Source organism: Melanotaenia boesemani, chromosome 7 (assembly GCF_017639745.1).
Source record: "Melanotaenia boesemani isolate fMelBoe1 chromosome 7, fMelBoe1.pri, whole genome shotgun sequence".
NCBI classification, from domain to species: Eukaryota; Metazoa; Chordata; class Actinopteri; order Atheriniformes; family Melanotaeniidae; genus Melanotaenia; species Melanotaenia boesemani.
Window position 1 is genome coordinate 22,800,857 of NC_055688.1, and position 288,358 is coordinate 23,089,214.

Here is a 288,358-nt window from a genome sequence, read left to right on the forward strand (position 1 = left end):
GGGAGGGAGGCACGGATGTGCCCTCTGATCAGTCTCGAAGCACTTCATGAGCACAGAGGTGAGGGCCACAAGGCAGCAGTCATTAAGGCTGGCTGGAGAGGCCTTCTTCGGCACAGGGATGATAGTGATTGCTCTTTCAAAGCAGGCAGGGGCCAAAGACTGGCTCAGAGAAAGGCTGAACACTGTGGTGAGGACAGGAGCTAGCAGGTCAACACAGGACTTAAGCACCCAACCAGGAATGCTGTTAGGTCCTGTTGCCTTCCTGCAGCTCACTCTCCTCAGTGTTCTCATATCATGTTCTGTCAGGGTGAGTACATGTACCGCTCTCGCAGGAGTCTCGACAGCAGCAGCAGTTAGCATGCTAATGCTAGCAGAGCTAGCGCCAGGCTCAAACCATGTATAAAAACTATTCAGGTCCTCAGCCAGAGTGGCGTCTGTACTCACCAGAGCGGGGGCTCTCCTCCTGTAGTCTGTTATAGCTTGAAGTCCCTGACACAGGCTCCTGGAGTAATGATGATGAAAAACTGACTCCACTCTGTCTCAGTACACCTAGCAGGGATTATCATTAGTCATTAGCAAGAGGGGGCGATGGACCAGGTATCTCGGCCTGTTTTGAACACCAGCTAGAAGACCTCAGTGCTTTTTCTTTCTCGGTTTTGGTGATGCCTGTTCATTGTTGTTATCATGCTGGATCTCCTTCGGCCACTCCTGGTCCCTGTGAAATAAGTCTGAAAACTTGTTTGTAGCAAGTTTTCCGTTGTCCGAAAGTGTGCTGCAGTCATAAGTTATCCTGCCTGAGATAACTGGGATAACAAAACTTAGAAATGAAAAAGAAAGAAAACACAGCCCAAGCGGAGCAACCCGGATGGGTTTGGACGATGCTGCGCCATCTTAGCGCATATTTACTTAGTTAAATCCAAGCAGTGTATATGATGCCAACACACAATTTAATGAATTATAATGTGAGTAATGTAATTTGTGTTTATCTGCCACACTACCATTTCACATAACTGTCCTCTCTTCTCTTGTATGCAGTTTATCATTACTCTTGTATTATTATCATTTTATTACTGTGATGCATTGGAATCACAGTCTTAATATCTGAATAATTTTTAATGGATTAGATTTATATAGCGCTTTTTTTTAAAGGCACTCAAAGCTTTACATTGTATCCATTATTCATTCACTCCTCACTTATACCTGGTGATGGTAAGATACTTGCATAGCCACAGCTGCCCTGGGGCAGACTAACGGAAACATGGCTGCCAATCCGCACTTACGACCTCTCCGACCATTACCGAACATTCATCCACATTCATTCACTAGCGATAGGGTGAAGTGTGCCCATGTATAAAAATGACTGGGGGAGTGGGAATCAAACCACCGACCTTCTGGTCATTGGATGTCCCGCTCCACTGTCTGAGCCACTGCCGTCCCCAAAGAACTGAAGAGTTGAGAGGGGGAATTTGACATAAATGTTTAACACATTTGTCTTTGCAATACTTTCTTTCCCTCTTACTCAAAAATAGAGGAGAAGAATCTATGGACTCTTGTGGAGTGTACAGGCTGCACTGATAGGACAGATCGTATCCTTGTCCTATCATCCCCCCTTTTATCTACAGTCATTAATCTAGTTCTGGTCCCCATTACTCTGGGCCTGCCTGGGTTTAAGTGAAACTTTAACTTGTATTTACTTTGCGCTTCATCATAAATTTAAACCCCATCCAGTTTTGCAGAAACACAACAATTCTAGATCAGCAATAACCAGCTTTAAGACTTGAAGATCTCTATTGCAGGCCAGGGCCACTAGGGCAAAAGTAATTACACAATCTGTTTAGGTGTCATCAGCTCATAATTTCTGTGGTCAATCAAACATGAAGGAGACCTTGAGGTGTGTATATGTTTGTGTGTTTGTCCTCCCCTTTGCAAGCTTCTGTCTGTCAAGGTGTGGAAATGTAAGTAATAAAAGATGCTGTTCTTACCTTTATTGATTTCAGCTGCCCTTGCAAACAATCAGTAGACAACAATCTGGCATACAAGGACAAATGATGGAGGAGAGAATTAAATCTGGCCATTTACTGAAGCTTTTTTTATTGATTGATGCTGCATAAAAACAAACAAAAAAAAACTAAATATTGGCGACAGGAAATAGACTGTGAGAGTATAAATAGTAAACAGTAATTTTACAGACTGTGTTATTCTTCTTAACTAGTACAGACTAAGACATGAATAGTCATTTAAGAAATTTGTCTGTGTCTGTTGCTGGAAGCCAAGGACAGTTGAGTGTCTAATGGACACCAGCAGACAGGCTCCTGACTGACTGCAATAGTCATTAAGTGAAACTTACTAGCATCTGTAACTTAAATGATCTCTTTACAGTAGGGAAAACTGAAATATTGCATGTAAATAACTATTAGTGATGCATGTGAGGCCTAACACAAGCCTCCTGTTGGTTTTAGTGCAGTTTGCCTATCTAGTAAACAGGAGGGTGGAAGATGCATCCAGCATGGGACAGTGCAACATTCTGTCACACTCTGACTCCCAAGGGACACATTCTTGGACCTCAGCACAGCATTTAATACCATTATCCTTTGTACAGTACACTGCAACTCTCCCTGCATCCATCCGCATCTACTTAGCAGGTGAGGCTGGGAAAAATCTCATCCAGCACTTGGAAGTCAGGGCAGGTGTTCCTCGGGTTCTATGTTATAACATACTTGCTCATGTGTGCTAAAGAGGACTAAATTCCATGTCGAGGAAGTTTTGTTTTTGTGCAAGCTCTTCATGAAAGAGATCTATTATTACACCTATTGAGTCTTGTTAACACTTTAAATTTGTAGATAACCCCATGGTTATCAAACTCGTGCGAAATGGCAATGAGTCTGTAGACAGTTGAATAGCCGAGCCTCTGTTGCGGTCAGAACAGCTTAGTTTTGCCTGAACTGTGGAGATGACCATCACTGGTGTGGAGAAATTCAAGCATCTGGGACTTGGTCTTAAATGAAGTGAAATCAGCCCTCAGCATTGACACCATAGCTGTAAGGGTGAAGAAGCTCAACTTGCCTCAGGACTTGCTGATCCTTGCACAATAATAATCCATCACTGTCTGGACAGTCAAGACTTCTGAGAAAATCACTCGTGCCTACCTGCCCTCCATTCTGGACTTGTACATATTCAGAGTTAGGACAGGGGCAGACCTCTCACAAACCAAGTATTCCTTGTATTAACTTCTGTCCTTAGATATTTGTTACAGAACACTGTATGTCAAAACATCAAGATATAAGAACAGTTTTATTCAACAGGCCATTATGCAGATGGGCATTTAAATCAACGCCTAGTAACCATAACTTACTGTATATGTACAGTACTATTTACCTTTGTTTGTTGGGTGCTTTATTTAGCAACCTAAGGAAAATATTATGGTTCATTATTCTGCTGGGGGAAGCTGCTGTTGTCAGGGACAGTTGTTAAGATACTTCAACAATGTCATAGGTGTAGTTGTTATTGTTCAAGGCAGACAGATCAAGACATGTTAGGACTCTAAAATCCCATTTTTTCTTCAAGCCAGCAGGTGCTGGAGTGGAAGAAAGAGGCAGGAAGAACAGGAAACAATGAAAATCTGGTTTTAGGTGTACAGTGTTTGCGCAGGGGAGGGTAATCAAGAATAACAGTTATAAAATACTGAATAAACTGAAAACAAAAATTAATGAACACAATGACAACAAGGAAAATTGACTGGAATGTGCAATATAAAAACACTTTAACATGGAACATCAGAGCTAAGCTTAGCTAATGTCAGTGATTTAAAAAAATGAGAGTAGCATTTTACTATGGAGGGAAGTCAGTTTATAGGTAATTAGCCAAGTGTTTAATACACAGAAATTCAATTGTTTACTACACAGGAAACCAGATTAACACTGATAACAACACTATGTTGGCAGAAGAAAACAACCATTGCAGAGAAGAAGAGGCAGGAACCAATGGCCCACCAGCTTACTGAAGATGATCTAGCATTGGGCAATGAGAGGGTGGCACTTATATGCTGAGCAGAGTAATCAGTCACAGATGTGGGTAATCATTTGCAGATGAACTTGGTCAGGCAATCAGAAGATGGCTGACTGAGTTCATCTGTGCGCCTGTCACGGGCACATGACTGAGCTCTCCTCTTCCACCAATCTGGTGGAAACGCTGTACAGATGGACATCACAGATTGTTACATATATTCATCAGGCCCATGCACTGTACCAGACCTAGGTGTTTGAGGGTTCTATACTGAGTAGTTTTTAAAGATATGACATCCTGGGGGTGACCTTAAAGGCTTCATTATTCTGATAAAGTGACAATATTCAGTCATGTGGGCAAACAGAACCAGTAAAAAATTACAAATACCCACGTAGTCAACCATTTGAACAGGTCTGAAAAACCTTGCAGTACTTTGCAAATGAGTGTTACTAGGTCTGACCTAGTTGGATGAGCCATGAGAATTGCTTTGGAAGAGGACTGGTGAGTTCATTTGGACATAACGCTGACATGTTCAGTGCTGTCAGATTAATGAAAAGTCATGCATGTCTGAAAGAAGCTTATCTTAGCTGTTCTGTGGACTGCATATCCTGGACAGAAGCCCCAATATTGTAAATGGAATCTGTTGAAGTCTCATTTCTCATTTGGTGGTTACAGTGTTTAATGCTCCTATTAATGCTAAGACAGTTTTAGACTGTTGCCTCATTTGTTCCTATTAGTTTTTGATCTTTTCATGCTCCTGATGTTACTTTCAGAGGCGAGTCTCGTGTCTTTTCCAACTACTGTCTTCTGCTCTTTGTTTCATAAGTCTGCCTGCAGATCACAAATTAGTTTTTCTGCTTTGATCCTCTTGTCCTTTCTATGTGCTCATTTATTTTCAATCACTTTGAGCTAGTATCCCTCTACTTTGTATCATAAGTAGTCCGTCACCTGAAACCCTCAGGATGCAGTTTAGATGCTGTTCCCTCTCGACTGCTGAAAGACATTTTTGATGTTGTTGGTCAAGTGTCCTGGCTATAATTAATAGTTGTCTTGTGTCTGAAACTGTTCCTATTAATCTAAAATGTGCAGCTGTTCAGCAATGTATTAAAAAGCCAGACCTGAACCCTACAATCGTTTCAATTTTAGACCCATTTCAAAACTGCCCTTTATCTCAAAACTGTTAGAGAAAGTTGCTCTTACTCAGCTGCAGAACACTCTGTTGGCATAAAGGGAACTGCTTTAAAATGGTTTAAATCATATTTAAGTGTCAGGAGTTTTTTTTGTTAAGTTAGGAGATTTCTCTTCCTCTTCAGCTCTTTGAAATTAAATTCCATCCATCCATCCATCCACGACCGGGACGAAACCACACTGCTCCTCCTCAATCCGAGGTTCGACTATCCGATGGACCCTCCTCTCCAGCACCCCTGAATAGACCTTACCGGGGAGGCTGAGGAGTGTGATCCCCCTGTAGTTGGAGCAGAACGAGGGAGTCCCCGGAAGTAGTGCTCTCCAACACCCCCTCCAAAGACTCCAAAAAGGGTGGGTCCTCTGAAGTGCTGTTTGGCGCTTCAGACGCTGCACAAGACGCTGCACAAGACGCTCTGCCCGACTTTCCTTAATTTTATTGGCTTTTAGCAGTTTTAAGTCTGTTTTAAGCCTTTTAAAAATCTGAATTTGTACAGTCACACTATTTTTACCTGTAGCTTTTAATATTCTGGTTTTATAAAGAACAGTTTTAACCAGAAATCAGAGGAGGCTTGAGTGCGTGCAGCTCCTGCCTGATCCGCCTGCAACTGGGTCCTCACCCCCACCAACATACAACAGGGAAGCTTCCTGGTTACCGGTGAGTCATGGCTCCACTTACCTCGACATCCAGTTGTGAAAGCTGCATCAACCTGAAGGTGATCGAGCTGGAACAGAGAATTTCCACTCTTTACCAAATCCAGGAGGCTGAACACGAACTGGATACAATCCTCCTCGGCCAAACTAAAGCCGCTGCTACTAGTGCTCAGCTAGCCGACACAGCGCCCTATCCAGGTGATGTGTCCCGGGCTCCCACCAATAGTCCATCCAGGCACACAAACACAACAGATGCCTGCGTTGCTGGTGCTCCTGTCATTGGCGAGAACCGCTGGTTCCAACTTGGGGCTAGACCCAGAGTTCCGGTCAGCTCCACTCCACTCCAGCCGGAGCCGTGGACCGAGGTCGGGACCCGCAACGGCTGCAGAAGGGACCGGGCGTGCCGTCTTTCATGCTCTCCCCTCACTGACGGCGTACCCCTGGAGAACAAGTTCAACGTCCTGGATCTTGTGGATTTTCCTCCTCTGGCCGCTGGCCCTCACCATCCTGCTGTGTCACGGGGGTCGCTACCATCCTGCTCCCGGAGCCGCGACGGGCAGTCCCACGCTGCTGTCAGAACTCGCCGCAGGGAGCTGCACTTTACTCCGGCTCCACGGAGAAGCAGGCCCATGGAGCAGCCGCGGACCAGCTCTCACCTGCCTGACAACCGCCCCCGCGATTCGGCTGTTTCATCGCCGTCCAGATCACAACCCCGGCGCCATGATGTGGACGTCATGGGTGGGCGAACCACCGGTCCCCCTTGCCCCCCGGCGGATTCTCCTCACTCCACGCTCATTATCGGGGATTCCATTGTGAGGAACGTGCGGATGAGGGGGGCGCTCACCCTGTCGTTCCCGGGAGCCACTGTTATGGACATCGCCGACAGAATCCCGGGCATTCTGAGGTCCCAGCCGCAGGCCAACAGGATCATAATCCACGTCATCACCAACGATATCCGTAAACAGCAGTCTGAGCTGTTAAAGCTGGATTTCCTCCATCTTTTCGGGTTGCTTGGACAATATCAGGTAAATGTTTTTATCTCTGGCCCCACCCCCACATGCGGCAGAGGGATAGGCTGCTTCAGCAGGTTGCTCAGCCTCAACACCTGGCTCTCCTCCGCTTGTAGTTCCCACAGCCTGGGTTTTATTAACAACTTTGATGCTTTTTGGGAGCGGAGGCATCTTTTTGGGGCTGACGGGCTTCACCTCAGCTCGCGGGGCTGCCGTCTTCTGTCCGCCAATTTGGCATTTGGTGTACAGCACCCCTGCACCCAGCCCACTCATCACACCAAACCCACTGCACCTGCTGACCTGTCCGTCACGGATTTATGCCCCCCTGGTCCCAGCTCCTACTTACTCAGTTCCACTTTTAACAGCAAAGCTCGCAATACTGGACTTGGACCTAACATTCCTCTACACAGTTCATCAATTCATGTGATCATCACATTCAGAGAGCAACCACACCACCACAAACCATATCATACCGTAAACATCAATAATCTCAGGCCTCTCCCAAAATGTCAACCGGTACCTGCTTCTTCAGTTCAAATGTCACCAGTCAAACTCAACATGGCACTTTTAAATATAAGCTCTCTGTTAAATAAGTCTTTTATTGTCAATGACCTGATTTTAGACCACAAACTAGACTGTTTGTTTTTAACTGAAACATGGTTGGGTGTGGATGCACCTGTTGTTCTAGCTGAGGCCTCCCCACCAAATTTTAACTATTCTTTTTCTATAAGAACTGGTAGGAAAGGTGGTGGCACAGCATCTTTAACCAATAACACCACCAAATAGATTTTATTTGCCAATTTTACCACTTTTGAATATCACGCCATTGTTTTTAGCAGCCCTCCAATTTTATGTGTCACTGTTTATAGACCACCCCAAAAATGTGCTGCTTTTATTAATGAGTTTTCAGAATTTTTATCAATCATACACACAACATACAACATGATAATTTTAAGTTTGCCTCTGAAGTTTGCAGACCACTTCAGAGGTAAAATCAGTGCCATCAGATGTGGTATTTTATGCAACCAGAACACGAACACATCTGAGTGCTTGGTTTTACCTGAGGAAACACTGGACAGTTTTGTCCTGGTTAATGCTGAGATCCTTGATAAAGTTTTCTCCACAGTAAAACCCACCACATGTCTTTTAGACCCAATTCCCACTTCACTTTTTAAATCATTTTATGGATTTTTTAAAGACGAGCTTTTATGCATGATAAATTGCTCTCTTCAGATGGGCGTTTTCCCTGCGGCCTTTAAAACGGCGGTGGTGAGGCCTCTTCTGAAGAAGAGCAATTTGGATTGTAATGATTTTAATAACTATAGACCTGTATCCAACTTACCATTTTTAAGTAAAATTTTAGAAAAACTGGTTTTTATTCAGCTTAATGATTTTTTAAATAGTAGAAATATCCTTGAGATATATCAGTCTGGATTTAGGGTGAACCACAGCACAGAGACTGCTCTCCTGAAGGTTTTAAATGATTTTAGGATTAACTGTGACTCACAGAACCTCTCAGTCTTGGTGCTACTAGATCTTAGCGCAGCCTTTGACACAGTAGACCACACAATTCTTTTAAACAGACTGAAACACCCGGTGGGCCTCTCTGGTGCTGTTCACAACTGGTTTACTTCCTATCTCACAGACAGAACTTATATGGTAAGTTTGGATACATGCTCCTCTAAGATCCATAAAATGACATGTGGTGTGCCCCAAGGGTCAGTTTTAGGCCCTGTTCTTTTTAATTTGTATATGCTCCCTCTTGGCAGCGTCATCAGGAGGCATGGAGTAAACTTCCACAGTTATGCTGATGATACCCAGCTGTACATCTCCATGTCTCCTGATGACATGAGACCAATGGACGCCCTTTTCAACTGTATTTTAGATATCAAATCCTGGATGGCAGAAAACTTTTTACAGCTTAACCAGGACAAGACTGAAGTTTTAGTCATTGGTCCTGAGGCTCAGAGAGAGAAACTCTTAGCTAAATTACGGGCATCCGCATTAAACCCATTATCACAAGTAAAAAACCTGGGCGTTATTTTTGACTCTGAGCTTGGTTTTATTCCACATATTAAACATGTTACCAAAATAGGATTTTATCATCTAAAAAACATAGCCAGAGTCCGTCCCATTCTCTCTCGGGCCAACACGGAGATGCTAATGCATGCTATTATCACCAGTCGTATTGACTACTGCCTATATTCTCAAACTGTGGTACGTGTACCACCAGTGGTACGCGAGAGCCCTCTTGGTGGTACTTAGAGGAAAGTCATAAATATTTTTTAAATAAAATTATTAAACATTAAGGGTCGCTGGTAAGCTGGAGCCTATTCCAGCATTACCGGTGAGAGGCAGGTACACCTGGACAGGTTACCTGTCCATCACAGGGCCAACACATAGGGGACAAACAACCACAAGGGTGGGAGGAAGCTGTAGAACCTGGAAAGAACCCAGGCATACACGGGGAGAACATGCAGACTCCACACAGAAAGGCCACAAAGTTCGAACCTCCCCCTCCAGCTGAGATTCAAACCAGCGACCTTCTTGCTGTGAGGCTGTGGTGCTAACCACCACACCACCGTGCAACCCAGTTCCTTTATGAACTGTCCATAGCTAATAGCTATGTATGTTATAGCTTAATTTGTTTGCTACTGTATGTTCAGGTTTTTCATGATGGTGGTACTTGGTGAGCTCGATATTTTCTCATGTGGTACATACTGTAAAAAGTTTGAGAACCACTGGACTACTGTAATGCCCTGCTCTCTGGTCTTCCCAAAAAGAGTATTGCACCTCTACAACTTCTACAGAACTCAGCTGCTCGTGTGCTGACGAAGACCAGAGGGCGGGCCCACATTACACCGGTTTTAGAATCACTGCATTGGCTCCCCGTGTGTTTCAGGATCAATTTTAAGGTTCTCTTATTGGTTTTTAAATGTCTTAATGGTCTTGGGCCTTCTTATCTTTCAGATTTGCTTTCACCTTATGAAAACCTCGCGGCCCCTGAGGTCTTCCGGTACTGGCCTCCTGACTGTACCTAAAGTCAGGACACATACTCACGGAGAGGCAGCTTTCCAGTGGTATGGTCCTCGTCTGTGGAACCGCCTGCCGGAGGAGCTCAGGGCTGCAGAGAACGTTAATGTTTTTAAGAGCAGGCTCAAGACCCACCTTTTTAATTTAGCTTTTACTTAATATTTATTCATTTTATTTTTATTTATTTTCCCCTAGCCTATTTATTTTTCTATGTTAACCCATTTTTTATTTATTCTATGCTTTTATTCTATTTATAATATTTTCAGGTTATTTCTCCAGTGTTTCCTCGGAGGGGGCTTTCTGCACCGGGGGCTTTCATCGGCTGTGGCTGCTGCGGCTCTGTCCTGTGGGTTCTCAGTCTGGTTGGGTGGCTACCTCTGCCTCTCACTTGGCCGTGTGCCCTGGGTCAGTGTCCTGGCGGTCGTGGCCTGTGAACAGCTCCCGGTGCAGATGGCTCCCTGTGATAGTGTTTCCTTACCTGGCTCATCTGTGCTCAACCTCACATTAGTCTTTTATTATGTGCAAGTATGTGTGTGTGTATGTGTATGTGTATGCTTGCTTGTACATACTGGTATGTGAGAGGACGCGGGGAGGGAGGGAGTTGTGTGTGTGTTTATGTATGTGTGTGTGTGTGTGTGTGTGTGTGTGTGTGGGCATTGTTTTAACCATGGAAAGCACTTTGGGCTGCATTTATGTATGAAAAGTGCTCTATAAATAAAGACTGATTGATTGATTGATAAGCACAAACAACAGTCAGGACCCATCACCCCCCACCTGAAGGTGGAGGGAGGCTACCCTTTCGTCCACCGGGGTAAACCCCAACAAACAGGCACCAATTCGGGGGGCAATGAGCATGCCCACACCTGCTCGGCCAGCTCAGGCTCCTTCCCCGCCAGAGAGGTGACATTCCAAGTCCCTAGAGCTAGCTTTTGCAGTCGAGGATCAGACTGCCGGGGTCCCCTCCTCTGGCAGCTCACACTGCACCCGACCCTTATGGCCCCTCCTGCAGGTGGTGAGCCCACTGGAGTGGAGGCCCATGTCATCCTTTCGGGTTGAGCCCGACCGGGCCCCATGAGCAAAGGCCCGGCCACCAAGCGCTAGCCTCCGTGCTCCACCTCCAGGCCTAGCTCCAGAGGGGGGCCCCGATGACCCACATCCGGGCAAGGGAAACCCTGGTCCTTGCTTTGTCATTATCATAGGGGTGATTTGAGCCGCACTTCGTCTGGTCCCTCCCCTAGACACTTGTTTGCCATGGGTGACCCTACCAGGGGCATGAAGCCCCCGACAACATAGCCACTAGGATCGTCAGGACACACAATGTCCACCACCACGATAAGGTGGCGGCTCAGGGAGGAGGCCTCACTAACAGTGGATGTTTTTTAAATTAAAAACCCATTTTTATTCCCTGGCTTTTAGTTCAGACTGAGATTTTGACATGTAGACCTTTATGTTATCTTTCTAGTTTTTATCTATATCTGCTTTTTATGCATTAACCTGTTTAGCCTGACGGACCCACCGGTGGGTCCAACAGGTGTAAACACAAGTTCATGTGTGTAAAAAAGTTACTTTGGTGATTATAGGATATTTTATTTATAATGTGTCTTAAAGAAGAATACCTAATGCCACTAAATCAACTCTTCAAGTGCATTTGGTCAACAAAGAATTTGTTTAATAACAACTTTAAAATACGTATGCCACAAACAACAGCGCCACCATAACCAGTAACACCCGAAACAAAATGCAACACAACGCGTAATCCGTTCACTCCACCCAAACATAAACGTATCAAATGAAACTAGAAAAGCTGCACTTTCATATGATACCAAGCATAAAAAGATATTCGCCAAGCACCTCACGTCAGTCTCAAAACAAACACAAAACTAACCATTGCATATCACAGCAGCCTTATCAGATAGCATGTTTATCACCAAATACAGCACCAAATCCCAAAGCTATTCTCACAAACAGCCACATATTTTATTTCCTTACCTTTTTGTGGTCATTTTCAGTCTATCCACATTGTTCTTCGACCAAAACTCACAGCGTAGTAATCCATAATGGTGAAACTGCCTCATGCGCTAACATGTCATATGCTCATATTAAACAGCGTTCATTTCTTTGCTTCATTATAACTTTTTATCCATTTAGAACGAAGGATAAAAGCCATGAACATGTCCAAGAAATTACAAAGAACCAAATACACCGTGTTGGAAGTTCTGGAGAAAATACAGACAGCACAATTTGGCACAGTTTGCGTATCCAAGTGGCCAAATACAAAGTGCGCCTGGTACTATCCACACTAAAACCTGCATAAAAGCTATGAGCTTTGTTCTGTTCTCATGAAACCTTGTACAGTTGTAGTCAAGGAGTTGCTGAATCCATGCAGTGGTATATTTATGCACAAAATGATTTCTGTCATGATGTTTTCATCGGTGTACAAAAAAACAAAAAAAATTTGTCGAGGATATTTTTTTTTTACCTATTGTTTATGACAATTTGCACAGGCATATTAACATTCACAGTGTTTCTGACACTGGATTTATATTCCATAGGGTCTTACCTATCCATCGAGACCACGCTTATGTATATTGACCTAAAAATTACAGAGTTATTGTTGATTTAATTTGGGTAGGTCTGTTCAGGCAAACCACACCCCCAAAAACCCTTGGGCTTAAAGGGTTAAAATTACTTCCACAGTGTTTTTTCATTTGTTTTCAAATTACTTTGGTCAATGTCGTTTTTAAATGTGCTTTTAACGTACTTGACTTGATTAGACTTGTTTACTAAGTCAGAACTTGAAATCTTACAGGGATATAGCCTCTTTCTTTTCAGTTCCAAGTAGTAGTTTGTTCAGCTGAGACTTAAGGACTTCTCATCCATACTCCAGCTAGAGTCAAGCACATTATTCCAGCCACTTCCCTCCCAGTATTTGATTTCCCAGCTTGCATTTTACTTCCTGTACAGTATAGATGTATTGGTGACAGTAATATGAAGTATTTTAATAATATGTGAATATGTGAAATATGAATATGATGATTATTCATGACTGTATGGGGAGAAAACCCATACAATCAAAATCTTATTTCACACTAATATTAACTAATTTAACTTCTATTTTTAATTTAGCCATGCAAGGTTTGAAAATGATAATTTAAATTGATCAGTTCAAAGCACAAGCTGAAAAAGTGTGGGTACTTGCCGTAACAACTGATTGATTTCTCACATTTTGACCAGCAGTAGACCAAATGCAATCTCATGTTTTATGTGGAAATAAATTTTCAGTGAGTATATGAAATTCTTCAGGATTTATTAGACTACATTTTTTTAATCACATTTCTCCCAACAGACCTATGAATTACAATGATTTATGATAATATAAGCTTGGCTATAAATAAAGTTTTATTTTTACTATCAGTAAGTGCTGCAGTATAAGGCAGTGGTGTTAGCTTCAGAGTTCACACGGAATAACAACTTTACAGTTATGAGAAAATGTTCTCAACAGTCATGCCATTAAAAATGGCAGCAATACCATAGTTTCACTGGTTACAGGCAGTGAGAGGTGTTTGTGACAGTGCATTATTGGCTCAAGCGCCAATTTAGTGGATGGCATCCTCTAAACCCAAGCACAGTAAACAGGATAACTTAAATGTACAATATATACTGTAATAGTGACACCAAGCTTTTCAGATTGATACTGCAACCTAAATACAAAACACTGGAACATCCCCCAATCAGATGAGATCAATGAGATCTGAGAACACTGAGATCATGAGAGAAAACACATATGGAAGGAGAAGTGATGGCCGTCCTCATACTTCCATATGTGTTTTGTGTTACCATGGTTTTAATTCCTCCACCAGTGGGCGGTGCTGATTCCAGAGTTCACTCCCGCAAGCCAACGTCATTTCAGACGTTTGGCATCAGTAATGAGTTGCTACAAAGTTGTTTCCAACTGTCCAACATGTCCTAAACATTCACATATAGTCTTTTTTTTTTAAAGCTTAGGTAACCTTTACAGTTGTGCTTGTCTTCATTCTTCTTCTGCTTTTTTGTTCCCTTCCTGATTCTCTTTTCTGGAGTCTTTCTTTCGCTGGTTGCATTTCAGCTATTCTGCTCAGCACTGCCCGCAGGATTTCTGGTGATATTGCTCCATCTTCTGCATCAAGCAACGGATAGTTAAGCTCCCTGAAAACGGACCAAATTACGTGCGTAACCGACGCAGAAGACGGACAAAACTGTCCCTCCGTCTGCATATCCGTATTCTGCGTTGAGCATAAATGGGCCTTTAGGCCACCAACAGATTTAGTTTTTATTACCTCTCTTTGGGCTTGAACACATTGTTTTCTTGTGTTGAGTATCACAGGGAGACTTTGTATGAATTTCTCCAAATGGAAGCCAGACAGCCAGGCTAACTTATCTAACATTTAAAATGCTAAAGACAACAAAACACACAATCACACAATTGGTCAATACACAATCCTAACTTTGCATTAGCAAAGACAGCCTAAAAGTTAAATAATTTTACAAACTGGATACCTGAGATAAGACCTTCAAGCTGCGTGGAAGAAATCTAAAGTATCAGGAGAGATGAAGATGCAACTTGATGGGATTTTGTTATTACTGATTACAGAAATTGGAGACTGAAACTGTGTAAATATAACACAATATATTCAAACTTACTCTTTGTTACCATCTGGCCTCTTTCTGTCGGGCTGACCCTTTGGTAGTTTAAGCTGAGGACTGATAACAAATTTCTGAAATAAAGGTGGGATAAATGCTATACGTTTACTATCAGACACGAGAATGGAGTATCTCGAGGGCTGCTGGAGACCTATGAAAAAACATGTTATGGTCCTAGAATGAGGTATTTCAGTTTATTTAGAGTTGTACAATAAGCTAAAAAGTACAAAACACTATTTACCTGAAGTTCAGGTAGTGAATTTTTTTCATTCACTGCTTGTTTCTAGTAAGGAGCCACAACTTTGTCCCACCACGTTCCCATGTCATCATGGTGGAAGGTCCCCCATACTCATCCATCACATGCTGAGCTATAGCATCTAGAAAAAAGAAGTACCTGTAGAGGAACACACTCAAGTTGTCAGCCATGTTTTAGTCTCCCTCAGTAATAAGTTTGGTCCTCTTTAGTTTGGACCGTCTTGCAGACCTCTTCACACTTAAGCAACATTACTGACTGAAAACTTTGTTTTTTTATTGTTTCAGTTCCAGCGTTTCATCAGAGTTTCCGACCTATTGGTACAGTCCCCAGGTGTCCATTTTATTTAGTTTTTTGTTGCCCACATTTGTCTTCACAGAAGCTGATGTCAGGTGTGACTGTGTCTGTTAGCTCATCCAGGTTGTCAGCTGCAGTTCTTAAAACTCTAAAATTTGACAAGTCTGCATTATAACAGCTCTTGATGTGCCTTACTGGTACATTTCCTCCGTATTTCCCCCAAAGATTTGCACATTGTAATTTTGACCTGTATGTGTATAATATCTACTAATTACTGATCAGATCTCAAAAAGCTACAAGAGGGATCAGAATTAAACCTTTTACAACAGTATAGCAGTGGTCCAGTGTGTGTGGTCCAGGACTAATAATGTCATTTTGGTTTAGTTTAGTTTAGTTGTAGACCACCAGAATTATACTAGAATGAATCCGTGTTTTTACTTTAAGTCAGTTCAGCGATTAGCAGTTTCAAGAGCTAATTCATATTAGCCTGAAGTAGCATGTAAACCGCAGTTGATGAGGAGATAAACTACCACGATGAAAAAATGGTTTACAAAAAAAGTTCTTCCAAGATCGGATTGCAGCATTTAAAATCACCATAACATCTGAACACAAACCTTGGTTTTTGGAGGAGAAAGCTCCACCATTCCTGATGTAGACTCATAGCTATGATCTGCTCGGTGTAGGTGGAAACAGCTGACACACCGTACAACTTTCTGGACCGTTTCACTCTGAGTGCTGCAGAACATCACAGCAGAAGTCCTCGCTAGTCTTGTTTTGGGGAAGCAGCTTGTCCAGCTAACAGTTTTCCACAGTTATAGTTACACCAGTTTGAATAAGTTTTCATTCAACATGAACTTACTTTGCTAAAGTGGTTCTGCACTGTCACCATCCACGTACCTTCTGAAAATGATGTGATGAGCTACAAGATAAATATGCAAAGTCTGTGCCTATAACACAATGCTCTGCCATGAATGTTAAAGCTAAATGTAAAGCTTTTTAAAAGCACATTCATATTAGTAAAATAGCTGAAATGGTATTCAAAGCTACAGCCAAATACTTACCTGTGGAGAAGAAGTGTAGCCAGTGCCACCTCTGCCATAAAGTTCCTCAGTATACCTCTCGCCTTAAGTTTAGATGAATGTTGAAAGACTTGAAATCGGGTCAAAATGATTTAAACTTCATTAGTTTGGCTTGTTTCTGCGCCTGCCATGTTTATTTCCTACAGAAGTTTGTTATGTCTTTTCTGGCAACTGGGGATGTTGGAACGTGATTGGCTGTTGAACTAGGCAAGGCAAGTTTATTTGTATATCACATTTCATGTACAAGACAATTCAAAGTGCTTTACATAAAATATTAAAAGCATTACAGCGGGGTGCACGAAACAATAACAACCAGGAAGCAGAGGAGCAGCACCAAAACAGAGCTGAGATTCTGCTCAAAAATGCCTTATTTTACATGAGAATATCCTGGCTGTAGCAACGTTAAATAATATGTTTTTTTCCCCTAATCTCTAGTTGCACGTCATGCTTATTTATGGCATTCTATATTTAAATGATTACATATTGCTCCTTTAAACCTCAAACATCCAAACCATAGCAGCTGTGCTGCACTTAAATATACACATATTAAAATAAAAATTGAACTACAGTCTTTCTATATTTTCCATTGGTTCAGCTGTTTCAGAGATGGATGATTTTTCCACATAACCTCATTATAATTCCTTTTGGATTGTAAGGCAAAACCTGGCCATGAAGGTATGACATTTAAAAACTGTTGCAGTTTTCTGGAGCCTGGAAGGCAGTTGCTGTTCATATGTCTGTGACACCATGCACCTTTCCCCCATGCTTTAAGTGACACCTGCAGACGTATGCCAGGGTATGAAGGTGCTGAGAGACATTTAAAAGCAGCATATAGACGTAGCCCTAAGCCTGCGTGACAGCATAAATCAGAACTCCAAATAATTATTTTTATTAATTCCCCCATCAGCTCAAGGATCAGTTCCTTTGAACTGGTTTCTTGCATGCCATCACCTCATCACCAATATCCTCATTATTTAGCAACATTCCAGCTTGGCCAATTAAAAAATCTAATCAGATTAGTAACACAAAAAGTAACACAAAAAGGGAGGAAATTTGTGTTCGGTTGATTACTTTGTTGTTATAACAATGTTTCTAAGCAAAAAACTCCTGAGGACCGTGGGGGTCTGGCTTGTAAGCCTGCACTCAGTAATTTATGACTTTGTCCATCTCCACAGGTCAACAAAGGTCAGTTCTGCTGCCAGATTGGGGAATACATTTCTTAGGTTACATTCAGGATATGAAAGGTTTCTGAAATAATCTTCTCCACAGCTAAAAATCTGTCATATGACATCACTAAAAACCAAACTAATGTTTACTGCTTCTGGATGGTGGTCCAAACTTTACTTTAATTTTGTTGATCATTTTTCTTCATCACGTGAATCAGTTTATTGTTTTAACAATGTTTCATTTTAAGAATCTAATATCTTGGAGTATACAGAGTTATTCACAAATGTTTAATTTGATACTTTTCCAAAAGTAATCAGGAGGTTTAACAGTTGTTTGACCTGATCACCAAACCCACAGATGCCCATTGGTTGAAATAGTTAGATACACTTCCATGTGGGTGTATACCACCCTGAAATTTCCCAAAACTCAGAACAAAAGAGTTCAGTTACAGAACAGTTACAGAAACGACGCAGAAGAATTGAGGTTGCAGTCGTTTGTGAGGTGTGGTTGAGTTTTGGAGGAGACGGGAGAAGGGGGTAAAGAAGTCTCTTCAGAGATGGAGAGAAATAGAGGCAGAAGAATGAGTTTTTTCCTGACACACCAAGGTGCATCCCCATGGACTAAATTCAAGCCTGCATTGGTAAATGCATGAAGAACAGTGATGTGCGGTCAGGGGAGGCAGGTGAGGCAGTGCGTTTTCTGTTCCTCAGCATATCGCCAATGTGAACTTTGGAGAAATATTTGGAATACACCATGACCCTCTACAGTCTGTGTAATGTATTTAATGTATTTGTGAGAGAAGTGACAAATCTAGCGACTTCTTCAGTATTGGAGACTTTTGTAGACTGACGTATATAAAAGTAGTTTATTCTTCTCAATGAGGAGTGGGTGCTGCTGCGCAGGCCCCTCCCCTGTCCAAAAGCAATTAGAAGAGGCTTCTGGCAGCAGCAGTGGCTGCATTAAGAGCAGGAGATGATCACCTGTTTCATGACCAGGCTGAAATGAAACATTCAAAGCTGGAGCAGGATGATTTCACACTGGCTTACCGTCAGATATTAATGTCTATTAATGAAGAGTGTGGAGGAAAACAAGTGTTGTGAAATGTTGCAGCCTCCTAATTAGAAAACAACCTACACTTAATAAAATTAAACTAGAATAAAAGAAAATATTAACCAAAGAATTTGTTTTATCTTTATTAGTTTTGCCTTTTTAAAAATTTTTAGCTTGTCTTTTTGTCCATTTTTGCCTTTCCCATGACATTCCTCTCCACTGCAGCCTCCATTATTATGTACCAGGCTATTATGCACGTTAGATGATGTCATTTAGCGATTTCTAGCAACTTTTAGGACAACCAGTAGCTACTTTTCTCACTGAAGAGTTAGTAACAGTGGGTGTGTGAGTGTATTCGAATGAGGAATTCCGATAGGATATGAAGCATTACCAGTTGCATGCTGTTGAATGAATATTGAAATAAGATGCTCTTTTCAGTTCTTGCAATTGTAAATCAGTGCCTCACCAACCATAAACTTTACCGCACGTCACTGATGAAGGATGAATCCAGCCGATCCAGCCGCATCTCGGGACGAGACCGGCTGAGCAGACAGAACCTTCAAGACCCAAACCTGCGACCCACCACGAGTAATGAATCTTCGGCCTTTCCTGGGAGTCCGCCAGGATCCAAACCACCTGTCCAGATGGACTTCTAACTAACTTTTTAACCTCTCAAAATATAAATGATAGAAGAAATATCAGTCTGGGTTCTGGTCTAGCCACAGCACAGAAACAGCGTAAAGATTTTAAATGACCTCAGATTACCAACATGGATCTAAATAACAATGTCTTAGTGCTTCGGGACTTCACCACAGCCACTTCATTCTTTTAAACAGACTTCATCTTATTGATTTTTCTGGCACAGTTTTAAAATAGTTTTAATCCTATCTTTTTAGCTTTTTTTTATATTTATGGAGGATCATTCATCTAAAAGGTATTAATTCAGGTTTCCCTCAAGGTTTGATGTGATGTGTTGAAGAGGAAGAAACTAGCAGGATGTTGACACTAAACAACAGTAGCACGTTTCAGTTAGCTTGTTTTTTGCATTTATTTCATATTACTTCAGTATTAATTGAGGTTTGCTGGTGACACAGCTGTAAAATCTGCTGGTTGTAATACAGCTAGGCCGATCAGATTTAGATATCTAGTAAGAGTGAAACATCAAGAGGAACGAAGGGGATATCTTCACAAAATCATTGGTGATGTGCAAATGTTGGATGGGCAGGTTTACTTTTTAGGGATGTGGTGAATGAGATTTATGAAAATGTTCTGAAATACAAATCAGAGCAAAACCCTTCTCTAAACATATGGTTGACAGGTGATATACTTAAGATATGCAAAGGTGGCTCTGGAAGAAAAAAGGGTGGCCCAAACGACACTCTCTTTTTTTTCTTTTTCTTAAAAAAAAAGCCTAGATTTTAGGAAATAATTAGCTGATTATTACAACTGTTTGGTTCTAGTAGGAGCAAGTCTAATTATTAGCCATTATTAAGTGTCTATGGACAATTACTGACATTTTATAAAATTGTAAATATATAACCCTGCCTACAGGACACCACTGGAGGGTTCCAGAACAAATGACTATACCCTGAAATCAGTCTCAAGGGTCTGTCTTTGTACTTGTCAATCTTGGACAGATGATATACACACAGAAGAAATGGAAGAAACAAATTTTAGCCACTTGTATTTGCAGTCTTGTTCCTTCGGTCACTATCCAGAACTCGCAACCATTATCGCAACCTTTATCTAGCTGGAACTGTTCAACCTTGTGCATCTTAAAATATCTAAGAATATCTAGGAAAGTTCAAAGGTCACTCACTGATCTATATCTTTGAGAGCAGGTACACAGACATCTTTTTAACTGAGTTTGTGCTTCTTTCACTGCTTTAATGTGAACAATTTTTGCATTTATTCTTTCTTTCTTTCATATCACTTCATACCCCCGTCCCTTGGAATTAGAGTAGCATCTCTACTGCTCAGTAAAATTAATATATAGCCACACTGCAATTTCCCAGTCTGGGATCAGTAAAGTCTGTCTGATTCTGACTGTGCTCTGTAGAAAGATGTGCTTACAAACATTTATGGCTGCTCAGGTGAAAACCTTGCTCTTTATCTAATTTGTTGCCAGTGTTAATGCCCTTAGGAGCTTTGTACAGTGTAACAGCATTTCTACAAGGTCTGAGTCTGTTTGGAATCCTTAAAAATACAAACATGGTCAGCACCATAAAAGCACTCTGCCACCAACATAACGTTCATCTGAAGTCTTTAATGATAAAACCATTTTCTTTTTAGCAGCAAATGCGTTTTATAAAGCAAAATCAAACACTCTACCACTCTCTCTGTTTGTCTACTAAATGAAACTGTACAATACATGAAAAAAAATCTCTGCTGCTTAAATATCATAGAACAGACAAGACAAACATTATCGTGTTTATTTTTCCATTTAATTTTATTAATGTTTTAATTTTTCTGTCTGTTTAGAAAAATGTATTTATTAATCTGAGATGCAAATGTGCACGTTTGATTTTAACAGTGGTAGGGACATAAAAGTGGCCCACAAAAGACCCTGGAAGACAATAAGTTGCAGTTTATTTGCAATATCATGCAATAAAGTAAGCAGATGATTAAATGCAAAATATTCTATTTAGGGATTGACAATAATGTTTTGTTTGTTTGTGTGTGTGTGTGTGTGTGTGTTTTATTGGCTCAACTGAATGCAGGAATATTTTACCTAATGATGTTTGTAATTTAATGAGTTAAGATTATGGATTTGTTAGCATAATTATTTTACATCAATATTATCCAGACAAGAACACAGTGTTTGGTGCAATCATTAACATCACAGAAATGTACTTTAATCATAAAGCACAAGAAATCCCTGACTTAAGTTCATCAACCCAGTGAAACCTTGAAGGAAAATTGGACAATTATCAGATAGGATTGGAAACACTGGTAAACCATAGAACGTACATAATCATCCATATAAATGTTTTTTTTTTTTTTTTTATCACTTTGACTCATTGCAGTTGGATACAATTTATATTAGAGGGAATGTTTATTTTTACATCATTATTTTGATTTTAATTTAAGAACATGATAAGATTATAATGGTTAATTTTACAGGGCTCTGTACCAAACAATGTTCATACAACATTATATGAAGGACATGTAAACATTTCAGCATATTATAATATGACCTAGATTAAATTTAACTAAATTCTCCTCCTTTCTTTTACTGCTTGGCAGCTTGGATTCTGTCACCTGAGAAAATAGCACATTGACGCATGCTAAGGCTAAGGAAAGAAAACTTTTTACCTAGTGACTATTATTATCACCATCATTGACTTTCTTTCTTTCTTTCTTTCTTTCTTTCTTTCTTTCTTTCTTTCTTTCTTTCTTTCTTTCTTTCTTTCTTTCTTTCTTTCTTTCTTTCTTTCTTTCTTCTTTTATCTTTATTTATTTAACAGGGACAGCACATATTAAGAAACAAAGATAGAAATAAGTGTAAATATGCCAGGGTTAGGCACTCAGTAGCTGTTGATTTTTATTTATTAATTTTTTTTTGTGCCATATACTTTTACATTGGCTCACTTAACTTCTTTTGTCCACCTTTCTTTTCTTTCCTCTTGATGCTTTATGCCACCTGCCAGGCTAGCCAGAGGCATGCATAATCATGTTAGTAAGGAAAAAAAAAAGTAGCAAATAGACACAGCCAATCATAACAGCTGATACGGATTATAAGGTGGAACTTATAGTAGCTATGTTGCAGATAGAGAAGACAGGGGCACATTGCACATAAACAAGATGAAGGATTAAGCCAGGATATGTTGGTTATCCTGGCTCAACTCATCCGTGATCCAGTTACACAAAGCGTGATAGTAGAAAATGTGATATGTTATGACATTAATTACCAGATGTTAATTATATGGATTGTAATTGTGATGTTTCAGCAGATTAGTGAGTGTGTACTACCTATGGCAGTCTGCATTCAGGCAGTCTGCAATTCTTTGCCACACATTCTGTTTATTTTATAACCATGGTGGGCAGTGTTTGCATCTTTTTATTTGGTCTTTGATATAGCTTCTAGAAAGATTTCCTGCTCAAGCTCAGAGAAGTGTACCGCTTGCGTTGCCATGGTAGATCAATGATTCTGTGATATATTGTGACGGTCTTTTAAAGAAGCTGCGAGCTTATCCAGAATTATTTTCACCTGGCTTGATGAATCCATCATATCCGCTTGTGCAACCAACTAAGCCTGGACTGTCTTGTTTTGAATTCAATAAACCCACCTTAGTCATTTATCCTGGATATCTAAATCCTACTTTTTTTTTTGCAACAGACCCCATATCTCCCAGATGTTAGCTGTTAGTATATATAACCAGCAACTCCTGACTTGCTGGATATTGGTAGGGACACATTTCTACTCTCCTAAGCATGTCGCCATTCCACCTCAGACCAACACACTTGTCGTGTCTCCAATTTTACTTCCAGGGCTTTATCAGGGCTTCCTATACCAATTAACATGAAAGGTAAGTAACTAAATTGTGTTTTCATAGCATTGTAAGTATTTCTTGTTTTATTTTTTATTTAAGGGATTGTTTTTATCTGCACTATGTTCTGTAATTCACTTTAGCCTGATTGATGCAATGTTGTTTGTGTTCTTCATAAATAGTGTTCAGCCCCACCTTCAAGTCCTGCACACATAAAAACAAGCACTTTTATAAACACATACATGAAAGTATCTCTTTGCATTTGAACCAATCTTCTATAAATCCACTTCCTATAGCTGCTCCTTAGTGATGCCACAGCTGTCAAATTCAACTAAAGAAAGATATAATTCCACATTTTGTGTAGAGGACTTTTTCTGAAAGCAGTTACATTATCTGCACTATAGATAAAAGATGTAAATGTTCTGCTCTGTCACAGGGAGAAAAAACTCCACACAGAAAGGCCTCAGCTGAACAGCAGGTTCAAATCATTGCCTGAGGAATGACATGCAAAAAATAAGTGAAGCAAACAACATGACCTTTAAATCTGTCATCAGAGAACATTTACTGTCCATGACACAGTAATCATAAGAGTTGGATTAATATGGACATGTGCAGTTAAGAGCAGTCACAGATGATGGTAAAGACATAAGCACTGAAGAAGAAGGACTAAACTACCACTGGTGAAAATGTGCACTAATGCATTTATATCTGAAGATAATTTTGTTTGCATATATATTTTTTTGTTATTATTTTTTAAAATCATTGTTATGGGTTAATTGGTTCTATCAACCCTATTGCCTAAGTAGATGTTCACATATAACCACACATCATTCTTCCCAACCTATCTGGAAGTTACATGCATACAAATCTGTTGAAGGGAAGTTTTGCAATTTTTTGTGGATGCTACGATAAAGACAAGTGGCCTCATCACTTTTTAAAATCTTTTTTTTTTTTTTAACTTTTGCTTCATAACTTGTAACTTTATATGCACACAGACCTAAACAATGTTTTTAATTTTTTCAATGTTTTTATGATTCTCTGTCTTTAAGCTTTGAAAGCGAAGCACACAATTTTAAAAGTCTGATTTTTTTCCTCTGCTCCTTGCTGATATATTTTTGACTGCCATTGAAAATAGTATCCATAATTCTTTTCATACTCTCCTTCTGTGACATGGGTTTCCATATGATGTCATAATGTCCTAAACTGGATTTATCATCAGCTCACTGATAATGCTCTGTGCATCTTCTGGCCTGTGGCAGATGCTATGATCTGACAGTCGTGGTAAGAATGTGCTCTTCCCATCTGATATGTGCTGGTCAGAAGCAAGAAAGAAAGCCCCAGGTCAAAAATACACAACAGATTCACACACACATACACGTACTGTATGAACACACATGCTGTGACACATGGTTTGTACAGGCAAAGCTTTGCTAATTGTCTCATAAATTATACAAATGATGGATAATTGTTTAGAACAATGTGAAATATTTGTAGCTTAGAAGGCATGATAACAGCTTGACTGCAGGACAAAGAATCTTTATTAAAATGAAAGCAAATAATTTCTTCTGAATCAAACAAACAAATCACTGAGACCCCAATTTTTCAGCTGCGCTTACAGACATCTAGAGAGCATTTCAATAAATCATTATTTGAAGCTTTTGGAGAAAAGTAAATAGTTTTTGTCTGAGCTAATGTGGCGTGGTGTCTGTGTTTTCCAGACTCATTTATCAGTTGCTTCATTTTTCTCTACTTGGTGCAAAGATGTGTGCAGACCCAGGGTTAGGGATATAAAGTTACTCACAAAACATGTAATACAATTTCTAATAGAATAAAATACAGTAGATACATTAAACATGACCCCTTGCAGTTAGGCTATAGATATTGACAGATTTTGAGACAAAAGACAGTATGTGGGATTTTCCTCACTGGAAGTAAAATTAATTCCACTTTGGACTGACTGGCCCCTGGGAACAAAGAGATCAACAACAAGCTGAAGCTGAGTGTATTTCAAGAGTTTGACATATTGTGTGAGGTCAGATCATGACCTCAAAGAATTAGTTTGTGAATCCTTTTACAACCCTTAATGTCTCCTTGAAGTTGCAGTTTGACTGTGATGCATTTGGGATTTAGCACCATGAAGGACAAGGAGGGAACATGTGACACTGTGTTTGTGATTCATAGAATTAGCTCTGCAGAACATGTGTTCTCTGCCTCACATGGAATCTGTCATTGCCATAACAACTTGACTGTTACCCTTTTTTGGTGTGCCTTCAAGTCAGAAGGCAAGACATAGATAGTTTATAAAACTTTATAAAACATAGACAGCTGCTCTGTCAGGGATCTATTAGCATTGTGTTATGCTAAGCTAAGTTTCCCTCGCTGTGCTGCTGTAAGCCAAGGTCACTGCTCCACTTTGGAAATTCAAGTGTAGGATTCCAGCTCACCAAAACCTTAATCTAAACCCAGTATTAGCATGTTATTAGCCATAACATTTGCCTCCACCAACCCTTAAAAAATTATATTTTGAATTGTAATAGGTCCATCTTAAGTGCGTGAAGCTGCACAGATATTTCTACTTGAGGTAATGTTTGCCCCAAGTTTAACAAATAAGAAGAGTGGAGAGGCATCTTCATGCTAATAGTATTGCTCAGATGATTCTTTGTAAGATCAGTAAGCTACCTATTGCATGGTGGCATGTTTTATACATGTATTATACAGTAGATTTGTTCAACATTTGCCACAAGCCTCCCTTAAACAGCAAATCTTACAATTTAGAGCTTGCTATGATCATTTATGAAAGCATCTCCAAACCCTCAGTGACTTAAGCTGGCCAGCATCCTCAGGCATAGACTGACATCTTGAAGATTAAATTATTGGATCATTAAATAAACAACTGACACTGGTGAATGCATGAGAACACACAATAGCCTGACCTATCTCAGTATGGCCCAGGGAGTAAATGTGTAAAAGAATTACTTCATCCTATGCTCACTACTAACAACACATGATGCCCTCAAAAGTGCAGCAGAATTCCTTTTCCCTGACTGATCAGAAATGACATCATATTACATTAATGTGAGTTATTGTGCACAAGACCTCTTTGTGTACATCTATAATAGTATTTTGAGATATCTTTTTGATGATTGTCCATATTCGAGCTGTTAAATCTCGAATATATATATACATATATATATATATGTATATATGTATATATATATATACATATATATAGGAAAGACACTTAACCCCATGCACCTATCGAGGTGTGAATGTGTGTGTGAATGGGTGAATGTTATAAGTAGTGTGAAGCGCTCTGAGTGGTCAATCTGACTGGAAAAGAGCTATATAAGTACAAGTCCATTTACCATGAGTATTGTAAAATGAGAGGACAATAATAATAATAATAAAAAAATACTGCCAGGTTTACATACGCTTTCTACAGGCTCCTTAAAACTCTTCTGATGCCTCCTGATGTGTCTGTAGGGGTATGGGTGTGTATTTGTAAATGGTAATTTGACATGAAGGGTAAAGTGCTTTGAGTGGTCAAGCTGACTGAAAAAGTACTATATAAGTACAAGTCCATTTACCATTTCATAGAACACTTTGTTTATAAAATGAATTAAACAAACAAACAAACAAACAAAAAAAAAAGATAATGGGATGTTTGAAGTTTTACTCAATGGCTTTAGATATGTTGAGAGATTTTTGGGCAAGTCACTAAATCCCAAGTTTTACTTTTGGGGCACATTGACCCTGGAATCATTCATCTGTGTGCTGATTAATAAGATTCATGTTATAAAAGTACGTTTACAAAAATAAACATGAATTGATTATAGAAATATACATTTTCCTGAATGTGTGCTAGAAATTTTAGAATAAAAGTTTCTGCTGTGAATTCAGTACTGTGGCAGATGCCTTCTTTGTCTCTAGCTTTCATGTGTGATCTATGAAATCTGTGTCCTTGTAGAGTTGCCTTTATCTCGACCTATTTAAAATATTCTGTGCGTGCAGAAAGCTGTACAGAAAGTATGCTTTGCTGAGCTGTGTGGAAAGAAATATACAGCTTGCATTATGTATTGTGTAAATCAAGATTTTGAGGGTTGCTGTTCTGAGAAAAGGGCTCCTGCATTATATTACTCTTCTCTTTATGGAATGGCTATGTTGAAGGAAAAGGCATGAACATGAGCAGAAATAGGTTTACTGGCGAGCTCTCATCATGCAGTAATTATTTTCAATCTCGAGAGTATAAGATGTAAACTGATGTTGTTTAGTCTTAAATCTAATTAAACATAGTTTTAAAAGATAAAATTGCCAGTTGGAAGCAAAATCTTTTTATTTTTTTCTATTTTATTAATATTTATCAGGTCTAAATGTCCTGAAAGCAACAGTTGTCGTCTTCAGTGCTTCACCGTCCTTTGTCCGCCCTTGGTTTCTGTCTCCGAGGGGGTCGCTCTTACCCTGCCCTTGGTTTCTGCGCCCAAAGGGGTCGCTTTTCTTCCACCGTCTGTGACTCCTGCTCCCAAGGAGGCTTCTGCTAGGTCCTGTCTTTAGATAGATCCTACTGGACGTTTTTCTCTGGGTTCCTGAGGGGCGTGCAGCTCTCAGAGCATCCTGTGACTCACCAGATGGGTCCACATCTCCTGCTGTTGCAGCCTCCAGGCCGCCCACCAGAAATCCAGTTCCTGTTGGTGTGACCTCAGGACCGTCCTCCTAAGCCCTGCATCCCATGGTTGTGGCTGCTTTGGATGCACTTTAGTTTTTCCACTTTGGACTTTATTGGGTTTTCTGGCAGCCGCCCGTTGAGGGGTGGTACTGTCATGGTACTGTCATGGTACTGTCATGGTTTTTTGGTTTAGTTTTACTGTCCTATGGGTTCATTGTCCTGTCTGGTTTCCTGTTTCATTTAGTAAAATAAAATATAAGAAAACACTCTCTAAAACTTTTGTTTTCAGCGCCATGGAAACTAAATGTAGAGACAAATTAGAAAACTCAAAAATGCATTTATGTGATTAAAAAAAACGGCACTGCTCACTTTTCTGATGAGTATTCAACACTATAACACTGTAGAAAGCTCAGAAAAGACAAAAAAAAAACATAATAGGGCTCTCTCTCATGTCACAACTAAACAAAGTAGTAGACAGAGTATTTTTTTAAGAAGTTGATGTTAGCATTATCATCAACCACACCACAAATATATTTTTTAACAAAACTATATCAATTAAGTAATAAAAACTAACCTGGTGTAATTTTAATAAATTCAGTTAGAAATATTTATGGTTAAAAACAAAACAAAACAAAAGAAAACAAAACAAAAAAAAAAAAAACAACACGCCCCCTCATTGGAATATAAGAACCTGAAATAATAAGAGCAGCTCTACAAAACAAAAGTTTAAAGTTTCACATAAAAAAAATATGTATATGAAAGAATAGTGTAAATTAATCTAAAATAAAAAATAAAAGTGTCATTAAATAAATAAAAATAGAACTGAAATTTACCATATATTTTATCATTTACACCACATATTTTTATTTATTTCATTAGCATATTTCATTATTTAACTATTAATAAAACGACTCTCCATGGCAGTGAGTGGTGAGCCAAAAAACATGATCAATACATCCAGTGCTCTTTAACAAGGGGAATGGTTCATCTTCTTTTTCTTTTCTTTTCTTTTTTTCATGAAATGCTGCAAGCTTTTTAATCCAATCTTTCCATTGTTCATTGCAGCCAAAATGTTATATTTGATCTCACCAGTTGATTGTCTTTCTTTAAATGTTTTTTTTTTAAACTTTTGACACAGAAAGATTTTATTCTACTTATTTTTCTATGAAGGTAATATTTCTGCATGTGTGGTTGTAAAGAAAAATTATGCACCTTTTGCAATTAAACAGTCAAACCAAGGTTTTGTCAGACACGTGTGCAGATCAAGACCTCACTTTACACTAAGATGAAGATGAGGAGGCATTGTGAGTTTTCTCCATGCAGAAAAAGGCAGATACAGAACTCACATCAAGTTACCATGTGCAGTCTGGACTGCCCATACTTAATTTATGAAAAAGATGACCTTTTTCATTTTGACACTTTAAACGCTGTTTTTTTTTTTAATGAGAACAAACATGAAAAGTATTAGTTAGCAGTGGTTTCCAATTACAGAGAGAGAAACAAAACTTTAATTTTAAGTTTTTAGTTCTAAAATTCCAGGCTGTAGGTAAAATAAGCAGAAACACATTATTTCTGCATTTTGGCTTATATATATATATATATAAAATGTAATAATTTATTTGTTGTTTATTCAAGGTTTTTTTTTCCAGATTTAAAAACTGGTAAAAACCAGATGAGCTTCTATTTAGTTTTCCTATGTGAAATTTTAGAATAAAAAAAAAAAGAAACATACTTTTTATCATGACTTCAAACCACTGCATACAGCCCTTGTTATTAAGTGTAAATCTGATATCCTTTCTATAAATAACCGAAAGCCTCAGCGTCTACTTACTGTTTGTCTCAGCCATTTTCCATTTTGTTTTTACAGTGAAAGTGCGCTGTGGAGAACTGATTGAACAGCAGTGCAGCTCTGCCAAACCATGAGCTATATTAGATACATGACACAGTTGTCTCAGATGGTGACATTTACATTTTGGCCGTTGTGAAATGTCAGCTTACTGAAGAAAAAGAGAACGGTTTGCAAACCTGTGAATTTGATTGCAAATATAGCAGACGGCAGGTTACCATATGTTACCTGTTGACCTTTTCTTCACATCTAGTGTGCATTATACAATCACATTATACTATCCTGATGAAGCTTTGTATGACACCATAGGAGTCTGTATGTGTCCACATACTACTGTATACCACTGAGAAATATCTGTTCAGCTCTATTTAACTCAGTCAACAGCCAGAAATGCAGCATGCAGGAAACATCTTTAGCATCAGGTGCATTATCACAGTGAAAGGTTTAGCTAAAAATGGAACATCAAAGATGGAAGATATTGATGTGTAGTAGTGTAGCACTGCTGCCTGGCGATAACAATATCATCTTCTCTCCCTGAAATCCTGCTGTTCATGTCTTGGAACTAGTGGCCCGGATGAAAAAAAGAGTAGGGGTGTCATTGCATCTCAGTGCTAAAAGGGATGACCGTTTTATAAAAATATTGGTTCATCCATGTCATCACTAACTCCAGTCTCAATCCATCTCTAATGTGACCAGCACTAACAGCCTAAATCACACATATTATATAAAGAGACAGCTGCTCAAAGATTTCTGATCCATGCTGAAATAAACTGGCAAATGTTAAATTTTTTTTATTTGAAAAATCCTGTTCAAACACAGAAACAAAACTAGTAGACTAGACGGGTAGGCCTGAGTGGCTCATAATTTTTAGACAACTTATCTTACACACAAAGTTACACAAAGCAACAAAGAAAATGTGTATTAATAGGGCTGTTAAATGACTAAAATCATTAATCAGATTAGTTACAGCTTACAAAGTTATTAATCATGATTAATGATGATTAATCACCGTTTGGGACTATGCCTGAAATATGTAAATTTTTACTGCATTCTGTTAGAAAAAAGACCAAGCAAATGCTCACTTGGGTTTTTCTTTGCATTTTTACATTAGATGATCACTTTAGTTGTAATAATCATTTCAATAATAAATAAAATCAAGACCTTAAAACAGGGCTACTCAATTCTGTCCTACGTGTGCCGCAATCCAGCAGGTTTTCCATGTATCCCTGCACCAACACACCTGAGTCAAATTAATGAGTCATTGTGTAGAACCTGATTGGCTGTTAGAGCCACCTAATTTGACTCAGGTGTGTTGGTGCAGGGATACATGGAAAACCTGCTGAATTGCGGCCCTCGTAGGACCGAATTGAGTAGCCCTGCCTTAAAAAATATCTAATTTGTGGCAACCTTTTCCTAGTCAGTGCCCCTCCCTGGCCCCCCCATCAAAACTTTTTTCCTGCATATTTGACATATAAATCCTTTCGACAACTTGTCAACTACTACGTTTAGAGCCTGTTCATCATTTCTCTCACCACATTCATGACCCCTAAATGATCAGATTTGTGTCTCCAACATCTGCACAGCATCGATGATTTACAGAAGATGTCCCCTTGTTTCCTTTTACTGTTTCACTCTCACTAGATATCTGAACCTGATCTGTCTTCATGGATGTGTGGCTAGTCTGATGACTAGAAGATTTTACAGCTGTTTCACTAGCAAACCTCAGCTGATCACTGACAGCCGGTTACAGCACATTAGGAGAGGGAGGGGGAGAGGACGAGGCAATGCTCTGCGCTGGGCAGACACAGAGACGATTAAAACAGTGACTTTGTGTACGTGAAAAGTTTTTTTTTTTTTTTTTAATGCGGGAAAAGTGCAGGTGGTGAACCCTCTCACCAGTAAAAGTGTGGGTGTTAAAACACCCTCATCCCCCATGGGTGTGACTCCATCAAATCCATCCATAGAGCCCCCCCGCTGATCTTATTCCAGCTGTCTCAATGTCATAAATTACAGATGCTGTGCATGTGTTAAAAATTTTAATGCAATTAATTTCATAAATGTATTACTGCCATTAACGAATTATTTTTGACAGTCTTAGTATTAAACAAATTGTAAATACAGCAGCAAATGTATTCAGACTTTGATTTACTTCAAGATCAGACAAAGATTTTCTGGATAGTTTCCAGCAGCTTTCTAGCTGGTGGGCTGTTTGTGTCACACACAGATAATACAAGTTCTTTGGGGCAAAAAATAATTTCATTTAATTTATTTTGACTATAATAAAACATTTAGCACTGACTGTTTTGCTGCAAATCCAGTGAAAAATGAACAGTTGTTGAGGCTTGTGGTAATAGTTAAGAAATTTCAACTCTTTTATGATCATGGTTTTAAACATATGTCCATAATATTTTGTAATTCATCTGTCTTTACTGCACATCCCCTCTAGTAAAACATTTCTTTCTGACAGAAGGGAGTTGTGTGGGCTGAGGATGCCTGTTCATTTCCTGACCTGTTTTATTAGGTGAATGTCTCAAGCTAATTGGTATAAATTGATGTAAAAAATGTCTTCATGAATATCAAGGATAAGGAAAGATAGGGAAGGTGATGGTTTGAAAATAATGATGATAGCAACTATAGTTTAAATGGAGAAGGTTTGTATTTGGTGCATGTAACAACATGCATGGATCGAATGGTTCACTAAACAAACTTATAAGGGTGCTTTTATCACCTCTTTCCAAGGAAAGAGTTATATTAGAGGTTCAAATAATCAGTCAGCAGTGTTTCCGTGCTCAAAGGTCTCACAGGACCAAGAGAAGGCTTCTTGTTATTGTCTACAGTTACACTGCAGGAAAACCATGGCTTCAACAGAACTAATTTCTTTGTATTAAATCTCTTAATGCCAGTCCTCATTTTTCTCTTTATGCTGTGACTCTTGCTGGAATTTATTCTACCGAAGGAAATTGTTTTGCAACAGTCTGAGATTCTAACATTTCTGTATGACCTACTTGAACAAAGGTTATTACAGTTTCTGTCTGCAATAATAAAGAGAAATTCATGCAATACTGACTTCATCAGCATCTTTGTTTCTAACCACTTAACTTTAAAACATTGTGAACTGCAACCCCAGGCTCTTAAGTGAGAAGGTTTGGAGAATAGCTTGATCTACTAACTTGTGAAAGTGGTTTTGGGGAATGATAAAGAGCTCCTCTACGACACTCTCTCCGCTGGCTAAAAAAAATACTCTTCTGGTTTGTTTCATTCAAATAGAAGCAATCAATCTTAGGGGCAGTTTGGTTAAAACACTGCTCTCTCAAAACAAGCTGTGGTCCACACTGTGCCACAGAAATATTTTTATGGAACTGAGCTGTCAAAAGGATGGATAATAGACACTTAGGTAATTCTATTCTTGCTAGATCTCTTAATAGATCCTCTACACTATGCACATAAATTAGCTGTTTGACATCTTTAAAAATACTGTTTTCATATTTAGGGAAAATTCAATGGATAAAGATTATGACAAAAACATGGATTGTCTGTTTTTCTTGATTTTTTTTTAATTTTTTTTTTTATCATACTTTTCATTTTCAAGCAGCCATTAGTATTTATATTCATAAAACTGCAGTACTTACTATCACAGTCATTTGGTAACCAAAAGTTTTAGATTAAAATCATCTCTCATCTAACAAGGATCTTTTGATTGAGGCACCTTTATTGACTATCTTTTAAATTAAGCTTGTGTTGACTTTGTGAGTTAGTTAAAAAACCTAGCTCTTTTATGTTTCTGTCTGACTGACTAACCTTGACACAAGAACATCTTTGATCACTAAAATGAAATTTCAGAAGTTTTCCCTTGAAGGGACATTGTGTAACATTTTCTGTTGTCTACTGGCCAAAATCAAAGTCTGTGTGTATATGTGTTGTCATTGGTGTAATATGACCTCCACTAATGATCTGACACATTCTCATAGGGAAAGAGTTTTAGATTTGTTCATACATGTGACAGGTAGGCCCGACAGGGCAGCGCCATGATGGTCTGCCATCTTGAAACTACAGCCGACAGCAACGGACAAATAGCACCAATTACGCATTTTCCCTGCGAGCCATCCCATAGTAATTGAGAAGTGGGAGGAGAATATAAATGAGAGATTTACTACCCTGCCAAGTTGGAAAATCTGTTAAATTGTTATTCACAAAAAAGCAGGAGCATGCATATGCAGCAGCAGCATAGGAGCTGTTTTCACCATCACCAAGAAAGCAAAAAAGGACAGTTAAAAGGCAGCATGACCAGATGATACATAAAGGACATATACAAAAAGCAAAAATCATTGGACTAGCCTTCACCAGGTCGAAGGAGCTCAAGAAGGAAAAAGAATTTAAAAGGGATGCTGAAGTTGCCAGCTTTCTCCTCGACAAGTAAGTCAGTGGCACTGCCTAAATTAGCCTAAAGCTAACATTTTTTCATTCGGTTTTGTTAGACAGTGTTGCTCGTTGCTATGGACAGCATAACAGTAGTTTCTGCTAAAAATACACCAAACTTGTTGGTACAAAAGTGTATGTTTGCATGGTTTCAATCGCTTTCAAAGTCACAGTAAACACCAGCTTTCAGTCGTGGTGAAGCCAGACTAAAAGCGTGAAGGCTCTATTAGCTGGTTTTTACTGAGACAAAAAGTCGGTGTTGTGTCAAGGCCAGTTTCCCTATTACCCCTGTGAGAACCACTCTTCCTTCTAAACACTGATGAACTATATCTGACAGTAAATTTCCCTCCACCAGATGTTTTCCCCCTGACCAATTATGAACCAGAGGGAACGTCTTCACCTGAGTGAACACTCTATTAACTATGGGATGACATGCTTTCATTGATGTTGTTGAGACTTTTTGAGCAACACATGCTTGAGAAAGTGAGACACTAGAATGCACTATACGTTAGAATGCAATACACGATTCCAATGGCTGTAATGTTATTATTTATTTATTTTTTTTGTTTATTATCTTTTTTTAAAAAAGAGGTTTGCTTTATAATGTAATGTGTGTGGTATTTGATCAAGAAAATTAGCTCATATTCACACCTATGCTGCGTACGTGCAACTCACCTTTGCTCCACCATGCAAGCACGTGGTACTAAAAATTACACCAAACTTTATTCATAAAGCAGTTTTCATGAATAAGACCAGGACAAAGTGCTTTACATAATAAAACAACAGTTTAAATTATAAAACACAAGCACACCCAAAGTTTATCACAAAACAGTTTAAAACACACACACGTAATCATACTCTCTCATACATAGGCTAAACGGACACTGAGTTCCACCCCCCACCACTCGACCCTAGGAAACAATATGCTAGGGGTCCATTCAGACCTTGGACCAACCTAACCCAGGATCCACAAAGGTCATCACTGTGAGAACAACCCAGATCAGTGCAGACCGGGCCCACAACACAATCAAAAGGCTGCGGTGCAGGGCCCTAAGTACCCTGACTAGTACAGTCCCACTGGCAATTATCACGTTGTCAGAGTAGGCGTAGCTCCTGATGCAGAAAACCCTTATTAAGACAACACTGTAGTGGAAAAAATAAATAAATGAAGCTAAAATCAATCTAAAAACCTGTAACAAAAAATAAGACCAACATGTATAACCTATATACAGAATAAGAGTTAATTTAAACCACACACTTGTAAAAATACTTCAATATTAAAAGCAAAATTAAAAGTAAATTAAATACAAACTTTAATAACTAAAGGTAAAGACGGATAAATTTAAAAGTGGATAAATAAAATGAAAATTTAAAAAATATAAAATATATGCTAAAAACGCCGGGCTTGAGCCTCATTTTAAAAACATCAATAGTCTCTGCAGCCCTGAAGCCGTCTGGCAGGCTGTTGCCGTAGTGATAGAAAGAGGCCTAACCATAAGTTTTAGTTTGTTGCAGCTTCTGGCTTTGGTTGAGGAGGACAGACAGGTGCTGGGGAAAGAACAACTAATCCTAACAATAGTCACAGGGAGTATCACCTATCAGCTGCAGGAAGTGACAGGAAGATGTCAGAATGTCGACAGGATTTGCACCTTTTTGGACCCACAGCTCAGATGTTGGGTCAATAGGCTCGCTGTTGGCTGCCATGCATCCTACCCATATATCACAGTTAGTATGGGTGGTCTTGCAGTTTCTTGCTTGGTGGATACTGGGTCCAGGGTGTCCACTATTACAGAGAGTTTCTTTAATGAGTAATTAGCTCTTTGTCAGCATTATCGTCTCCATTGATCTATTGGTCTTACCATCCCTTAAATCGGATATCTAGAGTTGGATGTAACCCTGTGCAATCAGTTTATCCCTCGTTGTGGCATCCTGCTGGTGAAGGATCCTTTGTATCCTTTCTGGTATTGTGGGAATGAACGTGATCAGACGCTGTTACCACACTCTCTTGGGTGCACATGCCCCTTCCCTCTTTGATTTGCCATCAGTCACAGTCTCCAGGTCTGAACTTTAATGCCTTGCAGCACTGTCACCAGGCAGCCCCCCAGTGTCCTGAGAAATCTAACAGCATTGGTAACATCTGGTTACCAATGGTTTTATAATGAATATGTCCGTTCGGGTGCATAATTTGAACCTGTGATCTTTTTTTTCTGTAGATGTTCTTTTGTGTGGTTTGCTGTGGGAGTGTTTGTGGGTGTGGTGAACCAGGTGTTTTCAATCTGCTCAGGGGAGCACAACTTTATTTAAGCAGCAGACACACAATGCTCTTCCTCTTTGTGGCGTGGTGAACTCTGTGTCCAGGTAACTGCAGATTGGCATAACACACATTGTACCGGTACTTATTTTATTCTTGTATTTATATAATGGGGTTATATTGAGACATTTCATGGTTATGCTTTTCTTCTCCTCTTTGTGGCGTGGTGAACTCTGTGTCCAGGTGTGCTCGGAGGGGGATCCTGGTTTTGCCTAGAAGGAGGAACTGTATGGGCCTGAGTTGGTGGTCTGGGCTGTCTGACCCCAAATACAGCCAAAGCACAAGCATCGCTTGGCCGACTGTAGCGCGTTGCTACACACTTGATGACTAGTTGTAACGGACCCAATTTCCTCCGCTGACTCTTTTTCCCCCTCCTAACAGGGCTAGCAGCACACCTGCACTTAAAGACTTTATCCCTTTTTTTTAGTGTTCCCTGAACCCTTTTTTTGTAATAAACTTATCTTTTGACTTGGTTCAGACTTTGCACATTTTTGTCCACCTCTTACTGGTTGGTCAGAAGCACCTGCGTTACACACGGGAGGGTAAATTGTCCCCCTCCAGTTGGCATTGTCAGCTTAGTTTAAAACAAACCTGCAATTCCCCCTCCAATGCCACACTCATAAGTCTTATATGCCTCTTGCTACTTTTTTGGGTGTTACTCTAGAATACCTATAATGGGTCATATTAAAGGATTTTACCAAAAGACCTGATTGTTTTGATTGCAAGACTTGTTTCAAGGCCAACGATATGTTCACTAACAGCTAACCCTAGACCTCGATATCAGTGGTTAGGTTTCATTGCATTAGTCCCAAGTTATTTAAATGCTTGACTTCACCTTGGGAGTACACTACCACAGTTTCAAAGTGATGATGCTCATCATGGTGTTTACTGCTTGTTTAACTTATATTTTATTTAAAAAAAAAAAAAAAAAAAAAAAAAAAAATTAATTAGACATTTTTTAAATACACATGCTAAAGGCTAAAGATATGGCCCAGGCAAAAATAAGCAATAATGTATTAAGTATGTTCTTTACTTACAAGGCTGAACTAGATAAAGCAGGCATAGAGAATTAAGGCATGGATTGATGGTTGGATGGGTGTCCTATTTATTAATATTATAACATGGAAATTGTCAAATGATTTATTTTGTTAGACCAAAGAGCTGAGTAAAAGACTGTAACAAAGACTTAGCTGTCAAAAAAATAGAGAAAACCCTTAATCCTGCTCTGTGTCCCCCAAAACTATTTGTCAATATGTCAGTGACTGTAATAACATCTCTATGAAACTAACACCCTGTCTTTCACAGAGAAAGATGGAAAGGTCAAGATTTCTACAGGTCTGAGCACTTTAGTGTATCGGTTTCTTTCAGCGGGATCATCAGGCCTTCAGGGCTCTCTAAGATGCTTGGTGTGTGTTGATTGATTCTATCCTTAGAGGTTAATCTAGATATTGACTGTGTGCAGAGAGAGTACTAGAATGTGCCTGTGTGTTGAAGTCAGAGATTGACAGGTTATGTCTGACAGAGGGAGTGGGTTGAGAGATCTACAGCCAGTTTATATTCTCATTTCTCAGGGTTCACGGCGCTCTTCCATCAAGTTGGAAGCAGAGAGCTAAGGTTTCATTCACTTTTTTATGATAGGCTAATTCATCCTCTCTTAAAAGTAGCCTCTGCATGTCTCAACAAGTAAAAAAACAAACAGCACATTCATGTTCATATGCATCATGTATTCAACATAAAAGTAAAAAGGAGCCTCAGTCTTTGAAGAATACCTTTAAGCAAACGTTAAATAGTTCAAAATGAAGAAGAAAAAGAAAACAATCTTAATATCACACACATGCAACCACCCACATTTAACCAGGCACAACAAAAAACAGACCCAGGATTGGACACATTTGCACTCCTACTTACATCATCAAATACTCCCATGCGAAAGCGATCAGCCTTGAAATCGGGCAGATTTAAATAAAGTGGCTGTCTTTCTCCTAAACAGATGGTAATGAAATTACCACTTGTGTTTGTGTGTGTGTGTGTGTGCATGTGGATATCACTACACACTGGGCAGGTACTGAGACTGCAGCTGGAGCAGGTGTTTGAATGTTACACGGTGCCAGGGGCATGATGCAGATTTGTAGTTTATTATATCCAGATGTGCAAGTAGCTGTGACAGACCCAAACTGTGATTATGCATCGCTGATACACAGATGGTTGCTCACAATGGATGACAAATCTGGCTGGATTCTGTCAAGAGGTTGGGATTAAGGAGATGATAATGGAACTAAACACACACACACACACACACACACATATATATATATATATATATATATATATATATATATATGTAGAGAGAGAGAGAGAGAGAGAGAGAGAGAGAAGAGGGTGAGCTTATAGTTAAAACTGCAAAAGATGGGCCCATTCATGCATCCAGCCAAGTGAGCTGTTCATCAAAAAGTGGAGAAAGTGAAACTATGCTAATGGAAACCCCCATGACTGTGGCTGTGCATGTGCTCTGCTAATTATTGTTTGCACAATTTATTAGGTTATTAGTGGAAATGCTATAAAGCTTAATATTGCAGAAATGGAAAACTTACTCAGTTGCAGGGTAGTAGTGTGTGTGCATTATATTGTTTAACGAGGTGCCAGTTTTACTGCTTTCATTGAAAAGTAGACAATTTTTAAACCAATGGAGCAGATAAAGCTGCAACAGCATTTCAAAACATTCAGTTAGCTTTTGAATGAATGTGTATTTCGAACATGTTAGGATATTATATGGAATTATTATATATTTCATGGAACATTGCTAACCAACACATTTGAAAAGGAGTAGGAAGAAGAGGAAGCTTATCTAATTCTACACTTTATTCCATTTTACATAAAAAGTCTGCTATTATAAAAGTTCACTTCCTGTTTTAACATGTTTATAGATACAACTAATGGTAATATCTCAGCGATTAGCATGGGACAGCCAGGGTATACCCAGGAAATATCGTCAGTCCATTGCAATCAGTGATTTTGGTTCTTATTCAGTAAAAATCTCCATGTGATTTGGTGTGGCTCTCCTGAGTGGCTGAGGTTTGTTTGTGCCTTAGATAGTTGCTTCTGTCAACAACCTGTTGTGTATTTCTTGATAATGTCTACTCTTTTCTTATTGGGTTCCATAGAAGGCTTCCTGGTACTGTGAAACTGATATGGGGGCCATGTTGCCCTCCCAAATATGATGATATGCCAACAATATCACAAATTTACAGTTTAATTAATTTAAGATTGCATTTGTGTTGACTCTAAACATTTATATCATCTGAAACTACTTTCTGATGGGAATTTGTTATTATTTGAGGAACAAAACAATTTGACCTCACGAGCTCTAGGTCAGGAATGAAAGAGTGACATAAAACATGAAAGTGTTGGACATAATGGGCTGTGTAAAAGTAACCATACATGTGAAAGCAATACTTTGTGAAAATACATTTTAAGTGGTCAAATTATTATTATTATTATTAATAATAATAATAATAATAATATGCTTCCCACTTCGTAGATTTTTCAGTCTTTCTAATTAGAAAGTTGTTGTCAGGCGCATTAGAGGCTTTGGTGATAAATGACTTAACCAGCTACACAGGGAGTCCTAATTATTCTGCAATTAGAAATGTAATTATGGGATGCTTCTACAGCTTTCTTGCTAGCTGGCTAGTGGTGTGAAGAAGCAGATGCAGCGTGAGTATCACATTTTCCTGCCAGCCTATCTTTCACGCATGGAAAGTAATCCTTGGCCCAACACTTAAACGAGTCCACTAGACTAGATGGAGTAAAGTCACCCATGCTTGGAATCATTCAGTGAAAACCCAGAAAAGTACAAAATACTTTCATGTATTCTGTTGCTGTTTTGAAAAGTTTCCCTTCTGCTCCCTAATCCGAAAAATTTAAGCTAAGTGAACTTCTTATTAATAGTCATAACCAGCATAAGCTTAGCTTGCTAACGTTTATGCAATAGTTCATCAATCTCTTTTAACTGCTGAAATCACATTATTTAAGCTGCATATGTAAATGTTTAACAAACCGTTTTCTACTCAACCTAAAGTAAATGAAAAACTGATCTTCTTCACACATTGGGCATAATTTGCAAACAATTCTAAAGAACAAACTTTTTCAAAATGTTTTCAAGTCCATCTGATTTTTTTTTTTTTTTTTTTTTTTTTAACGAAGATTGTGTTTTTTAACCCAGGATATGTTCTCAGATCAGAAAAACTCACCTGAACACTCAGGAGTACAATGGTTCACACCTGCCAGCAGTGAAATGTAATTTTGAAGAAAAATTGTGGGTGAAAGAAAATTGTGACCAGACATCGGCAAAATGTTTGGTGAGATCAAGTCAAAGAAAATCTTCATGATCAGCTCTGGATCTGGGGTTTGCTTAAGTGAGCCAGTTTTAGGTTAAAAAACTAGTATTGTATTGTATAAATAATTGTATATATATATATATATATATATATATATATATATATATATATATATATATATATATATATATATGTATATATAATTATATCATTATTATATTAATTATTAAAATTATTAAAAATTTTAATGAGATAAATTACAGCTTACAAATTAATCATGATTAATCACCATTCGCATGCTTTTATATGCCTGAAATTTGTCTGCTTTTACTGTATTGTATCAACAGAACGAGGCTATGATCAGTAAATGCAGCATGTAATGTACTTCCATATGTTGTTCTAGTCTAGATCATAATTCAGAATTCATATATCATCATCTTACCAACCGTCTCCATGGTGATAATAGCAGACATAAAACCACAAGATGTGACAACTGAAATTAAAGGGGTAGTGCAACCAAAAATGTGTTTTTTGAGCTGTAAACAACACAGTATTAATTAAATGTGATAAAAACTACGTACTGTTGATAAAATTTGTATTTATTTATTTATTTAAAAAACTGAATTTTGTGGGTAAAAAATAGCACATGCAGGTAAAACCAGGTTATGTTTTTTGTGATATAGAGAAATTATCTACGTCACGAGAAAATGCAAACAGATGAGTCTTCGTCTTGCAGGCATACAAAACAACGCCCACCATGAAGGAATGCGAACTTATATGGTATAGATTTGCTAGTTTCAGACTTCTATTCTTTCACAGAGTTTCTTATGAAATATTCCTGCAATGAAACAGATTTGTGCTTTTGAGGGGTGGAAAAGTAACACCGGACATACAGCAGCTCAAATCATAGCAGCAGCACTTCCTGCAAAATTAATGCTCTGAGATTCTACTTGATCCTCTTGACATGGTCAGAACAGTCTCGTCTTTGCAATGGAAAATGACTGCAAAATTAGCAAGGATATAGTTCACTGTTTCAGTGTCAATGTGAGCGTGTGCCATGCTTGCAGGCGGTGCTGTGGCCCATGCAGTTCGGGTTCTATGAGAGAACTGAAGAACTTTTGCCATAGATGACAGATGAAGGCTAAGCGGGTATTGGCCCTCTAACTCCACCCTGAGCTCTGGATGACCTGCCAGAGTCTGGAAACTTCACCATGCCATCAACTTAATGCCCTTTGGGATGCTTTTTAAATTATAAGTTTATGGAAACCCTCTAAGCTGTCAAATGTGCCATTTATGCATCACTTGCCAATAAAAAGATTTTTCTTGTAGATTTTATGCTTTTCTGATACAATTTACATGTTAAGGGATATTAGATCTTTTTTAGAGACAGAGGTATTATCCCTCAGGCTGTAAACTAGATGACAATCATATTTATATGATTATAGAAATAAAGCCATAGAATAAAAAAAAAAGCCCTCTGTTCACAAAGTGCTGTGGACAATTACTTTAATTTTCAAACAGTGTCTTCGGCAAGTGAAAGGCAATACAACTGGGAAGGAATCTTAACTCAGACAATAATTGGGATCAGACTTTTATTTGGACTTAAATTCACATAAATAACATTGTTTCATATATATTTTGTATTTATACAACTTTATATAATATATATTTCCCCCTATGATTTATGTTCCTCTCTGGCTAAAAGTATCTCTTCTATGGAAACAGAAAACATTTTTTTCAAGGCAAAACTGCTATTTTTGTGCTGTTTATCAAGGTCCCAGTGCCAAAGAGGAGAGGAGCGCTTCGCTCTTCAATTATATAAAAAAACAAAGACAAGAAAAAAAGAAAAAGACCCAAAAAAACAATCCCCCAAATTACACAAACAGAAAAGCAAAAAGAAAAATCTATTGCATTGTTTCAAAGGTATTAACACTGCACTACAAGGAGTGGGAAGCTATTTAAAATCATTCACCATATATATTTTACTGGATTGACTTGTGACACAAAAAAGAGCACTGCAAACAATCTGATATGCATGGCAATGAGATTTTTGGGTGTTATTGTCATGTTTTTTTTTTCATTGTAAAAATAAAACAGAGATAGCATGTTTAACTTGATAAGAAACCTCACTGGTAAGATAAGATTTATGAACCTGCAGCAAGGTCATATAATCATGCAGTGACCGAGCCAAGCACACATGCACAGATGAGCTGAGCTTGTCGGTCCAGATCATAAATCAACACACAGTTGAGCCTTAGACTGACATTATTCAGCAAGATCTGTGGATATCTGGAAGTCAGGTAACATTTCTTTATCTTCATGACAGAAATCAAAACCCAGCTCTCATAAGAGAGCTCTCACTGTGTTATCGTTTACATGTGGATTATTTCTAGCCATCAACACCATCAAAAAGGAGGTTTCCTTTAATGAATAGCTGAGACATACAAATACTGTGTTTTTACTGCTGGATTTTTGTTACTCATCGAAAAAAATATAGACAAGCTTACTTTTACAAATACCAGCATATGATTCACCAGTGAGTACTTGTACTGTTTGCTTTTTCAAGGCAATGACATCATTACCTGCCAGAAGTGGCGTTTCATAATAGTCGACTTTAAGTACACACATGACGATGAGCGAAGTAGGTGGAAATATTCCTAAAGTATAATGTTTTGTCCTCATCTTTTCCTTTAAACTCAGCTTGCAGTGTCATTTGGCTACAAGCCCCACTTTCCCTGCTATACTATCTCTTAAATCTGCATAAACTACAATATAACACACGTTTGATTGTCTGAATCTGAGCTGCTACCTGAATGTCAAACCCAATAGACTGTCACCCAAATAAGACCTTGAAATTCAAACAAAGAAACATGGAATGACTCCTGCAGTTATTTGAATAGCAATGGAGGACTGAAACGGGCTGGGGAGCTCTGTGTTGTAAGGATATGTTCAGCTGAATGAAGAAACGAGATTTAGTGAAATGGACAGAGAAATTATTCAGTAAATCCTGGAAAACTACAATGTGTCATGCATTTATCACAACAAAAACAACCTGAATGGAGCATGGTATGTGTTGGTGTGTGTATGTGCATCTGTGTGTTAACAAATCACAGAGAAAAACACAATCATGCTATGACATTTCAACAGACAGCAAATTTAAGTGTTTACCTTCTTTGTCCCTGAAAAGTCATCAATAGGGTACATTTCTTTTTTAGTTTATCATTATATCATTACATCCCTTTTCCAAAAAAGGTAATTTCACTGAATACCACTGAAAAATCTAATAGGGAGGGCAAGTCTTTGGTGGCATTTAAAACAAATTAAAAAAATTCTGAGTGACCGAATACGGTTTCAGCAAAGCCTTCAGAGTTTTGTTGTGCAACATTTTTTTTTATTATGGGTATAATTATAACCATAATGAATTTCAGAAATTATTTTGTAAATATAAGCAGGAAAACAGAATGAGATAACATAACCAGTAGAAGACTTTTAGAGTGACTTACCCTCCCCATTACAACCCTGCACTTTGCTCCACCTATTTCACTACGCAGAGAGGGCAAATAGGGTTTCATTAAAAAGTGCATCATGAATATGGTGCAGTTAATAATAGAAGTAAACCATCTTCTTTTCCATAAATAACACTTTTCTTCCTCTCTTGTATTCAATAAATCTCTTATTATACAAGTTGAGTAGTCATATGATGCAAATCTGCCCCTTGTGATGTTTTTACAATATTCAGGAGCAATGTTAATACTTCCTGGAACTATGAAGTTCCTGGAACTGTGACCCACCAATACAAACAGAACTGTTGGGTCAAATCTAGGAGGAAGATCAAGGAGAAGACTTCAGGAACGATCACTTACAGCTACTAAAGGCACATCACATGAACAGTGGCAACAGAATATTAAAGGTCCACTACCAGCATCTAAAAAAGTCTACATTATTAGATGGTATAATGAACACAGTAAAAAGGACTCAAACAACATTTCTTTTTGACAATACCACTCAAGGTCATTGTAATTGCCTAAAGTGTTTGTTATTTTGCAAAGAAGAACCTGAAAGAAGTATTTTGACAGTGTTTGTTACTTTAGTATGACATGCATGTATTGAGCTGAAGTAAAAGAAATATACAAGATTATGCATCTAAAATATTCAGCTAGTCCACAACTTGTCAAATTGACAGTTATTAACAGTTCACTTAAACTTCCTTGATAACTGGGTTGGTGTTTGTACATGTTCTGTTTGCAATGCATAAACAAGGGAGAAAAAATCTCTCTGTCTTGAGAGGAAAATATGCAGGAATTACAAACCACATTGCTTAAAGCAAACTCAAGGGCTAAAATGCTATAGTTAGTTTTGTTACTAATAAGACCAGCGGAAATAAAGGCTTTATGTGATTTTTAATGTAAGACTGCAAGTATATGCCTGTTTGCTGGAGGCTGCACTTTACCTGTGAAGATTTGTTTGCATTTGTTCTCCCGTCTAGTCTAACAATTGTAGCATGTCAAAAGTTTACCATTTAAAACATAAAAACCTTTTAGTTTCTGGTTTTTAGTTATGTTGTTCCAGTTATCTTGCCACGGTAATGACAGTAGCTGGACTTGGTAAAGAGATGTGAATGGTATCTTCTGTTACCTATATTAATCACATGATATTCTATCTTACTGATTAATTTTGTTTGGTCTTTGTTTCATTCTGTTTACTCAAATTGTCTCTAAACCTAATGAGAGAAATGTTTATATTTAATATCAGATTAAAATGTTTGCAGTTATGCTTAGTCAAATTCTCCTCTGTATATTAATGTGGCCTTTTTATTTTTAAAACATTAGAAACAGATCTGATTTCACTGTCCATATGATGCAACTTCACACTTTAAATAGCTGATGAAGATTCTCTCTTTGGTCTTCTGCCAAGGGATCAAGTCAAAAGAATAATAAAATAAAAATGAAGACCTCAAATGGTCCTGAAAACCAGCTCGATGACTGACAAAAGCTCTTTTTACCAGTGACTCCAGGGCTTCCCATTAATTTTACATAAACGGTTTTTAGTCAAGTTCCCATATGCTAATGGATTTGCAAAACATAAAATGGCAACATACTAACAGGACTAATGTCTTTCCAGACTGGTGTGCATGTTTCCAACACTGTCAAAGACTGCAACTTGTTCACTTCTGAGCCTTAGAGCAGAACTCAGTCACACTGTCAGCTCCCAATCATCAAACATCTTGGTCAACGGACCAGTCAGTGGCAAGTTTTCATTCCCGTCAAGTATGGCGAATCTTGCCGGCACAGGCCCATTTGCTGCTGTTGCTGCTCTTGAAGATCTGAGGCCACCCCGTCAACAAAATCTGGGACAGGCAGCCCTGAGAGAATCATGACTGACTTGTTCCAGATCATGAAAGTGGGTACAACAGGCAAGAGGAAGGAGATTTCAAAGGTGTGAATGTGCTGGGAATTCATGGCATCGTAAAAGGACAGTGAATTGTTGTCGTAGTCCAGCAGCACACCCAGCCGCCGCAGCTGCAGGCTTGCCTCCACCAGCATCTCCTTGCCATCATGCCGCACCATGAAGTTGTTGTTGCAGCGTGAGAACACCCATGAGGACGAGTTCTTGCCACTCCATTCGTTTTTGGGGGCTGATTTGTAAGCTACGCCAATGGCATACCTGCAGGGAAGGAACATTTTGGTGCACATTAGTTATCTGAAACAAGTGTCCCCTATAATGATGCTGAAGACACACGACATAGGCAAAGATCCTTTGGGGCTTTCCTGCATCTGCATTGCAGCCAATTATTAGGGGAATATAATTAAGATAAGAGTATACACAGTCTATGCTGAGTGAGCTCTGTTGTTTGTGTGTAATTGGAGTTTGCATAACAGCCTAAATTTAAATTCCCAAAAGAAAGATATTCCAGTTTACCAAACCGCCTTGCAAGCTTATATAATGCACTCGTGTGGGGGTGTGTTTCTTACCACGTGGATGCTCCCAGCAGCACCTCCCAGTAGTGACACCCACTGTCAATGAAGACATTACCAGCAGCTCCATAGGAGCCTGTGCCGCTGAAACGCTCGGGGGTGTGGCTTTTCTTCAGTGAACTCTCGTCTTTCTCCATGGTCAGACAGTCGTTGGACAAACGAAGCTTCTTGTGGGCTGTCTTTGGGTCTAACTTGAAGGGCTGACCTGAAGAGAAACGAATGTAATTCAGCAAAGCAATTCTCACACTTTTTCAACAGTGAAGAGGATATTTTTTGTCACAAGGATCTTCCTAACGGTTACATAAATATATCATAAATATGACACAAATATGGCTTGTCTTTTGCAGCCCCCAGCACACACATACTTTGGTAATGATATTATAATTTCAATTTAATTTGCACCCTCAGTTAAATCAACTCATCAACAGCCTGCACATATCTAGCAGTTAAATGCTGGCAGCACTGGAGAGGGCTTCATCCCAGTGCCTCATCAAAAAGTGCTCCCACTCATGTGAGGTTTGACACATCCCACAACAAACATGCAACACATTTGGTAACAAAAGTACAACACACACGAGCAATATTCAGTGATAGAAGAAAACAAAGTGCTTTTCTGTTTTTGTTTTGATCATTTCTGTCTCATATGAAAACACATGTTGGGACAGGAAACATAATTAGGAACGCGTCCATTCGGTTTTTTTAATTTCCACCTAAATGACCAGTTTCCTGAAAGACAGCAACAGTAACAGTAACAGTGATGCTCTTCTGCAGAGTTCAGAGAGAGAGACTCAGAGACCCTTTTCTAAGTCCCTCCAGGATTTCTCTTAGCCCTGGAAGTCACTTTGAGAACCACTATTTTTACATTTTAATCATAATGAGTTTGTCATGATTAGCACTTCTAGCTGAATTCAAGTCCTTTGGAAAAGCACAAAAAACTTTAGAATGATGCAAAATAGGTGCAAAAAGATTGAACAATATCACAACATAGAACAATCAAACTAAAATTACTGGAAATGAAAGCTTAAAAAAAATTCCTGTATTTCTTCAATGATTACAATGAGTGTCTTGTTCCTGTAACAAAATAAAAAAAAATCATTTTTCTCCTCACAAATGTTAAAGGTCATGAGACAATCCAGTACAGCCACAGAATGCACAATAATCCCCGTTTGACATAGTGTAGATTATCGTACCAAACTGAGACACTTTCATCTTTGCTGTGGTCCCTGCCATTTCCAGAGGGAAAATCCACTTCTTTTAGATGTCGCTTTATTCGTGGGTTTGTCACTAACCATGTGTGTCTGGCATTTTAGTTCAAGATCACTCAAGATTGTTGAGTGGAAAAAAGGGCAGGAGACACCACAAGATCAAAGAGCAGAGAATTAGAATGAAAATTATAGGACATTTTTTTTGTTGAGCAGCAGCAAAAGAAGTGAATAAAGGGGTGAGAAGTGCATGTAGAGAACTCACAAAGAGAGACAGAAAAGGAGCTTTTTTGAAATACAAGGGCAAGAGTCTAAACTTCAAAGCCTTCTGCTGCCTTTGGTGAAAACATTTCATAACAGTGACGGAAGTCACTCGGCATTTTCTTCTCTTCCTCCAATCACAGAGACTTGTAAATTAGCCGAAGGAAATGGCTTTCACTTCCACTGCAGTAGGTAATAGTTGAGGCTATTTAGTGGAATGCTTTTATCCGGCTGCAACAATGCAGTTTGCAATGACACCAGTAATTTGGGTGTAATGGACGGAAAATTGAGAGGGCAAAACTAGGTGAGCAGCACAGAGGAAGAGACTAAAGAGTGAGGAGGAGAAGAGAAGTTGAGGGGATAATATGAAGGTACAATCATCAGAGGAGCACCTCTATACCTCTCAGTGTCCATGGCTGTGTGTTACTATGTGTGTGTGTGTAGCTTCTCGAAAGCCTGCCACATCCCTTCCAGACCTGACATTTAACTCTGACACCTCTCATCTCATCTCTCAGCCTCTCTGAGTCTCCCATGGCTTAATGAGCAACACAATAAGGACCCTGACTCCTCCTCCCTTCTTTCTATCTGCCCTTCCCTTCATCTCTCTTCCTCTCATTCTTCCATTCTCATCCTCTCTATCCTCTCTACACTCTCACACTCTCCTCTCCAATAATCTGCGTGGTGAGTGTGTGTTACCGCATGTGGATATGAGACGATGAGGCCAATGTGCTGCTGGCAGCCAATTATATTAATGCGCTCTCTTCTTTGAACTGCTTATCGCTGCCAGCGCAGCCATTTCCAAACACTGGGGCTCTGTCATGCCTTTCCAGGGGATGACTCCTGAGAGCCCTGGCTGGGCCTGAGGTTGGGGAAGGGGAAACACATGTGACAGCAGAGGACAAGCAGACATTCACACATACACACACACACATACAACATCAACTACAGCCTACAGAAATTCAGTAATGTAGTTGTAAATTGCCAAGTGGACGTGTTTTGAACCAGTGCCGTATATGGAGGAAATAAAGTGCAACTTTGCACAGCAAATAAAAACATGCTAAATGGCAGTTGTGTCTTAAATTGGTTACTTCCATACTTACACTTTCTACAGTACTTTGAAACACCCAGATGTATTAGTTTACATGCTGTATACTTGTCCTCAATAATAGCTGACTTGACAACAGACTGGGAAAGTGGGGGCCAATAACCACTTGGTATAAATGCTACTCAAATAGGAACCCATGAAAAGAAAAGATTTCTGCTGTCTACTATACAACTCTTTTCCCACACCAAGCTTATACGCTTACACACTGTAGTACTAACCCACTTACGTAAGTATCTGAAATAATAAACTGTGTTTGTAAACTCTTTTCAGTTTACATTATTTCTTCCCAAGAGAGACTTGTAATACACATGTCTGAGTATAGTATATGACTAAAATAACACTTTTACTTTAGTTTGCGTCAGTAAACTCCAGTCTGCTTTACTTTCGATGCTTCTGAGTTTAAGCTGAAAGTAGGGCCTACCAGGTGTAATGTAACAAGTAATTAATTGGTATTTATTTTCTGAAATATAAACGATGTGAGTACATTGCCACTAAGGCACCTTCATGTAGAAGAACTGGCGTGAAATGAACAAACTTCAAGTCACACTTGGTGCACTGGTATTTGCTAGCAGCACTTGGCAAATATGCCAAAATAGATTTCTGCTGCTGTGCTACATTGCAGGCCTAGAGGTGTAAAGCTGTGTGTGTAGTTACACAGTATATTATAGGGACTAAAGATAAAAGTGCAGGTTAAAAAAATATGTTTCAGACCCTTTTTATATATCATCTGTCTAGTCAACTACACATTTATTTAATTCAACAGAAATTCTGTTGATGCTAATTGTTTGAAAACAGTATAATTTTGTTAAACACACATAGACAGACTGTGGTCACATTCTGAATCAAAACAATAAAGACAGAATCGTATTTGTACAATATATTATACAGACTGAGTTCATAAGAGGTCACCATCATTTGCCTATTTCTACTATGCTGTAATATAGAGGTAATTAGAAGTATCTGTCTGCAGATGATAACAGCTCTCTGCAACACTGCCTGGGAGATGTGCATTGTTACACACATGGAAGTCCTAAATGGAAACTTGTAAAGCACAAAAAAGAAAGAGCACCAAAGAGAAAAAAAGAAGAGAAATAAAAGGGACTAATGGTGGGGAAACATATACAAGCATCAATGTTATGCAAAGACATGGATATAACTGCTGTTAACATGATTAAGACAGAAGAAAGAAGGTTTTTACTGCATAGTAAAACAAATAATGCAGTAAAAGCAGTAGCATTTGGGAATCAGCACACCTTAAACAGGTTTCAACAACCCTGCTGAATTTACAAAATGTCAGCCTGCTTGGCTTTTCAATCTATAGCATATGTAACGTGGTGTGTAAATCAACAGCACTGACTACTTTTACCATCTGGCTGATATACAGACATAATGCATCAACTGGGAGCCCAGCAGGAGTATGAGGTGCTTAGGGTGTCTTTCTGGGTACGTGGGTTTATGTGTATCGTGTTTCATCTTCTCAAATTTCTGCTAAACTTATCAAAATACTGGGGGAAAAAAAAAAAAAAAAATCATTGTATGGTGAAAAGCAAAGAACACAGTCCTTGATCTTCTTCAGCTTCACCCTTTAATGAACTAGACAAAGTCCTTAGAGACCAATGGTAGAAAAACAATTTTCGGAAAGGCTTCTGGGTCTGTTCAGAAATTCATTGCAATAGAGAAGCCATTTTTGGAAGTGCTTTCTCATTTCTCTGATGGTTCATACAGGGTCACTGTTAGGGCTCTTGGTTGTGTATTCAAAAACATAATCATTAAAACACAGTGGAGTGTCTCAGATATGCCTTTTCTGTTATTGCACAGAAATGCACAGAATGAAAGAAATGAATCCAATATGTGTCCGATGGGACTTAAAAACATCGCTGATCGATCTCAAACATTCCTTGGTGAAATGCTGAACTTCTGGCTTTTAGTGCTTGCATTCAGTCTGTTGTCTGACACGGAAAAAGAAACTCTGACAGCATTAACTTATCTTGCTTTTAATCATTTTAAAGTAATTTTTTATTTTATTTTGATTATGTGTTGATGCCTTTCACTATTTCTAAATATCTGTAATGCCTTTGTTTTATGTAAAGCACTTTGAATTGTCCTGTACATGAAATGTGCTATACAAATAAACTGCATTGCCTTGCCTTCTTGGGGTCATCTCATGCTGCAACATAAATTTGGGACTCTACCACGAGCGTCCTGTATTGTGTGAGATCAAAACCTAAACAGGGAAACACCTGAAAATATTGCAGTTTGCCAATCTGTTAAAAAAAACAAAAAAACAAAACAAAACAAAAAAAACTCCTGTTAATTTACATGTGCTGCATCACTGTTTGTCTTCAGGCTTTTTTCCCTTAATTTTAAAGCCAAAGTCCCGCTGGTATCAAACTTCGACATTTTAAATGCACAACATGCACCATACCACTATTTCATATAGATGCCCCCTCCTTTCCATTTCTATCTAGACTCACCACTTCCTCTCCACTTCCAACTGTTTACTTTAAGGGCTGCGTGGCTGCTTGAGGCCTGTCATGAGAGATGCATGCTGGGTAAATATTACTGCAGGTTTTTTCTTAGCAGAAAGAGGAATGTGTACCCCTTGGGCAGTTTGTCATGTGATATTTTCAGCTTGGATTTTAGCTGCTTACCTAACACGGTGACTTGGATCTGACAAAACGCACAAGTGCTGTAAACACACGCACACACATGCAAACAAAAAACTCTCCGGGGTGTTTGCCCACTCCTTGCTTTGTACACACAATGTAGATGCCCAGTATAGTTTACCAACAGAATGACGAACATTGCAAAGTCAACAGTTAGTGTTTCATTGTCAGCAGAGCGGCTGCCTAAAGAAAGGCTGGTATGTATTCACATCTGCTTCTGTTTAAACACAAACAATATGCTCACCCATAACAAAGAATTGTTTTTAGTTAAAAAACAATAGAAGTACTAAATACAGACATATCTAAGGCTGGATTTATATTGTTGGCAAGACAAGGCAAGTTTATGTGTATAGCACAATTCAGCGACATCAGAAAATAATAATTAAATAATAATTAAATACTAAAGAGAAAGGAAAAAGAAAGAACATTAGATAAAAACAGTATTAAAAACACGATTAAGTTTAAAAATTCAAGCTTAAAAGAAAACACTGCAGTTTCTGACGCTATTCCTTCACGCCATCCTGCAGCCCTGGGCTACAAAATGAGAAAAGTGAATGTTGATTTTTGCAGGTAATACACTGAGAGATAGATAAAAATGTCAACGCAAGGCTTTCAAAATATGAATGTAGGTCATTGTAGATAAAGACTATTAAACTGAGAGGAAAATGTGTGAAACTACATCACTTAAAACTAAACCTGAGTTGGGTCTCTGCAACTTCTGTAGGCTACATATCAGGGCACAAGAGAATACTAACAGAAAAACTTCAAGAATATGCTGTGAAGGTTGTTTTTAGCTTTGGTAGATGTTCTGAAATTGTGTCTGGGGAAATCATGTCTTATAGCTGACTTCCACCTGTACCAGCATTCAAATCAGACATGATAAAAAACATTTCTCAAACCAGAACTGACAGTCAGTGGTCACACTGTGGAAGAGTCATCCTGGACTAAAATACTGCAAGACTGTCTGCAGTATACTTTTGGGCACCTTGTGAATATGATGAATACCTCACTCTAATTTTCAACCTGTTTCTCTGCCTCCAATTAGCAAAGTGCTTCTTTGCTTCTTGTTGAAATGAATTAATTAGTGAGGAGCTAGCCAATTTAAAAGCAAAGACTAATAAAAGCTTCCTTTAATAATGCTCAGCCACATCTCTAGTAAGTTGTGACCGAACTAATTTGCAAGTTTAATTCAATTTTAATGCTAACAAATGCATCAAAAATAAAAAGATTATTGTGCCATCAGCTCCAAAAGACCAGAGTCAGAACTTATTCACTGCTTTTTACACCACATATATGGTAGAATATATGTATGGTTAATATACTGAAAGTAAAATAGAGTGAAAAAACAATTCAAGCCTTATGAAAAGGAAACCAATGTTTCTACTTTTGTGTTTGATGACATTACTCTTTCTGCACTGCAAAGATGGCTAAATAAGTAGCAGACTGATGGTGATGATGTCTACAGACACTCACCTCTGCAAAGAGCTATTTGGTGTCCTTTATTCGGCCAACACTCCCTCGCTCAGTCTCAATCTGACATTTTTCTACCACTCAAAGTCCCTCTCTCTCTTTCTAGGTTCTTCCTCTCATATCTGAAGGCTGTCATGTAGAAAGCTGGTCAAAGTTCACTTTGAGGTAAATGAAGAAGTTCAGTCATGGTGATAAAAGGTCACACACAAGCACACACGCGTGTGCACACCTGCTTCTCAACGGCCCTCTTCTTCATCATGCTTAATTCATATGTTTTTCAAGAAGTTGGGAGTTACTTTACATGTCGGTATTGAGCACAGTGATACTTCTATAAAGTGCAGCATTTGTGGCACTCTTCACTTTCAGCCACTCAGTGCTGAATGAGTGGTTGCAACGGAGTGACCTAAAAAGCTCAAGAAAGCATCAACACATGATTTTAAAATGCCGTCTCAATCAAACCAGCTGGAGTGAACGTGATGAGATGTGTAGGCGTTGGAGGATTTGGTACTGCTCTCACAAAACAAAAAGGATAAAGAAAAGGGGGAAAAAAATATCTTTTTTTTTTGTCTGGTGCACAGCAGGCACCATAATGCATCTCTGAGGTTTCAGTGTGTTATGTACTAGCTGCAAATGTAACTTTGAGCTGCTTCCTCAAGCTGAACAGAGGAGTAGGCTGCAGAGGTGTAAGCTAACTGTAAGCTTCCTCGTGGGTTTTTTTCTTGTCAAGATTAAAAGTCTTCAGCTGTACATCATGCTGACCCAAGTGACACATACAAGTACAAGTTAAAAACAAAAGACAATTTGTAAGAAGAAATTGGTGAATGAGGCCCAGCGATCCCAAGCACAACAGCAGATTTACAACAGAATGACAATAAAAGACAAAAAACAAGGGGCTGTAATAATCCAGTCAATGTCCAGAGCTCTATCTGCCTTAAATTCACTGGTGGGACTTTAAAGCATCACTATGTAACTTAAAAATATGTGTTACTGTACATATTATTACTTACTGTGTGTGTTTGTGTGTTTTTATAGCAACTGTGTGCTTCTGCTTACTATACTGTTGCAACAAAGCAATTTTCCCACTGAAGGACTACTAAAGGTTTAGTTATTCTTATTCTTACTATTTTGAAGGCACAATGACATGCATTGTGTACAATCCTGGCCTTTATCCTAGTTTTTGTTAAATAAAATATGATATGATATCAGGGTTTCTGATACATGTAAATGATTCTGATGCACCACCACTGCAAAATAAAAGCCCCCATGCCTTCAGGATTATGCTTTTATTCAGATGTTACAAATGTAATTTATATTGTCTGAATGGATCCATTTAAACATAAAATCTATATTTGCACACATTCTTGGACCATAATAAGAGTGCGAAATTATACTCAGGAAATGCTCTGCTAATAACTTCATTTTCAAAAACAAACTAGTCTCGACTTCCTGTCCGGTGCTACTGCGGCTCGCTTGAAAGTCGCAGCAAAGAGTGGACAGCGGGTTTGTGCACGTGGCGGTGTCTGTGTCTTTAAATGCCAAATGTGATGTAGATATTTTCGTACTTTCTCACCATCTTGATTAGCTGTTTATTAAATAAGTTTCATAAGGAGACTAAAGAGGTATATATATATATGACATTTTTTTCCTTTAATTTTTTTTTTTATAGTTTGATACTGGATGAGTTAATGATATCTCGACGTCTCGTTGTTCAAAACAAATTAATGTGTTTTGGTCCGAAGAAACCTGATGGTGTAATGCAGATCAGCGGTGGTCAGGGAATGTGCCTCTTCTTTAGGTGACCAAAACCATCTGGATATTTACCGGAATATAACTTTGCAACACACATCCGTCAATATTGCAGAACTCTAGCAGGATTTCTTCAGATCAGCTGATCGTCTGATGACACAGTGGAGCACAAATTAATGATGCTTACTTCTCACCTGTCTGTCATAGGTGTCTTTTGTAAGTTTCAAACCAATTAAATTATACGTCTGTTTATTTAAATTTTTTCCTGAAAATAAAATTAATGTAATAATTATCACTTTGATGAAATAAAGAATATGCATGCTGACATCATATACATACATTTTTTTTATGCCATTTAAAATACTGCATGTTTTTTCAGCATGTTCTTACATGTCACTTGATAAGCAGAGCGTTCATAAACCAAGCTGGAATGTCTTTGGAGATCATGCAGCTATCTGCGTGAACTAAACGATGTACTATCTTGAGGCAAACAGAATCATTCATTCATTCATTTATTCATTATCTTGACCGCTTATTCCATTACGGGTCGTGGCTGAGCTGGAGCCTATCCCAGCATTTTAACAGGTGAGAGGCGGGGTACACCATGGACAGGTCACCAGTCTGTCACAGGGCCAACACAAATAGACAAACAACCATTCACACACACACTCTCTCTTAGGGAGAATTTAGAATAACTAATTAACCTATCGTGCATGTCTTTGGACGGTGGGAGGAAGCCAGAGAACCTGGAGAGAACCCACGCATACACGGGGAGAACATGCAAACTCCACACAGAAAGGCCACCACCCCCAGGTTCGAACCTCCCCCCAGCCGAGGCTCAAACAGGCGACCTTCTTGCTGTAAGGCTGCGGTGCTTACCACCACACCACCGTGCAGCAAACAGAATCACTTCTGTGAAAAAGTGACAGATGGCATAAGATGGGGAATAAAGAGAAAAAAAGAAGGCAAAAGATGAGACTGTAACAGGACATTGTGCCAAGTGAGGGGTTACAGAAGGATATAAAGAACATGAAGAGTTTGAGGACTTGACAAGACATCACATAGTGGAAGAGAGAAGATTCTGTAGCTAGGTATCTCCCATTAACTTTCTTTTAATATCTATGATAATGTGATATATTTTAGACATCTGATTGCTCTTGCTTCTTGAAAATGGACAAAAACTCAGTTATGCCTGATTTAGTTTGTGAAGACTGAGAAAAATTAGCAGGTTTAGGAATCAAATTAGTGCTTTAAACTGCAGAATGGACACTGTTTATTATGAGATGACAAATGTAGATGCAGTATGTATGTTTTTGTTGGAAATGCTTGTTTTATTAGTGTCACACAACACAAATGCATTAATATTCAACCGCTACATGTAGCTATAAATTGCAGTATTTTGGGTTTTCTTATAGGAGTAACTCTGAAAAGATAGGTGATGATGCATGGCTTTCCAAGATCTGATCGTGCTCTATGCCATAATATTTGCTTTGCAACTCACTACCTGAAATATAATGACCTCAGGCTTAAAAAAAAAAAAAAAACTTTCTGGGTTTTTTCATTATGGGAAAAAATGAGACAGTTCTTCTAATCTAGCATCAGAGCGACTTCCAGTGCAAAGAAAAAATAAAGCTTTTAGCTCAAAAGTTTGCTATTACAGCAGAACCTGTAACAGCAGCAAGGTGTTAAAGAAAAACCTAATGAGCCTGTCAAAGTGAGGTATTTGTGACCAGTTTTCTTGTGACCTATTTTAATCCAAACACTCGTTGCTTTCAGCAGCAGAGATGAGAGAAGCTCTTTAATATGATTCCTCTGACAAAAACAAGGATGGGAGAGTGGGAGAGAAGAGAGAAACAAAGAAAAATATTTTTAAGAGATTGACGCCATGAAGAAAACCTCATGGATAAATATACAGAATGTTTTTTTTTATATAGTGTTGTTGTTTTGATGGCTTATCTAAGCATCACAGAAGAGGGAAAAGCTGGTTGCCAATCAGGCTCAGAATCTCCACCACAGTGTTGGCTGTGGGTGGACAAGCTTCCCTCCATCATACCACTGGCTGCCAGAGGAGAGGGCGAGGGAGTGGGAATTATCCATCAGACAATACAGTACTGCTAGGCATTTAAGTACTTTATATATTATATTTCATACTCATGTTTCGGGTTCTTACTGTGTTTTACTGCCACTTATGAACTGCTTTGATTGGTAGGTGGATCTTCTGCAGAAAGTCTCTCAAACTCCTTCTAACTCTCGTTTACTGTTTATTCCACAACATTTGGCTTCAGTTGATTTATCTGTGTATGTATAATTCTTACATAGACTCAGACATCAGTATATTGATAAAAGATGAGATGTACTTTTAGAGATAGAGATTGTAAACTATGTCATGATTTTCTAAATACCATCTCTAAGACCAATATTTCTTTTCTATGCTTATGCAAGAAAAATGTGTCAATAACTTAGAATAACTGACGAAAGTGGTTATTCTTCATATAAGACTTAAGACTTAAGTATAAATTTAGAGGAGGTTTTGAGTTTTTGAGTTGTTAGAAACGTGAAACCCAGTTCTTTAAAACCTCCAAGACCAAAGAAGTGATTGCTGTCTTAAAGAGGAGGAAGTCCAGTCTGCAGCCCATCTGCAATAGTAAGTAGGAGGTGGAGACAGTGCCCACCTTCAAGTTCCTGGGTGTGCTTGTGGATGCAGACCTCCAGTGGAGCTCTAACACCTTGGTGGATATAAAGAAGGATTAGCAGTGTCTTCACTTTCTGAGGATCCTCAAAAGGATAAATCTGAAGTGGGAGCTTATTTGATGTCTGTGTGGTTCTCAAGCTGCACTACACACTAGAGGACACTGCAAAGGGTCATTAAAAGCACCCAGAAAATCATTGGTCACCCTCTCCTTCCCTGGAGGACCTCTATAGCACCCGCTGTCTCGAGAGGGCACACCTGAGAGACTGCACGCACCCACAACATTGGGTGTTGGAGCTGCTGCCCTCTGGCAGGAGATTTAAGTTGCTGAGGTAATAGACTAAAAGACTCAGGGATGGTTTTTGAAACAGGGCACTAGCATAGCAACACTTGGCCATGCCTGACCTGATTAGCTGCCTTTTAACTGCATTTCATCACTTAATTCATTTATTTTCTACATATTTTATTCTGTATGTATATTTTTTTATTATTCTGCCACTAATGTGGATACTCATTTGTTGAGTAATTGTACATGATTGCTTCACTAGACTAGGAGAACCAATAATTAACCTATTTTTTTTTTTTTATCTTTTTACATATAATTTTTCCCATTATTATTTTGATATGAAGTCTTATTTTGAAGTGGGAGTGTCCCTTTCGGAGGCTCCTTGCCACCTGTGAGTAAAATGTGCTCTACATCAAGGCCCTTCTCACAAAGACAGTGCAGAATGATCCCTTTGGTTACTGCTGTTGCTTTTCCACGCTGACCAAAGAAAGGTGGAACAGTGTTTTAACAGCTTGTGCTTTTCATAGCAGATTGAAAGGTGCGACAATAATTGGTGTGTAGTGTTGTATGTTACATGTTATCTGTTGCACACAGACATCAATTTGGCTTTGCCACTACCTTCACACTAAGGTGCAACAACATGCCATCGGTGGGCTTTAGAAACAGAGCTGCAAAGTGCAACAAGGTGCAACATTCTCACCTTGAATAAGCTGTGCAAAAGAGGGGTGGTGCTTATGTGTCACACTAACCCAGAGGAAATCATTCCCCTTCAGTAAAAGCACTTCTGTACTGCATCTTGAAGTCAACTGAAAGTCAAACTAAAAAGCACATGAGGCCTAACAATATAGACTTGATCACACTAACTACAATATTATCTGTTTAACATCAGCTCTGTAATGGCGGCAGGTCTTACTGTATCATTACATTTTGACCCAAACAGTATAAAGTAGAGGAGTTGGGGGACAGTTCTAACAATTTTGAAATTTGTGTCTCTAACTTCGAGCTCTTTTAAACCATGTGTTTAAACTAGCTTCAAGTGCTAATAAATGGCATGGAAATTGCCTGTGCAACACAAACAGAAATGCATGGCTTGATCTCAAACACATAGTCAAATGTTACAACTGACCCCATATTCAGGGTCAATTGTAACATTCACTGAGGTGAAATGTAACATTATGAGATAAGGACCACGACAATGACATATTATACTAAAAGCTTTTTATTAAAAACTTTTAAACAAAAATGCTGTGGTTCCACAGAGCAAATGAGTTAAAGATGCACTACATAAATTCCAAACATATTCCATCGTTTGTTGCGTCCCGAGGATGGGAAACCGAACTATACAGCTTCATGTTCTGGGACGCTGTGTTTCGCTTCACACGCTAGCAAACGGATATAAACACACCGGTTGTTTTGAATGCGCAACGTGGCTGATTCAGCAAAGAAATGCAAGAAGACATTATCATAATAAGAGAGGAAAAGAAAGAGCGAAAGGGACAGAACAAGAGTCAAGATAAGACTGTCTTTTGCTTGCTGTACAGAAAGGACGAAAGATGGATGCTGGATTAGCCGTTCATAGAGTTAGTGTCACTTCGCTTGAAAAAAAAAAAAGCAGTGTAAAAGCAAACCAAACCAAAGGTGAGAAGATTTTCTGATGTCCCCACCCAATCAAACCCCCTGACTATCCTGGTGTGAATGTGCCCTAAAGCAAAATGCTGTCATTCAAATCACATTTCCTAAACTGTTACAATCTACCCCATGCAAGTGTGTCCCCGAGTGCATTACTGATGAGCTAGCTTGCCATACAGCTAACAACTAAAACATTACTACAAATAACTTGCTTGAAGGACAGCTAAGCAGACACATAATCATCATAATGCAATAATGTTTGACAAGTTCAACCACAAAGCTAGCTACTGTATGTAATCACAAAAATAATTTTGCTGTGTTTGCTTCAAGGCAATACTTTTTCACATGCAGACTAAGGACTAAACTGAACATGTGCAGAGTGAATTAGATGATTCCTAACTTCTCCCTCATTTAAGCAATTACAAGTGTTAAAACTAACCCGTGTTACAACTGTCTCCGGTGTCCCTTGCATCCATAACCATGCAAATCTGTCATTTCTGATTTTCTGTCCACTCAAGGATAATAGAAGATGGTTGTAAAGTAAAAAAAAAAAAAAAAAAAAAAAAATATATATATATATATATATATATATATATATATATATATATATGGCATTCTTGGAATTAAAGGTTACTTTCATGTCCATCAAGCTCTGCAGCAGGATCTACTCTTCATTAGGGTTATGGGATGTCTGTGTTTGAGAAATGCCTCTGGGATATATAACAGTCACCAGCTTGTCACTAACTTTAGGAAAGAAACTTTAGCTTCAAGGGATAATTGTCTATAATTTTGTCACAGTGACCAACTTCTTTCACACAGTCTCATCATCATCACATAGTCATGCTACTTTCCTATAATGCATACTGCATGTTGATAACAGCAGCTTTCAGCAACTCAATGCTCTGGAAAAAAAATCCTAATACTAAGTCGCTTTTTTCCCACATATATCTGTTCAGAGTACTGCTGGTTTAAATATTTATGAACTATTACATAAAATTTATGAACAGTTGCATTTGTCCTTAGGTTTCATTTCAGAGCATTACTGTAGATGATAACTGAATAATGACAAAAAGGATGCACTAGAACGTGAGAAGTGTATGCAAAACTAACATGCACACAAAATTAGGATTTGTCAAGACAGAGAGTGTATTTGTCTGAGGAAGAGGGAGAGATCATCCCTTGACTATGACAGCTTCCCACATGCCTATTTTACCAGGCTGAATGTATCCAGATTACAGTTAATCCTAAATTCCACAGCCAGACTCCTGACAGAAGCTGGGAGGAGCTGGCATATCAACTCCGTTTGAGCTTTACAGCAGTACGACTGCAATTTAATACTTATTTTAAAATTTTATTGAGCCCCTTGAGGGAAATTTAAAATTAGCTGTATCACTGAGATTTTAATGCATTATGTATTGAAACAGAGGAACATCTCCAGAAATGGATAGTTGGTGGTGTAATTGTGTACATTCTGTCACATTATCTCTCCTATACTCATCCAACAAGGCACATTAAGTTATCTGTATTTGTTTACTTGACTTAGAATTTCTTAATTAGAATTTTTATCATTGCTGTTTATTTAAACCCGACAGGACTCCTCTTTTATTTGTTCACCTTTAGTAAACTTTTTCTCCTTTTAGTTTTTATTCTGTATTTTTATTAAATTTGAATAGTTATAAAAGACGAGGAGGCACACCGGATGATGTGATGCTGCAACAGAGAAACCAGCTTTAGTGGGAAACTGAGAAAAGATAAAACTATAGGAGGGGAGAATTTAACATTATCTGTAAAAAAAAAAAACAAAAGCTCATACCAAACATTTACCTTGGTATAAAAACAACTATCTTATGATGTATGTGACAGGAAAAGATAGCTTCCTCAATGTTTTGAGATTCATAAAGAAATGGAAAAATGTCTTTTACTACAACCTGTAGTAAAAGAAAAAGTGATGGAGGAGCTGGTGTTTGGAGTGTTGCAGGTTTCATCCTTGCTGCATCAACAGTGCTGTAGGAATGTGTGTAAAGCAGCAGCACAACTCAATGCAAGTTGACAAGTGAGTAGGAGTGGAGAATGAGTTAAGAAGCTGCACTATTTACCACTGCAGCTCCTCTTCAATTGGCCACAGACACAAAACCACAGATAACTTGATGTAGGTCTTGAAACCTGCTAGATTTCTAAGCTGCAGTTTGGTCCTTTCCTACTGGTAAAAGGCAGAACATCCACACACTCTCTCCAACAAAAACATATGAAGTAAATTTTAGAAAAAACAATTATTTTGTTGATGTAGCTGACAGTGAGGGACATCACAAAGGCTGTCTGTAAAAGGTGTTTAAAAGCTACACAGACAGAAAGAAGGAACACTGAGTTTAGAAAAGCATCCCACTGATAGACATGACAAAATCTGTTCAAAGAGCAACAGTAGAGCTACTGTAAAAGGTTATATAAGTTCAAATAAAAGCTCAGTGAGTATGACTTTTGTTTACTCACCCAGGGGTATAATGAAAACATCTCTATAAGCAAACACAGGGCTGACACTAGTATGTTGATGCTAATTTTATTAAAACTTTCAGGCAATTAAAAATGAAGCTTTCACAATGTTGAAGGTTAACAGTTGTGATCAGTAGTGATTTGTGACAATAATTACTTCTGTCACTAGAAAATGTGATTATTAGAGCAGGATCCCCATCGAGGAGATGTCCAATTTGCATTGATGCTTTTCAATAAGTGACTTCTAATTGAAAATTTTAACAAAATCCCATAAATACACAGTCAGTTAGCGCACATTGGATTACAGCATAACATGTAAACACCTTAGCAACAGCCTCATCTAATGATTCACAGCAGTTTAAATAGTAATATTACAAATGTAAGTGTACTAACCTGGACTACATCATCTGCAAAATGAAACAATGTGATGTTGAGCGCTTCAGAACACATTTTTCTCAAAATCCAGTCCAAGAAAAGGAAACATGAGTGGATAACAAACTCATCTGGTGGGATTTTGACACATACTGAGCACAAGTCTGACATATTGTGAGTCTGAATGGCCTGCAGCAGGAGGCAAGACCTTAAATCCCGAAACATCGCCACAGAACACCTTGAGGACACTCTCGGGCACTTTTCCCAGAACACAAAAAGCACATGTGATCTAACTGATTAAACTGGCAAATCGACACATTAAGATTTGTTCTTAAAAACTGCTCCTTCTGAGATGCTGTGTTTAAGGCAAAGTAGATGCTGCAGCAGATCCGGGCCTTTGTACGAATAAATGTAATATATTACACTAAAAAAGCAATATATAATTGTTTTTACCAACTAAAATCAATGTATAGCTGTCACTAATTTATCAAACACAATCCCTTAAAAATGACTAGTAAATCTCACTGAATCAGGAACAAACAACAGACAAAAAGAACTTGATTTGACCAAACAATGAGATGAAAAGACACACACACACACACACACACACACACACACACACACACACACAAAAAAAATACAAAAACAAAACAAAAAAACAAACAAAAAACCCCCACAAATATCACATAAGCTCTGACTTACTGTTTGTTTTGAGGCGAGCGGGCTCACTGTTGCGGCTTCCTGCTTGGTTGATAGCCTTGACGAAAAAGATATAACGGGTCCCGCTCTGTAAGCCGTGGACGGTGTAGTGGTTCTGCTTGATGTTTGGGACGATCATCCAGCTGTCTGCAGAGTTGTACAAACCTGGCAGAGACACACAGACATACACAACATTAGTACCAAGGTTCTGCTGATGCCTTCAGGCTGTGCATACTCCTGCTGAGAATCATTTTTCTATTGACATTTAAAAGAGAGAGAGAAAAAAACCACTTCCAAATAAACAATTCAAGCATTATTTATTTTTCCCTTTTGAACCCCCAACTGAGTCATCTCACCATAAGAGGCCTGGAGACCAGATGGCTCTTGATGTTATGTAACATTTATGTGAATGTACGGATCCATTCCATTACCCCTCAATCAGGTTATCATGACAAGTGCCCTGAGGCAGTTCTGAGTATTCACAAAGCTGAAGCCATAAGCCACTTGGAGCAAGGCACTTACTGTTTGACAACTACTGAAAGTAGGCACCTCAAGGCAAAAAAGTACGAAAGCCTTTCATGTTAAAATGTATGGAAACGTGTGCAATACTGCTCTTATCCACTTTGATTTAAAGCAGACAGTTAGTAATGCTGGGTTAGCTCTGCAATAACCTGTTAGAAAATAGTGATTTTAGTCTTTGAGTTCCTGCCAGCCATGACGTATGAAAAGGAAATCTCTGCTCAGGACTGAGGAGAGGATCGCCTACAGAGTGGTCTTTAGTCTTGTGAATAATAATAATAACATCAATGCTGCTTAAAGTTACTTAAACCACCATGTGTTCTAATAAAGTACTATTCTTAAAACCTGTTGCAAAACTAGCAGACCAATCACCGGCAAGCCTATGTGGAAGTTTGTTCCATAAAGATTGAAATTATTGGGGCTAATAATAATAGATGGTCAAATCAACAACTATATTAACACTATGAACAATAGCAGTATGAACCTGGAGTCTGGACAGAAATTCTGTTGAGGAGCAAACAACTTAGAGGCAGCACTCACAAAGAGCCAGAGACACCAGTGCAAAATAAAACAACATTCTCATCTCATTCAAAACTTTTAACAAAACTAACAAAACATCTAGTTTAATTAGCACTACAGCTGCGATTAACATTTAAAGACTTAAAAGCAGAATAACAATTATTTTTACTGTCTCATCTTTCCTTCCTCTCACAATTACAAGGAAATAAAACCCTGAGAGGGAGAGAGAGCTCTCAAAACCCTGCTTACCTCGTCCCTTCTGGTGAGGATGCTTGGTGAATTATTGAGCAAGGTGGAAACAGCATGCATAAGTAATGGCAGAGAGTCTGCTTGTAAATATAAATACTTCACAGGACGCAAATAAGGCCTTTAAAAGTGAGGCGGCTTTAAGAATGAATGAGGGGAGGGGACGCTTAAAGCTAGAATGCAAACTACATTTTCACCTGAGCTTTTCTCAGACAAACAAAACACAAGCCGGAGGTTCATCTTTCCTTAAAAATGAACAAAAAAAAAAAAAGGAAAAAAAGGAAAAAAAGGAGGCAAATTACAGGCTACTTTTAAAATGTATTGTGTACAATAAAATCCAAGTAAGACAATTGTTCTACAGTGGCAGCTGTCCTTTGTTGCTGTAAAATTCATGCCACCCACTTGTCGTTTTATAAGCATCTTGGACAAATTTAAAAAGGGTTCAGTGTGATGTGGGGTTTTAAGAGATACAGTGGAAAGATGAAGGAAAAGAACTTCATGCTGCTTTTTATTGTTGGAGCTTTTGATCTTGATAGCACCTCACCATTTTTACCAAATTAGGTCAAAACACAGCAACACCCTATTGCTAGTTTTGCAGCTGCAAAAGGGGTTTTCTGGTAGAAGCTTCTGCTGTTTTTGAGAAAACTGTGACTTCAAAGTAACGGGGAGGAGAAAGAGAATGTGCCAGTGCAGACAGAAAAAGAAAAAGGAAAACAGAAAGGGAAAACTTGCATCCAAACATTTTGTGTGTGCATGTGGTTGAACATGGAAAGTTGTGCATCTGTGAGGAGGGAACAGCAGCTCAGAGTGTCCTGGGAATGAAAGTGGGTTTGTCTTTGATGATGCAACATACAGTTAACAGTGACAGTGTGCATCTGCTGGTGTGCCTGTATGAGTCTGTCACTCTTTTCCTTTTTGCATGAAAGAAAACACACTGTATCTATGGAAGCAGCAGTTCCCATGAATTTATTTCTTGATGCATCTACCTAGACTCAGAGTTAGAAGTGATCCTGCTGAAGCTGTGAGAGATTCCCTACCGAGATGCACATAAAGACGGTTTTTACAAACCTGTGGGCTGCTCAAATGCCCACTGTGTTTCAGATTTTCTCTTGTGATAATCATATTCATACTTCACCGCAAGACTGTGGTGAAATATTTGCCCCTGACTATGAAGAACACATAAAGAGGTAGGAAAAGAGACAACGGGGTCTAAGGTGGGAAATAAGCAGACAGCTGAAGATAAAAACATAGATATGGATTAAATATTAGGAAAAAGAAATTAATACCAGCTTTGTTTATCTAGGTAATTTTATTAAAACTATCATCAGCTATGAAATACAGAAAAATAGACGTCAACATAACTAAAGAGTTTATTTTTAACAAAACAGTGAAGGCGTTTTCTGAGGGGGGGGGGGGCAGTTCAATGTTACAGTAAATACAGTTATCAGGTTTTGTACATTGTACTACTAAGAAGTACAGCATATAATAAAAATACTCTCGTGGGCTCAACTTATTTTCACATATCCATTCTCATCTGCAGAATTGGGCTGATTTAGGAAAACCTTGTGTGTAAGACCTACATTTCTTTTGCCTGGGTTCAGTAATCATTACTAGCTGCCTCAAAACAACCTTTTAAAGTGTCTATAGTTTGGATAAACACAATTAGAAGGTAAAAGAAACATTCAGACACTACAGAGCACATATAAGAAATTGTATGTACATCTTTGAAGAAGCACTTGATTAAATCAGCATGAATTAAAAGCAGCATACCAATTATGCAGCATCACAAGGATTAGCTGTAAAATCGAAGTCCAGTGTGATCATACCTCAGATCAGTTGATCTGATACCAGTTGGCAGATTAATGTATTAGTCAGAAAGACATGCTTTCAAACCCTAAGCTAATGCTGTGGAGTCATTGTCTCTTATGTGGGGTAGTGTTGACCACGCCAACTGTTTGAGACTACCTCCATAACTTTGACATCCCCCTTTTAGCCCTTTCTGCCTCCACACCTGACACATGTGCCACAGTTTGAAACTGCACAGCTTGTATAAAAAACTTTAAATAATTCTTAGCGTTTTGACGGTGCTAACATTTCTTGGTGGTATCTGGTCTCACCCGCTGACTCCATTTTCTACTGCTTTACTTGAATGATTCTACAAAGGCAAGCCCCAATGACTCCACTCCTACTCCTATTGAGAGGCCAGATATATAAATATAAACAGAAAGAGGGAGACAGGATGGCACTCATTGGGGAGCATTTAGCCACTTGGAAAGTTTGAGGAAAATACTATGGTTGAAACTCAAGTGGTATGGCGGGCTAAATGGGTTTGTCTCTTTCTCAGTTTCTCCTATGAATCTCTGAGGACTCTGTGGCAGCACAGTGCTGAATATCTGAGTCACTCAGACTATCACAGCTGAAATGTATCCTGATGGTTCAAATGGCTAGAGCACTTGAATTGCTGGGTTAGATGGAGAAATATCAGGCTACATAGAGGAGAGAGAAGGAGATGATGAAAGGATCAAAGGGTAAAAAGGCACAGGTGTGTGTTTGTGTGTGTGGGCACATTCTTGAATGTGTACAATTATGTACATTCATCTCATCCTCCTCATATCAGTAAGTGGTAATTTCCACCTTCCCTATATAACCATTATCAGAATGATGTTCACCTGTTCTTTTGTTTTCTCCTCTTCCACTGTCAGTTTCTTTCTTTCTGTCTTTATATATAGAAACAGCAAATCATCTAGAACTGTAACGAATGCCAGCTGTTGGATAATACCCACTATCCTATAGAAGAATACCGTCTGCATGGTTGCAAGTTCAGATTGTAAACTGTTCAGCAATTTTGAGAAAGAATGTTTTGTTTGTGCAACACAGAAAGAATGATGTTCTAAAAGATTAAAAACTAAATTAATTGTCTTTTGAAAATCTTGTTAAAATCTGTTTACATAGAACAGCATTGGTGGCGAGACTGGCCAGTGAACGGGGATGTTGCTTTTATCCCTCTGAGCTACGTGTTTTGGATGCCTATACAGTCTGCTTCATGGAATTAATAGGTATTGGATGTGAAATGTGCTGTGAAAGCTTACGCATTTGGATGTGGTATCACTTTAATAACAAGAAAAAGCACTCAAACACTTCTATCATTCTATCATTTAACCAGATTGCGTCTGCCAGATTTTGACAGGCTTTGATTTGCTAGCACAGAAAAAAAATATCTCAAATAAATCTCATGGTGTTTTTAAAGCCAAAATTCTTTAGCTTTCAAATAACTAGGAAGAAAAGCTCTGATTCTACATCTCTCCGCGGAGTTTTCACACAGCTAAAATAAAAATCTATTTTAGGAATCTGCTAGTTCCCACATCTACATTATGTCCTATTTTATAATGAGTAGTTTTGATAACTCAGCTCTATGTCACAATAAATAAAATCACTGAATACATCAAACCACTGAAGTTGAACAACATATGCACAACTATTTGTATAAAATACTGAACATGTGACAATAACAGAAAAAGTTAGGTATCATGTTGCTTTAATCTTCATTGCATTTGCAGATTTTGGATATGATGATGATTTTTATAAGTGTCTAGGTGCACATATGTCATTTTATGATTAAAAGCTGGAAAATTTTTCTAACGATGAATAGTACTTGCATCTTTTTGCACATGTGTAAAGTGTAACTGTGTGAATTTGTGTGAAAAGAGCTCAGGCTGTTAATGTGTCAATGTTTATTATAATCACTACTAATAAACAGACAGGTTGGGTTATTGATCTCCTCTAATGATATAGCGATTCATGTCTAAGTTTGATTAACAATATGGCAGATATTTATAACACAAAATGTCTCTGGACAACTACTGTTGTATGGTAAACACCTTATTTAACTGTAAAGAGAAACCCAAAGAGACTTGTCCAGGGTGTACCCTATCTCTTAACTGATAGGAAGCTGGGGTGGGCTCCAGTCCCGCAGCGACCCTGCACTGGAATAAGCAGGTATAGAAAATGGATGGATGGATAAAAACCCAACAACAGTAGTAACTTTACTCACTTAACTAATTTGATTAGTATACAGATAACACCATAATTTTTCTACATGCTTACGACATCACACCGTTGCTGAGATTCCTTTCAAACCACATCTGTAATGACCCATTTATTTCTGCCAGGTTCCCAATTCTTTCATCAGTCTCATATGATATTAAAACACGGGTCAGCACAGCATTTGATCCCTCTTTGCCAGACCTTGAATAAAATATTTACCCCGAGCCATTGCTGAAATGCATCCAAAATGGAGCGAACATGAAATTCTTTTCTGTTTTATCTGTTTTAACACCTGTGTAAGAATAAGTGTGTGAGTGTGTGTGTGTGTGTGTACGTGCATGCTCTTGGCTCACTTATGAAATTTGTCTGGCCAGTGTAGATGGTGTACTGCAGCTCATAGGAGGTGACACTGAACTCGTCCTCTGACGTCCAGTGAACAGTGATAGTGTCGTGGGAGGCGGTGCACAGCTCGTCTCTGATGGATGGTGGGTTGGGGGCTACAATTAGAAAAAAAACACAGCACAAAATTAAAATGAAAATTCACCATTGAGGATTTAGATTTTAAATTGATCTTCAGAATGTGAAGGTGTAGCCTCAGAATTGTAATCATGCAGGAATCTAAGTATATTTTATACCTTTATTTAATAAAAACAGTGCGTGAAAAACCTTGCAGAATGTCTGCATTGACAAAAAAGATGCTTAATAAGGATATCTGAAGGGATGTGTGATGCAATAAGGGCTGATGACTTCAAAGACATAAAGTAATTGGAAAAATATACGCTGAGCAGAATCTACTGCATATCATTAACATGCTCACAGCACATCAGACAGTATGAATGCCTTACCTGTAAGGTAATCTAGCCCCTCAAGAATTTTCTTCTCCCGAGAGAAGTCAAGAGCAAAGTTGTCGAATGCCTCATTCAAGTTAACGTCAGGAATCAGTACCTGGGAGGAGGCCGTTGCCATGGCAACCCTGCAGAGTGATCAGTACATTGGTGTTGATGAAGGAAAATCAGAAGGGTAGAGGATATAAAGTAGCCACAAGAAAAGAGAGGTGGAAAGAGAAAAGATGAAACATGAAGAGGTGGGGGGAACAAAAGGAGAGAGGTGGCAATAGCATCAGATAAACAAGAAATGATGTGAGAAATATTTGTAGTCTCAGATAATGCATCTCCACCACACCCTTGCCTATAGATCTCTAACACTGTGTTGTCAAAGCAGACGCGAGCCAGACACACACTGAAAAGACTTTTTTTGCTCTCTCCACAGCTCTGTGGAAACTTGTTCCTACTTCTGTTTTGAGCTTCAGAACCCAGCCTGAACCACAGCTTTGGCAGGGTTACATAGCAGAGTGCAGTATGGAGCACAGGGCTGTGCTTGGCCCTTAAGACTTCTGCTCCTGAGTCAAGAACAAAAAAGAAAATAAATGGGATGGTGAATACAGGGGTTGGCCAGGTGCTGGAGAAAAAAAATAAAATAAAGCTGAGCTGAGACCAAAGAAAAGATGCTACGCTGGCTGCAGATATTTTAAAAAGTTCTTTGTAAGAGAGACAGAGTTTCCGGCTTGAGGCAGGAGGAAGAGCTGATAGTAATAAAGGGGGTGGAAAGAAAAACTGCAGAGCTGGCCCTGAAATGATAGATTATTTTCAAAAGAGGCCTGACATTGATCACAGGAGCTGGAAATGTTTGACATAATGCTCATTTCACCAGTGGCCTTTCAACTGGATTTCAGAGGTAGAAATCAAATAAAAGAGAATTCATCTCAGGGCAGAAGATTTCATTTAAAAAGTCAAACAAAGCCATGCTGTCGGGTACATTAAAAATACGTCTCTGTATTTTGCTATAAAGTGAGACGACTGCATATAATGGAGAGAGTGAGAGAAAAAAAGATGGCTTGTTTAAATCAAAGTTTATGATCAGCATTTTTGACCTAACGGATGAAAGTACGAGCCAAAGCTGAAGTCACAGTAAATGGAGTGCTGAAAGCTTTAGAGTGGGGATGTCCAATTCTGGTCTGCAGGGGCCATTATCCTGCAGATTTAAGATGTTTCCCTGCTCTGACACACTCAGAGTAAATGGTTCTCCATAACAACTTGTTGTGTTCATAGGCTGAATAAGAGTAAATTCAACACTGTTGTTAGTTCAAAGAACTATTACAGAGGGAAGATGAAGGGATTCATAGAGGTAAACGGAGGGCTGAAGTTTAACAAGTGTAAAGTAAAACATGGTATAGTGATGCTTTTTTTAATAATGAATTCTCATCAAATATAGTTGAATAAATACAGCTTCTTTCACCTTGCTGTGGGTACAGGCATTTTCATGTTTATGTAGTACATCACCCACCTCTCTGCCACATTTCTGGCAGACTGGAGGAAGCGGGCGTGGTCGTTCTCCTTCAGGCTCTGTTCAGCCTGTGTGATGAGTGCACTGGAGCGCTCCAGACACTGGCGACAGTTTGCAATCTGTTGAGCCAACTTACGGAGTTTCATCACCTAGAACAAACACAAACACGGTATATGTTGCTATGCTGTAACACAAACACATGATTTATATTCATAAGTGCAACCTTAACATTGGCAGAATACATTTAAGTTCTAATAAAAAAGACAGAAAAAAAATACATTCAGTTTTTTCTTCAGTGGTGAAAGCACAGACAAGAAAACCAGCTTGGTATTACTTTGCCCAGTAAAAGTTTTACTACCTACCAACATATTCTTTAGATAAAAGTAGCTGCTCTCCAGTGTTTTCAGCAGGAGATATTCAACACTGTGAGAGTCACTAATCCACAACTACATGCTGTCCACCCTTTGAGAAAATAAAGCCACATTTTGCAGCCAGGTTGTTGCAAAATATTAACACATTGACAGATTTGCCAGTACCTTTGAAGTAAACTCTGCTGGTCAAAACCAACAAGTCTCCAGACTGCAGACCCCAGGAACAGTAGCTGGAATTTTATTACTGTAAAAAACCCAAACAAACCCTTTGCTACTGAACACGCTGCAGCTCGATCAGATACTGTGTCATTAGGAAAACCTTTACTTGAAAACAGTCAGGGGAGGACATTGCTGTTTATATGAGAAGCTAATGACAAGGAGGAAGTTATTTTACACACTGTAGCCAAAATATTTGCCCTTTCTTTCATAAAGGTCCCCACAGATGCCTGAAACCACTCAGTGTAGATTCCATTCAGATGAACAATCACAGACAGTGTTCTAGATGCTTGCACATCCAGGAAAACAGGAAGACATAAAGAATGCAGCTGAGAGGAAAGGTCCGATCACAGGGTTAGGGTTTAATGAAACCATAACTGTTTCATTCTCACGCTGACCTTATAACCATGTTACGTAATATAGAGGGGCAAAAACACAATTCATAACAGCATGTTATCTAATACAACAGCAGTCTAAGCTGTTATAAAGCTGTGTAGGTGTGCATGTTATGTTATCCTATGAAAGACTAGCAGAAGTTTTATTCACTGTGCGTCTTGTTTAGTGTGCATGTTTTGAATATAACAGGAAAACACTCCTCTTTATTGCAAATGACCATTCTGTGCACCAAAAGTCTGGTCAAACACAAGCACACACACAGTTTTGTATTGCCGTCCCATTTGACTGCAGTTCATCAGCGAGTGCACAGTAATATGATTTCCGTCCGAGCATAAGGAGGCCTTTCTATGTTCATTTGAAAAGGAAAATAATCTATTTATCTTCAATCTGTCTCAGTTCCTGATTCTGGATATGAAATTAGTTTAATGAAACTCTAAAAAGAAGAAAAAAAACAGTAGCTTCTTGTGAGCTCTGGGAATGTCAATAAAAGGTGAGCTGCAGAGCAAAACACAGTATCAGCTATAGCAGATTTAGGTGGGACAAAAGGATCCAGCAAGAAGAGACACACCTAAAAAGCCATGCGTTGGGATTTTATTGATCAACAAATGTCACAGTTGGATTTTAAACAGATGACCAGAGGATTAGCTCTTCCTGGAAGAAAATACTTTGTCGGCCACTACGTTATAGGTCTGAATATGGAAAGGTTTGAGGCAACTTAGGAGAAACGGCTCTGAGGAACTTCCTTGCCTATGGAGCCACTCACGGGCCAATCAACTCAATTCAAAGTGCATCTTATTACCTAAAGGAATCAATAAATTCCTGACTTATGGTGGGGGTTGCATACCAATTGTGAGGCTCTCAGACCCACCTTCAAACTCTCCAAAATGCTCCTTTTGTCAGATTTTCTCCTCCGATTCATTGACAGTGATGTTGGACAGAACACCCCCTGTATTCCTGCTCCTGTCTTCTTACAAAAACCGTTCTCCTTATATGACTCATGAGATTCTCAGATCAATAAAGATGAGATTAGAAAATTAGATGATTCTTCTCTAAAACTGACATTGCAGTCTACTGATGAGACATGGTGAATATTTGCAGATTAGACATAAGAAAAGCATCTTACTTTGCTATTAATCCACTTTATGTTAATATGTTTGATTTTTTAATATCAAATCATGTCCAAAATATATGTGTAATTTCTAATATATATGTATGTATGTAGGAAGCACAAACAGCTGAAATAACTTGTGTAATTATTTTGGTTGATTTGTTTGTTTCTTTTTTTTTTTTATCATACTTCATCAATTTGCTTTATTATCACTATTTTTTGTTGTTCATCTTAATTCATCCTGTTTGAACAACTAATCGCTGTAACTAAATGTGCTCCACTGCCAATGGGTTAAACAAGCTATAATTTACTGATGTGTTCACAACTGTCCAAATCTGACATTTCAAGACAAAGACTGAATAAACAGAAACATCTGTAACATTAATCCAAACACTGATATGCAAATTTCCGTGTCTGATCTTCTACCAATGTGGTTTTTGTCTCCATCTTTTATAAAACTTTATTAAAAGTGAACAACTATTTTTGTACTCATAAGAGTTATTTTAATTTTTCCAGTCCTTCTAGCTAAAGACATTTTTGATAATAAAATCACTCCTGTGAGTGTTTTTTTCTAGCCATCAGCCCTGAGGAGGAGGAACCACTGCAGACTCGACATACTGAGTTCACGGCCTGCATAAAGTTATGGACGAATTTCAAGGAGATCAGGCAGCGTTGTTTGCATCCTCCCACCTGAACTTCCTTTCCTTTGAATACAGGAACAGTCCAACAGAACCGGGCCTGAGTGGCTCTGATGAGGACAGATTCCCTCACATAGCTGTTAACATCATTGGTGTCACAAAAGATTGGTGATAGTAAATTTAATTTTCCTACATTAGTAATTAATCTAGGCCTACCTCATAAACAACCCGTCAAATTTAGTTTAGTTGTATTCAGAAATTCTTTCTTCAAGCTCTTAAACATTAATTTACACCACAGTTTAATAAATTCATGCTTTATTTTCCTTCATTTTTACATTTCTTTATTACATAAACTTTAGTTAAACATATTTACATGTTTTTGATTTAAATGTTTATATTTCTATCTCATGTAGTTTGTAAAATAGTGAAATATATTACTTTAACTGGTCATTGTGGTTTCCTTGTGTGGTCCTTTGGTCAATTAAAACGAGAACTCTATGAGTAGTGTGTGAGGCTGATTTATTTAATGATACTTGCTATATCAGTTTTCCCTCTAAATAGGGTGGTGCCCTGAGGTTTCTTTTTTAAAATTTTGTTATTAAATGTGTTAGTGCAACGCAGCTTTATGACCTGTTCACACTAAACACATCATTCATCACATATAACTACGGACAAATTAAAGAGCCATGCAGACCGCGGGACTGTTCCCAGCAGACATCAGACATTAATTTGTAACATTTAATGAGTTCTTGATGTCAGCAAAACAGAAAACAGTCAACAGAAACCTAAATTTGAGTCATATGTGGAGAGACATTAGTGACTGCATCTAATCTAATCTAAACACATGGTAATGTCTCAGCTTCTGGTTTGTAATATTTGGTGCTATATGCTGAAAAGAATTGAATGAACAGTGGAAAAGCTTCTCCAGCACTCCTGCAAATCTCGCTCTAAGAAGTATCTCCAAGCAAAAGACTTAATGGTATTTTTAATTGAAGCTTCAGACACTCTTCCACTTAGTCTACCATAATGTGTTGTAAATATGAACAACATTTGAGCTGGTTGTTGACTGCAAACAGAGGTGAAGCGAGATGACTTTAATGGACGGGTTTTTATTTGGCAGCATATGCTGCAAACAACAATTTCAGAGGTGATTGCTCCTCTCCTTCAGAATAACAGACAATATGGCACAGTCTGTGTGTTTGTCTCAGGGGCAGCTCATTTTTTATGCAAATGAAGCAGTGTCTAATTGAAATATGCATACAATTGCAACTGTGTGTGCTTTGTTACATTTATCATTGCTGTGTGCTGTAGAGAAGATGGGAAGTTGACATCTTGTTTCGGTTTGTTTAGATGCGTTTATAGTTCCCTTCTTAGTCTGTGGATGTCTTTTTTTATGCACAGACCCAGAAATCTAACTTCATGATAGTGTTTCTGCTCTTACACTGGAGGATCAGCATCTACAGGCACGTCTTTTTCTGCATCCACTCTTCCTACTTTTTGTTTCTCCTTTCTTTTCTTGTACATTTTCTGTTATCAAGCATATTGCTTTTAGTTTTCTGCCCTGATGCTTTAACTTCTTCCTTGGTCAGCCTGCATGTTTCCCTTCTACAACTTCACCATTTTCTTTGCACTTGCTCCAAATTTTAGACAAAGCTGAGTCAAAACAACAAAAATCTTCTGCAACCCTCTGAGAAGAATGATCTTCTTGACAGAGTTTTATAATAGTTTCTCCTTTTTCAACTGACACATGTCTTGTTAGGGCAAAGTTTCCTGCCAATCAGCCAGGTGCAACAGCTCCTTGGTCTGTTTTCAAAATGCAAATTCCAAAGTGATTCATGTTTTCCTTTACTTGATCAAAAGAAAAGAAAAAAAAAATAATACAGCTATTTATTGATTCCTGTACAAAGCTAGAAGGTTCAGCTATGAAATAACAATATGTGTGTGTTGTTTAATTTATTTACAGAAAAAAGTGAATGAACATCTTGCAAGTGGTGATTCCTTAATTCATTAGTTTAAGCCAGATGTTTTAGTAAAAATACTGTTAGTACAAGTTGAAATAAAGATGACAAGTCATCCAGGAATTTGTGAAAACCCTTCTCTGCAGTACTGGTCAAGTTGGTCTCATCTCTTCAGGTCTCAACTTGCTGGTGCTGTACCAATCCAAATGTGTAACATTACATGTACATGAAGTGATTTAAAAAGGAGTTTTGCTGTTGTGATGAGTTATAATTTTCATAATTAGAGTGAGAAAGGAAGAGAAGATGCTTGGAAGGCAGGCTGTCATATGAGAAAAACACAAACACTCATCAGGCCGTGGGAAAGTGTGTGTTTTGCTTTGGCAGGAAGAGACTAAGCCAGACTGCTGAGCCTTCCTCATGAGATACAGAGCTCATTAAGAGGTAAGAGAGAGGATGCAAGCACCTTTTACAAAGCTGTCCGCAACAGGAAACTGGACCAACGGTATGAGCAAAGATTTAAAGTGAATAGTATTTTCCGGACAATGTGGCTGTAGGAAATATCAATATGATGTCTTCAATACATCTTTCTAGATCCTTTTAAGTGACCTCCTGGTATTTTGCATTTGTTTTATTTTTACTTTTGTCTCCTGAGCTTGCTCTGCTAGACAGCCTTTTACAGAATGAGACTCTCAGGAGAACCAGCCCTGCTCTTTGTCTGCAATCACTGTGGACACATCAACACATTTCCTTTTTATTTACCCACACACACACACACACACACACACACACACACACATACACCCACACACACACACACACACACACACACACACACACACACACACACACACACACACACACACACACACACACACACACACACACACGCACACTTAACAAGGTCTTTCTGCTGCCTCAAGAGATCCCCCACATAAACCTTAAACAACCTTCACATACACATGAGCATGTGCACACACATACATGCATACATATACATAGCTGCCTATACAGAAAATCAAATCCATAAAACTTCATATTTTTAGGTAAAAAAACAACAAAAAAGAAAAATAGGTGTTAGCACAAAAGCAGAAATATGCAAATGCATGTTTTTATCCTCCATATTTAAATAGTTGTGCATTTGTTCGGTTCTCTTTGAAAAATTCTAATCATAGTGAAAGTTCACACTTGTGCAGAAGCTTGATTTCCATTCTCATTTTTATCCATAAATGGATACAGATTAGTTTTTTTAACAGCTTTTGGAAAGCTATTGACATGAATGCATTATCAACTTCTTCAAGAAAACGGACTGATCTCTAAATACAAGTTCTCTTTTTAATTTGCATTAAGTCATTGTTTCCATTGTTACAGCCAGTAAAACTATCCTTTCCATTAATTACTTTTATGCACAGTTGAGTTAAGTAAAAGTATATGACATTTTTTTTTCATTAGTCTTAAGGGACATATTACAAGGGACATGTTATACAAGAGAAGTTGTTAAATGCTAAATTCTGCAGTATTTTCTTTTTATTCCAACCACTTTAAGGCTTTAATTGCTCTAAAAAAGGTGTGTTTTTGCTGTCAGAAGAAATGATGTGTTGTGCAAATTCTCACTTCACACTCTTACCTTAAGAACAGCAGTTTTGTGTGTAGGAAAATAAATACCACGTGCATTGTTTTGTGCTAGTGGACTCTTATATTAGTTTCAGAACAGTCAAATTCTTTCAACATACATTTAAGTCAAAGTTAATAAATTTCTCTTAAATGCCTGCCATCAAAAATGATACCTGCCTGTTCAAATTTTTATTCTTCTGTACAAAACTAAAGTTGTGCAACCTGGTAGTTTTGGCTTATTCAAATGACAAATATAATTGTTTGAAAAGTAAATTGGTGAAAAAAAGATGAAAGAAACCCTCCATATTTGTGTTGTAGGCTTTATAAATTAATACTTTTTTCATCTGAACATTGAATAACATTATATTTTACAAGAAAAATATTTTTATGAGAAAAGCAGGTTTATATTTTTGGAGCTACAAAGCAATTGTGCCAAGTTTCAGGGTGCATGAATAGATAGACACACAGCCTGGTTCTCCGTCCCTGCTTCTATCAAGCCCATCCTCAGCACCAGGTGCCATTTTTCAGGGAAAAAAACCTGATATCATCATTTTCTTAACATGAAAGATTAAGAAAAGATACTTTTTAAGTGAGAACTTAATCAACTCCAACGGGCCAGTAACGTAGCTCTGTGTCTGCTTCTGTATATATATAATTCAGACTTGTACTTGCTAACCTGCCTGAGCTCTACACACATTTTAAAATGCAAAGCTATAATATCTGCTGGCTTTGTCTCATGTTGTTTGGCCTCAAAATGTCCAAAGATCAGGCAGTATAACTTCTGAAGACCCCTTAAGTCATATTTAAATATTTTTGAAAAAAGTACATCCTTGAACTACTTTACCTTGGACTCTTTGATCTTCACAGCGATGACCTGTTTTCTCTGGCGGATGATTTCGACCAACTCATCACACTCCTCCACCAGCTTAGCTTCATGCATGGCTGTGTTTACCTGGACAGAGAGGTGATATTAAATGTTATAAAAAAAATTGCAAAAAGCTTGACAGGCCAGAGCATGTACAGACTCATATGCAAATAATAACCAAGATCACATTAAATCACACTGATTTACCTATTCTGCATCTAACTTTCTCTCTTTCTTTTTTCTGGTTAAAAACATTAAACACTGTGTAATTATTTGTGCCTCCCTACAAAGGATCATGTGATTGCAACAAAGATGACTCACGTAATAATAAACAGAGCATTTAACTTATAAAGGAAATGTATTTGATTGCCATGGGAATTCTGCATGACCTACATAAATGATTATTTTACCTTCAGCAAGAAACATGATGATGGGGAGATAGATAGATAGATAGATAGATAGATAGATAGATAGATAGATAGATAGATAGATAGATAGATAGATAGATAGATAGATAGATAGATAGATAGATAGATAGATAGATAGATAAATAAATAAACCTAGAAAAGGTATATGTAATTTCTGTGGCATAATATGCTTACATCATGCCAGTTTAATAGATTTTGTGATTATATTAGGGTCAAAGTTACCAAGGCAACTCACCACCTACACACTGTTTCAGGCCAACACCATTTTAACAGCCTTCAGACCTGGGTGTTGCTGAGACATGGAGTGTGTTGCTGAATTGCAACATTGAGCCCCTACCAATGGGTGTGCCAACTGCAGAATATAATTACACCAAAAGCTTCTGAAACACTTAGGGCTGGAGTTCAAACAAAAAACACTCTGAGACAACTACACCGCTGGGCAAACAGAGAGAGAGAGAGAGAGAGAGAGAGAGAGAGAGAGAAAGAAAGAAAGAGCTAACTAACTGCAAGGTGTGCAACAGTTAAACTTTACCTTACAGTTAGGATGGATAATTGCTACTGAGTTGGCTCTGATGATTATTTCACAAGCAAATGTACAGGAGAGTTTCATAAATGTGTATGAATTAGAAACCACTTTGGTTTTGAGAAGCCTTTTGTCTGCTTTGTCAGCTTCAGGACTTCAATTAATATGTAAACATTCGAACTTGACTCTGTCGCTGTGCACTGATGCGAGGATGTAAGATAAATAAAGCAGCCACAGAAATGTACTTACACATTTCATAACTTAAACAGAGTTGTTCTCTAAGTTTTACACTGCAATGACAGGAGTACCACAGTTTGTTTGTTGGAACCAGTTCAGACCACCACAGAAATTACAGACTTACTGTAGCACACACAGAAAAAAAGAGCCAGCTCCATTACAGTAAGTGTGGGAAGCTCCAGTTCAAACAGTAAGAATCAGAGCTGTCAGGAAAAAGAACACAAGATTCTCTTAAATGCCTGCCATCAAAAAGATCTTTAAGGCCACAAAGGTCTTACATTTTAACTGTTTTACTGGGTTCTGAAGCTTTTGTTGTGACAAAAAGCCACATATAAGGCTATCCTGCAGTGCAACAACTATGGCAAGAGTCTCTCTGAACTACAACACATATACTACATCAGAGAATCATTTGCTGTTGTGCACGATCTTGAAAAAAAACTAAAAGGTCTAAAAAAAAATCAATGATCACATCAGATCAAAACAGATCAGCTTTTAAAAAACAATGACGTATGTGTGTGTTCATCTGAACGAGAATCACTTTAAATACTTAAAGCTTTAGTCAAACTGAAGACGATCATCTGACAGTGTGCTTATTTTAAAATATTCAGTGGAAAGGAGAGCAAAACTATTTCGCATAAATGTAGAAATAACCACTTAATTGTCAAGCTTTGTCCATCATTATAAACATGCATTATGGCTATCACTGTTTTATTATCTAATTAATCTGAAAAGATTTGCAACTTAATTATAATGAAGAAGCCACATTATGCTGTTGAGTTTTTTCCCCTTTTTTCTTTAATATTATACAAATTTTTGTTGTGCATAATAAAGTTACAAAAGCTCAAACCAAAGAGAATTTACTTTCTCCTACATGAGACACTACTCCTGAATTTCCTGTAACACCTCAGTTGCAGGCCAACCTTTTCTTCCTGGACTATGTCATATAGCATATTTGCATAATGCCCATCTAGGGGCTGGTTCGGCCTAACGGCACAAAGGATACGCCACTCTTGATTTCGGACCATCAAGCTAACCAATGAGGAGACCTAATGAGACTGGCGCTGAAATGGAAAATCAATAGTAGGAGAAACATTATGTGACCATTACATTTTTGGGTGTGCACTTTAAAGGCATGAAATATGTAAGTTAATGGTTTCATAAATTAAATAAAGGCAACTGCACTCAGTCAGAAAATATGGGTCACATGTATGTTAATGTTCGTCATGGTTTCTTTCAAACACAACCTTAACAGAGCTTAATAGAGTTCATACCAGACTTAAAAGTGCATCAAATGCGGTATAACACCAAAATATAAAGAGCTCAGATTAGGCTTATAATTGCATGTTTATGATTACAGTTGATATCAAAATTCACTTCATTTGCTTTCATTGTCCTCTCTGTCATCTTTACCTTCACCATTGTGTGCGTTAGAAGGATCTGAAACAAAAACCCAACATTTAAGAAGAGTTTTTATTTGCTTTAAGTACTTTAAAAAAACTGTTTTGGTGCTGCACCAAATTTTGCTCATGAAACACCATGGAGAAGGAAACTTTTGCTGGTTAAATTAGTTTCAGAAACATATGGAAATAGCCAGTTGTGTGCATGTAATTAAATTATCTAGCAAAGGAAGTGTTTCTATCACACAAATACAGACATAACATCAGGATGCCAGTCGCACTAATAACACTGCTGCGCGTGATTATGAGCAAGCACAGGAGAAAAAGACTATTGTGATCATGCACGTAAAGCTGGTTTCCACAGAGCGTGCTATAATCTGCCTAAAAACACAATCTACCAGATTCCTCTAACAATCAGATGACATGTCAAACTTAGACACGTGGTACTACTATATGTGCATGTTTTGTCTGGGTATGCCAGCCAGCAGTCCAGACTTCTTTTGTTTTAAAAGTGATACATAAACTCGTCCGACTTGGTAAAATTCCTGTCCTGGGCTGTTGTGGAAAAGCACCAGCATGCTCATTCAGACATGACACCGACACATTCAGCCACAGCTCATGTCTGAGAGGGGCTTATGAAACTACTTACTGTAACAACCAAGTTCCACTCATCACTCCACAAAGCTCATTACAACACAGCAATCCACTTAAGCCTCATTAGTCACACTCGCTCACGTACTCACATAATTTCTTCTGCTATCTTTGTAAGAATGGTGATTGAAACAATGCCTACTCAAGCCCCTTACCCTAACCTTGACTACCTCAACTAACTGCTTAACCCCGGCCGAAACCTAATTCTGAGCTGAACAGTGAAACCAAGTCTCAAAGCTTTAACAATCCTTTGTGAAAAAGTGAGAATTGGCCACTTTTCACAAATATCCTCACTTCAAAGGCTCAATTTTGTCCTCAGAAGGATAGACAAAGGCATGCACACACAGACACAACACGATTAATTCTGCAAACAGCCCTCTTATAACTGCAGGTTAGTAATTAAGCAGGATGAATGCAGCTGCCCAGGATCAGTGTGACTTACAACTGGGCAGCTCAGCAGTTACAGAAACTATCCTTTCTTCTGTCCTCTTCCTCTTTCCCAGCACTAAAACCTCTACCTGCTCCCAACTTCATTAACCACCCCCCTGCAACACAAATCACTGCCTCCACATTACATTTTCTTTGTCCACTTAATTGAGCTGTATTCAGCTGCACTGAAATTACTGCACCACCTTGGCTTTATTAAGTGTAATACTGGAATTTGTGAAGAGTGACCACAGCAGAACTGAAAACACTTTTAGCGTCAAAGACTCTCCCACTTCTCCTGCTATGAAAGTGGCTGTGAAAATAAGCAAAATGATGTAAATCATAAATAACCAATGCAAACTACAAGCTAAGCCACACTATATTCCTTTTGTTGTATGCAGATGATGGGCGAAGTGCTTCTAACCGATTGGAACACATATTACAAGCAGGGGTATTTCTATTCTGTTGGGATAGAAGATAAAAGGCTGACATGCAAAGCAACTGAGTAGTAAAACAATTTGTTATAATGTGTGACACACTTTTCCATATTGAGTTCACACTTTAAAACCTGCCAGACTCAATCTCATCAGGCTCAGAATTAGGTACGATGAGATTCCATGTGGAGTCTCTTAGATGAGCTTTCCTCTTATTAAAATATACCAGGAAATGAATCTATTTGCATGCCTGGTCCATGCTGCCAATCATCTGCAGCTATGTCAGGACAGCCAGCAATCACTGAATCCAAGAGGAAAATAATAACTCCAATAATTACTAAAAAATGAAGAATAAGATGGAGGATAGTAAAAAAAAATCCTGTTAATATGAAAATATTCTGGTTTCACCTTCACATGCCTCCTTTCTTTGTGCGAGCCTTTGGCCACCAGGTCATGAAAACAAGAGCTTAGTGTTGGGAGTTAAAGTACTAATTCAATTTTCAGGCATTGTGTTGCAGTCATTAAACATTAAATGTTTATTTCTTTTAAAATGAGCTAAGTTGAATTTGATGCCGAAAGCATGTGCCTTTTAAATGTAGATGAGTTAATCAATTTGCTGTCAAATTTAAAGTAATTTTATGTTTTCTTTAGAAAGATTTGAACGATGATCAAAAGATCAATTTCAAATAACCATCAAGATTCAAATACAGCCCACATACTGCATCTAGAAGCAAGCATTCAATCTGAAGAGCATTATGTTGCCGTTCACCTCTGGGTCTCTTACATAAGTGTCACATCGAACACAAATAATATGTTCATTCGTTCGAGTTCAGCTAAGGTATCATGTCAAGATTGAATTTATTTACTCATATTTTCACACTGTTGCAGTGGCCGCTAAATAACTTACAAGCTAAAGTGAAATAATATTTATAGATTTGACATCCAGATAATTTCTTCTAGAACACTGTGGTGTTTCAGCAAATAATGACATTAATAATACACGTGTGGCCAAGCTGAACCTACAGGCACTGTCAATCATGCAGAGGTGAGTTAAACAGAAAATGACTCACTGCTCCTTAAATCCCCCCGACAATGTGTTTCAACACTGTAATTTCCGTCTAGGCTAGGATTTAGAAAAAAATGGTTTCTGCCAGAGAAATGAGCTGAATAGTATGTGTGAGTTTTAATAATGTACCACTATTTATTGTCTGCTGAAAAGTGTTATATGCATTCCTCATAAAAAACTCACATCTGCTTCACTATAATAACCCTGCCAGCTCTGGTAAAAGCTCCTAAATTGCTCACTAACAAAACACCCCAAAAAAGGAATTTGCTATCTGTTTTCTTAAACTGCAGATCTCTTAAAACTTGAGTTGTTTGCAAGAATTGTTCACACCTACACAGTATTGATTCAAAATTTCTCATAGATCCCAACCAAATGTGGCAGGAACAGAAAACAGAAAGATCTGTTATAGTTCAGAATAAACATATTCTATAGACTTAATATAGTCTGTGTGGTTTGCATAACATTTATTAGAGTTTACATACTGTATAGATGCACATGCAGTTTTATATAATGTGAAAACTTCTTTAAGATTTTTTTAAAATGGCAAAAACAATGTAAAAATTTAATGGAAGTCTTTAGATCCCCAAGGGTCTAACCTGGGGAATGCCATTTTTATAAACATTAATGGTAACACTGGGCCTGAATATTCAAAACTGAGCTGCATTTTAATTGAAGCTGAATTTAAACTGACATGATCAAGTTTTAGTTTTAACAAAATAATAAAAAGATCATTTAAAAGAAACACAAGTAGTATAAAAGCAGAGAAATAGCTACAATATTAACTAAATATAAACAATAAAATAATTTAAGATGAAACATCTACAAATATATGATTTTTATTGTTTATTCTACATGTCTGTGTATATTTATATTTACACAGATTTACAGTCTCTTTTTAGTATACCAGAAGCATTTATGAATAAATGAAAACTCATCAAAGCAACTTTTATTTTCCATAAGGTCATGAATGTTTATATTGGAACTACAGACAGAACATATAACCATGGTTATATTAATTTAAACTCCATTGCTGTTCCCTCATTTGCACACATCGGTTGGAAAAGGTGGACATTTGAGGCATTAACAACTGAAAAAACACAGACAGTGGTTCCCAGTATAAACTCTTCCAGCAAAATGGTTCCCATACCACAGTGAAAACGGGTTTGGGGTGAAGAACAGCTGCTAACCTCTTGCTGACATAAGAAACTTTACATCTTGAATCAATTCTGGGCTCATTCCAACCCCGTCAGCGTCCCTGTCTCCCACCCCTCGTCCTCTGCCTGACTGACCGTCTGCTTCTCCCTGACTGCTCCAGTTTCACTCCATCTCCCTCGTTGCTTCTTCCCCTCATGTGATGATGTCCTCAAACAGATGCAAGGATTCAGTCTGACTTGGCATCCACATATTCTGGGATGGTTCCTACAGATTTATGACGCCATGTGGCACCTGATTCTAAAGTAGGGTACGGCTTCATTTTTGTACAGTTGAGGAGGAAAATGCAACTTTTACCAGTGTTACAGGCCGAAAACGGTCTGTCACAAATGAGTCTGCTTTTGTGATGTTTTAATGTTGAAAACCTGTGTATTGGATTTATTGGACTGAATTTAACTGGTTGTTGTGCGCTGATGTTAAACCTTTTTTATAAAACAGAACAAAAAGATGCTTGTGATGTAGAATGTGTGCTCACATTTTACTTTGTTAAAAATCACCATTCTGACTTGGAATACAAAAATCTCAACAGTGTCTTCAACAGATTTAGCAAAACATGCTTGTATTTCACAGTTCAACCAACATGTGGATTTATTTTACATTTCATACTCAATAAAGACATCCTCTCCAAAAATCTTGTATTGACTTGGCTTCGTGTTTTATAAGGACGTATGTGTTGCTGTATGATTCAGGATATATCAGCAAGCTGCTCTTTCTGTGGTCAAATACAGAAGAGTCTGCAGTGACAATTAATTAAGATGCTAATTTCTTGTAATAATTTGAATATATCTTGCTCTATGTTGCAGTTTGCAATTTTCTCTTCTTTGGCTGGAACTGCAAATGACACAGAACACCAGCAGACTGTCTGATCTCCCTGATGCTCAAGCAGAGAGGTAGAGAGATACCATCTGAGACCTGATACAAAAGGATTAGGCAGCACTGCAGCCATCTCAAGACAGCTGATTCATATTCTGTACACAGTGGGATCAGCTTCAGTGTACACACACCTAGATGCATCCTGATTAATGACTTGTAGCTCACAGTTCAATCTGCAGATATCCATGTTGACCATTAAAATACATTATACTCCTGTCTGATGTAATTCTTCTGTGTTTGTATCAGTCCAAATACACAAACAAACCCGTAGGGCTGGAAACACTAACTGCTGCTTTGACTGCTTTCTGAAACAAAGCTTAGCTGTGACTGAAAGATGCTTCCGGGCAACCTAGGCCTTATTAAGAAATGTCTTCTTTATAAAGCTGCTGGGTGAATGTGCTATGTAAGAGCATGCTCTGTTTTACAAAGTTGAACTTGTGTGAGGACATCACAAAGGATTAAAAAGATAAAAGGGGACAGACAGTAGACTGACAAGCTGCAAGATAAATCCAAAGTAAGAAAATGCTAAAGACAAAAAGAAACACTGCCTGTTTTAGTCTCGAAGGAAGGAATCAATGTCAGATTCAGAAATTTGCATTGAAACAAGATAAGTCAGAGAGTAGTTGCTTAAATAAGTTAACAGGCTGAATTGTGGGGTTAATTTGTTAAAAGGGTTTTTTAATGCAGCCTTGAGGGGTCACAAGCTGGTGCCCTTCTTGTGCTCGTCCCAAGCCCAGATAATTACAGAGGTTTGTGTCATGAAAGCAACTGAAGTAAAACCTACGCCCAATCAAATATGCAAATCGGTTAAATGTCTTCCCTTTCAGATTGGTTCAATCCCGGGTCAACAATGAACACTATCAGTGACTTAACTGATAGTGTTCACGACTACACTATGCGGGGGGAGATCGTAAGAGAAAAACTAAGAGTCTAGAATTAAGAGTAAGGACTTTGAATGTTGGGACTATTACAGGAAAAGCTAGAGTTAATGTGGAGGAGGAAGGTAGATACAACGTGTCCTGGAGACCAGGTGGAAAGATAGCAAATTACAAAGCAGAACTTAAGCTGTTCCATCATGACGTTGTTGGGAATAGAAATGGAGTAGTAGTTATCCTTGAAGGAGGAACTTGTTAGAAATTTTCTAAAGGTGAAAATAATGTCAGAAAGAATGAGGCCCAGAGGAAGACCAAAGAGTATGGCTGTAGTGAAAGAGAACATGAAGATAGTTGGTGTTAGAAGAAGATGCAGAGGGTGGGGTTAGTTGGAGGCTGATGATTTTTGTGGTGATCCCTGAAGGGAACATCTAAAAACAAGACTGTTTTTATAAGTTTTCAGCTCATGACTACAAGGGCAGATCTAAAAATAAAAAAATAATATGTCATGCAAGCTTCAGATTTCATGTTTAAGCTCTTTGGTTCAGTTGAAATGAACTCTACTGTTTGCTCTGTATATTTGAGCTCATCTGTGATCTGTCAGTCAGGGTGTTGTATGGACACACTTCCAGCATCTGAGAGCAGAGAGCTCATTGTTTCTGGTTTTGAAACTTACTTTTTGTTTCTATGATGTTTGGCTGAGTGGTGAAAAGATTTGTTTGTGATGTGGCAAACACACATTGTAGATGAATTTCTACTTTGGAGGCATAACATTACTAAGAAAGATTTATCTAGAGTGAAATGAAAATCGGCTGAATAATTATACAACAGTATCAAAGGAATAAACTCATCCTTTGAGATGCTTGTTTGAAACAGAGGGTAAGAATGCCAAATGCTGCATCAAATAATCAAAAGAATGATCTTAATCAAAAAGCTTTAAACATAATAATGAACAGACATGAGTATGATTGTGAATATCATTTCAGCTTTTACTCCCCCTGCTTCATTTATCTCTGTATCAGTGTCTCTTCAACATCAAAGTGCTTTTTAGGGAAATACTCTTCACCAAACAGCCTCACTGAGTGTCTCCTCTCTACTGACTATTAATATCCAAGAACTGAATTAATAACACATACCCAATAATCACATTATCCATTCAGTGTTTCCAACACTAAACCTTACCCTGAATATCTATAAACACAAAAAATCCGACTCCTACTATTGTGCTAAGGACAGAATCCTTCCAAGAAAAATAGGCAGCCAACTTATCATCATGTCTTTTCTGAGACTAAAGAGAAAATAATTCTCAGAAGACAACCTCTGGCTGTGGTGTGAGCCGACACACTGGCAGAGGACTCACTGTGTTTGATCACATCTTTGGCACCAAACAGGGATGATGCAAAAAGGGAGGAGAGGAATCCAGGTCATGCTCAAAAACCCTTTCTCATTTTGCGCACACACATCTCCACTCTACTAAAACTCGCACTTCCTTATTCCCTTTTTGTGTTGTGTTGCATTATTTCTGAGAATTTCTTCCGCACAGTGCCTTTGTCTGTTTCGGTCAAAGAAATCAGTCGTAGTCACGCTAACATTTACAGGATGTCCTTTTTACCCCTTCTTCTGTTTGCCCTCTTAACCCCTGCTTTTGTTTTTCTTTTATCTTGAAGCTCTTTCTCCTCTTCTCCTGTCTCCTCTCCTCAAATGTCCTCAACTCTCTTTTTCTCTCATCTCCTCCAGTGTACTAGTAAAGACTGTGCATTGACTTGGTTTCATCCAAAAAAGATTTATGTCCTTGTCCTCCCCTTAAATAATTAATACTCTGGCCTCTTGTCACAGAGATCATATGAGGCAATAGCAAAAACATAGTGAACACACATATAGTTTCTTTTAACAAGGTGGTCAAGAGCAACAGGCACATGTTCCCACACATGATATTATCTATGATTACTTTTTGATGGAAAACTGATGAGGTTCTACTATTGTTGGTGGTGCTGGAGGAAAAAATGGGTGTGTAAACACAAAAAAAGAAGGTAGGCTCTTTTTCTATTCTATGCACTGTTGATGAACGGCTTGTCTGCACTTAATGAATCACGCAGCGATCATTTAAATTTGATTGGGCGTGCCGCTGCATGAGTTGCTGCTCACGGACCTCAGAGTTATTCAGAGAAAATTGAGTCGCGCCCTGCTAATAAGAAAAGAACTACGCGCAGAGTGATGGCGGCACTAAAATGCATTTGTCCTTCTATACCATTAATGTCAAATCTTCCAGAGGAGCGATGGCATTTATTAGGAGTGTGTGTGTAGACACAAAAAGCGTGAATTTGTGTGTGTGCGTGCGCATACGTGTGAAAGTGATTCTTGACCATTGAGACTAAACTGGTTGGCTGAGCAATGAGACGAAACTCTGGCTGTACCTCCATTAAATCACAGCTGGAGCCAAAATAGAAGAAGCCAACAGTGACATTACTGACTGAGGTGTAATTTTCTGCAGACAGGTGGGGTCACATGAGGACACCAGACAGCAAACGCTCCTCTGCAAACACTAAGCAGAATCAGGTGAGCTGTGATACACTGCTGAGACAAGTCAAATAAAACACCCTCATCATAGACAGATCTGAGAGATAGATAGATAGATCTGTTGCTTAGAAATGTACGCCTTTCTGGCATAGTGTCATAGTGTCAGTGGGAATTAATTTGCAGAGTGTTACAACTATAACTCATCCTGCAATGAAATCAGTTAAAAAGAGAATTTAATGTTCAAACTTGGTTCTTTTACATGTATTTGAGACAATCTTTCTCACTAATTTTTCTCACAAGAAGCTGTTGGCACACTGTTTTGCTGCCATCAGGCTGTGCTAAAGTGGGTGGAATATGTCAGACTGGCATTCACATGAATGACCCAGAGTGTTACACTGCATTATAACAAGAAGATCAATACTATTCGCTTCACTTGTCAGTGGTTTTACCGTTTGGGTAGACCTTTTGTGAACATACACTAAACCTGAAAGTCAGCTTCAGTGCTGAGAATGTGGACGTTAATCAATGTTTGATTAGAAGCTTTTGGAAGAATTGTGTCCTTATTTCTGTGCAATCACAGTTGTGGTTATGACCCAGCAGGAGGGAGTAAAAAAATAATTAATCTTTATTCTGTTCATGTTTCCGGTCCATTTTTTTTTTCGAGTAAGGCTAATGACAGCTATATGTCTGCTGTCCTGGAAATGAGTCTGACTTATGACACCATGAAACCTATGAAACAAAACAACCTTCCAATGACAAAACACACATTTTTATGACATTCAAAGTCACAGTAATGAATTATTTGTAAAGCATTACGGACATTACATACCTCAACCTGTTGACAGATCTGGATGAGCTTGGCCATTTGGTTCTCCAGTTCACTGTTCCTCTTCACCAGGTTGGTCAGGTTGTTCTCCAGTGTTTGCTGTTGGGAGAAAACAAATTAGCTTTCTTAAGATATACTTTCACCACCAACAGTGACACTAACAGTAATATTTAAGCAGTATCAATGCTTCACCCTCTGTTTTGCCAGATTAAAGGTCTACATTACATCATGATATAAAATCCATTTGAATAAACCTCTTTTTGCTTAAATAACAGGTATAACAACACAAAGAAAAAGTATAAACTGTTCAGTATTTAGGCACAAATATGGTAAAGGCCTATGAGACAGATTATCTTGGTCAAAATGAGGAAATCATGTCACATGCAACAGAACTGCTGAACATTGCATTGACAGTATGACTTGGTATATATATTAATACTTCAGTGAATGGTGTTTAGCTCAGAATTAGTAAGAAGTGCTGAATTTCTTTCTGTACCAGTAAATGCTGGTTAATTCTAGAAAATGCACAACAATTTCCTTGAAGTGGAATACAGAACTCATTAACACACCCATGTTTGTCCAACTATTTCAAGTCAAAATATCTACCATGAAAGATTAGCCCGTGTACATTGACCCTGTGATAAGTGCACTCAAAAACAAAACATATTTTCTTCCTGACAAGAAAGAATCTTTAATATGTCACATGGCATAATCACAGAAAAGGGACAATCTGCCAGACTATTAAGTAGAGCATGTTTTCCTCAAGAAATTACAGTTTTGAACAACATAACATTTCTCATACTAATCTGTTTAGTTTCTGGCCCATAATCTCAAAGCTCAAGTGAAGGAAATTTATAACAAGTTTACCTGCAGGTGAAACAAACAATTTGAACCCTTCAAAGCCTGACCCGAGAAAAAATAGGGAGAAAATTTTACATTTTCTTTTATAAAAATCTGAAATCTTTATTTGGCTCTTTAAATAAATGTAAAATAAATAATTAAAAAATGATTTATGTATATTTACTGTTTATTACCATGTGATATATCAAAATTATTGTAGTGCAAAAGGTATTTACCAGGGGAGCAGAAGACAAGTATCAGATTGTAACAGGGTTTTGAGAAAATGTTTTACCATAAAGTGATGCAAAAGGTCTCAGAAACTTTATGTATCAAATATGTCACATATGGCATTAAAGGGTTAAATTAAATCCTGTATTATAATTTATTATTTTGATTACTTTAAAGGTTTAAAGAGTAGTGTATGAGCTTACAAATGTATCTTTGATGTCATCATTTAATTATCTAACCTCTTCATATTTTACTAAAAGGCCATGACAACACTATATTCCCTGAAAAGTAAAACCAATCAACCTCCACAGGTTATTTTAATGATCAAACACTCAATTATTACCCTCTTGACCATGACTGCTTATCAGATGCAAAACAAAAGAAGCACACCCGCATAAATAAACTCACTCAACACAAACGTGTACAACACAAAAGATGGAAATGGAAACAAGCAAATGAGAAACCAGAAATAGGACTGCCATTGACAGGAAGAAAACAATGATGGTGGCATCAAAACAACATTTGCAGCTGCAAAGAGAGCAAAACAAAGCAGCAGACAAGCGGCGGGTGTTTGAAGTATCTCTACTCATGCATGTGAAGGGGAGGTGGGCTGGACAAGCACCTGGCCAGAGGGCTGACTGTCTGACTGCACCTCTGTCTGTTCCCTCTATCTGTCAGGCACTCTCTGTTTTCCAATATCTCCTTCACCTGTCGCTCACTCTGACTGGCTCTGTTTATCTGTTGCCTGTTTATCTTAATGCCCACTTACATTAATGACTTATCTGCCTGTTTGTGTCCCTTTCTGCATCCCTTCCTTATCCAGTCAGGGGTCTACCTTTGTGCATGTCTGTCACTCTGCGTCCCAGCGGTGGGAATAAAAAGGAATGGGGAAGGAGGGGTGGGTACGGATTCTGTGCTGTGGGGAGGGAGGGGGGGTTTGGTAAAAGGCAGCCAGGGAACTCACCGCAGCGCTTGTCTTTGAAGCCTCCATTACAGCATCTGACACTCTGCCCGGGCTCACCTGATAAGCCTACAACACACACATACACCTACATAAGTGCACACATAAACACACACACAGACAAGCCTGATCGCACGTCTGCCACCTTGACACACAGCAGCTGAAAAGGGGGAATTCCTTCCTGATAAGGCAGAAACAACTCTTCATATCTTTTTTTTTTTCTCTAACATGGTCTTGAATGCAGATAGGTTAATACAATTTACAGCATCGGCTGATAGTTCCCTCCCTAAGACTACTGCTGGAGTTGCATCAGGGGAACAAGTGTCACATCTCAGTGTGTGTGTGTGTGCAAGTTTGTGTATGAGGGGAGTTTGAAGTTCAAGCAACAGTGAGTGGGGACAGATGGGTCATTAATTAGCAAGCTGGAGACCACGATGATTAAAACATCAGAACACAGCTGCCTCCCTTGAGACTGCAGTGAAATAAACTCCTCTGTCCTCCACATACATATAAACATGTGCGCCTGTGTTTTATGTAAGCAACCCAGAGGGTGTCTGCTTCTGAACATTTGCAATGCATCTCAGCCTAAATATCATCACAGATCTTTGGATGTTTTTGTGTAATCTGATGACATCAAACCATGCTTTTAAAGGAGACTAAAGAAACACAAAAACACTGTGTTCGAGTTTCCACTAGCAAGTTTGGTAAAAGAATGTGTCTTCACAGCCTGTGGTTAAAAATGAAAGAAAATTGAACATTTCAATAAATGGTGGTATCTGTAAGTGTATTAGTATATTAGAGCAAGCAAACAAACAAAAAAATAAAGTTAATTTCTTTTAAATATGTTCTTCAAAACAAAAAAAAAATTACAGTGGAGTGTTTGTAAGAGCAAAATAAAAACCCTTTCTATTTATGCTTCAGGCATGTACTGCAGGAAAAAGGTGTGTGGTTCATATAACAAGATTGGAGGAAAATAATTATAATCAAATATTAGGAATTACTAGAAGAAAACATTAGACTACTGGTAAAAATATGATGAAAAAAATTAGGCGTCTCCTCTAGAAAACTCATTTTGAAGTTATTTCAAACTCCGCAATGGGCTAACTCAAGAGGTGCAGTCTAAAGATCTTTTATGGACCCCACATAATCAAAATTGGAAGCATAGATATTAAAAGAACAATGAAGCAAGGTGCTTGATTTCAGAAAAGGAAAATGGGAGAAAATAAATCCTTTAAACAATCTAACTAAATCTAAATTCACACTATAGGATTTTATGTCCAACGGTCACATCACACATTTTGATGGCTGCAGACATACGGCTCAGATATGCAGCAAATAAGATGCAAACACTATGAAGACGTGTTTGCATCTTATTGTATGTCTTGTTTGTTTTATGTTTTCAAGAAGCCAGGGAGGGGGGGTCTAAGTGAGCCATCAGAGCAGATACAGTCAACAAGACTGCAAGAGATGAGGTCAATGGACACGACAAGGTGGAAGTCAAATAAGGAAAGTGCAAATTTGGAACAGACATGACAGCATGAGGAAAATTCTGCTGAGGAAACTGGGTTTAATGTTGGTGAGAACACCTGTGTTTCTTTGATTCAATTTAGATGATGGTCCCTTGAGAAAGAAGTAGTGTAAAACTTATTTTTCCTCAACAACTCGGTGAGCGAAAAAGACTAAATCACCAGGAGCTTTTTACATAATGTAATGTTGATAATGAGAGGAAGAGGGGCTTGTCTGCATGACAGCTGGAACTGCTGGATTAGTGTCTTGCAGATTACAAAGAATAAACCCCCCCCCCTGTGCAAAAGACATGTGTTGTGTAGTGTGAATGGTAGAACAATCCAACACCTGAACTTGGCTTAACATTCCTTGAGAAGTCAAGAAGGAGCATCTGTCTGGATGACTGAGTTCAAATGTCTGGGTGCAGACCCAGAAATCAATCTGTAGGAAAGCATTAGTCACTTGAATTTGATTCAGGCAGCCATGAGTAGCAAGCGGAGGTCAACAAGTAATGGAGTGACATGTGACCTTTTTGCTTGATTAAGCAACATATGCCCCGCTGTGTTCAGGACCTTCTGTGGGGGCTTCACAGTGCATGCTGGAAGTTGTGCAGTCCCTTTGATTACACCCAAAGTTAGGTGAAATGCTGAGCCACGTGCAGTTTTTTTTATGTTATGAAATGCAAAGTGACATGATGGATGCAAGAAGATCAGAGAAGGATAACTGATCATCGCTCAGGACACCCTTGGGTTGGGAGAGAGATGAGTTATTGCTATATGCTATCATCTGAGAGAAGCTATTTGTGGCAGGACTGCAGGGTCCTTCGCTTCCTGGATTCATTTATATTTTGAAAGATTTGAATAATATAAATTCTTGCCAAAAAAAAAAAAAAAAAATCTAAATTTTTCTTCTTTAACCTTATGCATCTGAGCATGACTTAATCTGCCTTAGCTATTCACTATAACATAAATGGTGTGCAGGGGTAACTCAACCTGAGCAGCACCCCTGCTACGGGTGGCAGTGAGAGAGCAAGGGAGCAAGAATACTCAACAAGAAAATCTTTATACACACAACAGGCATAGAATATAGCTAAAACCACCCCGACACAGTGAGCCGGAGCGGAGAAAAACAGAGGGAAAAGAGGGTAATAGGAATCAAATAAGGAATGGAGGACACTGCAACCATTAAGGATGGACTGTTATAGGCAAGGGGTGATATCACTCAATCACTGATTCTGCTTTGGACATTTTGTGAATATGAAGAACGTCACAGAAATGGAAGAGGTTGATGAGATGGAAATAGGTCTGAGTGTCGTGCTGAGCAGCTCAGCTTGGCAAAGTTATTTCTAGTCTGGCAATTTTTTCTCTTCTGCTCCCCTCTTTTCCATTATTATCCATATTTCTGCCATTCACAGACTTTGTCCTCTTTCCAGACTGTGTCTCTTTGACCTCCTCACCCTGTGTCTCACTACCACAGTCTTTACCCTATCTGTACTGGCAGAGTTACAACTGCAGCTGCTGACAACCCATCAACTTCAGTTAGATCAACACCCCCTTCATATGACATCATCACTGTGTTGAGGGACTACTGGGTCTCAGTCTTCCACACATGATCCATTTCTCTCATGACACATCCCTATTTATATTACAGTAGCTACAGAGACTGCAGAGGATTGTGTAGGAACATCTTCCTTGATGAAGTGATTCCTAAACAGAATTTTTACCAGTTTTTTTTTAAGGCAAAAATTTGGAATATCTGGACATGGTGTGGAGTATGTAAAATGAAGAACAAAAAATAACTGACAGGCCTAAAAAAATAAAGAAAAGACTATTGCAGGTGAAAAGCATATGAATATGATGTCCTTAATAAAATACGTATATAAACATAGATTTTGCTCTAAATATGATCCATTGTTCACTGAAGTCTCATCAGAAATGGTCTCCATGGAAGGGTGGCTGTCAAAAGTTCATTCAACAGGGAGAAAAAGTTACACAAGAACTAGACTGAAAATCAGTGCAACAGGTCTTATGGAAGGATTAATCTTCCTCAGTCGGGCAAAACTTTTAAAGCAGAGTGGGATCAGCTTGACAGTGAAAATATCTAAAGAAGATCTTTTGAACGTTCTTAAAGAAGCCTGGAGAATTCCTGACAACTATTTACACTATTAGAAATTACAACAAAACTAAAGAGGGTTAAGGCTGCATTAAAGGGTAAAGCAGGTCATGCCAAGTATAAGGACTTTTATGCTCATTAGAATTACACATTCTCTGTTTTCTCCTTACATAATTAGTTTAAACTTAAGTTTGCACATGTTTTAACATGTGTAACTCAAGAAAAAAAACAAATAAAACCAAGAATACTGGCAAATAACCTGCAGGAATCAGCTTTTCAGCAGTCAAAACTTTGATGTTAACTTTGACTAATTCTAATTTGACATTTCTGAACTCATGTGACACTAATCTAATTACTGAAAAAAAAACTGCCGCAATTTTATTTTAAGCTGAATTCTAGCTCAATAAGCAATGTAATAATGTGATCACAAGATGAAGTAAGGAAGAAAACAAGCTATGCAATTCTTGTTTTTACGCAGGAGAAGATTATAAAAATTTGCCTTTTGGGGGGGCTATTTAAACAAAGCTTCATGCTGAACTCAGTCTCTTGCCTAATAAGATGACACTGTACAGCAGCTGACTCCCTTGGTCCTTTCAACAACTGAAGAAGAATGTAACTGCCCCACAATAAAACTGAAACAAAATACCCTGAGGCCAAGCATCCACTTCAAAGTCATTTCTTTTAATTAATTCTGTATTGTCCTCCATGGACAAGAGAAAAAAGACACTAAGAGAAACAGAAATAAAAGCAAGTGAAAGAGGGAAGGATTTAACTTGAGAAGGAATTGAACAAGCTCACTTTACAGCTGTTGTTAACAAGAGGCTTTTCAGAGTCAGGAAGTGTCAGTAACTTGAGCCTTCTGGGAAAAAGTTTTTTTTTCTGAGGGTAATATTCCATAGGGCAAAACCCTTGAGACCAGAGAATTGCAGCAGGGTATAACAAATGGAGAGTCATGCTTGTCTCATAACCAACAGGCAGGGGGCTCAATTAATGAGACCAATAGGGATGCTTAAAATCAGCTGAAATATGAACACTTTTAACAACAGCAGCATATTTTTAAGGACTCGCATTACCCATTGTGTCCTGAGTTGGGTCATTAAAGGAAAGAGTGTTCTGCCTCTAACAACCTTATAAAAAGAAATATGAAGCACAAATATCCTGTTTAATAGTGAGCATGAGGTACTTGGTTTCCAAGTATTGCTGGGTAGCTTAGCATAAGATGACAGGGATATTTAAATTTGAAATGAACTAATGTGACCTTAAAGCTATATGTGAAGAAGTGTAGGATCTCAAAACAACTGGGATGCAACTATAAATGGAAGCAGACAGATAGAAAATCCCTACTTTCATTTTTAATTCTTGCGGGGAATCCAAAAAAGTTAGACAGTAAGAGTCAAACTCTTCCAGGCCTCTGCGTTATGAGTCTCAGTTGATTTTTCCCTTAAGGCTTATTATAAGAGAAAGCCAATCCTAAATGGACACAAATCCAATAATAATTCAAGTTTTTAGCCTCACAAGGGGATTAGGATCAAGAAATTTCTCCATGGGTTTGAAAGGGATTGTTATGACTACTGAGCAGCAGTGAGAAGGCCTGACACAAGCTGGTATTTGAATTTTTTTTAATCAAACTATTGAAATGCATGGGCTTGTGGGTGCTTTTAGCTTTCCAATTATTTGTTTGGGTCAGGAGCAAAATGACCAGGACCCATGAGAACAAGTAGAACGCACAGAGAGAATGAGAATGAAGGAGAAAAATAGATGCTACATAAAGCAAAGCCATCTCCTTACAATTCTTTAGCCTTCTGTCCCATTTTAAAATTGTTTTCTATTGGATTATTAGGCTGATGATACTTTATATATAAATAAATGGGAATGTATTGCATTGGATTAAGGATGACTGGGCTGAAATCAAATGTGGTTAGAGAGAGAGAGAGAGAAAAAGTAAAAAGCAATATGGTTGAACGGGCTTGAAAGCATCTTGGTGTTTCATTTAAACTGATCTACACTGGACTCTTTAGGAAGCACTTAAGTTCAGTTTCACAGATTAATACTGGAAGAGAAAAATAACACAAGTAGCTTGGCTGGTGTTCATAGTAATCAATACTTTGCTTAAGAGAGAAGACAGTTGGTTTTTGACCCATGGCAAGATTTTCAGTAAACAAATTGTAAACTTAATATTTAAAAAAAAAAAAAAAAAAAAAATATATATATATATGTATATATATATATGTATATATATATATATATATATACAGTAGGCAAGGCAGTTTATTTGTATAGCACATATCATGTACAGGACAATTCAAAGTACTTTACATAAAACAAAGGCATTACACATATTTAGAAATAGTAAAAGGCATCAACACATAATCACAATAAAATAATAAATTACATTAAAATGATTAAAAGCAAGATAAGTTAAAAAAAAGTTAACATGCAAATTTAATGCATAGGCGCATGAGAAAATAAATATTTTTAACCTGGATTTAAAAATGTCTACATTTGGTAAAAATTTTATCTCCACTTGCAGTTTGTTCCACTTGTTTGCAGCATAACAGCTAAATGCTGCTTCTCCATGTTTAGTCTGGACTCTGGTCTGGACTAGTTGACCAGAGTCTTTGGATCTAAGACCTCTGCTACTGTAGGTTTATATTCTCTGAACATATCACAGATATATTCTGGGCCTAAACCATTCTGGGATTTGTAAACAATCAGAATATATATATATATATATATATAAATTCTTCATATATTTAGGAGATTGAGGATGGAGGTTTTAAATTTGTTTTGTCTTTTCTTCATTTTGATTTTAGATGCAATAGTTGCTTTGCAATAAGAAGTTTTTGTTTGAACCTGCAGGTCAGCTCAGCTGGGCCTTTTCCATTTGCAGTTTGTACGCGCTCTGTGTTTTCTCTTGTCAGTAATCAGGCTATTTTTTCCCCACACACCTACAACATGTGCACTAGCTTTATTGGTCAACCAGATTTGCTTGTAGGTGTGATAGTGGACAAAAACAGGGTTGTCTGTCTCTCTGTGTTACCCTTGGATGAACTAGCAACCTGCATGTGCCATCACTAAGAAAGCTTCCTGTTCTTTTCCATTCTTTACAACTTAAAGCCAGTTTAGCTGATGGTTAACAGATGGACAATTTCTTAGAAAATAGAACAAAGAAAAATAAATCCCAGGTAGTAAATGTGTAATTAATATTATTATTTTCGTTTGTTTCGCATGTTGTCAGCAGTTACATCATACATATGCTATATGCCTAATATCTGTTAGGTTTGAAGTAAATGGTGGCTTCTGTTTACTGTACTCAATTATTTGTGAAATATTGCTCCAGACGTCAGAGACGACAGAGTATTATATGCAGCAATGAGGGGATCTTTAAAATAGTTTAATCAGCTGAGTTGGATGCTGTGCAACCAGGCAAAAAATTCTTGTTATCCACATAAAACCCACTCCATGATATCATTAGGGTGGTGTGACTAACTGTGAGGTGGACAAGGAATGTCAGTGTCTTCAAGACTGAAGCTGAAGCCAACCACTGTGACTCCTGACTGATGCACTGGTGTGTTTGCTATGAATGCTTTAGTCATAACAACTACTAACCAATGCAAATGTTGGATTGAAGCAATACTTTTTCTGGCAATGGCAGAGTATAGCAGTCAGAAGTAGAACATATTTGCATGTGTATCCATTTCAAACATCACACCTTCTTAATAATGCCTGAACTCACAACAAATAACTAAAATATCAAAGATGAGGAGTACTTGAGGAGGCAAAAAACAAATAAATAAAAAAATAAAGTTTGTCTGGTTCCATTCATGTGGTGTGATAGGCCCAGCCACAATGCTGTCTCTACTGAACACAAAAATGTTACAGTAATATTGTTTTTTGTACAAGGTTATTGTGAAAGGAAGGAATGACTTCCTGAACCTCTCTTCATGACAGTGGCAGCAGTCTGTTAGAGAAAGAGCTCCACTGTCCCTCCAGTATGCTGTGTAGTGGATGTGAGGAATTGTCAATGATGGAGACCAGTTTGTTCAGAGACCTCCTGTCTCTGTCTCCAGTATCTCCATGTTGTGTCCATTGATCTTACCTTAGCCTTATGGATCAGTTTATTGATCTTGTAACATCCCTGGAGCTGATGCTGCTCCCCCAGCACACCGCAGAATACATGATGGCACTGGACACCACAGACTGGAAGAACATCTCTAGTAGTTTGCTTCATACATTAAAGGATCTGAGCTTCCTCAGGAAGTAGAGTCTGCTCATCCCCTTCCTGTACACAGCATCTATGTTGAGCCTCCAGTCCAGTCTGCTGTCCAATGTCACTGCTCTAGAAGCTTTCTGGTTCTCTCATTGTCTGCACTGCCTCCTCCTCCCTCTCCTGTTCTGTAAATCATGACACCGGCCACCGAAGCAAGGGGACTTCTTCTCTAAATCATTGTTTAGAGCTGTGCAGATGTTGGAGACGCAGCTCTGATCATTTATGGGCCATGAATGTGTTGAGAGAAATTATGAACAGGTTCTGAGATACAAATCAGAGCAGGACTCTGCTCTAACAAAGTAGTTTACAGGTGGTAGAAAGGATTTATATTTGGGTCTGGAAAAGTTTTGATGGGCGACCAGGCAGGAGCACTGGCCAGGAAAAGGGGGGCACAAATAATTTTTTTAAAAGTTGAGATTTCATGAAATATATAGAGCTAATTACTACAACTAAAGTGATCAGTTGTACCAAAGTATGTCAACTGGTATCTTAAGATCAAGCTCTGATTTCAAAGTACTGATCAGATAATAGCACGCCTTTCAAATAGATTTTATGTCTATGCAATATTGAGGGATAAATGACAAAAAATTCAAAATGTACAAAGACCAGGCAGAAAAGAAAATATTTTTTAAGACAAGAGAAAGCCACTTAGAAAGACAAAGAGAATAGCCCCAGTATTTAACTGTTGGCTCGATGGTATTTTCATAAGACATGATTATTTGTTTTGTTTTGTTTTCTAAAATGCCATGACAGATAGAGCAGTGTGTTGGGTCTGACTCACTTGCTTGGTCTGTTGCTTGATTGTTTGTCACTAAAACCCTTCTGACTCATTGCTAAACTCAAGCATATCAGCACCGTTTCAGCAAAATACAACAGAACTCTCACCAATTTCATCTCACAAAATATGGCTTTCATCACTGAATCATTTGAGTACGAATTTAATGCAATTTTTATGGTCTTTCCTTTTGGATATATCTGATAAAACAAAGAAAATAAAAGTGAGAAAATAGAATGAAGGAAAATACTTGAAGTGTTTATTTAGATTGATGTGATCTGTAAACAAATTGAAATATGTACCAAAAACACCCACAGGGGGTCACAGAGACATGCTGCGTACTTACTGACAAATATATCAACATAATGAAAATCACAGCTGGCACACAAACAGCTAAATGCTGTCAAGAAAAATACATTAAACTTGACTGGTTTGCTGGCGGGGGTATGAAGATTTTATTTTTATTGGGCTTTCTATAAATCTGGTGGTTTCAGAGGCAATTTTATATCAGCTTTACAGTTCAACACCTGAAGCACATTGCAACTTTTTTTGCTTTAATAAACACCATCAGACAGTACTTTTGGTTAAGAATTACAATCCCATTTGATTTGAAAGCAAAAAAGTTGCCACAGGAACGAGATAACCACAGCCGTCAGCTGTGGCTGGTTAGCTGATCCAAAAGAATGCAATGCTGAAACCTAGGTGTTGTTCTCACTAAATCTACCTTAAGCCTTTAAGCACCAAAGCATCCACCCACAGTGAGAAACATAAGGTGTGTGGAAGAATCAAAGAAGTTACATTTACACAGAGGGGACAATAGTAGCTTTATGACGATAATGCTTCCTAATATACGACAGAATTGTCAACTTTTTACTGTCTGCTATGTGTTCTCCTCATGGTAGTTTATAATTTCCAAGTTTCTTGTTGCAATAAAATGCAACAGTACGCCAAAACGGTAATGTTTGTTCTCACAGAGCCACAGCCCAGTTGCTGCTGGCTAATATGATATCATATGATATCAAGACATCCTGTTTCAAGTGATGTTTGTTAAAGAGGGGTAAACTCATACCCATCATGCAATACATCAAGTCAGCATGGTGCTGCATCAAATTAACTGCTTGCATTGCTTTGATTAATTGATGTTTTGAATGAGATAAGGGTTAAATGTTTTCAAAGTGATCACCGGAAACCAACATGAAGCTGAATTGAATTATTTTAGATGTGCAACCATTTCCATTAAAATATATGTGTGGCTGCTGACAACATCCCCCTACTAAGAGAAAAACTGTTTTGTTTCACAGGACCCATCAATGAACTTGGTGGAGTGGAAGATCAAAGGTTTGATAACTGTCAGTCTGTTTCAGTTATCAATTTGAAATGAAAATATATGAAATGTATATGAAAAATATCTGAAAGGAACCCAAAATCTAAATATACAAAGTCTGTAAAGATATAAAAGCATATAATCCACATTTGTGTCGCCTTGACTTAAGCTCTAACTTGGCCTGCTCCGCTTTATCACCTTCACATTACGCTTGCTGTCTTTGATCTCAGAGGGAAACATTGTTAGTGAAAGCCTCTGGAAAAGTCTGAGACAGAACAACTGTATTTCTGTTCCCCTGGGATACTGAGATTGAAAGCTTTGTACAGTTTGCCTGTGAAAACACGGTGAGTAACAGGAATGGCAGCTGAGAGGTTTTCATCAAGGCCCCACAGCTTTGAGAGTCCTCGGTGGTGTTTTACCATATTGCTTGGGGCAAAGTGACGCACCAGATAGTCTCACTTACGACACATGGACCAGACCACATTTGCGCTTGTGGAAAATTTATGAGCACTTCACAAACACTGGGTATGTAGGGCTTTCTGGTTGAGCTGCTATGCAACTCAAATCCATTTTCCCCCTACTGAGATAAAGCTGACTAGGAGAGGTAATGGAGTCAGGGTGGAGGTAAAAGTGGTTTTTAGGAATGGTCTCATTGCCATTGTTGCTGAACACTGGGATTGTCACCTGTATCAGTTCTGCTTTATTATTCCACGCTGGGAAGTTTCGAAATGTGACCTTTACCAAGATTCCATAGAGTTAAATGTTATTTTGTTCCTTCAACAATCTGAAAGGCGAGTTGTGATAGAGTTTTCCTCTTGGTTGTAGAATTCCATCATCACCTGCTATTGCCATTTATTGCAGTTTTCATTTTTATGGTAAGGACTAGGGCTGGGCGATTAATCGATAAAATCGATAAATCAAATTTTCCATTTCTGGAGATTAATTTTTTGAAAATCAGGATTTTTTTCCATAGTTAGTTAGCAGCAGACTTAGCCCTCCCTCCACACCAGAACGGTGTTTGTCTGACAGATTTTCATTAAAGTGACCCTTCACTCACGCCTGGGATTTAGCTGTGCGTATAACTGCACTGAAAATGCTGCTCTCTATGAGATGCAGAAATCAACTTAACCCACAAACCCTAGTTAAGAGACAACCTTCATCAGGGGAATTATTTCTGCAGTGGATCCTGTATGATAAGGATCCAGATGGAAAGAGATCACGGATGCATTGTGTCGCATATTTCAATGTAAGATATGAAGTCGTTTATATGGTGGAAGAGCTATGACATTATATGCTTTATTTTTGCTAGCATTCATCTATATAAACAAATGAATTTTTTTAATAAGTTTATTTATGTTTTGTAAAAGAAAAGGAAAAAAAATCGATTAAAATCGGAAATCGGATTTGGTTATAAAAAATCGGAGATTTTATTTTTAGGCCATATTGCCCAGCCCTAGTAAGGACACACATTATTCAAATATTACATTTTCAGAAACAGACCCAATATAACACTTTAGATAAAAGCATATATATTAGACATTCATAGGCCAAGATACTGAACAAGCTGTCATGTTTTATGTCAACATCACAGAAGCTGTGTCCCTTTTTCCCCATGCTCTGACAGCAGAAGGCTACAAAACTAAGTTATTAAGCTCAAACAAGCAAATATGAACCACATGCTTTGCAGAAAACTGAAAGTAAAAAAACTGAAACATAATTTAACAATCTACAGGAAACAAACTGAAACTAACTCAGTCAACCTGCTCAAACTGGACAGCATGGACTGTAATGAGTTTGGACTCTTGCCTAATGAAAAGCCCTAAAGAAAACGTCTGCAGAACTCAGTAGGTTTTGCTTGTTTGCTTCATATTAACAACTTTCATGGCTATTTTTACTTTGCTCTGAAGATTAGATCCCCCCTCTTCTGCCACACTGGAGCCTTGACTTAGCAGCACTAATTCAACCAGAATCTTGGCATCAGCTTTTTGAATGTGGGACTCTGCAATCACCCACTGAGAGGAAATCCTGCAGCTTGCACCACGAATGCCACTGCACCCTTCTGTTATCCAGGCCTCTGGTCTATAGCTATGTGGTGTCATTTGGCGAGATCCACTGAGTACACTGTAAAGGGCAATGATGATGTGCAACTGGGTGTAATATGTAATTAATAATGCACACATGCTCTGTCTGGACAACCAATATCTTACAGATGGCATAAGTGTGGTTGTTGGCTATTGTTTTCTGTACTGCTACACCTCTAAGTTCTCATCTTTCAAAATGACAGATGGCTTTAATAATTGTAAAAATATAAGAATGACTGAAGTCAGTGATAGAAAATATTTAGTAAACATGACCTCTGCTCTGATGTCCCAAATTAGATAGTTTCCATACAAAAAGGAGACTTGTGTCCTTCAGTTTTAATTTGGCTGGAAGAGAGAAGACAGAAATTCACATATTTCCCAAGATGGGGAAAATAAATAAATAAATGAATGAATGAAAAAACAAAACAACCAATAGAAATGGGCTTTTAACTCTAGTGAGACTATCTTCTGTCAAGATCAAAAGAGTAGAGTTAGAACTTTCTTGTGTCTTTTAACAAAATTGTGTCAACTGTCTTTTACGCAATGAGAGATGCTTCCAGTCTTTATATCTATTGCTTCATTGTTATTCTGGATAACAAGCACGTCAAGTGAATACTTGAAATCTGGGACATAAACAATTACTCTCCAAGCAGCGCGAATCTTCTGAAATGAAAAACAAAATAGGCTGCGTTGACAGTGGAAGACTAACCTGTGGGTTTACTGGAGGCTTGATGGGTATAAGCAAGAACTTGTCGTCTAAACTGTGAGCAATGTTGAGTGAAGCACGTTGAAACTCAGTTTTCTGCCCTCACTGCTTACTTGTCCTTCTCTGCCACCTCTGATCTCTGCTGTTGCCCTCTCCCCACGTCTTCTATAAAAAATATTGTAGCAGCACAATTTGAATCAACATGTTTTATGATCTTAAATTACTGAAGGTCTACATATTAATCTACTTTTTTTGGATGCTGTTTGCAATATGTGAGCCTGATGCTGCTGCGCATGGCATCTTTTTTAAGCTTCAGCTGCACAACAGGGGCAATAATCGGGTTTGATTGATGCTTTTCCAGCCTCAAAGCTTGTCATTATTCACCCTAGTTAAACCCTCAGAGAAGTTCTTTAAGCTCAAAGACTACAGAGGAGGGTGTTGGTTCTGTTAGAGCGTGATACGGATATGAGCAAGTCCGATCATTGAATTCTCAGGTTCAGGGGCAGTGAGGGCCTAATTTGCTGCAAGCAAACAAGCAGGAAGCAGAGGTCAGAGTGAGAGTTAAAACTAGCTTAAGGCCATCTCAATGCATAAAAATGTATTATTTTCTGAGTCATGATTTGTGAGGGGGCAAAAGGAGCCACAGAAGCCTCAGACATAAAGTTGTACTTGTGATTTGTTGCTTCATTTTTTTGCAGCTTAAAAGTGTAGCTTCCAGCTACAGTTTCCTCTTATAATATTGCCCCACCTTGACTGGCTTTACCTCAGTATGCCACAAATATACTTTCTTCATACATCCCAGACTGAAAAAAGTGTTTTTTCACAAATCCAATTTTTTTTCTTTTCCCTTCTGATACTTGTCTCCACAGAGCATATTGTTTCCCTGAGATCTGGACATCAGGGAATGAATTCTCTAGCAGGACATAGCAAGGAAAACAGGAGTTATAAAAGAAACACCAGCTTTAAGCTGACTGTTTCAGAGGTATTGGAAGTGATAGTAGGTAATACCATCCCAACACCAGTTTGAAACATACTGTGAGATTCCACCCCAAGCATATTATCTTGGCCACCGCCGTGTGACCCCCTTTGGGACCTGCAGGAATTTAGATGTGGAACAGGAAGAGACTCAGACTCTCATCTGCCCAGGCTTTAGTCGGCAACTCACACAAACACACATACAACAAATCAAACAAATCTGTAAACACAGAATACACAAAAACAAGAAAGCACACCTCTTTCTCTCATTCGCACCCAGCGGCATTGATCAGTGACAAGACGGAGTGTCTGTCAGCATCAAAGCGGCTATGTCCATCCTGACAGATGAGTTTGCTTCCTTCAGGGTGGGTGAAGTAATTCACTCTATCTAAAGTATACTTTGCTTTATCTAATTGGTCTGACCATCTTTTACAAGCAGGTCACTAGGATGTATTTATAGATAATGCCATGTAACTCCAGCGCTGACGGCAGCTACATATCATCTATATATGACACTTGTTACCATGCTAGCTGCTGGCAGGGTGTCCAAAAAAATGAAATGACACTGCAGCAAGAGGAAGATGAGAGGCAAATGGAGGGAGAGAGTAAATTTAAGATGCAGAGACAATGATACCAGAGGGTCAAATTATAATTATCATTGCATACATTAAGACTATGACTGTGACATATTCTGACGCTATGGTCTCACACGATGGGAATCTTATCTTTGCTTGCTTGAGGAAATAAAGAATTTTAAATGGCAGTTCAAAGTGCAAAGTCATATAACCCATTCTGTGGTTGAGCTTCACTGCTCTTCATTTCAGATTTATAGAGTGGGGAACCACTCTGAACAGTGTCTGCCATGAGCTCGCCGCTAATAAGAGAGACACATTCCCAGCATTCCAGCAATTCTGTGTGGTTTGGCTTTATGCCGTTGATATCTGGCACAGACATTTCTCTCTGTGTGACACCCTGGGGAGCTAAGCTTCCTCTGCAAGGCCTCCACTCAACAGGGGCTTTCAGGGCTGATGTTGCAGGTGAGAAATGTCCAAATTTAGCTGGTGAAGTTCACTGCATGTTCAGAAAATTAGAATTAAATGGGATTTAAATTGAAAACATGCCACAGTGACACCCAGCTTCCTTAAGAATCTCATCTCTGATGTGGTTTCTGTAAGTTTAATGCAAATGTAAATTAAGCGCTTAGGAACTGACTGGAGGCGTAGCTTAATAAACAACACATTGTAAAGCGAAGAAGTAGAAATGGTGACAGAAATCTCAACTCATGGGATGCATGAAAAATAAGCAGCCACCTGCAGAACTGGAGATATGATTCAGAACAAGAAATGTACTCTGGGTTAAAGGAAGGTGTATGTCCAAGTAATGAAAACTAAATGCACTGTCTCTTAATTATTGAAATGAAGCAAAGAACTAAAGGCAAAGAATGATTAGAAAAAAAGTTTTTTCCACTTGGGAGAATCAAAAAAACTCTTTAAAAGATTTTAAATTGTTCTACTAAACTGTTATTACAAGTCAAATAACATAACAAAATAATCCTTACATCTTAGATTCCATCTGGACATAGACACCATATCACCATATTTGGACTGTATAAGCATCACCTCAGACTATATGATGGGCTTTCTGTGGAGCTTCAGGGGACAGGGTGCGAGCTGCTGCTGTCACCACCACTGGCCACAAAGTATGGGTGATGTGTCCCGTTTTAGAAAGCCATAAAAGAATCCCTGCATGCTATTAAGCATGCATCACCGCCCTCCCTTCTCAATGGCTTTAAGAGTGGGACATTAGGACGCACCTATGTTAGCTTGTGTTCCCAACCTCTCTGTCACGTGAAATGAGCAAGCTCAACATCAGAGACACCCACGGCCTTTGTGAGTTCTCTTTCATCAGCTCTTGTGGTGAGTTAACTTAAATTAAAAGAAAAGGTAAACAAAATCTCCTGATTAGTAATACAAAACAAGCAACAAGCTTGAAGCTGTTGTTCACCAGCTTCTCAACCATTTCTGCGTTTTTAGCTTAGTAATGCAACTAGAGGAAAAAATCCTGAAATAATGACCCTCCAAGGAGAAAGCAGAAAACATTTGGGGCTTTTTCAAAGAAATTAATCAGATTGCCTGTCAACACCCTCCTGTTATTCATACTTTATTGCCTTATTTTACTTGCTCTTCTCTTCCAGGTCTCATAATTTTGTTCCAAGCCAACTGCTTTTTGTAGGCCCGGCCTTCACAGCTGACTCATTTTTCTCTGTCACCCTAATGGAACTGCTTGAATCTGCAGAAGGGTGGAGTCTTGTGGAAGGATAGGAAACATACTCTTCAGGTAAAAAAAAAAAAAACAAAAACGAACATTTATGAGACAATGTTTGAGCAAGTGTGATTGTAAAGCATACAGGCGAGATTAACTTAAGCAGCTATGCATATAGACTCTGAACTAATCATGCTGGGAAGTAGGTGGGGAAGATGTGTAACTGACAAAATTCGGTGATGAACATTATCAGTATGTTCTGCGAGCTGACAGTGACACAACAGAGTCCCAACAAAAGCTTAAAAATGTTCTCTCTCTTTTCATTTCTTTTTCTCTTTGACATTGTTGATCATTTTCCCTCAATGATTTATTCAAAGCCTTTTTATGGGTTTAATCCAAAATCTCATTCACAGCAGACTTTACTGTGGCCACTGTGGCACTGGTGAAGTTGGTGCAGCACCGTCAAATGTAGTTTTAAACATGTAAGAAAACTACCAAGAGATACTTGTATACACCATTGCTTTTAAAGTTTCCAGTGCATACACACTGTACAAAACAATTGAATGCATAATGTAAGCTGACTATTCCTCCAAAATCCTGAATGCTATGTACACACACACACACAGCTGAACACAGATTAAATATGTTTTACAAAATATCAATGTTAGTGTGGACTTGGCCTAAGCCTGCATCAAAACATCAAAACTAAAACCTGCTTTGCTCTGAAGGAAATGGCTGGCTCTTTAACTCTATAATTCTTGTTATATACACCAACTATTTGTTTATTTTTCTTTCTTTATTTTGGCTGAGTGAAGATGCAGCCATGTATTAAAAATAGTATGTGTGGTTTTGTAACTAAGGGTGAACCCTTACTTAGACTTTTATCTGTATTTTCCTGTTGAAATATTAAGTAAAGCAGTTATAAAACATTCAAGAGAATATTTAATATTGGAACAGAGAAAGCATTAAATGAAACTTGAAAAAGAAAATCATTACCTAAGCTAACATATTCAGCAATTATAGTCAAAGCATCCATTACAATTAAATCCAATTCACTCTTATACAATCAGAGTTGATTCAGTCATGAAACTGTTATCATAGTTCATTGAGTGCACTTCAGATAATATTAATCAATGCGCTATTTAAAGTTTGGAGTCTCTGTTGTTCTTATGCGAGTGAAGACGTGCCGTTCATCTCACACTGGAGTCATTAGTTCAAACTGAGCATCTTCCCAGTGGCGTCACGCTGTTCCTGCCTGGCAGCCTCACAGCAACATGCATAAGTCATCACAGAGACAGAGCACACAACAAGGAAATGTGTGCACAGGCACCAAAACTTGGCACAAAAGAAGACAACAGACACTGAATGAAAGTTCCTTTTGTTTACATGTGTTGACAAAAATACCACCCTTCAGCGTATGTGTGTGTACATAATGTAAATATTCAGAAGTTGGGTGCTGACATTCCAGATTCAGCACAAATATTCCTGTTATGCTACACTGTCCTGCCTATTGTCCCTGAACCACAAGGCCAAACAACTTTTGAGACAACCAGGCAGTTCTGACAAACTTATTAGATTAAGACAGCATTATGTTCAAAATGTCTACAAATCCAATCAAAATGATAAAATTTGATTTTTAAATAAAGTCCCATAATAATGTTCATACAGTGGATGTGTCATCAGTTTTCTCCAACAGTCCCTTGCCTCCCCTCATGTAAATGTGATCTGTGCTGCAGACTGTTGCAGATTAATACCAGGAAGTGCTTACTCATCAGATACTGCAGGAAAATAATGAGGCACTATATGAAAGGTTGGCACTGAAATGTTTGGAAACTATTGGACAATAACATCAGCCTAGCTAAAGAACTTTCTGCTGATGATTAATGTAAAAATCCTCTTATTTTGATGAGTGCTGCTGCCAAACCATCTTGCTATAACAATTCCAGTTTGTTTATGAGCTGAGATGCATTACAGCAGAAAATATCATTTATACACATAGAAAGCCACAACAAAACAAGTTCACAAAATCCAGTTTTTCGCAACACTGAATCCTGCATGGATGAATGCATTTAAGTATAGGTTTTAGGCAGAAGTCACAGAAATCCAAAGTTTCATTTAGCTGCTTTTTAGTTGAATCCTTTTCCTAAAGTGTCAAATGTGTCAGAGGCTCAGCTAAGGTTTGCTATGCTGTCAGTTTTTTTTACAGCTTTACCCTAAAATACAGTCTTGGATTGCCTGAATTCCACTTTTAAGCTTTGTAGCTAGAAAAGAAGAGTTGGCCATAAAGCAGATGAAAAAAAAGAGAGATGATCAGAGTATAGGCCTAAAACAATTAAACTAACATTTAGTGTTTTGATCATTAAAGATGAACTGATACTAACTGCAACTCAGTTTTAATATTAGAGATGTCATTACATTGGTACTCAGGCTCCTGGATTGAATAAAAAGTATTGTAAGAGTGGGTTGGGATAATTACAGTACTGACAAATACATGGTGGTCAGATCCTCCAGTGAAAGTTTAGCTTAGTGGCTTTTACCACAAATTGGTCTTAGTATGACTGGATCTCAGTCCATATTGACTCAACTGGTTCTATCAGACTAATAAGACAGTGAAAGTCCACAAAGGGCTTTAAAAGTTCTTAAAATCATTTCTAAAACCTACTGGGAGCTGATGCAAAGGGCTAAAACAGGAGCAATGTGCTCTCATTTCTTGGTTCTTGTTTAAAGTCTGGCAACTGAGTTCTGTACAATTTGGAGCTGATAAGTGGATTTTTGGTTGGAAAAAATAGAGGGATTGTTGCAGTAGTTGGGGTATTCGAGAGAAAAGTGAGTAGAATGCTTTCTGTTTCTTTCAAAGACAAAACAGAATGTATTTTAGAAATATATCTTAGCTGAAAAAGACACAACTGCTCAAGTTTTATGATGTCCTGCTAACACTCAAGTTTCTTTTATACCAAATGCCAAGGTGAAGTATAAGCATAATAAGGAAGAGATACACATTCCTTGCCATGGGAAAAACAAAATGAGGGAAGAAAAATATGTGGAGTACATGTTTCTCAGTAAAAGAAGTTTACTCTATGTTATGGAGAAAAAGCAACTTAATGCAGAGATTGCAGAAATGAATTCAATATATTCATTTTTACAAAGACAAGGAAAACTTCATCTGCCCATAGAAAAATATGTGTATATAACAGATAATGCTGTTAACGTCCATTTATGTTCCCTTACATACGTAAATTGGGACTTCCATTTCAAACGTCGTCATACTTCCATGCATCCTTACGTTGCCATGGTTGTTAAGTCAATTCTTCCACTAGTGGGCAGAATTCATTCCTGCCATCCAACGTCAGTTTCAGACACCGGCTGGCGGAAGTAATGCAACCATATAAAGTTGTTTCCAACTGTCCAACACACCCTGAACACTCACATTGACTTTCTTCAATAGCTTGCGCAAATTCTACAGTTGTTGTACTCGTCTTAAATCTTCTTCTGCATTTTTTACTTCCTGTTCCTCTCTTTCTTTCATGCTGGTCGCATGTCAGCTATTCTGCTCAGCACTGTCCCCACGATTTCCGGTGGCATTGCTCTGTTTTCCGTGTCAAGGGACAAATAGCTAAGCTCCATGAAAACGGACCAAATTGCATCCATAACCAACGCATTCATAACAAAGACGAGACAGACGAAACTGTCCGTCTTTCTACATTTAAGGCCCATTTATGTTCGATGCAGAAGACTGATAGAGCCTTTTACAGCTGTAGAGTCTAGTACAGCTGACCTAGTTCAGTAATTCAAAGGGATTGTTCACGTAGCAATAAATATCAGTATTATGCTGTAGAATATCATTGACCCTGCAAAACAAGTAAAGCCTGCAATCAGAAGAGTAAAATGTTGGATACACTGACTGAATGGATAAGTAGATACACTAATTTCAAGCTTAAACACAAAGCTGGTATTTTGTGAACCTGCTGACAGTCAGGCTTTGAAAGCATTCCATGTTCTTTCTGTATAATTAGTGCATGTACGATGCAGTTGCTGCAAAAGATTCGATATGTTTTGGTTCATTGCCCGATAATGTGTACGATGGACTACTGTGACACATAAGGCCGAGGCCTGCTTATGTGCATAGTGAGATATAGGTTTTTTCTCTTACAGTAAACCTACTGATGCATATTTCCTGAAAGGCAAAGCACGTAGGCAGGGAAATGGTGCACAGAGCCACTAAAAGCTTTCTACTACATCTTGCCGATTCTGCCAGATTGAGTAAGTATGCTCAGTCTCATGCTCTTCGGCAGGCAGAGCCATGATTTCTGATGCCACATACACTCAGCCTCCAGTCATTCCTCACGTTTAAAATTATAGCATCTGCTCGGATACACATGCACACCATTCCACCCCACCTCACCCCACACACACACACACTCACACACACCTGTAACTGCTGCTCAGAGGTTCACATTTTTGATGGCAGTCATACAAACACACTGGAGGGCTGTGAATCTCTTAGCAGCATTATGCTGCTGCAGTGTGAGTGGGTTTGTGGGTGACCGAGGGCGGAAAGGAGTGGTGTTAAAACAAGACAGACTGGCCGAGGGCCAGATGAGGGAGCGGGAGGAGAGACAAAAACAGAATGACAAAGAAAGCAGGTGGGAAGGATGATGTCTGTCTGTCTATATGCAAAAACAGAGAAAGTGGAAGAAACATGGTGACAGTGATGGATATAGTGTGTGTGCGATGGATGGTGTGTGTGCAGGAAAGTAATACAAAATATGTGAGTTTATTATAAATAAAGAGTTGAGAAAGCATACATTTAGCTTGAGTACTTGACAATTCAGTTTTTAATTTCCTCATCAAATCATTACTGTCAGTTACAATGAACTTTGAAAATACAAGTCAAATATGCCTGCAGGTTTGGATGTGATAAAAATGCATGAATTTGCATGTGCATACATGTATAAGGTAGACTCTGAATTTTGGCAAAAGTGGGTGTAAATACAGCTGGAGTGGAGTCAGCAGGAGGAGCAGATATGAAGCACCTGATGCAGTGCAAGTTAGACAGTGCCTTAAGGAGCTTAGGTGGGGGAACAATGCATAAAATGCGAAGGGTGAGAGGGGGAGGAATAAAGAAAACAGTGGGACTAAAAGGAAATGGGGCTGGAAGGGCTAAAGGAAATGAAGGAAAGAAAGGAAAAGGGTGGAGAGGTGATGAGAGAATGAGGAAGGGTTAGTGTCAGTACGCTGTACTTCATCAGCAAGAATTAATCTAATAATCACTTAAAAGTGTTTTGCAATCTTTTTCACTTTTTATAAATGCAATGATAGAAGGATGGTACTGCTGTTGACGCAGTTGCAGGCAGTTAAAGGTGCGGGATCCTTAACTTTATCTCTGGGTGTCACTTTTGCCATTAGCTTTCCACCATGTCAGCTCATAAGCCCTTGATCCCAAACACATTTGAAACACTCAGCAGCCTGAGAGTGAGTAAAGTAAGACACATCAATATGGCTGAAAAGAGTAAGAAGCCACCATTTCTCCATCGTTCATTTTTTCTTTATTTTTGTTTCCATGGGGCTAAACCTCCAACACCACTCATAATGTGTAAAAACAAAATTTTACATGACAGCTATCACTATTTAATTAGCTAAATATGTTACCCCTGGATGGTCTGGAGGGTTGTAAATGGTAGGAGGAAGAATAAAGCTTCACTCAGTTGCATGCCAGTTAAAGATATACACTGTTTCTGTGGTGCCTTTTGTGTGTTCATTGCTACATGTAGCTTGTATCTATAGAGTTACAATTACACTAAAACTGGAGAGAAATACTAGCAGAATTTAATTTATTCCTTAATATAAAAATGGAATATTAAATGTGTCCACTAATGGAAATGTCTACATGCTAAAAAATAGAAAAAAATAAATCAATGCAGTGCCTGTGTTTCCATTTGCAGTGAAAGAATTTTTTTTTTATGAATTACCATAAGACTGGGCTGGAATGTAACATTTCTTTGGACATGTGATTGAATTTTCCATTTAAAAAATATGCCAAAAATGCTTGTGGAGGATGTTAATTATGATTCTGGAAATACAACTCAGGCTAGCCAAATGTGGCTCTTCTGTTAAACTCCACACAGCTAAAGCACATTTCATCTTCTTGATTTTGTCTACTCAGCCTCTGAAAAAAAACTGTGAGGATGTCCCTGAAATGACACTTTAATGAACCTGCAGTCAACACCTATAAAGCAGCAGTGATGAGATATTCACTTCTCTACAAGAGAGTGTTACTCTACAAGGAGTCACTACTGTACATCTGATTGTGGGAAAGCAACTGCAGTCTTTTAAGCAAATCAAAGTAAAATACTATTACTCAGATCTGCCAATCACAAGTTACCAATTTCTACACCACTGAGTAAAGTGCTCTGCTTAGCAGCTGCCTGGAGGAATAAGTCACCTCCCTGCAGTTTCAGCCGTCTTTAACACAGCTCATCCACCCTTCTTGCTTAAGGAAAGCTTACCTTTTCCCTGAAATGTGAGTAAATCATAGTGACAGTATAGCTCCCAGGGAACACAGCAAACAGAGGAGATAATGTGAAAGATGATGGAGAAGTCAGAGCTTAAACAAGGTGAGGGTGGGGTCAAACAGGCAACTGATTAATATTATTTAGTGATACTAACAAATGGCCTGCTCATAAAGCTGATGGGGGCATTGCAGTGGGCTGTTTGATAACAAGATTTGTTATTTGTAATTAAAAACTTAAGCTAGAATTTTTCAGAGAATATGAGACCCTAAAGGGAAAAAGAGGAAAAGGAGAGAGAGCGTCTGAGAAAGAAGGAGATTATAAGTTAGCTGCGACTGCCGCTGGTAAGTTAACTGGAGCTTGGAAAGGAGTTATTCTCTTCCTAGATTTAGAGCATTTTCAAAATTAAAGAAGTTCAAAGCTTTAGTTGGGCAACATTCAAAAGAAGCACAGCCAGCCATGAAGTGGAGAAGAGAGACGAGGGGCAGCAAACAACTTGCAGTAAACCTTTCATAGCACAAAGACAAAAAGGTGGTGACAATAAGAACTTAGGGTGACAGGCATAGAAGAAATGCTATTTTTTTTTTTTTTTGTCAGTATATGATTAATGATGGAGAATCATGCATTGTTGACATATTCCAACACCCACATTTTTGTAGTGTGGCCAGAGTACACATTTCTCACCAAAACAACATCAATGTACCATGGGAGCTGAAGACATCAATGGAATTTTTCTAATTTTGATGACAGGAAATTCATTATATGTATATATAGATATACTGTTTGTTTGAAGAACACTGCGTTTAGAAGTGTAGGTAATTTAAATAATGTTGTGTAATGTTATTTGTGGCTTTTCAGCACAGAGTTCAAATCACAAAGTACAGCATTTGTAACTTTTATAATTTCAGAGCAAGAGTCATCACCTAAGCAGAAATCGCTACCTCAAAAATCAGTAACATGAACACATAGACTGTAATCATCCCTGTCATGCTTTTCTCTGGTGCACTAATTTTATTTAGTTTATGAAATTGCTGTATGAGAGCAGATCCACACACTGGCTGGACTCCACATATCTATAGAAAACATGCAGCGCGGCTTATAGTATAGCTCATGTCCTGTATGATAAGATATGCTAATCTTATTCAGCCCCTGCTTGTACTGTAAATTTGAATCTGTATGATATTGCAATTAATGTTATGAACATTGCTCTGTTCATAGTTGTATTGCTTTGCAATCTTTTATTACATTGTTCACTTGGTTAGGTCTCTCTTGAAATGTCCTATAGATTAGATTTGAAGCTTATAAAACGGACACAAAAAAGAATGGCACACATATGGTATGTGTACATATGCTCAAACACACACTCAAGATAAAAGTTTTCAGGCTAGCCGGTGCCAGTTCACTGCTTTAGGTCTTTAATGGTGGAATTAGCTCTAGCTTGTGCCTTTCTCTGTTGTTTTTCACCCTGATTCAGCAGTCCCGGTCTTTACGCAGAGCCTCTGAAAGCTCAGTAGCCACAGGGAATGCCAGCTCATCGACTATTATAATGATGGCCCTCCCTATTGGTCTCTGTCTCTCTCTGCCATGCTCAACATACCAATTGTCTCCTATTCTCTGTTTGTGCCTTTCTGTCCTTCTTGCTCAACAAAGGATTTTATGTGTGATGGGTCTTTGTGGTGCTGAAAGTTCACAGTCAACAGAAGTGTGAATTCACAAAGCAGGAGCAGATAGATTAAAGATTTACAGTTTCTGATTCTTATGAATGTTACATGTAATGATTGCGGAGGAGTGAAAAATGTTAAGATTTACAGAAAATTAAGATTTTTCTTTCTGTTTAAAAAAGTTAGTTGAAAACTATTGACTTACCGTACTTCACAGACACAAAAAGTAAAATATTATAAAATAAGTGCACTGAGGATGATGACCTTATTGCAACCTTTGTTGTGGAAAACTGTCAGGGACCTCTTGGCCACCAGAGAGAAATTAATCTATTCTAAAATAATTTGTAAAACATCCTTACTTGTAATATCATCGTGCAAACTACTAATCTTAACTAAACTGTTTGTTTGTGTGAGTGTTTGTGAAGAAATTCACTTGCTGAATTGGTCTTAAATGTGTGTGAATGTGAGGGATGAACTTAAAAAAAGACATTTTGTCATTCTATGAGATACTTTTCCAGCTCTATTTGAAATTCCATAATATTGCCATTTACAATATTGTGTGATCACAAAATCTTTGACAAGCATGGCCTGCTAATCATCAGCAGAGGGCATCTCAGTGTGCATTGTCAGGAGGATGGCTCAGAATGTCTTAGACAAGCTAGCTAGTCTGTTTCTTGTGATAGCTATTGCCAGTGGAAGTGAAGAGGAAATTTTTGCCTTTATTGTTTTCTATATTAATTTTTAATGAGAAGTCAGAAGTAGTTGCCAAAGAAGACCCATATTGGAGCTGAATTTAGCGCAAAAAAAAAAAAAAAAAAAAAAAAAAATCTAAGCTTTTTTGGAGCATTTCAACTAACTATGGAATGGTACTCGGCTAAAGTGCTTTCCAGCTGTGATTGTGTGCTATCCACCAGAGCTCGACTGACATGGATTCTTTTAGGTCGATGCAGATTTAAATATTTGGCAGAAAAAAATTCCGATAACCGATTTCATTAATTAAAGAAAATACATATGAATAAAATAGCTTTTATTTCAAATTTGCATTGTAAATTTTTCTTTCTATGGAGCGTGCATTAATATAGCTACCAGTCGTACTGATAAATTTAACTTTGGATTTAGGCCACAGGTGTATGCTTTATATAAGCAATATAATGAGTGAAGTTACTGGCAAAACATTATGCAGCCCTCTGACGCCTTTTAACGTTAAATCCCATTTTCTCTACTCCATTATTTTCTTTGCCATGAAGTCATGACTCATGAACCAAAATAAAAGCCAAACTCCTTTCTCAGATCAAAACACGTAATCTTCGACAAATTTGCATTTTAAACATAAAATGGTTACAAATAATCTGGCACTTATGTTACTCCACAACAACACAGTGAGTTGCTGAACAGCCTGAGTCACATTCTAGCATTTTCTAACAAAATAAAAATAAACGCGGTAGGATATCATGACACTTGCTGAAGACAGAGAGTAATATTGATCATTTTCCCGTCCTCTTTGCGTTCACATTGCTTAAATGCGTCACAACACGTAGCTGATGGAGTGATGAATGCTCATACTATACTCTCAAATATTTTGTACACTTAACGTTATTTCTGTTCAATTACTGGTTTTTAAGTTGTTAGCTAACGCTATGCTAAGTTGGCATAACCCCAGTGTGGTTATTTCTAACATAAACAGACAGGGAGTAACTTAAGCTACTTTAGCAACGCAACGTAACTGTAAAGCATGACCTGAAACTGGAGACATGTTGAGTCATTCTTAATTTTACAATATCGTTAATAACGTATAGTCAAGCTCCGCTCTGCCCACCCCTGTAGTGTTGCCTGGCTGTAGCTACTGCTGTAGTTACTGACAGCGATGAGGACTGAGGATTAAATGGAGTCAGAGCTCCATCTAATGTAAAAACAGTGCAACAACATCATTCTGCATGGCTCCTGACACTTTACAGCATTTACTATTTATTAGAAATTGAGAATATATCACCATTTAATGGGCAAAACTCTGGCTGATAATGATTATTTTGAAAAGGGGTATAATCGGTCGATTAATCGGCCGGCCAATCAATTGGTCGGGCTCTACTATCAACTGCTGAAACATCCAGGGACACAGATGGGAAAAATTATGCTAGATCTGATTAATTAGCCATGTTCCAGGTCATAATACATATTTACCTTAAACCTACGACTTTTTCCCAAACCAATTTTAGCACTGGCTTGGCTTACATGCGTGTTCTCATACTGCACCAACTTATCTATAATTAGTGTGATGTGCAGTATCCTGAAAGCACCACGCCCATCACTTGTTCAGTATTTGCCACACCTGGGAATATTTAAGGGGCAGACAAAGAGTTTGGGTATACAGGCCAAACACAAGCCAGGGGAGGTATGTTTGGCAGTTTTTTAAATGAAGTTTTTAAGAGCATTGTATGTTTTCCTTTTTTTAAAGAATGTTAAAGAGACTGAAACCGCTCACTCTTTTCTTTTGGTAGCCAGCCAGCAATGAGGTACAGATTTCATTGTGAGCAGCTAAAGGAGAAGGGTTTTAAACCAGTCATACCTTGCTGCATGGAAATCTGCTCAGCAATAGATAAAAGGGATGTTCTCCTCGCTACCATATTTGTTCTTTTTTATTATTTATTTATTTATTTTAAAAAAGAAGAGTTATATAAAACTTTTTTCTTGTTTTAGGCCAGTGCTGTTTTGCCATATTGCACAATTTTGATGCTTTCCAGTTCCTTGTTTTTAATGGTTTTATCTTTGTAGAGGACAAATAGAGGCCTAGATATCTTGCTTTACGCTGTGGTTTGGTGTACTCTAGTAATTTAACTGAGAGCATTTTAACTAGATTTTTTTTTTTTTTTTTAAATAAACCTGCCCACAATGTAAATCCACCCTTTGGTCTTTATTTCATATCCAGTCTTTTTTATTGTAACCAGGTTGGTTGAATTGTGGTTACTTTTGTGCGTCTGACTTACTTCTTTAACTCTACCTGTTGTCAGGATTCTGCCCCTCAGTGATCATCAAACGTGTGCGATTAATTTTTGCTTTACTCTCAACTGCACTCTCAGACAGCAGCTTTAATTTCTACAAGCTGGATTGGTCTTTTTGTTGTTAGAAAACTACATAGGGAGTTATATATTGGGAGTAGTGGTTCGCTACCGATGCTTTGCAAAATAAAGAATAATCAAGAACTAACCTTGAGCTTGTCAAAGCGTTCAGTAAGTGAGGACACCTGGTGCTCCCTGTGGCGGCCCACCAGCTTGCAGAGGGCACAGATGAGCTGGTCGTCCACCAAGCAGTACATGTTGACCTTCTCATTTTCATGCTCCAGGCAGGTCAGTCCACGGATGTGAGTGTCTGGTACGGGCTCCACCAGGCGATGGCTGGTAAAGGGCTTCTTGTTAGGGTGTGTTGCACGCAGGCAGCGGTCACAGTATGATACCTCACATGTAACACATGTCTTGACAGCCTCCCGTGGTGGATCCTGCTCACAGAACTGGCAGCTGATACGTGGATCCATTTTTGCAACAACAGCTGGGCTGTGGTTTGCGTTGGTGTGGTTGGTATGGTTGGAGTGGTTGGCGTGGTTAATGTGGTTGGCGTGCTGGTGGGAGTGGCTGGAAGTGGCTGGGCTGCCACGAGCACTTCCTCCACTTGTCCCACCGCCGCCAATCGTTCCAGCTAATGTACCGCTAATGGTGGCGGTGTAGGGCCGCTGCGGCTGCAGGCGCCGGCTCTCAGTGGGGGAATTAGGGCCGCTAAGGGAGGCCTTCTGAAAGCGGTCAATGATGTTCTGCAGCGTCACATTGCGCTTAAGGCCCTCCAGGCCCCGGTGATTCAGCGTGATGACGTAACGACAGGTGGGGCACTGAAAGGCGGAGATTGACTCAAGGGGTTTACTGGTGGAGCAGTGAGACACCAGAATGCGGTGAGCACAGTTGAAGCACAGGCTGTGGGCACAGGGCAAGAGCAGGGGATCTTCAAACAACTCCAGACAGATTGGGCACGTCAGCTCAGACTCCAGTGTTTCCATCTTCAGTTAAACCAATCTAAAGGTGACATCAAATCCCACGGAAGCTGGTCAGTTACCTACGAGAAAATATAAAGATAGATATTTACAGTAAACAGGCTTCCAATAAACACATTCTCATCACTTTTCCACTTCTGACTTTTACTTAATCAGCAGTGAGATAATGACTGCAGGTAATCTGACTGGTGTGTGCAGATTTAGCAAAAGCATTTCTAACATAGAGATTATCTTGTGCTGTTATAGATGAGCTGTTCAGCCTGCATTACTGTGGGCCTGGCCCCATTTGTTAAAGCCTGTAACACGTGATTCTTCTTGCGGGGTTGTATGAAAAGAAATGACCAAACCAACAGGGAGGAAAAAAAAAGAGGTTGGCAGAATGTTAGCAAAGAAGCAAAAAATCAATGCAGTGAGAAAATAGCTGAGAAATGGAGAGACAGATGCCTGCCAGCAGTGGACATAGAAACCTGTGCCAAAGAAACTTTACCTATTTATAACACTGTAACATCTTACATTTTTTTTTATAATAAAATCACCTTAATTTTTTGTTAGCATAAATACTTAGCTACATGCAACTTTCAATTTTCAAAGAATGATCCCAGCAGTAGTTTCCAGCAGGTTGGTGGAAAACAGAGCCAACGTATTACAAGAAAATTGATTTCAGGTCCTCTCCCTCATTCTCCAAGACCTCCAAATCTCAGCACACTGCAGCCTGCATATCAAGCTGTCCTACCTTCGAGGTGGCCTTAAAAATCACTGACATGTGAAATCACTTCTAACCCCCACCCCCTTTACTCCCAGCCTGCTGATTTAGTGGCATAGGTGAGCAGTTTGCAAGGGGAGGGAGGGGCTGCTATTTTTCAAGCAGACTCCATGAAGCTGCAGAAATAAACCAGGCAGTAGACAGTGACAATTTCATTGCTTCTGAAAGACTGCTCTTTTCTCCCTCAAGCAGTATTTACTGATCACTTGGTGTAAGTTCTTATAATTAATAAGGGCACTAAAAACATTTTATGAGGGCAGGCCTGCAAATAAACAGACAAATGGCAATCTTGGATCAGCTACTTGTTTCAGTGATTTAAGTCACGCATGTTATGTATTGTCCATTATGCAAGTAAAATGGGTAAGTGTGGTGGCCATAATCAGTTAAGCCTGAGTCTGAATAGATAATAAAATTCACAGCTTGTTGTCAAACCATCTGCATTGTCTTCATTATCAGTTTTGTTTCCTATGCTAATGAGTGACGAATTTCCCAAGGCCTTCTGTGCTCCATTCATAATTATTTTAATGTGCAGTAACACTCTTCTTTCTTTATAGCATGCATTCTACAGAACTACAATAAGAATTTGCAACCACACAATCTCTGGAACTAGCAAAGAAACAGCTGAAGACAGGCCCACATAAAGACAGAAACAGAGCTCAAAGCCTTTAGTTAATTTGCACAAACTGAAGTCCTCTCCCTTGTGCAGTACCAGAAACAACGCCTCGACACTGAGTTTTGTTCAAAGCGAACATGATTTGTGTTTGGCAAAGGCACTTAACTGAGGAGAGCAGTTATATGCATGCAAGTGCTTCACAGCAAAATTCATTATCAGGGAAATAAGTAAATAGCTACCCTCAGTAAACCACACAGATATTACACTGATAAAATGGAAAGAGCATTGTGCTTGTTTGGAAATAAGTCTGTGTGTGTTTGAGGTGGCATATATTGTAGGTATTTATCTTTGAGTAAGTGATGCATGCATGTGCACACACACACACACACAATACCCTCCTCTGACATTCACTTTGTCTAGCGCTTTATGTAGCTTTTCTCAAACAGCCTGTCTGTGTTTGGCATAAAGAGAGTGAAAGTCCAGCTGAAAGCTACCACTGAGCGAGCCAGCGTTAGGTTCAGCTTCATCACACAGACAATAGCTCTAATTTATCTGCACTGTATCAGACAGCTGATAACCAGAAGCAGACGAACGGAACTAACCAGAGAAACTGGATTTGGAGGAGGGCAATGTGAAGACAACTTTCAGGACCTGTTGACTTTCAAAACTTTAACTCCCTCACACTACAGTTTGTTAACTCGATGTACAAATGAGATGCAATTTATCAAACAAACCCCTGAGCCTTTGCACTACTGTTAAGCTGTAACTTTTATTTGAATCTTTTAAAAAAACAAAAATACTTTCTACGTGAACACTGTGTTAGATAATTCACAGATATCACATTTTTATGTTTGGCTTGGCTCGAGCTGATAAAGAGCATTGTATGTCATTGTGAACCTCATGCTAAAGGTATTTGCAACAAACATTACTAAAATTCAAGATAAAAACTCTTATTTTCTAAAACGTATACCTCTCTGTTTATCAGTATGGACAAATGACAATAAGAAAAAGCTCAAGTCAGATAAATCCAAGAAATTTTTATGTGGCTGTAAACCCGACAATATAACAGAATGGAGTGCAGGACCACTGTGCTGTATGTTTATCATCCAATTCAAGTGCTGACTGAAACAGCATAGTCCCGTCTTTCCTCACTACAGAAGTCTACGTTGCTGCTTATCCTGATGCTAATGTGACATGTCTAACTGAGCATGGTGTTATAATTAACACCAAGCTTTAATCCACCATCAGCAGGCCCATTAAACTTTAGCCATGCCACTCTGGGGAAAACGTCAACTAAGACGGGAGCTGAATCACTAGCTTCCTGGTACAGGTGTTTGTTTTGCAGACAGGCAGCATGTTCATCCACACTTAAACAAAACCATAAGAAGACATAGCAAGTGCTTCACATTTACAAGCACAGATTCTGTATTTGTCATAGTTGCTTATCATCTGCCATTCCTATGATGGTGAAGCAACCCATCTGTAGGGAGAGCGGCTTTGGCTGGTGCTTAAAAACTGTACATACCAAGTCCAACACAAACCTAAAAAGACAAAAAGCTGTAAAGATCTACTGTTTGGCTCATCACCATAGCAAGAATATTTTGTTCTGGCTCTGAGCTTTAAGTGAACTTGATGGAGATTCATTGAAGAAACCTGAGATAAATTTCCTTTGGTGCACACTTACACATGCCCAGACTAAACTTTTACCTCTTTATCAGGGTGTGTTTGTGCACAGTATTTGTCTCTAAGGTTTATGAGTCACTTAGATTCAGTCAGCATGAATTCCTGTTGACCATTTATATGAAACAACCTTGGGGAATGGTCCAAAATAGAAAATATGTCACGCTTTTTTTGTCACTTCTTAATTTTGCAAACACGGAAACAGTAAAAGAGGCTATTTATCCGAAAGCATACAGTAACATTCCCCTGGGTGTATGTCTGTGTGTATACGAATTCACATTGTTGATGCATACATCAGTGTAGGGCAGCAACATCTGTGGAACAAAGATGATTTTCCTTGTGTAAACAATCCACTGGTAAAAACCAAACTGCTCCCCAGTGAGCTGTAATCACACAGCTCCAGAGCCAAAATGGGAGCTTGATGGACACTTGACAATGAAGCAGTAAAAATCAAAACAAAGTACCACGCCTTAACTTTTGGGGCAAAAATACAATGAAGCAATAATGCTTCCATTTATATAGAGTATTGTCAAAAGCACAAACTCTGAAATCCCTCCATTAATTGTTAACAATGTTCTCATCCAAAACATTCAATGTCTTTATTTTATGAAACATATTAAATTCCATACATTCTTTAAGGTTGTATAATATCTAGATAAAATTCATGCACACATTTATTCATTGCACCTTTGAGACCTTCTGAAGATGAAAGTGTTTTGAACATGTACCACCACCATGTAAAGTGTTTAAATGACATGCTTATACAACAGAAAGAGAGAGTTCCTTCTCTACAGACAAGTCCTACCTCAGGTGGTGATGACACCCCTGCTTGTGCTGCCAGAACCATATCTGATGTGAAACATTGTTGGTGTGTAAACCAAACTAAACACAGACCAAAAAGTAACAATATTTCTTTTGGTTAAAAAAAAAGTGCCACTTTTCTTTTCTGTACCAAAAGAATCATATCTTTGTAGGTCATCATACAATCTTATTTAGTGTGATATTTGTGGGGTGCCAACACGTAATGCAGTGTTAAAGTGGCATTGCAAATGTAATGATGTCTGGGAGACTGAGTTACATAATGCGAATACTTAGTCTTTTCTCACGTGGCAGGAAACCAGTCCTATGGTAATTTATTAAGAGCATTTACCTTTAAAAGATGGAAGGAGAAGTAGAAACTGAGATTAAAGTTAGACCTCTGTTGAACAGATGAAGAGAAACAGAATGAAAGGTTATTTGAAGGGAAAGGCACACTAAGTTAAATTATATGGGTATCAAGATGGAATTATTAATACATCCCCATCTTTACATGCATTTCCAACAAATATGTTTGCAGATGCACCAACGCACTCATCCAAACATACATCCTGAGATGCTCTTTGAGCCCATTCTAAAGACTCCAGTACCAGATACCTTCATCGGTTTAAACTGGCTCAGTCTAAACACTGTGACAGTCTGCAGTGAATCCTCTCTTTTTATTGTCAGACTGACAGTGTACATATCAGCCCCGATCCTACAGACCTCCACACAATCCCTCCATCTGTATTCATGCTACTCCCTACAAGTGTAACTTGAATCCTTCCATCTCACTGGAGGCTGTCAATCACAGGTTTATCACAGTAGAGGAAGAGAAGCAGAAAATCACATAGCTGAGTGTAAAGGCTCCAGATAGCAAGATGACGGTAAACAACTTCATCAGGGGGTTTGTTGGACGTCCTTCTGCAGGGGCTGTGGAAAGTACACCCTGAGACACTGCCATTTTTTTTACTATCAGATGTTGATGCTAAGAAAAATTCATGTTTATAGGTTAACCTATGCTAGGCCATTGAATGACAGTAACATTATCATACATCAGAGTCTATAATAAATATAGTTTATTATATTATAAATTTAAAAGAGCTCTTAATAAAATAACACATGCAGCGGATCAGGAAACACAAGCACATTTTATGTGGAAGTCTTATCAAGTGGCATGACGCATAAATGTCTCACCTCCAGTTTGAAATCACCTAATAAGACACTATGAAACAACAGATTTATCATTAGGCAGCCTCTGTTCCTCCACTGCACCTTTATTCCTTACATCATTTCACTTGCATCTTTGCTCGTAGTCGCTAAGACACAATTGGGGGTAAATAGAGGATATGATAGGATAATGAAAAATGCCCTGTAGATGTACTGGAAAACTGAGTCAAAACAAATGTAAATCCTTTCTTGGAGCATGCCATGGATCTTGTGAATCTCTCTACCTTAGGCTGTGTCTTAGGAAAACCAGAATGTGGTTGAATGTTGTCTAATCCTTCTCTTTGTTTGACTTTTTAGCTACAGAATATTATTCATTTAGTGGAGTTAATTTAGTCACAGTAAGGAATGCCATTTCACCACTTTACTGTCATATCACTATATCTCATGTTCCAGAAACAGGTGAGAAATAACACATGCAATAGTCTGCAATGCACTGTAAGATTATTTATGTCTTTATTTAACAGGCTGATGATTATTTCCTCTAATGAGGTGACATAATGTACAATATAATCTAAGAACAGAGTCTGTCTTTTTGTTTTCCTATTTCACAACGTTGCTAGGAAAAGCTAACTAGCTGCTGTATGTACTGTAACTTATTTTTACCAGATAGACATGTGACTGATGAAATATAAAGCTTAGTAAATGCAGCAGTGCTAACTAGATTTTACTGGTATTTCAGTTGAGGTGACAAATGATGCATTTATGCTTTAACCCTATTATGGAGGACTACAATAGTTTTCTATCAGCTAATTCTCCAGGTTAAATGAAGACACATGCTGTTTAACTGACAAACCTGCAGTCTGTGACCTCAATATGCTGCAGGCTTGTTGTTATGCAAAGCCGATTTCACCAAAATATCCAACCCAGCTAAAGGTTAAAGATGCTACAAATATATTTAAAGCTTTCTTGGCAAGTTTGTACAACAGCAAGACATGTTTAATTAAAAACCTTGTTCGAAAAGCAGTTTCACAAGACAGGGGAATTGTAACACAGCACAGCAAGACAGTGGTTTGATTTCTTTTTTTATTTTGCTCCTGAAAGCAGCTCTCTCATTAAAACAAGGAGGTTCCATTCATTACTTTATGGGGTTAACCAAACATTACAGCTGAAGCCAGCATTCGTCTCCACAGAGAATGGCTGGCCTGTTCCTGTAATGTTGAACCACCTTCACATATTTTGGGGAACTGCAGTAAATAATCATGGGTACACACATTAAGTGACTAATAAAAACAGCCTAGCACAGCACAACTATGAATGCTTTCAGCAAACATAACCCTCAAGCCCTTCCTGTGGCATTTAACCTAATCACTTCTGCTGACCATTTAAACCAAAAAGAAACAAGACATTGTGTGAGTGGAATCACTGGAATTCAGTAGCATTAGTCTGAAATGCTGGCATTTTACAGGGTAATTAATTTTAAGCAGCTGGGTTTAAAAATACCCACAAGTATAAGGCATGTCAGGACCAGGCATTACAGAGTTTTGCCAAGCATCAAGAAGCTGTGATCATTCACGGTTCTGTAAAAAGGAAATTAGGCAGCTGCAAAAGAGCTCTCCAGCTGACCAGAATATGCCAAAAATTCTACATATGATTACATAAGTGGGATCAAAGTACATTAAAATTGCCATGTGTCTCAATGCAGCTAAGAAAGCACATGCGAAAGTGAAAAGCCCATGTTTCTTTGGTCACCACCTCCATCCTTAATGTTTTCCTTCATATTTTCTCTCCTCTTTCTCTACTCTCACTCTTTTTTCCTTCCTCTCTCTCCAGAAGGCTGATTTGATTAAACATATTATTCCTATTCATAGAATGTAAACAGTCTTGCAGCCAAGCTGGTGTTTCCATTTCACCTCCAGTGTAGCTGAAAAGACTAGCTCAGGTTTAACCTTCTCACTGCTACAGAGAAGTCTGTCAGACCAAATGTAAGACAGACCTCAAAATAAATATAGATCACATTTCCAGGATTTGTGTTTCTTGTTTACATCTTAATGCTCTGGACTGGTGTTTTGTATTTGATTTTGTGCTATTAAAATTTACTTACTAGCCCCATGTTGCTCATGTGATGGCACTTTTTACTTTACAATAATGCAAAAGCAAACATTCTTAAAACAAAAACAACTCTTCTCCTTAGTAGCTGTAAAGTGCATAACCTGCTATAAGGTGTCCTTGGAGCTCAACAAGTAATAATGGTCTGTGAGCAGCCGGCTATAAGGAGCATACAGGGACCATTTAAAAAGTGCAACACTGAGAAGCACAGCAGCTTCTGCTATTTGTCATCCTTAACTAGAACACTTTTGGATTGACCTTCTATTGGATTTTATTTGTTCAAGACAAATCTGTCGTGTTACCTTATACACTATGTGAAAACTGCTACAACTTTGTAAATGTATCTAATAGTTGGTTTTATATTTGAAAATGGACCTGAGTCGTTTAGTTTTAAAATCACATTAATGGTTTTGTTTACTGTTTGTTACTGTTAATGGTTTTGAAAACTGCAGACAGCCAAGAAAAATATAATTAGAGCATCACTAATTGGTGTAAATATATTTGTTTTAATTTATTTTGCATACAGGCAAATACTCTGTGACGTATTTATTAGGAAAAATCTGTACATCCCATTCACTGGCAACTACCATTGCCACTGTCATCACCTCATGTGCCATGGAAAATCCCATTATTAGATGATGCATAACGGATTAGATTGGTACAGTGGCAAATACGTACAAAAGTCAATTTATATAATGCATAATCGATGACATGTTATCAGGCCATTTACAGTTGCATATATGGACATTCAGAACTGTAACAACTACTGTTTTTGCTAGACTGATTATTTAATTTAATGCTTTGCTTAATTATTAATAATATATTAAAGTTAGACTTTTTGATTCTAGAAAGCTACAAAAGCTTTTGATTACAAGGTTTTTTTTGCTTCACATACAGTTCATGCCTTTATTTTTTTTAAAAGAATCTGCTCAATACTTACTAATGAAAAAACGTGAATGAATGAAACCAGTGAATTAATGTCATTCTTGATGAAACACTGGTGACATTCAACAGCAATTACAATTGCCTCTATTTACCGAAAGTTCTGTGTTCCTTTGCTCTCATGTGATACATCTTTTAAGCTTCTGATTATGTCTTTACACTTTTCATTTTCTCCTTTTCACAGCATTTTTGATCATCGGTTGTGAATGTGAACTAAAAGAATGTGATGCTGAACTGTGGACTGCGTGGTCTCAGTGAAGTAACTGAGTTGTCCCAATCCCCCAAAAGAATAGCCAAACTGTTTAGTGGCCCCCTGGGAATGATCCTCAAGTTTCCAAATAGCACTTCAGTAAAAATTCCCAATGACATTTACAACATGAGTATTGGAAAAACCTACTCATGAACATGGAATGGACATCCTTCCAATTTTCTGATTCCTTTAGCTTTGACAAATCTCGTATCTAAACAACTGCATATAAGAGTTAGCACTCCTAAACCAAATTAAGTATTTTCTTATAGTTTCAAATGATGAAGTGTAGTTTTCTTTATACCATCTCACATTTTATTGCATTTTATTGAGATTTTTTTTGGATTGCAAGCTATACTACAAATGGAAAGAGTGAGCACTGATGTATGCCTATTGAGTCTTGTGCACCATATATATCATAATATTCCAGACTAGAATTTAGCATGTGACTAACACACATTTAGCTCTGTTGGTAATTATGTTAATCAAACAGTGGTTTAACTAACTAAAATTGATCTGCTAGATGTGATGAGGCTGTGATTTGTGACAGCCAGTCAGTTTCAAAGCAATATTTGTTTCCAATAGGCTTCTTACTGTCAGTAATGCTGATGAGGCCTCTATTGAATGAAGGACATCTGCTGATGCAAGACGCTGAAAACAACATAAACAATCAATTCTTGTCAAGAGCAAGACCAAGCCAGACTTGCTAATTAGTTTGATACATTTAAACATGAAAGCAGACTGAAATGAGATTTTCACAGAGTTGTGACAGTGAATAGAGCACACCTCCTTTCTCTTTCCCTCTACTTAATACTTCTGCCTGTTAACAGCTTGGCAGCCTATGGGTAATAAAGTTAATACTGTCACACGGCGTCTTGTCAGCTCTCTGAGGCTTTTTTCCTGTGGTGGAGAGTCTTATCAGGCTTCAACACAGCTCTGTAGCAACTATGCCCCTGCCTCACTTCATGCTGCTTCCATTATTCATGTGCATTTGCCCAGGTGAGAACAAACCCAGGATCAGAACTAGGCAGAACAGCTTATTAGATATTTAGACACAGCTGTGCACACTGGAGAAGGCAAAGGATGAAGAGAGACGGAGAAAAAAGGTGGTACAGCTAACAGCCAACGAAAGGAAATACATCATTAGTAAGCAGGCTTCAAACACAATGGTAAGGTTGAAGGCCTTTGTGGACATCTTCAACCTGTCCCAGCAGCTAGCTACAGTCCCTGTTTTCCTCAAATCCTCCATTATTGTGCCTGTACCCAAAAAGTCAGCGGTACCTGCCTCAATGATCACCGCCCTGTAGCTCTGACATGAGACGTGACCATGAAGTGTTTTGAGAGGCTCATCCTAAAGCTCATCAAGAATGCCACCCTGGCTGATCTAGACAGCCACAAGTTTGCTTGCAGGGGTAACCCATCAACAGAGGATGTTGTCTCCAAAGCATTCACAGCCCTGTCCCACCTGGAGCATATCAACACCTATGCTAAGAATTATTTGTGAATTTCAGCTCAGCTTTTAATACGATCAAAGACTTCCTTACCAACAGGCCTCAGGTGATGAAAATGGGGGATGAGGTCTCATCCTCACTGATCCTAAACACAGGGACACAGCAGGGCTGTGTGCTCAGTCCAGCCCTCTTCACTCTGTTCACCTACGACTGTTCTTCCATTCACTCCACTAACACCACTGTGAAGTTCGCTGATGTGTTCGCGGAGTCTCGCTACAGAGAGGAGGTCCATCAGCTGATAAAGTAGTATTCAGAGAACAACCCTGTCTTGAACACCAGCAAGACCAAGTAGGTAGGTCAGGGGTGTCCAAAGTCGGTCCTTGAGGGCTGCTGTCATGCAGGTTTTCAATGTTTTCTGCTTCAGCACACCTGATTCAAATGAAATGGATCCAACAGCCAATTAAGTTTTGAACGATTACTCACTAATTTGAGTCAAGTGTTTTTAGAGCAGGGACACATCTAAAACCTGCAGGATTGTGGCCCTCGAGGACCAGAGCTGGACACCCCTGAAGTAGGTCATAGTGAACTACAGGTGAACCAAGAGGACAGAGGACGCCCTTCTCCTCATCCATAGGGAGACAGTGAAGCAACAGCAGTGATATGACAGTGTGAACAACATCAAGTTCCTGGGAATCCACAGAACATCAAAGCTGATCTGGTCTCTGCACATGTCTTCTCTCATCTGATTGCGAACTTCTGTGGGGCCACAATAGAGAGCATCCTCTGTGTAGGAATGACTGTGTGGTATGGAAACTGCACAGGTGAGGACAAGAGACAATTAGCTCAGGTGGTGAGAACAGCACAGGGGATTGTAGGAAGATCTCTTCAAGATCTGGACTCAGTTTATGAGTCCAGAGGAAGGCCAGCTGTACTGCTGCAGATCCCACCCACCTGTGCCTTGGACTGTTTGTGCCTCTTTGTTCAAGGAAGAGATACAGAAACATACGGACCAGGACGAACAGATGGAGACACAGCTTTTTTTTTCCAGAGCTGTAAATTCTGTCTCACCAGCATCCCTCAAACATGCATACACAAATACAGACTCGCCTACCACCCCATGAATGTTTTCTGTCTGAGATGCAACTTGCACCACTTGCTTCATTGCACATTGTCTCATTGATGTTTCTGCAGCTGCTCAACTGCACTCCTTTTTAATGAATTAATTCATTTGTTTAATTTATTTAACTTTTAGTGTTTCTTATAATTGCGTTTTAATATAGTGTTTTCATTATTGGTGTGTTGTGAGTCTCCAGTTTAATTTTACAGTGTGTATTTAACTTTAAGATGAGAGTTACCGAAGAAAATGTTATGTAAATGCATAATGACAATAAAGACTTCTTGAACTTGAAGTGCTGGTAGGTTGTAAACTGAGTGTTGTTGACATAACACAGATAATAGGTAATAGGTAGTGGTGCAACCAACTAATGACTATTCTGATATTCGACTAGTTACTATTAAAACGACTAGTGGACCAATCGGATTATGTATCTCATAATTATTAAATGGCTCTTATTTCACTTACAGCTTTTAAATCTTGCATGAGGTTGTTATGCAAGTCCGACGTGCCTCCTCTTTAAATGTTCGAGTACTGCAGACGTACGTCCGTGGTACGCAAGGTCCCCTTTACAAATCTCTGATGTATTTAATTTATTTTGTAAGTTTAACGCGAAGTTATTTCAGACTTTTGACTTCCTCTGCCGCCGTATTTTCCCTGGTCAGTCGCCATATTTTATCCCTGGCGTACTTTTTTGTTCATCTGCAACTCTCAGCATAGATAGGGAAGAAGGCGATGTCTCACTCTGTACGTTTTTTTTTTTTTTTTTTGCCGACAATAGTCGACGGGTAAATTTGTTGTTGACTATTTTTATTGTCAACTATTGTTGCAGCCTTAAACGCCACTCTGCATTGTTTTTCTTTAATATGTTTAAATAAAGAAAACAGAGACAACTGAAAATTGTTTATCATGTAACGTCTTCCTTTACAATTCTTTCATTGTAAACACTTTCTTTTTAAGCATCACTTGGCTGCTTGATCTTGTACAAAAAGAGCAACGACCAACATTTTTAGTTTAAAAATTGTGCAAGAGCCACATTTCTGTTTTGTTTTCTATGACAAACTTTCATAAAACTCCACAACAACTAACATTGTGAAGCTCAACAACTCCCCACATGCACTCATGAAGCTAACAATGGCATAAGATAAGATAATAGGTGTGAAAACACACATGTAGTTGAACTTGAGGAATTTATTTCCTCTCAGGGAGCAAACTTCCTCCTATTGACACTTGACACTTATTTAGCTACAATTTTATACATTTTTATATATGCATATATATGGAATGTGGTGCCAGGTCAATGGCTTATCTTTTACTGAAATATTCTATAAATATGCAAATGTACTGCACATGCTGTAAGAAAGCCATCTACAGGATGCATAACCAACCCTCTTAGGTTCAGAAAAGGGGATCTTTTTGGCGAGAAATTGTATTCTTGGCCCCAGCGAACCTATAAGAGGTTTTAAAAATTGCCAAAAAGACAATAGCCCTCTGTATGAAAATTGATAATATATTTCTAACAAGCTTTCTCACTGTAAAAAAACAACGGACTACTTTAAATGCATTGTATATTTTTTCAAAAATGAGCTGACGGATATGAAAAGACGCCGGGCACTTTACTATGAGCTTGCAAAGCTGTATCAGCAAATGATGTCCATGCTGTTGTTATTGATTTTGAAGGGCTCAGAATATCCAGTGAATACTGAGGTTTGAAGAATTCCAACAATCCGGATTCTTCCACCACAGCTGCCCTTATTAAAGAGCATTACACTTTACCAGCTGTGTTAGTCAAGTACAATGGATTGGTCACTTGAAAATGTCAATATTTGTGGTTGTTCTCATTTATTTAACATGAAGGGACCCAAAAGGAATGGATAAAAAGAAAAGTCATGTAACAACAGTTGCCAGTAATGTGTGATGATAAGATTATGATTAAAAAAAAGGAAAAGAAGACAAAGAACCACACAGAATGCCTTGGTGGTGAATTTGTTTGTGCTTGTACGTGTTACCTCATGTGCATGCTGTTTTTTAAACCTTCCTACATCAGCAGCTGCAGTTCAATCTTTCAAACTGTGCAGCCTGCCAGCCGAGGAAAATAAATTTATATGCCTGATACAAAAGATAGCACAGATGAAAGACTTGTTGGAGTCGTCTCCACTGAATCATCCATAACCCCATTACATACAGACACAGCAACTAACCTTGTTTTTGGGGGAAGACTGTCTTCCTCTTGCCCTCCCTTTTCATAAGAATGGGTGAAAGGAAAAACTGTGTGAAATGAGCAAATGAAATCGAAGATTTAATATCTTAAACCCTTGACAGATTTTTCCAATCTTGTTTGAGTGCCCTCATTGTGAAACACCCCAAGCTTCATGCTGCAGGACCATGCGTGCCCAGACATACATGAGCTGCATTTATCCAGATGCAAAGGGAAGTTTTGCCTAACCAATAAATTAAACTGAGCTGCACAGAGCCGCCAGCAGTGACAGCAAGCTGTTTTATCAAAAGCTATTAAACACCCGCCTCCTTGCTCTGGCTACAGCTTTCACTTTGGGTCAAAGCTTTCACACTCTCTCAATCCAGAAGGACCATTTGCCTCTTCAGCTGTAGTAGATGGTGGCATTAATAAAGCAGGAGGTGTTTGTGAAGTGGTACTAGGTTACTCAGTTATTCATGGTGACTGACTGTATGAGAAAACGCAAGAAAGAGATAAAGAAAGAAAAAAAAATATGGAACTTAACCAAAGGAGATGGGGGAAAAAAAAACTCAAGGTCAGGAGAAATCAGTACAAAAATAGCTCACACACAAAAAGAGCAATAAGAGTGCAGTAGGGAGGAGAGGTGGGAGACCTTGCCATCAGTGTAACCCCAGGGAGGGGGTTCCTGTCCTCTATCTCGCCCTACAAAGTACAAAGTCAGAGCCTCTCTATTTATACACTGTAATGTTTGGCATTTCCTTTAACAGGGTAGTGGTGGTGGTGGTGGTGGGGGGTTAGCCATTGTTTTCTTTGGCTTTTGTTTGATTGGCTCTGTGCACTGAAAGTCATCAGCTTGTGGTTGTATTTGTTTGATTACATTTATTTACCAAAGAAAGAATAGCTGGTTCCTTCTCGGGATACTTACACATAGTGAAGTGATTTATGACAGAATGAATGAGCTCCGGCAGGAACTTTTACAAGGACCGATTTGATCTTTTGTGAGATATCGATATAAGACATGTAGGTGGTCATGGTGGGCATCAGGACACAACTCAAAAGACAGACTGAAGCTTGCTGATTGAAACTGTGACAACAATGATGACACAATTGTATGCAACAAATAGTCAAATAGCCAGAAAGTGGAAGACAGGCCATGCAGGGATTCTGTATAAGCACATGGACATTCAGTTATTTGCTGTTCAAGAAAACTACGCTGAATTATAGCCTACTGTCCAGCTTCAAAGACCAAGTATGTCCATTTTGATGTACTAAATTGATCCATTAACGTAATACATTTTCAGTGAAGTTCCTCTGTAGTGATAGAAAAGCCACATGTATTGTAACTGTTGTGTTCTGCGAAAAGAACACAGTTAAAGAATGCAAACACATCTGAAAGGTCTGAAATGACAGTCCACATGAGGAAAGCTGCAAAGCCAGAGCTTTCATATCAGCTATAAAACACTACAAACACTGTGTTTAAAAAAAAAAAACAAAAAAACATGCACACACTGTCCTCAGTGCAGCCCCACAACTGAGATCGATTCAAATCAATAGGTTGTTAGTTTAACAATAGCTCCCCAGCATTGCCAGCATTTTAAAAATAGCTATTCCCCAGGCAGAGGCAAACCAAAGAGTAGAATTGTGAGGGGTAACAATGCCTATTGCTACAGCACTGCTCAGCTGAGCTGACCTGGTCCGGAGTCTTAGAGTGGAAAGGTTAGACGAAGGAAAAAAAAAAAGCAAACTCATTCCAAAGCTTTTTTCTTTCCTGGAGGGATGTTCACAAGCTCCCCTGCACAAAGTAATGATGGGTCTCCATAAATTGGTCAGTGGGCAACATCATATTTTAAGCGACAAACAGAGCTAAAATATGACCTCCTGCAGGCGATAACAGAAAAATGTAGGCGATCTTATGAGAATAGAGACTCCTAAAGATCAGTATCCTTTAACACGCCTTCCGGGTGAATGAGTGTGTGAAATGATGAAAGTACATATGTGTCTGTGAGTCAGTCAATGACATTTTCCCTGTTCTACCCTGCTGACTTTGTCTTTGCTCTGGGTACAGCAGCTATTGCCCTCCCTCGCAAAACAAAAAGAATTTCTACAAATATTCTTGTAGCTCTAACATACTTTATACATGGATTAAACCATCCTTGTTCTGGGACACTTTTTAAACCTAAATCACTTTATTTTTGTTAAGTTTGCCTCGTGGCTTGTGCTGAATGGAGTGAGTTCATCATAACAAATAGCAGCTCTCCACTAGCCTAAAAGAAGTGTGAAATGCAGTATAATAGATGTAGTATAATTACAGAAAAAAACTTAAAAAAACAAACAAAAAAACTCAACGTGCTGTGATGCATGAAAATTCTATGCTCTGTAAAGTTATACAAATTCTAAAGCTTTTCATATATTTACATAAACCATTAAGAATTTAACACCACCATAAAGCTGAAAACTCAACGCTACCCTCTCCTGTCTTGATGTTTGACCACACCTAACCCTTGCCACTCTCCCTGGCCAGAGCTCCAAACTTTCAACAATCTCCTGTTTTAAAGTGAGGAGATGTGGTACACTTAACCCAACAGAGAGACTTTTAAGGGCAGTATGATGTCAGAAATGGGCCTGATCCATGGCTCCTGGTGCCACTTGGTGAGGTCATGGGAAACACAGGCACAACACTTCCTGGGGAGATAGCTTTGCGTTTGAATCCAGTGTTTTCCTCACTTTTACATAAGCAGGACAAGCTAAAGCCAGAATCACACCAATAGAAGACCAAACTTCTTCCTCATGTTTACTCACAGCAGAACTGTGAGTCATAGTCTATCAGCGCCAGCTGCCCGGATACACCGGATAGCTAACATGTTGTACAAGCAATGAAGCAGAGCAGGTCTTTATCAGTCTAGTATCTGATGCTAAAAAACAGAAGTGTCATATAGCATTACATTGTTATAGGCTTATGTTGTCTTAAATGGCTAAAATGTTTGTTTCTGTTGCTCCTTCTGTTGACTGGCACACATTTCAGCATTTCAGTGAACACAACTCTGATGGAAAAAAACAGACTTTTAGGAATTCACACTTCAGCTGTTTCAGTGTTAATAAAATGTGGCAACAAAGAGACTCCCATCTCCTCAAAAGTTTAGACGCCCATGTAAACATGAGGCAAATTTAAAGATTGATCTCTCTCTCTGAATTTCAATCAAGATTTTTGTGTTATTTTAGTTTTAGATGAAATTTCAGAGTGGGGGAAAAAATGAGGCATCATGCAACCATTTGAGCATCACAGGAGATCTTTTTTTTTTTTTTTATAATTCCTATTATAATAAAACAAAGATTTCAGATTTTAGTAAGCTCATTGCAGCCTTGGCTTATTTCACAGTTATAGTTAGGAAAGGCAATTCAGTTTTATAAATACTGTTACATTACTTATAATAATATGTCTCAACTATCAGCAGCTGTCGGCCTCTTCAAGCAGCTGGCTGCCACTTCCAATCAAAATATCCGACACAAAGCAGAAGAAGGTTGAGGGAGGATGGCAAAAGCAGTTTCTTTCATTTAGAGTATAACTTAAAAACTGCATCTTAGAAAATCATTCAATATTCATTCAAGGTCAAGAAAAACTTTTGGAAGAGATCTGTTAGTAGAATTGCTGTAAAGGCAACTGAAAACAAAAAGTCTGCTTTTCTTTTAAAATTGCTTAAATAAAGATCTAGGAGTGGTGAAGTACTCTTCTTTACTTCTTTCTCAAGAAACTTGACCTTCATGGAGAATCATCAAAGGACTTTTTTCCTGCAGCCTTAACATATATTTTCCTAACTGTGGATCTAATATACCTGATAGAGAAAAGGTCCTCTAGACTGATCAAAGTAAAATACAACTTTCTGCCCCCAATGAGGAAAGATGGATATATTTAGAAAAGGAGTAGACTTTCATAAAAACATATGTCTGACTCTTAAATACAATTGGTTGATTATGCTTTGCACGTGTTCGGTACATGAGAAGGAAAAGATGTCACCACTAGAGAGAGGAATGAATTAGAAAAATTGAAAATTAGAGTAACTCAACATGAGCAACCTGAACATTTTAGATCAAAATTTATGACCTGTCTGAAGCAAGAAGTTTGTGTGCTGTTACTATAGGCGAATCTTTGTTTACATCTTTTTGCGCATGCGCGTTTGGTTGGGTGGCAAGAAGACCTGTTGAGATGGCGGAACCTGCTAGCATAAACAAGAAAGTAAGCGGGCGAAATCCAAATTATATAAGTACGCTAAGCTCCGAAGACCAGAGGAGGTTTAGAGAGAAACTAAAAATTTGTGTTGCAGACAAAATCGAATACAAAGCCCATATGAAGTCTGGGATGACGAAAAATACTGGTCTGACTCACCTGCATCTTGGCCACAGATGTGCTGGGGAGATATTTATTCTTATTTAGTTGAAAGCCCTGGACCCTTCACCCACGAGAAGTTAAAAGCTTTTAAAAGCCTCGAAGCTTATAACTATTTTGTTTCAAGAAAGGTTGCGCCAATCTTTTCGGTGAAACAAAAATCAGTGGTCGTGCTCAAAGCGGAGGTCAGACCCGGCCAAGCAGAGTCACAGCGTGATTCGCATCTTCCGTGGGTGATCGCCCAAGAAACCGGTGAAATAATCACATGTCACTGCGACTGCAAAGCCGGGTAAGGCTTTATTTATCAGTGCCTTTGAATTTTTTATTTTAAATCTAATGACTGTTTTTCAATTTTATTGGTCCTGTTAACTATAATTTAAATGGCGTTTGGTCTATCGTGAAAAACGATCATAACATCTTACAAAATTTTTCTTTCAAATCCAGTCTAGGAGAAACATGCAGTCATGTAGCAGCTTTAATGTTTAAAGTAGAAACAGCGGTCAGGATAGGACTTACAACAGCTGCGTGTACCAGTGAGGCTTGCAGGTATCAAAGCACGTATCATAGCACGTAACCATTTCCTTCTTTTTTCGGTGGGAATGCGGAAAAACTTTTTGTTGGGCCCCCAACGAGCCGTACAGCCAATCACACAACACGAGTGAACCATGTAGTAGATCGCCCTCAAACTCCAAACGCAAAGAAATCCAGCTAACAGATGCAGCTTCTTGCCACCCAATACCGTGATGCAATGCGGCAAAAGGTAAACACTGACGTCACAAAAGATTCGCCTATAGGGATGCTCATTGCCTATACAGCCATTGTGGATGCAGTAATTTTATTAACTGAAAACAAACCTCTAGGAAGACAATACAACAAATGCAGCAGTGGGGATCAACAAGAGGAAGGTGGGCGGACATATTCATGAGCAATTGCCAGTTAGGCGACTTTACTGTGTACCAGTTCAGACCGGAAACAGCTGGTGGGTCATGTCACTTAGCCTCTGGGCGGCATGGCTCAGTGGGTAGAGTGGTCGTCCTGTAGCCTGAGGGTTGCCGGTTCCATCCCGGCCCATCGAGCTTATGTCGAGGTGAGCAAGACATCAAACCCCTAATTGCTCCTGATGGGTCGTGGTCGAGCGCCTTGCATGACGTTTCTGCCATCAGTGTGTCAATGTGTGTGTGAATGGGTGAATGTGACGTACATGTGAAGCGCTTTGGATAAAAGCGCTATATAAGTACGGACCATTTACCACTAGACTTGGTACAACTGGGTACTCGGTTCTGTTGGGGGGTTGTACATTTTTCCGGACGGATTTTGCGTTCACTGCACTACTCACACAAATTGGACCTTATAAATAACCTATCCCCCTCCCCGCCAGAGGTGGCGCTGCATCAAATTACCGAAGGAAGAGAAAGAAAGAAGAAAAGAAAGAAGAAAACTCATTAATCTATTGATTAATGCAGAACAATTTCTGTTTCTACCACATAACAGCAAAACATGGAGCTGCATCAGATCCTGGAGGTCTTGCGTTGATCATATTTCTATCAAAAGCCATTTTGATAGAAGCCATTTCTCCCATCCAGAACTGCATATCATTCCACAGGTGTGTGTTTTTGTTGTGTTTATTGACGATGCCGCGCACCAAACCCACAATTCACTTTGGTTTTGTAGTCCGCTTCCCGTATTTGGTCCACTTGAAGCAGACTGAGATTTGCCATTGTAGGCGGATCAAATCCACTTCTTTGATCCAAATCAGTTTGTTTGCACATTCACAACACCCCAAATGTAGCAGACTTTTAAAGCAAATGGAGTAAGATTTGAATCAAAAAGTCTGGTGTGCTCTTTATCTTTGCCAGGTAAGATGTATTATGTCAGAACAGGTAAAAACCACCTTTAGTGAGCATATTTAACTTTCTCCACATTCGTTTTTCTCTTTGTTTTTATTGTTTCTTTTCACTTTGTCTTAATATTTTTAGAAAATGGCCATAGGAACCTCACTACAGTCTCTTTAAGTCAACATCATACTAAAATCTATGGACAAACCTCAGAGCAGTGCAAGCAACAAACTAGGATGACAGGAAAGATTGATCAGGAAAAGCATAGAGCACTGATCCCATCCTAACGGTGATGATAAGTACTGGTTGTGCAAAGTGCCCAAACTTTGGAATTAATCACAGACAAAATATTATTGTCAACCAACTTCAATACAATAATATTATTTATTTGACCAGAGGGAGACCACTGAACTATAGGATACCATGCATAAGCACTTTTTGCTGATCTACATGCTGTGTGAATAAATCTGGAAAACTCATTTTGACAGAGTGACAGAGACCTTCACTGCACTCCAAACAATAAAGAGTTCAAAAGAGCGTAAAGATAAAAAAAATGAAGCAGTCTGCAACACCAACCATCCATCCATGCTTCCTGCTTCAGCTCCAACATCAATCAATCAATCAATCAATGAATCAATCAATGAATCAATCAATCAATCAATCAATCAATATTTATACAATTGTTTTATATAAAAAATGTAACTTTAGTAGCTTTAGAATAAAAAATTTAATGAACAATTAAAAAATCATCTTTACACATCAAGTCCCCCAGACCACAAACACCTGAGATACACATATACACAACATATTCACACGCACACACATCGACACGTGCGCACACCCACGCGTACATAAAACGATGTCTCATAAGAGCTACCCTAACCACATCAGGAAAACTAAGACACTAGAGTTTAAATAAAAGATGTCAAGCTGATATAAAAAGACAAGAACAAAACACAATAAACAAAAAATACAAGTTATAACCTAAAAAAAATTTGCATTTTTAATAAAAAGGTAAGTTTAAACTTTCGTTTAAAGACATAAACACTCTGAGCTGCCCTCAAGTCCTCTGGAAGGCTGTTCCATAGGCGGGCACCATAAAACCTAAAAGATGCCTTTACTTATGTTTTAGTCCCCGGCTTTGGCTTAAACAAGGAATAACACCTTTAAAAGCTTTTTAAACTAAGCAAAGTACTTTAAAATCAATTTGGAAGCACACAAGAAGCCACTGCAGAGATTTTAAAACTGGAGTAATATGAGTTTTCCTTCTGGTCTTGGTCAGCAGACGAGAAGCTGAATTTAGTAAAAGCTGTCTGGGAGTTATATTTTTCTAGGAAGACCAGAAAGAAGAGAATTACAATAATTTATCGTCTATGTGATAAAAGCATGGATCAGTGTCTGCACTGGCCTGAGAGAGGAATTGCTACACTTTGGAAATATTCCTAACATGAAAGAACTTTGTCTTTGTTGTGTTTTTAATATCTAAAGGAGATATAAAATGTAAATTGTAATAAAAAAAAACTCTGAGGTTCTTTACTTATTCAGATGGATCAAAAGAAAGTGGTTTTAGTTTTAAAAACAGAGTAATATCAACTCCTTCTGTTAATGCTACATCACATAGGCACTATGTTATCTGTGAATGAATCCCCCCCCCCTTCACATTACAGCCTATGCATAACACTCATTATGACTACAACTATTTAGTCTTTTTCACAACTATGTCTGGCCTTTGTTAGATCAGTATTTGAATAATGTGAAGAAATCCCCTGCTGTGAGAAACTAGGTGGCCAATAATTGTAATAATTTTGTTTTTGTTTCCTCCCGTGCACATCGGCCTGTTGTTAGAGTTCAGCTCAATCTTGGCAGGCTGGTCTGTTTCTCTCCATGTAACGCAGATTCTTCTTGTAGATCCCTGTGGTTTTTTTGCACTATTACACTTAGGTGTGCTTTTGTCAATGCATGTGCATTAGCAGACGCTCAGTGCAACTCACAACACCCTGAAGAGCACTCAATACTGTGATTATCCTTACCTCAGTGCTCTCAACCCATCACTTTTGTACCTATCATGAAAGCAAAACCTTCTGGACATAATTTCAAAAATAAAACAGACAAATAAAAGGATTTTGCCCCTGTCATAGTAACACAAATATTGTTTTATTACAGCAGAACTAAACCAACATGTCATTTTAATTGATCCGGGCCCAGCTTTTACCCCAAAAAAACAAACAAACAAACAAAAAAAAAAACAGTTTTTTTCCTCACCTCGTGTGCTACCCATCTAAATAAAAAAATAAATAAAAAAATAAAAAACAGCAAGGATGAGGATCAATAAAAAAAGAAAATAGAAAAAAAAAATCCAGTCTTCTTAGGTGCTAGCTGGGATAATTAATGGAACTGGCGAGAATAATTAGCTGAGTGACTGCATTCTAGATTTGTTACTGGAAACTGGAACAATGTGACGAAGGGTGAGGCGTGGAGCACAGGGCAGGGATTTTAAAACATCAGGGGTTCAGATGCATGGCTCGTCTTGGTATGCGCCTTGACTCCATGAAACCGACCACCTCTCTGCGCACACACACACACACACACAAACTGTATTTGGTTCCCAGTTGCTCCTGTCATGGGACACAGATGATCTTATGTGCTTTTAAGTATATTACTGTCAGCTGCAGCAACTTCAGAAGGACGGGATGGCTGTCTAGTTTTATCAATGCATATGGAAAACTTTTGCAAAAGGGACTTTTTTAATGTAATTTGGAACTAGATACAAGATTTTGGTAATATCTGAAATCAAAAAGAGAGAGGTCCTGTTAGGGAGCTGGTGGCCGAGCTGGGATTCATTCTGAGATGCTGAACACAAGATTTTAAAGTCAGGTTTACTTTTCCAAGAACTTTCTGAGGACTTCAGTGTGTGAGAAAAATACAATGTGATTTATGTTTTACTTACAGGCAAGTTGACACAATCAGACCTATGTCACAAATCACTGAACGTAAAAATGTTCTTTTAGACAAGCAACACTGTCAAAAGAACAAACTGCTGTTTCATTTTAGAGGAAAAACTGCTGCACTGACTTATCAGCTGTATCATTAGGTGAGATACGTAAATAATCTTTTTCACATTTCTAAAAAAGCTTCTGCACTGTGTGCCACCAGCAGTGAAGCCTCTTGCAATCCTAACCCCATCTGTTTTAAAACCTTCTGCTAATAAAGCATGTTTAAAGTATATCTGCTGGTCTATGGCATTCACTCATGCAGCATGCATCACTGGACAAGACTTCTGTAAATCTATCACTTTCTCTTAATCTCTCCTCAGCACACAGACAGACATTTGTGTGCAGCAGGTCATATAAAACTGGCTAATAGCAGGTAAAGCAGCCCCATCTGTGAAGTTCACTTGATGTGCCTTGGAGTACTGACATGGTACAACACCCACTTTTCCTCGGGGGAAAAGAGAGACTTGGATAGAAGAAGACAGGAGGAAAGGAAAGGAGGAGGATCAGAAAGTGAAAGACCACAGGGAGACAACCCTAAAGATAGAAAGACGGTCAGGAAAGCAAATGTATGGCATTTGAAGGTAGTAGCCTGGAGCATAGACTTTACTCTTGTCTCTATATGATGGAAGCATTCATGAACATGCTCATGTGTAATAAGCCTGATGAGCCATGCTGTGTAATGGTATGCGACAGTCAGCTCCCAGGCTTTAAGAAAAAAACAAAGATAAGTAAACTTCTGCAAGTACTGCAGTGGACTTATAGGGCTTGCAGAGAGCTGAATGGATTTGTGTTTTACTGCTTTGTTTGCTTTGTTTAAACAGCTGGCACAAGCACAGAGGAAAAAGTGAATCAATTTGGAAGCACGATCAGAGATTCAGTAGGGAAGAACTGATTGAGGTGAAGGTCCCAGCCAAAAAAATTCCAGTCTGCGGACACACAAGCTGATGAACGCTAAAAACCGTGGTTAACGCTACCTAACACTGCAGCGTAGCAGTGGGTTTAAAGCGGGTTTCCTCACACTGTCAGCTGAGCTTTGCAGGATTAACAAAACAACACTGATTTCAGTGTTTGGCATTGGGCATGAGCGACTGATGAATTATGTGTGACACTTTAACATTTCACTGATGACTTCACGCATTTCATCACAATTTGATAGAGGATTAATTCTGGGGCACCTGCTCACTTCACTGATACACAGTGGATGATTTGATTCAGTGTTCATAGCCCTGGATTTGGAGAATTAAAAAAGGAAAACCTATTACGTACTATAGGCATGAACAAAATGTGCAAACTATAGAAAAAAAAGTTAAGTTAAAAAAATACTGTGACTGAAAGCAGTATAAGCATAACTGACAGACATTTTAGAAGACATTACAAAACTTTAGATGACTGCTTTTCCATTTTATGGATATCCACTGAGTTGGACAGTATGATGATGTAACAAGGACCTCAATACATAAGTGCATTCACACACTAGATCAAACATAAACAACTTAATTATTCACAATCAGCTTTTGTTCCCCAGCAGAGACGAAACAACCATTTTATTGTCTTTTTTAAGTCTTATACATACTTTCCATGACAGATTCCCTCAGTTAAATCATTCAAGTAACAAAACAGGAGTACCAAAAGCAAAGACGAGACACCTATGTCTGAAAGGGCACCCCGGTGACTGTTTACATAGTTTTAAATGTAATATATCAACAAAATGAATGTCTCTGGGACAGGCTTTTGTCCACTTTGGTAAACTACTTGGCCAAGTAAATAGTATTTGAAAGTAAATACATCTCATAAAAATGTGTATCTGATAATTCATTTTAGACACGGAAAGAAATGAACAAACCTGTCCAGGCACCGAGTGCCCAAGTTTGAGCCAAATACGAGCAGCTTACCTCAGACATGTTCGTGCGCGTTCGACTCTGCTACACTCACGAGAAAGCTTAAAGGACATGCATCAGGGGTGGAAAAAATAACATCTGTTTCCCTTTCTATACTGTTGGCTGCGTTTCAGTCCCGTGTCTGCGCGCAGCCATCAACCTTAGCCCCATCTCACAGCTACACCGAGTCAGACACCTTTGAGCGCAGAGGGGAGGGTTTCCAGACACCTACCAGCTTTACATGCCCGACGCTCTTTTCCTCTGACATCTTGAAAGTATCCCGAAATGAATTGTGAAGAAACGAGAGCGGGAGGTTGAGCCGAGCAGGGGATTTTTTTCTAAAGAGGTCTCCTTTCCTCCACGTCTGTTCCACAAAGCGCGGTGCGTTCAGTATGCGCAGTCAGCTGCGCCTCTCCGCTGGCGACAGCTCCCAGGCAAGCGAAATATTCAACTTTGGAAAAATGAGAGAGGGAAAGAGAGCGAGCGGGGCAGAGAGGGGAGGGAGGCAGACAATCGCAGGAAAGCGGCTCCTCCTACCCGCACAATACAAAACGCAGAAGCAAGCAGATATACGGTTCAGTGCGGTGGACTGAACAGCTGTGCCCAAAGTGTAACGTTACTTTTACTCAGTAACTAAAATGAAACGATTCTGTAACGCCACACGTCTAGATTTATAGAAGTTAATTGCGTGAATTTAAATTAGAGGTAGTAGTATTAATGGGGAAGATTTAAGTTAAAAAGGTCAGACAATGAGGTCATGTTTTATTCACCCTTATGGGGGCAGTTACAGATGACAGCCGTTTTTCCAGTCTGGCTAAAAAATGAATCAGTGGCCACATTCACTTTTCATGTTCTTATTCTGGAAAATGATGCAACCCTGGGCAATAATAATAGTGATAATAAAAAGACCTCAGACAAGCTATTAAATAGCCTCCCCTGTTCATTATCAATAAGTAAAAGAGGGAGGTATAGTGCTACCAATCCATTGCAAAAAAGGCCCCGAGGCAGCAATTACAATATTCATAGTTTTAAACTTGAGTAAAACTGGTTTATAAGGCGGGCATTATAGTACTTTAATTTCCTGTATTAATTACAGGATTGTGTGTGTGAGAGTGTGTGCGTGTGTTAGGTTAAGCCTGCGTGTGTGTCTACTACTCCTGAATGATTGTGCTCTTCTGATCATATTATGACAACATACAAGACATATGTAACAAAAGCATGTCAGAGATTAGCTTTAACTTGGCCTTTAAGAGGTTGGTGGGCTGTTTGTGACTGCAGGTGTGTATTACGCTGCATAGGTGTGTGTCTCTGTACTTGGAAAAAATGCAGAGGTTAAGAGGGTTTGCAGAGTTTTCCAGCAGATTTTCCAGCTCCTGCAAGATGTGGCTGTTGTTTCCCACCCACAGCCTGCACCTGTCCGACCAATCACTGATTGAAGTTTGATTTTTTTCTTGTACACTGCTCTTTGAATCATGGTCACATGTATTAAGGTTGTCCCATTATGCTATACAATTTATACACACATTAAAGGTATAAAACAAAACAAACAAAACAAAAAAAAACCACATTGTAAAATTAACATTTTATTCAATGGTTTACAAAGGTTATAAAAAAATGAAAAAGAATAAATATCACATGCAGATTTAGCCTCTAACACAGTTAAAAATGGCACATTTGATGTTTTAATAAGCTGACATTTTAGTTTTAGGATGTAAAAAGTCTTCAAAAGAATATTTCAAAGGCAAATTTAAAGACTTATTTTTAACCTTTGGTCATATTAAGAACCAAAATGTATTTCTTTAATGGCACGTACACAGCTCCAATTAAGCTAATTTTATTGAGTTCACGTTGGAGGGCTTGTTGTTAAGAGAGCAAAAGTAAAACTCTCAAACAACTAAGAGTCAAGCTTCTAAAAGTTAAAAACATGCATGTGATAGTAGCCACTATATGAAACACACCTGCAGAACACTGGGGAGGCTGCTGTGGGTAAATAGTGCCAGACAAGGTGTGGCCTGACAAGCAGGTGTGTTATCCTACTGTCAACAACCCGGGTACCACACAAAGCGTCTGAGAACCTGTTGGTTTTTTAAAGCTCAGTGCTTACCATGTTTACCCATCTGTCATGTTGGATATATCTATAAACACAAATGTCATGCTTTTTCTTGTCTCCACAACCGTCTGTGGCCACCCTCTTTCTGCCAAACCTCCCAGCGTGCAAATCGTCTTACTAATCTGCTCTGCACCACAGGTTGAGTCTATCAGTTATCTGACTGTTTTCTTAGTTTTTTTGTTTTGTTTTTTTTTCCCAAGATACAGAAGAGTCATGGTGGCGTTACCTGACAAATGATTCAAATGGAATTTGTATCTGATTATAGATTTAAAAATTATGATATATTATCCAGTTTTATGCTTTATGTATAGTACTCCCCGTTCCTTTCATGCATATTTGAATTTATTAAAATAACAGTTTCCCTTAAGCACATAGTAAGAGCAAGCTACAAGTGAATCTCACTCCAATTCCCCGTGGAGGTATTTTGGATTTTAATAGGTCTTTTACCCTTTGAGCCTGACAGAATAGTTGGCTGATTGAGTGCGCTCACTAAGCCTGGATTCAGCCCCAGGCACCCATCAGTGCTGTCTTCACTCACTGACCACACGGACATCTGAATTTTCTGAGACTGGCAGTCAGCTGCACTGCACAGCAGCTTTTAGCATCCAGTACTCTCAGTGAACTCAGCAATTTGTGGATTGGGGAGTACTAATGTATGTTTGCTCAGTGTGTGTGCAAAGCAGATCTTTTCTACACAGCAGTGATTGGTCAGGGGATTGCTATTGACATTTTGTTAGAAGCCCGTTTCCTTTTTCTTTTTCTTTTTTCTTTGCTCTCACTCTGAGCCACTGCAACTTATGCAATTATGCCATAATTCCCGTGTGATTAAAGCAAACATATTAACAAATACACAACTAAAAACAATGGATTATACAGCTTTTAAGTTTTCGCTTCTTAAGGAAAACCTCTGAGTTTTATAGATGGGAAATATCTGTGGAGGGATGAGGCCAGCACCTACACACTAAGGCTTATTAGTTTACAACCTAATTCACATTCACCCACTCACATGCACAAAACCTGTAACTTATATCTTGAGCACATAATTCTATCATGCACACACTAATGAATGCATCGGGGCAATTACGGGGTCAGCACTGTGCCCAGGGACACTTTGACTTCTAATGGAAAGAGATGAAGCACCCGATGACTGATGTCACTGCACTAATAGCAAAACTGTTTGAAAGCTGCTGGTATTTGACTCTATTTACATAAAGACAAGTCTCTCAGAAAACAGTGACATTAAGTAAAGAGTGATGAATTCATTTGAAGGACGAAGGGTCCAGTGACAGAATGAGGACAGGCTGGAAGAGCGAGGCTGCTGTGGACAGTAAACATACTGGCCACAGGAGACTTCACCATTGTGTTGCTGTGGCTCAGGCATGGGGCAAAGTACATATCACATTACCATCAGCTTCACAATGCTTGTGTGCGGGCATGTATCTGCGTATTCATGTGTGCGTGAGTTTCACACACTGACACACACATAGATACACTCATGCACTTCGACATGTATGCTGGCATGACAAATGACCGGCACCACCAAACAGTGTGTGTCCAGAGGAAATGCATCAGCTCCTCTCTTCCTCTTTCCTCTCCCAGCCCATTGCTCATCAGGGACTTATTGTACAGCCCCAGTTTTTCTTTGGGCCACTGCTACGTGAAGTGATCAGGAAAAACACTAATGGAGACATAAAAAAAAAAAAATCTTTGTTCCCTGCAGAATTTAGGAATCTTTAACCCAGTGCAGACATTGGGGTGTTTCTGCATTCTGTGCCTGCCTGTTTCTTTTGTGATGTGCACATTCAACTCACTAACTGTACATTTTGTATTTCAACTTTGCTGGATAATCATTATTTCTTTGACTTCAATCCTAATTTGTTAACTTAGATACAACTGTGACTGTCTTCAGCCATTTTGCTGCTATTATTCAACAACAACAACTACAGCAACAAAAGGCACAATCTTAATATTTAAATTTAAAATTATGTTGGCATAAAAAGATAAATAAATAACAGAAGGCATGCATTTCCATTAGACTTCACACTTCATACGTGGCTTTTTATTAAATGACAGAGTAAGCCTGTAAATATTCTGTTCTCACTTTCAGAAATGCAGAAAATACACAAGTACGTCACACAAAATAATCATGCTGTTGTTTTGTATTCAGAAACTAAGATCTTTAAAACTTCTTTAAAAGGAGCACTGCAGCCAGTGAAAAGTTTATGAATGTTGGATTTCAAATATCTAACAGTTGAAGCTCATAAAAGTTTGTTTCAGAAAGTGTGAACTGGATCTTGTTGCGAGTTCTGCACGTTTGCTACAAGTGTCAGAAGTTGCAGCTAATGAACACAGACATATAGCCTGAAGTAAGATGGCTGAATCTATTAATTTGTGCATTCCTCTAAACTTAGTTTGGCATTGATATAAAATAGATTTAGATAGTGAACAGGTTAGATTAGAATCACACCAGGGACAGGGCCAGATCTGCAGTAGCTAAGGGAAGATTAGATGTGAGCGGGCAGAAAATGAAGACCCAGTAACTATCTGATAAAATAAAACTATATCCTTTGATTCACAACAGTTGTATGTGTCTGTATCTCTTTCTGCTCAGCAGAGAAACTGCCTAGTCTTTCTTATCAGTCACATTGCCGTCTTCACCCTCTGGCTCCACACCAAGACAGGCTGGAGCCGAACACAGGCTGCTAATGGACATATAGACGAACCTCTGAAGAATGACGACTGCTGTGCTTGCTATTACCAACGCAGAGAGGAAAAACAAACCAACACATTCTTTGCAAGGTCATTTGGATAGAAGCAGCAGTGATCCATGAGTGCAAGGTTAGCCTGTTATTTCATGCATTACAAAATGAAAAAAAAAAAAAAAAGAAATACTATTGAACAAATATACAGCTAATTACAAAACAAAGTATCCAGACAAATGGCCACGTTTGTTTTATTTCACACTGTGTGCCTGAAATTTACACTATAATTCCACAGGTTCAAAGAGTGTTTTCAACAGCTTTTTACAGGCCCCTGACATCATTTGTAATAATTACAGTCTTTATCTAGTCAGTAGTTTGTCTAGACTATAATTAATATTAGATAATATGTGGCATTACAGAGGTGTTTAGGAGCTTCAGGGGGCCTCGTTGGGATCAAATTTCAAACAGTTTTTTCAAAAAAGCTGAATATCCAATGCAGAGAAACTGAAGCTGCAGAAAGTCTATGTAACTTAAAGTCTACGTAAGGAACTGACTCTAGAGAATACACTTAATGGCAGTATGGCTAAAGTGGAAATACTGTAAATAGCTCAGCACATAACTACAACCAGCCTCTCTGGAGCCCATGTTTCATGACAACTCTTTTAACACTTTCCTAAACTCATCTGACAAGCTTTCACATTAATATGGCCTTCCGAGACCATATACAGGAATCTGGATTCTATGCTTCCATAATGTCACATCCATGTCCTTTTCTTGAGCAGCTGACCAGCTTGGGAACATGAGGCTGGTTGTCAGCTGTCAGGATCTGTTGGATCAAAGTACCTGGGGTTTTTAATTCAATAATGCAACAACATGAATTTTAAGTAAGCTGAGTGGTTTGTTTTACAGGCCTGAGGAGGATTTCTTTATGTGTGTGCATGTAGATTGCAAATAATTTGCAATAGTGCACAAGTAGGACTCACAGGCATCAACTCTTTTGTCAGGCATCAGTGGGTCTCACACAGCTCTTCCATCCAGATTCATTGATATCATTTATTTTTCATTGTGTTAAACCAGAGAACCGTGGACTCAGATTTAATCTTTGAACTGACGTCACAGATAAGAACAAGCGCAAGATGTGAGAATTAATAGTGTTTAATAATCTAATGTTGGACATTTTTTGCTTACTTTTCCGTGTCATAATCCCCAAAAAATAAAGAAATAAAAAAAATTAAAGGTAACTTCCAATGAGTTTTCATCTTTCTTTGTATAATTACAGAAATCTGAAAATGTGTAAAAAGTCATTTAAAAACTGTCAGTTTTCAAAACACAGGAAGCAGATTATGAGTTCAACGCAGGGCATTGTGGGTAGACATAACCAAAACATACACACATGTAGGATGATAGGTCGCTCAGGTGGGTAGAAATGGCTCACAGTCAGATGTCGAAGAATGTCTTAGAAGTTCTGGTAGAAATATGGACAACCCAAGACGGCTAGTATTTTATGCAGCTCCATTACAATATTATATTATCTATTATATATGCAGTTTTCTGTTAGGATAACTCACTGAACTCATATGTTTGCAAATTCTCAGACTGGTAAGTGATATAAAGGGAAGGATGCACTGGGGGTATTTTTCATCACAGATCACTGAGAGACCAACATGATGATTAGTTTCTGTATGAACATCAAACAGTGCAGTTTGGGAATTAAAGCCTTGCTGGTTTAGAACAGATAATACTACTGATTAGTGTTTAACAAAGCTTGCGTATCCTACTGCAGAAGGCAGGCAACTGAGGTAGGAAAGAGAGAGAGAATCTGAGAGGAAGACAGGAGACATAAAAAGCAAAAAGACGGAGGAGGGATAGGAAGAAATATGGGTCAGACAGAGAAAGACAGCTCAATGTAAATCAGAACGTGTAAACACGTACAGACCTAATCTCATTACCCTCTCCCCATCCTCCTGGGCCTGTGATGAGATGCCCGATTAAAACAGGAGATAAAAAAAAAGGAGAGGTAGAGGGCAGATATGAAGGTAGAAGGGAAGAAAACCTAAGATGCTCAAACTAGATTTTGTTGGGAAGAGTACAGCAACTGATAGATTTGGAGCAGTATGTGTTGTAATGTAAAGGAGCTGTTCAAAGGGGACAAATTCACTGGAGCATGAAAAATGAGACATTATAATAAATGGAGAACACAAGACATATTAGACAGCAAACCTAATGCGGACACGTTTAATGTCTGAAATACACATAATCATTTCATATTTACAAGTAAGTAATCATGAAAACATCATGTTCAAATGTTCAACCTTACAAGATATGTGCAAACTATGATGAGATGCAAATACATCTTCCTTCGAGTCCAGTTCACAGTGAACCAGCCCATCACCTTCTTCTAAAAAATCCAAAAAAGTGTCCAATAAAAACACTGAACTACTATTGTTGTTGTCATGACATCATGAACGGTGGCTAGTGTAAACCCGAGACTTTCCCTTAATTTATAATTCATACTTGTACACTGGTTACATGCCCCTTGTATTCTCATTAGATTGCATAATTTCCAGTTCAGCAGCAAATACCCTCATGATTTTTTAAAGAGATGTCAGGCATCTCTGATATTGAGTGGATCTTCTCTTGCACCTAATACTGTGAGTGTGGTGTAGTAGGAGATGATGCATGTTATATTACAAACCTGAAAAATGTCTTTTGAAGATCATAGTCTGTGGTACTCACTGGTCACTTGAATGTAAATCCTGTTAGCTATTCAGGTTATACTGACCTCTTTTCAATCTTCAGGTCCAGTTGACCTGAACACCACAAAGTATGTGGATAGTAGAAATAAGGTTTGGGTGAACTGAAAGAAAAAGGTTGATTGTGTACTTTCATTCTGTTCTCCAATGATTGAGTGTGCTGTGTGTGTCTATTAGGGTTATTATTGCTGAGTACTACCAGGATAGCAGTTTCAGTACATTTTGAGGTGCTTATAAAGCAGTAAGTGTCAAAAATATGCTAAATAAATTCAGACAATTAGAGTGTTCATGAATTTAAAAACCAATATGCTAACAGAATGTGCTGGTATAATCAAAATAATCTCTGCTTAACTTTCCTTTCACAATTAGAAATCACCTTCTTGCTGTGATTTGTGCTTATTTCAATGAAATAGGACAACTTTTTCTTTGTAATACAAAAGATTTATTTCTGCCATGTCTTGATAATGATTAAATTACACTGAAGTATTTCATTTGCTGTTTATCACTTTCCGTGCTTGTTTTACTTCTTACACTGCCACTACACTACTACTTGGTTAAAGTTAGGAGAAAAAAAAAAATCATCTTTACGAGTAAGGAAGCCCAAAAGAAATCATTTTTATTTAAGGAAGCTTTTCTTAAATTTTCTACATTGCCATAGTGACACATCCCTCTACGTTCAAAAGTGACGAAATAGACTCCAGGGCAAGTTCATTGATGAGAATGCGTTGGCAAATTTAGCTTGTGATTAAACCAACATCTGTTTTTCTTCAGGCCCTGTACTTCAGTTCTTTTGATACTAGATAAAATACATCTTCAAGTCTCAGCTATAACCCCCAAACACCCCCCCCCCCCCCCCCCAAGAAAAGAAGACAACAAATTAAAAGCTAAATAACTCAAGCAAACGGACCAAAATTTTATATTATGTTGAAAATTTTGCAGGCAAAGTCTGTTCTAAAACCCAGTTGCTTTTAAACTCCTGCAATTGTAAAAATAGAGTCGGGGGCAGAGCTCTATGTTATCAGCCGCTCTCTTAAAGAACCAGGTCCCAGTTTGGGTTTGGGAAGCAGATACCTTCTTTACCATTAAGGCTACTAGACTTTCATTTAGAGCTGGCTTGGATGACCCTCAGCAATCCCTTCAGTTACGCTGCTATAGGCTTAGACTTCCCTTCACTCCTTTTTCTCCATGTATAAATATATGGCATTATCATTAACTTGTGTTTCTCTTTTTTTTTTCTCAACAAGCATCCTTAGTGTTTTTAGTGCTGTTTTCCCTCCTTCCTGTTCTCTCCACACAAAACTGATCAAAGCAGATTGTTGCCCTTCCTGAGCCTGATTTGGCAGGAGTGTTTTTTCTTTTCACTGTTGTCTACTACCACATGCATGCTTAGGCTAAGAGTAGGGTTAGGGTTAGGGAGAAGAAGAGAGGATTCATTGCAATTTGTTGGTTTCCTTAATTTGGGATTTTTTTAAATGAATTGATATATATGAACACAGTTATTATAAACTGGAATAATGTGGCTCATACAGTGGGACTGTTTTAATTGGGTTATGACTGGATTACAATGAACTGTACTGAATTGAACTTTGTCTGTAAAAGTGCCCTGACATGACTTTGTTGGCACATTACAAAAAAAAACAAAACAAAAAAAAAAAAAAACAAGAACACAAAATAGAAAAAAATGTGGGTACTATTTGTAAACTATTTTTAAAGCTAAGACAGAAACATTAACATCTATTTCCACAAACATTAAGAGCCCAAAAAAGATGCACCACTCCTTCAAGTGTTTGACAAACAGACTTAATTAAATTAAAGGCCCCCCAAAAATAATTCTATCAATTAGCTGCTAATAAAAATGTCTCAATAATCATGGTGCCACCTTACAGTAACTCAGACATGAATGCTGAGTCAAGACAAACTCACCGATAACTACAGGACAGGAATTCCCTGTGTGCTTCATGAAAATAGTGCATACAATGATATTAGACTTGTTGTTTGCTTATATATTATCTGGAGGCTACTTGTACAATGGAATATATTGTCATTGTGAAAATGAAAGAAGTACCACACAGAAACAATGCCTCCTGTGTGTTATAATGAATTCTGCAGAAATGGTTTGGTTTGCACAATGGGGATAAAAGCATCGTTAAGGATGTATTTTGTTCTAGGCTACCTTCATGTGTGGACAATAAAGCTGCAATAAAAAGCCTGCAAACTGAGATGAACACTGTTGCTGACCATCTAGTCCATAGGTAGTAAAGCAAAATGGACAAAACAGTTTTTAAGATAAAAAAAAGACTTTTTTTTATTACAGTTAATTCACTAGATGGTGTATTTTGCAGCAAATCTTGCTCGAAATAAATCAAGTGGGACTTCACTGCATCTGTAAACCTGGATTTAAAACCCCAGATATATAAAATTGACAACAAAATTAATTCAAGTGCTCTGAGTTACTGCATGTGGGCCAATAATGCAACAGCATTTCACACTTGAAATTCTTGCGCCTCCTGTTAGAGCAGACACCATGAAATAGGCAATAAAGATGTCACTTAAACACAGACTGGCACACTCTAAAAACTGCATAGAGGGTGATAAAAATTTTGTTACAGCAACACAATCCTTCTCCTTCAATATCTCTTCATGAACATATCCAGTAACTGCACCTTCTTGCTTCTTTCCTGCTCAATTCAATTCATTATCATTTTTACATCTCATCATCAGTCCAACTCTGCCTTCTTACTTTACCCCACCCCCCCCTCTCTCCTCTCAGAGGAGCAGCAGAGCTCTTCATCAGGCAGATGTCTGGCATCTGTCACAGTCCAGACCAGTCCTGGCATGATTGATTTTTGGCCCACCTGCGTCTTTCATAATGACCAACTGTCAGTTGTTTTACTGCCTGCATAGCCACCCCTCACAATCTCCTGTCGCTGCAATATCCAGAGGCTAAATCTCTCAGCCCAGACCTACAGTACATTATCTCACTTGTCTTCAGAGAAGATTTACACAACTATACCATAAAATCAGCTTGTCTACAATAATCTCTGCAGAGATTACCTTAAAAGAGATATTTTTAAGGGACACAAATAATTAGCATTCTGATGAGATGTAGATGTTAAACTTTTTCACAGCTTTTTCAGCAGCCGAATCACACGAGACACTCACGTGTATCAGGGAAACAGGGCCTCATTTGTTTTTGGTCACGTAATGTTTAGGAAAATAATACAGACTTTGCTTCAGGCTTCATTTGGACACAACCCCCTTTACTCGATGCAGGCTTTAGGGCTTTTGTGTCAGACACAACATCGCTAACTGTAGCCCTATATATAGGCCCACTGACTGATTACACGATTGTAGACACCTGTGATGCTAAATAGTGGACACACCTTGGATTAACATGTCCCTTTGGTCCCATTATTTTCAGTCTTTTATAGGGGTGCCATCATTTATGTATGTATATATATATATATATTTAGTGTACATATTTATATGTTACTTGTATGGCACCACAAAATGTATGGCCTCTATGCTTTGTATTGATTATTTTGCAAAGAATAAATTCATAGGCAAGACAAAGTAAACAAAAGGTGTGCAGTGGTAGAAAGCTTCCTTGTGCTGACAGGCCTCTGAGGTGCTTCATTTACAGTGTAAACCCTCCCAGAAAAGAAAAAAATAAACTAATATATTGTTAACAGGTGGAAATCTTCTGTTTCAACTAGATTTAAATTGGCCTCTTGTATCATTTTCAGATAAACCATTGTTTCATACTAGAGTTTGTACGCGACTCATCCTACCTCCTGCGTCGCTGTAGATTCAGGTCTTGTCCTTTAATTCTTTAAACTGCAGTTAGTTCTTCACTTTCCCAGTTTTCCTGTCTCTGGTGTTGCACCCAGAGTTTCTTCTTATCTGTTAAGTTGCTTCCTGAAAACATAAAAAGAATTAGCTTTAATCAACTGCTTAATGTCATAGTAATGTGATGCAACACTATAGGAGCCAAATAACAAATGTTTGTTAACTGAGCCTCAGTATTTTGGGTCTTTCTGTTTATAGCTAAACAATATGATTGCAATGGATTGTGTGCACCACTGCTAAGACACTGTTCTGAAAGCTGACTATTGTTTGAATTCAGATTTAAAAGAAAAAGCTGGTAAAAATCTTAAAATATTGCCTCTTCAACATCTGATATAAATTCATGCACATATCTATTTACAGAGATTAGTGGGACTGGTGACCTGTCCAGGGTGTACCCTGCCTCTTACTCCAGGCTCCAGCTTACCCACAACCCGTAATGGACAAAGAGGTACATGAATGAATGAATGAATAAATGATTTAATTAATTAAATAATTAGTGGGAGCAGATCAGTAGCTTGGTGTGGTGGTAGTTCAGGAAATAAGCCATGATGTTATGTCTAGGTTAAGTTGAACAGTAACGCTAGCCACCTTTCCAGTTCTACTCAACAGTTGCTGTGTGTCAACATGATGCAATGGTGCTGACAAGTCAATGCAATGATATGGAGGTGGAATCTTGATAATTTGGAATAAAAAGAGCAGAGTTCTTTACTTTTAAGTCTAAAGAAGATGAAAAGTACTTGTTCATGATTAAGAAATAGACACTTAACTTGCTCCTTGATGGACAAAATTTACTAGATTTTTCTGAGGATATAAGATAAAGATAAGATAAAGTAAACTCAGACCTCTGTCTGACTCCAACAGACATCAGATGACACACATATGCCAGAAACATGTCAAGAGACACATCCATGTCCCGTGGGAGCTTTCAGACTCAGTAAGAGGAGCTTCAAATTGGAGGCTGAGTGAAAGAAGGGGCACACCTCCCCTGGCTGTGCTCACCTTGACGTCAAGCTTTTTTGATGATACTGCTCTGAGGCAGGGTACAACTTCCACATGAGGAGTAAGAACAAGTCTGAACAGCTCTCTCTATTGCCCGTTACCATTTGTCTCAACCTTAACTCCACTCTTATTCCATTCTTCCTTCCTTTCCCCATTTTCCTTCCCTTTCCTTCCCCTTCTCTTTTACTCTTTCTTTCCATCTGCCTGGCAGGGACAACGATTGCCTATGGAGAGCAGAGATGCAGCAGAAGGCATCTTTGAAAGAGAATTCTGGCTGCAAACCTTTCATCTGTAGTGGTATACCTGGCCAAGGCAGACTGCAGGATACCTCTGCTGTCAGAAGGCATGCACCAGAGGAGGGAAAAGATACACGAAGAAGAAGGAAAGGGAAATGCAATGATTGGGAAAAGTGGGGAAACAAAACTTTTCTCTCCAGAATTTATGCTTTTGCCAGGCAAAAAAAAGAGGAGAAGTAAATAAGGGTGGTTAAGAGACAAAGATCAGAGGAAATAGGTGGAGATAAGAAAAGAAGAAAGCAAATGTAGGGCATAATGATGAAAAGGCTCATGTGGCTAATGAAGAAAGCCAGTTTACAAAGAGCTTTCTAATGCAGTTACTTGGATCAACTAAAATATCCAAGAATAAGACACAAAGCTATGGATTCAATTCAGAAATAAGATATTCAAAATTATTCTGATGGTACACAGATTTCAGACAAGGAGAATGAAAGCTGCTTCGTTTCTACTCGGCACCATGAACCCTTGTATTTGAAGTATCTGACATCAGGTATGATTTATTATATTTTGTCACACACAAGCAGATCTTGTAAGTGATAAAGATAAACTCTCGTTTTTCTTCGTGGTATTGTGGCAGAGGTTAGGAAATCAAAAACACCATTGGTCCAGGATGCCAAGAAAAGAAAAAAGAAAGTGATCCATGCCAATTTCAACAAACATTTGTTGTGTGCAATTTCATATTATTTATGTATGTATTACTAATGTACTCATGTATCATGTTTTTGTGGGTGTGGTGGTTAGCACTGTCACCTCCCAGCTAGAAGGTTCCTTGTTTAAACCACAGCTGGGGCTTTTCTGTGTGGAGTTTGGATGTTATCCCTGAGTATGTGTGGGTTCTCTTGGTACTCCAGCTTCCTCCCACAGTAAGTCAAGTGGTAGTACTACATTCTCTATATGAATGAGTGTAAGTTTGATTGGCTGTTTGTCTCTGTGTGTCGGAAAATGGTGACCTATCCAGGGTGTGCCCTGCCTCTTGCCTAAAAGCTGATGGGATCCGCTCCAGCTGCCCCCGAACCTTTCATTGGAATAATTGGACAATGGATATATGGATTCTTCTTTATGCTATTACTCTCAATACATGTCTTTCAACCCTTCAGCGCACAATGTCCAAAAGGATAATATGTTAGCTGTGTCTTGGTAAACTGATGTTAATTTTCTTGTATTCAGTGTACAATTAAATAAAAAGATAAAGATATATTTGTATAAAGTCCTGTAAAATTAACCACTTTGTCCATTGACATCTTCCTTTATGATCAAGTTGTCTATGCTGATGAGAAAGCTCTTCTAAATCAGTTTCTCAGCAATGATTTTGAGGGGATGACATGCTGCACACATCCTTCAGTAGATTTCTAAATGTCATCTCACAAAGGGGTTGCTTATGGATAAAACATGGTATCTGTATGAACTGATCTCACCCAGTAAAGAGTAGAGCATTGTGGTTATTCTCTGAAGATACTCTGGTACTAGTCTTCAAAAAATCCAACAAGCCCTTGGAGATTACACTACACATAGATCAAAGGCTGAGTGGTTAAAAGTTAGCTTGAGCTGAGAGGGGCTTACAACAACAGGTTTCATAACAAACCCCAAACCAAGGCACATCAACACAACCAAGAGTAGTCTAAACCTTAACTTGTTCTACCATTGTCTGTCATGAAGTGGCAGTGAAACAATATTACATACAGAAATCCGAATCCCCAACATTAAACAGTTGCAGAGCCTAGCTCAAGTTCTACAAAAGGCATGTCACTTAAGGCCAGCAAATATTATGACAGGGTATGGGAGTGTGTTGAAAGGATTACTGTCCATTCACAGCTTTAATTTGGTGCTGCATCAAAGCTTTGTACTTTGTAAATTTTACTGTCCGCATTATCTCTAGACTTTCCTGCTTTCCCTCTCTGCCAAAGATTGGCATAGTTAAAGTTATATGACAAGATTACATAGTTACTTGTTACCAAGAGAGTAAGGAGAAGAAGTAGTTAATGTGTATGTGTGTTTGAAAACCGATGTGTGTAAAATCCTTCCCAAACCTCTTTCTAAAAACACTCTGCATGTTTCTTTTGGTGGGACACATAATAACTCAAAAGCCTTCTACTGACAGCGGCTGTCCATAGCCGTGACGGACTGTTAGTTTGACAAATGGATTCTCCCATAGCTGTCTACCTGGTTCTGCATGGGGACATCAGGCAGGAATGCTGCAAGGCAGGTCTGTCCTTAGTCCTAGATGCCACGTCTGGGAATGCAGACAAGGATCATTACTGAGTCAGAACGTGTATTTAAAGCTGACAAAATCTTGTTTACTTCGGACATAGCCAGCACTTTGGGTAGTTTGTATTACAAAGGAGACTCTTTAGAGTCTCTAAGTTTTTAAGGTGTGATCTTTTATTGAGAGGCCATTATTTTAATCAATGTTTGCCAATAGACAAAAGCTTGGTTACAATGACTTTTAAATGTTTCTTATTCTGTTTTTCACTACCCTTCCCTTGTGCAATTTGGATCCAATACAGCTTTAACATGTGTTAACCTCGAATGTAAATATTTCCAATTACAGGCAAACAATAAAACTATGAGAACAAAACAACAAACTAACAGAAAAAAATAGGATACTTTGTCTTTATAGTCCTCATGTTAGCCTAAAGTACATAATTGAGAATCAATGACACATGACACAAATAATTGAATTTCCCTTTGGGATTAATAAAGTATTTTTCATTCATTTCATTCATTGATTCATTAATTGCGGAACAATATTTTATTCCGGTTGATGTAATAAGGCACAAATAAAAAAAAAACAAGCAAACCAACAAAAAAATAAAAAATAAAAAAATAAAATAAAACTCTCTATGGTACACTACAACTGCAGGAAGACGCGTTGCTAACAGAATAATCAGATCCTCTGTGTTGTAGCTCTGTAATCAATATGTGCAACACGTAATCAAAGCTTTGTATGTCAACATGCTTCCCTCTAACAAATACAGAACTTAAGGAATGTGTCATAAATATACTGGTGGAGGTTATTTGGAGTTACCATTTGTCATGGGAATATGTACTTGGAAGGCAAGAGAGCTTAAGGTTGAAGATGGGGGTCCTGGTAAGACTCTGGACGTCAGCCACACAGTCTAACACGTGCATTATATTTCCACCCTGTGGGATGCCTGAGACGGATGCCAGGCTGCAAGGAATGGTGGCAGCTTTACAAAGCAAATTATTTAAGACTTGAATGAGCAAAACCTCTGAAAACACCTGTCAGTTTTTAATCAGTAATGTAAGTCAAAATATATCTCAGCAGGTTTGTTTGTAAAAAATAATGGTGTGTGTTTGATTTCTGATAACCTTATTGTATCACAATGCTAATACACTTAAATCAATAAAATTATATATATAAAAACATACACACAGAAGAAAGAGGCTGTGTTTCTTGACAGATAAATGAAAAAACTAATCATGGACATAAATTCATGGAGAAGCACTGCTCTACAGTCTTCTTCAACTTGGCTGGGAAGGTAGAGAGGTGAATACAGAGATGAGTGTTGGGGTCAGAGAGAATCAGGGGGGAAGATCTTTGAGAGTGGAGTTAAAAATAGAGCATGGATGGAGGAGGGGCGGAGAAAGAGGAGGAGGCGTACCTGTGGGCTTGGAGGCAGCCTAGTTAGCAATAAGCAGCACCATCGTGGACGTCGATGGGCCGGAAAGATAAACAGAGTGGGAAAGATCAGGAGACCAAGAGAGGCTGCCAGGGATGGCAAGGGAAAGCTACTAATGAGAGAGAATGATGCAGATAAAGCAAAGCAAATTTTAGATAAAAGACAATGAGCTGGAAGAGGAGCGAGGGAAGGGAGGAACCGGAGAGTTTAGGTGAGGTAATGAGAAAACAACTCAGATTAGCATGAAACCTCATGTTTGCATCCAAAACAGACAATAATTTCACAACAGATTGCAGATGGGAGCAGTGACTAACAATAACACACGAGAGATGCACATGCTGAACATAAACACACACACAGACACACACACAGTTATAATCTGAAACTGCTAGTTGTGGGAATCCCATAAATAATTCTTTCTTTTATAAACACAAGTATGGAGACAAGACAACCAAATGGAAGAATGTATTGTCATGGCCTGTTGTGGACTATCTAAGAAACAGTCCCTCATAAATTATGTAGACTCTGTTAGACAGATTTTTGGTTGAGCTCTGATTTAATTGGATGGAAGAATGATCCTGCAAAATGAGCTGTCATAGCAATTCAGTGCCTTCTCTATATATTCTTTTTACTTGGAGTTGTAAGCTGACATCCTCTCCTTAAAGATTCATTCTTTCACTACACAATGTATGTATACACTAAAGGTTGATCAATATAAAAGAAAACTTATAAATTTACTAAATCAGGAAGCAGGAGACCATCAGTGGAAGATGAGGTTAAATCCCAAGAACAATACTATAAGTCACTGATAATTACTGATGACTCGTCTCTGTTGTAATTCATGGTCTCTTTGGCATAAACATAATGACAGTAAGAGATACAAACTATTCTAAGAATAAACTGAATACATTTGTGTTCACTTACTTGTCAATTGGGTTTATTTGCTGCAGACTGAATAATAAATTATGGTTATTAATCACTCTGAAAATGTTCATTAATTTTCAATACAGCCCATTATTTAGCAGAACAAATTAACATGAGGTGCACTAACAAATCCTGGTTAATTATTGACAAAGTGGCTGCTTGCTGCCAGTCTGTCCTGCTTCTGTTGTACTCCATGACTTTTTCATCGATGTACATCAGTGTGATGCAAATCGAATCACCCCGAATTTCCACTGGGTGAGTGTGCGCCGCGGTTTCGTTCTGACCTCTGTGAGTCAATCCACACCGGGAGCGTGCCAGGTGCAGAAAGCTCGTGAGTGTAATCCGCCTAGCTGGATCCACGGAATCACAGGAGAATTGGAGAATCTTGTGATTCTCCACTTCCAGGATAAACGTCTCGTCGTCCATGATGGAAAAAAAAACAACAAAAAAAACAAAAAAACACTGAGACACCCTGACTAAACACGTAATGTTTACATAGTTTAGCAGTGCACATCCCCATATGGCTTTTATTTTGAAAAATAGCCGAAGTTTTTACATTGCTCCCATGTCTGATTTCCTGTCTGCCTCTATCCAAACTGCTGATTTTGAAGCATTCTAGGTACATGCTTAATCAAAAATAAACTCGGCGCGTAAGTTTAGCGGAGACCTACGACAAGGAGCTTCTAGTATGCTTCTGACTAAAACAGCTGTGAATAGTGGTGGAGGCTGAGGCGCACGCACAAAATGAGGGTTCATTGTCTCTCTGTCAAGTGAAGTTGTGTACATGTGTGTGGGTAGGTGTGTGCTGGTTCGGACTCCCACGGTAACCAAGGAAATAGGGCTGTGGACACTAGTTCCTGAAAGAGAAGGAACTGTTGTGTTCACGTTTCCCGTTCCGCGTCCAGGGTTTATTGCTTTATGGACAGCTGTGAGAGAAACTGGAGGACTTCACTAAGGGAGCAGAGAAAAGAAAGAAAGCAAAGAAAGCAACAACATGAATCGTAAAAACACTTTATCGGATTGGATCAAATCTTGAAAATGGCTTGTTCACAAGGAAAAGAAGGATTCCAAAATTGGATTGGCTCACATAATCCAATCCTGGTTGTTATCTGGACGAAACCCTCAATTTGTGCTGTTCAAAACTTTGAGTAAGATCTGGATAACTTTGATCCAAGAAAACAGGATGTGGAAGACATTTTACTTATGCCTTATTGCTTCATATAGTCACTTCATTAAGGGTTCATTTATCCCATTATTTCTTTCATTACATATTCATTAATTTATTCATTGACTGTTACTATATTACACTTTTTATTACACTGTTTACATGGTACATTTTAACTCATGCTTTAATTCACTTTAAAGGTTTTTTCTTATCATATACATGCTCTCATAGTTCGTAGTGAACTTAAAAGCCCACATTGATTTAAATGATGTTATTCCGGATTTAGTGATCTTGAAAAACAGGATTCTGGATCAGGGTGATCCAATCCAATGTTGCTTTGAACAACTGGGATAAAAGTAAGATGGATTATGTGATCATCCATCCTGAAAAATGGGATTCCCAAATCCAGAAAGCTTTTATCTGGATTAAATTTTTTGAACAATCGGCCCCTGGGAGTTTTATTTAGGATAAGTATTTTGACAATCACGTTCACTTACTCTAGATTAGACTGTCAGCTGGAATTGGTTTGTTGGAGCCATCATACCAATTAGCATCTACAAACAGTAAATGTACCCACACCACAGCATATCCATCCATCCATCTTCTGCAGCTTATCCGGAGTCGGGTAGCTGCCTGAGTAGGGAAACCCAGACTTCCCTCTCCCCGGCTACATTCACCAGCTCATCTGGAGGGATCCTGAGGAGTTCCCAGGCCAGCCGCGAGATGTAGTCCGTCCAGCGTGTCCTGGGTCTTCCCCGGGGCCTCTTTCCGGTGGGACATGCCCGGAACACCTCACCAAGGAGGCATCCAGGAGGCATCCTGACCAGATACCTGAGCCACCTCATCTGGCTCCTCTTGATGCAGAGGAGCAGTGACTCTCTTCTGAGCCCCTCCCGGATCACCAAGCTTCTCACCCTATCTCTAAGGGAGAGCCTGGCCACCCTGCGGAGAAAACTCATTTTGGCCGCTTGTATTCGCAATCTTGGTCTTTTGGTCACTACCCACAGCTCGTGACCATAGGTGAGGGCAGGAACGTAGATCGACTGGTAAATAGAGAGCCTTGCATTTTGTCTCAGCTCCCGCTTCACCATGACAGACCGATGCAGACGTCGCACCGATCCGCCTGCCGATCTCCTTCTCCATCCTTCCCTCACTCGTGAACAAGACCCCGAGATACGTGAACTCCACCACTTGGGGCAGGACCTCATTGCCAACCCAGAGAAGGCACTCCACACTTTTCCGGCTGAGGACCATGGTCTCAGATTTGGAGGTGCAGATTCTCATCCCAGCCGCTTCACACTAGGCTGTGAATCGCTCCAGTGAGAGCTGAAGATCACGGCCCGATGAAGCCAACAGAACCACATCCTCTGCAAAAAGCAGAGACCCAATCCTGAGGCCACCAAACCTGATCCCCTCAACACCTCGGTCATAAAAGTTATGAACAGAATCGGTGACAAAGGGCAACCTTGGTGGAGTCCAACCCTCATCAGAAACAACTGATTTACTGCTGGCGATGCGGACCAAGCTCTGACACCGGTCGTACAGGGACCGGACAGCTCGTACAAGCAGGTCCGGCACTCCATACACAGGAGTCCCCGGGGGACACAGTCCTTCTCCAAGTTCATAAAGCACATGTAGACTGGTTCAGCACACTCCCATGCCCCCTCCAAGACCCTGAAGAGAGTGTACAGCTGGTCCACTGTTCCACGACCAGGACAAAAATCACACTGCTCCTCCTCAATCCGAGGTTCGACTATCTGATGGACCCACCTCTCTAGCACCCCTAATAGACCTTACCAGGGAGGCTGAGGAGTGTGATCCCCCTGTAGTTGGAGCACACCCTCCGGTCCCCCTTTTTGAAGAGGGGAACCACCACCCCAGTCTGCCAGTCCAGGGGAACTGTCCCCAATGTCCACGCGATGCTACTGAGGAGTGTCAGCCAAGACAGCCCTACAGCATCCAGAGCCTTAAGGAACTCCAGGCGGCCCTCATCCACCCCCGGGGCTCTGCCACTCCAGAGGGGGGCCCTGGTGACCCACGTCCGGGCAAGGGAAACCTGGGTCCAGGATTTGTCGTCATCATAGGGGTGCTTTAACCAATAAACAGTGCCTCTAGCACTACATGACAGCACCTGGGTCCAACTGGACTCACAGCAGTCTGACTACTACTTAATTATGATGTCCCATCCTGTTTGAAATCTTACTTGTGTTGTTCTTACTCTCAGATGTAAGTCGCTTTGGATAAAAGCGTCTGCTAAATGACTGTAGAATAGAATATGTTACGTACAGTAAGATGTCAAGATGTTATAAATATGTGGCTCTTCAAGTGTGTTTGGGATCTAAACTGTGTTCTACAACAACTTTGAAGATTAGGGAGCAAAATCACCCCAAATTCATTTCAGATATTTCAACTCTAAACCATGTCAAATGACCACATTGTTCAAGTTTCCCATATTACAACTGCAACAAATGCCAGGTTCTATATCTTCTTACAAGTCCACACAAAGCACATGTCTTAAAGGCTGAATCCCATTTCACCCCTTGGCCCTACCACTTGGCCCTACCCCTCCGTTTTGCGCGTTTACGTGTAGGGGTATGGGTGTCCCAATTTCTTTTAGGACAGAGGAGTAGGGGTAAGTGGTAGGGCTATATACCCCTTCAAATGAAGATTTTTCAGAGGCACACTTCAAACAGAGGAGTATGAAAAATATTCTGTCCTATATGAGAAAGCAAGTGTTTCTACGTGCATCACGCTTTCTTGAGGTGCAGGGCAACACACACTCACAAAAAAGCCACAGAGAAAAAGAGATTATGCCCGTAAACACAATGAATTTTAATTGCAAGCAAAAGTTCTACATTACGTCCTATATAGGCCTGTCGTGATAAGTATTAAAATAAAATATCATCTCGCTCTCTCAAAACGCTCATCTCACACTCAGAAAGTCCCCTCTTGCTTTCAAATGTATTGTTCTTCCTTTCAAAACTCTGCTCTCAGACTTGGTCTCTTTCCCTCACACTCAGACACATTCTCTGCTCTCAAAACTTCTGCTCTTGGACATTTTTTCCTCTTTCTTGGTTTGCTGAAAGAGCTGTCTGTCAAATTTTCTTGCTTGCTCTCAAAGCAAACAATTACGCTCTTGATTAAAGATAGGAAAATACCCCCATAGAATATATGTTAAAAAGACGCAGCGCTGCAGCAGCGCGGTTCACTCACTGCTCATAGATCAGTCTGACACGCAGCGATGAGGGGAGATATCTCGGCTTCACAAACAGCAATGATGCACAGTATATTTTTTCCTAGTTTTTTTTTTTAATACAACTGGCTGTTTTGCCGGTTTTTGAAAGCCAATGAACAAGGTGGTCCTCAACTGTATCAGTTAAGGCGCTTTTACGCTGACCTGTCAACAGCTCCAGCAGGTTGTGCAGCAGGTTGTGGCAGCTGCAGGAAAGTGCTCCTGAAAGTTGCTGTTGCTACGATTTGAGCTGCTCTGTTGCCGGATGAGGATCAGCAGGTAAAGAATAAAGTCTGATGTTACTTTTACACCCCTTAAAAGCACAAATCCCTCCCATTGCAGGTATATTTTATTTGAAACTCCGTAAAAGAATAGAAGTCTGAAACTAGCAAATCTATACCATATAAGTTCACATCCCTTCATATGCGTTGATGGGCGTGGTTTTTTTATGCCTGCAAGGCGAGGGCCCCTCTATCTGCATCTGGATGGAGGGAGCTGTGGGTTTTTTATTTTTTATTTTTTTTTGTGACATAGATAACCTCTCTATGTCACAAAAAACATGATCTCGTTTTACCCTGTAGAGGTCGTTATGAGCCATTTTTTACCCACAAAATCCAGTTTTTGAAATAACTAAAAAGAAAAAAAAAAAAAAACTAATTTTATCAACAGTATATTTGATTTTCATCACAAATAAGTAATACTGTGTTGTTTACAGCTCAAAAAACACATTTTTGGGTGCACTACCCCTTTAATGACGCCTTACCAAAAATGTAGAATTAAAAAGGATTAATTCTTTATCTATCGACAGCTAGACGTTTAAATTGCGGCAACTGTATTTTTCAGATTATAACAATGTTTTGTTTTTTATGTATGGTCCCTGTCACATAAATTCTAAAATGAAATGCACATATAATTTAATCTTCATTGTGTTTTCCCAGAAGCAGACTCTTGAGCATGTTTACTGTGACTGGAACATTTGGCTTCTTTAAAAAGAAACAGGTGTGGCAATGAAAACAAGGGTTTAGCACATGCATCATTAGAGCTGATGTCAAAGAAGTCCTCTCACTTAAAGGGAAAATTTTACTTGGAAACAGGTTTGTCATCAATGTGTGAAAAGCATAACAGCAGGACTTCCTTTCTGCCCTACCTCTACAACTTTCCATTTGTCATTCTAAAGCTGGTACTGGCTCACTACTTTTCCTGTTAGAAAGGAAGTTAATTAGGAGGTGAAAGAAAATAAATACCAAAAAATAAATCAGGAATTTTGTTCATCCATTGCATTTCTTATATGCTTTAAATATCCTCTGGTAGAAGGCAGAGAGGGATTCAACTTTAATAACTATACCCTGTTTGAAGAGAGATGTTACAGCTTAAATTGTCTCTTCTTAGAGACAATTTGGGTCTCTAAGAAGGTCCGAGCTGCATGATTGAGAAAATTAGGAGCTTATCATCAGACAAAAGGTGAAGCTATTTACACTGTTAAAAGCTCAAATGTATTGAGCCAAGAAAAATAACTTTTTTCATCATATTTAAAATGTTCTGCTATGTGCTAACAGGGTGTACTTATAAATGTCCACACTCTAAGCCTAAAATGACCGTCAGAAAATACTGAGAAAATATAAAGCTAACATTGGATATGGAACACAAACATATACAGTAAATTATGTATATGTATCTATCTACCTTCCATTTGTATTTATGTCAACTACAACACATAAACCATACACTTCCATGAGGTTTTTCACTGGGTTCCTCAAACCCAATACAGCCCTCTAATTTCTGTGTCACAAGTGACAAATAAAACCCCTCATTTTGATGTGTACCATCTTCAGCCTGATAAAACTGAAACATTTCACCTTTCACCAGGTATGACTCCAGCGCCACATGGTTAGTCAGAATAACAAACACTGAAAACATGAATAATTAAGAAATCTTTACTTTGTATAAATCTACCTCAATTCCAACCTCTTTGTAATCAAATAATATTACAATTCCACAACATTTTATCTTTATATTCTTTTAATGCACTTTAATGCTTCTTCTGCACCCCAGTGTAATGTTTTAACAACTTCATGTAAAGGATTTTGAATTGTCTTGTACATGAAATGTGCTAACGAATCTTGCCATAGAAGTACTGTAAATCATCATTGTGTGGCAAAATTTAAGTTCGTATATTGAAATGCCACACTTACCTCTGTAAACGATCCCATTTCCACTCTTTTTTTATATGACACAGTGGCAAGAGTGGCCCACAGATGAGTCACAATAGGGAAAAACGGGAGAAGAGACATTGTGATTTTGGTTTTGGTTTCAGTCCAGTACTCGGATCTCTTGTAGGCCATCAAAACAATTCAACCAGTGAAACCGCAGTTATCTACAGCAAGTATTTGGACAAATTGATCTGGACAGCAGCTGTCCTTCACTTTGCCTGACTTCATTCTTTTATAGCAGGTCTGTGGGTGCAGGGGACCACTTTATATTCGCAAGCCCACTTAAAATTTAGTGGGTTTGACATTTAAATGTGATCAAGATAGATCACATTTAAATGTCTTCTTTTTTTCAAGGCTATCACAAAACAGTTATTAATATGCTAAAAAGGGGTCTCTCAAACAGGAAAATGTCAGTGTTGCAAAATACATGGGCTAATGAGTTTGAATCTCGCAGACACAGTTTGGTTCAAATAAGAGGACAAGAGTGATGACTGGTCCAGTTTTTTCAATTACCCTGTCTGGGTTAAAGCTATTGCTGATGCTATGGAGGGGCATCTTGGTGTTTTCAAATAAAGAAAAGTAAATTAACTGCCAAGATTTTGAAAAAAGCAGAAACTTGTGACAGTGTCAGTATTAGTAAAGATAAGAAAATGAATTATTTTCCTTTGTCTGCAACCAACATAAAGTATGGTAAAGCTGCTGGTACCCAAATCACAAGAAACTAATTTTCTACAACTACTGCAGGCTTTTGGTGACAAGCTCATATAGTATAGCGTGAAATGGTTTGGGAAGTGATTTGGCTGTCTCTTTCAGGTCACACAGTGCACACACACAAGCTGTATATGCACGCTCATTATCAGCTATGCAACAAGTCAAGGAAACTCTCACACATCTTTGCTGTTTCCTAGTATAACCTCAGTCACAACAGGATGTGAAAAGTGTACATACGTCAACCATCAGCATTTTTCCTAGCATGATGTAAGCCATAACATCTCCATAACTGCACTATTGTAGTATTCATGCAATGTGCATTATGCTTTAAAAACAAATGGTGTGTTTTTTTAATGAATAGGAGAATATGTTTAAATGTATTTTCATTTGCTGCATTCCATTATGGCGTTTCAATGCTCTTTTCAGTCTTTTCTCCTTCTACAGTTAAACACTATATTTGCTACCTGTAGATAGAATTGTGTAGATGTTCATTTAATTACTGATAGTGTCAGCTGGGCGACAGTAGTGAATTTTAAGAGAAAAGCTTGGGATATGTGACTTTCCCTTCTGTGTTGTCCAGGCACTAACAATGCTGTCCAATCAATAATACAACCATTGGTCAGTGACTGTATCAACCTTTCTAAATGAGACACTGCTAAGAAATTATATATATCATTCAGGTTGATGAATGACTTGAAAAGACTAAATTACAACACTACAGAGCCTTATTTTCTCTTGGGACATAGTAGATGTTTATGAGAGATTTGAAACAAGGTGCTCAAGCAAATGGGAAAACATGAGCAGTCTAACAGCTGTAGCAGCATTCATTACTGATTGGTCAGTGTCACATCTACACTTTTCTAAATGTAGCAGCCATTAGTGATCAACTAACACACATCACATCCTCAGTTTTATACATGTACTAAAGCCCAGTTAAAAGTCATTGTTTCACACAAAACAATTATTTAAAAAAATGCATTTACACAACAGCAGAATGAAAACTATGCCCATGCAGGAGAAAACGCAGAGGACCAGAAACAATGCAGTGCACATGCCAGGCCTCTGGTGGGCAGTGAAACTTTAAAGCGACACACCCAGTTGTGCACCACATCCTCATAAGACGGCAAAACACAACAACAGAAGTGTGACATGGCACATGTGACCTATGTATCTTTGCTGATGGCATAAATGTCCTACCAGAAACAGATTTTGCTTCAACAGATTAACTACATTTAAAAGGTGTAGCAGCACAAACATGACACGGAGGTCCACCATTATTGTGGTTGAGCTTCCCGCGGGTTAAGCACAAGTGCAAGATGATGTGAAAAACGTATTCATCACCAAAAGATTCCACTTCCAGTTTACACTGACGGGACTTGCCTTGCTTTGTGAGAAAATTTCACTCTGGAGGCCAATGTCAAATTTTTGTGGTTTTATCCAACCAAAACTCTGTTACCATGTGAACATGAGGTCAAAACGCAAAATTTAAAAACTTTGTGGTACAAACAGAGCCTAAATTACATGACAAATATATGACTTAGCCATTTAATAAACTGAGCCTTGTAGCGCATAACCAACCTCATCTGTAATGTGGTGTCATCTATGGTCGGGTTCTCTGTAGAGTGCTCAAAGAAGCAGAACATCTTGATGACTGCCGACTTTATTCTTCAGTAGGATGCACCTTTAATTATCAGCTCCATGGCTCACACGGGTATTGCTTTTTAACCAAAAATCTCCAACTTTACAAAGTTGGCTCAAAGTCAGACGGTTCAAACCTTTCGGAACTGTTGAATTCATTTACACAGCAGCAGAACTGCATCACCCTCTCGTGACTTTGTCCTCCCCGGCTACATTGCTGTTGAGTTGGTATTCATTTTATAAACAGAATGACAGTCCTGAAAAATCCAAATCAACCCTAACATATCGCTTGTGACATCTACTGACAGTTTTGATGTAAATTTGTGGGGCGCTATTCCCAGTTTAGCTTTAGCTACTTAAAGTACAATTTTTAATGCTAATGAGAAAATCCTCTGCTGTATTTGTGATTCTGTCTCGGAGCAGTCTGACCTTGAGCAGTCAGATGGAAGAGCAACTTTAATGTGAAACTGGCTCTAAAAAGCATGAATCATTCCAGCATCATCTTCTCAAACACACTGTGCAAATACAGATGCGAGGGTCTGTTGGAGGCACATGTAACAACACATCTTATAAGTGTGATGCTCCTTGTTCATTTTACCCTTCTTTCAACAAAGAGATAGTAACACATGCAACTGATCTAATCAGCAGTGGTCTGTTTCTCTGAAACAACAGAAAAATAATCAGGCTGCACAAACACAGGGCTGTTTACCTCGCTGCAGAATGTGCATATTTTTCCTGCTTTAATGATTTATCCAATCTGACAGCAACAATAGCGGTCTCCCCAGCAGCTGTTCTATTCTACGTACTAAAACACTCACTGGGGCATCATTACTGTGGAGCACATTTCATTCATCATCCTCTGAATGAAGCTTCATTTTATGGAAGTGCTTATCAAATGAGTCTAATTTGAACCTAAATATTACATGCAATTGTAAGCAAGTATTATTCAAACTGTTGAGCTTTATTTAAAACAGCTAACAGAACAGTCTCATGAATTGATGAAGATAGTTTGCATAAGATTTCCGCATCATCAGCTACACTCAAAAAATGGGTTTTCAAAACACCTGATTTCAACAGCCTTGTCTTTCAGTTTGTCATCACTTTGTTTTATGTAGAAAAAGGGACTTATTATTGAGACCATGCATGTACCAAACGCTTCCATTCTGGGCTATATCAGCTAATAATTTATTTTATGTTATTGTATGACAATCACCACTATCACAACTTTTGATTTCATGATGTTATTTTAAATAAATATCCACCATAGTCAATAAACACTCAACTTTTCGACAGTACCACAAGTGTTTTGCAGATAATCATTCTGGGTCAGCTGAAAATGTATTTTGCAGATAATCCAGCTCAATAGGAATCTTCATGCTGCTGGATGTTCTTCATCTACAGCTCAATGAGATAAGCGTTAACAATCTATGTGTTTAAAATAAGGTGAAACTCCAAAGTCGTGCCAGAGGCTTATCATCAAATGCTGGTTTAAATCTTTTGTTTATAGTGTGCCCCTTTGTCCACAGTCATAGCAAAGTTTTCCTTTTGACAAATACAAACTAAGGCACAGTTGATGTTCTAAAAGAAGGTCTAGTTAGCAAATATAACAGATAATATTCAAATTTCAGACTTTAAAAGGGTTCGTCATTACAAGGTATTAATAAAAGGTAATATTAAGTGTAAGTATAGAGTTTGAAATGATTTTTTGTTTATTTTCAAACCATGAGTGCAAACAGCGCTAATGACAAGTATCTCATCACACATGAAAGCATAGCCTGAATGCAGAATACCAACACTGGCTCAGTTTTGCTACATTATTAATAAGCTTCTTATTTGTTAAGACCATCCAAACGCCTTCCTTTTTGATATGCAAACCAACTTTGTGTAGCAAAAAAAATGACTAATTTCTCATCCTCTATAAATCTCCATCCTGAGTGCACAGTTAAAAAAAAAACTCCACAAGGGGATAAAAAGGGAAAGAAAACTTGGATTTGGGAGCCAACACTTGAGCATGATATTTGGGCCAAGGAGGCTTAACGGATGGACACTGGTGAGAGAGATGAAAAGGAGTACAAGAGAATGGACATATGCTCAAAGTGAAAAGGGGAAGAAACAAACAATAAAAGAAATGTGCTTAAACAGAGCACATCAAACACCCCACAGTGAAGAAGGAGGAGGAGGTTACTGAGTGGGAGTCATCTTGTATCTTTCCCTCTTCCTGCAGTGCTTCCTGCAGTTCCCATTTTTGTTCAGATCTTGCTCTACTGTTTTCCTCTGCACCATCTAAATATTTTATTCGTAGCCCGACAATATTGTCAGTTGTGGCCCGTTCTTTGATCAGACATATTGTCACTGATTTGTTGCTGGAGCAGAGTAGAGCACCGACTGTTTCATCATAGAGGAAGAGACAAAGAAGACAGACTGACAGAAAAAAGACAAATCTTTAAATAATACATCATCAGCTTGTCTTCAGTTGTTGTAGCATTATTAGAAGCCTTACACAGCAAAGTTTCACCAATATGTGCTCCACCATGCAGCCACTCAAATGTTGCTCCAGTTTCTGTACGTGCTAGTATAATTATACATGTTCTATGTGTCTGTAAGTGTAACTGATACATTGTTGTTGAATTACTGAATCAAAACCATTGCAACACTGAGTTTGATGTTCAAACAGTCCTCCTGTGCAAGCAGGCAAATGAATTTTACATAAAAGAGGAATAAAAAAAATGGATTGCAAGAAAATATTTCTGCTGCTGTAATCCTTATGGGTAATCGTTTACATTTGATCACAACGCATGAATATGAATGCTGTTCTGCCTGTCCTTGAAAAATCCTCCAACTTGTCCAAATTAGAGTCAGTAGCAGGAGTAGTGGAACTGATGAAATTTTTTTTTTGCACTTCAACCACAACATGACAGCAATTCAAACAACTTATTGCATATCCAGAAAAATGACACAAATTCCAAGGGGGCACAGGTTTACATAACTCAATGTAAAAACATAATATAAGGAGCAGAAAAACGAGGCATGAAGGAGAAAGGAATGTGAAGAGGTAAACGTATAAATATGAATCAATATATGGAGCATGAGTGTGCATACATGCATGCAGAAAGGTGATGTTATGAGCTTCGGGAAAGGATGCAGCTAATTAAAGAACCTGAAGTGAGATTATGTTTGCTGACACATACATGCACATACAGTGATAATGTTTTTGGAGGCAATTTGATTTACTTTGTGAATGTTGCTTAAAGTTATCTGGTAAGATTTGTATTAAACTGCAGTCAGCTATGGATATGGGATTAAAAAGCAAACATTTCATTAAAAAACAACATGGATTAATTTTTGCTATGGTACAGAGGAAAAGGATTCTGATGTGCAAAGTAGGCTGCACTGACATTAAAGTCAATTTTATGAAATGAAAAGAGATAAGAAATGGGAAAATTGTTGTGTAATATTGCCTTCACAATGGGTGTAAACTTTAGGAAAAAAAAATCTTTAAAAATGACATTTTTCGTAAATATGATCTTAAAAAAATCAGTTGAAACAGGCCCAGAGGAGTTAAAATCCTAGCGGGGCAGTATGTGAACTTAGACTGGATTTTGAGGATTTAATCCAACTCTTGAACAATTTAAGTCTCTTCACTGAAAATTAAATAGTCAGTCTAGATTAGAGTATGAACAAGTATCTCAAGAGGCCATGAACAGTCTTAAAGTTGGAGCTTTTCTTTCTAATATTGGACAGTTTTAAGCAAAATATTCTAAAACTGAAGCTGATTTGGCAACTGGATTAAAACAAATGGATCAAAGTGTTATTTTAGGAGATGAGTTATCTTTGGCTTTGATTGTTTTGTGTTGTTTTCCAAATCAGCAAGAATGGAAACACAAGCTGACCAGTAAAAATTCATGCACTAATCATTTATGTATAGCAATATTTCTTACCAATTGCATCAGGTATGACTGAAAGATTTGGCTTATAGGAGATAATATTGCATCAGCTTCAACTACATACAATACTGGCCAACCAACATGATGGAATATTTAGAAAGCAGTCCTGCCAATAACTGTTTCTTTTTCTTTCTTTATCTGATCATTGAAGACCCCTCCCACCCACTCGAAACCTGCTTTTGGTTGCTAACTTCAGGCAGATGTTATAAAGTCCCACTGCTCTGCAAAAAATATAAAAATCTGCCTCTGCCTTAACCATCCTGAAGAATAATAACTATACCTATCGTCATCTGTTGATTTTTGTTCTTTCCTCTCTTTTAATATGTTTTAAGTTGAGCTTTTGTACATGTTTTAAATGCTGTTAAAAAGTTTTTAATGTTGTATTTGTTTAAATGTTTTAAACTTGAACCCTTAAGCCTGCCAAAGAAGAATATCTGTCACAGACAATAAAGTTCTATCTATTTGTATATCTAAAAAAAACACAATATCAGACACAATAATGGAAAAATCACTGCATAGTATCTTTGTTTAAGTAGATTCTTTTTGGCAAAGTCTCTGCTAAGTCGAGTGGCCTGGGAGAATGCTACCCAATGGGAAGAAACTGAAAACAGTTTCAGCTGAAGTGCCAGGACTGATGTGCAAAATTTTCCTATAATGACATGACGCAGCCAAAACTGACACCAAAATGACCTGCAATGACTTCACATATTATGTGTTCATAATGTGGGAATTATTACTATGTGACTGAAACCAGAAATATGAGACTCTTGAGTCACAGCAGTACCTAGTTCAGCGTAAGACAAAAAGCCCAAAGCGTATCAGTCACAATGCAAACCTCTACCCACCCAGTCACATTTTTGATGTATAAGCTTCTAAAGAGCCCAGCATGAAATGGGCCCTTTGTGCAGGACAATGTTCTACAGAGAACAGTGTGTGGTAATATCTAGTGGGTATTCCCCCCCCAAGTCAGGAGAGTTCACACACACACACACACACACACACACGCACACACATAAAAACACGAGAGCCATTCAACTAAATGTGTGCAAAAAAGATTCCCTACACTTTGAGGTTAATGCACTCTTACTCACACACACACGCTCACACACTTTCTATCTCCCTTCCATTCTCATGTGACAGAATATGCCCTTTGTTCCATGCTCTTTGAGGCAGAGTTGGGGTGCTGGGCTGCTGGAGACTCTGGGAACGGACATGAATAAATCGACTGTCCTTCAGCAGCCAAACACCCAAAGCACAAGTTCTGACATTTGTTATCAAAGGACCTTTAAAAAGAAAGGAAAAAAGCAATTACTGCAACTACAGCATGTTTGAAGCAGGAGCTACACACAGTCCTCATGTATTTACATGAATGTGTAAGCTCATGTACAGAAATGAATAGCCTGTTACTGGAAACAAGCACAGTTTTCTCTGCATCACATCCACCAGCCAGAGCAGACCAAGCTTTCATACCACCGCCAAGGCTGAATAAAATGTCCTGGATCAAGATCCATACTTAATAATGTCTAAGTTGAGTCATGGCTCACCTTGAGTAATATTTCCATACAAATTTGTTTAGAGTTTTTTCAGTCATTCTGCTGACAAACTCCTTATCAAATAGATAGAACCAGAGTCATGAAAAAAAAAAAAAAAAAAAAAAAGCTGTGTGCCAGAAGCGGGAGTTAATATTTGATTCAAACACTGCTGCTTTTAAAAGAGTGCTGTGTTGTAGACTTAACAAGGCATACAGTATATAGCTACAATCATTTGGCCACTTTTAAGTCGAGTCCTTAATATGCCCAACTAAAGTGTGTATTGGCTGTAAAAAAAAAAGAAAAAGAAAAAGACTTTAAGTACATGCTCTCATTTTTTCTTCAGCTGTGACTCCAACTGTGCTGTTATTCTTAAGCTGCACATTTTGCCGACTGCCTTTAATTAATCATAATTTATACTGGTGTGTCTGTGTCACTGGCCATCTGCATCACACAGTAGGACAACAGTAAAATACTTATAAATATGGCTTCTGTTTGTTTCAGATGGTATTGTTAGGAATACTGTATTTAGGTTAGTGTAAGCCAGGGATGTCAAACTCCGGTCCTTTAGGGCCACTGTCCTGCAGGTTTTTGATGGTTCCCTGCATCAACACATCTGACTCAAATGAATGGCTCATTGTGCAGTACTTTGACAATAAATTGTTGCATCCATTTTATTTAAATTAAATTAAATTGGAGCAAGAGTTTGACATTTGTACTGTAATCAATACTAAGCAAGGGCATTAGTTGGGTGCCAACATTAAAATAAATTAACACAGTAATATACAGTCCAAAACATCTCTTCTTAATTGAATTTATACAAATCTGAAATATAATTTATTCAGACTAGGGCAGGGATGGCCAACTCTGGTCCTCAAGAGCCATTGTCTTGCAAGATGTTTCTTTACACCACTGCATCGTGGACAACGAGACATTTATCCTGGAAGTGGAGAATCACAAGATTCTCCGATTCTCCTGTGATTTGTGGTCTCACAAATCCTGCTAGGTAGACTGCACTCACAGGCCCTTCACACCTGGCACGCTCCCGGTGTGGATTGACGCACCACGGAGGTCGGAACAAAATGGTGGTGCAGCCGTAACGTGGTCCACACGCACCCGGTGGAAATCATGGGTGAGTGTAGCGGAGAGCCGCGACAAAGTGTTTCTAGGATGCTTCTGACACGTCCTGTGGCATATCCGGTGGGAACCAAACTATTGACTAAAATGGCTGCGAACAGCAGTGGAGGCCACGGCGCTGTGGAAATGAGGGGTAATACTCTGCATCATTCAAAAGATCAAATGAGGAGACGTTTTGGAAAAATGGGGTTCTGTTCCAGAACTACAGTTCCAGACACTTGAAGAGTCACCTACTGTAATAGCTCATGAATGTCTAAGGAATACTAAGCGATAAGATACTGTATGTTGGTTTTACGCTATAGTCTGTCCTCAATCTGTATCTCACTTCCTCAAATGAACCCCAGAGAAAAATAATCAGCCACAGTGAGAAAGAAATGAGGGGCTTTTTACTTTCAGTCAATCACATCTAATTTTTGACTTTATTCATTGGGGGCCTTTCATATCTAACACTATCATGACATGCTGACAAAATAAAAGTGATTAAACTATCATGTAATCCAATTTCTCGAAGGCTTTGCCAAATTCTGCTATCTTTAAACATCACTTTATTGGCAACTTAATTCAACCATCTTGAGGAGAGCAGCTGTCTAAAACAGTCCTCTCAACATATTTTTAAAATCTTTTAACCATCAAACATCAGTTACTACACTAAGCAAAGCTGGGTGTTGTGAGTTATTGACTCATTAAAATCAGTCTTTTTCCTTCTTTTGTAAAGAACAGATAAGCTGTCTTTGTTTAGTTATATTAGGTGAAGTGGTCATGTTGTGGGCTTGCTAAGCTCAATCAGTATACGCACACACAAACAAACATACACACATCCAGACAGAGCGCTATACGCACACTGCCAGGCAACTCTCTTGACAATGAAGTGTTCTAATTAGTGTGAATAAACACTGGGGTTGAACAGCGTGCTTGTTTAGTTTACTAGGTGATTGAGTTTTTACTTCTATCTGAGAAAAGGTCACAAAGAGGCAAATCCCAACAACTTTGGAAAGTACTGGATGGATGGCCAAAAGAAAAAAGCGCAAATTAAAGGTAACATGTTATAGTTTGATAAGCTGACTAGCATTTTAATTCATGTGGTAACAAACATTTATTCCATTTCAGTGCTGCAACAGTGCAGCTCTTCTTTGACTGCTTTGCCTTTCAGGCTTTTCACTATTCAGAAACACTGCCCCAAGCTACATGTGAAAACACTCCCTCCTTTTACAAGTATAATAATGACAGCTCTCAACAATGACATAATGCATATTATGTGAGTAAAACCAATGCATGACAAATGGTATACACCCAGTACTTACAGGGATCAACAAAGCCTAAGAGTCCCATTCTTTTGGGAGCATGGCTTTGTGTGCTGAGACTTGAGCATCAATCTATCCAGTTGTTTTGATCCTGGACCAAAGAAACTGAAAAACTACTAAAAACGTGTGGAGCGCTGCTGTGTTAAAATGAAAGATAATCTGCTGTAGATGTTCAGTGCAAGACATGCTCATTTTCACCCTCTACAGCTCCGGCTAGATATTGTACTGCCATGAGGAAAATATTTAACATCTGGATGTCAATTATTGAGTTTTCACTGATTTTCCCTTTTTATCTTTTTTTTTTTTTCTGTGAGAATTGGCAAACCGAGTGTAAAGACGTAAACGTTTTTTTTTTTTTTTTTTTGCTGGGCTTCGAAAAGTTTTAAATTGTCAACTGAGAGTTCAAACTGACTTTTCAATCAACTAAAAAGAGTTGGTTAACCATAACAGATTTAGCATGTTTCTCTGTTTTCTGGAGAAATTGTCTCATTCAGCTTCAGTGTTTCTAATAATACTTTTTGCTCTGGCTAAATCAAGATGCTTTTTCGTTTGAGGATGTCTGTCATGCTCCAATGTTTGAAATTGCTGCAAGAGGTTTGTCAACTTTCTGGTGGTCTGATGCACAAAATACTTGAAATTCCAACAATATTTTCTAGCTTTTCTATTAAATATTTACAGAAAGCAAAACCACATAGCTGACTTGATGTTGGTTGCTAGTCGTGTACATGGAACCACTTATCCCAGTGGCTGGTTACATGTAGATGTAATTATTAATGATTCTTTGGTAATTGTGCCTTTTTTATTCATTATTTAAAAATGAATTTTTAAATTTTTATAAAACATTTTCATTACCTCATGGACAAACTGAAAATTGTTCAGCGGCATTGCAATGTGCAATTGTGGGCTCAATATAATGCAAGTTATATTCTATGAGAACTGACTAAAACAGATTTATTACAAAAGCAATTCTGCATACATTGTTACCATGATGACTGTGTCAATTATAAGTGTCTAAGAAATACTCCATGAGGCTACCAAAGTGCAACTTTTAATCATATTACAGCACAAGTGTTCATAAGATATATTTTTCATTGCAGTCATACATTTTCAGAACCACTTTCTGCTGTATTCATATTTAGGATGCATACAGCTGCACCAAAGCAGGGCCTGCTGGATTGCATTGATTATTACTGAGGGAAGCCATATGGGAGAGAGAAAAAGTGGGACATGGGGAGAAAAAAAAAGACAAAACTGAAGAGAAGGGAAAATAAATGAGGAGAGCTTTAGGAATAAACAGGATCTTTCCATGCAAAAGAAAACGAGGGAATACAGGAATAAGAGAAATGAGATACATAGAGAGGAAATATGATTTGATGTGGAGAGGAGAAGAGTGATCATCTTCTCTGTGGATTGGAAGGCTAATCCCAAACATGGAGCAGATTAAGTGCATGACACAAAATGCACATTTATGAAGCAGAGCCCTTAGCTGAAGAACACTTGGTTAGAAAGGACTGCAAGCTCCCACAAATGCACACAAACAGTGCCTGTGATGGAAAGTGCACCCCTCACACAAACATTCACGCTACTTTCCTTTCTTTAATCCCAAGAACAATACAAGAGGCTTAAAACAGCTCTTCTTAGCACATTTAAAGCATGCCTTAGTACGTGTTAGTACCTGATGAGTTTTTACAAAGACTAAATAGGATAATAAAACTGTGATGCCATTGCAAGTTTGCTGCATCTGAGATGATGCAAAACAGATGCCACATTTAAAACGAAAACATGCACACCCTCATGAACACACAAAAACATCGTTTAAAAATCTAGCTGCTCTCTAGGGAACATATGACGATGTTTTCTAATCATCCTGTGTGCATGATACAACAAATCCTGATGTAATTTCTGTCTGAGAGGTTGGGTGAGGGAGGAAAAAGATTTCTCAGGGATTACATATCCATAGTGCCATCTAGTGTCCCCTAGAAATACACACACAAGCACTCATGAGGTTTCAGATTTGATTATGCGCCTTAGATTTAAATCAAGTCAACTTAATGATGGCTGTCTATTCAAGTTTTCATATGGTGGTCTTCCATGCTCCCTACTGACCCAGATGTGATTAAAAAAATTATTAAACTCTTAAGAGGGTCAAATTAGAAGAGTGTGGAGCCGCTAGAAAAAAAAAGAGCTGGAGAGCCATCAGAGTTCCTCCTCATTAGACAGTAACCGAGTCACATATTAAAATAAATAATTAACAACAGATAACTGAAATTATTAATTTTGTAATACATTATGAACTAAATTCTGAACCCAATAAATCTGTGATTATGCCTTTTTACATGATCTATGAGTTGTAATGATAATTACACAGATAATTTATTTTGATTTGCTTTGGATATCGTTAAAATATTTCCAGGCTGTCTGCCTGTAATCCTAGTTAGAGATGAAAAGAACAAAAAGCCTTAACATGAGCTTCATAAGTAGATGCTATAATATACCTGCCCTGAATTCCATGATGGCATTAATCAAAGTAGAAAAGCAGAGTGTGTGCGCATATAAACTATTAAATGGACGCACTTTAATGTCTCAACTGTTGTAGGTGTGTGCTGTTTCCTTTTAGTTACTGTACAACCATTTCATATAATTAGTTTTTCCCATGTGCAAAGATTACAGTAAATAGAAATTTCTCCGTGGTACACTAATTAAAACACTGGCAGCCTACAGAAAGGCCCCTATCTACACTGGATACCACGAAAAAGTACTAATTATATTTAGACATGCTACTGTCAAATACTGTCATAAAAGGAATGATTCCATTAACCTGCATTGCATGCATCAAATTAGAGCATTCTTTCCAACCTGATTTCACAGAAATACGTAAAATAACAGGTCTCAACACTTATCTATGTGTGCTGGGACCACAAAAGTCAGGGTAATGTTAAATCAATAGTGGAACTTTGTCATGGTGTCTGCAAAGTTTTTTTTAAAGTTTTAACATCCATCCATCCATCCATCCATCCATCAATCCACGAAAGGCCAGACTTCCCTCTCCCCTGCCACATTTGCCAGCTTGTCCAGGGGGATCCCGAGGTACTCCCAGGCCAGCCGAGAGATGTAGATGTAGGCCAGCCGAGAGATGTAGTCCATCCAGCGTGGCTCTCCTCCCAGTGGAGCATACCCGGAACACCTCACAAGGGAGGCATCCTGACCAGATACCTGAGCCACCTTATCTGGCTCCTCTCGATGTGGAGGAGCAGCGACTCTACTCTGAGCTCCTCCCGGCTCACCGAGCTTCTCACCCTATTCCTAAGTAAGAGCCCAGCCACCCTGTGGGAAAAACTCCTTTTGGCTGCTTGTATTTGCGATCTTGTTCTTTCGATCACTACTCACAGCTCATGACCATAGGTGAGGGTAGGAACGTAGATTGACCAGTAAATCAAGAGATTTTTTTCTTTTGGCTCAGCTCCCGCTCCACCACGACAGACAGATGAAGAGTCCGCATCACTGCAGACGCCGCACCGATCTGCCTGTCGATCTCCCGCTCCATCCTCTCCTCACTCATGAACAAGACCCTAAGATACTTGAACTGCTCCACTTGGGGCAGGACCTCATTCCCGACCCGGAGAAAACACCACCCTTTTCCAGCTGAGGACTATGGTCTCAGATTTGCAGCAATCAGCTGTGAATTGCTCCAGCAAGAACTGGAGCTCATGGCCCGATGAATCCAACAGAACCACATCATCCGCAAAGAGCAGAGACCAAAGCCTAAGGCCACCAAACCGGATCCCCTTAGTGCCTTGGCTGCACCTAGAAATTCTGTCCATAAAAGGTTTGAACAGAATAAGTGAGAAGGGGCAGCCTTGGTGGAGTCCAGCCCTCACTGGAAATAAATCTGACTTACTGCCGGCAATGCTGACCAAGCTCTGGCACCGGTCGTACAGGGACAACTCGTACAAGGGGGTCCGGCACTTAATCCCGGAGCACCACCCACAGAAGTCCCTGAGGTACATGGTTGAACGCCTTCTCCAAGTCCACAAAGCACATGTTAACTGGTTGAGCAAACTCCCATGCCCCCTCCAAGACTCTGAAGAGGGTGTAGACCCACTTCTCCGGGACCCCTGAATATACCTTACCAGGAAGGCTGAAGGGTGTGATCCCCCTGTAGTTGAAGCACAACCTCCGGTCCCCCTTTTTGAAGAGGGGGACCACCACCCCAGTCTGCCAGTCCAGGGGAACTGTCCCAATGCTGCAGAGGCATGTCAGCAAAGACAGCCCTACAGCATTCAGAGCCTTAAGGAACTCTGGACAGACCTCATCCCACCCTTGGGCCCTGCCACAGAGGAGCTTTTTAACCACCTCAGCGACCACAGCCCCAGAGATAGGAGAACCAACGCCAGGGCCTCGAGACTCTGCTTCCTCATCAGCACACGAGTTGGTGGGATTGAGGAGGACTTTGAAGTATTCCCTCCACCGGCTCACAACATCCTGAGTCAAGGTCAGCAACCCCCAATTCCCATTGTACACAGTGTTGATGGAACACTGCTTCCCCCACCTGAGCCGCCGGATGATGGACCAGAATCTTCTCGAAGCCGTCCAGAAATCATTCTCCATGGCCTCTCCAAACTCCTCCCACGCTTGAGTTTTCGCCTAAGGGACCGCCAAAGCTGCGCTCTGTTTAGGCTGCCAATACCATCAGCTGCCTCTTGAGTCCCACAGGCCAAAAAGGCCCAATAGGACTCCTTCTTCGGCTTGACGGCATCCCTCACTGCTGGTGTACACCAACAAGTTTGTGGATTTCCGCCACAACAGGCACTGACGGCCACAGCTCCAGTTGGCTGCTTCAACAATAGAGGCGAGGAACACAGCCCACTCGGACTCACCTGGTACATGGTTGAAGCTTTGCCAGAGATGGGAGTTGAAATTCTTTCTGACAGGGGACTCCGCCACATGTTCCCAGTAGACCCTCACAACACGTTTGCGTCTGCTAGGCCTGACCGGCATCCTCCCCCACCATTTGAGCCAACTCACTACCAGGTGGTGATCAGTTGACAGCTCCGCCCCTCTCTTCACCTGAGTGTCCAAGACATGTGGTCACAAGTCTGATGATATGACTACAAAGTCAATCATCAAACTGCGGCCTAGAGTGTCCTTGTGACAAGTGCTCATATGGACACTCTTATGCCTGAACATGGTGTTTGTTATGGACAATACATGATGAGCACAGAAGTCCAATAACAAAACACTACTTGGATTCAGATCAGAAGGGCTGTTCCTCCCAATCACGCCCCTCCAGGTATTACTGTCATTGCCCACCTGAGCATTGAAGTCCCCCAGCAGAACGAGGGCGTCCCCGGAAGGAGTGCTTTCCAACACCCCTTCCAAGTACTCCAAAACGGGTGCATAAGCACAAACAACAGACAGGATCCGTCCCCCCACCTGTTGTTCATCCTGTCTATGATTTTAGTCAGAAAAATTTTATTTCATTCAAATGGATAGTTTGCATTCACTTGACGAAGGTAATGACCAAAAAGTTAAAATTTCTTGGTAAACTATGTGTGGTAAACAATGCTATAAGGAACTTTTTTTTACATATTAGTAGCATTTTGCATGAAATTTAAAGTTGAAAATACCGAATTAATACAATACACAGTTGCAGTGAGCACAACTTTGCATTCAGAACTTAATAATCTAATTGTTAAATGGGTGGAAACGTATCCATATCTGACCTCCAGTTGGTGGGTATAACACAAGTTATTACATGACAGCTCAGATCAAGCACTCACGATAATAGCTGGCCCCATGTCTTTCGCCCCTTTTGTTGTTAAATTATAAGCCTTCAAATATGCACTGAAGTCAAGGTTCAAAAGTCGTTTTTCAAAGAAGGAGCCATATAGAGTGTTCATACGGACATGCGATTTTCTCCAGATAAATGGATTATGAATGGATAATGTTGTTTCACTCGTGAGATTGTCTTAATCGGAAGCCCATCCCATGCAAGCGCTTCACTGGTTGTTCAGTGTCCTACTACACTTCTTGTTATCACCAATATTAGTGTTATATTGTTTATATTGTTTATGTTTATAGAACTGATAATAAGAGAACAAAATTCCCTAAAATATAGTAAGCAGTATAGAAAATAGATGGATCACATAAAAAATCCAAGTCAGTGGTCAGGTTTCATTCAAAATTATCTGATGAAAAATATGTAATTAGAGAGCAAACTTTCTTAATGTACCTAAGTTAAATCAGTAAAATTATGATAAAGATATTAGAAACATTTTCTCCACATTTTCTACCTTTGTTGTTGTTGTTTTTTTAACCAGAAAAGGCAACACAACAGAGCACCTCCACTGATTTATCACTGCTCTGATGGGCTCAGGATTCTGTAGGTTATGTACAAATATCTGTGCATTATGTTTCATAAGAAATCATACACACTATTTGTGAGAGCAGCCTGATCACAGTTAATTTAGTAAAATTATGATTAAGATATTACATTTTTCTTCTGCATTAGAGATGTAATTTGTGCCTTTATTTAGTTGCTCTGGAACCAGAAAAGTCGTGCAGACACCACAACAAAGCTCCACCATTGACTTAACATTACCCTGATTTCCGCTGTCCCTGTGTGGGAACATGTAAATAAGTGTTGAGGACTAGTGGTTATTTTATGTATTTCTGTAAGCTCAGGTTGTTCTTTCTGAGACTGCATCCACGCAAAAACTGCCACAACAGCCAGGTCTAAAAATCACAAAATACAAAAGGGACAGGGACAGCAAAATGTATTAAAAAGCAAGCCTCTTCTTTACATGAGAAAAGATGCATGTTTGTGTGTATGTTGTAATTGTAGTAAAGGACACTGGGAATATTGGGACACCTAATGAGCAGAAAATCCTCCCAGCTCCTGCCATCAGCAGTGTCACTGATTTTCTGCGCTTTCTCCATCTGTTTCATCTCCCCAATTTACTGCAGGCTATATAACTCTCCAGTGTGTACTCCACTCCTTTCATCACACACTCCAGGATTGATTGTTTTCAGCTAAGTTAACTGCTTGCAAATATCTCTGAATAGGCTTTTGATTATTAATGATCGTTAAACCGTTCCTTTCTTAATATTTTTTGTTGTTTTTTTAAGAAGAAACAGTATTTGAACTTGAATTTAAACTTTACATTACAGTCACTTGTAGGTGAGGCAAACACTGATCATCTTGCTGTCATTTCAGTGGATCCACTAACCTTGCTGCCCTACAGAAAAAAAATCTCAGTAGGCTTAAGGCATGGTGATTTTTAATTTAACAGTAATTTTCTTTCTTATCAAACCATTCCAGTGACCCCTCATACTCTATGGACTGGTTCAATGACATCTTGGAAGAGACCACTATCCTTGGGATAGAAATGTTTAATTTACATTAGGTCACTCACATATAAGAAACATCAGCCTTTATTAACATTACTTCCAAATCTTTGCTTCATTGTTGTTTTCAGTGAGTAAGATTACGCATACAGTGAATCTGTTTGCATCAAATGATATGTATGGCTTTTTCCAGTTCCACAGCCTGATTACTGTCCTTTCATGATCTTCATAACTTCAATACTTTAACACTTGGGTCTTTTCATAATTTGGAAAACAGAACAGACCACAGACCTGCTCAAATTTTCTGTGGCTAAAAACCATGCTCCAAGCTAATTCATGTTCTCCCATTTTCCTCCTCTGCTGTTTCCTTGAGCTTGAAAGGGATTTCACAAATGTTATTAATAATTTCAACCTCCCTCATCAGCTGAGTGTGAGCGATAGAGAATAGGCTTCTGTCTTGTTGGAGAAAGTAACCTAATTCAGGAATGCATGTAACTCAACACACCAGAGGATATTTCAAACTGTCACTGCTACAAACCCGGGCAAAAAATGTTCCAAGAAGACACTTTTGGAAGAAATGCTTGAAATAATTATCTGAGGATTACATTAAAATTTTATATGCTGAGAGCGGCAGCGAACAACTTTGAGCTATAGGGGAACCACAAAGTGGGATGGAACTTGGTTAAGATCTATTCTGATTGACAAACCTTGTTAAGTACTTGATAAGAACATTGGACTATTGGAATAAAGGACATTTTACATAACTTTGTCCCCATAAAAGCCATTTTAGGATATTGACAATGTGAGAGATATGGCGTCAGTCATTCTTATCTTAATTTGATCCCTTTTTTAAAATCTCATGTGAACTACCTAGAAGCCTCTGGATAGCTGCATAGCAAAAGGAATTAAGGCTTTATGCCATCTTTGAGGAGCAGTTTTCTCAAATATGAGCAGTTTTCTTTATTTTATTTTTTCTGTGTAATTTAATTTAACCAAAATTATTTCCCATGCTCAAATAACAAAAACAACAAAAAGAACAAAATACAAACAAAGAAACAAACAAGCAAAAAGCCAACACATTTGTCTATTTGCAATGGAAGACCAATCTTTTTACATGAACCAGTTTGACATTTTGAGGTCTATATTTATGTCCATCCATGCATTAGAAGGCCGATACCGCTCTCATTTAAAGATAAGTGTACAGTCAGAATATGGGTAGCTTTGCTTAGCACAAAATGTGAGAACTGGAGAATCAGCTGAAAATCAGCATAACACCTCTAACCTCTGTGGTATGTAAACCAGGATATTATTTGGGATCACAAAGACTGAGTCCTCACTTGACTGTCCTTTGGCTTCAGTGAATAAGTCGGTGAGAGAAGGATGTTAGTAAAGCTAAACACCATTACTAACAATGCCTTATCCTTTCCATGATACTGTGGGGGTTGTCAGCATCTTCTTGAGACGCAGACTGCTGCATTCACAGAACTGTATCACAGGTCCATCATTCCAACAGCAGACTCAAACACCATCATTGTATAGAACAGGGGTGCCCAAACTTATTGCCTCCAAGGGCCAAACTGAAAATTTACCAATAAGCAAAGGGCCAAACACAGCAATTTTAAGGGTGAAACACAGAAAATGTAAATCATACGTCTTTTAATTATTGTTCATGAATGCAAATCCATTCTTTTCCATCAGTGCAAACAACACGCTACAAACATCAGTATGGCAAAATAACAATAAATACATAGTTGAGACAACAAACAACAACTGCAGGCACTAAATTGTAACCAAATATAGTGCAAATTGTCATCAACAACAAACAATGCATGTTTAACAAAGCAAATTGCTAACACTAGTGGGACACATGAAGCTGGACATTACTAGCTTGTCAATGTTAGGTTGCACCTGGCTCACTGACAAGGTGAGTATGTCATTGAGGTGTGAGTCGGTCTTTCAAGTTCGAAATAGTTTTGATATCTCACTGGCGGACCAGACGTAATGGGCTGGTGGGCCACCAGCCCATGGCCCAAATTTGGCCCATGGGCCCCACCCTGGTATAAAAGCTGGAAATGCTCTTCTGTCCCAATCTTATTGTCCAAGTTTTTCCAGCATTCATCCTATTGTTTCTAGATGGTATGAATTTCCCCACCATGGGATATATAACATCTTGCGTTTTAAATCATTACCATTTGGGGGAGTGGTAGCCTGGTGGTTACAGAGGTGGGCTTGGGTCTGGAGAACCCAAGACCTGGGCTGGCAACTAAGGTAAAAACCACTGTGGGCCCCGGAGCAAGGCCCTTAACCCCCAACTGCTCTCCAGGCGCTGGAATCTGGCAGCCCACTGCTCCTAGCAACTAGGATGGGTTAAAGGGAGAGAAAGAATTTCCCCACTGTGGGACTAATAAAAGATGATTATTGATTATTATTTGGTTTTCATGTGTGCAATACTTCCTGCCAACTGTAGGGGCAAGACTTGGGCCATGTCTAAAAGGTAGAAACAAACTATCTCTTTATGGATTTGGAGACTTTTTTGATTGGTCACCATACAAATTAGAAAGTTGCTTTGACACTCTGTTTTCACTTGTTTGTTTCCTGAACTAAATGCATCTCAGGCTGAAAAGTTTAAAAAGTGCCTAATAGTTCCCAGAGAGTACCCAAACTGAATACACACAACTGCCATTGAGAAAACACTTGGAACATGTCATAGATGCAACTATCTAACCAAGTGAAGCCTCAATTGTGACAAATGCAACACCATTAGCCAGCAAGGGTACAGACAGATCAAACTGCCTCTGGACTGCAGCAAAGATCTAATTATGAGGCAGAAGGGTTCCGGACACTGTATGTCAGGTTCCGTTTGGAGGCACACTCCAGATCCCATGAGAAAGATGAGAAAAACTCAGCCCTGCTGTCCTGTCCACATTGTCACTCAGAACATTCCACATGAACTGATGGTTTGATACAATATTTGTGGAATCACATAGAACTTGTTGGTACTGCTCGATTTATATTTGCTGTACAACTACAATAATGTGTGATTCAGTGAATAAATGACAGTGGTGAAGTTTTTAACTGACAAATCCAGGATTCACTGATGATGATGATAGCTGTTATTACAATAATGATGAGGACAATGATGATGATTAATTCCGACAATGCTGACCACCGGTTGTACAAGGACTGGACAGCTCATGCAATGGGGTCCGTCACTCTATACTCCTGGAGCACCCCTCACAGGAGTCCCCTGGGGACATGGTCAAATGCCTTCTCCAAGTCCACAAGGTATGTTTAGGCTGGTTGGGCGAACTCCCATGACCCCTCCAAGACCCAAGAGGGTTGTAGAGCTGGTCTTTTGATTGTTTCATGACCAGGATGAAAACCACACTGCTCCAATTCAAACCAAGGTTTGACTATCCAACGGACCCTCCTCTCCAGGACCCCTGAATAGACCTTACCAGGGAGGCTGAGGAGTGTGATCCCCCTGTAATACCCCTCCAGTTCCCCAGTTTTTAAGAAGGGGACCATCACCCCAGTCTGACAGTTCAGAGGCACTGTCCCTGATATTCATGTGATGCTGCAGAGGCATGGCAACCAAAACAGCCCTACAGCATCCAGAACCTTAAGGACCTCAGGCAGACCTCGTCCACCTCCGGGGCCCTGCCACCGAGGAGCTTTTGACCCCCCCCCAAAAGGTTTCATATCTGTAAAAGAATTACAAAAAAAACAGCCTTTAACCAGTGTATAGGGTGACGTTATGTACTCACACTGGTAAAAGTGACGTTATAAAATTTAAATACAAGGGCTCTGCTGCATTATCTCAAACCATTCAAAGACAATCACCATCACGATAGATGATATCTCAGCACATATGAAAGACAGACTGACAACACCCAGCCAAATTCAAAGTGGTTCATGGTCTTTTCCTGATAACCTAACACACAAACAAAATTGCAGAATGAAAGCGCTTAAAAAAAAAAATCTTAGCTCACATCCTCAACACAGCTGCATAATGCTACAGGGTAAGTTGGGTGGGGGAGGGGGGTCATTGGGGCTGCTGGCCTTTTCCCTAGATGCTTAGGCTGGATGGGTTATGCGACTTTGCCTTTGTTAGAGTTTTTTTAAGGACTGGTTTCCTCTCTCATCAGCTGAGGGATTCAACCATGGGATGTGAAAATGCTGTGATGCAACAGTAAAGTCTTTATTTACTGTGTGAGAAACCCTGCGGTGGAGGAGAGCTAGAATGCTGGAGCCTGTTCAGCATCTGAGAGGAGGAGGAGGGCTGATTCAAGATCAGTTTTGATTTTTAATAGACAATCACTCAATAGGGACATATTATCCAAGGCTTTGAGTCTTTTCATCCAGTATTCTTCAACATAACATTGCAGCTCGTAGAAGATCTGTTTTATTTTTTCTGTTGTTCTTGTTTAATCATGAGGTCAACCCCTCAAGGCATGTGGCTCTTTTGAAATAAATGTGATAAGTTGATTAGTTCAGCTTGAGTTTTGTGGCGTTACTGTATCTAATTTGCTCCCACAGCGCTGTATTAAATCCTTCAGCATACTCAGATTTAGCCAGGAAACATGAAAAATGTCACATCAGCTCAGGAAAGGAGAGTGTCTTGTCCTGTATTTTAAGGTCAAACTTGTTTTTGTCAGCATATCATGCCATACCAAATCACTCCCTGTACAAAGACTAAGTTTGGTAGTATCTCATTAAAACTCAATAATTAGTCACAAAATGATTGTCTGTTCTTGAACCTGAAAAGAAAGCATTCACTGATTTATGACTGATGGGCTAGCTTAACTAACCAAGTGGTTTTTAAATCTTAAATTCAAAAGTAAAATTGCAAAGCGGTGCATTTGGAATGTGAAAATAGATTCCCTTTAAAACATGTTTATGTAACTATAATTACGTGGCTACACAATGTGCAGACTGCACATTCAAGAAGGACAGCAGAGTGATGTGGTACATAGCAGCCAAGTTTCTCACTGACTTCATTGCACACATTACTCATCAATGTAAAGTTACAGGACAGGTTGGTTAGAGCTTCTTACATCTCTGCAGAGAAGGTGGGAAAGCGCTCTGCAAGAAGAACGTCAGCTAAATGAGAATGACTGATGTTTGCTCCTCTGCCAGCTGAATTGGTTGATGATGAGCTCACACAATTAGTAGGGGTCACTCAAAAAACATGCATGACCTGATAATTTAATGCCATATGCTTGTGGCAAGTAGTTTCTTCTCTATAAACCTAATAATTAACATTCCTAACAGCACAGCAGATAATCTGGCTGAAAACTGGCAGCTCTGAATGGGGCATGCATAAAGCCTGCTAGGGAGATGATCAGAAACTACAAAGGGAAGATTTAGATCATGTTTGTAGAAGGATAGTGTGTGTATGTGTGCCATATGAATCTACATGAGGAATCTACAATAATGGGAAAAGCTGGGATGAAGGGAGAGAGAGGAGAAAAAGGAAACTTCAATATGTTTATTTATGATTATGTATGGAAATCCTTACATTTTTAACTTGCACAAATGTCAGATGGTTAGGGACAATAAATAAACCAATAAAGATGCTAATCCCTGTCACATTACTTCTCCTACTGACCAAAGGTCGCTGTCTTTTTTGACTTGGTTCTCACACAAATTACTACAAATTGCTGCAGCCTTTGGTTTGCATCTTTGCACCTGCTGATCAATAAACATTGATCAATGAAAAGTAATCATCTGGCCTGGCAACGCTGGAACCATAAATAAACTAAGAAGCTGTTTCATTATTTGCGTTGAAGACTGCCATTCATTGTGCGATAAAATTTGTATAGGTGCTTAAGCTGGAACAGATAACAGGTCTGTTTAATAGTTTGAACTTTTGCTGTAAAAAACTACATAAACAATAAACAGCAAACATTTCATGAGTTTAATTTAGGCTTGAATTTCTGTATGTTCCTGTTATAATATATTGACATATCCTTTGAGCCTAGTTAAAAAATGCTAAATATGAGTCACAAACTGTGATTGTGGTAAATTGAGAAAAAACTCAGAACAATGGAATTTAGTAATACATAAAATATAACAGCTCAACAGTTACAAGATGTGTGAGCTCACAGTCCCAATACAAGATTGTCAGGATATTATGCATACTAGCCTGCTGCCCTCTTGCATCTTGTCTAACAGGCTGCCTTTCATCATCATCACACTGGTTAAGGTATATAAACCGGCTGTGACCTGGTGCTCAATATCACAATAACATAAGCAACTTTAGTGGCATTAACCCATGAAAAAATGCAAACCTTAAAAATAACCAGCAACAGCCAATTTTTCTGCACAGTAGACCCCTAAAAGACACAATTACTAAGTAAATAGACACAATGCTTCTGTACGTGGGACGAAATCTGTTGTAGAAGGAACATGATAGATGAAAACATGCTTAGCAGCACCACATTCCACATACTGAAACACGGCTGGTCACATCACAGCTGCATGTTAACAATATTATTATTGTCTTTGGATGGAAAGGCTGTATAAAAACAAAAAACAAAAAAAAGTTGAGCTTACAACACTCCTCTGGCTGAATCCTATAGATTCTACTGGCAGTCCTTATCTTTGACCTTTTTGTCTTTTTTAGTTACTAAAACCCACTTTTGTGCTTTCACTTCACCATTTGTCAGTTTTTCAGCACTCCCTGTGGTCTCATTTTTTATCTACAAATAATTCACTCACCTTCATTTAAACTTAATTTAAGTGTATAACATGTACAGTAACAGTCAAAAGTTTGGGCACACTCGCCCATTGGGAAAGTAGGGTTCTGACTGCTACTGTATGTATGAGCTCGTAAATTGTAGGCTTGTATATGAAAGAGAAAAACATTTTTTTTTTTGTCTTATGATAAAAGATCATCATTAAGTATATGACACCGTGGCTCATGCAAAACATGGCTCATAATCTCTCATTTTAAGGTAAAGTAATTGAAATTAGCTTGATGGTTGAACTATCACAGATGTACTCATTCAGGCTTGTATTCATCATGAGCTTTGATGCATTAGCTGCATATGGGGTAGTTATGAATATGTAGCCAACATTACTCTTTCATGTATTCTTCTATAGATGCAGAATGTGGGACAGCACATACAGCTAGAATCGGTAATCCATGTGACTGGATAGCCGACTGTGTCCATGTGTTTCATGGAGACAGCAGGATGCTATATGCGTATGTTTGTTTTTGAGAAGTAAATGCATGCACATGTGCATGAAGGGCATGGAGGACGCAGCAGTCTCCCAAAGGAGGGATTTATTTGAAAAGAGCTTCCCATGAGTAAGCTTGATCTTGCCCCATCATTCTTCAGTGGGGGTTGTGTGTGCATGCCTATGTGTGTGTGTGTGTGTGTGTGTATGCTCAGTGGTGGGGATTTGTAGATCTTTCAAACAGCAGCCCCCTGTGGACAGGATTGCACCCCCACCAAAGGCTCATATCGCTAATCGGACTGACAGCTCTGTCCAGCCAAGAAACAGCCCACCAGCAAGGTCCAAATACCTGCTTGCAGAAAACTCTTATCTGTCATGAGATGATGGAGGAGAATCCGCTCTTTTGACACTGTGGCAATGCAAATGTTGAACTTCTTGTCACACTGTCCGCCTCTTGTTGTCAGTCAGCACAATGCTGTGACACCTACGCTTCTTCAGACTCAGCAGGTTGTTGCAGGCTGACAGACTGTCACAGCTATTAACTAAAACACACTGGAATGACACTGTCATTGTGCACTGTTGTGAGCATTTTGAAAAAAACACCTTTGGACTTCCAGTTTCAGTTCCAGACTGATCTGACAGAGAACTGTTTCTGATGTTCTCTTGTTTTTGTATATACCAACTAATAAGGCAAAACTGCAAGAAACTCCTGCCACGTCAGTTAAAACACCCCCACAAGCCATCTGTCTTGTTTCTTCCTCCCACAGGGGCAAAGTGTGAGCTTATTTAGCTAAGATGCACACTAGTCAATCAGTGGGGATTTTCCACAATCCATCCAAAAACAGCTTGAACTAGAGGACCCTCATAATTGAATATTAAACCCCTGATGAGTGGTAAGAAAAACTACTCCGATGTCGACTGGAAGCTGCAATGTTTAGCTGCTGCCATGCCTGCAAAGACCATGTGGTGCTGCTCAAAGTGTCTGTCACACCATCCCAACCGAAGGTTAACCTATCACACTGTCAGTCTTTTGGATAAGAAAAGTAACCATAGGCTCACACTCACACAGGGGTCCGCAGATGCAAGCAGTCTTGGCATGCAAATAAGCAATCACAGCACTCATAAGAAGGCCGAGGAGATGGCCTTTTGCTCTGTTAAATAAAGTAATACATTTGCCTTTCAGTGTTTTTATTTTGCCCTGTGTCTCTTTAGCTTTCAGAAGGAAACAAGGAAGGATCAGTATGCAACAATACATCACAGGAAAGATTAAGGAGAAAGCCATGACTCCAAAGCAAATAAACTGTTTCCCTATAATGGTAACAGGGGACCCAAGGGAAATTGTATATTCTGGTGTGACAACATACTTAACATGATGAAAGGAGGTATTTTTTTTAAAGAAATCACATCTCCTTTGTGTGCTGTTGGGTTTTTCATAAAAATACTCTTATGAACAGAGATACAACAGATGGAAGAGAAATCCAAGTTTTCATAAATGTGGAAAAGGGAGAAATACATCTCCTGTAATGACCTGACCAAAATAGCCTATTAAAACAAATTTTACCTCCTTCCTGGAGAATATGTGGCTGGTTTGGTTTGTGTGTTTGTCTGTTAGCAAGGTTATTAAAAAAAAAAAAAAAAAAAAAAAAAAAAAAAACTTAACGATGGATTGCTAAGGTATTTTTACCAGAGGTGGAGCATGACCCAATTTAGAAATGATTAACTTTTCATGCCCATCCGGATTCAGATGTGGATACAGGATTTATAATTTCAGCCCAAGTGGATGTGAACAATATATTGCTCTTGGTAAAATACAACCAGAGACAATGATACCACCACATTTAAGTTTTTCATAGTTTTTCTCTTTTTTTTATAGGAAGCCGGAGTTAATTAAACAACTGTTTGTCAGACTGAAAACAAGAAATGTGATATCTCTATGTGCTTCTCAAAACTGTAATTGTGAATAATTGAGAATATATTCAGAGGATTAGCTAATAATAAAAACTAATTAGTCAGAGTCCAATGTCTGTGTGTTGTACATTTGGGTGTTAGGGAGTTGAGGATGTTCTTTTACATATTTAATATTTATAAATCTTCTGATCATAGATTTTTTTTATTAATCAATAAACTCATTGGATAATGCAGCACTCGTGATTTTTGATGGAATCAGTAAGCCCTGTTTAAAAAAAATTAAATAATAATAATAATAATAATAATAATAATAAGAAGAAGAAGAAGAAGAAGAAGAAGAAGAAGAAAAAGAAAAAGAAGAAGAAGAAGAATAACAAAGTCACTACATCCATTTCAAACATGTTTTTTTCTTTCCAACAGGAAGCTGGAGTTTCATCCTCCAACCAAAACAACATGTCAGCTCCCTGCTGTTTAAGAGACTCCCTGGAAAGCCACAGCCAAGAGGCAAACTCTAACAGAAACATATCATTTAAACTCAAACTGGCTTCAGCAATCGACTCAATAAAATCCCTGAAGTAAAACATCCACATTTCAGTTTTAACACTGATAAACTGATCTATAAGGATACAGTTACTGACATGTACAAAGAAGCACCCTCAGAAAACATAGAATGGGACCAATTATGTTTAAAGATCAACTGTTATAATGAACACGTATTAGATGCTGAGATATTGCCTTTTGTCAGACAGTAAAGAACCGCTACATCAATGTTTAAATGCAGGAGTAAAAAGAAAAAAAGGCGACATATTAATTGCAATATTACTTATACAACATGCCAGTAGTGGAATTAGCAATACTGATGCTATCACAATCCTAAAATTTTAATTTACCATGTTTTGTAAATACGAATTGCACGTTTGACATTCATGCAGCTGTCTCTCTAAACATTGTGAACTGAGCAGGCTGACGTTCTTGTTTATGTTTTTCTTTAAGATTAATGGCATTAACGCTTTTCACTGCTACCTCTTTGCTGCAAATCTGACAAATCTCCTCCAAGTTATTGAGCTTTCCTTTTTTATTTGGCTTAAAACCAAGATTTGCCCACAGCGGTGCTGTGGTGATTGGCTTTGCAGCAACATCCATGGCGTCAATGTCAACACGTGCTTGGTGACATGCAGGCGGTCCAATTTTAGAGATGATCCCTCGTTATTCTCAATTCAGGTTCCATTAACCCATCACAGGCGCAAAGGTTACAGAAAGGTGGTAAAACTGAATGTAGCACTGCACAATACTGGATTTTTCATTTCTATCCTTTAAGTTGATGTTTTCCAACTTAGGCTGACAGCCAATACTGACACCCATCCATTCATGTATTACTTAACAAGCCTCTCCTCATACTTAAAACCAGCCTAGTACTAACACTGGCTCATTGGTAGATGCAGATTATGCTCCTTCAAACATTTACATCTTCACTCTGCAAAGCAAAAAAAACAAAAAAACAAACAAACAAACAAAAAAAACTCTAGAATAATATCAATATGCATCTTTATTAAACATTTTTTAGGCAAAAGTGTAATCTAGTGATATATTTAATTGGGTTTCACTGACATCAGATATACCCATGTTTCATTCTGAAGCCAAATGGCAATGATATTATCTTAAATCCCTTATTAAAACAGCACAAGTTCAAGCTTAGACTGGGGAACCTCCAGCACTAATTATTCACTGTAGCATAAGGCAATGTGTTTTCCAGATTTGCATGAATGTGCTAGGAACAAAAAACAAAACAAATATACAAAAAAAACAAAAAAAACAAAACAGCAACATAAAAATGCATTTATGCATGTATAAACACTGCATTTTACATTTCTGTAAATTTCATATATATTTTTTTTCTCTAAAAAAGAAAACCTGCAAAAAGATTAAAAATGCCAAGAAAATTTTGCTGGGCAGTCTGTGATGTTCAAAGTCATACAGGTGCACTACTATTCTTGGAAATAATCACAGCCGCAGCATCCTCACAGGATACCAACTGAAGTCATCCCAGTACGTTGACACTGACACTGTTCTTCCTCCAGAAAAATGCACTGCTCTTGTCATTGTAATAATGTCTTAATAATTATCATCTGGGGTTGCAATGGGAGATTGTGTGTGTGTGTGTGTATGTGTGATAGAGAGAGAGAGAGAGAGAGGGAGAGAGAGAGAGAGAGAGAGAGAAAGAAAGAGGGAGAGCGAGAGAGTCAGGCATGGACAGACTGAGAAAGCAGGCAGTACCCTGTAGATGCATGATGAATGAGGGTGTCAGCTTTATTCACCCAACTAGCAGCGCTGTCTCCAAGAGTGTCGGACGCCATTCGCTGAGACCTGTCTCATTAACCACTTTGATCATGCATTAACAAGAGAATAAGATAGAAAGCGCATAATGTTTCTTTTTTTATACATGAAATGAAATACCGGTTCATTAAATATGGCATTATATTCCACTACTGATCAACATGGATCAAGCAGAACATCAAACTCTATGGAGTGTGTCATTTTTGGCACTTGTCCTTGATTATGTTTCTATTAAAATATTACTTCATTCCAATAAAGTGGGGGGTGGGGGGAGGGGGTGGAGGAGGGGGGGATCACGACTACCTGACACTGGACCCCACTTCCCTGCCCCACATTGTTTTTGTCTCATGAATTATTGATGAATTGCTGACATTTTACGCTCTGCTTTTCTGAAGCCAAACCCAGCCACTCTTTCGTCCACTGTCACCAGAAACAGCACAGCCAGCACAATGAGCATACTGACTAGCTGCAAGAGCAAAGTGAGGTGATATCCCCATGAGAAATGTGCAGAATTCCTGTTGTGTGCTGTGATGATAACACTGTGCTGTTCCCCCTGCCCCCCTCTTTGGGCTGTGCTGTTGACATATGCAAGTATATTATATCTGTATGTTTGACTATTAGAATTCATCATTTTGACTGTCTCTGAGATAATCTCAAGTGGATAAACACAGTGTCTGTTACATCAGGGTCTTGGGTGAAAGTCAGTTCAGGTGATTCCCTCATTTCTGACAGTACAACACAATGACATAACTGATCAGTGAGGGGCACCTAAAATATTATTAGAAACCTTCAAATTGTATTGTTTCCCATTCAGTAGGACTATTAACAGTGTAGTCTAATATATCAGTAGTTTATATTACTTTTATACGCTTCCAACCCCTCTGTTTTTACGACCTTTGACAGAAACATAAATGCATCATTATGTCCCTGATGTAAAACTGACACTCCACATTAGAAACCTACGAGTGCACATTTTCTGCTCGCTGTTTCCTGAATCAAATTCATTCGCATACTCATCGCTTTAATGTTCCACGTTGATAAGGGTCACTGCAATTCTTTATCCCATGCACACTATTTAACTCGCACGAATTAAGTGATTGTGCCAGCTCGCGTCCTCCTGAGCTATTCAACCATAAACCAAAAGAAAGAAACAGCCTGAGCCTACCTCCGTTCGCCGTGACAGCTCTGGATGTCGACTTGTAGCGGGAGCTGGCAGGAGCGAGGCGCTCGCTGGGAGGATCACAGTTCGTCAGAGAAGTTTAGATGAGGCAGGGAGTTGTGGGTCACACTCAAACATCAGAACGGCTATTACAAGATTGTGTTTTGACAACGCCCCTAAATACAACTGATCTGCTTGATCTGCCGCCGGATCATTAACGCTCCTGGAGGATGTTGCTTTCCAACTCAGTTGCGCGCAAGGGTGCGCTCCCTCTCCTCCTGCCGTGGTCCCCAAACCAAACGCTCCCTAAGGACACGTGACCAAGCCACAGGGGACTGGAATAGCTCTCATTCCCCAACGGCAGCAGCTGGGATCGGTTACGCTGTGCCAGTGCCCGCGCAACAAACCCGAGCTGTGCGCACCCATTCTCCTCCTCCACCCGCTCCTCCATCCCCGGTGGCCTCACGGTGTCGCTGTCATTTGGCCTTGCTTTCAGATGTACATTTTCCAAACTACGGGCTTCGCTGAACTTATTACTGATACACAAATGATGATAATAAAAGGAAAACTGCGAAAAATGTATTTTTTTTCCTTGTATAAAATCAAAGACATCAACCCACAATACTAAGTGAAAATATTCTACAAAATGTTTTTTTCTTTTTCTGTAAGACTTTTGCTTGAGCTGGAAAAATTTCAGAAATCAAAGTTTGTCACCATTTCACTCATAAAGTGAAAATATAATTATTACCAACATCAAGGAGGTTATGTTTTCACAGGGTTGGTTTGTCTGTCTGTTAGCAGCATAAATCAATAAAGTTCTCAACAGATTGTGATGAAATTTTCAGGGAATCTCAGTGATGGAACAAGGGACAAGTGATTAGAGTTTGGGGGTAATTCCAATCACCGCCTGGATCCAGGATTATTTTTTTTTAACAAATTCCTCACTATGGAGTGATAGGGATCATTTTGCCATTTGAGCTTATGACACAAAAAGCATGCCAACAATCATCACAATCACTGGGTGTGTCCTCTGTTGTCAACTTGGCTGTGTCAGATCACTTCTGTGTATTTTTTTTAACATCACCACTTTTAGCCAACAGGAGGCCCTGGTGAGAACTGTGAGGAAACGATGTATTACTTCTGAAGAAGCTGCAAATTTTATTGACATTTTAAACCAACCTCCTGCTCAGATTTGACCTGCATCATGTAACTTTATCGTTGGCCATTTTAACAACAAACTAAAATCAGCCATTGACTCAGCAGCTCAACTTAAAACAAAAACATCAAGAACTAAATCCAAAACACCTTGGAGAAGCCAGGAAATTAAACAGTTTAAAAAAAAGCTGCAGGAGAGCAGAGAGGAAATGGAGAAAAACAAAACTACCAGTCCATCATGAAATTTTAAGGGAAAAACTCAAAATCAACAATAATTCAAAAAGACAGACAAGAAAACTTAAAAATAACCTAAAATTCCTTTTTAAAACCATTGACATTTTAAAAAACACAGATTTGAACAAATCCTCCATGCCAGCATCAGACGGTGCATGCGAGGACTTTGCAGACCATTTCAGAAATAAGACCAATGCTATTAGATCCAGTCTTTTATCTAAACAAAATGCTGATTTTAGCAGATCTAAGGTTATGTTTTTACCTGAGGAAACACTGGAGAGTTTTGTCCTGGTTGATGCAAAGATGCTTGGTCAAGTTTTCTCCCAACTAAACCAAACAACCAGCCTTTTAGACCCAATACCCACATCACTTTTAAAAACATTTTATGGTTTCTTTAACCTGAGCTTTTAAACATAGTAAATTACTCTCTTCAGACGTCTGTCTTCCCTGCTGCCTTTAAAACGGCGGTAGTGAAGCCCCTTCTGAAGAAGAATAATTTAGACCCAAACATTCCTGATAACTACCAACCTGTATCCAAGTTACCTTTTTTTTATTGTACAACGACAGAAAAAGCTGTTTCTATTCAGTTGCATGAATTTTTGAATAAACACAATATTTTAGAAAAATATTAATCTGGTTTTAGGACAAGCCACAGTATTTTGAAGATTGTTAATGACCTTAGATTTAACTTAGACTTACAAAAACTTTCTGTCCTGGTTCTATTGGATCTTAATGCTGGCTTACAGTAGATCACCCGATTTTATTAGACAGACTCAGAAGTCTGGTGGACCTTTCAGGTACTGTTCTTAAATGGTTTTATTCCTATCTGACAGATTGACAAATTTTGGTAAGTATGGATATATGCTCCTCAGGAATCCAATAAATAAAATGTGGGGTTCCCCAAGGATCAATTTTAGGCCCAATACTTTTTAATTTTTACATGCCACCTCTTGGGGATGTCATCAGGAGACATGACACTGATTTTCACAACTAGGCTGATGATACACAGCTTTACAAAGCCATGTCTCCTGATGACCTGGAACCAGTTAATGTCCTTTTAAACTGTATTTTAGATATGAGGGATTGCAGAGAACTTACAGCTTAATCAGGACAAAACTGGAGTTTTAATTATCAGTCCTGAGGCCAAGAGAGATCGTTTTATCAAAATTAAAATATTTTTATCCTTCTTAGTGTGTGAGAAATCTGGGTGTTCTTTTCGCTTCTGAGCTGGATTTATTCCACACTCCACACATCAGAAACGTAACAAAAAATGGATTTTATCATCTTAAAAACATCTCCGGAGTCCGTCCATTTCTCTCTCTGGCCAACACGGATTTGCTGATGTATGCTTTTATTTCTAGCTGAATAGATTATTGTAATGCTCTGCGCTCTGGTCTTCCCAAAAAGTCCATTACTAACCTACAACTACTTCAGAACTCGGCGGCAAGCATTCTGACAACACCAGAACACATTACACCAGTTTTAAAATCGCTGCATTGTCTCCCCGTGCATTTTAGGATCAATTTTAAGGTTCTTTTACTGGTTTACAAATATCTTGATGGTCTTGGGCATTCTTATTTATCGGAACTGCTCTTAAACTATAAACCCTCATGGACCCTGAGGTCCTCTGATACCGGCCTTTCAGTTGTTCCAAGGGTGAGGACCAAAACCTACAGCGAGGCCTCTTTCCATTATCATTATACCTCAGGGCTGCAGAGACTGTTCATGTTTTTAAAACACCACAAGAGAAGCTAATTTTGTCACATCGGTGAACCACCAAAAACCACTTTTGATAGTTTTCCTTACATTTAGAGGATGGCTGAAGGACGACCAACTTGATATATCACATAATTAGTAATTCTGCATGCTGTAAAACTTGGTTTTTAAAGCATGGTGGTGCTGTAAATGAACACACACCATGTCAGCATTAGTTGATGAGTTAATGTTGAATGTCTTTAGTTGAAATTGAGCCAACTGAACTAAATTAACTCTTAGTCATACATTGAACTAATTTAAAAAAACATGGGTCCCATATTTGCGAGTTATAGTGACATGAAGATCTTATGTATAAAACCTGAAATGAACTGAACCAGTAATTGTATTAGTGCAGTATTTTTGTGTATGTTTGTGTCACTGTCATGCATTCTCACCCCCAACTGGTCAAGGCAGATGGCTGCACTCCCTGAACCTGGTTCTACTGGACGCTTCTTCCTGTCTAAAGGGAGATCTTCCACTTCTCTGTTACCCACTGCCACATGCATGCTCAGCACGGGGGTTTGAATTTAAGTGATAATTAGATCAAATTTATTGGTTTCCCCCTGCAAGGGTTCTTTTATGGAATGGCATTATACTCTACAAATAGAATTATGCTGATCTGAACCAAATTGGATAAAACTGGATTAATTTTAATTCAATTAAATTTGCTTGTATGCAAGCAAACTTTAATTGATTTAGCTTTTTTCCTTGTTGAAAGCCTCCAAATTACCTCTGCTGTGATTCCTCGCCCCTGTGATTCGTTGAAACTGAGCATGGTAAATGTTCCATACTTACATAGCACTGATTTGACTTTGAGTTCTTGTATTTGATCTTATGTTTTACAAAGCACTTTGTTTCTCATTCACACAGACTCTCATGTATGATTTTATTAGATATACTCTCTATGTGTAGAACATGCAGGGCTATTTTTTCTCAATATATAAGTATGGGGGCAGTGCATGGTTCAGTATCTTGCCAAGGGCACTTTGACACAAGGATGAACTGGGGATCAAACTGCCAACTTTCCAGGAAGACAAGCACTCTGCCAGCCCCACTGATGGTTTTTATGGTATGGTATAGCTGTCAAGATTTACTAGTGTGGCTAAATAATGTAAAGGGGGGAAAAAAGTGCCCGGTTGAAGCTGACAGCGGTATAGCACCTTCTCAGATGAAACGTCTGTGCTGAAACGTGTAAGCCCACTTTTATCTGTGATGTGAACCAAATAAAAAACTCAATGTGAATACTTTGTTCTCCTTTATTTGTATACTGCAATGTGCATCCTTTTTTCATTTATGCAAAACAGCTTAGTTGTTTGCATGACAAAATAATGTATCAAAAGTTAAGATTTTTCATTTACAAGGTCTCTAATGTAATCAAAATCTCTGTAATTCTGTGCCTAAAACAACTGCTGACTGGTTGAGTTCCAGTTGGGCAAACATTAAATGAAATACTAATGATATTTTTATGGTCATGCTCAATGCTCCTATTCACAAATTGAAAAATGTTTCAGGCTTTAGTCATACACTGTGCTAAATTCAAGGATATCCAACTCTTTGTGTTTGTTTTTAAGTTTTTCTCCTGTTTTTGTACGTAAAATGTATTCATGCTAGTTCAGCTGAATTGAAATTTGCCAGAAATGAAGCCAATGCCATTCCTATTCTTGCAATGAATGAACAAAAGAAAGATTTTTGGTAAGAAAATATGAAAGAAAAGATGAGGCAGGCTCCTAGCTGAACATCAGTATGTGATGAGTTTGAGAGGCTTGAAAGGAGAAAAGAGTGAACATGGCAGGGTTAACCACAAAAAGGAAGAAGTGTAAAAATCAATTCAACACAAAGAAGCACGGCTAAGAAGCAAGATCAGGTATGGTGCAGTGAAAGGGACAAATCTGGCACTGAGTAGCCAGATCCTGCCGTTCTGGCCCAAATTAAGACGCCATAATAATGTTAAAACATAAGCTATTTGCTGGGAATATGTATAGCTGGTTATGAGTATAATGCAACAAACCACTATATGGGTTTTTTATGCTGATGTACAGTTTAAAAGTAGCTACAGGTCTCTGTCATTAAAGCATCTGACTCTAAATCTTGATCTTACTCATATTCAAACCGTTGTGTTACTACAAATGCGAGGAAACTGAAAAGATGTAGGAGTTTTGATTATAGACATTTACCCCCTAGTTCTTTGTGCACTATGATCGTTGTCCTTTCTGGTACCTTGTAAGCTTGTAATGCGAGTGTATGTTTACTGTGTCATGGTCTTGTAACTGTGTTGGTTCAGTGTTAAACTCTACAAGTTCATGAGAGAAAAGAAGAGTTTGATTATTAAAAACGGGATAAAATTGATGTGTATGTGACAAAGACCATTATTGAAAAGTTTCTTCCTTTCATGAACAATCATTTTTCAGAAATTTAAACAAACCCTGACTAAGCGAGTAAAACAACGCAAGATGGTTGTATACAAATTGAGGTAGTTTCTCAGGCAGTCCTTTTTAAAGAGATCCATGCATACGTGCCATAAGACCAAAAAGAAGGCAAGATGTGTGTGCAAATGTCTGCATCTTATATTTTTCAGTCATTTGACTCAGGTCCCTTGAAAATGATGAGACAAACTTTTTTTTACATTTGTCTTTTTTTTTTTTGTTTATTTATTTATTTTTCCAAGGCCCGTAGATGAGCTACTGTGGCATGCTTCATGAGAAACAAGAAATTTTCTGTCACATAAAGTCTTGAAATGCAAATAGTATACATGTTGAATTGAACTGCATGGATTGTTGCTGTCTAGGGGCAGCTGTAGCTCAGGAGGAAGAGCAGTCGTCATTCAACCGGAAGGTAGGCGGGTCGATTCCAGGTTTCCACTGACTACATGCCGAAGTGTCCTTGGGCAAGACACTTAACCCCACGTTGCCTCCTGATGTGCCAATTGGGGTGTGAATGTATGGGTGAATGTGATAAGTAGTGTAAAGTGCTTTGAGTGGTCAAACTGACTGGAAAAGCGCTATATAAGTACAATTCCGTTTACCATCTTAGCTCCTATGTGGGAAGTGACCTGCCCAGTAAAGACAAGGACAACATCATGCTAAGCAAACAACTGATAAATGGTGTTTTTTTTTTTTTTTTTTTTTTTTTTTTTTTTTTTGCATTTTAGTCACCCTTCCCCCTTTGGCAGACTGTTTCCTTGTTTCCCTATTTATATCATTATTGATTGGATTTTGTCATAGAGTAAATGCATCATGATAAGTATGGACCACTCAATATGCATTTTTAGTCCAACCTATTTAAAGATCAATCTCCATTTTGGCCTGCTGTTGCTTTCCTTCTAATTACAGGAAATTCTCAGTAGAGAGATCCAAAAAAGCCTTCAGACAGTACCAGTGGGACACCCAGAAATCTTTCCCATAGCTGGCCTTAGACTGCTTTTAAATATTTGCTTATGATATACAATATGGTGTGATTTAGATAAAGATAACGCAGGTGAGAGCACAGGCTACAAATCCGTTGCACCTTCCACTTTATAGGTATGCAGGAAGGTGAGACACTGGATTTCAAGGGTTTAGTTTGTCCACAGGTCTGAATATCTAAGGTGGCAGGAAGCACTTTGCGTCGACTGACAAACCACCCATTCCACTTGGGAACATGTTATGCTATACAGGCAGATTTCAACTCAAGGTATGCGTCACATCAGGACACTGACAGATGCATCTGATCGGAGATGACTTTTCTTTAAGCAGATGTTACAAACTTGTTGTTTTGTGATCTTACTGAGACTGAATATCTATGCTATTTATGCATAAAGATGAAGCCACATACATTTCATTCAGAAATGTGCATTCAAGAATGAAGAGATATGTTTATTTTTTCATTTAAATGATCATCTACTTGTTAAGCCAAAGCTAACATCTGAAAACGTTTCATACACTTTTATTCATCCTTCTAACGCATGTTGTGTGTGTTACTTATTTAAACTAGAAATCACAATATTTTATGTTGCCCTTTTATGATGGATGTCATAATACACTTTTGTCTAAAGTAATGGTAGTAAAAGTGTAATCATATTTTAATATTTAATGCCAGGAGAAGTCTTTTTTTTTTACATTTATTAACAACACAACATAGAAAACATACCAAATGTTCAAAGTGAAATATTTAACTACTTAGTAAGAAATATTAAATCATTTTGAATTTGATTGCATCAATAAGCTCAAAAAAGTTGGGATGTGGGCAACAAAAATGTGGAAAAGTAAGTGGTACTTAAAAGAGACAGTTGGAAAAACAGACAACACAACATTGTTGGCTATAAAAAGAGCACCTTAGAGAGTAAGAGTCTCTCAGAATTAGAGGTGTAGAATATCAACAGTTTGTGGAGCAACATGAGAATACTGCAGATTCAGAATACAGAATCCACATAGAACTTTTGTTTTAAATGGATCACGGTGAACTGGCTTGAATTGATCATGTCTATAAATCACATGAGACTTATTGTGAATTGGCGCTGTACACAATAAAGCTGAAGCGAACTGAATTGAATTGAATGTGCTAACACCATCAATACAAAAGATTATTTTAATCTGTCTAGCAGAAAGTCAACACGGGAAGGATCTTCAGGGCCTCAGGCGGCACTGCATTAAAGATTAAGATTAAGGAATAATTTGACATAGAATTCACTGCATGGTCTAATAATCTTCACTTTCAGAAATCATTGTCTGCAAACACAGTTCATTGAGCCATCCACAAATGCAGGTTAAAGCTTTATCATGCAAAGACAAAGCTATATGTGAACATAGAATCATCATGTTCTCTGTGCCAAAGCTAATTTATAATGGACTTAGAAAAAACTGAAATCTGTTCCATGAACTGATAAATCAAAATTTACAATTGTTTTTGAAAACTAGAATATGCATGTCCTCCCAACTATAAATGCGGAAAGTACCACATGGCTTGTTTTCAGCTCTGATTTTAAAAGCCATGTAATGTAAATATAAATCAGACAGGAATGCAACAACATTCCTCTCTCAAGGGGAACATCTGGTCGCCTCCGTTGCCAGATGTTTATGAACTGATGTTAAAAGAAAATAATGTGCTATATAGTGGTAAACATGGTCGTGTCCTGGCATTTTTTGAGCCATGTTGCTGTCATCAAATTCAAGATAAACTAATATTTTCGTCATTGGAAAAAACTACTAAATGAAACAGAAAAAACAGAACTCAAAATCACAAGACTAAGAAACTCAAACCAACAGATCTTGACAATTATTCTTGAAGTAAAATTTCACATTTTCAGCTCTGATATGTTTTCTGTCCTCCATTGTCAATAAAATATGGATTAATCAGAAATGCAAATCATTGCGCAGTGGTTTTATTTACATTTTACGTGCCAACTTTTAACGAATCAGGGTAATACATGTTCAGTAAATTAATATTATATTTATATTTTTACATTTATTAATAGTGAACAAGTGGTGTTTGCTTTTTTCTTTCCTATAATTCCACAAAGTTGCCACATCATCCATAGCGCCATAAAGAAATAAAAAGTGATAACAACTTTATCTTTATTTATCTTCATTTGCACACCCACTAGATTCACAGTGCAGTAGTATTTGAGTGACATGCGACCTTCAGTTCCAGAATTATAGGTGTGGGTAATCGCAGTACTGTACTTATACAACTAAAGACATTTATTTGTATTTATCTTGTTAAAAAATTAAACCATCATGTTTTTCTTCTGCTACTGCTGATCTCCGTTTTGTTTTTGCTTCAGAGTAGTGCTAAATGAAGAGCAAATCTAATCCTGTCTGTTCAAAGCAACTGTGTCCTTCTCATAATTAATGCTGAATGTGTCAGCATTCATTTAATTGAAATTGATTAAAAATGCAATTGTTTAACTAGATATTTTCCTGTTTTCTTTTCATACATACGCACACACACACACACAAAAAAAAAAAAAAAAAAAAAACATGAGGAAAAAAAAGCTTAAAAGTGGTGTTTCCTATTAAAGTTAGTGGTGTCTTTGGTGTGGTCTTAGTTGCACATGCGCAGTGATGGTGAGGAGAAATCTCTCTATGAAGTCTTTAAATATAAACACTTACATAAATTCAAACATGAGAGTGCCAGCTCTACCCAACTCTGGACACCAACTCTAAAGCAGCTGCATATTTGGTGCCTTGAGCAAAAAAACAAAAAAAAAAAAACATTTTAATTGGTTTTAGAAACACCAGAAGGAATTTTACACACTCTATTCTCAAGCATGCATTTCTATCTTTTCAGCTATTTTTAATTTGCTAGTTGGGAGGACAGGCCTTTCAGTTTGTTTGTTCTGAGACTTTAATTTTACAGCAAGTTCTGTAAAATGCACCAACAAGAAGTTAGAGGGACGTGTTTTCAGCTGGGTGTTTTTGTAGTTTTATCCCTGGCACCTTTAGATGTAACCAACAACCCCCACCACTATCGAACTCTTGGACATCAATAACAAACTTTGTGTGCAGAGAGATTTATCTTTGCATTATCTCTTACAAAGTTTCCCTAATTTACATAGAGATTAGCCCAAAACATGTTGTTAATCATTACAGAGCTTATGAATAATTAATCACGGAGGGATAACTGAGGATGGGGGGAAGTAATAATTGATGAAACTAGGTACAGATGGGACAATGTGGGATACTTAATTACATTTTGGTGTGGGCAAATGACCCATTTTTAGAGTTGTCTGGATCACACACAAATTTAAAGTCTCAGCGAAATTAAAGTCACTGTTTAGTCAAATTTACCAAAAAGGTTAAAACAAAACAAAACAAATGTGTTTCAGTTCTGTTATTTATTTATTGTTTTATGGTTTTAAAAATGAAGAATAGTGAAACACAGAAAAAACATCTGTATGCTTTTAGGCTTTTACAACAATGTCATGCAAAATGGAAGCATCCCAGGAGTGCATCACATAGTATTCTAACCATTATGTAACTGTCAGTGTCTTAATCTCTGGTCTCCAACTGTGCACATTTTAGCATTTTAAGTTTTAAATACATTTTTTTGTTGAGCAGCACTGAAGATTTGGCTGCTCGTTGTCTGGTTGTCTGTTATGTCTGAGGATCAGTACTAATATAAGTAGCTGCCAGCTGCTGTCTCTCAGCTAACTGCCCAGTCTGCTGTCTCAGACTATAAGCCAGTCATAGATGAAATCCCGCAGCCCTTTCAGATCATAAATAAATGTCTGAACATCCGAACATGAAGACATCTGCTTTCAGGTAGTTCTGATTGTGCAGTTACGCTGTAGGGACTGTTTCATCAGTTTTGTAGCTTCCTGGCGATCAAGATATGTCAGAATACCAATGTAGGGTCTCTCAACTTTTAGAATGACTTTCTCTTTCTACTTTTTCTACGTGAGAAATGAATTTAATAAAAGTGCATGGCAAAAACAAATTTCAAAACTGTACCTCAGAAGTCCTAGGCCAAGAAAAAGATTCATTCCTGAAGTCTTCACAAGTATTTAAAGGTTATAAAAACACTGTTAAGCTTGAAGAAACAGTCACAGTATGCACCAACTTGTATTTGTTACAACTCTGATTAGGAAAGAGTTCCATATGATGCAAGGTTTGATTTAAACTGTAAAAGTTAAAATCAAACGCAAAATTAAATATTATTTAGAAGATGGTGAACATCACAAATTGTTTGAAGCGTGAAGGTTTTTAAATTTTTCACCCATATTCTCATCTAAAAATATTTTCTTTCATCAGTAAAAACGAATAATATTCACAAAATCTTCTCTAATTGCTGCAGATCTGGGTCAGATTTTGAGTCACTGTCATATTATGAGCCTCACCAGAGGGAATTATCTGAACCTTTATTAAAGACAAGCTAGGAACGAAAGTGGAGAAAGTAAAGAGAAATTGCATTGGGATTGGCCTGAAGGCCTGTCAACTGCAAAAGCTTCTAATATATCATGAGCAGTCATATGAAGCTTGATAAGGCACAGAGAGAAATTTGGGTGTCTGAAATATAGCAGATAAGAATATGAAGAAATAAAGTCAGGTAGGTAAAGAAAGGGCTCAGCAGGAGGCCTTCAACTCCAAAATTATGAACGTCTTAGCATAGAGTGGAAAGGAGGGGGAAATTATTCATAAACCCTTAAAATAGTCTAAAAAAGGACTAAACTACAAAAAAAAAAAAAAAAAAAAAGCCGTTTGTGACAATTATGCAACAGCTTTTCCACCAATTTCTCAGATTTCATGTTTTCAATCAACCTGTAAGTTAAACAAAGTGAAAATGACAATCATTTTATCAGATTTATCTTGAAATTAAATGAAACAAACACCTTTTGGTTGACTTACACAGCAAGATAAAATGTTGTGTTGCTGCTGAAGCCTTGGCGATGCTTTTTTGTCACAGTAGAAGTGAAATGAGTATCAAGGCATCTGCTCCTGCCAGCACAGGCAGCATGGCTAGATTAGAAACCCTTGAGGGGTCTCTGATTATCTCGGGGCCTTGTCACAAACTCCTGATTGGCAGTGTGGCCCACAAGACAGTGTCGCATTCTGAAATTGAATTGAGGTGGATTTAATGACTTTAAAAGCTTTGGCTCTCAGTATGAAGAAATCAGAAAATGTGAGGAGGCTGTGACAGAAGGTTTGACTGTGAAACATAGAAATAGACACAGATGAGGCAAGCTGGTGACAAGAAAGTGATGTGGTTTTAGATGTGTCTGTCATGATCACGATCATTAGTTTAATCACACAACTCACAAGTTGATGGATAAAAGCTTTATTAACCATCGTAGTATGGCAGTTAGGCTCTGATTCCATTCAGATTCCAGGTCACATGGGATTTATTTGGGAAATTTCAAAAATAGAATAAGGAACAAGTGATTAGATTCTGGGGTGATCTGGATCACCGCCATGATCCAGGACGTTTTTAAAGGATTCTTTACTATGGGGAGGCAGGGATGATTTTGCCATTTGAGCTTCTAACTCAAAAAACCACTAAACCACTTGTAAAAGTGCTTTCTATGAAGGTAAGATGTACTCTGAAATGTCTGCTCGTTCACTATATAGTGAAGTCATTAGTCAGAGGGTTAATGTAGCTTGTTAAAAGAAAGATTTAAAAATGATGTTCTCAGTATGAACATGTTTATATGGTTGACATTTCTTTATAGGAAACCAGAATTTAAAGTTTGAGAAGATCAAATTCATTTAGACAGTTGCTTAAAACATGTTAAAGGAAGGAGAATTGTGTTTTACGGAATTATTTCCATTGATTGTTTAACCGTTGGTAGTCTGGTTGTACAAAACAGTGCATGTAAAAGTATTTAAGTAGTTTTGTAATTCAGATTTTTCATTGAGTATTATTAGAAAAAAAAAGTTGCTGCATTGAAGAGCTAGTGAGGTGTCAAGCCTGTCTATTCTACTGATTTCTATTGATTTCAATAACTGTTGTAGTACCTGTGTGCTTTGAGGAACGGCAACTGACACTAAATTTAATATGACATGGCTCAGTACTGGGGCAAAACATCTTGATCCAGACATTTCTAGGTTGGATCAGTCCTGCTTGAAGTAAACAGGATTAAGCTATGCCAAGAAGAATAATTGCAAATATGCAAGACGTGAACACAAGCATGGAAGTAAAGACATGGATTCATGAGAAATAAAATGCATCAGTTCTGATGGGACAAAAAGGTTGTAACTCAGCAGCAAGAGTGAAAATTATACGTTTTTACTGATATTTTCCATGTTCTTTGTGATTGCAATACAAGCTACATCTCATGTTTTAAATGGCACTCGTGCCACTTGCTTCGAAGAAAATGAGCAACCTTTCTCGTGGAGCTGTTCTGACTCAATTACCATCTTTATGTCTGCTGTATGTGTCTTTTGGGTTCTCTGTTCATAACCAGACAGAGTGCCCACTTCCAAACATTTTACATGTCACACAACAAAGTAATACAGAAAATAGAGGTTAGTATTATTTAGCTTTTAAAGGATTTATTTTAGTAATCAACAGTGGAAAGAAAAATTCAGCTGGCTGACATGACATCAAACAAGAGTAGTGAGCATACAGTGTGGGTCTAACAAAACAACTAAAACTGTGCTAAACTGATGCCTTGAATTTAATGGACATCAATATATCTAAGTGTTGGAGTGGAAAGAGTTATAGATGCAGTAAGGTGTTTCACTCACATTTCCCAGGGACAGTCTCTCGCAGCCCAAACCTGCAGAGTCGTGACCAATCGCTGTCATGGGTCTCAGACACCCTCCTAAGTCTGGCAGTCCCTCAGGACCGACTGCCTGCTTTTATCTGGCTGCAGAATCAGTTGGCCTTGGGCATGACTGGAAGACATGGCTCAAAGAGAGAGATGAGAAAACAGGGAAGGATAGGAGGAAAATAGCTTTATTTTTGCAAACTTTAGAAAAAGAGATAAACAGGGAATGTCACGGTAAAATACCAAAGTAACAGCAAGCAGATATTTTAAACATTTAAGGGTAGTTAAGGATTCATTTTCTTGAGGTCTCCCATTAGCTTAAAGCAGATAAAGGGTTGTTTTTATGAGCCTTTTTCCAGCTTCCCCGAGAGTATAAAGAGACCTATGATAGCAGAGAGCTGCACAGAAATGTTGTTTGCCACCAACCCATCAGCACCAACAGCTCACAGAAGAAGCTCATGCTGTGTTGCTGGGTAGACATCAAAGGCAGAGGCCTCAAATATTTTTTCTGTCACACTGGGTGACCCAGCAGCCCTTCGCTTCCTCCATATGTACACAGATAAGTTAATGTCCCTAAAACTCATGCACAATCATACGTATATGGCTGTCCTTGTTGACTGAGTTCCTAGGTTAGTTAACTCGACACTTAGATTTCGTAAGAAAACTGGATACGGCAATCTGTCACAGTTGTCTTGACCTTTGATCTCCAAGTCTTTGAAATCCTTTTGCAGCTGACATGTGCAATCCCTTGCAGTACCCCCCACTTTAGCATGTGTGCAAATGAACATCATTGTGTTTGTACCTAAAGTTAGCGTGGCATAGAAGAGACGTCAAGCCACACAAGGAGCGAGATGAGGATGTTACCATATTTTAAGCCTTGGGGTTTTGTGATGTTTTTCAAATGACTTTTTTTTACTGCCAATACTTGAGTTTGTTTTGTAGTGTATGGACGCATGTAAAAAAAAAAAAAAAAAATCGATAAATAGCCTTTGTGAAGACATAAAATATGTAGAAAAATAAAGGTTCTTAAAACTTACCATATACTTAGAAATGTCAACTGTCCTTGCGCCAGTTCATAAGATCTGGAGGCTGCAAGTTTGGAAAATCTTACTATATAATGTATTCAGTTCATTTAAATTCAAACCTCACGCCTGATAAGAGTGTAATTTGTTTTCTGCACCTATCAGGATGCATACAGCACTCTGTAAGGCTGCCTGACATGATAAATTAGCACTGAACTGCTACTACTTAGACATTTTGATAACAAGCTCAACTTTAACCTTGTAGGCATTTCACAAACATGATTACCTCTGAGAGTCTGTTAAGGAAAGTCCAATTCTATCATAGCTTACCCCCCACTACTCCATATCTCACTGAAAGTATCGTGTTTATTTCTAAGATTCATTGTCTTATGTTACTAAAAAAAGAGTAAAATTTTGACGGAGAAAACATCAACACCAATAATAATTTACAGATGCTTGGTAATAATAAAAAAAACAAGGATGAAACCTGAAGAAATAAATGAATAAGGATGAGTTCAACTTGCAACAGATGCTCCGGTTAATAAGGGAAGAACCGTTTAGAATTACATTTCAGGGCCAGGCCACAAGGGCTTAATAAGTACGATTTCAAGTCTTTAAATCAATCTTAAAACTACTGTGCAGGCTCGTTCAGATTGGTGTGAAGTGTTAATTTAATTTGGTTTGTGTTAGACGTCTCTCTGCTGCATTTAGTGCAAATTAGAGACCACATACTGATTTCTGTAAAACACCTATGAGGAAATGAAAGCTCAGATGATTGAATTCCTCCTCCCTTCTGATACCATTGATGACTATAGAGAATGTGAAGATAAATCACAATTAAGAGGTTTATTATTAGAAATAGTCAACGTGTAAGAATAAAACCATTCAAAGAAGACATTTAACCAGAGAAACCAAAAGGATGGCAGGTGACACTTAAATGAACAGATAAACAAAAAGAGATTCTAACATTTTAGATTACACTGACTAACCAAACTGAAATACCACAGGGAGTATCACCTCTTAACTTGGTGTTTCTAAACAAGCTGCATATAAACCTCAAAGTCATATTCCAGTTTAATTAAAATTAAAAAGTATGTTAAAGTTTTTCTGATTTACTTAAATGTAAATACTGCATATCACAGCATTTATGCCAAGATACTTGATATGTGTGTCTTTGGCAACAGTGAAATGTCCACATTACAGACTAAAAGACAAAAACATTTTAAAACTGTAGTATAACGATACTTGTTTATATAACTATACTAAACTTTACTTATAAGTTATTTAACATATCATTCAAGATGTGGAAGGCGCATTTGAGTGTAAGTTAAAGCATCACCTATTCTGATAATGTGCACTGGTGTAAAAAAAATATGCTGAGGACAGGCACCATTCAATTTACCAGAAGCATGGGGGACTAAAATAATAGGTCCTTAGTGGCACCTGGAGTCCATCTTTGCTCTCTAATAACTAAACTAGATCTGGCCAATGGCCACCAACAAACAGCTTACACAAGCTGTTGTGTGTAAGCAAATCTTTTACCAGCATTCTAAATTTGACCAAGTATTTAAACAACTAGAACTAGAAATCTTAACTTCAGCCAATATGTGCAAACCCACCACAACAACTGAGGCATCATTACAGTAAGCAGCCTGCTAAGCAGGCATCTTGACAAGTCGCTAACAAAAAGTTGCAACAGCACTGAATGACAGGTTGACAGCATTTTTAATAGGAGGTGCAGCAGTTGATGTGATTGTTCAGGAGGGTTGAACATCAGCCAGAGAGTCCCCAAAGGAAAGGGCAGACAGGTTGAGAGGGCTAAATCCAACCTAAGCCAGGTGCTGAAGCTTTGCATGAACAAGAAACAACAGTAAGGTACAAAATTTGAAACAGTGGACCAGGGCTGTAACAGTTGTTTGCCGAGATGAGGGCTTCGTCTTTTAAAGAATACTCTTCCATTACCTGCATTTAAGATTCTTAATGTTTAGTTACATTTAGTTTTGTTTTGTAAAAATTGTCAAGGAAAAGTGTTCAGTAGCATAGAATGTTGGCCATAATTAAGCACTTACTACCATACAAAACCACAACATGACAACATTAAATAAAATAAGTTAAAAACCACTATCAGTATTAATAAAGTGCACATTGACATGATTTACTGTAGCGTCTTATAACGGCTGCAATAAATGACCTCCTCCTGAGCCTTTCAGTCCTGCAGCATATAGAGAGGAGTCGGTCACTGTGGGTGCTTCTCTAGGCCACCACAATGTCATGCAGGGGTTGACTACTGTTCCCGTGGATGTCCTGCATCTTGCTCTTAATGCACTTCTCCACAAGTTCTCCAGCAGTCTGCCCTCCTCCCCATCACTGACACACACCAGTTTGTTGAGCCTCGACAAACTCTCCAGCTGTCATGCAGTTCCCCTAGCACACAACAGCAAAAAATACAGTACTAGCGACAACTAACTGATAGAAGAGGTACAGAATTTTGTTGCAGACTTCAAAAGCTTCCTGAGAAAGAAGAGTCTGCTCTGTCCTTTTTTTGTATGCTGCATCTACATGCACTGACCAGATCAGCTTATGATCCAGATGGACACCCAGATATTTATAAGTCTGGACCACCTCAATGTATTCCCCCTCAATGACCACAGGTAGGTAATGTGGCTGCCGTCGCCCAAAATCCATTATCATCTCCTTGTTTTTAGATGTTTTGAAGATTAGTCCTCTGCACCTGCACCAGTGTGTAAAGTCCAAGATGTATTCCCCCTTGTCCCCTCCCTTTACGCAAGCCACCACAGCCGTATCATCAGAATATTTCTGTATGTGGCATGATGGAGACCTTTAGGCAAAGTCTGATGTATACAGGGTGAAGAGAAATTGGGATAACATAGTTCCCTGGGGGGCTCTAATGTTGGTGCTCACAGTCTCAGAAATTGAGTTCCCCAGTTGGACATTCTGTGGCCGCTCTGTCAAGTAGTTACTTATCCACTCAATGAAGGCAGGCAGATTCTCAAGTTTGCCTCTCAGGATCTGAGGCTAGATAGAATTGAAGGCACTCAAGAAATCAAAAAACATTAACTTTACATATCCCCCAGAGCTATCGAGGAAAGAGAGGGCCCAGTGAAGCATGTACAAGATGATATTGTCCCCCCCTTCTGCAGTTGTGGCCCCAGGAGCCGGAGGAGGAGCCGTTCAAGGGTCTCATCATCACAGGAGTTGGGGCCACTAGTCGTAATCCTTTATGCTGGATGGCCTCCCAACCTTAGCACTGGCACAATGCAGGGTATCTTCCACTGGCTCAGCACCTGACCCTTATGTATGCTCCAGCTGAGGAGCACATGCAGAAGCACAGCCAGCTCTGCAGCACAGTCCTTCAGAAGCCTTTGTGTTATTCCATCATGGTCCAGATGACTTGCCAGGACACACTCTTCTCAGCTCCACCCTCACCTCATCCACAGTGAAAAAACCCATCAGCAGCTGTTGAACAGCCGCTGGGAGGTAGATGTTAATTCATAACATTCATTTTACAGTCTCATCAGCAAGACTGACCCCAGTTGATTGTTTGTCAAAACAATCAACCCCCAAAGAGGTTGGGGTAAAACAGCAAGCTAAGTTTCTAAACCTCTGACTACCTGATCACAGAAATGTCCTGCAGAAGTTTGACAAAGTGTTTTTGCTCCAGCTAAACGAAATGAACTCACACACAAAATTTAAATATGTAACACGCACATGAACACATACAGAATACAGAAGTATTTTGCACTCTGTTGCTCTCCCAAAGACAGAGAAATGATACAGAATGTTGTTTCTGTCCAAACAGCTGCAGGCTCGTTTCTTGTCCTCCATCATGACCTAAATATTTATTAGAGACAAAAAAGTGTATGAAAAGAAAAATAAGAAAAAAAGTTTGAGTCTGAAGATTCCTCTTGTAAAATTCTGCATTAATGGATAGCTGGATGGACTTCAGGCCACCTTCTTTACTCAGATGATTTGTCAAATGGTGTCAGTCCAACAAAAACACAGTAAGGACCAACAGTGGGGTTTAATTAGCGCTGAGTGACAGGGCCACCAATATGGAATATTTTCTTCACCGGCTATATTTCTTTCCATTCCTGTGATGCAAAATATAACTTCTGCATAGAGATGTTTTATTAAATGGTTGATTTGTAGCAATTACTCCAGGCTGCTGGATTTAAGTAAGTATTAACATTAAAAACAAATCTAAAATTCAAGTTTTATGAAAAATGTGGTCCTAAAGACAAACTTGAACTGCACACTCCCTCATTTTGATGAACTGAAGAGCAAAGTTATTTTGATTATGACTTTGCTGTGGACATGTATTGTTGGTATGTTCACCCTAAGCCAACCTCTGGGGACACATCTTTGTGGACTGCACAAATGAGTACTGAGTGCCACAATCAGTCCGAAGAGTAAGCAAACATGCATTCACGAAGTCATGAAACCAAACAGCAAAACGGCTTCCAGATGCACAAACAGCCAGTTCATCCCATTCTAACTGTTTTTGTGAATCAATTGTTTCCCAATATGTCCTTTAATCACTTATGTAGAAAACGAATGAAGTTGGAAATCTGATCTAATGCTCTCATGAGGTGGGCTTTTAAAAGCCATGAAGGGCAAATCAATACTGATCTGCAGGACAGTGAGCATCCAAGGTCTCCTCAGGCCATTCAAGGCTAGTCCATCAGGGAGAATGCTTCTGTCTTTTCCAGTTTAAATGTTGAAGTGGACTGGTGGAGTTCTACGTTTCTTTGTTTTATTTTTAATAGACTTTCTTCCTGTTCAATTCTGACGAAAACTCATTTTGATAAAGCCTTACTAGCTTGTGGCTTACTCCAACCTATTATTCCAACCTGAAACCAAGCTTAATTGTTTCTTATTTACCTACACACCACTAGTTATCCTCTAACTTCACAGGTTTACAACTGCACTTCCAAAAATGTGTGAAAATGAAAATAACTTGGATGTGGCAGACCTTACAATGCATGTTTTTATCTAAAGCTATTAAAAAACTGGCCTCCATTAAAGATAATCAATACTTTATTGATCCCTATTACCATTTTCCCCATTTTATGAAATGTTTCTGAACACCTCTGTACTGGCAGCACATGCACAACATAGTGATTATGTATACATGTCAGTGTGAATGTGGTTAAATGTTTTTCAAATCCCAGAATGCCTCAGATTTTATTTTCAGAGATGCTTAAAGCCCTTTGATCATGGCTCAGCTCCCCATTTTTGCCTATATTTAGATAAATCTGTCCTAATTTGAATTAAATTTAGTTTTAAATAAGATGAATGCTGATAAGTTGAGAGCAAAGCCTGCAGTTGATTCGCCATCACCAACAAGATTAGCTTCTCTTCCTACACATGTTGCAGTTTGTGGAAGGCTTTAGCTTTAGAGCTCTTTTCTGCTGTTGAAACAGACATTTTGCTTGAACTGAAACTGTAGATCTTAGCAACACTACATAATTCTTTTTTAGTGTCAACTGTTACATTTGCCATTAGGCAGGCTGCAACATATGAAAGCAAAATTACAGGAAAAATTCTGTCAGAGAGAAATTGTTGGAAGTGTAAATATACTGCATGTGCTGCCACTGAAAGAACATCACCTGCTGAGCATAAATCCATTTGAACTTCAAATAAGCTGTAGACAAATGTTCTGAGGAGATTAAGAATTTAAATCAAAGTGGCAGCACTTCAAAACTGACTGCAGGGAGAAGCAAATTAAGGGAACCAACATCTTTAAGAACACATACCATTAAGATAGTAACGTTGCATTATGATTATAAAAATGAATATTTTCTCAACATATAAGATCCTAAATTGTAGTTTATTTATGCCGAGATCTGACTTTAAAATGTCATGTATACACAGTAATCGATTATGGTAGCTATTCTCTGCATGCTTTTATAAAAACAACAACAAAAAAGCCCAAAAAAGAAAACTTATGTGAAGTTTGTCAGAAATCTTCACAAAAGAATACAATTTCTTTGTCTGACTGACTGACTGAATAACCCAGGTGTAAAACAAGGCATAAAGTGGAAACAAATAAGACTTCAAGTCTCCTGTTTTTTTCTTTTTTAATATTATTATTATTATTTCTAATAAAACACCAAAATAGTATTTTTTTCTTAGTATAACGACTAAGAGCAGAGATATGTGAAGAGGAAAGCCCTGGTTTCTGATGGAAAGCTTGAGAAAACAACGTTGTGGTGGGGACTGTCACTGAGACCAGTTTCTTTAGCCAGGAAAACAATCTGTGACAGAGCAAAACACATTTAAAAGAGGGAAAAAAGAATGGGAACAGCTGAAAACAAAATTAAAGTTCACTTGTGATTTGAATGCCAAGAGGAGAACTGGAGGGGATGTAACTGAGCTTTGAGAATGAGGTTATTACTTTCCTGACTTAACTCATGGCCTGAATCTCCTTCACAGCCAACTGATGCTTGCCTCTTGGACTCGGTGCTGCACGCTCCTGAGATGAGGAATTGCCTGTTAAGAATTTCTGCATTACTTTTCAACAGTGCAAGCCTAACCACTGGGCCACATTTCCTAAAGATGAGTGGACAGCAAATTTAATCCTTAGAAGGGTCTGAGAAGCTTAAGATTATGTGCCATATCTCACCAACCAATGAGAGGATTTGAGCCTGTCTGGTTCTGATGTCTTGGCCAACCACAGCCTGGAGCTGAGGATCAAATGCACAAAGTAGAAAGCAGCTGTAAAGAAATTATGCACTAGGATGGGACCTTTGTTTAAGAGTAGCTCATTACTAACCTTCAGAAACCAGAAATGCAAACTATGTGCAAAGATAAAGAAGCAGCTCAGGAAATTCATTTTCTTTTGAAGGCTTACTTTAACTTTTCCTCCTCCATTTTCCTCTTTGAAGTGTTTATTAATTGTGTATGATCCTTACGGTTACATGTGACTTATTCACATGGTAGAGGATGAATGTGTGAAGGAATGCTAAGATTAGTTGAACAAAGAAACAGCGACAGCAAACAACATGTTATAAAACTTATCAAATGTGTTGCAGAAAAATGACACTTAAAATAAAATGGTTCTAAAGAACTCCAGCGGCATGTTTTTGCAAGAATATAGAGGCAAAATGAAGCCCGGTCACCTCAAAGAAATAGGGGAGTTTTCTGTTTGATTTTACTGCCCTCTAGTGTTACTTAAATTAATTTGTGACTTTGATTTTACTGAAACTGTGCTGTTTCTTTTAGACACAGTATAAAGACAAAGCAGAATATTTAAAAAAAAAACAACAAAAAAAAAAAAACAACAACTTGATGACAGTAGCAGCAGGTCTGATGCACAAGTTTATTTTGCAATTGAAAATGATAAAAGACTTCAAATTAGTTTGTTATATCATACCTGTGAAATGATATGCAAACAAACCCAAGCTAATTTTAGGTAGTTTGAAGACACCCTGTTCTGTACACCAGGAAAAATCTGAACTTTGTCCTCATCTAGGAACTGGGTCACCTCTTTGATTTCCAGCAGAGCAAACGCAAAGAAAACTGTGCACAAAAGTCAGAAAAGTTTGGCTTGCAGATCTTTTTGCACAGAGATTTCAGCATCATGCACTGAGAGATGACCCAGTTAGCACTGGCCTCTTAACATTCCCTCCTGTTATTACTCACACACTTCTCTATCAGCCTGCGTTTTAATGGCAGACAGCTGTGATTAGTTTACAGAACTATGTTAAGCATATGTCTCACAATAATGTGTCAGAATTTAAATGCAGTTAAAACTGGCTCCTGGATTTGATCATCTACCACTGATACCACCTTTGACCACTTGTGTTATATAGTTTAATGTGTCACTGTTCATCCTCATAAGCGCACACAGTCATGCTCATCTCTTATACAAGTATTCTGACCTCATTATTGTGCACATCAATGATGAAAACTTGATAATAATGAATGCATATAATCATTTTTATGTGATGATGTTTTCATGTAATCAGTTTTGTTTACACCCTACAAATTAAGCAACTATCTGGTCCGGGTTCTCTAATGTGCCCCCTAGTTAAATCCTCTGGTAACAAGCGTAATATACAAGCAAGAATGTGAACAATTACGCTCATGATGGAGCCTGTTACATGAATGTGAGGCTAAAAAGCAAGAACATTCTCAGCTTAAGTTTTCAAGGCTTTATGGACAAATGAAATATAAAGTAACTCTGTAGTGGATGAATGGATCTACTGATGGACAAAGGGCACCTCTTTAAATTGAAAACAGCACCCTATTCTTGAAATATACTTGGAGATGTCGTTATCTGACTTTAGTCCCACTGATAAGTTATTAATTAAATATGAGAGATATTGTGAATGTTTGTCTAAATAACAGCGCATCTTTTTTCAGACACTGAAATAACTTACATTTTAGTCTCTTTTGGAGAATTAGTTAAATGTCCAAATTAGCCAAAAATCACAAACAATATTTTTTTAAAAAGAAATTTGATATTTTATTATAGAGTTCATTAATACAATTGCTGTTCATGTCTGTGATCCAGCTTGTCGTTTGGAAAGAAATATGCTCATGTGTTTCATATTCAGGCTGAACCTGCTCAGGCTGAACTTTTCCAGGCTGTATTATTTGGACAGATTTTGGAAATGTGCCACTGATAGCACCGGGCGTCTAATATCCTAGTTTCACTGACCTAGTTTAGACAGTGGTGGAGGTCTGACATTAAAAGGCAATTCTTCTCAAATCAATATTTTACACAAACTGCCTGCACCACTTAGCTTAGAGCAATTTATATGTCTGGAGACTTATTTTCACCCAAATAAGCTGAACCAGAGTCGGTATCGTTCCACATTTGCAGCTACCAGAGAGATCACATCTGAAAGCATATTTAAAAAGTTGACTTGCATCTATGCTTTTTAAAATTTAAAATAGAAATCCACTCAGAGCCTGCAAGGCTGAGAGGATGTTCTAATACACTGTGGTGTGAAATGTTTTAGATAAGCAGCTGTTGTGGACAAACATATTGTTACTGTGTCTCCTATGTATCTGTGTGATCTGGGTGTACAGTGAGGTAGGCTAGACGCCTAGAACCCTGTACAATATGCACATGGTGATATAACTGTCTAGATGGATGGCAAATAAGTTCAAATGTTTTTGTTTTGTTATTGTTTTTATATCATTCCATGTTTGGGATGACATAGTAGTGTGATTTAGTCTCTACAACCACTGACTGGCCATTATCTGTTCATTTAAATAATTACTTACTTTATATGTCTTAAAGATGACAATTTGTATATTTTACACTCATATCAGAGAATGTTCTCTCACTAGGTTAGAGTCTGTTATCAGTCCTGTTTTTGACACAGAAAATTGTAAAATGATCATAAAAGAGAAAACTATGGATTTCTAATTAAAATTTTAAGAAGCATAGATTTTTTTTTTACATAATTTTGTATCATACAAGAAAAAACTATGTATCTGTAACGTATTTCAGTGGAACGTCTGGTTTCGAACTATGTGTTCGAACCTTAAACAAGCAACTTTTTATGCTTAATCTTATCTAATTATTTAATGTCTAACTTTAACCACCAGTGTTTGTGGCATCATTCAAGCTCAGTTGGTTTAGGCTTGTATCTTGATCCATTCCTAAACTCTTTCAACCTTTGAGACTTTTCTACCAGCTAAACTTTATACAGCAATTGTTACTGTGTCGTTAAAATGCTGTGAGAATGTGCTCCTGGATGGACTTATTACCTGCAATAAGGTGGAAGATATGTATTCGGCATGCTCGGTTTGTCTGTCTGTGTGTCTGTTAGCAACGTAGCACAAAGAGGACGGATTTTGATGACATTTTCAGGAACATTTTCAGGAACAAGTAATTGAATTTTTGGAGGTGGTTTGGATCACCACCAGGATCCAGAAATTTTTTAAAAGATTCTTTACCCGTCTGAAACATCCAGGAACATAGGTGAACTTTGCCACATCTGGGTCTTTTGTGGTGAAAAGAAAAGGTTGCTAAAGGGTAACACCAATGGATTTTTTAGCTTTGATCCTCATTTGAGTTTCTTTAGATTTTTGTGGTTTCTATTAAAAATGCCAAAAAGCTGTGTTGTGGTTGGTTGCCATTAATGGAGCTGTTTCACAGACAACAAAAGATTGTTCTCCGAACTACTGAAAATACACAAAAGAAAGATCTGATAGCAGCCATCAAGCTGGTTAATGCTGATGATCTTCAGCCTGGTACACACATAACGATTTGTGGGCTGTTTTTGTCCCGTTTTTGCCTCCCGACCTTGGAAGAGGCAAATTATTATGATCAAAACACAATATGATCAAAACTGTTTAATGCCTGATTTTTTATCTTCATGTGTGGGGTCTCGAACCGATAAACAATCTCATAAGATTAAAAAACTCGTTATGTGTGTACAAGGCTTTAGAGTCCTTCGACGTATTCAACGATTTGTTCAGATCATTTTGTGACTGGTGAGTAAAACATTTATTTTGATATTACTGTTTAAAACTTATGGTTGTTTTTGTATAGATGCCAAAAATACCATGAAAAGACTGGTTACAGTAACAATAACAAACGTCTGTTGGTGGTTTTTGTGAAGCTCTCAATGTTTCTTGTTAGCAGCTCCTTCACATATAAGAGCATTTGTTCAGTCCCTCGGCCACTAGCTTCCTCTCATATCTTTTTCTAGCCTTGACACTGTATGACACTATGACGATTTTCTATCCAAAACAGATGGAGAAAACTGAAAACAATGAGAACAAGTTGCACACTTCAGCATGGATGCTGGTTTGATGCAGGCTTTGGTTTCACCTGCAAGCGGTTTATGGTCATGTGACCACCGCTGCTCATGGGGAGATAGGGATAATTTTCCCAATAGAGCTTCTAATTCAAAAACTAACGCCCACAATCTTTGACATGAATGAATGAATGAATGAATAAATAAATAAATAGGTGACAGAGCATAGGGATGTTAAAATGCATTTCAACATGGATCCCTCTGCAACATAACTGTTAAAGCCAAGAAATGGAAAAACACTTACTGTAAATGGAAGAACAAATATGAGTGAAACTGTTTGGTAGCGAAATGAGATTGTCAAGTTGACTGATGATGGAAGCAGAATTCTCTCTGTTTCTGTTTAATATGTAGGTAACTCCCACAGGACCAACATTTATACAAGCTGTAGGAAGGGGTTTTGAGTATTGCTATGTGGAGCTGGTGAGTTGATTCAGCTAATTTTATTGCTTGTGCTACCTTATTTATTTGTGTTTTGCTCTTTAACAGTTGAAGAAAATACTAAAATACTTCAGATTTACCTGTTTTTGATCAGAAGGTGAAATGATATTGGTGTGCAATGTTATATTTCATGTTACCTCAGTCATAAATCTACTGTTTTAACAGTTTGATAACCCACAATATGTATTTCTTAACATGTGGGGCCTCATTTTTTTGCTCTATATCAAGGAATATATGTCAATATATTTACTGACAACAATATTCTGAGATACCACAGTGCAATTATTTTGATTTTAAAGTAAAATTTTAATCTGGACAACATTATTTTTCATGTTACCTCAGCCATGATACCTCCTTTTGCAATTTAATAACATTTATTACGTGTGTGGTCTCATTTTCCTCTCATCATCAAGTATTTATTAAGGACAAAATAGAATTAACAGTGTAACTATTATGATTTGAAAATATAATAGCTGGGTAATGTCATTTTTCATGTTGACCTTGTTACAAAACTACTGACACAATTTGCTAACCCGCAACCTAGCTAACATTTACTACTTAACGTGCTGTCTCATAGCTCTGCATCAAGTTATTCATTAAGAAATATATACTTCTAACTATGCATTCACTCTGATTATAAAGTCAAATTTTAGCTAGGTAAAGTTATATTTCATGTTACCTCCACTACAAATCCAGCCTTCTCTTAAGCTGCTCTCGTTAAAGCTATTGTGTAGTTAGCAAAGGTTTTAACAAATAACCTGATAAGTTTCTTTTCTTTATTGTTTTATATGATTTTTTTAACTGAAATTAGAGGAAATTGTTATTTTTTTTAGGTATGTAAGAGGCTCGGTCCCTACATGCTTGACCCACAAGTGCAAAAGTGCCAGTTTTCTGTTTTATGCATTACTGTGATGCAAATAATTTGTCAATCAGAGTTTTAAAGGTTTAAAGGCCTATATTGCAGCTTAGTGTAAGCATGGCTGGATTCTCCTAGTAGTGCAGTTAAATAGTGACTACATAGTGACTTACCCTAACCCTTTATACTGTATAGCAGTTTTGTTCTGTGGCCTACTTATTGATTTGACACTTCAGCCTCTTTCCAAATAGTTAACATTCTTTCCCATCTTCATTTAACCGTGTGAAGTTTTCCACTGAACTCAAGAAAAAAATACAGGGTGTATATTTTGGGCTAAATGATTGTATTTACTTTTGTCACATGACGTTAAAGCCTTGTGGTAGTCAGTTGGCTGACGGACAGGTCAGGCTCTGCAGCTGCTCTCATCCAGTTACTCTAGCTGTGAATCACCGACAAGCCAACACAACTTTGTCCTGGTTGCCTCAGGGCTTCAGACACGCATGAAGTGAGAGTTTAGTTTTTTATTCTCTCAGAACTTCCTCTCCATTATCTCCCATGGTTATATTGCTCAAGGGATGTGTAATTTATTTGATCTCTGTCAGCAATTTTATTTATTTATTTTTTCACTTTTTGGCATCATGCACTGTATTTTTAAGTCCACCAGGAAAACAAAATGACTAATTTTCCTGTGACCCTCCTGGTGATATGATTTAATAGTATTCTCTGGTCTGTGAATTTCAATTAAACATAAATATAAAATTGGATTTTGTTTTTCAAAATTCTTGTAGCAGGGATTCCTGCAAGATAAACCATTGCTGTGAGCTTCCTTATGTGAGAAAAGTGTGTCCATACTGACTGCAGGCCTTTTATATTCCACTCTTGGTCTCATTCTCATTGACCATAAAGTCAGCTAAAATTGCACTTAAATGAACATAGACACATTATTTGGAGCCTCTTAGGATTACGGTCTTGTTAATTTCATTGGAATCTTGCTCTTTCCAAAGGAAATGTTTTTTTTACATTACATTATAGTCATTTAGCAGACACTTTTCTCCACAGTGACTTTCATCTGAGAGTAGCAGTAGCGGTAATGGTCTTGCCCAAGGGCCCAAATGGAAGGTGTTAATATTTGCCCTGTTGTAATATGTCCCCTGCAGGATTTGAAGTCTGGTCTCCCGCATTGTAGACAGATAGCCAGACTATTTTCGCCATGTACCATTACTCTAAATCCCAGGTAACTGAATGCTGACTTCTGCCAATATTGTCACATCTGAGGAAATGCTTTAGCTTTCATCTAACACCCAAATTCTCATCTACCTAAAAAAATAAATAAATAAATAAATAAAAAAAAATCTAAATGTTAATATTTCATTGTTGATTTTTTTTCTCTTCCTAGTAGGAGAGACTGTCCAGTTAAGCTGCCATGTGAATTCAGGTCAGTTTTTAATGGTTATTATGATTTAGTTATTCCTTTGGTCCAAACCTGTTTCTCTTTCTCTTGATCTAATTTCTGATCCTTATAACTCATTTGTTTGGATCTCGAGTGTTTAGATCTTTAGTTTCAGCTGACATGTAGGAATGATAAACTACTATTAAAATAGGAAAATGGCGCATCATTTAGAAAACGCAGATTAAAGCGTACATACTGTAAATGATGGTGTTCCAGGTAGCAGCAAAAATTTAATGGTTTATTTTTTGTCTCAGACTACATGGTGGTGTGGTGGACAGCACTGTTGTCTCACAGCAAGAAAGTTCCTGATTTGAATCTTGATTGGGGTCTTTCTGTGAGGAGTTTACGTGTTTTCCCTGTACACGTGTAGGTTTTCTACTTGTACTTCCTTCCACAGTCCAAAAATATGCTCGCTATAATGGTATACTTAAACAAAAAGCTGAAAATGAATGGGTGGGCTTTTCTATTGCACTTAGTGGAATTTTACCTTGTAAGCTTACTGTCTTTTGCACCGATTATACAGTTATTTTCCACTAGATGGCAGCCTTTACCCAAATTAGACTGTAGTCCCTGCGCTTCATCCAACTAAACTGCAGCAGCCTCCTGCCCGAGGACATCATTACACACTCAATAAAGCAATAGTCAGTCATTTTCTCTGCTAAATTGATCCCTCTGCTACACAACAATAGGCACTGTGACATGTTTTACTGTAGCAGGAACAGCAGCATGCCTCAGAGTGTGACATATTATTTATAATTATATTGTTGTTGTTGTGCTCGTGCGTGACCAGCCATCTGTTGACAGCATGCAGTACACTTGTTGGTCAGTGGCAGGGGTCAGCATTGGCATCCAACCAGATCATCGGCATGGCCGTAATGACAGTGGTATGTACTGGGGCTTGTGAAATGTTTGTCTGGAGGACATGGACACAGCACACACTTGCCCAATTCAAAAATATTTGAACAGATATGAAAATCAACAAAACTGTTATCAAATGCAGCACAGACCTGATAAGATTATGGGTGTGTTTACTATGTAAGTTTAGAACACAGAGTCTCTTGCTCTCACTGTCACACAAACAATATCACATGCATGCTTGTGCAAAGTGAAGCGAGCCTGTATTATATGTTTCATGAGATATAACTTTACTTGGTAATCAAGAATGGTAATTTTGCTTTACATAAACTTTACACCTTTGGACTTTGCTGGATGAAATTTACACAAACATAAAAATAAAAAAATCAGTTATTTAACTTAAAAAAATGTTTTGTTTTTTTTTTCATAATAAAGAAATGTTGCCATCTGTTTACATATGAAAATACTTTATTATAACAGGCAAAATGGATTCAAGAATTAAATCTCAATGAACACTGAATTCAGTCATAAAACATTAAAAGCAGGCCTGCCACATCATCTTTTCATTTCACAAATTAGCACAAGACATCTTATCACAGCTTAGTGTGTGCTCCTGCAGCCTCCCTGTCTCAGCCACTCCTTTGGCTGTCAGGTTGACAGGGTGGAGCACACAGAGCTGCACATGTTTCGAGCATGCTCTTAAAGCTTCACTCCCTCTCTGTCTGTTACCCTTCCCTACCCATACTGCGTGCACGGCGAAGCTCATGAAGAAGGGAGGAGGGACCAGTGTCTCTAACCATCTCTGCTTTTTACCAATCACGAAGATTTCCCCACCCTCTCTGTCTCCTTCCCTCCCTTTCTGCCCCCTCCCTCTCTCTGTAGACACGCCAACCCACAGAGAGAGAGAGAAAAAAAAAGTCCAGGGAAAAAAGTAATAAGCAGCAGGCAGCTTCTGGGTTTTGCTTTCAAGCGGACTCCTGCCGAATCGGTGTGAGGGAGTGTGTACGTGTGTGTGTGGTGTGTTCATTCTTTCTCCTGCCACTGTAACAACATTTTGCAGCAGCGTCGCCCTCAAACAAAAGACTTAACGCAGCAGAGCCACAGGAGGGGAAACTCAGGGATAGTGGCAGGCCGAGTGGCCCAGCGTGACTGCACTTCTCAACCTGACATTTACCCTTCGTGGACCTGGAGTGGAGACAGGACAGCCCATCAGACTGGCCCCAGACTTCCTGTCAGCGTCCTTGTCAGAGCTAAGGAGGTCACCCTTTTTCCTGACAGCTGTGTCTCTCATTTCATGCACCTCAGTCTCTGTCATCCTCTACTGAAACTTCTGCACCTGCTCTAAGTGTATTCTTCTTCATACACCTCCCTTCCAAAATGTCAGATGATGACTGCCGCTCTCCCATCGGCCTGGACTGTTGCAGCTGCTGCCTGGACCTGGCCAATGGCTGTGATGACTCCCTGTCCAGCAGTCCATCTCAAGGCCTGGGTACTACAGGGACCCTGCCAGGCAGCCCAACCAGCCCCAGTGTAAGTCACTTCCGCCAGCTACGCAACCAGCTGATGTACCAGAACCTGAACACGGACAAGCTGAACAACATCATGAGGCAGGACTCCCTGGAGTCCGTTGTGAGGGACCCCTGCTTCCTGCTCAACGAGGGGATCTGCAGCAGCAACATTGACCAGACCATGTTGTCTATATTGCTCTTCTTTCACAGGTATGGTTGTTATTTGCTCTTCTGATCTTATCAAATACTTTAGTGATAATTGAGCAAATTTATCTAAAGATATTTTCCTTCAGAATATGAAGTCTGAACTTAATTGAATGTGATTATTTTTCTTCAAATTCAATAAAAGTTCACCTTTTCACCTGTTGCTCTGTATGTCAAATCAAAAGAGAAAATAAAGAGTGTTGCTTGTTTGAATAAACCAAATGGGTAAATGAAGACTAAGGGGTTTTGTCAGAACCTGAAAAGGCAGACAAAAGTGCTTACCATCTCCGATTAAGTATAAAGTGGCATGGGTGTGTTCACTTTGTTGGGATGATGTAAGACAGTTTGAAAGCACCTGCGCAAGAAAATGTGGAAAGTAATCTTGGAATTTACTGACACATTGGGGCCATAAATCTTTGTGGTTAATAAATTAAGCACATCTTTTTATGTATTACTTAACAACTTGAAGAAACCACAGTAAAGAATCAAATCATACACTAACACATCCCAACATAACTCTGGCTACTCTCTGCTTCCATCTTAGTGAAGCTATTCTGTTTAAGCAGTGTCTTTTGTAATGCTCTGAGAGGGAAATATGACTAGATCATCATGCTGCAATGCATGCAGCTTTACTTTAAAACAGCTGAATACAATGTGGAAAAACGCAGACACCAACACTGCTGGCAGGATTCTGTTACAATTATCTTTTATTGCTAGAGGTCAATTACAACTGGCTGGACTCCTTTCTCATTGCTCCCAAACTGTGTAAACAACACGGCTTGGCAGCTCACCTCGCAGTGTTTGTGAGGAAATCTTGTCAGTTTGATGGTTTGTTTGGCAACTTCTGTCAGTGGGCCTCAGCCTTAACTTAACTGTTGTTGAAGTACTGAAACTGAATCAGCCATACGCAGCTTCTCTCTGCCTATAGAAATGTGAAATGTTGAGATTTAAGGGGAAATAGCAATACACACTACAAGAACATGGTTTCATTATATGACAGTTACTGTATAAACTTAAGTCCGTGTCATTTGTCTTTTGAAACAGAAATATGTGCTAAAGGGTCTTGACATGTATTTGCCAAACATGCAGATAAGACATGACAACCTTATGACAATTTGACCATAAAAGACAGGTTTTCTTTTTTCCTTATGGTGACACAGACATCTACTTGTACAAGTTTGAATTACTTTCTTCAGATTGTTATTGTTCATTTTCTTAATCCTAATTATGAAACATTTAAACAACTTGAAATGAAAAACAAGCCAAAATAAATAAATAAATAAATAAACCCAAATGAATTACACCAGTTTATCTGTTCATGTTTCAGAGAAAGTGCACATTAACCCGCATCACTATAAATGAACCAGTGCTAGCCAAAAGGTTAATTTTTAACTTTTTTTATTGAGGCTATATTTTAAATTACCATTAAAACAACAATAAAATCACAACTAAATCAAGTACAAAGGAGATGAAATGCTAAAAAGAAAAGGAAAAAAAGAAATCAACAGAAAGCTAATAACATTTTTGAAAAGCTGTTTTTTAAGGTCTTTATTTATAGTCAATGATAAGTGCATATAGAACACCTCATATAAGTCATTGTCTGGTATTTCCAATCTTGAGAAAGTTTTGACTAAGATAAAGTGTCTGTGATAATACCTACAACGATAAAGTATGTTTGGAATGACCAGAAAGTTAGTTATTGTCATTGATTTGGTTGTTTATAGGTATTTTCATATCACAGATGTTCTCTGGCCAAAAGGTATTATCAGTATTTTATCAAACATCTCCAGAAGCCAAGATGCCATGGAATTTCCACAAGTTAAACTTTAACCTGCCTCGACTTTCCTGTGTGCTATAACGCAGTTCTTATCTCTTTGTGTCACAATTTATACAGCAGAAGTAAAGACAGTACTACGAAGGTACCCATTTACTGTTCTCTGCACCTGATTGGACTAATAACGGCCATTAGACCTTAAAGAGGCTCAACTTCATTCTGCAGCTTTAAGCTGTAAAAGTTCAGTAAAAGGGCATGTCTCTGTTTTTGTACAGCACATTAACATTAACTTCTGTCTCAATAAAACATGCAATTATGGGACATTTGGAAAATGTCCAAACTAATTTTCCACGAATTAAGTTATGCAGCAGAAGTTTAGATATTCTTAATACCTTTTCAAGAGTTGTTGCTCTTTGGAACTGCACTGTTCAATGAAAGAACAGCCTGTTCTAGATTCATTTATTATAGTGAAGGTGTGTCATTATAGCAACAGAGAAACATGGGCTGTAAATTCCTGCAGCTTCAACGTCAGTCAATGCTAAGTTTTCACTACATAAAATGCCTTTTCACAAAGTGTGTTTTAGCTGGGGATAATACTTTCAACATCCCTTCTAACATGCTTGGATAGTTGCAGATGAGTTATTATTCACTGCATTACATAAGAGTGCTTCTTTTGCCTTGCCATTCACGCTCAGTCATGTATATAAATTGCAGCTTCATGTCTTTTTCATAAAGCAAGGCACCAGTGGTTATAATGTTTACTGGAATACTCATACAAATGGAGCAGACACTATAATTAGGAAATAATGCATTACTGAAATCTATCTGTTAAATCAGCGAAATTTTATTTAAGCGTCTTTCTAAGGTACAGATTGCTGAGTTGCAGATAGATCACTGGGGTCTCAAGATGGGAGAAAAATTAGGATATAAATGCATTATTTTTTATCTATTTTTTGCCAGTTATGGTCAAGGTGCCATTGACCATTGTGATCATGCATATTTCTGTGCCAGCTCGGCTGTTTTCCTGATAAACAGTCTTTAGCAAGAACATTTTGTCCCTGAACCTCTTCTCAAGAGGGAATCACAGACATGGATCATGTGGCCATTTTACAGTATAGTAAGGATTTCTCAGTGGATTAAAACATTGATTTCAAGTGTGTACCCTTTTGGTTTTTCATGCAGAAACACAAATGCACTCATTCATTCACACACGCACTGACAGTCTAATCCTGTCAGTTGAAACGAGAACGCTGCCTTGCTGAGCTGAGGTTTGGAGAAGTTCATGCATTTTTCAAGTGTTCACTTCAGAAAAGTCTGGCCTCTCATGAAAGTCTGGCTGAGGTTCATGCAGCAACCTCTCCCTGGGTGGTCAGTATGCCCAGCAGCTATCGTTCTCATTTGACACTTGTTAACAGAATAAAATGTTCAGCAAAGCTTGAGAAAGCATGCCAGGATAGCTTTTGGACTTGTTCAGTATCAGTATGTGGCAGTGGCTGCAGCCAGAATCTGCTATGTGAAGGATTCATGGGTCACAGAAATGTAATGAGAGGAACATTTGAAGTTTGATTTGGGGTTTGAAGCAGAGCAAGAAAATCCCTTAGGTGGACAGGATCTGTGATATGAACAGGATTAAACTAGAGGAAATGTATTGAATTACTTTGTGGCTAACACATCTACAGTTAAAAATATACTCTTGCACACCTTCGCCACAGGCATCCAGTCAGTACTTAGCAGCCACTACACATCAGCACATGCCAGGGTGAAAAGGGGTGAAGAACATGCAGTGATGACACAGACATTCATCACAAGACTTCAGGTCTGTGAACAGTCAGTCAGTTGGTGGGTAGTCAAAACAAAGGGGCAGTTCAGAAGGCATCACAGTTTCAAAGACCTCAAAGAAAAGCAGTTTTCCCTGAAGAAACCACAAATGTGACTTTGATTCAGAACTGGGGAAGAGTTTGCCTCCTTCTCACAAGACTTATAGACAATCTAACTATCCGTCCATTATAACTGTGCATTGGGTAATGCAGGGGTATGCAGAATTTCACATTCCTGTATCATACTTAACGCTGTAAGAAGTACAGATGAGAACATTTGCTGGTTAAGGGCCCAAAATTCCAATGGCCTGCAAGATCAGTGTAGGCAAGAGACTACATGACTCGTGTAAAGATGAAATATTACTTTAATCTCTCGGTTCAGGTCTGCTGACGGAAAAGGAGAAATTCAGTAAGGCAGGGTTAGATGTGAGGTTTACACACTAACTTTGTGCTTTATACAGTATGACTGAGCTTTGCTTTCTGTTTTGATGAAACTCTGGCTCTTATTCTGTTACCCTGATGACACAGACCACAATACAAAACACAGGCTAAAAGTTTTTCACTTTGCCCTGAGATTACCACAGGTTACTGACTTCTGAATATAACCCAGTCCCCTCACTATGAAGTGGTTCACAGGATCGATTCAGACACCCTGTTAGGCTGCGATGGTTCACTATATAATAATAACATAAACAACAAAATAGCTTAGCTACAAGGAGTCCCTAAATTTAAAGTTTATTAAACATGTGTAATCCATCCATACGTCCATTCAAATGTACACGTATTGTTATTTTTAGTTTGGTATATCAATAGAATCAACAGAATTTGACAATGGAAAAAAAAAGAAACAAACCAGAGAAGAAGAGCATCAGAAACAAAACAAAGAAGCAGAAGAACAATGAAGACGAGCACAACAACTGTAGAAATTGCGCAAGCTTCTAAAGAAAGACTATATGCAAATGTTTAGGGTGTGTTAGGCGGATAGAAACGACTTTATTAATACTGCTGCCAAACTGTGACTGAAACTGACGTTGGCTCGTGGGAGTGAACTCAAAACGTAGCACTGCCTACTAGTGGAAGAACTGACTTAACAATCATGGCAACACAAAACCTGCAAGGAAGTATGAGGACCGCAAAACATGACAATATTTGAAACAGACATAGCTATGTACACACGTAAGGGAGCATAAATGGGCCTTAAGAGGTATAAAAAATTAATGAATGAAAATATTATAAATACCTCCTTAATCGTGCCATGACAGTGACCCATTTACTTAATTTACACACAGGTCACACCCGCAAATTTATCTCTTATCAGACATTAGAGCTGAATACAGGGCACATACGCCTGCTTGCTATTTGAGGGCTAATGATTTGCATGGAGGGAGACACTCTTTTGGAGAACTCATATAGTTATCTTGGATGTTTTTGTTGTGTACTCTACATGCTTTCCAAACCAACACTTATCTTTTCTTGGACTCACATTTTAATATTACAACAATCCAAGTCAAATATTATGTATGTACCACATGAGACAAATCAGATTTTTTCCTTTAGAGGTTTTACAACAGTAAACAGCATGTGACATTGTGATTAAATGACATCTGCTTATTGTCCCTGCAGTAGCTTGCTCTGCAGATAACGTTATCATAGTATGAAAGCAGACAAATGATAAAGGAATTTGTTTGCCAGATCAATACTATGTAATAGGGGAGATGTCTCCAGAGACAAGAGCATTTTCATCATAAATATATCAGTTTAATTTCAAGCTGAGACTGGCATAAAGATCAGAATGAAACTGTAATACACTATTAAAACGCAAGTTTTAAATTCCTTCCACTGCAGTGTAATCTAAAGTCCTGTAAATACACAGCGCAGCATGAGGGGAAAAAAGGCAGTTCTTTGTGCCAGTATTAACCGTCCCCACACTGACCACATAAATGGTTTATCAATGCAATACATTTTCTCTGGCTGCATACATCTCACAACAACACAGCGACCACAAAGCAAAAAAAAAAAAAGGAAAACTTTTCCTACTGAACTTTGAAGACAGATGCACATTTATAAATTTATAAGCTGTCGGTGGTGGGTATGAATAGAAAATAAACAAACACTGGGATCATTTAACTATTTATACTCAGTCAGATTTTATTTCCATAGCAAGTTGTGCATTGCAGACAATAAACATAAAGAAGCTTTAAAAGGATCAAAATAAGAAATAGATACTTTTAAGAAGAATGTTATAACAAATATGATCAAATTAAAGATAGAAATATAAAAATGGTTTAAAAAATGACAAAGATGCAGTCTCAACCCATGTCAGGGCTTCCAGCAGACTTCTCCACCGATGGCCACAGTGGGTTGCAAAACCAGGGACATTAGTGGTACTGTCAGAAAGGTAGCCTAGTCTAAGATCATTTATTGATTTCTAGAGATACAAAACAAATTCAGATAAGACACATAGTGATTTTAAGAATGATGCACCATGTGTTTGCTTTCTGGTCCTAGCCAGCACAAGAGCAGCTTAAATTGGGAAGATAAAAACGGGGGATTTTATTAATAATTTGCAGGTGATAAAAATTAGATTTAGTAATATTTTAGATTTGTGCTCTGGAGTCTAAATCACAGTTTAAAGTGTTACCCTGGTTTGTGAGCTGGTGCCTGGAACCAGTTAAGAGGTCAGTTTTTATCACTGTCTCAGTTTGTGCTGAAGGAAATTCTGAGTTATAACAGTGTTTATATCTAAAATCCACTTATGGAGGGCAACAGGTTGAAGGTAGGATGTCAGGAAAATAGATTCATAGACGAGTTGGAACTGACTTGCAACCGACAAAGACGATGAAATGCAATGCCAAGAGAAAGAATATGAGAGCTGGAATGATGGCGAGAGCTATAGAAAGAGTGGAGACAGGAGGCTGGAGCTAAGACAAAACATAGTCAGGACTGACTAAAGATAGTGTGCTGTTGATGGTTATTGGAAATAAGATATAGGTCGACTGGAGATGTTTGTGGTAAAAGTCAAATAGTTTACGATGACCAAAGGAAGTTCTTCCTTTGTGACTCTAGGAAGTAAAAAGTCATGAAAAGTGTTTGATTTACACTTGTTTTTATGGGTTTCCTCAATAATAAACTCACCAGTGAATTTTTACATGTATAGTATATTTGCTGTGTTTACACCCCAAATGAAGCCTTGCTCCCTACTACTGAGAAACCTTTTTAAAGAAGGATGAACAATGATGTGGTTTTAATGGACCAATTACCTTTTTGTTGGGTTGTGACTGTGTGAATAGTGTCCTTGGTGCTTTGCCAGAAGACGCCTGGAGCCACCTTTGATGGGTTTGCGTGCCAGTGTTGTGCATGTGAGTCAGCTTGTAGTGAATACTTTTACTTGTTCAGTTGACCCTATACCACTTCAAACTTGTGTAAAATTGCCCCTCTTTGTACTGGGGCATAATGAACACAAGTACTGTAGATAATTTTGAGATGATCTCAAAGGTTGTTCCAGTGGTATTAATATTTTTTAACCCATCTTACAAAAAAAGCCTTAATAGACTTAACAGAAACTATTTTCAAACTGTAAAAATGAATTTCTGATTGAACAGATATAGTTTATGTCTATGTGAAGGATGCTAACTGAGAATTTTTCAGCACTGGGGCTGCTCCCTAATTTGTAGCCTCAAATTTTCCACTGGACTGAAAATCCAATAACACCAAGCACACACTAGCACACATAAATACACCCACAGTGAGCAGAGGTGACCCGTAGCATTATACTACTGTTGACATATCATACAGCAAAATCCATCTAAGCTCTTTTGTCCCAGGTGACAGAGCGCAGACACAGTATGTACCAAAGGTGGATTAGAAATCTATAAGTAACACAAGCTAGTCATCTAAGTCAAATCCTCAAGGTCAGAGTTTGCAGAAAAAGTCTTTCCAATGAAAGTATTATGGGAAGGACCTGAAGACAACTGTCTTCCAAACCTGCAGGATTAAATACAGGAAAGTTAATGGTTGGAACTCCTGAAAAACCCCAGTCTGCTCTAACTGGTTACTTTCCACAGGCCTGAGTAGATACAGCTAATCAGGTCAAAACACAGAGAACTAAATATCAGGTAGCACAATCATGGAAGTGGGCACCTTTTAAGAAATGTTTGCACTGTTTCTTGGAACATGATCTATACCTCTTGTACCCCATAAGCATTTCCCCACCATCTGCAAAACCATGTTCAGAATGATCCAAATGCAAACAAAGTCAGTTTAGACATATGATATGAATTTGTAATCCATTAAAAATTAGTGTGTGATGTTATCTCAGTGTTCATTTTTAGGGCAGAGTAGGAAGATGTTGCAGTTGAAGTGTGATGCACATTAAAGCTATTTATGTCAGTTTTATGTAGTACATATAGTAAAACATGGCTTAAAGAATAAACACCAAATGACAACATCTGTAACATTAACAAATCTTTAGCTCCAGCATTCTCCTTGTGTGTTTTTCCATACAGCAGTGCAGTACCCACCTTTGTCGCTAGTTGCGTACACCTCATTTAGGCACCAAACTGTCAGGACAAAAACAAAAGCAATCTGTTATGGTTTGCATACAGCTAATCCACCAACTGTTGTCTGTTTATGAGCCTGTCATTCTGGCTGATCTGATGATGAAGCAGTGCCCCCTCTTCTGTTGTGTTTCTACTCTGCTCAGCCCCATTTTCATCCCAGTAACTGCATAACTGCCATTCTGTGGAAAATGTAATCATCCTCTAATCAGGGATATTTGTAATCTTATTTGCACCCCATAAATTTCATTTAAAAACATCACCTCATCCAAATGAGAGTTCAAAGAGAGCTCTCAAGATTGATACATAAGTTATATGTGTACTTATGTAACACCATATATGTGTGTTTCATGATGATGCATTAACGTTGTTGAGCAAGTTTAAAGTCTCTGTGAGCTAATTTGGGCAGCCTTTTTGTGGACAACCCACAGAATGAAGAAAGAAGGCATGCAATAAAAGATGCCACCACTTTCATTAGTTATGGATACTTTGCAAGTTCTTATAATTCACTGAACTGATTGTGAAAAAACACTGGCATTATCCATTGATGATACTTAGTTCATGTCTGTCATAATGGAGGAGAATGTCGTAACTTCTTGGGAAATCCCTTGAGACTTGACTTTGCTGCACAAACACGACTTAAAAAATGGCAAAAGATTCCTGCAGGAAGTCAACATAATGACAAGCATCTCCACCTGTTTGATACTGTAGTTTTGAAGTCATAAATGGTTTAAACAAACAAACAAAAGAAAGCATTCTTAAGTAGCCTTATTTCACTTCAAAAGAGGAAAGCAGTACCACCCATCCTGCCCCTTTAAAATCCTTTCTTCTGTCATGTTTCATGTTGTGGTTGTGCAACTTTCTTTATCCGTGCTTCTTCTATTTGCTAAATCTCTTACCTCAATCCCTGGTTTATCTCATTGTCTTTATATATATGTCTATGTCTTCATATATATACATAATTCTCCAGCTCTCCATTTAAGTCCCAGTTGGCAGCTGCTGGAATTGTGTAATTGTGCTGAAAGTAGGTGGTGATGTGGTGGGGTGGAGTAACTGTGGCTTGTGTTCCTTGTCTTATCTTCCTGGACCATGACTATGAAACCTAAATAGATTGTAAGGAAGCCTGTCAACACACACTCCTCCATATATTACGTGAATAACAGGCAATATAGTCTTCATTACTCTATTTAAATAGAGTAATCAAACTTGTATGGTGATAAGTATAAAGGATTTTTGCATTAGACTGAAGCTCACACATATTAGGGCCAGTTAAATGATTAGGTAAAGGAAACTATCCACTAGTAAAGGAGATGCAAAATGTCATGTAATGATATGACTCAGGCTGAGCAACAAAAGTAGCTGAGGGCAATAATATGCTCACAAAGTCCTATTTTGGCGAGTATGGCCATCTCACTTTTTAATAACAGCACTAGAAGTAAGAATGTGACTCTCCTCTCTGCTACTCGGGGCCAAATTGAAGATTGGCTAAAGTAATGAACGATGGTTGCTTTTCCCCCTTCTTCTAATCCATTGTCAACAAATAATTATAATGCTGGTACAAATGTCTACAAGAGCCTGAAGATTTTTCATGTATCTATTTGTACACAAACCTTTTCATTTGGAAATTCTAGTTCAAATACTTACTTTTTGTGTCCCTTAAAAAGATTGGCATCCTCAGACTTTATTTGAGATTAATTCTGATGCTTACTCCGTCTGTTTTTCCTTGGATGTCTGTTTCATAATCCCAAGTGTTTTTATCACACTGTGCCAGTTTTCTTTCTTTTTTTTTTCTAACCACAATAGTCAGCTACACAATGTACCCAGACGGTGCTTTTATGGAGCAGTTCTGAGCCAGGCCTATCATTAGCCTATCTTATTCTCCCTTTATTCACAAACAAGTTGGGTACATCATGTACCCTGGATGCACACACGCATAAACACAAACATATGCACATTGGAGAGAAAAAGAAAGGTTCAATTGTATTATTGGGATATGCATCAAAACTTCCCTCAGCTCAGAAGTTACAGGAATGTGTACAGTTTTATTTATGGCGCACCCGTCACACAGAGGACAAAAAAGGTAAAGAGTTTGGTATTAAGAAGGACAACATAATTTTGGGCAGGAAGCCCATGTCAGATTAAGTTATGCACCGTTAAGTTAAATAAGCATTAGTCTTGTTTTGGCAAATGAAATATTTATGTAATGTAGGTATTTAAGAGTACATGCGAACTGGTCTCTGACATCAGTCGTGTCATACCAGCAACACCCAGTGTACTTCTGGGAACTCCTTGTAGGTGCCGCAAGTCATTGCAACATTAGTTTGAACTGTTGCAAAACATTAAGGGGATAAAAATTAAATCCTAGGTTGTGAAGCTGCAGTAAACAGTGGAAACATGTTCGGTAACTTGCTCCTCTATGGTGCAATGAGTTTGTTTCATCTGATGTATTCAACTCTGCAATAAACTACTTTTCCTAATCAAGAAGTCTTTTTTTTCCTGCGGTGGCAAAAGCAGAACTTGGAAGACATGCAATATATCTGACTACCTGAAGTAAATGTACAGCGGGCATTCTTGCAAAAAGAAAAACAATAAATAAAAAAATAAATAAAGAAATAGCCAGCAAATCCCCATGAACCATCAAATTCTAAACTGGGAATAGCGTCTGTTTAATGCCTGTGCTTCCAAATTTGCTAAATCTTTCTGGATTCAAGTGCTTCTGTGCTGCCTAAAACAGGATTTGAGTGAAAAAAAAAGTAGAAAAACAGAGAATTTGGAAAAAGATGAAGGCATATTAAATAAAACAGAATCAAGCAAATAAAAAAGGAAAGTGCTGTCTCGAGACCTTTTTTTTTAAAATCGAAAACAAGTGAGTCACAGGTCATGAAAAAAAACAGGACTAATTCTGTCAGCATTTTTTTGCCAATAGTTTTAGCTCCTGAAATGAAGTCAGTTCTCATCTTCATAAATTAGACTCGAAAAACAAGAGATGCCCAACTGGTGACCTGTTTGAGCCTGTTGGCAGAAAGCAGTGGCTGAATGAAAAGGTGGACCTGCTCTGCTGGGCTCTCTGTTTTCCTCTCTCTTGATGCCTTTCTGGCAGACAAGAGGCTGTTAGGAGAAAAATGAATGTATGCGCCAAGTTTCAGAGAGTCTGTGATTGTTTCTGGCTGTTCTTGCTGCTCAGAGAAAGAAAGAGCAAGGGAGGGAACGAGGAACCAGCCAAGTCGTCCATCCATCCATTTTCTATACCGCCTATTCCAATTTAGGGTTGCAGGGAAACTGGAGCCAAGTAGACACAGGGTACACCCTGCACAGGTCGCCAGTCTATCGCAGCCAGCCAAGTCAAATGCGTGAAAATAACAAGATGCATCCTGTCCAAGACCTCACTTCTGCCTTCATGCCACTGTTTAAAAGAGCAGTTTAAACCAGCTGTATCTGATGGGGTACTATGAACCACCGCCTCCATCATGCTATGCCACCATCAAGGGCAATTAGCAGCAATGACATTAAATGACCCCCTTATGCATTCTTTCCAGTATGGGGTCATGTAGACGAATGAGTCACAGATTCATTATTATGTTTGCATGCTGTGTTGTGTTGTTTACACAGTCTGGGAATAGGTGACAGAAGTCCTCTGAAAACATGCTTGTGAAACAAGGTAATATCCATGCAACAAGGCCTGTGTGAAGGCAGTCAGAGGCTGAGAGAATCTTAACAAAAGCCAAACCTCTCTTTCCTAACTGTTGTTTTTTTCCACCAATTATCTTTCTCTTACATATACCCTTGCAGACGCAGATTCCATCGAAGCTGCCATCCACAACCCAAATGTAGGTCTTTCACTGGCCTACAATGCATACAAAGACCTATTTATTACAAGCCTGATTGTAAGGTGTCACATTAGGGGAAGTGGAGCCTCTGAGGGAAAAAAGAGAGAGGGGAATTTATGTAACACTGGAGGTCACAACCTTGTCATACTTGTAGGATAAAGAGGTTTTTTCTCGCGTCAGTCTAGGTGTCTTTTGCTGTGGAAGACCTTTAGTCAAACAGAAAGATCTGCATCTATAGCACCTCTTCACTTACACTGTAAAGCCACAGCTCTGCGTTACACTACACATGACAACATAATTCATTGTCAACCAGTACATATTCAACATCAGCAAAAACTGGGCCACTCTTGGAATCAAATTCTTTCTGTGAATTTTTAAGGAAAATCACAGTCATCTGATGCAGGAGTCTTTTCCCTCCTTCTCATGCGCCATCTCTACCATTTTAATCTGTCAGTTCCACACAGTTGCTTTGCCTCGCCTTTAAGTGTACACTGATCCATCATCCTTGGGCATGTTTAACTTCATCTAAGCGTTGCTGTTCAGCAAGCTGCTCTCACATGCCAGGTCATGGTGTGGGAGGGAACAGCATACATACAGAAGAGGCTGTTACAAAATGTTTTCTGCTGAATGTGTTCAAGATATCAGGACTCCCAGGCCAGATTGCAGAGCAAAAGCAAGAGTTGCAGCTTATTTAGCATAAAACAACTGCAAAGTTCAGTGGAGACATAGGAAGTAAATTGAGGAACTGCACGCAAAGGAGTTGGCAAAGATATCTGTCCAAGAAAAGCAAATTAAAGTGGAACTTGCAAGTTAACTCTAGACTTAGACTGGAGGATCAAGTAGAAAGGATTGTCTTTCAGAGGAAACTATGCCTATAAATTCTTAAAATATGATATATAGTGGTTTTAGTGTGTTTTTCTCTTTTGTTTAACACCTTAAAGTATAAGGCTTAGCAGTGACAGAGAATGAGACAGCCAAGCTAAGATGAGTTTAACAATCAGAACTATTGATCCACCCAAGAATTTCGATGCTGAAGAGACTGAAAATGGAAATCCACTGGCACATGACTGACAAGCTTCAATAATAAATTAATACAGAATGTAGTGCATGTACTTTTTGACCATGACAACCTCTTAAAAAGCTGATCTTCAGAGAGTAGTCTTTCCACAGTATATAAAGCAAACAATTGCAGAAGCATTATCAAAGTCCTTGGCACATGGATCAGAATGCCTCTGACCACATTGTGACCACTCAGTCACAACACTGACCACTTAAATTAAAATGATATTTGAATGATTGTGTATGTAATCTATTATCAAGTCAGTGGTTTTTGTGTTGTGACTGATTGTGACTGAGTGTTGTAAACTTTATTTTAATGGCAAAAAAGAAATAGATGTTAAAATGAAAATGGTTCCAAACAGGGAAGAAATCACACTGCTACAAATGCAGTCTGCAATCACTGCATAAGTGATGAGGGTTGTGTTGAGTTAGAAGCAATCCATGTGTAAATGTTCTGACACACCATCCGTGAATGATCTGTAGGTGTTCTATAATGGTCAAGTGCTCTCAAGGCTGCCCTGTTCCCACTAGAGGTTACATAACAAACACAGAGACAGTGTGGAAATGTTGGCACAAGACAGGCAATCCTTCAATGCTTTTTCCGTTATTTTGTCAGTAAAGTCACCAGTTAGAATGAATGCGTTGTTATCTGATCCATTTTGTGCTTTTTTGAGCCTCATTTGTATGTTTCTAGTTCTCTTTTTGTTCGTGGGCCCACTTCCGAGGCCCCAGGAGGGAAAGGATGCTATTGTAGCTCATATCAATGGGAAATTCAGAGAAACACCCTGATAAAAAACAAAGTTTCACGTGTTTATTCTATGACACCCAGAAATGGGAGGATATATAAAAGCACACACACAACTGAAAGACAAGCAAGATACTTCCTCCAATTCATATGCAAATATGCTCTGTAGAAGGAGATATCAGATTCAGACAAGGTACAGTGGTACTTGTCCTGTGAATGTTTTTCTTTTTTTCCACTATTAAGTGGCAACTATATCTAGGCCATCCTAAAGAAAACAACCCTTTTAAGCACGTCTCCTGGAGCATTTCTTTTTGGGAGTCTTGAATTTCCTGCTCACGTTGGCATCTTCATTTGCTTTTGCATTTTACTGAAACAGATGGAAGCAAATGAGCCAGCTCAGATTGGAATATCAGGGGGGAGCAAACATTTGAATTACTCCTATTGTATCTCTTTGGAATCCCCTTTTAAAAGTTTTAGTTAAGCATGTGCAACCCCACAGGGTTACATAAAAACTCAGATTTTTTTTTTAAATGGTCTTCTAATCAAGCAAATTCTCGGCCCATAGCATCTCAGTTAAATCACAGGTTTGTGACTTTTCATGGCTGCCACAGTTATATTCAGACGTGTGTTTTTCCACATTGTGTAAGGTCATAACGCTAATTACATTAGAGTAAAGTGACAGTAAAAACCTTCGGCCTGCTGCAACAGTCCGAACAGTCTATGGCACCTGTTTTCACAAACACAATGAGAAGCGCAGTGGGTCAGATTAGAGACTTAGATTTTTTTTTATCATCTTGATCCCAGGATAAGAGGCTAACAAGTTTTGCAGATGTCTGCAGTGTACTCCACAGCAGCCTCGTGAGCAAGCGCTGGAACGTGTCATCTTATAAACACAGATGAAGTTTTGATCTGTACTATCTTTAATAGCCACCTTGTTATTTTGTACGTGGAAATAAGTGTTTGAATTTTATGACAGTGTATCAAAAGACTGTGTGTTAGTGTTTCCCAATCAATTAAAATGGGTCACGCATATTATCTTATTTCATTTATTTATTTTTTGCCGATTGCGCAAACTCCATAAATATTTTCTATCATTTATAATTTATGTATTTGTTATTTGAAGACTTTATCTCACTGTCACTTTTGTAAACACACCCGCATGCCCTCCCCGACCCCCACTCGTACCTCAAGGTAACCATGTTTTTTGATAGTTTACCTAAAGAACTGGGAGTACAGCCAAAGCCTCCTATCAGAGGAAACACTGCCTAACAACAGCTGTGAAAGCCCTCTCCTCCCTCCCTCTTTCTCCTCCTCTCCTTTTTCTCTTCCTCCTCTTTGCATTTTCCTGTTTTGGTGTTTGGTGGCTCTTTGCTCAGACTTTGATACAAAGCAATGGGCTGTCTTCAGGCGGCAGACAAATACTGTCTGGCGAACTGAACTCTGTTGAAAGATGATACAAAGGATTGCTATTATTCCCCTGATCTGTTTGCCTGTCTGCTTTGTGGTTATGCACAATCTAAGATACAATCAAAGTTAAAATGAGCACAAAGGGCTAAAACACATTTGTTATTTTCTGCAGCCTCACAGTTATACTGTGTTCTTGTAAGTGATTACTGGAAATATAGACTGAAAATGTGTATTTGTATTGAGGAAACCTGCATTTCTTCCAGCACTTACTTGCAATCAATGGAAGTGCTAACAAAGGCTTGTACATGAGACATTTATGTAATATGCTTATACAGAATATACACATGCATGTATAAGTGTGTGTCAAGAACGTTTCTTCGACGGTTTCTTACCCAACCTGAAAAAGAAAACATCTTCGAGTTGCTGCATGCTTTTTGTAACAATAAAAATGATCTGTTGAAACCATTTTTTTTTTACTTTTTAATGGCTCTATCAACAGGATAGCTGGGCATGACAGGGCAGCATCACTGTGTGTTCACCTTTATACAGGAACACAGCCCAGACATGGTACATTTGCAGAATAAACACCAATATCGAAGTTCATTGTGCACAAGGCTGATGTTGTTTAACCATAACCCCTCCTAACTCGGGCCCACATGCTGCTCACGGTCACAGAAATACATACCTCTTGTACTCTCATGTCCTCTCATGGTGCAAAGCAGTACCTATGCCAAAAATAGGTGAGTGTGTGCCAGACAACACCTAGGAATATGATGAGACAGGTCAGAGACAGGATAATTAACTCGAGACAAAGTCAGGGCTTGTCTTTCCTGAAGCGTGCCAGTCAGAAAGGATTTACTGCTTAGAGACAGTGTGGAAGGACAGGAATAATAGGAGCTAATAAAGGAGGGAGGAGGTGTGCTGTGCAGACAGAAAGAAAGAAGAGAGGAGGAGCGATATAAACCAAACAAAAGAGCCAGACAACAGAGACAGCAGGACAAACGACTGTGCACAAGGTGGCAGACGAGACACAGAAGTTGAAAGGCAAAATAGACCAGTCAGCATGATAGCTGCAAATGTAGGCCTCTCTAACTAAAGATATTTACTAGTACAAAGACTGCACATTATTATTACTTTAAGTGTTTGTTTTGTGAAGGTTGACAGATACCTTGCAGGTATGCTGCACCCTTCTTCTTCCTTTGTTGTCAGACTGTAATTACAGCAATTACCTTAGCCATTAAAGATAACAAGAAGTTTCATATAGCACAGAAAACAAAGATACTGACTTGTGGTTATGTGCGTGTGCATGTGTGTGTTCATAAGTCAGACGTCATCAGAGGAACCTACGAGATACATGATTTTGTTTCAGTTCTGCAAATCCTGACATAGTTCCTCAAAATAGCTTAACTGACCCTGGTTTCTGCCATGAATCATGGGCTAATTTACTTTAGTGAAAAAAATGGCAGAAGCTAAACATTCACATTTAATCATCAATATCAGAGGAATATATGGAAGGAATCAGGCTCAAGTGGTCAGAAAAATATGACATTTTATTTTCATTGTCTGCATAATTGATAGACGAACTAAATAGATGGCCTGACTGCAGTCAAAAACGCATATTAAGTTACAGTATAACTCTAACATTCTGGCATACTGGTTTATTGTGTGCAATAATACAACAGTCACAAAGCTAAGTCTAGCACGTTTCTCTCATATCGTGAGCTCGTGTTGTTGTAGGAATGAGGCCAAGAACAACCCTGGATCAGTATCAGTGTTTGACCTCGCTGGCTTTTCTCAGCATCCTCTTCTCTTTAACATCTTTTCAGGGGCGCTTTGCATGCTTTCCACATCTCAGCACTCTGTGCTTAACAGTTTATATCACCCTCTTTTTAAAAAGCAATTGCGTTTCTCTCAATTTCCAACTGTTTTTTCCTCACTTTGCTGTGTCAGTATAAAGCCAAGACCCTGCCACACAGGGTGGGAATCTCATACATCAGTGCTTAATTTCAATAATTTTACCGTGAAGATAAGGTGACAGCTTAGTGTCTTCCAAACATTGCTTACGTGAGCAAAATCTGCCTATCTTCCAAACAATAAAGGGCTCTTACGCACATTTCCTTGCCTTAAGGCCAAATCTGATAAGAAACTTTACTTCAAGTACAGTTTTCATTCCGACAGACCTCAAGCGTGGCCTTCATCATTTGCTTTTTTCTTTTACCTTACTGTTTTGAGTCATTTTTTTTACAATATTTTCAGAAGCATTTCTGCTAAATCTTCACTTCTAGCCTTGTTGATATTTATATCTCCAGTGGCTTTTCTTTCTGAAGCTTATGTAATTCTGTGTGAAAAGAGCTCAGTCTTAGAACATGAAGAGTGCCATGTTGGTAAAGATTTCTACATGTCCTGACAGAGAGAGAGAGAGAGAGAAACAAAGCGTATATGTGCATGATCGTGTGTGAATGTGTCTCAACTGAAATTCGTGCTCTTTGCACGTACTGTACATCTCTGTGTCCTGATGCATCCTTGTCCTTTTTGCATGGGTACATTGGTAGGAATTTCTTTTTGGCATCTATGCCTGAATGCACACCTTGACTTGCACTGAAGTGTGACCGATCAGTGTACCTGTACAAAGTGTGCGTGCAGAACAGATACAAGAGTGTTCGTTGGTTTCATAAGTGAACTTTGGACCCCTTGTGTACACGTTGAAGCCAGGCCAATTTATCCTATATTGTTTACCAGAGCCGCAACTGCCTGGGACAGCACATCGTGTTTACTCCTTCTTCTGTGCAGCTTCAAGACCAGGAAAATGGCATGCTTTGACTGAATCCAACTTCAAGAGTCACTTCAATTGGAAGCATTTCCTGTTTGTTCCTTGGAAGAGAGCTGAAAAAATCAGACAAGCATCTACTGTAAAGTTTTCTGATTTAAAGGGCATGCATCATTGGTGCAGTTAAAACAGATACCATTTTCTAATTTATACTAAATACCACATGTGTAATCTCGATCAACTTTTATTTAAAAGGTACACTTTCACTTTATAATATATTATTATAAGTGAAAATAGGAAATCAAGTTACTCTCTGTCTCCTTTTCCCAAACCTGCTGCGTGTCTACAGTTTCATACTTTGGCCAGCCTAATAAGTTGCATTCCACTTCTATGTCTATACATTTTTTAAGTTTTTGAAAGTAAAATGTCATCACTTTATAATTTTAAAGGAGTTAGGTCTCACTCTTTTGCTTAATGGTGGTAAGTAAGGACCGCATGTCATCACTTAACCTCCAGCTAACTTTGTAACACACTTGGTAAATACGATGGCAGTTTAATTTTAGCCTAAACAGGTCATTTCCTAACCACAGTGCTTCAGCCAAACCAAACAAATGAGAACAGAACAGGAAGAGAACATCAGTGTCACCTAAGAGCCACAAAAGATGCCACAAAAGATGCCAAAGAGGAAAATAAAACCAACAAACCCAGGCCCAACCCATTGGCCCAACCCATTGTTCAAAAAGTAGTGTCAAATATGGTCACACCTGGTCCGTCCATCATGTCACCAAAGGACAAAAGGAAAGGGCAAAAGACACTTTTTGTCTACCAGAAAAGACTCCGAGGGCTAGGACAAAACTGATATCAAACTGAAAATGTATCCTGATTTGTCTTGGTGAGCTTGTAGTTATTTAGACCTTCAATCATTCTTTAACCAAACTTTTAAATCCTAATTAGTTTGGGGAGAAGGACACATCTCTGCACAGTGATACAGATCACTGTGTTTACATTGTGATCCTGCTGACATGATATCAGACAACAGGAAAAAAAAATAAAGTTGAATATATGAGGTTGTGGGAGAGTTTGAACTTAAATCAGAATGAGCCATTGCTTTAGTTGTAACTGTATCTGAACTTCTCCTTGCAGACCAGGTCCAGCTGCATACATGCTGAGCTCATCTGAGCAACTAATGATTCGTAGTTAATCAATAGCTATATTTGCACCTCCACAACTTAGTCAGACTTACATAAACTGTCTGCAAAGTGACACATATACTGTTACAAAGTACTAGCATGGGCGCCAAATAGTATGTTGTGTAACAGAACCTATAAGAACAACAGGGTTACTTGGACTGCTTATCTCCTGCCAAGACCAATACATGGTTTCATAATTTTAAACACAGTTATCTAGATCTGGGCAAGTTTTAATATCTCTCTCCCCATGCCTCACCTCTCCCCCAAGTTTCCTGAACTTGAGCTTCTTCGTATTTCTGTAAATCTTGCCAATATAAAGTTAAATAAACATTCAAACTGGTAGTAAAACCAACAAACAGTTATGATCATATATGTCTGGATGCTTAGGCATACAAATATAGAAAAAGACAGGCCTGAGAATATGACACAAAAACTTTCACTACTGACTTATTGTAAACAGATACAGTGAAGTCCACTTCAACGGAGCATGTCAGTGTTGCACTTAACACAAGGGCATCCTCATTAACTCTGCCAACGGTGAAGCAGTATGTCTGTTCACAGCCTGAATGTGATTTAAAGACGGTACTTGGGTGGGAGATATCTGGATATGCATTTTAGTTTTTCTCTCTCGAAGATGACAGCCTTTGGCTTTAGATTAAAATGCAGCATATTTTCTTTTAAGACACTGTATAATGGAAACCTGCACATCTGGGACTGCCCCTCTGTGTCTCAGGCCGTCCTCTATCGGTGGGGGATTCTCACCATGCAGCCAGGCTGAGGAAATATTGTGTGCACCAGTGTTCTTTCAGGCCTCGGCTTTCCTCTCCATTTACATGTGATTCACTGCGTACCTCAGTGGGATTGTGCAGATTTGTTACCCCTGGGGTGTTCGGACTGATCTTAAATAGTTTTAATCTCTACTTTTACTAGAAAGGGAGACATAGATGAAATACCCCATTGCACCACATTACTTTTGCATTTGAGTTGTATCAGGTTCCCTTTTGAGAGAAGTTTAATTGTTTAATTATGGCTTCATGGCTTCCCTGCATTTATAGACAAATATGTCTTTGCAATACAGACTATACATTTGTAGGACTCAGCCACTTGTTACTCCAAGCTGATACCCAAATAATGGTTCAGATTCCTGAAGTGAACATATTAAATTTTATAAATTTATAAATTAAAACAAACTAATAGTTATAACATGCATGCCTTTTTTTTCCCCAATAAAATTTAGCGCCTCATTCAGTCATTGCACCTTGTTGTGCCTCTGCAACCTATTTGGAGTTCACCTATTCTAGATGGAGTTCCCTGGACAGGATTAATAAGACACTCAGCTGCCTTTATAAAGATTGACACTTGATGGTGTGTGTCAAGTGAAAACTAAGCCATGAGGCTGAGGTGATTGTCCAATTCATGACAGCTTCTGCAATATTTCAAGTGTCCACACAGTAGCCTCCATCATTCCAAAATGGGGAACATTTGAGAAGCAAATTGTTGAAAGATCTGACAGTTCCTTTGTTTTTTAAGACAACCATGTGCAGTCCACCAGTAAGCAAAAATCCTCAGACCATCAGACCATGATAACAAAAAGTCTCTGATATGATGAAAGAGTTTACACTATTCAACCAGTCTTCAGCATATTCAGAGGAAACCAAGCTATAGACTATAGACTATGACTAGGGACTGCAACATTGAGCTGTTCCAACTTTGCTTTCACGCAGCACTTCAGTCAAACAAACCAAACCTTTTGTATTATGCATTCCGTTCCTTGCCTGAGGCGGCGCTGCAGTGGGAATTACTCAATGAGAAGAAAAGAAAGTTAACAAACAAGAAAAGTCTCTTATCTATTAGTCAGTGCTGGGTAACTTCTGCTTTTGCCACATAAGTTGTAATCCACTTCCTGGCGCATCAGTTTGGTTGCACATTTACACCTCACCACACAAACCAGATTTTCCACACCAGGGTTTGGTTAAGAATGACTGGTGTGAGCGCACACTTTCTTAATAACATTCATAAAGACAATGCTGGCAGCGTCATTATGTGAGGATGGTTTCTGTGACAGGAACTGGAAGACTAGTTAGGTTAAAAAATAAATATAAGTGAAAAAAAAATCAGTTGATAAAGCAAAACTAACTGAAAGTTCCTCCTGAAATGGAAGAAGATGTCAGACTGGGAAAGAGGTTTGCATTTTAACTACACAGTGATCAAAAGCTTACAGCCAGGTAAATGCAGGAGTGGCTTGAAAAAAAACTCAGTCTGGACCAGAACCCACAGTGAATAAGGAAGCTTTATTGTAAATGCAGTTGCCAACAATGAAATGTTGTCTTTCTCACACATAAATAAACAATAAAAAAGCAGTAAAAAAAAAAGGAAAAACAAGACAAAAACAGCTTCTGTTGTAAGACCTGAAAATGTCCCTGAGAAGGAAATCCATGACTTCAATTCATCACGTCTTGTTGTAACTCTATTTTCACACATTTCAGTAAAACAATCTTTAGAATGTCTTCAGGTTGTCCAGAATGCTGCTGCAAGGTTAATAATAATAATAATAATAAAAATCTTCCAAGTATTTCCATGTCACCTCTATGCTATTCCAGCTGCTCTGGCTTCCTATTTATTAGAGTGCATTTTAAAGTTCTGGTTTACCACTTTATATAAGTGACCTCTTGCAGCCTTATGTTCCCAGCAGGTCCATGTGATCACATGATCAGAATCTGGTGGAGCAAACATGGTAAATAACCAAAGGTGACAGAGGCTTTGCAGCCGTTGCTTCCTCTGGAACTCCGTTCCTCAGAGATCTGCAGACTCCGTGATCTCATTTAAAACATTGCTTTTGATTCATTTTATTTGTTTTTATGTCACTTGTGATGTTCTCTGTTTTATTGTGAAGAACTTTCTGGTTTTTATCTGAACATTTACTTAAATGTAATTATGCTTCTCATCCAAACTGGTAAAGCTTGAACAAAAATGTAAAAAGCCTCCAGAAAAAAGTTATTTTTCAAGCTTGTAGGATCACTTCCAGGAAGACCTAGGATTGCCTTTGACTGAATGCATACAGAGAGAATGTTTTAATAGACCCTAACAAAATCTGTTTAAGATGTTTTTTTCCCCTAAAATGTCCAAAATCTAGTCTGAAATGTTTCACTGTTACATACTTAATATTTGGTCCATTTTTCAAATTGAAAGTCGAGCTATGACCTAAATGAAATATAAAAACCTTTCTACCTTTAAATATGATTTATGATCTGTACATCTCAGTCTAGGCTATTAAATGAAATTCAGGCTAATATGAGTAATAGTAAAACACAGATCTAGTTACCTGTATTGGTAACTTGGAGGCCGTGGGCTTGTCAGCCCTAAAGCATTTCAACAAGAAAATGTATATGTAAAGTTTTCCTTTATACAGCAACAAAAAATGATTTATTATAAGTTGACATGGCAACTTGGCTACGGTTATGAAGCCTTGTTGATGCTAAGTACTCTGCTCCAGTTCCTTCTAAGGCATGAAAGGACAGAAGTGTGAAGTTAACAAAATAATCACAAGAAGAAAGAAAAAGTCAGACTGTAACTATTTTCTTCACGATATATAGCGTTTCATCTTGTTGCACAAAAGGTGTGTTTGTTGCTCATTTGTGTGGCTGTCGACGTTATTAATGAACTTTTCTTCACAATGACTGCGAATGACTTGTCTGTCATTAGCCATGGGAACGTAGTCACTGCTCCTCTGTCATCTTGCAGGTGACAACAGATTAGCTATAAAGCTCAGCGGAGGAACCTGCTGGAGTCTGTGGGAACGATTCAGTGCTGGATGATACAGACAGTGAGAGCTAGCAGGGTGCCTATCATCCAGTTAAATCCAGATCGTGCTGACAAAGCCAGACGTGCATGAGCAGGCCACGCACATATGCAAACACGCGGCCAAATGCACGCATCAGCATACACACGGGCAAACAAAAACACAGGCAAGCACACAAACACACAGCAGGGGGCGGCATATCGAGGGCCACTTCCCTCTGGTGTTGTTCCAGTTGTTGGGGACTCAGGTCACACAGCTGTGAGCTTGGTCAGATATGTGGCTAGAAAAAGATGAAGAAATGGGAAAATGGACAGATGACGAGGAAAAATGTGTTGCAAGAGGGAAGGAGATGGAGGGATGCTTTAGAGAAGAAGGTACAAGAGAGAGACAGCTGAGGAAGAAGAAAAGCTTTTAATCTTCCTGACTGTGCTTAGTGATTTTATTAGCATTTTCCACTAATCATGTCAAAAAAAAGAAGGAAAAAAATCACTTTGTTTACAAAGTATTTGTCATTAAGAATCTCCCATCTCTTGTTGACTGTCTTTTGTTTTTAAATAAATAAGACTATCCAGATCATTATGTATTACTTCTTTAACTTTCATTCTCATTTTTCTTTTAAAAAATTCTTGGAGACTGTTTACTGTTTTGGTCTATAAAGCTACTAATTGGTGTGTCTGTTTATCAGATGTGTTTACTTACAGTGGCTTCCAGCCGTCTTGGTAATGATAAGCATACAGTATTACAGTGATTACTTTCTGATGTTCAGCAGATGACAGAATTTGTAACAAAAACAAAAACGTGTCACAGTAGGAGCTAAAGCATCATATATCAAACTGATTTATTCTGCATGCATTACTCAGATTCACACATCCAGTACTGAGGTGATGGATGGAGGAAGTCTAATGTCAAGAAACTGAGATGACACATAGTTACATCTACACCAGCTTAGACAGCTGAGGTATACAGTACACTAAAGTCTCCATAGGCTGATAAATATGGACAGATGGCACCGAACTCTGTAACCTTTTGTTCGGGAACATGAGCCAGACATGCAAAGTGCCAGTTGCTACAACGCAAGTGTTTGTGATTCAGTCTATGAATATTGTCTTACAACATTTTTATTTAGTAAACAAGAAAATGATCATTTTTATTGCCGATTTAAATGCAGATTTCAGATAATTTTTGTCTATGGGCACCTATAAATAAATAAATCAATTAACTTATTTTTACTTTTTATTCTTTTTTATTTATTATTTATTTATACGCACTGAATATATATATACATTTCAGCACCATCTTATAAAACTATATGTCATACTATATGAGCCATAACAAGTAAAAAGACTTGCACACAGTTAATAACAAAGTTCCCTGCTTTTTAACACTGTGGAGCCAAACAAGTCGCAACCTTTGACCTTTTGTGGTGCATCCATGGAGCAATTACAGAGATCATTTAACTTCACCCATACTGCTTTAATCTGTGAGCAGATAATGTGTGTGTATGTTTTGTTTTTTGTTTTTTTGTCTGTGTGAACACGTTTACACTAAAACACAGATGGGAATCCTACGAGCCATGGTCTAGAACATGTTGTTATTTCTGTTGGAGGCGATGTGGAGCTTGGTTATGAATGTTGCCTGACAAGGTTTCACTCCCCTAACACATTCCTCTGGGTTTCGGCTCCACTTCAGTATTTTCACAGTAAATTTAACTGGGGCATCCTGCCCATTAAATCAGGTAAATCTTTTCATTATTGCCTAAAACATCTGACTTCAGCTGAGTCGCAGCCTGGTGCCGGGAGCTGCACCATCCCAAATAGTCCCAAAGCTTGTTAGCTGCAGTCCACTGTGCACGGCACCATTTGCTGCAATACTGCTGGTCCTCCTGTTATCTAATGGAAGCTACTGCATGTGAGATGCATATAATTTTGTCCCAAGTTAACTGTAAGTGGTGACTTCTGGTGAGCAAGGCATTAAACTGGGACCTTGTTCTGCCTTGACAAACCAACTCAAGGAATTGGCAGTGGTTCCAGCCTTGTCACATTTGTGCTAATGAACACAGGTTAACATGTCACCCAGGCAGGTGTTTCTATCAAGGAGCTAATCAGATGAATACAGCTTCTCAGAGGTAATAAAGAGTGCACATGTTCAGGAACACACCGTCATTTCCACTGATTCTTTAACAGTTCCCTTTGGTAAAAAAAAAACAGGGGAAGACATGATTGTATGTTTCCTGCCAGGTAAATTATAATTTAAAGCTTTCCACCACTAAGTACACCCTATCAAAAGTTGGTATGTTGTTATCTGTAACTGTACATGCAGTAAAACTGCTTCACTCAGCATCTCAGGCTGATTTAAACTGTTATCATTTCATTTATAATGAAATTCAACACACACACACAGGATTTATGGCGCCACTGTGGTCATGAAATGTATCTTTATTTACTTTTTTGTCATTCGATCCCTTGCTTCATAGATTCAGGGGAATACATTTCTGTCACTTGGATTTTAAATGACAAACTGCCTTGTTAGTCGCTTATGTTGTGATGTGGATGCGTCTGCTGATTTAAGCACAGACAGACCTGGTTATGTGTGTGAGGTCACTATCGGGAAGCATGTAATTAGACGGCACCACTTGCTGAATAAAAAACAAACAAAGAAAGAAACAAAAAAAAAATGAACAGTACCTGTAATGTGTCTAATCTGATCTAATCAGTCCAATCTGATTGTTTTAACACAGTAAAATCACAGTATGTTGCCATCTTGTCCCCAGTTGTGTCCAAAAATAAAGAAAAAAAATGTGATCTCTTTATATGTGTATAACACAGAAAGCAATCAACCAAGTTTCAATGAATAACCTGAATGGAAAAAAAGGTATGTTGTCTCAGAAAAAATCAATCTGAATAATAATTGAGATTTGTGACTATTAAATACTGAACTGAGTAAACCTGAAATTCCTTTACCCCGAAGAAATAAAAAATGGCATTTTGTTGGCATAGACCCTGCTTGGTGGAGCTCTGGGGCCAAATCATCTGTAAAATCTAACTAAATAATGCAGTTCTTCCAGATTTTCTCAAGTGAGGATTTTACTCCAGCAGGCTTTATATTATAAGCTTTCTATCCTTGTTAATCCACAACAGCGTTGTGTGAGGCTTTATCTGTAAAAGAACATGTCTGTGCATCACAGTTTGTCAATGTCATATGTCATAACATTTTACTTGCTAATAGAAGGGATTAAGCTGATGAAGACATGGAAGATGTTTATGCAGAACTGTCAAACTGGAAAGGAGTGTGCAATTTGTCAAGTCATGAGCAGCTTACTTATGTTGTTTGTCCTTTTGGAGCAGCAATCGCTCTCCAAACAATCAAATCCCTAATGACAAAGAAGGCTCTCTGCAGATGACAAACCCAGAATTTAAAAGTGTTGAGGGATTATTTAGCATCACAATCATTATAGAAAGTGTTACATATGGAACAACAGAGCTGATTTATGTGTCTCAGTTTGCTTTTACATGTGAACCATCAGCTGTCAGGCACTGCAGTTAGAAAACTGTCTTATGTAAGTTAACATTTATTGTCTGGCTTCAGTGTGTCAGACAGTCTGGTGGTCGATAAGTTCACAAAACAAGTTTTTTATTTTATTTTTATTTTTAAATATATCACGGAACAATGCCTCAACAGTGGGTTTTATCACCTCTGATAACATAAGGTATAAAGATTAGAATGATCATTGCTCTCTACAGGTGCAATTAGTGAGAGATCTTTTGCTTTGTCTTCCTGAAACACACAATCCAGCATAGCCAAGATAAAACAAACAGCTCTATTTCAGAAAGCAGCTATTTTCATTGTAACTCTCAGGCCATTGTATTCCATTGGTTTGTAGTCACAGCATACAAGTAACAGTCTGAGCATGGCACTCACAGTTATGGCTGCATACCCAGAGGTATCACCAGTGCTCAATTGTCTCTTTGTGCACTGGGAACACAGTTGTTGGGAACAAACAACAGCACAACAGTAAGCAGTCAAAGGGGGGTTCTTGCCTCTTGAACGGTCACTTCATTTGGACCCCAAGATGGGACAGTCTCAGACAACTAGAAGTTCCCCTTTTGGGGCTCGGCCGCCCTCTCCTCGGACGGTGTGCGCTTTTCGCTTGGCCGAACCGTCTCAGAGATTCTGTTGCCACTACCAGCACTTTGGCTTCCCTGAAAGGGCTATGAGCTACTCACCACCTTACTCACCAAGTTTCTTCAAGAGGCCAGATCGGCGGTAAGTCAAGGTGGCAGGGAACAGTGAATATTTGTCTTGTGTGAGACAGTGTGTTTGGCATGATGGTGACATGAGTCAGTGACAGATGTGCACTTCAAAGACAATTCAGAAGGAGAAGGATGGGGAGCACTGGTAGAGTGTCAGTGGCTAAATAATGTGGAGTTGAGATGCAACATGTTTTTGTGAAAAGCCTGGGAACAAGTCTACTCAAATGGAAGGAATGCAGTTACTGTTTCATATACTTATAAGGCCAGAAAGAAACCAAAACAGCAAAAGACCCAAAGCTACAACTGACTCTCTATATCAAATGTATTAAAAGTGATTATTTGCTAGAATTTCTCATTTTCATTCCTCAAAAACCCTCTTGGTTGTCACAGGGTAGAAAAACTTCATTTGAATTTCCTCTAATACTGAATTGAAAAAAGACGTGCACATCGTTGTTATGCATGCAGCACTGATAGCAAAAGACACTGGAGAGTAACGGCAACCCTGTCATCATCTCCACATGTCCTGCACGTTTGACACAATACATTACACAGAGGAATATTACATGAAATCTAAGGGCAGAAACTGACTGCTTGTTAAATTTATTGAAACATCTCATGAGGAAGGCCGAGGCCATGTGCCTTCTTGCTGTTCTTTGCTCCAGAGACTGGAGGAGTTGCGATAATGACTGCCTTTCGGTTTTCAAGCGTATGAAGGTACTTTAGTATTCACAGTTTGTAACCAGTCATGTTGCCTACACTGACAGCTTTCTCTGAGATAGCCTCTGGCTGCAGCCTGTGGCAGGTGTGACTGTGACTGGGGCCTGACATTACAGGTCACAGTTTGTCAGGTCAGTCTTTTTAGAGTCTATGAATTCCTAATAAACAGAGTGCAGATTGGATAAGCGCTGAAAAGAAGATGATGTAGCATCCTTTTGACCCAGTGGCAATTTCTAAAACAACATAGCTGCTTTTCTTTTATCCTTGATCTCTGTGTACATCTTGAACCTTGTGAGCAAAACAAAACAAAACAAAAAACTCAAAATATTTCTCAGAAGGGGCACTGGATGGTTGGCAGTACATCTCAGTCTCATTCTTCTGCTGTGACTGCAGATGAACAGTATTATATAACACGTTTGGCTCTTGTGCAGGGGACATCGGATGGGAACTGTGGCCCATCGCCGAGCTTTGGACTGACTCACGAACACGATGAGAAATGAGAAATACAAGCCACCTTACTTTTTGAGAAAGCACGACAAGTCAATATTAGCACTGTACAAACAGGCAGCTTTAAAATTAAGCAAACTTGTTTATGTGGTGAATAAACATCTCTCAGTTGAGATTTGTACTGGAGCAGTTTTGAAACTCAGAACAAAGGAGGAATATGAATTCATGCAGTCTGTCTTTAGAGGATGTTTATAGTTTACTTGAACAGTGTAATTTACTGATGTTTCTGTGTGTGGATCCCAGCTTAGCAAGGGGGGCAAGGGAATTCACCTGCCTTTCTTTGATGGAACAGAGCTTGGCATCAAAGCTGGCAGTTGTACTGTCACAGCTCGTAATCTGAGATGACAGATACTACGATTCACTAATACCTAATCAATGTGCTTTCTGTTTAGGCCTGTGGGGCTCAGCAGAAGTTATCTCTTACACTCTAATTGTTTTGTATCATGAGAACAGGTTTTCTTTTCTAAAGGAATTGAAGCAAAGGTTAAAGTGTTTAAAGTCTTTAGTAATTTATCATTATCTCATATACAATTACATTTTTCATTTCATTGTGACCTTAAGGGTGATTTTCCTTTGTGACCCCCACTTCTGATTTATTTTATGTTAACATTTAGTCCTTTTATGTATTATGTAATTTTATGATATGCATAGGAGCAAAAATGGAAAACCCACAGAGATAAATGTGTTCCATGTGATCAGCATGGGAACAAAAACTTCACAAAGGTTATTGACTTGAAATTTTCCTCTTCTTGTTGTGTTGGAATAAACTGTATTATCCAGAGGCTCTCTAAAAATGTATCAGGCTTATCATCAGTATTGAATCAGTTAACCCTGCAAACAAAATGGAACATAACGTGACAGCTGAGAAGCGCTGGGCATAACATTAAAGCTATTAAAACCTGCACGCAGCAAAAACAAAGTCTATTGCCCAACAGCAGACTCAGATACCACTCAGTGGAAAATACTGGAGGCAAAAAAAAGCATCTTGACAATAGGTGTACTTTCTCCGTATCGGCTGCTGTACACATTTTATAACATTTTATGAGTAACTGTGTAAAGCCATGCCAGACGTGATAACAAGTTCAGAATATTACCTGAGGTGTAAAAAGTCAACCAGAGAGCAGGGATTTGCTTCTTGAGCCAAGCAGATGTAGTCCAATCAGTGGATACTGTAGAAACTATAGTATTACTAGTAGTAGTAACTATAGAAATGTATGTCACACAACAAATAATAATAAACTTTATTTGCAGACACAGGCCCATAAAACACAAAGCTACAACATACAAAAAACATACAGAATAGATAGTAAAAACATGTTTATGTTGCCCTGAAATATTGTTGACCTCACTGCTTTACACGCTGTGCTGAATTCCACGTGTACAGCCCAGAAACATTTTACAATTTATGACAAATTGATGATACAGTGTGACCTGAAAGGACTTTTTTCTAAATGGTCTCTAAGCAGGAAAAACAAGCCAAAATTTTAGGAAAATGGTTACGGAATATCCCATGGAAGAAAAAAAAGGGCTCATGAACAGAGCCTCTGTTTCTGATACTGTGACCTATATGTGGTGTAACCTACATTTCCACCACTAGAGACCAGTAGAGTTCAGATATAAAATGGTTGGAAATTTACCAAAACATAGGATGGAAAAGTACCTATATACACATGTGTACGTGCACACATGTGATACGGTACATTGTGTTGTTCTTTACAGACTGCAGTGATAAATAATTCAATAAATCACAAGCTCAAAGTGTGTAGGAAACTTTTCAGTAACATGAATAGAGTCATAAAGTTTAGTCTACACTTAGAAAATCAAGTAGCTGCTAAAGGACCGTGACTTTGCATTCAGGTCTGGAAACATGGACCTATACAGCATTGCCAGATCCAACCAGGCATCAGACAGGCAAAGGGATAAAATTGAGAGCTACTTTAATGAGGGGAATACCCGACAAGTGTGGCAGGGCATACAGCACAAACAGCTCCAACGTTTCCACCATTGGCATGAACAGAAACTTAGCAAACAAGCTTAATAATTTCTTTGCTCGGTTTGAGGTGAATGTGGAGAAGCCTGTCCACATGCTGCCAAAAAGATAATAGCTTGGCTCTGACTGTAAACACTGAGGGAGTTTGAAGGGTGTTCCGTGGTGTGAATCTAAAAAAAAGTTGCTGGTCCTGATGGTGTCCCAAGCAGGGTGCTAAGGGACTGTGCAGACCAACTGACAGAGGTTGTCACTTCCATCTTCAAACATTCTCAGGTCACCTGCACAGTCCCCAGCTGTCTCAAAACTGTCACTATTGTCCCGATCCCCAAGAGACCATCAGTCAGGAGTCTCAGTGACCTGCAGCTCTTGCCCCCACCATAATGCAGTGCTTTGAAAGTCTGATACTGAGACATCTAAAATCTGAACTGGCCCCCAGGCTGGACCAGCACCACTTTAAATATAGAGCCAACAGGTCTACAGGTGATGCTATCAACACAGCCCTTTGCAGTGTGTCAAAACATCTAGAACAATCAGGTACATATGCAAGACAGTCAGGAAGGAAATCTCTTATCCATTTGCAGGTGTGCTCGCCAACACCCACACTGTTCATTTTGGAGATTACCTTCCTGACCGTGAGCAGTCAGTCAGGGCAAGATCCCACAACTCCCCTGTCCTGACCCTCAGCACATGGGCCCATGGCTGTCGGCTCAGCCCAATAACTGCATAGCCTGTATACCCATAACTGCATAGCAATCCACAGCAGTAACATTATTACTTTGCATATTATATATAGTATTAATTTGCAGCTGACACTGACTACTGTGGTGGGGCCTTTTATCCACACACACACACACACACACACACACACACACACACACACACACACACACACACACACACACACACACACACACACAATGTACAGTGACTGTTTTATTTATAAATTTATTTTTTTCACTTGCCACTTTACAACTACATTTACCAGTTATTCATATTTATCTCTTTTATACTTGTCAGTTTATTAGGGTCCGAGCCATACGAAGTATGGAAGGACCCTATTGTTGTGGAAATGTTTATTATTATTATTATTATTTTTTATTATTATTATTATTATTATTATTATTATGAGCACTTTGAGGCCAAATATGACATAGGATCTGCACCAAAGTTAACAGTATTCATACTTGTTGGGTCCTTAACACATTACAACACCTGTTGCCATGGCAAAATAGCATACTAGCTAGCACATTAGCATGCTAGCAAAAAATGCAAACTAGGTATGTCAACATTTCAGATTCTCAGCTACACATTTTAACATGTTACATAGTATGTTAATACGTTAGCTAACATGCTAGCAAAAGGTGTATGAGACAGGTGGCAGGGGCCATGGCTCGGACCCGCTCGCGGCTTTAATTTATACTTCTAGTTTCTTAATTATTGTTTTTATTCTAACCTTTTTTCTTTTATATTATTGTCTTTTATACCTCACCACAAAGAGATGTGTTGTGTTTTAATCTCATTGTGCATTACACATGTATAATGACAATAAAGGGATTCAGTTCTATTCTATTCTTTTCTAACATATCAAAATGTGAAGTTCATGTTGCTTAACTAAGTCAGTTACTCATGAAAGCTCTCATAAAATTTCTCACTTTAGATAAATAATTTAAATAACAGAGAGAGAGACGTCAGGGTGTAGGTGACGCTTCTTCAGTCAAATCCATTTTTTGCTTGAGAACTTGTTAACACAGAGTTGGTGTGGTTACAAAAGTTCATCATGTTATGTTCTCTTTGCTGCAATTAGTGTGGATTTCGGTCTGTGGGTTATCTGCTTCAAGTTGTAAAGGACACGAGTTCAGAAGCGGGGCATATGTAAAGCTGCATTCAAATGCTCATTGTAAAACCGTTGTTTAGAGTGATGCGTTACTTTCCCTTTATTTATTGTTTTCCGTGACCTTTGTATTTCTTTGCAAAAGAACTGACTTTAATGCTGGCGTTGCACTGCACTGGACTGTAAGAGAACTGTCTTTATACGTCTGGAATATGCAGTTTGTCTTTGCATCAGTTTGCATTCCTCAAAAGAATGCATTACCTAATACTTTAAGTATAATGAAAAATGTGAGGCAATTAACAGTCATATCTTTATTAATTTGCAGAATGTACACAAATAAACATGGGATTTGCATCATTTATGCCACTGTGTCAGGAGGCATTTAATAGTTCTTGGCTAAAAATATCTTTGAAACGCAAAACATCAAGCAACAAACATGTGGTTAATCATGTGACAAAGTGTACTTTGTTAGTTGTGGATGTATTATGTAAAAGTTAAAGTGGGAGTGAATTCATCACAAACTCTCCTTCATGTCTAGTTTTCCCTATAGCACGAGAAGGCATCACAAGCTCCGTCAGCTCCGCCCGTCGTCTTATTTGAATAATATATGCAGGCGTCATATGACGTCAGAAGCTAGCCTTACAAATACAGACCGGTGGCAGAAATAGCATCAGACAGTCGCTTGAAAAATCAGCGAAGCTGACGAACTGACACAGCACTGCGCTCAGCTAGAGAGGAGTCAGTGCATCGCTACTAAAGACGAAACAAACCCGGATCTATCCTTCGGAGACCAACCAATCGCAAACGTGGCGAAAAGTATAATCCAAACGAGTCTGGTACTCAGCATGAACACGGAGATGTTCGCTAAAACGCCAATGGAGGTAGCCGTCTACCAGTTGCATAACTTCTCCATCTCTTTCTTCTCCTCGCTACTCGGAGGAGACGTAGTATCGGTCAAACTTGACAACAGGTAACTTTCCGACACGTTCAGTTTGTGCTTGAATGGCGTTTCCACATTGATTTATGGGTTGTTATTGTCCTGCTGCAGGCCTCCTGATACTGAATGTTTACAGTGGCTCATAATACAAACGCTGTCTGCTCAGCTGTGTTCCATCTGCTGCTCTTTATCTGAACTTTGAACGGATATTTTGCTACTATTCGGCCTACTGAAACAATTAGCTAATTCCATTGTAATCCCCAAAAAAATCCCCAATCTAAATACCAAAGTGATCATAATGCAGTTTATGCGTAACAAAAAAACACTACTGTTAAAAAAAAAAAAAAAAAAAAAAAAAAAAATTTTCCTTTCTGTTTTGGAAGCTCTCTTGTTTCTTTGTCTCCTGACAGCGACTTAAGGAATCATCGAGCATTTGAAAAATGAGTAGTAGTTATGAACTGTTCATTTATGGATTGTTTTTCTTTGTTTTTGCAGTGCCTCTGGTGCTAGCGTTGTGGCCATTGACAACAAGATTGAACAGGCAATGGTAAGCTTGAGTTAAGACAAACCAAACTTGATACATAAAGGTGCATATGCTGAAGTGTTTGGCTAAAATTTTTGTCATTAGACATATTGATTATCACCAGCAACAAATCTGCTTTTACATTTCTTTCTTAGACTTTGCTTAGTAAGTACAGTTAGTCACTGACCTGCAGTTTTCCTATGACAAACAACATAATAGCAGCTCTCTACAAATGAAGGCTGGGATGCCCCTGTCCCATGATTTTAGTGATACATAAAAGCAGAAAACAACTGTTGGCAGTTACAGAACACAAATGCTGCAAACACCTCCATTTGAACATGCAACATGTAAACCTTACAGTCTCTTATGAGATGCATCTAATTTTTCTATTTTTGTATATAGAATTTTTACATCTTACAGTTTAATTTTATTCTTTTTTTCCCCCCCTTTCACATTTATGCTGCTGTAACACTGAAATGTCCCAGTCTGGGATTAATAAAATACATCTGGTCTGATCTAAATGAAAAAAAAAAAACCCATAATGTCAATTATCTTCTGACTGAAAACTTGGCCAGCAGCTCCAACATGTGCAATAAACAGATTAGCCTTACAAGATTTAACATTTGTTTTTTTTTTTTTGTTTTTTTTTTGCATGTTTTTGAAACTGATCCATGTCTCTTTGTGTTATGACAGGATCTAGTCAAGAACCACCTGATGTATGCAGTGCGTGAGGAGGTGGAGATCCTCAAAGAGCAGATCAAAGAGCTGGCAGAGAAGAACAACCAGCTTGAGAGGGAGAACTACCTGCTCAAGAACCTGGCTAGTCCGGAGCAGCTGGAGAAGTTCCAGTCTCGCATCCCAACAGATGTGCTGCTACCCCTGGACAATCAGAGCGTCCAGATGACCCCAGAGCAGCAGCAACAGCAGCAGACCTGTAACCACAGCACTGGCTCTGCTGTATAAGTGGCTCTGTCTTGGGGCGGGCAGAGCCACAGTCTCTTTCCAGTAATGGACCTCCAGTTGAACGTAAGCGTAACTAAATCGCCGCCACCGAGACGCCTTCGAAACAACGAGGGCGAGGCATCGGGGCTGTAAATGATCGATGGGACACAAATGAACTGTTGACACTGATAAGCACAAACCAGAACTTGAGATGCTCTGACTGGTGCCATGTCAGGCCCATCCTCTGATACCGTCCAGCTCCTTGTGGTAGTCTCTTTTTGTAGACACAAGCGTTAAGAATAGAGAGGGCAGACTAGACACAGATGAGCGCTTGCTTTCAGACAGAAGGGGGTTTCCCTGCTTAGCCAAACTCTTCCAACAAACACCCTTTGCTCTCTGGAGATGGGGAGGTGGGGGGGTCTGGAGGTGTTGATTGGGCTGGCCCCACAGGCGCTAACCTGGAAAGTGTGGGGAGTTTGCTCCCTCATGACCCAGATGAGATCCATCTGAGACGGTCCTCCAAGTCTCAACATAAACAGCCCCATTATGTGGATTTGTCCCATCTCAGAATCCAAGTTTCAAGGACTTCCTGCTGCACATTTAAGCCTCATTACAAGGACTTCTCCTGTACCTGCAGTATAATTCTAATGTGTTCATGTACATTTAAACATAAGAATAAATAACAGGATAAGCTAAGGAGACCGAAGTGGAGGTTAATACAGTGTAGTCTCTTAGAGCAGGTGAACTGCAGCAGTAGACTGATCAGTATACTGTTATTATTCATAAACATGTATTCTTGTATGTTTTGCAGATGGGGCTTGCTGCTTATGGGGGACATTAATTCTGCAATATCTGTTTTTGTTTATGATGCTGAACAAAAATCAGTTGTTTGTACTATAGGAGCAGTGTACAGTCGCTTTTGAATTTTAATTTTTTTTTTTTATTTTGGAACGAGTTGGGCTGTATCTGCCCATGTTGTTTGCCTAACTTACAGGATAACTACTGTGTAAATATAGAGGAAAAGTCCTGAGGTAAACATAATGAAGATGGTTTGCAAGCATATGCCTGCATTTTCCGCTGCAGATGCACTCCTGATTTTCGCAGCGTCATACAGTATCTGGCCTCCTTTCTTGTTCTGATGCCCACTTGAAAACAAATGGCATGATGACAGTGCCTGTAAGGAGGAGAGGAACACATTTCTACACTGAGCTCAGTTGTTGTTTTTCTAGCTACCAAAGACTTTTTTTCCCACACAGCAACAGAAGCTAAACAAACCTAGACCATGTGTAAAACTTCACAGGGAGAAGTCTTGCTTGTAGCTAGTGCTAATGACAGTTTGTTTTGTAAAGATAACGGTATTGTTGCTGTAAAGTATCCTGGAAATGGTTCACTATGGTGTTTTTGGATACAACTGCACATTTGCAATAAACCTTATGTTTACATAATACAGTATGTTGTTGACTTTGTTCATTAACTGGTGTCACAATAATATGATGCATGATTGCACACTCATATCAATGCAGTTAAATTCATGCAATACACTATATGCACATCTAAGTAAGGTGTATCATGAAGCATGTACAAATATTGTTGCATGTTTTAGAGACTGCATGTCATAATTTAAACATGCACTGCAGTACACAACATGATTATTCATTAAAAACTAAATTAGGGGAATATGAATTTAACTTTTTGATCAAAGCTAACATTTAATCCTATTCCTTTCCAAAATCTTAAGCGTTGAGCTTTGCTTTGTTTACAAGGTCTGTTGGAGAGGCGGCATGTGATGCGGAAAATTCAGCACGTTATTGCAGTCCGCCACAAGGCCCCTGCTGCATACAAAGATGCTTTTAATGAAAGCATGTGTCTCACATTTGAAGAAGACAAATATTCTGTTCTTAGATACCAAGATTCTGAAACAAAAAATATGTTCAGTATTAATGTGTACTTTTTGTTTTAACCCACACAAATTCAAAAACAGCACAACCACTAATGATAGTGGAGTAATAATAGCTAGGATGCCTGTGAACTTGAGTCTGCAAGAGAGGAAAAAACACTTTGTACCAGAGGCTTTTTCCTTCAGACGAACTGGCAGCCTGCGCGTAACCAGATACGTTGTGGCTTTCCTGGTGCGCAGACTAGGCTCAAATCCATCTGCTGCTGAAAACAAGGAGACTCCACTGACTTAGTCATCACTCCGATCAAAATCTGTGGTCCCTCTGGATGTTTTCTATCTAAATAAGTGATTATGTGTTGAGCTAATGGTCCAAATTAGTACCTGCTCTGAGAGGCATTCTGAATTTATAGCAGAAGGAACTTGTGCAGTTTGACTGAGGTGGACATTTATTTAATGTGGTAAAAAAGGGGTAAAGGTGTTTATTGGCTCCCATTTGCACAAGATAATTATATTCAGTCTGTCTGGCCAGGCTGCAGAGCGCTTTGTGCATGTCAGTCAAAGAGGTTGCAGTGTTTGCTACAGCAGAAAGTGGTACTGCAGTTTAATCACACTTGTGCTAATGACTGATCCAGCTTCAGCCACAGAGGAAAAAGTCAGTCTGGCAGCAGAGCTAGCGTGCCAAAGAATGTAGCGGCTCACAGAAAGCCTGAAGACAATTAGGACTTTGGCTTTATTTACTACTTTGCTTGATCTGTCAGTCTATTTTGGGATTGGGTTAGAAACATTGTGTTCCAAAGGTCCTTTGGTGTCTTTTTATTTGAAACTGATTGATAAGTTTCCATGCATGGCTCATAACTGCTGAGGACATATTTTTCTCTTTACCAAAGCCATGATTAACTGTTCCCTCCATTCTCTCTGGAATTAATTTGAAATGGATTTAGATTCAGTTCTTGTGGTAATCTCCATTACTTCTAAGTTCATATATGCACAAGAATAATTTAATATCTTCTGGCATGGATTAATGCACAAACTAACTTAGGCTGCAGCCTAGGGGCCCATGTGTGTAGGGGGCCCCTATTGGCAAAAAGAACTTTTACCTTGCTAACCTTGGAGTCACTCAAACTATTTTGCCGAAACTTTATTACCCAGCCCATAGCCACAGCAAAGACTTTAGATGGGTGCCACAATGCCTCACAACTCTCTCACTCGGGTCAGGGTCTGTACTGACGTTTGACCCACATGAAACACTGCTAGGTTGTGCCACCAACACTCCAGAAATCAGCCATGACCCAGCTGCCTTGAATCCCTGTGTGGTGGCCAATTCACCTGCTGCAGCTGAAGGAGCACCGGAGAGCGACAGTCCTATTACCTACAGCACTGATCCTGGATGCTGGGATAAAATTGATGAACATATGAGGATATACTGGATAAAAATGGGATCAGAAGCTTGTCAGAATGAAGATGCGGATATTGCAGCTTCAGAGAAGACAACACAAACACCAGAAGAGGTAGTTTTCTAAAACCATATTTACAAAGAAACTTGCAAATGGTGAAACTATACTAAGAAAATGGTTGCTTTGTTCCACTTCAGAAGGTACAGTGTTCTGTTTTCCATGTAAACTATTTGGGGATATTGATCAACAGTTTGTACTCACCGCAGACTACAGTGACTGGGAAATTGCAGCTTTGCACCTTGGTGAACATGAAAGATCAAGCAGCCACAGCACTTTGTTACTTATGTTATGCACTTCCAACTCCCAAAATTAGCCTAGGGGCCCATGATCATCTTAATCCACCAGTGCATATCTTGACAGTTATACCACTTCTGACCACAGCGTTTAAAATAAAATCATTCACATATCAAACATTAATCTCACTTTGGTAAAACTCTCACCAGTGGAGAAATTGTTTCTTCTGTAGTTAATATCTAAAAGACACATCCTTATCTGGCTTTTGACTGAATTTCTAGCAGAAGAATAGATAAATGGAAAATGTGAGTCAAAGCCTCAGTAATTCTGTCACTTCCTGCAAAGTATGATTAAAAATGAACAACTTGGAACAACTTTTCGGTGTGGAATTAATATTTAGACTGCCTGATACCAGCTAAGAGAGGAGTTTTTGTTGGATTACTAGCGTTATGCAATACACACACACACACACACACACCCACACACACACACACAACCACACACACACACACAGGAAAAAACATCTGTTTCAGATGGAAGTTTGGGGGTGGTGTTGGGAAAAGTGTACTCTGCTTCAGCATGGTTGGGTTTGCATGCAGGAGAATAATTTGGTCAGAGTGTTTTTCATTCAGACATCCACAACTTGCGTGCCTTCAGAATGTCAGCCTATTCAGCATGTCAACATGAGAGTCAGAGACAAATGAAACAAATGTTGGATTGTGTCATGTTGTTAGGCAGTGACATGTGCAGCCCATTTCTGCAATATGAAAGAGTTGCTCTGTTTTTTCCAGAAAAAAACTTTTTAAAAGAGTTGCAAATTGCCCAAGACAGATGTTATGTAATAAAGGAAAAAGAAGTATGTTAGTGGCTTTCCCACAGAAGAAAACTGTTTACTACCTTTAAGGAACAACAATTTACACAACTTAAGAGCATAACTTTATTAATAGCCTTCCTCCTTGCACATACTGTGTTTCATCTGTTGTACTGAGACTCTTACCTAATGTCAGTGAAGTCACAACTGAAAGTACAAAGTCCACCCACACAGGAAAAGCAGGTGTTTTGCTGCAGACAGACAGACGTACAGAGAGGCTGCTATTCCTTTAATCATGAATAAGCTAATTAATCCTATGCTGAGACTTTGTTCTGTATATGTGAGGGTGCTACATACATCTTACAGATTACATTAAACTAAAAGGTCATGAATATTTTCAAATATTTATCTGATGAAGCACATATACATTTTAATTGTATGCAAGGGAATGTGTAGATCAAACGTGGGGTATTTTTTTATGTTTCCACTGACAATGTATTTATTTTTTTTGTCATTACTGGACAGATTACTGAATGGTATATAGTATATGGTACAGACCCAGGGGCCCAAGGAGTTAGAAATTTACTCCAGAAATTTAGAATATGTTCCCAATACATGCATTACCAGTGTAATGTAAATATAAATTCAATATAAAAAAGCTTGTCTTTTATTTTTATTTTTACCATGACATAATTAAAAAGATGCAGAAACTGTGATGTGTTTGGGACCATTGTTCTGTCTTATGACCCAGCTTCAGCCAAACTTTACTGTCAGGCAGCCTCACATTACACCGTATGACAGAGTTTATGGTTGCCTTGGTGACTGCAAGGGTTCAGGTTCTGTGACTACAGAACATGCCCGAATCAAATCATCACCCTCCACCATAATTTTTTAATGTTTCTGTGGCCTTTCACAAGAACATTTATTATTAGTAACTTATTATAAATTTCCTACCACCAGCCATTCCATCATACGTCACTGCATGACCTAAATTCTGCTGTGACATGCGAAACTGCCAAGTCATTAGAGTCAATGTTATCACACTAGTATCAATTGATATTGATACCAATGTTGATATTGATCAATTTTTATTCAGATTTTTGTTTTACTCTTTCCTGACATGGCTATCCCCATTCTTTTTCCCTCTTCAGTTTGCATCTGGATTGTGATTGTAATGTCCATGTGGAAATAAAATCTGGATTGCGGTATATAACAGTACACTGTGTTATGTAGTTCATTGCAACTGTAACAGCTGTGTCATTACCAGATTCCTGCCTCACATACAGTCTTTTAAAATCAGGTTTGATGTGCCCCTTTTTTACTTTGAGCACCTGCCCCTTTAGATGTCCCTGTGCTGGCCTGTAGAAAATGATTCTTTATTGCCAAACCTACGCTGTGCTGTCATAGACGTTTTAGAAAGAAGTTTTCCCCTGGAAATCCTTCCTAACAAGTCACACCTGTTCAGCCTAATTCTCATGTCATGTACATTTAACATTCTATTTGAGGTCCGTAAGGTCTGAGATGTAGCTCATTGTTTAATTTTTCCCAGTTTCTCGAGCATTGCATTGTCTGAGACCGGGTGAACTTGCCGGAACATCTACATTTGGGAAGAATGGCAACAGTCTTGAATGTTTTTCTCTTGTGAAAGATCTTTCTTACTGTAGAATGATGAAGCTCAGAGTGTTTGAAGATGGTCTGATAAGCCATCCAAGATTGATGGGCACCAGAAATGGCTTCTCTAAGGTCATTGTCGATTCCTTTTCTTCTTGGCTCAGTGTGAATGCACATCTGAATGTTTCAGAACAGATAATGCTAAAACCTCTGCTTCTATAGAGGAACTCACAGTTGCTGATTATCACTTAAACACAGGCATTTTATTAGCAGCGCCTGGCTGCTATTTACCCTGGCAAGTATCACACCATTTTTATTATGTAATTGAAGGTAAAACTGTAAAAGTAAAAGAGAACAGTCTCTTCTTTCACATGACCAAACTGTAAAAACAAATAAAAACACACTAGGTGGTAAAAATAATAATAAAAAAGTTTAACTGGAAAGACACAATAGAGCCATAGCACAGCCAAAATCAGATTTTTTTCCATATACATACAAAATGATCATAAATTGATACATAAGGGTTACAAAAAGAGAAAATAAACCAACATGTGAGATGAATGATTCAAATAATTAACAGGAGTCCATTAAGACTAAAGAAGTGACTAAGACAAATAACGTGACAAAAAATGACTCCAGAGATTTAACATAATCAAAAATAGACACAAAGAACAAGAAACATAAGACTCAGCTTTTGAATTATGCTAAAACTCTACAAAGACACAAAAAACGCTGCAAAGTCACTCCATAAAAACTAAGCTGAACAGCATTTACAAAGAAAGGCAAAAAATGACTCAAAGGAGACACTAAGTGAGACACAGCATTCTTATAGGTAGAAAACGAAAAGGAGGAATGTGATACCCATAAATGAAGTAATATGCAAGATACAGTATATAAAACATAAAATATACAAATAGAAGCAAAATGTTAAAGATATAAATGGTATTGACATAAAATAATTACATGACATGTTTGTCTCACTTTCTGTTTGTGTGAGTCCTTTTGCGTATGAGTGCCGGAGCCATCTGGTTTGTAATCTGCCCATGCCTCGGCATGCTGGGATGCCTGACATTAATCCAATATGTTTTACATACTGCATTCACAAGCCTCTTCCTTTTAATTACTAAACTATATATTATCCTCAGTGTTGTGCAGCTAACATGTGATAAGATGTTGTTTTAATTGATTGGGGTGAGAACATTGATAATGCACACTGAATCTGATGTGTCTCAGATTTTTTGATTTAACCTCTTGTCTTTTTTCTGTCACACTGTGTGTTTGTGTCCCAACTGATCAAAGCCCCATCTGGAATGCTGGCAGGTCAGAACATCGTAATCATATAGACAAAAGGTCAGCAGCCCCTGGATTTGGATTTATGGTGATACCAAGCTTCATGGCACCACCGCACAGCTAGAGTCCGCAAATAATTTAAAGCCCGTCAGACTCCAGCTTTATTATGTGATACATGGAGACTCCTAGAGGATATGATTGCATAACCTGAATAATATAGAGTAGTGTGGAAAATCTCCGAAGCTATACACATAAGAAAAGCTTCACCTAAACTGCTGATACTCGTGAAAAAATGTTTATGAAACAGAAGAAGTTTAATAATAATAATAATAAAAAAGAAATGGTAAAAAGATCAAGGTGTTTTTGCACAAAAACAAAAACTACAAACGGATAAGTCAGAGATTCTGCATCACCAACTGAAACAATCTTCAGTGAAATGCAAAAAAATGTAAGTGTATTATTTTTTTATTTTACAACTCACAAAAGTGATTTGTAGCCATAATTATGCAAAAACACACTTTACTAAGTTTGGGTCTTTGTGCAGGCAATTTGACATACACTAAAAAATGCATGTGGCACAATATGGGTCGAAAAGCTATTTTATAGTTGGTGGAGCATTATGTAACTTCCCCTCCCCATTGTTCTCCATGTGTCCGACTGGTCCCCGTGTGTCATAAACATACCTCACCCACTGCTCTAGTTTTGGTCCATGCAAAGCCATGAGTGGGCTTCAGGAAATTTAAGACTTAAATGGAACAGGAAATGAATTCCAGAAAATAGAATAGAAATAGATCTGAGTTATAAAGAGCTGAAAGAGTCACTCATGAAACTAAATGCTAAAACCTAACTAAATAATGTGTCAATATTATCTGCCAGATGTGACAAGATCATCCTGGATCATCTAGAGATCATTGTGCAAGCTTAAATGGGATTGCCTACTTTATTAGTAAGCTGCTGTAACATCTTTATGTTGACACAATGCATGAAATTCCAGATTTACTCTCCTTTTATTATGTGCTGTGGGGTGGATTTGGGGTGGGTGGTCACAGAAGTAAATCATGTCAGCAACCTGCAAACGAGAGCAGGCAAACACATAATAAAAGCTTGAAAGTGCATAACTTGGAAATAACCTTTTAGCACATTGTGAAAACGACAAAAGTTAAAAAAGTGTGTTTAACTCATAATAGTGTTACAGTGAGACATTAAGAAACAAGGATTTTAAAATCAAAGTAGCCTATATGTAATAAAAATATCTATATACATGAAATTTATAAAGAACCAACCTGATGGTATTAATAATCAGCTGAGATGAGTTATAGAGGAGACTGCAGCCTCTAAGTAGTCTTACTTGTCAAAGTAGGAAAACACGGGTGTGACTGATGATGCTTCAGTCTATTCCGTGTCAGAGCCATGCACAATGCCTGAGGCCTTAAATAGCTTACATAACTGCAATTAAGTTATTAATAATACTTTAAATTCCACCTTTGCGTTTGCTGCCAAAACATGTCAAATCTGTCCTGTGAAAAAATCTTTTGGAGGAAGACATTTAAGCTATATGAACAGCAGCCGTCCCTAAAATAGAAGATGCAGTATACCGGGGTTATAAAATACATAAACACACTTCCTTTTGGTCTTGGCTTGAATAGCGAACAGCTGAACAGAGTTTACAGTTATAGATAAGGTGTCCACTCTGTCTTGTGAAGGTTTACTTCATGTCTGGGAAATTGTGTCCCTCCAGGTGGGCGTATTTCTCAGAAACACGATAAATCCTGATGCAGCTTGAGAAAATAACTGGCTTAACTGAAGAAAACACAATATGACATGTACTGCCATGCTAGCTGCAAGGGTGTTTATTATGTGTTCATAACTGTATCTCAAATTTCACACACACACACCCACACACACACACACACACACACACGTTGAGGCCCTCCAGGTAAATATTATAACAGAAACAAGTCGACTTTCCTCATCTCACTCAAATATATTTCAAAACTAGAAGCACTCAGAAAGTGCTTTTTTTTAATCCAGTGAGTGTAGGCATTACTTTTTGAGTTAGAGGCTCTAATGGCAAAATTATCCCTATCTCTCCATGGGCAGGCACAAATCTATGTCAGATACTGGTGGTCCCGTGACCATTACCAGCTTATTCCATTTCAGAGGTTTCCTGAATTTTTTTTTTAATCAAAATCTGTCTATTACTTTTTGAGTCATGTTGCTAACCATTGCCACCAAAAACATAACCTCCACCATGTTGGCGGCAACAAGCTTCTGTTACTGTGAAAACTTGTGTCCTGTAATTTGTTGCCTGAGTACATTGTTATCTGGCAGACAGAAAGTAGTCCAGCAGGCTGCACATAGACAGCGTCTAATATAAAATCTTTTCTCTCTCCACCTACCAGTGTCTCTTCTGATGTTTTTGACCACTAGATGTGTTAAAACAGAACAGAGGAAAACTTGCTCTGTGATGCCAAAACATGTGCAGTGTTAAGTCTCATAACTCCTCACAAACAATCCTGGAAAATAAATAAATACATAAATAAATAAATAAAAGTTTGCATAGTCATTCTTTTTTTTTTTTAACATACAGTTTCAAATGTTATTAGTTGATAATGAATAAGTTTGACTTCTTTTATTTTGTGAGGAAAGCAGCAGAAAATCACATTATTATAGACTTATTATGTAATTTTCAAAAATAAGTTAGTTTTAAATTAGTCTAACATAGCTAATGTATTAAAGTAACATATTACTGAGTCACCAGACAATGACTAAATGCATAACTTCGAATCCAAGAGGACTGAGCACATTTAATTTAATAAGCCACATGACTGAATACATGGGGTTATATTATGTAACTGAGCTTCTTGTGTAGAAGAAAAAAATGAATATCACACCTGATGTGTGTCTGTGTAGGGATGCCGCCTGCATTGAGCACCTCTTGGATGGCAGAACAACGTGTTCTCTCACGGTTTATTGCCTTCCTGTGGTTTTCCGGGGTTGTGAACTTTATGAGGATTGCTTTACAGCCGTTTAACCTGTTCCCAGCTGTGTAGAGCTGGGCAGATCAGAACGGGTTGTAAGTGGGCCAAATCTTTACCTTCCTATATTGGGAGTTACAGTACATAGCTATGTTTTTCTTTAATTACATGTTGGGCCACCCCTAAACTTGCATGCTTTACACTGATGTTACGCCCCAGTTGCGATTCCAGGACACAAACAACTGCATAAGTTTTCAGACCAAACCTTATGTAAGATTTTTTTTTACAAGCAATCCAAATTAGAGGCTTTCTGGATTGTCTGGACCAGTCCAATCCGGCTTATTCTGTATTTGATCAGTTCAAAGCATTTTTGGATTTAAAAAAAAAAGGAAAAAAAGACGTGTGGACTTTTTTTCACCAGCTGCAGCTATAAAATGGAAACAACTGTAAATAAAAATAGGTAACGCCACAAAAACACAACACACTTTGGACTTTAGTCACAAAGGACCCTTTTGTCTCTAAGGTTAAATGATAAGCAATGATAATGATAAAGACTGAATGAGGTACTAAACATTTTTCTTACTCTAACTTTTACATTTTTTTTACATTTGCATCTGATTTCTATTCATACACATAACATTTATCATAATTCCAAAGTTATCATGGAAGCAAAACATTAGGACAGCCGTGACCCCAGAGGATGACGAATGAGCAGATGACTATCGCTGTGCCTTTGAGCTACTTTTATTACACCGACCCGCGACATGTGCTGTTCTGTTTAATAACAGTCTCATGAATGGCGTCCCTTTCTAAGTTGAGAACTGTATTTTAGCTCCTGACATCTTATGACATGATGTGTTAATAAATGCATTCTTAAATAAGGCTAAACACACTCCATTGTAACTAATGCATATTTTCAAAAAATCTGTCAATGTGAGTGGATCAATGTGAGTGTGAGTATCATGTTCAAAATATGTAAATACATAAAGAAAAACTTCCCGTTCTGAATTCTTTACTGTAATTATGGATGCATTAATTTCTTCATGATGATTAACTGAGACTGCAGCGTTCTTGTGTGTGCATTACATCATTCTAAGATAGGGAGACAATTATGAGCGACACAAAAAGAAAAAAAAAAGAAAAACAAAAAAACAAACAACAGGGCCACCTCCCCCCAAAAATAAACAAACAAAAAACATAACTAAACAAATTGTGCTACCAAAACACGATGTCACAAAGTGAACAAGAGATCATGTTTTAACATGTTTAATGTGTTTTTTAATCAGCCACATAAATTAACACACTCTTACACTGAACCTCATTCCCAACAGCATGTAAACACATAATATACTCATTAGCTCCGTGTTCTACATGATACAGTCAAGCAATTACATTGTCATTTTACTGCACAAACACAAAACATGCTGAGCTGTCGCAGGCCCGCCGAAAAGGACACACTTATAATTTGATCAGGTGGCAGCCTTGTGCTACAGCCGGAGTAAAATAACATACACAAAACAGCATATGAGCCTATAAAAACACACCAAATACACCGAAAGTTAAACAAAATACTGTTTTTGATGCAGTCACTGTAATTTACTCATCACTAACACACGCACGTCCACAGCCTCTTCACTCACTAACTCATTTGTCATGAAGTGAAGCTGCTGAGTTTTGAAAACTTAGAGGTGTCTATTTGCAGAGAAAGCACACCAACAAACTGTTGCCAGCTGCTGGGCTTCAGATGACTGACATCAGTAGAAAAAGAAGGCCAGACTCATGATAGACTGATGGCGTGCAAAACACTCATAGCTCTGGTATGATGAGTTTGACAGCTTTAGAAATCAAACATTCATTTTCATGCAAGAAGGCTTTATTGCACTGTGCAATCCAAATATTAAAATACACAACCTGCGCTGCAGAATGAAAACCTTTTTACATACAAAGAATTACTTGAATCTGTTACAAGGGTCACATACAGTGAGTATGTCTGGAAACTTAGCACGACACATTCCTCACAGGTTTAGAGAACAGGCAGATGTTTCCATGACATGATAGATAGTGCACACATGAATGTGTGTCATGGTGCATGTCTGTCAAACCCTCATTCAAAACATTTAAATGCTTTCAGATCTTGTCTTAAGTAGCTGTTACGCCCAATGAATGCGAGCAAAAACCATTTGCAGTGAAAGGTACTTGAAAACGGCAACCTTCCATCTTTCTCTTCTCAAGTACTGATATTAGACTTAATTTTAAACTAGCAGGTTTTAAGTTCATCCAAGAGTTTTTTGAAGGAAATAGTGTCTCAGTGTTTTAAGCTGTTGATGAGATTGTAGTCATTTTGCCGTCTCTGTTACCAAACCTATCCTTTCATTGTTCAAAGCAAATGAACAACTGCTTAGTTATTTAGGCTGGTCCAACAAGCTCCTTGATGTAACAGTGTTGTACTCTGAGACAGCCAGAGGGAAATCTCTGACAGTGTCAATAATTTATGATGCTCATCCTGCAGTGACTGTTGCTATATGTAACCAACTCAAGACTGGAGCTGTTTGTGTGAAAACCAAAACAAACACAAACAGTGTAGATGGAAAGAAAACAAGATAAAACAGACTGGAAAAAACAGAAAAACGAGCCTCTCAGACAGTCACTGCAGAGAAAGACACAGCAAGGACATACAACTGTGTAGAAATGATAGTTCCAAGGTGAGGACAACAAGCCTTTTAACACACATCGCAAACTGCAGACATTTTTTATTTAATCAGCTAAAAAAATCTAGTTGACTTTAATGTAATGCTTGGATTTTCATCCTCATATAGTCTGCATGGTGGGCAGGTGCATAGGATGTATGTTACACGTTGTGGTTTGCAGGCTTCGTTTCATAATGTGACATTGCCTTGAAACAGACATTGCCTTGGTATTCCTGTAGATTAATCTATTATTATTATTATTATTATTATTATTATTTATTATTATTTATTAGATCTCTTTTGTGTTTCATGTGTCCAGTAAGTTTTGTTTGTTCAGCTGACAGGGAAGGTCTATGCAGACAGTAAACCAGGAAAATAATCTTATAACCAACCTTAGCCAAGCAGTTTGTTATGTGGCTTTACAAAGCCAAGTTTTTAAGTTGCTCTCCAAGTGTTTTTTAATACCACGAGCATCTTGCTCTAAAAACCCTACAGAAAAATTCATTTTTAACATGCAATCTTTAATTATGATAATAATGTTTGTAACATATACAACTAAATTTATTTGAGGTTTTAAAGCAATAACAGAGGCACCTTAAATAATAACTGTGAACACAAAAATCCACCAAAAGTTAAACTGACAAACAAATGGCTTGTTGTTGGTACTGTTACATTTGTGACCTGGTATCATTTCAGATAAAACTCACCATATTTCTTGCAACACCAGTTGTTTTTTCAGTCCTAATACACAGAACAAACAGAGGCAGGCCAGAACTCGCTCTCCATATCTGCTAATGTAGGCTGCATGTTCTCCTGTGAAAAAGACATTCAGAGCAAACAACGTAATTTAGGTCAAAAGGTAAACACACAGGTGGACAGTCATGCACAAAAACATGTTTGTTAGCTTGTTTAAATGAAGCACAATCCTAACCACATCATGCCACTTCATCCTGTAACCTCAGGACAAAATCCACAGAAAAATTCAAACCAGCTTTGCGTTATGCATAATTGCTCTGTTTTAACCTGGAAGTCTCAGTTAGTCTCTCTGGGGCTGCAAAGTGCCACATCAGCATGTTTAACAGATTAAAGGATAAAAGTAATCCCATCTGCAATGCATGCAAACAACTGTCAAAATGAAAAAGTCAAGGCCTCGTATCTACTCACAACCTCTAACGGTGCAAATTATTTTCTAGTTTTTGCAGCAGCAGTGCTTTGAATATTTTTTTTAATGCCCTACTTAATCTTTTTCCAAGTTACTGTGCTGCTTTGTGATTAAAATAAAGCATCAATGATGAGCATCAAAACAGGCTTTAAATGAAAAAAGTATCCCATGGTATGAGTGAAGTTTTACACATATTCAATGACAGGGACACAAACTTGTTATGGGAGATGAGTGTGAGACTAATGCGTTTCTGTAAATCCAAAGTGTGACCCTGTTGGTCTTAAACGTTGAAAACCAATACATGGGGCAAGAATTCGATCTCTGTACAAGGAGTGATGCCAGACAGGTCGCTGCCCTCACAGTTTATCATGTACAGCTGACTTTGGTATCAAGCAAATGACCAGCGTTGTGTTTTTTTTTTAGATGGTAAATCACCTCTGAAACAGGGAAACAAAATGACGTGATTTTAACTGATTCCTTGTCTTTTTGATGTTGATTGACAGATACTATGTTAGCTGTTGTCAGTTAAGCAGATGACAGTTAAGCTGGAAAGAATATACTACTTGTCTGTCAAAGGAGCTGCATTCTGAAATAGGGCATTTTTTCTCTCTCTCTGATGGTCTCATACTTATAAGTTATGAAAAGAAGATTATTTTTGTAATGGTTGCATAGTTGAGGACTTAAGTCTAAGCACACGCCATCTAAATTTGGTCTGTGCTGAAGAAGTCAAATAGTAGAGGACTATCTCTGTCATGCACTTCTTAGCAAGTGTCTTACAGATACTTATGTAAGACTGTTTTTATATAAGATTGTTTTTTTTCCCTTACTTTTGACTTGTCATGCTTCGGAACTGCAAAGTTGATTTGTTGATTAAGATTTCACTTTCTGCTTCTCTTTGCTTCTCCCATCTGTTTTCAGCTACCATTAAGAAAGAAAAAGTTTATTTTTTCTGGGTTCTCTCTCTCTAATAAAAAAATAAATAAATAAATAAATAAATAAATAAATAAATTAAAACAGTCATTCAAAACTGGCCTGCTCAGTCAGATGGAAAACCTGTTCAGGGGTAGGATATTGAAATTAGCGAGTCCTGTGTAGCCAATCAGATGTTAGCATGTGGAGCAGCCAAGCCTGTGTTGCATAACTCTGAGGCAGACAGAGCCAAAAGCAAAGACTGTCTAGCTGTGCAGACTCAACAGTCTTCACACGCAACACTCCCCAACCAGAGGCTTTGTGTGCACATGCATTACGTGTGTGTGTACTTGAGCTTTGCTTACTTTGCCATGTGTGCTATGATTTCCTAACAGAACTGTGCCACAAGGTTTATTTATCTTTTCTGTTGAAAAGTGATTTTTTTTTCTGATCATTGCATTTTTCTGTCTTGAGTGTAACTTGGAGAAACTTTTTTTTTTCTTTTCTTTTTAAAATAAGCTACTAGTGGACCAACTTTAAGAGAACAGTATATAATCTTCTAACATCAGCTTTGGAAACTATTTTTATTTCCCAAACAATGAAAATAATCACATTGAGTGATAAAAAGGGATAAAGAAAAATTATAGTAACTCAGGAAAGGTGAATGAAATATATTTAAAAACAAAATACAATCATTAGTTTAGCTATATACAGTATATATCATAAATCCCACACAGAGTGATGCTCAATTTTATTATTTTTTTATTAATTTTTCAGAGCTGTGATACTTTATAAACTTGATCATTTAAGTGCTAAAATGATAAAACTGTATTGTTATGTTTAGTTTTTGTATCAAGATGTATTCAAGGAATAGAAACTATGCATGATGCCTTTCTAACTGATTATTACAGTTGATGTAACTGCAAATTTACTGAGACTAAAAGAATCTGTGCCACAAAAACATGTTTTCCACTTTCCTTAAATATACAGAGACACTGAATTTTGTGTATCTCTAATATTTACTCAGTTTATGTAAAAGAATGCTGGGATATAGTAACTTAAAGAAAAAGTATTTTAAAGACTTTTAAAAAATGCTGATTTTAAAAATGGAACATGGTATAGAATAAGGTATTTTGTACTGTAATGATGAAATTAAATAAAACAGAGATGAAGAGCACACTGTGCAGGACACTAACTGACCAATACTTGTATTATCGGGACGCCTTTCAAAAATTTAAACAGACAATAATTCCCTAGTTTAAGGATTTTGAAAGAAATAAATATTGACATGAACTTGGTGATCTATGAAGCATTCTTAGTAGAGGATTTTTTTTCCTCTTCAAAATGAGTAAGAGAAACATGCTCAGTCGCCAAGTGGAATCTAGGCTACAGCCTGAACTTTAGCTTACTCCAGGTTTTTTCTGTGTCTAAGCTGAGTGCTTCACAAAAAAGTAAAAAAAAAAAAAAAAAAAATCTGGCCCAAGACAAAACCAGTTTCTGCAGTAAAAACACAGGATGTGGTTTGCTCTGGAGCAAAAACAGCATATGGAAAAATACAATAGGGAGTCCCTATGGGACTAAGTTTATATGGCAGAGTCAGACAAGGTCAAGGATATGCCAAGGCCCCCACTTCTTTGTCCCATTGGCCCACAGAAGTCTGTGAAACATTCTAGCATGAATGGCTCATGAAAAACAAACAAAAAAAAAAAACATGTATGAGTTAAAGCAAGTAAATGATTTGAGAGATGTTGCAAAGGTACATAATAAAAGTTTTCCAAATCATTACATTAACACAAGTTCAAACCAGGATGTTTTTTTTAGCATCTTTTAACTCATGGCTGAGAACTCAGATTTGTTCAGATTTCAGCTGCTCCATATCTCAGTCCTTTCCTGCTATCTGAGCTGTCTGTCAACAAAAGCTTCTCAAAGTGTCACAGAAATTAAAAGAAACTGAGGAAAGACTTGAAATCCTTCTAGATTTTCCTGCGGCTGCCTCAGCCATAGTGCCGGAGTCACAAAGCAATATTCAGGTCTGACTCTGCGTTTTCAAGGAGTTTCCTGAGGAAAAACTGCTCTGGCTCACAGACAAGACAAACATACTCACTCTCTCTTCTGCGGCCACAGGGACTTGTGGGCCTGTAGGTTGGATAGGAAGGATCATCAGCCTTCTTTCCAGTCATTTCCTCCCAGCTGTCAAAGCACTGCTAAGTCACTGAAGGGAGTGGGTCAACTCCATTATGATGTGGAGTTAGGGCCGTGTGAGCTTAAAGCTCAGTTGTTTGTTGTATCTAATGAAGATGAAGCCTCTGTCTCTGTTACTGCTCCTTGAAATATGGCACATGAGGTAAATTTTAACTTTTACATGATAAAGTCACAAATTTCTCTTACATTTGGATGACCCGTGCAAACAGACAATAACATTAAGACTTTTACACAGTCTTTTAAAAATATAAATACTATGCATCTTACAGAGCACCATTTTACTAAACATCTCACTTCATTTACAGTACAGTTCTTCTCCTTCCATTGAATGTTGATTGTAATTCATTAGTACCATTAAAATTATGTGTAGTAAGTTAGGAAATACTCTTATTTGCTAAATAGCCAAGAGTCAGATGAGAACAACAATACCATAACATGTTTGCATACATGATATGGACTAGGAGTAAGGAGATGGTGAGCTTTGATTAACACAAAAGGTGCAAACCAGGCAAGAAGGCTGTCCAAAGGTAAATGAGAGAGAAACAGAGACAAACTAAAGCAGAGTACATTGTGTGTGTTTGATCCATTACTACAGACACCTTATGGGAATTCTCAAACATTCTAAGGAATATTGTCTTTCTTATTTAGAGCTGAATCATCAAATAGATTTGTAGTTACCCCATTTGGTTAATCTATACAAAAAAAGTAAGATGAATAATATGCTATTTCAGAAATGTTTTAAAGGGGATTTCTAGAAGAACATGAGCTAAAATGCTCATAACAGTGGAAACTGTGAATCAGTGAAAGTGGAATTCAGCACAAAATTATTTTATTTGTTAAATATAAACTGGAATGAGGGACTATTGTGGAGGAGCCCAGCCTCCTCTAGCAGCAGACCCTCAAGTGAACAAACTAGCACAATTTATCTCCTCTGCTACTGATTGGGCTAAACTACTTCCTGCTAAACAGGTGTTTCCCATGTCGTTAAACAAACTCTACATTCTAAAATCTCACTATGGACTCTTTAAAGCAGACCATTTCACTATCAACTGCATCCTGAACACACATTTACACGCAAATTTCACTGTTTGAAATCACAAAAACTTTACTAATGCCTTTCTGTTTCGCAGGTATCTGGAAGACAAAACCAGATATATCATTATTACATTGTTCAATAAAGTCCAGTAAAAAATCAAAAATGTGCAACTATGCATATTTAAAGTGTAAAATGTGAATTAAAGAGCAAATGTGCCTGATCAAAAAATAGTGATATACAATTATTTAAGTTACAGATTCAACTGCTGCTTGTGGAGACAATGCTCAGTGATGACTGTGTGCTTTATGTTTCCCAATGTAGGTTTGGCCTGTTTAGCCTTTTTTTAACACTCACCATCCCTGTCCCGCTGTAGATGTGGATACAGTGGTGTCAATGCTCTGTAAGTGGTTTATCTTTGACTTAGATTTGTCTTCTTTTATGGTGCCAAGGTGGCTGTCTTGTGGTCTACAGTGTTGACACATGATCAAACATCAATACTGTGAACTTGATTTGTACATGCAAAGTGTGTTAATTCTGGAAAGCATACATCAAATGGAGACCAAGATTATGTTTACCCTTTATGAAAGTAAAGGCATGTGACAGTCCATGGTGTTCAGGTGACCTACATTCATGCACATGTTGGTTTGTTTTTTTAGGTCATGTGGATCACAGATAGCAGATCTTACCATATACTACACCATTATATAGATTAAATGTGTTTGATATCACAGTGGGGTGGATGTGGTCAACGTTCTCTGAAGTAAAAATTTAAAAATGGGGTTAAAGCGCTTCCTCTGGTGACCGTGCGTCAACTCTTATCTTGGTGTTCTAGTCAAACTTTATCAACATTTGGATTAAGAGTTGATGCTTGTCCAATCCTGCCTTCACAATACCATCATCTATTCAGAGTAGAGGAGTGCTCTCTCGTCTCGTCACACTTTACATGAACACACAACCATGTGTGGACCATTGTGTAGACATGGATCAGTGTTCTTGCTTGGCTCTTGTAAACCATAACTAAACAAATTATCTCTTTGTGCCATCACACTTCCAAGAAATTTCATGTTTTGTGTTTAATTTGTGCATCAGAACTCTATTTTCTGTGGTAGATTTATTTTATTTGTTGTTTTGCAGAAAGCATGACCCTAAAAGTGCCCTCAAATTTGTAACAACTGTACATTTATGCTTGAAAGCATATTTTATTTTTGATGGAGATTAGTTTAAATTAGATCAAAAGTTTAGCCAAATTGAGAATATTATTAAACATTTTAAAGTCATTGCTTCTTTTAGTGAAACCCAGCTCTATGTGCTGAAACTATTTTCCCCATCAGTTAGTAACTGCAAACCTAGAATACTATTGCTGGGTGATTTTCACCCGAGCAAACGTATTTATCTGATTTTCATTATGTAACGTTTTTCTGAGTGATATGGGTCTCTGGCTAGCTTCAACATCGTCTTTGACACCTTTGATGGCATGGGTGCTTTCCTAATCCAAAACCCACTTTTTCCTACAGACACATGTTTGGGTGATTTTCATCCAGCAGTAGTGACAGAGGGTAAAGTAGGTTTTGGGTGAATTCCACATGGGGATAATGTTAGGGTATAAAATCAGGCGATCTTGCCCCATTTCAAAGGTGACAACGACGCCCAGAGCAAGTACCTGCTGGCAGGAATACCATACTTGGGGAAACTTGTAACACAACGACAAGATGGAGAAAGTCTTGGCCAGTATTTCGCCAAAGAGCTGACCAAGCAATATCACCATACAAACAGGAATTTGACCACTGATAACTGGTTCATCTCTGTGCCACTAACGATCGACCTGCTGAAGAACTGTGGCATGACCCTTGTGGGGACAGTAAAAGCAAACAAAGAGCAGATCCTATAAGTAATGAAAGGAAAGGTAAAGAAAATCACACACCAGGCATCAGTGCATTTCTCATCACCAAAGAACTCACCTTGGTGTCCTTCCTCCCTGACAAAGCTTCAAAAAAGAAGGTTGTCCTGCTCATGTCATCTGTGCACACACAACCACTCGCAAGCCTGAATTTTACAACAAAACAAAGGGAGGTGTCGATACTTTTGACCAGATTTGTCCTCACCATAGCTGTGGAAGACAGACCAAGAAATGGCCCCTGTGTGTGTTTTATGGCATGATAAATGCTAGTGTGATAAACTCATGGTACATTTTTTCCCCTTTGTTAGACATGTAACAGTTTAAAATAAAAGAACACTACTCTAACTTGTCATGTATTGTCATATTTTGATATATTTTGATGAAAAGTACTTTTTATTAGGCATTTTATATTGGTGATGGTGTTAGAAATTTGAGCAATAGTGTTCTAGGGTTAAATGCTGATGAACTGTTGCTATTGCAGTTACACCAATTAAATAACCTAGGAATTCTATTTTCAGTTCTGATTAGTCTGGATCGTGCTAATTCACAGCAGAAAAGCTGTCTGCAGGCATCCAAAAAAAAACGAAAAAAAATAAAAAGAAGAATCCTCTATCAGAAAAAAACCTCAGACTGGCTGATAGAATAGATCCTGATTAGGTACACTGCAACTTAAAACTATTTGAAACAATTTCAGAAGTAAAAACAACATTTAGACTACAGGGATTTGAACTTCACTGCCTTTGAGGACCAGGCTGGCATGTAAGAGTCCATTCTCAATAATATCTGCCTCTGAGTGTAATCTGATTCTGAACTCAAATGAGGATCATAGTGCAGTTTACCCCTTTTAAGCCTTGTGTAAGGTGCTCAAATGTGTTTATCGCTGCAATTAAGTTCTTTAGTAAATAACTGTGACACTTTCCCAGGGTGCTACAACACCATGTGCAACATTTGGTTTTCTCCATTATACACACCACTCAAACATCCTAATCTTTGTCAGCACAAACATAAGCAATATCAACAAGTTCAAAGTTGACTATGGTGGATTAAGTGTCCTTATGTGTGTTCATATTTTGTTCCTTTTAATAGTGAAAGTCTAAAAAAAAAACTTCAAAGTATGCTAAAAAAAAGACATCTGTTGTAAATTGACTGTGGTTAAATGCACAACAAATGTCAATATGAAAAGGAGAAACATTGTGGTTTAATTTGGCAGAAAATGCACAAGGAGTTTTATTACTCCATTTAAATAATTTTATTGGTTGTGCAAAGTAAAACAACAGATGCTCACATATGACACCATGCCATTTAGATTTAACTCGAAAAGCCTGAAAGTTTCAAAGCTCTGAACACACTGACATGCATCCCATTTATAAACCTATAAAGCTAGTCAATGAAAACAGCTGCTGAACTGGCAGAACACATTTTTTTAACAAGTCTTGGATCCAGCATGTGCTTGGTGGAGGATTTGTATGCAAATCAAGTCCTAACATTACAGAAGGTGCAGTTTCTCATAAAGCTTTAAAGCTTTTTTTTCCCACTTCATAATCAAACCAAGTCAGAACGTTGTGGGGAAGAGATCCAAATAAAAACATCTAGTCTAGATGCGGCATTTTGGTGAATTTGCCAACAAAATAACTGTGTTCAGAGTAAGCCCAGACAGAGAATGACATCCTTGTTGAAAATGGGATTGCATGATAGCGGGCTCTGTCTGTGTAGAGGAGCTTTCACTATAAAACAGTGCAGGCTATTGTCCACACTAGCTGCGACTGCATCATTGGCAGGCACTGATAATGTCAAATGCAGGCTAGATAGCGCCAACGCGTAGGCAAGAATGACTCACTGGTTAATGACGTGTAAAGTATTGCTTTGTTTCGGCAAACATATAAACAAAGGGGCAACAAACTGAACAAGTCAACAAGTGTGCTTTGGACATAATGTCAACCAATCAGATTCAACTGCAGGAATGCTTTCAGACAAAGTCAGAGACAATCAAACTATGATTTTATGATGGCTGTTACTAAAAAGAAATTTATTTATTTATTAATTAATAATATTTGCCAATGATTGTGGGCATTATTTTTTAGTTAGAAGCTCTAATGGCAAAAACTGAATATGGGAGAAGCATCCAATCATGTGATTAGATTTTGGGGGTGATCTGGATCATTGGATCCCTATTCCATTTCTAAGATTTCCTGAAAATTTCATCAGAATTCGTGGATAACTTATTGAGTTATGTCACTAACAGATACACAGACAAACCACTGCAGCCGGACACATGACCAGTAATTATAAATACTTATAAGAATGAAAATATTTGCATTATGTGTGAAATTCAGTTCAGTGTCTTAGATCATAAGATTAATTTAGCTGCAGTAAAAATATCTTGCTACCACATGAGACACATCCAATGCTAATTGTTTGCACTGTGCAAAATAGTGCCTAAATGGAGTGTTTAACACACTACAGCTTTGTTATACAATACCTTCTAGATCTATAGCCCAAGCAGTGGCGATTTGTCAAGTAAAAAGTGATTTTGGAGTAGTTCCTATTACAGTGGAGTGCCTGTGAGTGGCTGGTGTTTTTTATTTGGTTTTCAGCTAATTAAATAACTTACTAGCTCTGGATAAGTTTAACCTCCGTGATCAAAAATATCATATCTGGTTAAATGTAGTGATTTAATTGCTATGATACTCACAAATTATTTACATAATGACAAATCAAACTGAAACTCCACAAATAAACACAAACTTTATATGGCCAGAATATAACTGGCCTCATTTTTAGCCCCTCAGTTTAGATTGCAAACTCATGAAATTTCCATAAACTAATGTAACAAATATAGTAGAGACCTAAATGATCACTGTATAAAACTCAAAGGTCTTTCTGTGCTGCCTTATATTTCCTCGCTGGTGGTTTCAACCATCAGGTGTGAGAGAGAACATCAGCAATGATAAAGAGAAACAACACATTCTGGTCTTTGAATATCCACATCAACAGAGCTGTGTGTTATGTTTGGTTTACTTTTTCCAAAACAAAATCCTTTCAAAAGACTATACTCTGTGCTGTCACCTGACTTTAAGGGAAATCCCATAATTCATTGCAGAGGAGAGCATCCAACACTTCCTGCAGGGATTTCATCCCCCGAGCTAGGAGGGATCAATGTTCTCTGAAGAAATGCAAGAGTCTGTAATTTAGGAAAATTCCTTAAGTTAATTTTAAGCCTAATTAGTGTTTTGTGTGATGGTGGTCCAAAACAGGAGTGACAGTTTGATTATTTGAAATTGAAGGCTTTAAAACCTCCAAATCATGTACCAGGATACCATTAGAGCAAAATGCACACAGCCAAGTCATGTTTACCAGCCCCTGAGTCTTTGCTTGCTATACTGAAAGACATACAGTGCTGCACCATCTGGCTTTACTCTCTGCAGCCCTACATCTTCTAACAGCATGTCATAAACTTTGGGTCATCTCCCACTGGTAATTTATCACTCTTCCCTCTCTGTCTTTGTCCTTTCTGCAGGCTTCTCTTTACGTTTCTGATCTGCAGTTACTATCTAAACCTCCTCAGTATTTATTGTTGTTGTTCACCCACCCATCCTGAGTTTTCTTACACCCCCCCCCAACCCTTCACCTAGCTAAAGTGCAGAGTGATGACACAGGTTACATTTTAGCTTTATATTCCATTGAAATGTCTCCACAGTAGCCCAGATGAGACTAAACAAATACTAGCTTCCTACACTGTAAATGGGGGTTTCCCATTATGTTGTTGGGGGGTGTTCATTTAGTTGTAATTTGCAATGCATGATGACAGACTACCTCATTTATATCAGACCTTTAAAGGAAATTTATGGTTTCCTCATCTACTGTATGCAAACATATATATTTGTAACAACATAGACTGGATGTACTGGCTGAAAAAACACCCACTAAACCAAGAAGCTGAAGAACAGATGAACAAAATAGACGCTTGTTTTGAAAAGACTTTGCAGAGAATTGCTAGAATCCATATTTCTATTATGTATTCTGCTTCAAACCATGTTTTTGTATTACCAGGACAGTTTCATATTAGCTATCAATTACTATTTTTATGCTTACCTCTCTTGTCCCATGTAGACTGCATGCAGATTCCCTTGGCTTTGCATACAATAGGAGATTGTACTGAGGGTTCTCTGGCTATTTTGACAGCTGCATACATAAGCCTGGTCTTAACTATACTTTTGGGTTACATCAGATTAAATAAACCCACTGCTCTTGCAGAGCTTATTGCATAATAGGTACATGATCATAAACACACTTTAATCCAGGTTTTTATTTATTATGAGTCTCTTGCAGTAGTGGAGATAATCTTTTGGTGAGCCTAAGAGGAATTACTGTTTCTGGCCACCAGCACAGGCCTTACAGACTCACTTGGGACAATAGCCGCCAGGCACTGAGTGTGAATCAACTTTGTTCAGATTTTCTGTTGAAAGAAGCTGTGCCAGGACTCCTAGTGACACACATCTGTGCTAAGTTGGATTTCTACAGCCGACCAGGGCCATTTACTTTCTTTTTTTTATTTCTAGCCTGGGAAAAACTGTTTAATAAAATCATGTTTACATGTCAGTGTTACATAACTCACACTGTACCTTCCACTCAGTGATTCATAAAAGTACCAACCCAGCCTCAAAGCTCAAGAACTTCTATTCTGGGATATTGTTGCTTTGCTGTCATGAGCAGTGGAAGAAATTCTTAGTCAGATTTTGTCTGTTGATTATGGGTTTCCCTTTACCACTGTTACCATGGCGATAAAGGCAAACCCAGACACAAACACACTGAGCACAGCAAGATGTGAGAAATATAAGGAAACAAGGACTCATCCCTAGTTTAGCCAACAATCTTAAAATAACCCACCCCAGGAATGTGTTATGTCTTAATGTCACACTCTGAAACTGGGTGTGAATTAAAAAAAAAAAAAAAAAAGTAAACATTTGTTCTTTCTAGGATGATGTGTTTTTTTCCTTGGGTGTTTTTAACCTCATCTCGTCTCCTTGTATGAGCAGAAACATGTACAGAATTGAGTGGGTTTGAGCCATAAAAGCCTTCAGTGATGATCTAACTAAACAAAAATGGATAACTGTCAGGACAAAGTGCATGAGATTACTGATAAAACAAAAACTTTAGTCATATATAGTTTTTGGTCACAAGTGACTATGCCAGTTCTCATACACACCCACACACTCACTCATAGAATACACCCAGTCAAATACCATATACTGT

The 288,358-nt window shown here is 38.5% G+C and overlaps 2 protein-coding genes across 6 annotated transcripts; one reads left to right on the forward strand and one right to left on the reverse strand.

Moving 5' to 3' along the window:
* Positions 1-42,051: 42,051 nt before the first annotated feature.
* Positions 42,052-198,239, reverse strand: mid2 (midline 2). Of its 4 annotated transcripts, XM_041990595.1 has the most exons (12): positions 197,844-198,239; positions 155,120-155,246; positions 118,769-119,661; positions 91,389-91,454; positions 89,360-89,455; positions 77,874-77,981; positions 70,732-70,880; positions 69,234-69,361; positions 68,742-68,885; positions 63,064-63,225; positions 46,446-46,653; positions 42,052-46,137 (listed from the first exon to the last, which is right to left on the reverse strand). In XM_041990595.1, the coding sequence occupies exons 3-12, from the start codon at positions 119,603-119,605 to the stop codon at positions 45,714-45,716; spliced, it is 2,322 nt and encodes a 773-aa protein (XP_041846529.1). In that variant the 5' UTR covers positions 119,606-119,661; positions 155,120-155,246; positions 197,844-198,239; the 3' UTR covers positions 42,052-45,713. The 4 variants fall into 4 exon arrangements, with proteins under 4 accessions (XP_041846529.1, XP_041846528.1, XP_041846530.1 ...); XM_041990594.1 differs by lacking the exons at positions 155,120-155,246; positions 197,844-198,239 and adding an exon at positions 143,996-144,189; XM_041990596.1 differs by lacking the exons at positions 91,389-91,454; positions 155,120-155,246; positions 197,844-198,239 and adding an exon at positions 143,996-144,189.
* A 29,272-nt stretch (positions 198,240-227,511) lies between these two features.
* Positions 227,512-264,384, forward strand: tsc22d3 (TSC22 domain family, member 3). 2 transcript variants are annotated; one of them, XM_041990796.1, is made up of 3 exons: positions 227,512-228,305; positions 261,968-262,019; positions 262,689-264,384. In XM_041990796.1, the coding sequence occupies exons 1-3, from the start codon at positions 227,965-227,967 to the stop codon at positions 262,956-262,958; spliced, it is 663 nt and encodes a 220-aa protein (XP_041846730.1). In that variant the 5' UTR covers positions 227,512-227,964; the 3' UTR covers positions 262,959-264,384. The 2 variants fall into 2 exon arrangements, with proteins under 2 accessions (XP_041846730.1, XP_041846731.1); XM_041990797.1 differs by lacking the exon at positions 227,512-228,305 and adding an exon at positions 260,487-261,505.
* Positions 264,385-288,358: the final 23,974 nt, after the last annotated feature.

Excerpts from the sequence above, each read along its gene's own strand:
- mid2 (XM_041990595.1), bottom strand. The coding sequence starts at position 119,605 with ATGGAAACACTGGAGTCTGAGCTGACGTGCCCAATCTGTCTGGAGTTG. Across the intron at positions 46,654-63,063 it reads CGCTCGCCTCAAAACAAACA|GTCAGCCCTTCAAGTTAGAC; the intron begins GTAAGTCAGAGC and ends GTTTCTCTTCAG. Across the intron at positions 46,138-46,445 it reads CTGCTGGGAGCATCCACGTG|GTATGCCATTGGCGTAGCTT; the intron begins GTAAGAAACACA and ends CCTTCCCTGCAG.
- tsc22d3 (XM_041990796.1), top strand. The coding sequence starts at position 227,965 with ATGTCAGATGATGACTGCCGCTCTCCCATCGGCCTGGACTGTTGCAGC. Across the intron at positions 228,306-261,967 it reads ATATTGCTCTTCTTTCACAG|TGCCTCTGGTGCTAGCGTTG; the intron begins GTATGGTTGTTA and ends TTGTTTTTGCAG. Across the intron at positions 262,020-262,688 it reads ACAAGATTGAACAGGCAATG|GATCTAGTCAAGAACCACCT; the intron begins GTAAGCTTGAGT and ends GTGTTATGACAG.